The following is a 283,725-nucleotide window of genomic DNA, read 5'->3' on the forward strand; positions in this document are numbered from 1 at the left end:
ATGTCCCCTTCATGCATCCACCCATCACATGCGGACTTGAGAGCCTGTGATGTACTGGGTGCTGAGGACTCCATGAGGAGGATGTCCTGGGCCTTGGGGGGTCCATGGAGAGAGAGAGAGAGACAGGCAGGAAATCGCGACATGCAAAATCACAACCGTGAGCAGTTCTGAACCACAAGAACAAGTGCTTTGGAAGTGCCTGTCCTGGTGGAAGAAGCACGGTACTCAGAAAGACTCACAGTTTTGCATCGCACACACCTCCGCAAGGCTTTGAAAGGAATCCGTGATGTTGAATACCAGCCCTAATGTCCTCTTGCGTTTCACAGTGATGTCAAGAGCTGGAAGAAATTTTTCTGTCCTTGCATTGATTTCATCCAGAAAACCTGACCCAGTGGCAGGAAGGTGACGGCAGGTCAGAGATCCAGAGGTCCTTCCAGATCTTCAGGTGATTTCTGTCCAGGTCAAAGTGGGGGCAGAGACAAACCTGCCTTAAGAGTGGGGTCTCAGGGTTGAGGCCAAAAAAAAAAAAGAAAAGACCTCAAACATTACTGTCAGGTCCGTGTCCATCGGAACCAGCTTTCCCAGCATTGCAGCCACCACCTCCCTTTTCCCTGAGGTTCGGGAGCTACCTGTGCCTGCCCTGGAGAAAAGAGAAAACTCCAGCAAGTCCCTGGGAGGTGATGCTGGTGCAGGCCCGTCCCTGGCAGACCCCACAGTGTTGTGGGCGAATGGCAGATGGCTCTGGGGAGCTGCCAGCCAGAACCCTGTTGCTGCTGCCCTTTGCAGAGCTGGAGACTTGTTCACCTAACACCTCTGAATATTTAGATCTCCTACTGTTTCCTATTCCGGTTCTTAGGGACGGAACATTGAGCAGCAGGTTCATCAAGAAGGAGAAAAGCTCAAACTCTTAAAAACCACCAGACCAGATGCTTAAGGAAGAGGGCTTCCTGGGAGGTGAAAGGCTAAGAGTGGACACCACAATTATCTGAAACTGCCCTTGCATTAAGAATCGAGTATAAAAAAAATACACGTATTTTAGGAGCAAGAGTTGTTGTACTGCCCCCAAGTCAGGTACAAATCTGAATAAATGTAAATTTCCAGCGTAGCAGATATCGCCCCAAATCCACACCCTCTCTCCTCCTGCTCACAGACCCTGATTTGGTTCAGGTAACCCACCCTCCTCTCCCTGATGGGCCTCACAAATTCCATCACAATAACCCCCTCCCTTGCCACTAATTGGCTGGGGCTGGACACGAGGCATAATTCTGGCCAATGAGATATGTGGGCAAGTCAGCGGGGGAGGGCCTCGGGAAGGGCTTCCTCACTTATAATGAGAGACCCCAGGAAGAGCCAGGCGGGAGGGGAGCTGGTGGGAGACAAGTCAGCATGTGGAGGATGGCAGAGCAGAAATACGGACAGAGCCTAATTCCCTGACCTTGCTAAGCCCTGGATATAACCCATCACAAAGCTGCCCGACCTCTGCACTTATGTTTTATAAAAATTTTAATGTTCTGATTATTTGTCATTTTGAGTAGGGTTTTCTCCTACTTGCAGAGGAAGGAATCCTAATCAATATATTGCATAATCTAAGCAATTCAGGCACCACAAATTACCTTGGAATAAAGATTTTAAAAAAAAGCAAACCACTTAACAAAAAAGTCTCTGTCACAAAAGCTTCAACAGCAGAAACAGCTTTCCTGTCCTCTCCCTGTAAAGTGCAAGGGCAGTTTGAGACCATCACAGCATCTGCTCTGAGCATCCGGGCGATGTTCCGGGATGCTGGCAGACAGGGGAGGGCACGGATTGCAGAGAGGAAGCGGTACCTACGGTTCAATGATGCCAAACAGGACAAAACCAGTCCCTGTTTGGGGTGGGTAGTCCTGGGTTTGTTCTTCAGACCTGTGCTCTTTCCCTTCCTGCCCTCAGGCCAGAAATCCCCCCAAAGACTAAGGGAACAGCTCCCCGGCTAAATAAAACGCAGGTGAGAGTGCTGGAGACGTGGCTTTCACAAGTCTAGTCTTCTGAACAGGAGAGGCGATTTGAAACTTCAAACAATTTCAAAATAAAACCCAGCCCAAGGGCTGTAATATAAATTTTGAGTTTTGGAAGAAGCCCAGCACTCTCCGTGCTTCTCTGAGTAGGGGTTGAGGGCGAGGCAGCCCCCAGCCCGAATCCTTATGGAAAAGGAAAACAGCCCACCTAACCACCACAAAGTCTTCCACAGGCCCTCCGTTTGCAGTTACAAAAAAATCTCATCGTTTCTGGACCTTGCCTTCCTGATTTGCCATTCAGCATCCAGGCTCCGTAAGAAATTTGCTTTTCAGAACCAAGGACCGGACAATTAGACCCATTTTTCTAATGTCAAGGTCAAGTTTCCCACACACCGACAGAGCAAATCCTCTCCAAACACGCTCACGATTTCCCCCGAAAATCCCAAAGGCCTTTTTCTCAAGTCATAAGTGTTGCCTGAAGTTGACAGCGAACTGAACCAGCAGAAAAGATAAGACGGTGGGTTACCTGGTCTGTGGGCTGAGGGAGGACCCGGGATGAGACCCTCAGCTGTGGCCCTACAGCCGCAGGGCTGGCTCCACCTGTCCGACCTGCCAGGTTCTCCGCCACACCTCCAGGCCTGGGCTCACTGCCAGTGCCCGGGCCCGCCATAGGTATGCGTTCACCTTTGGAGAAGTGCCGGCACACGGGTCCTCCCCGACTCTGCTCCCACCCTGTGACCTGCCCCCCCAGCCAATCAGGCACTGGAACATCTCTCCTGAGTCATCTGGATTCTAAATCTAAAGCTGGTAGAGAAAAGAACAAAAGGGAAGAGGAAGGAGGGAGGGGAAGAGGGAAAAACCCAGGCACACACCCACCCAGCGTCTCCGTGATGGTCAAAGGTGAAGGCAGGTGGGACCACGAGCCTGGGCAGGGCCTTCACGGTGATGGTCAGGGTCAAATTCCAGGGCTGCTCTTTCCCTCTGGGTGGCTATTTTGGGAAAGCAGCTTTGCGCCAGCAGTCGACAGACTGGCTACTGCGGACGCTGGAATCCGGAAGACTCAGAGCTCTGCCAGCACCGGCACAGGTGAAGGCAGGGAGAACAGCCCCACAGAACAAAAGGCAAGTTCCGGGCGCCCCAGAAACTCCACTCTGAGCGCCCACAGGCCCACCCATGCCTCTTGGCTCCAACCCTTCAGTAAAGATCTCTGGGCACCTGGAGTAGGAGCTGTCTGATTTGTGAGAGGAGGTCCTGACTTGATGTGTTAACCCGGGGCTGATGGGCATGGCCGGTGGGGCTGGTGGCATCTGGTCCAGCAGCGTCACTGGCTATCATTGTCCTGTCAATCCAGGATGAAGTGCACCTGGCGGCCAGATCTAGCTTCTGTTCCCTTCTGTTCCCTTGCACTGTTCTCTGGCCCGTCCAGCGTACGTTGACAGCGAGCATGGAACTCTCGGCACTGGCGGAGTGTGAGGCCACAGGCGGTGCCGGGCGGGAGGGGGGCGGGGGGCGGGGTGTGGGCAGCGGGGATCGCGTGCTTCCGAGGCAGCCAATTAAGTCGAGCCTCTGGGCACGCTGAGATCTTCCGATAACTAGGGTTTTCGAGTGCAAGGCAGGTTCTAAGATCTAAAGCCCCCACTAGGAAACCAGAACCCGTTTCCCTAAGGAGTCGGTGAGGGACAGAGCTTAACTCCTTGACCTTGCTGAGCCCTGGATATAACCCACCACAAAGCTGCCCGACCTCTGCACTTACGTTTTATAAAAATTTATAAAAAATTGAGGCAGGAAAAGGAGCCCAAGAGAGGACCAGTGGCGGAATTCAGACAGAACCCAGCCTCCTTCCTCCGGGTTACAGCCTCGATCACCAAACGTGGGTAGGAGAAGGCGTGGCCTCCGACCTCAGGGTTACGCTGTGCTTTGTGAAGTCCCGTCTCAAAGCCAGCGGCTTTCTCTGGGGCCCCAAGAGGGGCCACAAACAGGCCAGGCCTTGCTCAAGGGTCCTGACGCACAGCAGTGAGGCGTGACTCTTCCTCCTCCTCTTCCTCCCCATCCTCCTCCTCTTCCTCCCCATCCTCCCCCTCTTCCTCCCCCTCCTCCCCCTCTTCCTCCCCCTCCTCCCTCTCCTCCTCGACCCTCCTCTCTCTCAAACAGCCAGTCCTCTGCCTTCTTCCCCCATCAGTCCTGGGTCAGAGGCCTTAAGAAAATCCCCCAAGCACTGGCCAACTTCAGACCGCCCTGACCCTTAGATCATCTGCTAGTCACTGGGCTAAGACCTAAACTAATGGGAGAGAAATGCTTGGCGATTTCAGAAAACTGAACTGCAAGGGTGCTCACGATAAAATCGTCAGCAGGAGCCCTGCTTGCCCTTGAATGCTCTGCCTCCAATTTGGTAGACAGGAATCTTTTACATTTACGTACAAAGTCCCATGATAAGTCACTTGGGATCCCCCAAAGTAGGAAGGCTGCTTGTGGTTAGAGCTGGATGAGTCAACGAAACAAACAAATGAGCTCGATGAGGTCAGCTTCTTGGAAAAGGAACAAAGAAAACTGCACCCAAGCGAGAAGCAGCTTACGATGCCAAGGCAGTGGTCACTGAAAGCCCATTCTGAATCTTTGAGGCCGGTGGCTCTCAATGGGGGCAATTTTGTCCCCCGGGGGAGATCTGGCAATGTCTGGAGACCTTATTGGTGGTCACGAGTGGAGGCGGGGATGGTCCTGGCAACCAGTGGGTACAGGCGTGCTGATAACATCTCGCCGTGCCCAGGATCGACCCACAGCAGAGAGTGACCCGCCCCAAACGGCAACAGTACTGCGACTGGGAAACAGCTCTAATACCACAAGAAAGATTCTCCTCTCTTCTTTAAAAGTCCTGGACAAATGTCCTTTAATCACTGGACATATCCCTCAGCCCAGAGGGCCACCTGCTACTTGCCGAGCCAGGCGATCACAGGTCAGTATCTTTGCAGGGGCCTCTAGCAACAGACCCCAGCTTGGGCAAGCTGCCAGTTGCCCCCAGCCAAGGGTCCCAATCCTCAGAACTGGACCCCCCCCCCCCACCTGCTGCTCAGCTGCGGAGACCTCCCAGTAAAGCCATGGAGAGAGAGCGGTGACAGTCCTCATCATCACAGCAGACGACCTCACCTGTGGCAGGTGCTTTCCGGGCGTCAGCGACCTTTCACTTACTTTGTCTCACCCGAATAAATAAGAGCCTTGCCCATTAAAGCCGTCTTTCTGCGTTCCTGACCTGCCAGGCCAGTGGGACACGCAGGAGCCACACGTCCAAGTGCACAGGGGGATGGGGCAGGGAGAGCATGTGCCCGCCTTCACATCACATGAAGGCAGGGCACTGAGGGCAGCTGGGAGCTGACCAAGACCCCTGAGCTGAGACCAGCCAGACTCCATCCCCTGCCTCCCCTGAGCGTGGGGGGCATCCGAGGAACAGGATTCGCAGAGTCACTCCTGCCGGGTGAGCCACCAGGGACCGGAGCTGGGCCAATGGCACGGCATCTGGGGGTCCCCCTGGCTCTTAACTGCAGACTCTGCAATCGAGGGTCTGGATGTGAGTCCCGCAGAGACGGGGGCTCTGGAAGGATACGGAGCACATCACGCTCCCGGAGTTTTTTCTGCCTTTAGGCTCAGCCAACAGTCAACAGAAACCACCCCGAGAGCTGGGCGGATGGGAAGGACCCACGCCCAGGCTGACGGTGGCCGCCTTTGGGGAGTTGGAAGTAAGGGGAGAGGCAGGCCAGAAGGGGCCCAACCCATTAACTTCATCTACCTCTGAACTGTTTGACTTTTTATGAGCATTGCTACCAATTTTATAATTTTAAAAGAACATTAACAAAGCTGAAGAATGAGGGCAGAATATCTCGCGTCCGCGCCTTCTTTCCTGGGAGCACACTTTACCTGCTCAGGAATCTCTGCACTGCTATCTTGATCGGGCTGGTGACCCCGGGCGCCAGACCCCAGAAAGCTGCCTCACGGAGACTCTGCAAAGGCCAAAGAGAAAGGGATGAGACAGGGCAGCTGTCTCCCGCCAACCTCAGGAAACAAGAAGAGTCCAGGCCAGGCCAGCAGCCCGGGCGGGAGGGAGGCTGCCGGCCCGACACCCTTACATCTCCTGCCAACCCTCCCTGAGCAGCTGGCCGTCACCATGATGGTGGAGGAAAGTCAAGCACGGCTAAAACGTGTCTCCCCCTCACCCCTCCACCACACCTTTAGGCTCAGCGCCTTCTCACCACCCAGTCTGCTCACAATTGGAACAAGGCCCAGCCTCCTTGAACTGCCACGCTGACCTTTGTGTACCTCACTTTGGACCCGCGGAACCCGAGATCTGGTTTTCCACATACAATCAGCTTCTGGCCTGGGACCCAGCATTGTCACCACGGCTCAACCGCTCACTTCTCTCCACCCCTAGAGTTCTGGGCTCCCCTCCGCTGACTCTGTTACTCACAGCCTGGTTGAATAACTCACACACAGGTGTCTCCAAGACCATTCGCCTTCCCAGGTTCCCCTGTTCTGCATGGGGGACCCAGAAACCCAGAGACAGGGCTGGAGCTGGGGGGACAGGGGACAACTCACATGCCCTCACATTCTTATGGGCGTCTAACATCAAAGAAAGATTAGAAATGCAACGTTTGGCCATAACAACATCACATTTTAACAGTATAGTATACATTGCAAAATGTTGTAAAGAAAAATGGATACGTTGATAAAAGAATATTCAAAATAAATGGTCTAAAGCTTGTGTGTGTGTGTGTGTGTGTGTGTGTGTGTGTGTGTGTGTATGTGTCTTTAGCTTAAGGATATACAGGTACAGAGAAGAAAACACAGGCAGAACAGTCTTTGACGGTAAATCAAAGCAATATTTTTTTGGATCTGTCTCCTAAGACAAAGGAAACAAAAGCAGAAATAAACAAATGGGACCTAATTAAACTTGAAAACTTTTGCACAGCAAACCATTGACAAAATGAAAAGACAACCTACTGAATGGGAGAAAATATTTGCAATTGATGTGACCAATAAAGGATTAATATCCAAACTATATAAACAGCTCATACAACTCAATATCAAACCCCCCCCAAAACCAAAAAGCCCGATTAAAAAATGGGCAGAAGACATGACTAGACATTTTTCCAAAGAAGACATACAGATGGCCAACAGGCACATGAAAAGATGCTCAACATCACTAATCATGAGGGGAATGCAAATCAAAATCACAATGAGATATCATCTCACACCTGTCAGAATGGCTATTATCAAAAAGACCACAAATAAATGCTGGCAAGGATGTGGAGAAAAAGGAACTCTTGCACACTACACTGTTGGTGGGAATGTAAACTGGTGCAGCCACTATGGAACACAGTATGGAGGTTCCCCAAAAACATAAAATAAAAATAGAACTACCATAGATGAAGCAATTCCACTCCTTGGTATATACCCACCCCCCCCCAAAAAAACCCCAAAACTCTAATTCGAAAAGATACATGCACCTCAATGCTCACAGCGGCATTGTTTACAATTGCCAGGATATGGAAGCAACCAAAGTGTCCATCAACAGGTGAATGGATAAAGAAGACATGGTGTATATATATACACAATGGAATACTACTCAGCCATAAAAAAGAATGAAATTTTTGCCATTTGCGACAACATGGATGGACCTGGGAGGTATTATGCTAAGTGAAGTAATTCAGACTGAGAAAGACAAGTACCATATGTTATCACTTATATGTGGAATCTAAAAAATAAAACAAACAAATGAACATAACAGAAAAGAAGCAGACTCACAGATTTAGAGAACAAACTAGTGGTTACCAGTGGGGAGAGAGAAGGGGGAAGGGGCAAGATAGGGGGAGGGGAATAAAGGTACAAACTACTATGTAAAAAAAATAAGCTACAAAGGTATATTGTACAGCATAGGGAATATAGCCAATATTTTAAAGTAACTTTAGATGGAGTATAATCTGTAAAAATTCTGAATCACCATATTGTCCACCAGAAACTAATATTATAAATCAACTATACCTCAATAAAAAAATAATTTAAAAAACTAAAAAAAAGAATATGCATGTACAAAGGCAAACAAAACCAGTATTCCCAGTGGGCTAAACGGAAGAGTCACTTGGATGCTACGGAGATGATGCCCATCTGGTTCCCACAAGAAGGGAGCAGCTCCCTGAAGCCCCAGTCCGGGGTCTGGACTCTGGAAGTTAACTGGGGGTCTGGAATGCTAGGGTGGGAGAATGGAAGAGATACAGAAGCCAAGCAGACATGAATTCACTGCACTGAGCAGGAAATTAATGGGGGAACCTACCCTCTGCCCCACATAGGGAGGCTCGAGCATCTAGTCTAGTTTATGAGGCAGGGCAGGAGGACCCAATGTCCCTATGTGATCAGACAGCTCAAGGCTGGCAGGAATTATAAAGGACGGATGTTTGTGGACCCCAAGTGCCGTCCGCTCTGCTCCTGTCCCTACACACTGATGGCTCACTTTCCACCTACGCCCACAAGTATTCAGCGTCCTCAAACCCTGCGTGACAGCTGATTCACTGAGCAAAACCTGTCCTCAGAAGAACCGGACGCCCCAGCCTGCAAGCTGGCTGGCTGAGCGGGAGCCTCGGCCGGTTCAAGGGGTTTTGCATCTGACTGTAGAGTGAATTTGCTTTCTGGCTTAAGCCAAAAGAATGAAGCTCTAATTTGTAAATTTGAGCCACAAACCAGCTCACTGAAGGAGACTGGGCGGGGGTGGCAGCGGAAGGGGAGATTTCCCCGAGATCCCTTCGGCTCCCTCGGATGCCGGCTCTCCTGCCTCTCTCTGCACCTTGCGGGGCCGGCCTCTCTGTCTTGAGCACCCACTTTCCAGTTTCAACAAACAACCCTTACTTGTCCTTCAAGTCTCGGTCAGCCCTCCTCTCCTGGGGGAGGCATGGTACATGCCCTGGCCGTGGGCTCCCATGCCCACCCCAAGCATCACCCATCAACGCCCCGGGCTGCTGTCAGAGTCAGGAAGCCCTGGTTCACATCCTCTGCTCGCTAATGACCAGGCTGAGCTGCAGCTGTATCGTCTGTACAAGAGGATGCACAACACGGGTTGAGACAGTGGATGGGAAAGTATTTCAGAAACTGTAAGTGTAAGGAATTATGTTTACGTGTTAGACTCTCTTGAGCACACCTAATTTCTAAGGTAACAGTGATTTGGATTCTTCGGAAGTTTGTTAGTTGGGTACCCGGAACCGGGAATGCTGCAGCCCAAAGGGATAACAGTGTCAGTGTGCAGGTGTGCTGACCCAGCCGGTGGCAGTGGGGGGGGGGCGGGGTGGGGGGAGTCCACTTAGCTGAGCGCCTGTGCTCAGAGCCGACCTCAGGCATCTGGAAACGCCTCTGTGACACTGAGAGAATACATTTCTGTTGTTTTAAGCCACCCAGTTTGTGGTCATTTGTTACAGCTGCCACAAGACCCTCAAATACCCCTGGGGTCATCAGGGAACTCACTGCAACAGGAAGAGGGAGGGGACAGGGGCTTGTGGGGGAGGAGCCAGAAGAGACCTCTGAGCAGCCTGAAACTCCTGCGCGTCCTCAGAATGTACTGTTACCCCCAATGCTGTGCTCTGTTGATATTCTTTTTTTTTTTATAAATTTATTTATTTATTTATTGGAGGCGTTGGGTTTTCGTTGAGGTGCACGGGCTTCTCATTGCAGTGGCTTCTCTTGTTGCGGAGCGTGGGCTCTAGGTGCGCAGGCTTCAGTAGTTGTGGCACACGGGCTCAGTAGTTGTGGCTCACCGGCTCTAGAGTGCAGGCTCAGTAGTTGTGGCCCATGGGCTTAGTTGCTCTGCGGCATGTGGGATCTTCCCAGACCAGGGCTCGAACCCGAGTCCCCTGCATTGGCAGGCGGATTCTTAACCACTGCGCCACCAGGGAAGTCCGCTATTCTCACTTTCTGTTAATCAGTACTCTCCTTGGATAAACCTAGTCACCCCAACTTTACAGTTAGATGAAATTCAAAATCAAGTAAACGACATGACTAACATTAAAAGCAACGAATCAAAGCTTTGTTTTCAAACGACACCCACTCCCTTATTCTGATATCGGGGTGGGGCACGATTGCCCTTGAGATCCACTTATTAACTTGTACCTTACACACAGCGCTAACCTGCTGTAGGGATGGGGGTTTCTAGCCCCGCAGTAATTTAGAAGCAGCCACTCAGAAGGGAGGAACAGGTTTGCAGCAATCGGATTCACTGACAAAACCAAGGAGAGACAGGTGAGAGGGCTGCAGAGGCAGAGAAGAAATGCGAATGCTATAGAACACACTTACTAACACGTACAAGAGCCCGGTGCCCTGAGGCTGGGGCCTTCGGGCCATCGTTCCACACTACACAGCACAGCCACGCATCTTCAGGGTGATAGTCTGGCTCAGCAGGAGAAGGTAAAACTGTGTTTATTCTGCTTTAAGAAGCATACTGTTCCCTTTGTCCGCCTGTCCCCCCGCCCACGGTCCTAGGCAGAGGGTGTCCCACCCTCTCCTCTTGTGAACTCTGCCCTGGATGCAGTGAGGGGACTGGTGTGGAGCTGGGACCACAGCCCAGAAGGGGCTCACCCAGCGTGCCAGCCGCGGGAACACATAAATGAATGGATAGAAGAACAATAAGAGATGGGTGAATTTAAAGTTTTGATTAAATGTCTGAATTCCTCACTGGGCTTGGCCTCCCTGCTGACTCTGCCTCAAGCTCCTGTGGCTCTGTTTCTCTTTCACAAAATTCCTGGGACCATTTAACCACGGAAACAGCCATGACGATATTAACGAGGGCAGTCCTCAAAATCCAGGGGGATTTGGAAAAATTGTAAGAAATGCTGCCAGTGTCTCTGTTTTAAAAATTGTAAATTGCTGGCAGGACAAGAAACTATGAGGAACAAAAGGTCCACAAATAGAATTAGAAATGGTGGTGGACAGACCCTTCAGGCCCCGTGACTGTGGCCTCCTAGCGCTCAGGCCCTTGTGCCATCCCCTCCCCTTGGGTGTGGATGGGACCCGGGACTTACTTCTGAACAAGAGAAGAGGGCTAAGGTGGCAGGATCGCGGATCTCAAAGTGCCTTCACACCATTCGGGTTCTGGGTGGCCCTGCAGTCTCCCACACATCATGGGGGAAGCAGCAGAATGACCACGACTGCAGACTCTGAGCCATGTTACCTGCATTCAAGCCCAGCCTCAGCCATAACCACACTTGTGCCCAGCGACGTAAACCCCCTAAGCCTCAGTTTCCCCATATGTAAAATGGGTACAATAGTAGCTTCCTCACAGCCTTGTTATAAGGATTAAATAAGGGAATATTTGAAAAGTGCTTAGCACAGCGTGTGGCACACACTAAGCACTCAATAAATGTTTGCTATTTATGCATTACTTATTCACCTTCTGTTGTCCTGACTGGATGGTAAAGTCCGTGTGGGCAGCGATGGTCTGTCCTGCCCACTGTTGCACAGAGCCTTGAACACGGGGTGGATCACAGAATACTTGTGAATGATGCGATCCTCTGTGAGGCAGGCAGGATGGGAATTTTTTATTCCAAGAAGACGGGTTGAGAGATGTTAAATTCTTACCCAATAGCACAGAGGAAATGAGGGGTAAAACAAGGACCATCTCACTACCAAACAATGTACTTTCTATTTCTCCACTGCCTTCAACACGACTTCTAACAAAGTTAATCTGACACGTATTTAAGGATAAGTGCTAGCCTCCAGTACGGTAATTAGGCTTAAATGGAAACAATTCACATAACTGAACATAATTAGCACTATGTGTACACACTCAAGCTTGCATTTCTGGACGCGTTCTAGAGAAGGTGTGATTCTCTGGTGAAGAGGAGGGAATGAGAGGCTGGGAAGCATTTGCTTTTTTTAAAAAAAATTCAGGGCTTCCCTGGTGGCGCAGTGGTTAAGAATTGCCTGCCAATGCAGGGGACACGGGTTCGGGCCCTGGTCCGGGAAGATCCCACATGCCGCGGAGCAACTAAGCCCGTGCACCACAACTACTGAGCCTGCGCTCTGGAGCCCGCGAGCCACAACTGCTGAGCCCGCGTGCCACAACTACTGAAGCCTGCACGCCTAGAGCCCATGCTCCGCAACAAGAGAAGCCACCGCAATGAGAAGCCCGCGCACCGCAATGAGAAGCCCGCGCACCGCAACGAAAAGTAGCCCCCGCTCACCACAACTAGAGAAAGCCCGCACGCAGCAACAAAGACCCAAGGCAGCCAAAAATAAATAAGAAAATAAAATAAATAAATTTATTAAAAAAAAATTCAGTGTAGAATGATGTGGCTTAGGAGTGGCTCGAAGGGAAGGGAAGTTTTGAAATACGTTGGGGTTAAACGGCTTTTGAGGGGATGGGACAGTCCTCAATGGCTGCCGAGGTGGAAAGCTATCGGGGCCCACGGTGCAGGCTTGGTCTCAAATATTACTCTGGGCCCGTCCTCCCTTCCCTCCTGCTAAAAGGCCACCACAGCTGCCCGCTCACCCTCACAGGGTCTCTCTACATCCCAGCCCACATCCCTCCCCTGGCTCTGCCCTATCAGGGAGGTGGGCTTTCAGGGCAGGGAGATGGCTGGGTGGTACCCAGGGTAAGTAAATTCAACACAGGCCCCCAAGCAGCTGTTTCTCAGCACATTATCCAGAACAGTTTCTCTGTAGCTCCAGGTTGGAGGCAAGGGATTTGAATTTGCTTTGGGTTTTGGGTAGATAATTCTGAGAACCACCACCTGCCTTGCGGTGATCCTGGAGGAGGAACTGTATCCATCAGTGGCTGATGACGTGGTCCAGGAATTTAAACTTGCTTCACCCCATCACTGGCGGTGAGTTTCATAATCAGAGGGGGTTATAACGGCAGTAGTCACCCACTTTCAAGTCTAGTTTAATTAATTTTGTTGTGAGATGATGTGACAGCCTCAGAATATGTTTAACGCCAAGTTTAGTAATCAATTCGGCTCAAGTCAACTAACACCCCTCCCCCAGTATGGACACCCCTCCCCCACTGCCGTCAGGCCAGCTCTTTCTCCTCTGGATGGAACCTCCCTTTCCTCCACCCGCTTTCCTCATAGGGAGCCGTGATGCACCCAGCCCGTGGCTGATCTGCCAGGAGGAGGAAGGGCCCGTTCAGAGGAGGCGATAAGAATCAGGCAGGAGCTGCCCAGCCCGATGCTAAGTGAGGTGGGGAGGCTGGGAGCAGTGAGTCAGCACCCTTCTCAGGAAGGGACAAGACACGCATCAGATGACAGTGCAGTAAGAGGTCACTTGGTACCATGGAGGTCAGGGTGGGGCCTCAGGACTAGACTGGTCGACCATGGGCGCCATGCATGGGAGCTGCCCGGGGTCGGTTACCACCTGCCCACAGCCAGGGATACGGGAGCAGAGTGTATTCTTTTTGCAGCCACCCAAGGCATTTTGCTCCACTTCAACATCTGCCACACTAGTCAACAACAACAAAAATGAAAGCATCGATCTTTAGGAAGGGGAAGAAAGGGATATTTGCAATGCAAAAATCCAACACACACAAAAAACTCCAAAAGCCTCACTACATTATATCAGTGTAAAGGAAGGTTCTTCTCATTTAGTGAAAGTATTAAATATCTGTGGCAAGACGGGAATAAAGACACAGACCTACTAGAGGATGGACTTGAGGATATGGGGAGGGGGAAGGGTAAGATGTGACAAAGTGAGAGAGTGGCATGGACATATATACACTACCAAACGTAAAATAGATAGCTAGTGGGAAGCAACCTAAAATAGATAGCTAGCGGGAAGCAACCGCATAGCACAGGGAGATCAGCTCTGTGCTTTGTGACCACCTAGAGGGGTGGGATAGGGAGGGTGGGAGGGAGGGAGATGCAAGAGGGAAGAGATATGGGAACATATGTATATGTATAACTGATTCGCTTTGTTATAAAGCAGAAACTAACACACCATTGTAAAGCAATTATACTCCAATAAAGATGTTAAAAAAAAAAAATCTGTGAAAGCAAAGCTCGTTATCACTGATGATACCTAATAGCCACCAGAGCGCCCTGCTGCATGGCTGATGTACATTATCTAATTTATTTTACACTGTGACTCTACGAAGTAGGTCCTAACATAAGCCCAGTTTTACAGATGAGAAGCTAAAATCCAGGAAGGTTAAGTCATATTTCCAGATTCAAGCAGCCAGTGACAGAGATGGGCCTGGAAGGCAAGTCCTTGACTTGAAGCCATGTGCTTCATGGACGTTGGGGAACTGAGATGCCTTTGAATGGAGAGAAAAGACCCATACCTGTTAATGGACCGCAGCATCCGGCAGCGTCTGCATGGCATCTACAGCCAGACCCAGAATGGGAGGGGACGCCCAAGGTTGGCCACCAAATGCTTTCATTCCTAAGGACTCTTTCACTGAAATTGGGATTTAAAGTAGCCCCTGCCAGCGCCCCCCGCTAACTAACACACACACACCAGCCCTTGTTGTCAGACAGATTAAGACAAAATGATGCCGATTCTTTGGGTGCTGGAGCCAGGACTCTCTTTCTCAAGGTGGGGTACAAACACGAGACACAGGCAATCCCTTCAGCAAAGGCCACCGGGGCAAACTCAGCAGGAACTGCTGGATGGAGAGTTTTGGGGGGAGCCTGCATCCACATCACTCCCTAGGGAGGTGAGTTCCAAGGTCTTCCTCACTTTTCAGCAATCAAAAATGAAGATCAAAATAGATAACCAACAAGGACCTACTGCATAACACAGGGAACTATACTTAATATTCTATAATAAAGTATAAGGGAAAAGAATCTGAAAAAAATACATATATATGTATGTATAACTGAATCACTTTGCTGTACACCTGAAACTAACACAACATTGTAAATCACCTGTACTTCAGTGAAAACAAAACCAAAAAAATATTGCTAAGACCGATATCAAAACAAAACAAAACAAAACAATACAAAATGAAGATCATAATCCCCACGCTCTCCCTAGTAAACAGAGACCAGAAGATGTCAGGTGCTCTGCCTAGGCTGGGTGGCAGAAGTGGGCCTGTTCACCCAATATTTGACAGGGTGTAGGCCTGGGAATGAAGACGGGGCCTGGGGATGGGCTGTCTGTCCTCCAGCCACCCCTGTGGGGGAGGGAGCCTCAGCCGTTCCACTCTACCAACTCCCCCTTTGTAAGAACCCTCCACCCAGTCTAACTCCACTACCTGTATCAGACTCCTAAATATGCCTCATGCATCCTTAATTTTGCTAATGCCACTCCCTTCAATTTACCTTTCCCTTTTCTCCAACTGTCTCAGAATCCTGGCTGCTCTCCCAGGCTCAGATCAAATCCTTTCTACTTCCACAAACTGCCTTAACCTCTCCCCAGCCCTGTGAGTCCCTGAAATCCCAGCCCATTTACTAACCCATTACATTCCCCACTGGGCCTATAGATACTCAGCACTGCACAGCAGTCCTACGACATTTCACATGTCCATCCATCCACCCTACAAATATTTATTAAGCACGTGCCATATGCACTGTTCTGTCACTTCCCTTGTCCATTCTCTCCTCATTTCCCAAGGTGGGTCCTTCCCACCTTCTGTTCTGCCTCAAACCTCCCACACCCCCTCCCTCAGCAATCTCACCCAGTCTCACGGCATCGGTACCATCTTAGTCACTGAGACCCCCTGCCCTGGCCTCTCTCCTACACTCCGATGTCTAACAGGTGACCTACTGTAGCCAGATCAGAACTCCAGATTCCCCATAAACCCTGCAGCCTGCACCTCCCAGTTTTCCCCACCTCGATAAATGATTCAACCATCTGTGCAAGCCACAGACTTCAGAGTCATCTTCGTCTCCTCTTTTTTTTTCCTGCCCATCCCCCCATGTCCAGCCAGCAGCAGACTCCGTCGGCTCTGCCTTCAAAACCTACTGCCTCTATCCCCTCCAGGCTACAGCCCTAGCCCAACCACTGTGGTTTCTAGCCAGACCAAGGAACAGCCTCCAGCAGGTCTCCCGGCTGCCACTCTTGTGTATGTTCTTTACACAGCAGCCAGAGTGATTGTTTTAAAACATAAGATCATGATGTTTGCAGCTCAAAACCCTCCAAAGGCTGCTGAACATCACCCTTTGGATTTCATTCTAAGTCCTCAAGGCATACAAAGCCCCTGCCTGACTTAACCTGTTACCGCTCTCCTCCAGCCTCACTGGCTTCCTTGCAAATTTCTCAAATGCACCTTTGCACGTGCTGACCCTGAAAAGCCCTCCCCTCACCTCAGTGACTTAACACCTCCCCCAGCACTCTTCATCCTCCAATCCCTTCATAGCATTTACCACGACCTAACATTATTTGAAATATTTATTTTGTTCATTTATCACCTCTTTTCTCCATCAGAAGATCAGCTGCTCCACAAAGCAAGGATTTGCCTATCTAGTTCACTGCTGTATTCTCAGTGCTAAGTGATGCAGGCACATAGCAAGGATTCAGTAAGTATTTGCTGAATGAATGAATGAATGGGTGCTGCCTAGTCATTTTCTTGTTGCGTCTGTCTGACCTCCTCTAACCCGAGGCTGAGCAGCCTCTAACCAGAGGCAGCATCTTGTACATCTTTGCATCTTCCTATACCTCCTAGCCCAGCAGCCAGTTACAAGGGCAAGTTCAGGGCTGGGAAGACAATCAGGCTGCACGATCAGTGGGAGGTGCTGCCTGACGTGCTGTGACGCAAAGGACCCGGAGGCCGGTCTAGGCTTAGCATCATTGATTTGTGTGCCAGGGGCCCGGGGTGGGGTGTAAAAGTGTAGTCCTTGGGACCGCCCAGCCTGTTAACCAGGGGATTCTTGAGGCAGGAGAGAAAGCTGGATTGGCAGGCAGAGCAGGACAGTCCTGGCTGGTCCCAGGGTTTGGGAAGCTCAGGAAACAGGCCACTAACCCACAGGGCAGCTGATGCCAATGGGCCCCAGGGTACCAGCTAATGCTGCCCCATCAGCCCTCTGTTCCTGGAAAGACCCTCAAGGGAAATGTCAGGGAGTATAGGAGCCCCTCCCCCACTCCTGCTCAGCCCACCCACCTCAGCCATTGCTACACAGAGGCTCAGGGGAGCGGCCATTTGTCCCAAAGCTCTCTTGGGCCTGGAGGCAGAGGCAGAACTGGGCCCACATAACTTACAGGGCACCCCTTTGCCTTCCCGACAAGATTCCTGGCTACAGAGTTCCACAGGCACTTATCCAGGACGCCCAGCCACTTCCTGCTGCAGGAGACCAGCACGGATGTAACAGGAGGGCACGGGCCCTGGGTCTTTCTGCCCAGCCAAGCTCCCTGTGCCCCACCAGGCACAGAAACAGTGAAGGCACTGGAGCAGGTGCCCTATCGGCGCCACCAGCCTCATTCACTTAAGCTGGGAGAGGGGGCGTCCATGCATTGCCGCCTGCCGTTCCCTGCCGGGAGGGTGGATGACCAGAAGCGCCCTCCCTCGAAGTCTCCGTCCTGACCTGCCGCTCCCAGGCTGGACGCTGTTCCCACCACTGCGGGGTGGGTAGAAGGCCGGGGTGGGCAGGGGAGGGAATGGGGGGAGGGTGGAAGGCGGTGGGCAGGACTGCAAGTCTGAAACCCCTTTCTCCTGTTCCTCTCTTTGAAACGCGAGTTGGCGGACTTGACTTCTTATATAACACTACTTTCGTGACCAAAGCACTCTTCACATCTGAGACTTTTCACAACCACGTTGGGGAGCTAGTTTCAATGCCCCCACTTGCAGGAGGTCAAGGTATTTGCTCCGATAGCACGTGGCTGAGCAGCGGCAGGAAGACCAGAGTTCCCGTTTCCACCCCCAGACCAGGCAGCCCTCCTGCACCCACGACGGAGTAAGGAGGAAAGAAATACCCAGCCATGCAAAACCCGAAAAAGGAATCCTTTCTCTCCAAAGATTATGAAATCAAAGAGCATTTTGTTGTTTCTTGGACATACTTCTTTCGACTCGGAGGCCACACAATTCAACAGGCTTCCCATTATTATTATTGTTAAAGTACTTAGTTTAGCTCCTGCCTCCTTGACCAACTTTCACACTGACCGAGAACTCAAGCGTTTACCTGGGCTCAGCCTTGGACGGGGCGAGCAGGTCGCGCGGGCTTCCAGCCTCCTCCTCCCCGGGGCTTGGCTCCAAGGCTCCCTCAAAATCTCGAAATCCCCCCGGATCTGCGCGGCCACTGAGGGAAGCAGCCCGGCTCTGAACAAGCCCAGGCAAGCCCAGGCAGAGCCCGCTTCTTGGTCCTCCCTCCTGCGCGCACCACCCGGCCCCGGGGCGAGAGACGCGTCTCTCCAGCCCCAGGTCCGTGGAGTCGACTCGCTCCAGACTGGCCGGGCGCCTACAGCTCCTCCAACTGAAAAGGAAAAGGGCCCAGGTAGGGCAAGGAGGGGCGGTTGGGGGCGGCGCCAGCCCGCGGGGAGCAGGGCGGGAGCGCCGCGGGCGCCCGGGTCACGTCGGGGCGGGGGGTGGGGGTGGTGTACGCGTTCACAGAGGCCCGGGGCGCGGCGGCGGGGCGCGCTGCTGGGGGACCGGGCGCGCTCGGCCGTGGAGCGGGTCCCCCCGGGCACCGGGTCCCGGCCCCTCCACCGCCGCCGCCTGGCTGGGCTGGTGCTGCCCTGGTGACAGCGCGGACAGCGCAGCGCCCCTCGCCTCCGCCCGCCGCGGGAGTCCGGGGCGGGATCCCGGGGCGCGCTCCCGGAGCCGACGACCGGACTCCACGGCCATCGCGACCCATCCGGGAGCTCCTCGCCCCTCCGCGGCGGGACCGAAGCCCGGGCGGGCCGAAGGGGGCCTGTAAGAAAGCAAACAGAAACCACGCGGCCGCTCGACGCGATGCCCAGCCCGCGGGCCTCTCCCCGGGAAGGGGGAAACAGAAACCCGCGTCCCGGGAGCGGGCGAGGGAGGTGCCCCGGGTCTGGATTTGCCGTGCCCGCGACATTGCCATCCTGGAGAGCTCGGAAGTCCTACGCAGCCCCGATTCAAGGAGACGGGAAAGGACTTCTAGGGCCAGAAACTGGCACCCCGCTGGGGCCACCGCCCGCCGGCCCGGCGCCCCACCCCCACTCACCTCGCCTCCAAGTTCCGGCGCTGCGGGCCGCTGGGTGTCGGCTCGCGCGTCCCGGGGCGCAGAGGCGGTCGGCGGGCATCGCCCAGGCGCGGCGCTCGAGAGCCGGGTGCGCCGGGCGGGGACCGCGCGGGGCAGGGCTCGGCTGAGCCGAGGGGCCGGGCGCAGCCCCCAGCATCGGCCTTAAAGGTTCCCGCAGGCACCAACGCAGACGCTGGGAGGCGCCGCACAGCCCACGAAGTGCGCGCCTCCCTTTTCTCCCGTTTCCACGCTGCCCTGCGCGTGGCGCGGGACGCCCCCCGGGTAGATGGGGACGCACGTGCAGCAGTGGCCCTGAAGACCCCTCTCTGCTGTGCGGAGGGGGCTCCCCAGCCACTCTCCCTTCCCCAACCACCGTAGATCCCACCCAGTCCGACCAGGTTTGGACCTGGGAGACAAACTGCCCCGCGGCCCGCGTGCCCAGGTATGAAGGAAAGAGGAGTTCCCGGGGCCTTGCCGTGCGAGCGTTTCTGCCCTCAGGGTTGTTGCAGGACTGAAATCGCTTCCTCCGAAGCAAACCCTCCTCGCAGACTCAGCACTTGCGAGCCGTCAGGCACCTGTCTCCTCCGCAGACACAAAGCTGACGGCGAAGGTCTTCTCGGCCCCGTGAGGCTCATGAGGCTCGCACTGGGAGAAAATGGTCCTTGGGGGGGAAGCAGCCGCTGCCCAGATGGGTAATCCCATTTGGGCACACGGGGGGGGGGGGGGGGGGCGGAGCACGAGGAGGCGGGGTGTGAGCAGTCCCCACTGGACAGACGACCATCCCGAGGCTCACAGGGATGTCAGCGTGGAGCCCATGTTCCCAGACTTTTCCGGGGTTTCTAGAATAGTCCTAGAGAAGGAAAGAGCCAGTCAGCAGGTGAGAATGCCCAGGTGCATTGGATAGCTGCAGGCCAGGCCTACCTTTCTCCACACCAGCAGTCAACGGGAGAACAATTCCCCGCCCACCCTCGCCCCAGGGTGGCCATCACCACGGAGTAGATGGGGTGAGGAAGGCTTTGCAGATCCTGAGATTCAGGAGGATTCAATGAGGCCGATGGCTCTAGAGGCAGCACAAGCTGATGGAAGGGGAAAGGGGCTTCTAATCCTGATTCAGTGTGTGACCTCTGGCAATAATAATTAATAATAATAATAATAATAATAATAGAGACTTCCCTGTTGGTCCAGTGGGTAAGACTCCATGCTGCCAATGCAGGGGGCCCGGGTTCGATCCCTGGTCAGGGAACTAGATCCCATGTGCATGCCGCAACTAAGACCTGGCGCAGCCTAAAGAAATAAACAAATAAATATTAAAAAAAAAAAATAGTAAAGCTAACTCACATTGAGTTCTCAGTGTGCAGGCATCATCCTGAACCCGCCCCAGATAATCTCTTTCAATCCTCAAAACAGTCCTATGAGATAGATACTAGTACTGCCCCATTTTCAGGTGAGAAAATCGAGGACCAGAAAGGTAAAACTTGGCCACCATCGCAAGGAGGAGAGTGGGGGGTTGGAACCAGGACCCAAATCCATGCCTTTCTGACCCCCAAGCCTCACTCCTTAAGCACCTGCCATCCGGCCTCAATTTGGCGAATTGCTTAGGCTCTCCAAGCCTCGGGGTCCTCATGTGTATGGACAGCGTGAGGCCCATGGTATGGATTCAATATATATTGGTGGAATGAATGAATGACCCCCCCAACCCCTCAGAGTAATTGTAAGGACTGCAGTAGATGGAGTTCCTGCACGTAGCAGGCACTTCCGTGCATTCATCAGCTCATCTAAGGAACCTCTATGGAGCCACAGGCCCGAGGAAGCAATAGTTCCCTGCTCCAGGTGTATAGACACTTGCGAGCATTTCCGGCTGAGACCTCCGCCCTCACTGGTTCTTTCTTCTCATTTTCTTTTCAAAGCCACCAAAATGCCTTGACCTGGGCCACTAACAGATGAATGGGTACACTTGGGAGACACCAGACTCTGGTAACTAGAGGACTGAAATAACCAGATTTGTATCCACTTCTCCATCCAGAGAGGCCAAACCATATCTAGGCCTCATTTTTTTTTTTCTTGAATCATTTTTGTGGAAGTGAGGACTGGTTTACAAAGGCTTCTCCATATGCCAAAGTCTGTCTCACCACTTCCTACCCCACCAAGCATGAGGATGTTGAGCCCATTTGTATTTCCCCTAGAATCCATCCAGCACCCGGATGTACACACACCCCTGACTAATAAGCAAAGGGGCTACAGAGAAAGGGGGCTACAGAAGTAACAAGGACAAGCTTCAATTTATGCCCCCCGCCCCAGACACAGCTTCGAAACAGTGCACCCGGGAGGCATTCATGTCTTAAATCTAACCACCGAGGCCCAAGGAGTCCTGTTCCCCAGTCGGCCTAATGAGATTGATCTTGTCCAAAAATGTGAATTAAAAAATAGGATAACAATGTCCTGGGATTAGATCATACGGATGGTTGCACAATTTTGTAAATCTAGTCATCCCTCCGTATCCAAGGGGGATTGGTTCCAGGACCCGCCTCAGATCCCAAAATTTGAGAATGCTCAACTTCCTCATATAAAATGAGGTAGTATTTGGATATAACCTAGGCACATCTTCCCGTATTCATTATATCATCTCTAGGTTACTTATAATACCTAGTACAATATAAACACAATGTAAATAATTGTAAATTGAATGTAAATGATATGTAAGTAGTTGCTGGCACCAGCAAATTAAATTTTTGCTTTTTTGGAACATCCTGGAAATTTTTCTTTTAATTTTTTCCAATCCACCATTGGTTGAATGCACAGATACAGAACCCACGGATACAGAGGGCTGACTGTACACTAAAACCCACCAAATTGTACACTTTTAAGTGGTGAAATTTATGGTATGTAAGTTATATCTCAGTAGAAAAAAAAAAAAAAAAGGAGTCACTATTCTTCCTTACTGCCTGGAAATACATGGCATGAACCCAGCAGGTCGTCTGAAAGCCCCGGCACTCTTGATAAACACTAACTCCCCTGACATAGAAGATCTAATCCCAGTGTGGGTAACACAAGGGGGTCAGGCATCCTATGGCTGCAGCCATTCTGCTGGGGCCCTCGTTGTGGCCGTCTCAGGAGCAAGTGGCCACAGGTCCAAGGCAGCCTGTCTTTTATGCCCTCGAATACAGAACTACGGGGACACAGGGCCCTCCTAGACTGGAGACTGCAGAAGAAAGGGGGTTTGGGGGAGGACTTTCTTCATTGCAACCCTTCATCTGTGAATGAAAAATGTTGCCTGCCGTATCAGTAAACAAAGGATGTTGCAGCCGTCAAGCCACCATATTACGGTCGCCCTGATGGTGAGCCCTGAGGGAACTCAGGATGGAAGCAGGATCCCCCCCGCTTCTAGCAGTCAACTACTGCAGCCACCCCGCAACCGTGCACCCTGAAGAGCCTCAGGATGAGAAAGCACAGGACACTGGCCCCAGAGAGCTGAGGTGCATATCAAAGGGATGATTTCAGTGAGCCCAGACTCTTGCATCTTCCCATACATAGAAAAGTGCTAAATTCCTGAACTTAAGATGTCTGGTTTTCTTTAACAGTCATCTTTTGATGTTCTGACTACCTGGTCTTTGTTGGAAAAACTCCTCGATCTCTTGGCTTCCCCCTCGCCTCTTCGGAGCAGCCCCTCAGAGCTGAGAGGCTGTGTCCTGGGCTCAAGTCCTCAGAATGTCTGCCGAATAAACCATAACTCTCGTCTTTTAGGTTGTGCATGTTTTTTTCAGTCAGCACATCAGAGAGTCATTTGGTGGGGTGTTGGTGGACAGGCCAGGGTGGGTGCCTGTGTGTATCATGCGGGGGTGTTCCAGGGAGCCTACCTAGCACTTGCAAAGCCCTTGTGTCAGCAAGCACTCTTTGAAGCCCCACCTCTGAATAAGGAAGCGCAACTTGACTTGTTGGGTTGGTGAAGAAATCGCCACTGGATTAAAAAGAGCAAATAAATGTAGGAAGTCAAAATGCTGTACAAAGGGGAGAATTTCTTTTAAGTGTTTACTCATTGCTATGCTGACTGGGCATCTTAACTAAGCATAGCTTTAAGGTTCTTTTATTTTCCAGCTCCTAAAGTTGCCCTGTGGCTTATGCATCAAATTCACCTTTTTCCTTATTGAGGACAGAGAGAGGTCAACTTATTCTTAGGAGAGATCTATCTTTGGAGCAATTGATTGATCGATAGATATTTGATACATACACACACATACATTATTTAGCTACCATTTGTCAAGTCCTTATTATATACGTTATGCACTGTTATGTGTTTTACAGACTTGATCTCGTTTGATCCCCCAGCAGGTCTATGAAATCCCTGCTATTATGCCCATTTAGCAGGTGATAAACTGAGCCTCAGAGAAGTTTCAGTCCCATGGCCTTATCTAAGGTCATACAGCCGCTAAGCAACAGACCTGGGATTTGGACCTCTGCTGAATCCCAAAGGCAGTTAACCTCCAAACACAAGGGCACAATTTGACAAAGGTGGCAGGCACAAGGGCACCCCAGCCATTCTTGTTGGGATGAGTGAAAACTCCCCTACCTTGAGTCCAGAGAAGTGAGACTTTGCCCAGGTCTGTTTGCTGCCTGCAGCTTTCATAAATACACATACCTGCTACCTCCCATTTCTCCAGTTCAAAGAGGAAAATAGGGCCAGTTTCCTTTCAACGTCTAAAGTGACAAGGGCCCCAAGCTCCCATCCAGAGAACCGTGAGAAGGACAAGGATCCACTCCCCCGAAGAACCCTGGAGCCGCAGCTCACCCCCAAGGCTGCCAATCCTGACGGTTCTTCGCTTTTTTCTGGGTCACATAATCCTGTGAGAATCTGATGCAAGCTATTAACCTTTTCCAAGAAAAAACCCAACAACTCACATCACACAAAATTTTACTTCCAATTTCAGAAGACTCCTTGCCTGCATCCTCCCTATCTCCTCCTCGCATCAAATTTAAAAGGTTAAAAAATGGCGTGATGCTGTCCGATAGAACTGCCTGTGATGGTGGAAAAGTTCTATGTCTTTGCCGTCCTATTGGGTAGCCACTAGCCACACGTGACCGTTGGAATTAAGTAAAATGTAACATTCAGTTCCTCAGTGCATTAGAACATGTGGCTAGTGGCTACCGTATGGAACAATGCAGCTCTAAGTGTTTCCCAAATTAAGCCAGAGCATCAGAGAATTGCCAACCTGGGCCACATCACGCACTGGCTTGTGTTTTAGGGTCTTATGAGAAAGAGACCTAAGACAGGGTTCCCCACCCACTGTGCTCTACTCTAAGACACTGTTCATTACATGAAGCATAATAGGTATTGATAGGGGTCTCCATGACCATCCACTTTTGGGGACTGGGATCCCCAAATGCACCCCAGTAAGGAGACTTTTCTTTGATCACCAAATTGTTCTTTAACTTAGTTGAAGGCAGAAGGCCTTTCAATATCAAGCCAACCGATGTGCTCTGATGATAATGCAGCCGTCTGGATATGAGCACAAGGGTGTTTGACAGGTAGTAGTGTGATCGAGTTTGGGCACAATATTTGGAAAGGTCTGATGGGTCACTTGTGCTGACAGCTCCCAATCGGACCAGAACTAGATCTGGATGGCTCCGTAGACTAATGGCCCGGAGGCTGTCTCTCTGCAGTCACTGGAGACAAGAGGACAGGCCCCTTGGCCCTGCAGCTGCACCTGCTGAGACCTATGGCAGAAGAGAGGGGCCTCGTCTGAGCCAATGAGGCTTTCAGGACCTGAAGGCTGCCGGGTCAGTGCCCACCCACTTTGCTGCCATGGGCCCGGGTCTGGCAGATGCTCTTTCTTGCCCACTGGGTCTAGGAAGGCAGCACTGAAGCTGGCTTTTGTTCTACTCATCCCTCATCAAGGTCACCGATGACCTCCATGTTGCTAAACCCAATGGTCAATTCCAAGCCCCCATTTTGCTTGACTCATCAGCATCGTTTAACAGAGCTGGTCCCTCCCTGATCTTTGAAACTCTTTTTTCCTTTCTATTTGGGTTTTGCGATGCCACCGTCTCTTGGTTCTCACCTACTTTACCCACCACTCCTTCCTTCTCAGTCTCCTCTGCTGGTTCCTCCCCTACTCCCACCCTTTTTGTGTTCGAGGACCCCAGGGCTCGGGTCACCTACCCTCCCTCCCTGGGTGATCTCATCCAGCCTCAAAGCTTATCAACCACATCTATACACTGACAACTCCCAAATTAATATCCGCAGCCACGACCTCCAGACTCCAATAGCCAAATGCTAATCCAAAATCTTGTGGGTGTGTAATAAGAATCTGAAAACATGGTACATTCCAAACTAAAGTTCTGATTCCACCCTGACTCCCCAGACTGCTCCCCTGAAGTCTCCCCCATCTCCACACATGGCAACTCCTTCCTTCCAGAACTCTGCAGTTCATCCTTGACCTCTGTCTCTCTTCTCCTGCCTCCAGTCCCTCAGCAGAGCCTGTTGGCTCCACCTTCAAAATACAGCAGGAATCCAGACCATTCTCTGCTTTTTCTCACGACATTCATTGTTTCCACTCTAAACCACTATCACTTTCTTGCCTGGCTGATTGTCACAGCTTCCTAACTGGTTTCACTTGGCCCTTGCTCCCCAAGTCTGTCCTCAACCCAGCATCCAGGACTGATCTGTTTAGAATGAAATCTGATCGCATCACTCTGCTGCTGAAAACCCTCCAATGGCACCTCACCTTGCTCAGAGTCAAAGCCAAAAAAGTTCAATTGAATCAGCCCCCCACTGACTCTTGACCTCACTTCTTTCTACTGTCTCTCTTGCTGACTCTGTTCCACACTAGCCTCCTTGCTGGTCCTGGAACACACCAAGAAGTCCTCTTCCCCTCCCTGAGGCCAAAGGAACCAGACAGGGACACTGGGGGCCCAAATCCACCATCCTTGGTCACCGCCGTCATCGTTATCAATGGGCAGTGAGGACCAGAGGCTGAAACCATTAAGCCAGTTTCCATCCTGGCCCCCAGGAGGACATCAGAGGAAATAGCACTAGGGAGGTCCCTAGGCCCATGGTTACAATAGTCATTTCTTACAGTCAAAGGGCCATGGAGGGAAAAAGTGATAGCTCCCTTCTAATTCAGAAAATACTAACATAAGCACTTTATTTCTTTTTTTTACTTTTTTTATTTTTAACTTTCTTTTCCCCTTTGGCTGCACCACGCAGCTTGAGGGATCTTAGTTCCCCAACCAGGGATCGAACCTGGGTCCCCTGCAGTGGAAGCACGGAGTCCTAACCACTGGACTGCCAGGGAATTCCCAAAATCACTTTATTTCTGACATAGATAACTACGTTATTCTATCGATTAACTAGAAAGGAAAAAAAAGAAAAAAGAAAAGAAAAAGAAAGGAAAAGTCAACCCACGCCAGTAGGAAATGTGGATTGTTTTATAGAAGAGAGGGTTATCCTTGGGGGTTGAGTTGAACAGAATTCCACACTTGGGCTTTGAGGTTGTTGAGTGGTGAATACTGTAGAAATGCCGCGGACAGGTGGGGCCACTGTGAAATGGGACAGATGTTAAAAAGGCACAGTAATTGGTGGAAGGGGCTGCCCATCTAAAGTAAGTCTACCCTAAAAGGATAGCTGAGATCAACGAGAAAGCCAGAAAGGCTCCCAGATCCTAGAATATATAAACATCTCCAACATGAGGACCACAGGGATGATTCTCACGCATGATGCCTCGGACCACTGTCCTTAGTGGAACCCCTTCTCTGAGCGGCCACACCAACACCCATCCTCAATCCCTTGGATGGATACTGCCAAGTTACGTATTTGCAGCCGTCGCTCCTTTCACTGTAGTTTGCTGCAGGTTAACATCACCCCTGTCTTTCTATAAATAGGAACAATACTTAGCACAGCCCTCAGAAAACCACGTGTTGCCAGCATCTGGAAGAGATAAGCGGCACTCACAGGACATCTTTGCTGGAGCTGTGTCTCTCCCACTTGCCTGGCAGGAACGCCTTGGGAGAACAGTCACTTTTGACCTCCGGGGACCTAGAGAAGCCAAGAAGCAAAGCAGTTGTGAAAAACAATCCAATTCCAGCACCAGGTACGCAAGGAGGCGGCCTGCAGGTGCTGGCAGGTCTGTTCAAGTCTCCCTCACCAACCTTCTCTCCAAAGGGGGATTTTGCCAGGAGGAACCTCTGAAAATTTCTAGGGTGGAAGAGAGAGACGGATCAGACGCAACAGAAACGTGGCGCTCGGGCAGCCAGGCTGAGCAGAGGTGCTAAGTGGAGGCTGCTTGGTGACCCGGGGTCCCTTTGAGCCTCCGGGGTAGCCTGGGAGGCCAGTGGGATGAAGGCAGTAGGGGAACATCAAAGACAAGCTGGGCCCATTTCACATTTTTATCATGAGCCAGCCCTATCTTACTCCTTCTATTTTGAAGAAAAACCTAATTTGTACTTTTCTTTAAAAACCATTTATGTCTGGTCTACTCCCTGTTGTCAAATAAGCACGTTTATTACACAGACAGAAGCCTGGTATCTCTGAGACCTTGAATGGACTATTTACAATATTGGGGTTGCAGGGCAAGGTGACCTTCAGATCACAAAGGGGCAGTGCCTTGCACGTGGCAGGGCCTTTCAGAGGACGTGAGACGTCCAGGCCTTTGCCATGTCTTAGGGGACCTGGGAGTTTACAGACTGAAGAAATGTCAAAACAGGATTAGAAAAATGCATTTTAAACATTTAAAATTTAATGCTTTTAGAAGTAAGACAGAGAAAGGTAAACATCATATGATAGCACTCATATGTGGAATCTAATAAAAAAATGATATAAATGAACTTATTTACAAAACAGAAACAGACTCACAGATTTCAAAAACAAACTTGTGGTTACCTAAGGAGAAACATGGGTGGGAGGGATAAATTGGGAGCTTGGGATTGACAATATACACACTACTATATATAAAATAGATAACCAACAAGGACCCACCGTATAGCACAGGGAACTCTACTCAATATTCTATAATAAGCTAGGTGGGAAAAGAATCTGAAAAAGAATGAATATATGTATATGTATAGCTGAATCACTATGCTGTATACCTGAAACTAACATGACATCGTAAATCAACTGTACTCCAATAAAAAATTTAAAAAATAAAATAAAATTGAATGCTTTTAACACACGACTCAAATATGAGAGAATTGAGCTGTTTGCTAGAAATGATGTAAAAAATCTAAAAACCTTTTTGAACATGAAGCCCAGGCCAGATGCCTCACTCCCAGCACATAGATCCTGAAGCAAGTTGCCCCCAGAAATCAAGTGACAGGTATTGACCTGGTCACTGCAATAGGAATCTGAGCCCCAGCACGGGACAGGTCAACTTCTAGCTGCATTTCTAAATTCAAGAATGGCCAGCTCTCCCTGGGACTTTTGTGAAATTTCCTTGGCCAACAGAGGCGCAAACGACCCATCAAGCCTATTCTGAGAACCGTGAACAAGGAAAGCGACAGCACACCCCTCTGTGTTGTGTTCCACAACCTTTCTAAGAGGCCAGAATGAAGTGTGGGCAGACCTAGGAGATGACACAGATCCTGAATGGCAGGGAAATTTCTAGGTGAACTTTCTGTTTTATGCGTCAAAACAAAATCCAGAAAAACTCTTCTGCCTGAATGCATGGGACCAAGTAAAACTCACATCCCCAATTCCGCAAACGCCCAGCCCCGCAGTGAGCGGCTCGTCTCCTTCCTGCGTCCTCGGGCGCCCTCTGCTGGAGGAAGCCTGAGTTACAGCACTAATAACCAGACTGGCAACCGCCAGGCTCCAGGGGCCCCGATTTCCCGGAATTGCAAAGAGGAACAACTATAAAAGAAGCCCCATGGTTTCTCCCCTGGACACTTTGCCCAGTGAGAGTCGTAAACCAGAGGTGCTGCAAACCTGCTCAAAGGAAGGGTTCAGTTCCCAGAGCAGCACTTCCTGATGTCCAGTAAGTTTTGCCCATGGTCTTTAGGACCTCAGGCCTGTGTCACCTCCAGGTCCCCAATCTCCTTACCTTGTCCTATTTCACTGGAGTCGGGGCACTCGATGCATCCAGCTCTGATGACTTCATCCTTGTCTCACATGCTGGCTGAAACACATCCTAGGGATTCGCAGGCCTGCCCTGAGCTTCCTGTCTCCTTGGGCAAGTCGGTTCATCTCTAGGCCTCCCGGTCCTTGTCTCTGAGCTCGGGGCTGGCATCAGATGATTTCAAAGTATCTTTCATTTGTGGGGCTAAAGTTTGCACGCATAAGAGGAAAGACAGGTTCTGAACCTTAATCAGATCTGCAGAGAATGGGCACAGCAGAGAAACCGCTGACTCTGCATTGGGTGAAAAGCAAAAACGGTCAGTGGGGAAGTGCCATGGGTCAGGATCTGGCCCTGGGGCCCTAGGATCCCAGGAGCGCCTTGGAGCCTTTTCCCGCCGCCCCAGCCTGCCTCCTGGTCCTCCCTGTCTTCGGGATTTGGGGCACTGCTCCTTAATCAGGTGGGCACCACCCGTGTCCTATTTCCTGCTGAAATCCAGGCCCACCATTTGCTCTCATGGCCCTTACCTTTGCCTTATACCTTAGTCCTTGCGGGAGCCCCAGGGACTCGGCTGGCCAGTTGGCTCTGCCTGGAGGGTGCAGGCAGTCCCCCGAGAGCTGCCTGTCCCCACGTCCTTGGCAGGGAGACTGGCAGCCTCAGCACTGCGCCTGTCCCAGGCTGAGCAGGAAGGCTCCTAGTGTCAGATCTGTGCAGGCCCCCAAACTGATGACATCAGCAGGGAGCAGGGTCTGCAGGCCCCACGACCCCTGCCACCCCCCCCTCCTCCTCCCCCTCTGCCATCTCCCTCCCCCTCCCAGTGCAATGCAGGCTCCAAGGGCAGCCTCCAAGGTGGAGACACTCAAGCCAGCAGTGGGAGGAAGCAGCCACCAGCACCCAGGCTCTCCCCGCAGAAGTCCAGGGTCCGGGACAGTGAGAGGCATCGGTCTCCGAACTGTCTCACAGCTGCGAACGGCCCCGGAAGAACAGGCTCGTGTGTGCAGTGTGACATCACTTCCCATCTTGCCAGGAGACAGGGCTTTTGCCAGGAACAGGCCCCAGGAGACGAGTCGGGCAGCATTTTCATGCCACTGGCATAAATGAAGACCTGCACCAGAGGCTGCTATTCTGGGCAGAAGGTGCTGTCTGGGCTCCCTGGGGCTGCCTTCTCTGTCCCCAGCCCCTCCCTCCTGCCACCTCAGCCCCTCGCATCACCCAGGAGGGTCAGCAGCTACCAGACCCCACCCACATCTGCTGGCCCTGCTTCCCTCTGTAGGGGAAGCTGGACTTCTTCCACATCCAACTTTAACCTTCTGCAACTAACTCGACACTGGGAAAAACCCTTTCTGCCACCGCCTTTGTGCCTCAATCTGTCTCTGGAGGCTTTCCCAGACATCCTGAGCAGAGCATTCAAGAATACGTCCCAAGAAGGTCCCTCTGCCCTCACCCAAGAGGATGCCTGAGTTGGGAATCCCTTCTTACCACCCCACCCCCCAATTGGAAAGACAGTCTCACTTTCCAGACCGGTGTCCACGATTCAGAGCAGGAGGTCCAAAGCCGGGGCCCAGACACAGCATCCCCGGGCTCATCCCAAAGGCTTCATTAACCTCCCATCCCTTCCGAGGTGCCACACGTCCTGTTCTTCTATGGAGGTTTTGGCAAATCACGCCTCACTCTTGGTGGATCCTCCATACAGAAGCGCCTGTGAAAATGGCCCATCCAAGGATGCGCGAAGCCGGTCGCTACGAGAGCCTCCGTTTGTCATCCTTCCCAGCCGGGGAGGCTGCCTCCGGCCCCAGCCCTCAACTCCGATGAAGTAGAGTCGTGCAGAAAATGTTGTATAAATAAAGCCCGAGACTCACTCGCTGCACCAATCAGGGACCGAGTCCTGTCTCGGCGCTGGCTGCGCGCAGCCGCCGGGAGGTGGCCGTCGGGACGCGAGCGTGGCAGTGGCGCGCCGCCCGCCAGCCCGGAGCAGTGGTGCAGGGCCTCTGCACCGCCCGCTGCTGCAGCCCCGCGGCAGCCAGCACTGCTGACTTGGCCCGGGCGGCGGGGAGGGCGGGGGAGGGCCTGCAGCAGCTTGGGTTCCAACCGCCCCTGCGCAAGGAGACCCGGGGAACCAGCAGCACGGGCTCCGCGGGCCAAGGCCGGGGCAGGTGACGGGGTGGGAGAGGAGAGCGCGCGGGAAGCACTGAGTCAGCACTGGTGCATTGCGAGCCGCCGCCGGGGAGCCTGGGACCAAGGCGCACACCCGCTCCTGCCCCTCCAGGCACACCTCCCACCTAACTTAGGGACCAGCTCTAGCCTCACCGTTTCCCTGCCACAATCGCAGGGCTAGGATGCGCCTGCTCTAAGTGATCCGGGGGATGGAAAGAGAGAATTCTTTTTAAAGATCAACCCAGGCCCATGTCAGCCGCTGGATCTGACCCGTGGGCCGGGTGGGGGAGAGTTTCTTCCTGCTCCCACCCTCCTGCAGCCCCTGGACTTGGGTCGGGCCTGGCGGAAATGGGGGCAGGGTGGGGTCTTCATCAATTGCACTGGATCTTCTGCCTGAGGCAAACCTTGGGAAATGCTGGTCCCTCGCTGTCCAGCATGGGGCCAGCTCTCGCCATGCCAGCTCCTCAGCAGCTGGCTTCCCCGTTCTACTCCCTGGGAGATGAGGGCGTCCAGGGGCCTGCAGGGGCTAAGAGCCGCCCATCCATCCCTGAGGCTCTTGCGCCACTTTGGCTGCTTCTTCCCTGACTGCCTTGATGGGGTCACTTTGGCCCTGACAGCACCTGCTGAGGGAAGGAGAGCTCTCACGATGAGAAGCTTGTAGAAACCCCTTTTCTCATCTCATATTGGCAGTGCATGTCATTCGTTTCACAAGCTCCAGTGATGTCTGAGGGCTGGGCTCTGGGGTCACCTGCTCCCCTTGGGGCACATTTGTGAAGTTCCTGTCTCACCTGACCTCCCCTTAGGGGACCAGAGACTAGTGGATGTGGGCGGGATGCTGGGGCCAACAGTGGCATTTGCTTTGCAGCCACGGACAAGAGGCCTTTCTCTTGGCTAATTCCAGATATAAAGGAATTAATTCCAGATGTAAAGGAGGCTCGTTTGTCATCCAGGCAGGGGAGGGAGGCACTGAATGGGAGAGGAGTTTGCCTGGGCATGCCAGCTCTAGTCTCTTGCTCCCCGGGGCAGAGAGGCCGCTGACACCTCCATCCCACTGATAAGGGAAAATTCGTCAAGGTTTGTCCAAACAGCACATCCTAGCAGCTTTCTGGGGGGAGGGGCAAGTTCTGCCTGTTGCACCAATGAGGCTCCATCATCAGCACCACACGATGCTGACCACCAAAGACCCTAGTGTGTGGGGCCCCAGTGATTCATCTGGCTACACCAGGCTCAAAGTGTTCCACATCCAAGGATGTCAGTCTGGAAAAATTAAGTTGCTCTATGTCTCAGGAGGTTCTGCAAGCCCATGCCGCAGATCTATGGGCCAAGGTCAAAGATGGTGTTAAATACACAGGGAACACATAAAAAGCAGGTGGAGTGAGTCAGAGAGACAGGGATTTTGAAAGTAGAGAAGTATCAAGGTACTCCTAATTCGGGGGAGGGGTTTGTTTTCACGGGCAGAGGGCTTTTCCAATCTAGGCAATTATGCGGTCTAAGACCCTATAAAATATCTGTCTATGAGCCCGGGTTTTCCCAAACGCCTGCAGAGGGTTCAGTGGGACCACCTCTCATGCCCCAAGGAGGTTCAACTGTTGCAGCCCCTGCCAGAGTGCAGGCAGGGTTTTCTAAAGATGAGCCTCCAAGTCTGGCTCCAGTCTACAGCCAAGACCCAGAACACAATGCAGAACCCACAGAGGTCACGGCACACCGCCAGCCTTGGCCCAGCTGCTGTTTCAGGGACTTGCCTGGATAATTTATATCTGAGAGGTTTGCTGCGCATCCTTAGAGCAGATTTAGTGAGACACCTAAAGTTTTTTTTCTTTTTGTAAAAAGATACCGTTTTGCTTTGGGAAGAACTGCACAGGAGCTCAGCCCGTCCAGTGCCCGGGACCACCTGGGCGCATGCCCCCGTCGGCCCTGCGTGTCATCACCCCCAATGCAGACCTGGATCCAGGCACTGCATGTCCTGGAATGCCACGCCAGTGGTGCCAGCCTTGGCGCACCTCCACCTGGCACCTACTGAGGCAGCAACTGCCTTTGGGGCGGCCCTTTGGCCAGATGGGGAGGAGCCTGGTCCCGGAGACCAGAGTTCAGACGCCTTGGGCTCCTTGTGCATGTCCCCGTAAAGAGCCACTGCCCCAAGTGTGCTTTCCGCTGCTTCTGTGCGAACCCCATCCCCATCTAGATGGGCTTCTTATGGAGCCCCCCACAATTGCCTGGCACCCCGTGCATCATAATTCAACACCCACTACTAACACGTCAGTGAATTCATCCCTTCTTAAATGCTGCAGCCTCTGCCCCTGCGGTCGCAAATCATTGTTTCAAGTTTCCCTCCAAAGCACATCTCAATAAACCCACAAGAAGAAAACCTCCACCCCCAATGAATAAGGCAGTGAAGGCTGCCTCTGTGTTCCCAGGGTTCAAGCCAGGCTGGAAAGATCACAACAGAGATGAGACCAGAATTCTCCAGCCCGATTCCACACGGCTTAAAGAGCCAGCTAACCAGACACAAACGCACGCACGCACGCACGCGCCGAGGCAAGGACTAAGCTTAAACTCATCAGTGAGTCTGTGGGGTCTCCCCGTGCCCAAGCATGTGAACCAACCCGAAGTCAGGTCCTGAACGCACTTTGGATTTCGCCCAGGGCTCAGCGCTCCCCAGTCTGAGTTACCCAACGGGCTGACCCGAGAGTGGGTATCCCTTTCTCTCTCCTCCTCCTCCTCCTCCTCCACCCCCCCTCCACCGCTCCTGAGGTTCTGCAGTCACTTGAAGGAGAAAGATTTCGCAGTACGGCATTCTTAAAGCTGCAGTGTCCAAATTCTCCTTCAAACCCCAAGTGTCACAGACAACAGCGCACTTACCGGGGTCCTTTGCAGAGGGTGGGTGGGCAAGGTGGTGGGGCATGGGGGGCTTGCTTGGAGAAGCCAGGCGGGTGGGAATCAGAGACTCAGACTCTAGCGAGGGTAAAGAGGAGAGGCAGACTGCACTGTGATAGCCTCTGCAGTTAAACCAGGTTGCTGGGACTGCAGCACGACTGCAATGGAGTAGTTTTTTTTTTTTTTAAATCACAAAACCACCCACCAAAATTTCCTCCACAAACTTATATTCATCGTAGCTGAATTAAAACACAAGGTGCAAACATAAAACCAACATGAGAAAGAAACCGAATGAAAAAAAAATAATTCGAACGGCATTTAAAAATTATTTGGAAAATTTTACTCCTGTGAGCAACTGACTCAGCTTTCCTTGCACGGAAAGCCATGCGGGGAGGGACCTGGATGAACTTCATGGAGCCCAGAGTTGCTGTAAAGTGCAGGGAGAGGGCTTCAGCTTCTTAGAAAAGAAAGCTTTTAAAAAACCCAAAGAAAAGGGAATCGTTCTGCCGGCTACCTAAGGAGCGGGTAAAATGAGCTGATTGATGGTCTAGCATCAAGAAACCCACACACCCCTCCCGAAAGTTACCTCTCTCCTCTGCTCAGCGGCTGCCGGCTGCCTTCCTGCCCCGATGCCGGCAAGTTGCAGACTTCTGCTGGGAAGGCAGGACCCAAAATAAGAAGTGTCAGCTGGGTCCTTGCACCGAAATGATGCCAGGAGTCAACGCTGCAGACGCGGGGATGGTCTCTCCCCTTCTCCCTCCCCCATCCTGGTTTAATTTAAACCCCTGACACTGCAAGATGCCCGCTCCTACAGAAGCGCATCTCCAAAAACCCTCCTTACCACCAGGTCCAAGGCTTTGCTCCACCTCCCACATTTGTTCACCTGAAGATGCTTTTCCGGCAAAAGAAAAAAAAACAACGAAAAGAAGACAGGGACTGCAGAATCCTTAATTCCTTCCTTCCTGGGACCACATTTTAGAGAAGGTGTGACTTGTTCAGAAGTTTGAGAACTGCAGCCTGATGCCCAGGAAGCAGCAGAAGCCATGAGTGACAAGTCTGCTCTGCTTCAGGCAGAAGTCTACACCATCACTTTACCAAAAAAAGGACAGAGGTAGACCCAGGGTCAGAAGAATAGGAAAATTCCTCTCTGTCTGCTGGCAAATTTTCAACAGTTTGGGAAAATCTCTAGTTTTGCTTTCCTTCAAGAAAATCCCGTTTTGAAAATTGGCAGGCACATGAAATGTACAAGATGGCCACAACGTGTACATTTTTGTCCTGACATGTCTGTGATTCTTAAAGTTTTTGCTCCTACCTCTGTGAAAGTTAGTATGTTTTAAGATTGAGATAGGGACTTAATTGGGAAAATTCCAGGAGAGAGCTGCACTTTAAATGCAGATATGGTTAAAATAGCACATCCTAATATAATCCACGAAAGATAAAGCAGAGTAGATAAATTGAGATGGAGAGCAGGGTGAGGGGAGAAGAAGGGATTCCCAGATTTTGAATTTAATGCAGACTGAGAGTCTGAGAAAAGTCAATTAAGGAGAAAGGCGGGGAGGGAAACGAAGACTCCTAAATCAATTGTTCAGAAGGACCAACTGCATCAATTTCACGTACATTTCATCACTGAAGGAAAACCTGGTGTGTGACTGGTTTCTAAACAGACCCAGGGGGAAGGCTGTGCTGACGGCATCCTGCCTGGGACACACAGGGCCACCCAGCTGCAGTGTGCCAGCGCCGACATGGGCACCGCATCCGCCGGCCACCCTCACCCACTTTCCTGGCTCTCAGGCTTTGGCAGACAGGTAAGGCTGTGTGGCACGGGCTATGCTGACAGGCAGACCCAAGGACCAGCCACGGTCAGGCTGTTGGCACCCTCCATGCTGCACCCCTTGTTGTGGCAGGGGTGGCCCAGACTCATGGAGGGTCCCAGTGGAAGGGACCCCAGAGAGCACACAGCCCCATCCCCCCATTTCACAGACAGGTAGTCCTGACACCCAAGAAACGGCAGGGCCTCATGCAAGGTCACCTGGCCAGTGAGAGGCAGAACCTGGATTAGAATTTGGACCTCCAGATCCTTGGTCCTGTGAACTTTGCACTGTATTTGCCGTCCCCCTGCCCCTTAGGTGAGCCGACTTCCTCTGCCCCTTCTTCATATGACCTTGAGGGTCACCTCTCTGTCCTGTGAGTCACTTTACCCTCCCTAGATGGTATGCAGACTTAGGCCAAGGAGTTTCAACTCTTTGAAAGTGGGAAAAATACCAAGTCATTTTCTTGCCTTCAGAGGCAAGACCATACTTAAGGCTTAGGAACCAAAGCAAGTGTTTTTCAGTCTCCTCCGATTTTGAGACCTACAGGGTCATCTGCATTGGGGCTACTGAAACAAATTGCCACAAACTTGGTGGCTTAAAACAACAGAAGTTTAATTTCTCACAGTTCTGGAGGCCAAAAGTCTGATATTAAGATGTCAGCAGGGTGGTTCCTTCTGGAGAATTCATTCCATGCCTTTCTCCTGGCTTCTGCTGATTGCTGGAAATTCTGGGCATTCCTTGCCTTGTAGATGCATCGCTCCAATCTCTGCCTCTGTCTTCATGTGCGTGGCCTTCTCCTCTGTGTGACGTCTTCCCTTCTCATTTGTCTCTTCTCTTGTAAGGACACTTGTCATTGGATTTAGGGCCCATCCTAATCCAGCATGATCTTGTCTTGAGTTCCTTAATTATATCTTCAGGGACCCTTTTTCCACATAAGGTCATCACAGGTTCCACATCTTTTTTTTGTGGAGGGGGCATCCTTCAACCCACTGCATTATCCGTTGAAAGTTTTCACATGAGCAGCGACAGCAATGGAATATCACGGTGCTGATCCCATCCCAGTCTCTGGAGGTGCCACAACACAGAGCCCTTTAATGCCATTTGCAGCAACATAGTTGGACCTAGAGATTATCATACTAAGTGAAGTAAGTCAGACAGAGAAAGACAAATATCATGTGATATCACTTATATGTGGAATCTTTAAACAATGATACAAGTGAACTTATTTACAAAACAGAAGCAGACTCACAGACTTTGAAAAGAAACTTATGGTTACCAAAGGGGAAAGGTGCAGGGAGGGGAGGAATAAATTAGGAGTTTGGGATTAACGTATACACACTACTATATATAAAATAGATAACCAACAAGGACCTACTGTATAGCATAGGGAACTCTACTCAATATTCTGTAATAACCTATATGGAAAAGAATCTGAAAAAGAATGGATATATGTATATGTATAACTGAATCACTTTGCTGTACACCCGAAACTAACAAAATATTGTAAATCAACTATACTCCAATATAAAATAAAAATTAAATTAAAAAAAAGAGAATTTTGGAACTCCCTGGAAGTCCAGTGGTTAGGACTCTGCACTTTCACTGCCAAGGGCCCGGGTTCGATCCCTGGTTGGGGAACTAAGATCCCACAAGCCTTGCGGTGAGGCCAAAAAAAAAAAAAAGGAGTTAAGAGCTCTGTGTACGGAATGCTTGGCCTCTAAGTGCTTTACTTGTGTCGACTTAGTTAATTCTGTCAACAACCCTCTGTGGTAAGTACCGTCATCATCACCCCCATTTTACAGTCAAGGAAACTGAGGCACAAAGAGGTTTAGGTCACACAGCTACTGAGTAGCAGGATGGAGGCCATCTGGCTCCAGAACCCGTGCTCTTCACCACACTTCTGCTCAATCGTGCTGGGGTTGCAGATACTTCTCTCTCTCTCAACTTGACACCATTGATTTTCTATCCAACCCACATCTCTGATTTGTTTCTTTTACAAATATTTATTGGGCATGTTTGAATGTGTGCTCTGTGCTGATCTAAATTCTGGGCATTGTCCTTTGCCATCCCTACCAGGGATGCCTCTGCAGCCTTTAGACACACGGGAGGGACTCAGGAAAGTAAACCGTGCAGATAAGCCCACGAGGTTACCCTAAGAACAGGGGGGACATGTCACTGCACATCTTTGTCCCTCGTGATCAACAAGACGCCCGTCAGGTCAGTAATTAACATGAAACAAAAACAAGCATCCATTTTCAAATCAACAAGAAAGAAGAAACTTGGGAACAACGGTGGTCTTTGGGAGATGCCAACATTGTGGTTCTTGCATTGGATCCTCTTTCCCAGGCTGTTTTAGCAAATCTGGTGAGTCTTTCACTTTCTTCAAGAACAAGTTCTAGGGGACTTCCCTGGTGACTAAGTGGTTAAGAATCCGCCTGCCAATGCAGGAGACACGTGTTCGAGCCCTGGTCCGGGAAAATCCCACATGCTGCAGAGCAACTAAGCCCGTGCGCCACAACTACTGAGCCCGCATGCCACAACTACTGAGCACGTATGCCACAACTACTGAGCCCGCATGCTGCAACTACTGAAGTCCATGCGCCTAGAGCCCGTGCTCCGCAACAAGAGAAGCCACGGCAATAAGAAGTCCGCACCACAACGAAGAGTAGCCCCCGCTCTCTGAAACTAGAGAAAGCCGCTCGCAGCAACGAAGACCCAATGCAGCCAAATAAATCAAATAAATAAATTTTAAAAAAGAAAGAACAAGTTCTAATCCATTTTAGATTTCTTCTTAGGCCTTGAGAAATAACTTGAGCACTTTGCACACAAACTGCTGGGTGGAAGGCAGATACAGCCCCCGTTTTTTTCATTGGCTGCCTTATGCGGGGTTAATATGCAACAATCCCACTGTCTCTTATATGTTCAGTAGCAGTAGTAGAAAACTAGGTTCAACCTAGGGAAAGTGTCCTATCTGGAAGTTGTTCTAAAATATTACTCTAGATCAGGGTCTTTCCCTTTTAAGGACAAGGCAGAACCCTTGAAGGCCCAGGAGCAGTGCTGCCTGGAGATAAGCTCGAGATGGCCATCTGACTCAGCAGATTCCCTGCCTCTTACATCATAAAAAGTCCCTTGACCTTTACATAGCAAAGCATCTGGGTTGGGACTGGAGAACATCGCTGAATGCATCACTGTGGCTTTTCTTTCCGGACGAGTAAAGCTTTCTGTGATGACTTCCATGTGCTTGGCCTTTTCTCTATCAACACAAAATCACCATCACCAGGGAGGGGTCCAAGAGGGTGGCTTTCATCGTCTTCAAAAGAAGATAAAGGCTTTGCCCGCCTTGAATCTCCTACATTGTTTGACAGCTGCGCTGAGCAGAGTTCTTTCTGCTCCGAGCAATGTCGTGTGAGGGCACAAGGATTGCAGAGTCAAATGCATTTTACAATTAGTGAGAACTCTTCCACCCCAAACAGTCACACTGTTTCTTCCTCCTACTTCTTCATGGTCAGCTGGGGGACAGCAATCTCCTACCCTCCTGATCTGCCTCGTAGTCTGTTTAAACAAAAAACCCATAAATGCTCAAATATTAGATCTGCCAGCTTACATATGCACTTTGTGGGTTTTTTCAGTTGTTCATTTAAAAAGTGTTGATTGAGGGACTGCCCTGGAGGTCCAGTGGTTAAGACTCCGAGCTTCCACTGCAGGGGACACGGGTTCGATCCCTGGTCGGGGAACTAGGATCCCGCATGCCGCGTGGCACGGCCAAACAAAAAAAAAAAAAAAGTGTTGATTGAGCACCTTCTTTGTGCAGAGCAGTGGAGAGTCACACATTCTGTCCACACTGGGCTAAAGGTGAGCTTGAGCTCCATAGATTGTTAATGTATCTTTGCTGAGACATTGGAGGTTCACAGCTTAAGCTGAGATTCTTCCCCAGGATGTCTGTGTTAACTGCCAAGGGATGATGGGGGCATCTTCAGGCCCTGGCTGCCTGATGAAAAATATTTTCAGTGCAAGGAAGCCTTCTTGGGGTCCTCGGCCATAAGCATCTTTCACTGTGCCCATGGAACTTGCATCTCTTGGCCTGTGCCCAAATGTCCCCTTATCAGAGTCACTCTCTTCTTCAAAACAGCACACCAGGACCACCTCCTTGCCTTCTGAGCAGGTATGTCAGCTCCTGACATTGTACACTTATTTGTTTATTCATTAGCATTTGTGTCCCTACACCGGGGTGCCACCTCCCCCAAAGCAGAGAGAGAGGTTGGCTGTTTCACTCACTGCTGTGTTCGCGGCACTAGGACAGCGCCTAGCAGGCAGTAGAAGCTCCATACGTTTTTGTAAATGAATAACTGAATGAATGAATGAACAAACATATTCCCTTTCTTTTCGATCTGTGCCAGTGGAATTCTTCATTTCCAGGCAAACCTACGATCTCCGCCGCTTGGGGACTTCGAATTTTCCCCCATACGTGAAAGCTGGCTTCCCACAAGCCCACATGACGACTCTGCAGATCACGTCCCAAGGAAGTCACTGCTGTCCTTCCCCGACACGCAGGCCGGGGGGAAGCGCTGGCTGAGCAGGCCGTCCCTCTGCCATAGTGCACCCCTTCGGAGTTGCCCTTCATCTCAGAATAAAATGCACACACCCTACCAAGGCCCAGGAGGCTGTGAGGTCCAGCCTTGACCCCTGCCTCCAGCCTCCCACCTCCTCTTGGCCGACCTCTCCCTCCTGCTCAGCTTCAGCAGTTCCAGCAGCCCCTGGCCTCCTCCTGATCTCCCTGAACAGCCCCCGACGGCTCCTTCTCACCTTCAGGTGTCAGCCCGGCTCCCTTCCTGGAAGAGCCTCTTTTTTTTCTTTTTTTTTTAAATTATTTTTGGTTGCGTTGAGTCTTCATTTCTGTGCGAGGGCTTTCTCTAGTTGCGGCTAGTGGGGGCCACTCTTCATCGCGGCGCACGGGCCTCTCGCTATCGCGGCCTCTCTTGTTGCGGAGCACAGGCTCCAGAGGCGCAGGCTCAGTAATTGTGGCTCACGGACCTAGTTGCTCCGCGGCATGTGGGATCTTCCCAGACCAGGGCTTGAACCCGTGTCCCCTGCATTGGCAGGCAGATTCTCAACCACTGCGCCACCAGGGAAGCCTCTTCAAGAGCCTCTTTTGATGGGCTCCCTGGAGTGGCTCTTGGCTCCCTGCTCCTTCCCAATCAGTCCCTGCAGCCCGGCATCTGTCACTGTCTGTGATTCTCTGGTTCATCTGTTCTCTCAGGAGAAGGACAGTGTTCATCCCTGGACACCCTGGGCAGGAAGAATACCTGGTATCAATGGCAGCACCCCCCCGCAACATCAACGAGAATGTCTGTTGGATCAAGGGCTGCATGACTGCTCCCAGGCGCTCAGCCTACGGCCATGTTCCCACAGCCTTCTCTTTCGACACCTTTATTAATCTGCTGGGGCCACCGTAAAAAGCAGCACAGACTGGGCAGCTTGCACGACAGAAATGTATTCTCTCAGGTCTGGAGGCTGGAAGTCCAAGATCCAAGGTTTCGGCAGGGTTGGCTTCTCCGGAGGCCTCTCTCCTTGGTTTGCAGACGGCTGTCTTCTCGCTGTGTCCTCACATGTTCTTCCCTCTGTGTGTGTCTGCGTCGTAATCTCTTCTTCTTATAAGGATGCCAGTCAGATTGGATCAGGGCCCCGTAAGGACCTCACGTTAACTTAATCACCTCTTTAAAGACCTCATCTCCAAATACAGTCACACTCTGAGGTACCGGGGGTGGGGTTTCAGCATACGAATCTTGTGGGGGGCACCTAATAACACACCTGCTATCCACTCACCCCCGCCATCACTGGCTGCCTTGCGTGAGCTCTCCCACTCTCCTTTGAATTTGGCCTTCGGCCCCCATTCTCCTTCCCACTCCTCCTCTCGGTGACCTCAGTGTCCCCATTGCTCATGTTTTGCTTATAGAAGCTTTCTGCTCAGATCCTTGTTTCTTGGGCTTGGCTATCCGGTTGCTCAGCCCACCACCCGGCAATTACCCCATTTGCTGAGTGCTTACTAAGGGCCGGTGCTGCCCCCGCACTTCCCATATTTAAGCCTCACATAACCCAGGAGGTGGCTCTGACTGCCCCCATATTATTTAGGCAGGAACCAAGCTTGGACAGGTCGAATGAGCTGCCCCAGGTCATAGAGTTGAAAGTGGGGGGACCTGGAGTGGAACCCAGACTTTCAGCTTCAGGGCATGTGCTCCAAACACCATGTTTGCCCACAGATTCCCAGGGCACATCATCGGTGGGGTGAGGAGCTAGGACAGGACAGGCTCTCACTTAGAGAGCAACAGACAGGGCCATCGATAGACTGGCAACCAAAGAAGAGATGGCAACATTAGAAAGAGCGGAATAGGAATAAAAAGCATGGCAATCTGGTCCATTTCCATAAGGGCTAAGAGCCCTCCAAGCCTCCAGAGGTCCCCAGTGCATCACCATACACCTCACCATAGAGAACAGCAGGAGAAGAGCCTGTTCAGTGAGGACTGGCAGAGTCAGCGAATAAAAATACAGGACTCTCAGTTAAATCTGAATTTCAGATGAACAACAAATTATTTTTTAGTCTAAGTATGGCCCATGTAATATTTGGGACATGCTTTTACTCAAAAACTATTTGTTGCTTACCTGAAATTCAAGATGACTGGACATCCTGTATTTTATCTAGCAACCCTATGTTCACTACACGTTTGATTTTAAAAAGGAAGAGAATGTGCAATGTATTCTAGAGAGATTTCCTTCCAAAATGGGTAAAATAAAATGATGGGTGCTTAAGTGATCCTTTGTAACAGATGTAACAGATAAGAACTGTGTAAATGGGGGCTTCCCTGGTGGTCCAGTGGTTAAGAATCTGCCTGCCAATGCAGGGGACACAGGTTCAATCCCTGGTCTGGGAAGATCCTACATGCCTTATGGAGCAAGTAAGCCCGTGTGCCACAACTGTTGAGCCTGCGCTCTAGAGCCCACGAGCCACAACTACTGAGCCCACGCACTGCAACTACTGAAGCCCGTGTGCTGCAACTACTGAAGCCCATGCGCCTAGAGCCTGTGCCCCGCAACAAGAGAAGCCACCGCAATGAGAAGCCCATGCCCCACAACGAAGAGTAGCTCCTGCTCGCTGCAACTAGAGAAAGCCCGCACGCAGCTATGAAGATCCAGCATGGCCAAAAAAAAAAAAAAAAAAAAAAAAAGAACTGTGTAAATGACAGAAGCCATAAGTAGAGACTTAAACAAAATAGAGGTTTATTTCTCTTTCATATAAAAAAATTCTGGAGGTCAAAGGTCCACAGTGTCATCAGGGACCTGGGCTCCTCCTACCTTTTTCTTCTCTCATTCTTAGCATGTGACTTCCAGACTCACTGTCACCTCATGAGCCAAGAGGGTTGCTGGAGCCCCAGCAATCACATCAGCATTCCAGGCAAGAAGCAAGGAGCAGGTGGAGGAAGAATATGAAAAAAGCACATGCCAGCTGTCTATTCCCCTTTTCATAAATTCTATAATACTTGATAACTTATGCTTACAACTCGTTGGCCAGAACTTAATCACGTGGCCCTATTTAGCGGCAAGAGAAGCTTGGAGATGTAGTGTTATAACTGTGTACATTGCCACACTGTAAAAAATCAAGGATTTGTTAGTAGAAGAAGGGGAGAATGGATATTAGGTAGGCACGTAGACAATAAAACACTATGTCTTCTTTCCTTGCGTATTAGGATACCTGGCCTTTCCGCAGGAGGACTTTAAGGGCCCACTTTTGAAAAATATAGGCAATTTTAACACACCTGCTACTTCGTTTTATAGACTTCACTTGTTACGATCCTAAGCCACCAAGGGTTACAGTTTAATATAACAGAAGAGTAATAAAATAAAGCAGCAGATTGATCTTTTTATATCTAAAATCTAATTAAAAAGAATTTTTTAAGGAGAAGAGTAAACTCCTTGAAGAATAAATTTCAGGTCTCTGTGGCTCTCCCCACTCTACCCTTAGATTGTAATTCGATTCAGGCTTTGCCCAGATCCTACTATGCGCCCGACATGGTGTAGAAGCAGGGGGTAAAAGGAGGGCTGTGTGGCGCCCACCCACGGGGTGCTTGCTCTCATGGAGGGATACATGGGTGTGAAATGGCCTGAGATAGTGCCTGGGTTCCTTCCTGATTAGGTCAGGTGAGGAAAGAGACTGGTTAGGTTGGGTGGGGAAATCACTCATGTTCCTGACAAAACTCATCCAGTGGAGGAGAATTCCGGTCCTATGACGCTCCACGCGGGCTGTAAAGACCTTCATTAGCAGCTGCAGCTCTTCTCAGTGACTCGGGTTTGGGGGCAATTTTCTGGGTCTCCTGAAATCACTCAGTGATTTGCATGGGTCTCTTGAATTCTGCTGAGAATATTTCACCTTTTAGATTTCGTACGAAGCAAAACTCTTAAAAGATGAAAAAAAAAAAAAAAAAGAAAGAAAGAAATCCTTGCTTTGCCCTCAATCTTTGGATCATTAAAAGCGTGTGTAATGGGATGTTCTAAAGGGACTCACCGGCTCCGTTTCAGTCATGGGTCCAGTCTTGGGAGGCCACCATTCCCAGCTCCACGGGGACAAACATGCGAAGGAGGGGTCAAGTGACTGCTTTGCGTCCATCAGCTCAATAACTACTCTGAGAGAGAAAGAAGATGCATCACATTTGAGATGAGGGAAGAATGCTTTTCAGTGGTCATTGTCCCGCGAGTATCGCCCCCACGTGGAGGAGCGGGGACTTTCTTCCCCTTACCACCAGCTGGCTGAAGGGATCTTTACGTAAAGAACTCAGGGGGCAACACATGTGCCCCAGGGCCCCGTGCAACTCCCGCCTGAGAAATCGAAAGGTGGAGAAGGGACGCCTGGCTAAAGCACCCCCCTGGCAGTGACATTCTTTCCCTGAGAGCCGGTTCAAGGTGGGAGCTCCGGGGGACCATGTGTGCGTCTGGGAGAGTCTTTGATCTTCCCAATAGATCGCCTGGAGGGGAAAAGAGACCTCAGAGGAAGAGGTCTGATCTCCAGGGACTGGGGATGGAATCACAAATAACAAAAAGCCGGCCAGAGAAGGCATTTTCACAGGAGTCAAAAGAACAGCAGGTGTCAGCTCTTCCCTGTTGAAATTTCCAAAGACCCTTCAAAGTGCCTGGTGTGATAAGCTTTGAATATCTGCTGAGCCCAGCGAGCAGCGATGCCAGCCCAGGACCTCCCAGTCCAGGTAAACCTCACCTGTCGCTTTCTCGTGTCTTCTTCCTGCAGTTCGGGAGCAGGCAGAGGCCACAGCTAGCAATCGGAGGGCCGCCCAGGTAGAAAAACAGTATCCTAGCCCCTCCCCTCCAGGAGCTGGGGGCAGGGAAAAGCTGTAACTCTGGGGTTCTGACTATTATATGGGACTAGACATTTAAAATCCTGGCTGGAGAGAGAGGCTGAGAAAGTCAGATCTCATCCAAGATTTCAGTTTCAGATTTCATCCAGAGGTGGAGTAAGCGTCCCAGCAGGTTTGAACCGCCAGTGGGGCAAGATGAAGTTTTGTCTTTTGCACCCAATGAGTCCCACTTGTTCAAGGTACCAGCTACATGTGAAAGCTTTAAAAATATCTCAGGGTTAATCTCCCAGTTGCAGGAAAGCACAATAAGCAAGGCATTAATTAGGGCTCCACTCCATTTACACTTCCTGCTTCACCTCTAAGTACCTGTTTACGGGGAGCTGGCTCTTCTAATGGCTGCACTCATTCCTGTTCTATTTGTAATTCAGATTTCTTTAAGTACCTGGGAGCCATGCTCTAATATTAGCCAACTTTCTGGAACTTAATACAGATAAACTCATTTGGGGGTCTCATCCACGTGGCACTTAATTCTAGAAGAATTAGGAGAACGTCATTAGCCTGTTACCCAATTGCGTGGGTTCTAAGAATGAGGTATTTCAGAGACCCTGGCATATGTTTGAGTTTCATATGCCTTTTACTTTGTAATGGGGACTCACGTACTCAACATTCTCCTACAATGGACTGGTGTTGATATCAAGGCAAAGTGTCTGATTTTAGCTAACACATAATTACCTTTTACAATAAAATTGCAGCTGGACAGTTGAGGAGGCATTGAGAGGGATGCAGAAGTAGAAATGAGAACTGGGCCCTTGAAGAGGTTTTCGCTGTGTGGACATTGGCTGCTGTCCCAGGTCTGAAAAGTGTCAGTCTTGGGGATAAACCTCTGTGTGTCTAGCACTCCCCATACAAAGGTCAAAGGATGACTGGCTTGTTCTAATCCCAGGGCACAGGGGAGACAGGCGGGCAGGGTATCCTGGGCTAAATGCTACTGCACAAGCCAGACGCCTCTCAGATCCTCATACACGGGATGTTGCCCCAATGTGACTTTCTTTTTTCTTTTCAGTATTTTCTTTTATTGTGATAAAGCATACACAACATAAAGTTTACCACTTTAATCATTTTAAGTGCACCATTCAGTGGCATTAAGTATTCACAGTGCCGGGTAACCATCACCACCATCCATTGCCACAACTTTTTTCATCTTCCCAAACAGAAACTCTGTACCCAATAAACACCAACTCCCATTTCTCCACTCCTCCTGCCCCTGGCAACCACCATTCTACTTTCTGTCTCTATGAATGCGCCAGTTTTAGGCATCACAAATAAATGGAACCGTACAACATTTGTCCTTTTGTGTCTGGCTTCTTTCACTTAGCATAATGTTTTCAAGGTTCATCCATGTTGTAGCATGTACCAGAATTTCGTTCCTTTTCGTGGCTGAATAATATCTCATGGTGTGGATGTACCACATTTTGTTTATCTGTTCATCTGTTCACTGATACTTGGGTTGTTTCCACCTTCTGACTATTGTGAATAATGCTTCTACGAATGTTGGTGAACAAGTATCTGGGTCCCAGCTTTCAGTTCTTTTGGGTATGTAACTAGGAATGGAATTGCTGGATCATATAGTAATTCTGTGTCTAACTTTCTGAGGAACCTCTAACCTGTTTTCCCTATAGCAGCTGCACCATTTTACATTCCCACAAGCAGTGCATGAGCATTCCGATTTCTTCACGTTCTCCCCAACACTCGTTATTTTCCCTTTTTTGTTTGGTTGTTTAAGTACAGCCATCCTAGTGGGTGCGAAGTGCTGTCTCATTGTGGTTTGACTCGCATTTCTCTAATGACTAATGACATTGAGTATCTTTTTATGTGCTTTTTGGTCATTTGCATATCTTCTTTAGAAAAATGTCTATTCAAATCCGTTGCCCATTTTTGAATTGGGTTGTTTGGTTTCTTTTGTTGCTGAATTGTGGCGGTTCTTTATATATTCTAAACACTACAAATTTACGGATATTTTCTCCTATTTTGTGGGTTACCTTTTCACTCTCTAGGGTCCTTTGATGCACAATCAAATGGGACTTTTTGCATACGTTGAAAAAAAAGTTGATCTGACAAAGATCTGCCAGCTGACAGCTATGTAATGTTAATTAACTCATCTATTTAACCCACAAGTATGTATTAAGGAGACCCTCGTTCTGGGGTTTATGTTCACAAGATATAGTAGCCACCAGACAGCTCCCCTTCAAAGCATTTATAGTCTAGTTAACAAGACACTTCCCGTAAAACAGAGAGGCTGAAAAACAACCACAGTGGACGTTGGCAACTGACATACGATCATTTCAAATGTGTGAATTCCAATCGGATGTGACAGGAAGTGCCCCCGCACCAAGAGAGGTTGATCGGGGAAAGCCACACAACTCCGCATCACCTGCCCCAAACCGCACGATCACATTTATCATCAGCAATCAATATTGCCATCCTCACAGTACGGCATCTGTACCATATGCCATACGCTGTATGGCATCTAAACTAGCAAGAACTTGAGAACATTAACTTTAGGTGTTACAGCATTCCCAGCTCAGTTGGTCCCTAACCAGGTCAAGATTATTATATTCTGGGGAAAGAGCTCCTTTGTAGCTTTGAAACATATAAATACATCAGCAGTCCCACCTTTCATGGAGGCTACATCATCAAAATTACAGGAACATTTTTTATTGAGCGCCTATCTTATGTCATGGGTGCTCTGTTTTCTTAATCTTGATTTTAAAATAGTAATAATAATAATAAAAGTTATTTACTGTTATATATCATTGAGTTTAACAGCAGTAGATCTTACAAAACCAAAAAGTTAAAAGGCAATCATTTCTATAATCAAAGGAGTCTGTAGCTCTGAAAGCCCTCATCTTAAATGCTTATGAAGAGGTTTTCTGGCACAGATAAGATGGGTTTATAGAAGCATTAAATCTCTGGACAATATCAGCAGAGACCCTCATCACGAGTCCTGGGCCTTGGACAAGTGAAAGCCAATCAGAAATTATGGTTGCTGAAATGGTAATACAAGTACATGAGGGAAATATTGTATCTGAATTACATGTTGTTTTCCAGCAACATTTTTGTTACTTAAGGCAAGGTACACTCATATTTCAGGGCGCCTAATGGCACTGACTCGATTGCCAACTGTCCCTACTTGAAACCTGGCTCCCCTACGAGAGTTCAAGCTCCTGGAGGGTAGCTGTGTCTCCTGGGCCCTCAAGACTTGCCTGAGAGGGACTTCCCTGGCGGTCCAGTGGGTAAGACTCCACACTTCCACTGCAGGGGGCACAGGTTCGATTCCTGGTCAGGGAACTGAGATCCCTCATGCCGTGCAGTGCAGCCAAAATTAAAAAAAAAAAAAAAAAAAAAAGACTTGCTTGAGAGTGGGGGGACCCAACTGCTTAAGCCAAAAGGCCAAGCAGCATCCTTGATTATTTCTCCTCCCTTATCACCTACGTCTAACGCATCAGCAAATCCCGTCAATTTCCTCTCCGGAAGCCTCTCTCCACAGAATACAGATGTCCTTGTACGTCAACCATGTGTTTCTGATGCTTTGACATCCGGGGCCTTGCTGACCCTGGAGGGACTGCCCCTCCCAGGGCTAGCCAGTTCCTAGAAATAGTCTGTGATTCACTCTGGCGCGTGCCTTTCATATGCAAACAAACCCATCCAGATCCCTAAGCTCCAACCTCCTTCTTTATCAGGCTCTCAGACTCAGGGCCACTATCTACCTGCCCTAATCACCCTGGACCAGATACAGACAACTAGGGGACAGCCCCTACGCCCTAGAGCCTGCTGAAAACTCTTCAAACTGGCCAGTCCTAAGCCTGCTGACCCTGCCTTGCCCATGCTTCCCTTGGAAACCGCTATAAAGGCCCTTGTACACATTTTCCCTCACTCCCTCTGCCTCCTGGCTGACCCTGGTGCATCCCCACGTGGCCCTGCGTGGGCGGCAGGGCGTGCCCACTCTTCTTGGGAACTGAACTGTAACAAACTACCTTCTCAATGGCAGTCATCTCCTGACCTGTTGGCCTTGCGGTACCTGAATAGTAATAACATCTACATTTTAATACATCCTGGAGTTGTGCCCCTAGCCTGTCTGGACCCTACAATAACCCCCACCCACTCAATGTGCTTCTCCTCCGGGCCTGCAGCCCAGAAGCCCAGGGACTTTCCAAAATGAAAACGGATTGTGTCCTTCTCCTCTTTAAAATTCCCTAGGGGCTTCCACTACAAATTAGAATGAAATCCACATTCGTTTCCCTAGCCTGGAAGGCACCACGTGTCCCAGCTTCTACAACCTGTTCTTAGGTCTCCCCTTGCTCAGTGCTCCAGCCACACTGGCCTCCTTTCGGTTCTGCAAAGATGCCAAACTATTTCCTGGCTTGGGGCCTTTGTACGTGCTGTTCTCTCTGCCCGGAACACTCTTCCCCTAGCTTTTGTGTGACTGGCCCTTTTCCCTCTGGTCTCAGTCAAATATCACCCCTGGAGAGACCTTCCTTAACTGTACAGTCAGACATCCTGTTCCATTATTCTGTTTTATTTTCTTCATCACACTTGTCACTCTGTAATTATTCTTTTACTGCTTTATGGTCCATCTCTCTACCACACACCCCGACATGGAGTAGAACATGAGCTCCTTGAGAACAGGAGCCTTGTTCATGGCTGTGTTCCCTGAGCCTAGACAGCCTGGCATGTCGTACTGGGTGAATGAATGAGGGGTACCTTACCTGTGTTTCCAGGACTGGAGAGGGGAGTGGAAGGGGCTGAGGAGTAAGGAGTTGTCCCCTGCTGTGACCCTGCAGCCACTTGGGAGCTGCTGGCTCCCCAGAGGCTCCCCAGCTCCTGGCCTCGTACCAGGCTACTGCAGTGTCAGGGCTGGGAGAGACAGACAGTGCCTGCTTCCTGGAGAAGCCAACGGGAAGCCAGCCTCTGTCTCGTGAGGTTCTGCTGACCATCACATTTCCCCTGCAAGGGTGCCTTCTCCTTCCGCAGACCTGCTCCAGAAGCTTGGCTGTCCCCAGGCTGCGTCTCCACTTGGCCCAAAGGATATGATGCAGCTTTTGCCGGTGCAGAGATGTCTGGGGCGGCTGCCAGCACTTTTATCTTTTCATTTCATCTGCCAGCCAAGAGCCTTCCCCTGCTTTTGCCTCTTGAAGCTTAAGGCAAGAAATGTTGACCTTGAGTACAGGTGCTTCTTAATTTGTTACTCAAGGTCCCCTGTCCTGGTTCACATCCCAGCCAGCTGTTCCCCAATCTTCTCTCTTCCTTTCCCTTGACCCCCCTGTTCCCTGGCAGCCTCAAAACAAAATTTGGGATTTTTTTCCTGAGATCTGGTTCAGGCAGTAGGAGCACTGCTAGTTTGCCCCCTTTACTCAAGGGTACCAAGGCACCTCTTTAGACTGTGGCCAAGTGGCCGCTTGGAGGAAACATTTCCAGAGTCATGCGCAGAGTGAAGGGGACTCCAACCCCTGAACTTGGGGGCCTCAGCTCCCCACCTTGTACCACATTCATCTGACAAACATTTTTTGAGGATCTGCTGCTTGCCAGGCATTGGTCTGCTGGGGTCTGTCTTACTGGACCGGGGAGGGACTTTGGTCATGTCAGTGTTGCATAGAAATCCAAGCATATGTGTTTGGGGCACATTATGTGACAGTTCAACAAAGCATTCTGGGACAACTGGATAGTCACATGCAAAAGAATAAAGTTGGACCTCCTACCTCTCACATCATACACAAAAATTAACCAAAAATGAATCAAAAGCCTAAACGTACGAGCTAAAACAAACTCTTAGAAGAAAATGCAAGCATAAATTTTCATGATATTGGATTAGGCAAAGCCTTCTTAGATATGATTCCAAAAGCACAAGCAACAAAAGAAAAAATAGATAAACTGGACATCAGAATAAAAAATTCTTATGCTACAAAAGACACCATCAAGAAAGTGAAAAGACAACCCACAGAATGGGAGAAAATTTTTGCAAATCTGGTAAGGGGCCTGTATCTAGAATATATAAAGAATTTTAACAACTCAATAATAAAAAGATAACTCACTTGAAAAATGGGCAAATAATCTGACTAGATATTTCTCCAGAGAAGATATACAGTCATCCAATAAGCACCTGAAAAGATGCTCAATGCCATGAACCATCAGGAAAATGCAAATCAAAAAAACACAATCAGATCCACTTCACACCCACAAGGATGGCTAGAATCAAAAAGTCAGATAATAACAAGTGTTGGCGAGGATGTGAGAAATAGGATCATCCATTGTTGGTAGGAATGCAGACTGGTGCAGCCACTGTGGAAAATAATCTGGCAGTTGCTCAAAAAGTTAAACACAGAGTTACCATATGACCTAGCAATTCCACTCCTAGGTATATACCCAAGAGAATGAAAACATTATGTCCACATAAAAACAGGTATATGTTCATGGCGGCATTATTCATCATAGCTCAAAAGTGAAAATAACCCAAATGTCCAAGAACTGATGAATGGATAAACAAAATTTGGTATATCTGTACAATCAAATGCTATTTAGCAATAAAAAGGAATGAAGCACTGATACATGCTACAACATGGATGAACCTTGAAAACATTATGTAGATACACATTATATATATGTGTCTATCTAACATACTATATATACACAAAAGGCCACATATTATAGGATTCCATTTATATGAAATATACAGCATAGGCAAATCCACAGAGACAGAAGGTAGATTAGTGGTTCCCTAGGACTGGGAGTGTTCGGGGAAAATAGGGAGCAAGTGCTAATAGGTACATGGTTTCTTGTTGGGGTGATTAAAATGTTTTTAATTGATTGTGGTGATGGTTGCACAACTCTGTGGCTATATTAAAAAACAATGAATTGTACACTTTAAATAGATGAATTGTGTATTATGTGAATTATATCTCAGTAAAGCTATTACCAAAAAAATCATGTGATAAAGATCCTGGACAATCAAGAGAGTTTGAGAGTCTGGAAATTTATAATTTGTGGTAGGCAGAATAATGACTCCCTAAAGACGTCCAGGCCCTAATGACTGGAATCTGTGAGTATGTCACCTTATATGGCAAAAGGGACTTTGTAGCTGTGATTAAACACATGGACTCTGAGATGGGGAGATGATCCTGGTTTGCACAAGTGTGCCCAGTCTAATCATGAGTCCTTAGAAGCAGAGGTCCTTTCCCAGATGCATCAGAGAGATGAACCTGAAAATAATGATGAGAGATACAAAGCACTTGACCTGCCATTGCTGGCTATGAAGATTGAGGAAGGAGGCCACAAGCCAGGGAATGTACTAGCCTCTAGAAGCTGGGAATGGCCCTCAGCTGATAGCCAGCAAGGGAACAGGGATCTCAGTCCTAAAACCCCAAGGATCTGAATTCTGCCAACACCCAGATGAGCAAGAAAAGGGCTCCCCTTGAGAGGAACACAGCAGCCCTGCCACCCCTTGGTTTTAGTCCGGTGAGACCCACATCAGACTTCTGACCTAAAGGGCTGTAAGATAATATATTTGCTTTGTTTGAGCCACTAAATAGTAGTCAACTGTTATGGCCACAATAGAAAACCAATATGTAGCTACTTTATGTAGACTTTATGAAGCTAATCTTAAAAAAAAAAAAAAGAAAGAAAGAGAGAGAGAGAGTGCTGGGCTTTCTCATGCCTGGGGATGAAAAGATGTACTGGTGGTTGAAAATCCACGACACCTGTTCTTTCCTCCCCACCCTGTACAAAGAGCAGAGTGAAGGAGTAGAACTAACTTAGTGACTGCTGCCCCAAAATAGAAACTGCTGCCCCAAAATAGAAACTGCAACATGATTTTATTTCTAACTCCACTGCCCTCTCTTGTGAGTCATTCATCTCTCCAGGTCTCACTTTCCACATCTGGGAAGCAGGCTGAAGTAACCCTGACTTCTGCCTACCCCACTGTTTAGGAAGACAAAAAAAGCTTCAAACAGAGCTCCAGGGCGCTCCTTGCAGACACAGTTCAGGTCACGGGACACCCTCCATCACCACCACAGGGCATCACTCCTTTCTTCCGGCTTCCTTCAGAGGGTTTTGGGCATACCTGGTCCCATGGGATGTGGAGTACCTTGTGATGTGGCATAACCTGTGATGTGGCATACCTTGTGATGTGGCCTTGTAGCTGCTGTTAGCAAAGAAATGAGAAAAGCTTTAGGTATGCAAAGGTGCTAAAGCTCATCATAAAGCTCCATGGACAAGCTTTGAGATTTTTGGTTTTAGGCGGCAATGCTCTCACACCTGGATGAAACCAAATTGTTTTCATGATAGAAAGAAAGCAAAGTAATGGTCCAGATCAGACTAGAAGGTACAGAATCAGGAGGAGACTGAGATAAGGACTAAGAGTGAGGGAGGAGGGTAGAGAAATGAAAACATATCAACTATGTGTGGGCATGGAAGTACTGGCAGGGAGAACAGCTGTGACACCCTAGGCTCATTTCATGTCACTCCCCAGTCCCCACCCCACTGACACCTAAGTGGACACATGCATGTTCTTAATAAGCTGGTTACTGCTGACTTGGCTTTGGGATGTTTTGAAAGGTGCCCTCGAGGTAACCGACGTTGGCTGTACAGGGATCTGGGAAACGTCCCCACCGCTCATATCAGTCTCTGAGCACTGCCTTCTCCCATCTGTGCCTCCTTTGGCCCCAGTTTACATGCTATGCGAGTGCACAGTGCACCCAGGGTTACGAACACGGGAAGGGCTCTTGGCCAAGTCCTGGCATCGTCCAGCATGGTTTGGCTGGCCGCTGCCCTAGACCCTCCCACCCACTTCCAGCTATGGAGGCAGCCGGGCAGGGACCCGGCTACTTGACTCTCCCCTTGGGTACCACCCAGTATGGCCAAATCCTTGCTGAGGCCCAACAGCTCCGTGCAGGCCCCCAGATGGCCCCTGGCTTTGATGACAGTGGAGCCCAGCCCCCCTTGGCTCCCCAGCCTTCCTGGAACCCTCTTGCTTAATATCCTGTGTGGTAATCACGCCTGTTGGCCCTACTTAGTCCTGCTGGCCACTGCCAAGTTCCTTCTGCTAGTTCCTGACATTCCTACCTCTAATGGAACTTTCATGGAACCAAAAGCTGCTACAAGTTTTCTTTCTCTGGTCAGAATGCCCTCTGTTGGGTGGTCAAGCGCTCTGCAGCACAGGTGACCAGGCATTCTCCTGTCTCTGGGATGGGAGGAAGGTGGGTCTGAAGAAGGGAAAGAGCCAAGATGCTCAGGAGTAGGGATGAGACCATCCAGGAGGTGGTCCTGGGTGGTCTGGCTGGTCAATGTAGCAGCAGCCCTGCCTTATTTAACTCAAGGTCACGCAGGGTCTGTTGAGAAGCAGGAAGTAGCAGCAGCTTCTCTGATGGCTGCGGCCCCACAGGGGGCACTGACCACACTGTAGGGCTGGGAGGAAAGTGGGCATGAAGGTGAGAGTGAGGGTCAGGTACTGCGTGATAATGGTGAAGAGTGGGGCAGGGGGCCGTTATACCACCGAGTGCTCAGAGAGGTAGCTCACCCTGTCATCTCTTTATAACCTCACCATCACCCCGCAGAGAAGGCCTTCTTCCCATCCACGATCTTGCTAATAAAGCCACACAGGTGCAAGCTACCACTTCCTGGGCACTTATCACAGGTTAGTGTCTTCAAAGTCACACGAGTGTAGGCAGAGAGTTGAAGCTGCCTGGTGGAGACACGGCCCATAGCCTGCTCTCCCACCCCTAAATCACTACTTCTGGATTTTAAAAATGGGATACACCAAGCCGCTCGTTCCATAGGTGGAGAAAAGCGAGGTCAAGTGACCTGTTCCAGGTCCCACAGCTTGTGCCAGATCGTGGGCAACCCGGCTCCACGACACAACCACTTCCCTCGGCCCTCGTGTGTCCCAGAAGGCGGCCTCTACGATGCACAAGAGAACCCAGGGCGACAGAGAATGGTCCGCTCACTTCGTTCTTAAGTCCAGCCCATCCACGGGAACCAAGGAATCATGTGGGAGGGCCTCGCGGGAGGGCCCTGCCCCCGACCCCGCCCCCCTACCCCCAGCGACCGGAGCTAGGGGGCGTGGTCTTGCCTGCGCCTCGGCCGCCCGCCCTTGGTTCGGCCCCACTGCGCGCGCCCCTCGCCTGGTCCCACTGCGCGTGCGCGTCCCTGGCCCGGGGGGCCCTTCTGCGCGCGCGCGCGCGCGCCGAGGTCGCAGGGGTCTGAGGTCCAGGTCCCGCGGGGGCACCGTCCTCGCGGACTGTGACGCGTCTCGGGTTGGGCCGGGAAGGGTCGGTCGGGCCGGACCTGGCCTCGCGCCCTCCCCGCTCGCCGCCCCCGGCGTCGCTGGCGAAACCCGAGCGCGCGTTAGGCGCGGGGCCGCGTGACGCGCCCCTGTTAGGGTGGGCCCGGCGGGCGGAAGAGGATGCGCGGGGCCCCGGCCTGGCCTGAGCTCGGCCCGCAGCACCGGGCGCCCTGCGCCGCCCTCGACGTTTCCCGGAGAAGCGGCCGGCTCTGACGGGCGAGATGAAGTAAGCTGCATCCCCCGCTTTCTCTCCGGCTCCTTTGGCCGCAGGAATTATTTACAGCCGGAGGGCGACTGCGTGCTCGCACCCAGCCGAACCCGCAGGCCCGAGAGGCCGACCCCGCGTGGCTGTGAAATCCTTGGGCGTTTAGTTGGGAAGAGTCACCCCAGCCACCACCCACCCGCCCGAATTCCCTTCCCCGCCTTCCTCCTGCGAAATAAATTATTGTTCGCTTCCGCCTCCGTAGGTCCCCTGGCGCGGCAGTTGTGTTTGGTGGCGGGCGGGCAGGAGGCAACCAGGCGCGGTCGAGGCTGGTCCGGAGGGGCCGGCGGCGTCCTCTTTCCCAGGCTTTTCTGCAGTTCAGTTCAGTGAGAGGAGGAACTTGCGGCTTCCCCACTCCCCCACCCCGGAATCTGCTTAATCTTTGGCATTAGCGCTCAGGTTTCGATCAGCGTTTCAAACACATCCATCCAATGAATGGTTTTGCAGAAGTAAACCTATCTGGGTCTCTGAAAATCTGCTCACTCAAACTTGAATGTGTAGCTGGAAGTGAGAACTTCTGGAAAAATCATAAGCCGAAATTGCTTTCCCCCAACCCTCTGTCCCCGCCCCCCACCAGGCCCGTAGCTTGTGAAAGGTAGCCAGTGAGGGAAACCTGGGTAGACCGGGCGTAGTTTTTTTCCCATGTATCTTTTATTTTTGTTTATTTATTTTTATAGATCTTTATTGGAATATAATTGCTTCACAATATTGTGTTAGTTTCTGCTGTACAACAAAGTGAATCAGCCATATGTATACATATATCCCCATATCCCCTCCCTCTTGCGTCTCCCTCCCACCCTCCCTATCCCACCCCTCTAGGTCCTCGCAGAGCACAGAGCTGATCTCCCTGTGTATGCTGCTGCTTCCCACTAGCCATCTATTTTACATTTGGTAGTGTATATGTGTCAATGCCACTCTCACTTCACCCCAGCTTTCCCCCCCCCCAGCCCCGTGTCCTCAAGTCCACTCTCTATGTCTATGTCTTTATTCCTGCCCTGCCACTAGGTTCATCAGTACCATCTTTTTTTTTTTTTAGATACCATATATATGCGTTAGCATACGGTATTTGTTTTTCCCTTTCTGACTTACTTCACTCTGTATGACAGACTCTAGGTCCATCCACCTCACTACAGATAACTCAATTTCGTTCGTTTTTATGGCTGAGTGATATTCCATTGTATATATGTGCCACATCTTCTTTATCCATTCAAATGTCGATGGACATTTAGGTTGCTTCCATGTCCTGGCTATTGTAAATAGAGCTGCCGTGAACTTTGGGGTGCATGTGTCTTTTTGAATTACGGTTTTCTCAGGGTATATGCCCAGTAGTGGGATTGCTGGGTCATATGGTAGTTCTATTTTTAGTTTTTTAAGGAACCTCCATACTGTTCTCCATAGCGGCTGTATCAATTTACATTCCCACCAACAGTGCAAGAGGGATCCCTTTTCTCCACACCCTCTCCAGCATTTATTGTTTCTAGATTTTTTGATAATGGCCATTCTGACCGGTGTGAGGAGATACCTCATTGTAGTTTTGGTTTGCATTTCTCTAATAATTAGTGATGTTGAGCAGCTTTTCATGTGCCTCTTGGCCATCTGTATGTCTTCTTTGGTGAAATGTCTATTTAGGTCTTCCGCCCATTTTTTAATTGGACTGTTTGTTTTTTGATATTGAGCTCCGTGAGCTGTTTGTTTATTTTGGAGATTAATCCTTTGTCTGTTGTTTCATTTGCAAATATTTTCTCCCATTCTGAGGGTTGTCTTTTCGTCTTGTTTATGGTTTCCTTTGCTGTGCAAAAGCTTTTAGGTTTAATTAGGTCCCATTTGTTTATTTTTGTTTTTATTTTCAGTACTCTAGGAGGTGGGCCAAAGAAGATCTTGCTGTGGTTTATGTCAAAGAGTGTTTTTCCTATGTTTTCCTGTAAGAGTTTTTTTTTTTTTTAATATATATATTTATTTATTTATTTTTGGCTGCATTGGGTCTTCATTGCTGCGAGTGGGCTTTCTCTAGTTGTGGCGAGCAGGGTCTACTCTTCGTTGCGGTGCGCGGGGTTCTCATTACAGTAACTTCTCTTGTCATGGAGCACAGGCTCTAGGTGTGACGGCTTCAGTAGTTGTGGCACGCGGGCTCAGTAGTTGTGGCTCATGGGCTCTAGCACGCAGGCTCAGTAGTTGTGGCACAGGGGCTTAGTTGCTCCTCGGCATGTGGGTTCTTCCCGGACCAGGGCTCGAACCCGTGTCTCCTGCATTGACAGGCAGATTCTTAACCACTGTGCCACCAGGGAAGCCTTCCTCTAAGAGTTTTACAGTGTCTGGTCTTACATTTAGGTCTTTAATCCATTTGGAGTTTATTTTTGTGTATGGTGTTAGGAAGTGTTCTAATTTCATTCTTTTACATGTAGCTGTCCGGTTTTCCCAGCACCACTTATTGAAGAGGCTGTCTTTCCTCCATTGTATGTTCTTGCCTCTTTTGTCGTAAATTAGGTGACCATATGTGCGTGGGTCTATCTCTGGGCTTTCTATCTTGTACCATTGATCTATATTTCTGTTTTTGTGCCAGTACCATACTGTCTTGGTTACTGTAGCTTTGTAGTATAGTTTGAAGTCGGGGAGCCTGATTCCTCCTGCTCTGTTTTTCTTTCTCAAGATTGCTTTGGCTATTTGGGGACTTTTGTGTTTCCATATGAATTGTAAAATTTTTTGTTCTAATTCTGTGAAGAATGCCATTGGTAGTTTGATAGGGATTACATTGAATCTGTAGATTGCTTTGGGTAGTATAGTCATTTTCACAATATTGATTCTTCCAATCCAAGAACATGGTATGTCATCTTTGATTTCTTTCATCAGTGCTTTATAGTTTTCTGAGTGCACATCTTTCACTTTCTTAGATAGGTTTATTCCTAAGTATTTTTTTCTTTCTGTTGTGATGGTAAATGGGATTGTTTCCTTAATTTCTCTTTCTGATTTTTCGTTGTTAGTGTATAGGAATGCCAGAGATTTCTGTGCATTAATTTTGTGTCCTGCAACCTTACCAAATTCATTGATTAGTTCTAGTAGTTTTCTGGTGGCATCTTTAGGATTTTCTATGTATAGTATCATGTCATCTGCAAGCAGTGACAGTTTTACTTCTTTTCCAGTTTCTATTCCTTTTATTTCTTTTTCTTCTCTGATTGCCATGGCTAGGGCTTACAAAACTATGTTGAATAAGAGTGGCAAGAGTGGAATCCTTGTCTTGTTCCTGATCGTGTGGAAATGCTTTCAGTTTTTCACCATTGAGTATGATGTTTGCTGTGGATTTGTCATATATGGCCTTTATTATGTGAGGTAGGTTCCCTCTATGCCCATTTTCTGGAGAGTTTTTATCATAAATGGGTGTTGAATTTCGTCAAAAGCTTTTTCTGCATATATTGAGATGATCATTGATTTGTTAATGTGTTGTATCACACTGATTGATTTGTGTATATTGAAGAATCCTTGCATCCCTGGGATAAATCCCACTTGATCATGGTGTATGATCCTTTTAATATGTTGTTGGATTCTGTTTGCTAGTATTTTGTTCAGGATTTTTGCATCTTATGTTCATCAGTAATATTGGTCTATAATTTTCATTGTTTGTGATATCTTCTTCTGGTTTTGGTATCAGGGAGATGGTGGCTTCATAGAATGAATTAGGGAGTGTTCCTCCCTCTGCAATTTTTTGGAAGAGTTTGAGAAGGATCAGTGTTAGCTCTTCTCTAAATGTTTGGTAGAATTCGCCTGTGAAGCCATCTGGTCCTGGACTTTTGTCTGTTGGAAGATTTTTAATTACAGTTTCAATTTCATTACTTGTGATAGGTCTGTTTATATTTTCTAATTCTTCCTGGTTCAGTCTTGGAAAATTGTCCCTTTCCAAGAATTTGTCCATTTCTTCATGGTTGTCCATTTTATTGGCATATAGTTGTTTGTAGTAGTCTCTTATAATCCTTTGTATTTCTGCAGTGTCAGTTGTGATTTCTCCTTTTTCATTTCTAATTTTACTGATTTGCGTCCTCTCCCTTTTTTCTTTCTTTCTTTCTTTTTTTTTTTATTCAAGACCCATTTATTCTCTAGTTCTGCCCACATGGAGACACCCTCCTTGAAAAGGGGTTGAATCCTTCCGTTCACTTTAACACCCTGTGCTGAAAACATGTCTTCTGAGGTTTCAACTATGAGATCCACATTCTTTTTTTTTTTTTTTTTTTAATTTATTTTTATGGCTGTGTTGGGTCTTCGTGTCTGTGCAAGGACTTTCTCTAGTTGTGGCAAGCGGGGGCCACTCTTCATCGCAGTGCGCAGGCCTCTCACTATCGCGGCCTCTCTTGTTGTGGAGCACAGGCTCCAGACGCGCAGGCTCAGTAATTGTGGCTCACGAGCCCAGCTGCTCCGCGGCATGTGGGATCTTCCCAGACCAGGGCTCGAACCCGTGTCCCCTGCATCGGCAGGTGGATTCTCAACCACTGCGCCACCAGGGAAGCCCGAGGTCCACATTCTTAAAGCACTAATTCTTAAATCTCATCTAGATTTCTCCCCTTGGATGGGGGGAGATGACCCAGACACAGCGAAGAACAGCTCAGGACTGTGGGCTCTGCTCGCCCATAAGACCTTGCAGCTCCCCTGACCACCCGGCTGGAGCCAGGATTAGGGCCCTGAGATGAGGGGAACCTGCTGGATTGCCGCCAGCGCCACCGCCCCCAGCTCCTGTCCTCGTCACTAGGCTGGCTGTCACCTTTAGTTTCCCTGGAGTTTGGGGACTCCAGACGGTCTCTGCTCACACTTCTGTATCCCGCCTGCTGCCTCAGCACTGCTGATCCACACCAGGGGGGAAAAGCACACAGAACTGCTTTTCAATACACCAACGTTCCACACACAAGTTATTTTATAAGCCCGCAGGTTGTTTTTTATCAGAGGACATTCCCAAGGCCGTGACTTCCCCCGGCTCCCCACTGCCCTTGCCAGCAGACTGGACGTGCGTGGCCACCGTGCTGAGTCGGGCACACCCCCCTGGCTCCACTCCGGCGCACTCTCCTGGAGAACTGAGGGCAGTGCCCTGGGCTCATCAGCAGGATCTGTCCTGAAGCCAATCCTAGAGTGACAAGAGCCACACGTGCAGGTCTATTCCACTGACCAGACGCACAGGACCGAGCTGGGCCCACGGACCTTGGTCTGGACTGTGTCGGCTGGTCATTCTTGCCTAGGTTCACAGGCCAACAGCCGCTGTCCTTCCTTTCCTGCTTATCACTGCACCAGCGGGTCACTCCTACCTGCTGCCGTCACACACCTGGCAACCTCGTGTTCCGCCGCCAGCCAGGAACTGAGACCCCAGCAGGCCCCTAGTTCCCAGCAGGCAAACTCCCCATTAAACTACTGCTGCCTAGCCGTGTTCTCGAGGCTTCAGAGCCGGGAAAGTGCAGAGAGCATAGCAATCCGCGGCGCCCCCAGCCCCAAACCCACGATGCTCCGCGGAGGCGCCGGAACCTTGCCGCACCCACCCCCGCCAACACAAGGGACCTCTGCGCCCGCCTGTCCCGCGGACCCGGGAGCACATCCGACCACCGCGACCCACGATGGAGACGCGGGGGGCGGGGCTCGGCCAGGCGCTGGGGCGGGCGGGGACCCGGGCTTCGGCCCGAGGCCGTGCGGACCCAGCAGGCTGCCCTCCCTCCCCGCTGCCTGGAGAGCTCCCTTTTTTTTCTTGATGAGGCTGGCTAAGGGTTTATCAATTTTGTTTATCCTCTCAAAGAGCCAGCTTTTAGTTTTATTGATCTTTGCTATTGTTTTCTTCGTTTGTATTCATTTATTTCTGCTCTGATCTTTGTGACATTTTTCCTTCTACTGACTTTGGGTTTTCTTTGTTCTTCTTTCTCTAGTTGCTTTAGATGTAGGGTTGGATTGTTTATTTGAGATTTTTCTTGTTTCTTGAGGTGAGATTGAATTGCTATAAATTTCTCTCTTAGAACTGTTTTTGCTGTGTCCCATAAGTTTTGGGTTGTCATGTTTTTGTTGTCATTTGTTTCTATGTATTTTTTTATTTTTTCTTTGATTTCTTCAGTGATCTCTTGGTTATTTAGTAGTGCACTGTTTAGCCTCTATGTATTTGTATTTTTTTCAGTTTTTTTTCCTGTAATTGATTTCCAATCTCATAGTGTTGTGGTGAGAAAAGATGCTTGATACGATTTCAGTTTTCTTAAATTTCCCAAAGCTTGATTTGTGACCCAAGATGTGATCTATCCTGAAGAATGTTCCATGTGCACTTGAGAAGAAAGTGTATTCTGCCACTTTCGGGTGGAATGTTCTATAAATACCAATTAAATCTATGTGATGTATTGTGTCACTTAAAGCTTGTGTTTCCTTACTTATTTTCTGTTTGGATGATCTGTCCATTTGTGTAAGTGGGGTGTGAAAGTCCCCTACTGTTACTGTGTTACTGTCGATTTCCCCTTTCATGGTTGTTAGCATTTGCCTTAGGTATTGAGGTGCTTCTATGTTGGGTGCATAAACATTTATAATTGTTAATATCTTCTTCTTGGATTGATCCCTTGATCATTATGTAGTGTCCTTCCTTATCTCTTGTAACAGTATTTTAAAGTCTATTTAATCAATACGAGTATTGCTACTCCAGTTTTCTTTTGATTTCCATTTGCATGGAATATCTTTTTCCACCCCCCCTTCACTTTCAATCTGTATGTGTCCCTAGGTCTGAAGTTGGTATCTTGTAGACAGCATATATATGGGTCTTGTTTTTGTATCTTTTCAGCCAGTCTGTATCTTTTGGTTGGGGCATTTAACCCATTTACATTCAAGGTTATTATTGATATGTATGTTCCTATTACCATTTTCTTAATTGTTTTTGGATTGTTTTTGTGGGTCTTTTTCTTCTCTTGTGTTTCCCGCCTAGACAAGTTCCTCTAGCATTTGTTGTAAAGCTGGTTTGGTGGTGCTGAAGTCTCTTAGCTTTTGCTTATCTGAAAAGCTTTTGATTTCTCCATTGAATCTGAATGAGATCCTTGCTGGGTAGAGTAATCTTGATTGTAGGTTTTTCTCTTTCATCACTTTAGGTATATCCTGCCACTCCCTTCTGGCCTGCAGAGTTTCCGCTGAAAAATCAGCTGATAACCTTATGGGATTCCTTTGTATGTTATTTTGTGTTTTTCCCTTGCTGCTTTTTTTTTTTTTTTTAATTTTGGATTATGAAAGGCTTTATTTTTATTTTTTATTTTTTTTCACACACACACACTGTATTTTATTTTTACAAGAGATAAATAGACTGACACCAAGCATTGTACATGGATGACCACAACAAAAGCAACAATGATTGCAATTACCAAACATGAAACACACTCATACTATGTCATAATATTGACATTCAGTCCAGTAATCCTCCACTGTAACAGCTCCTTTACTTTGCAGTGAAAATTGATTTCTGTATTCTTTGCCTCTGAGTCCTTGTGGGATTTTTTTTTTTTTTAAATTCAGACAGAAAGTCACAAAAATTATACTCATCCTCATCAGTTCACTCAGTCCCATGTAATTAATTTTTTTTTTCATCTTGATCTTTTTGTTAGCACTTTTATGAGTTCATCAGTTTTTCATTAGAGTTCTGAAAATGCTTATTCATTCAGTTCAGCAGTACAGTCAGTTACCAGAAACCTGTACTTGTCAGAGTCTTTTCCATGAATTTCTTGAAGATGAAACCCTTTTATAGGAACATATTTGCAAAATCATCAGAGTACACCCAGAACTGTCTGTAAATGACAAAAGACTTAAAAATGACCACGGTTAAAGATTTGATGAAAGTTCATAATAATGCAGTTGACAAGAAAATTAGTTATTTCTGAGATATACATTTTAAAGTAATAACTAGGATTATTACTTATAACATTATACCAGAACATATAAGATTTTTAGAAATTTCATATAATGTCTGAAACATTTATATTAACATATTTCCATACATATTTCCATACAAATACAAATATAAGATTTTTAGAAATTTCATGTAATGTCTGAAACATTTATATTAACATATCCCCTTGCTGCTTTTAATATTTTTTCTTTGAATTTAATTTTTGTTAGTTTGATTAATATGTGTCTTGGTGTGTTTCTCCTAGGGATTATCCTGTATGGGACTCTCTGTGCTTCCTGGACTTGGGTGACTATTTCCTTTCACATGTTAGGGAACTTTTCCATTATAATCGCTTCAAATATTTTCTCAGACCCTTTCTTTTTCTCTTCTTCTTCTGGGACCCCTATAATTCAAATGTTGGTGCGTTTAGTGTTGTCCCAGAGGTCTCTGAGATTGTCTTCAATTCTTTTCATTCTTTTTTTTTTATTCTGCTCCTCAGCAGTTATTTCTACCATTTTGTCTTCCAGCTCACTTATTCGTTCTTCTGCCTCCGTTATTCTGTTGTGGATTCCTTCTAGGGTATTTTTCATTTCAGTTATTGTGTTGTTCATCTCTGTTTGTTTGTTCTTTAGTTCTTCTAGATCTTTGTTAAACATTTCTTGTATTTTCTCAATCCGTGCCTCCATTCTTCTTCTGAGATTCTGGATCATCTTTACTATCACTACTCTGAATTCTTTTTCAGGTAGATTGCCTATTTCCTTTTCATTTATTTGATCTTGTAGGATTTTACCTTGTTCCTTCATCTGTGACATATTTTTTTGCCGTCTCTCTTTTTTTTTTTTTTTTTTTTTTTTGATGAGTTGGATTGTGTTGTGTTCCTGTCTTACTGGTTGTTTGGCCTGAGGCTTCCAACACTGGAGCTTGTAGGCTGTTGGGTAGAGCTGGTCTTGGTGCTGAGATGAGGACCTCCGGTAGACCTCACTCTGATGAATATTCCCTAGGGTCTGAGGTTCTCTGTTAGTCCAGTGGTTCATATTTGGAGCTCCCATCTCAGGAGCTTCGGCCCAACACCCGGCTCGTGGACCAAGGTCTGGCACGCCATGTGGGGTGGCAAAAAAAAACAAAAAAACAAAACAGTAACAAAGTAAAAAAATTAGACTAGGAAATGAACAGATACGTTAGAAAGAATATAAAAATAAAAATATAGATGAAACAACAACTGGAAGGTAAAACAGAACCGCAATAGTGAAAAAGAGGAGGGAAAAAAAAAAAAAAAAAGGTGGAAAAGACCTTGGCTGTGGAGGGCAGGGCCTAAGCAGGGGCGGGGTTTGGGTGGTGAGCGGGGCCTATGCTTAGGACCACAGGGCTGGAAAAGGCCCCCGGAGGTGTGGGAGGTGGGGCTTAGGCTCAGTGGAACAGAAGGGACCCAGGCGTGCCTCCTGCCTCTGGTCTCAGGGGGCGGGGGACCCCATCTGGGAGCCCAGCATGCTTCCCAGGGTCGAGTGGGCGGGGCCAACACCCTCTGCTCCTCTCCCGCTCCTGCTGCCCCGGTCATGGAGGGCCCCTCCCGCCTGCCTTTCCTGTTCTCCCCCCGGCCTCCCTCCTACGCCCCCAGAACAAATGGGGCCCTGAGGGGGCCTCTGAGGGCGGGCGTAGGACCCGGCCCGATAACTGGGCAGGCTTCCCCAGCAGATTGGGCAGAGGAAACGCTGGGCATACTCCCCCCTGATCCGAGCCCCCAAGGGTCCCTCCGGGCATGGGAACCCCTCCCCCCTCTCAGCCACCCCTCAGGGGCGCCCTCCGGCCTCCACTTCTCCTCCCCGCTCAGTCCCCCCACGTCCTACCGGTTCGTTTGGGGGTTCCTCCTGTCTCCCTGGGCGTCGAGGTCCCCCACCAGCATCCAGCAGGCTGGGTGTATTTTAAATTATGTTGTACATTTTCTACAGTGATCAGCTTATGAGGCTAATCTTTTGGCAAGTTTTAGGAGCACCTGAGATAAAAAGGCTCAGCGTTTGGCATGCACAGAGCTCATTTTTAGGCGGTATTTTGTGTACATGTTTCTTTGAGGTACATAACTGCTCAGCAAATAACCACTCCAGGCAAACACTCAAAGTTATTTTTATCCAAAGACTAGAATTTACTAAGTGACTCTTATTGTCAGATGGTTTTAGGCTGTTTAAAAGGGAAACAGTCAAATCTGTGGGCAGACAAAGGGAAACCAGGAGGCACCTTTGGTCATCTGTGGCCTACCCACTTCTCACTTTATTGATGGAACGAGGCAAAATGTCATCGCTTGTTGCCAAATTTCACCATGGACTCTGCCAGGCCCTAACCCACGGACAGAGCAGGATGTCTGGTTTGGCTTTTTGTTGCCCTGAGCTGGGAACTGGGTGGCTCTCTGTCTAGGAGACCTCTTACCACCATTACCTCTCAAAGTATTTTCACCATCATGATACGGGGGGTTTTTCCCAAGACATTAAAATGAGGTGGATGATCCCCATTTTCCAGCTGGAGAAAAGGCCCTGAGTAGTTAAGTGAAAGGCCCAGGGCTGCAGAGTTAGAAGTTTACTCTACTGTATTCTTTGGGTCAGATTATAAAGCCCTCATGGGCTGGGGTGGGGACTTTTTTTAACCATCTCAGCATTATATCCCTTTGATTTTTCATCAGTATGGCTGGAAGATCACAAAGTTGTCGATGTGCTGTTCCTTGGCATTTTTTTCTGTTGTGGGAAGTTAATTGGTTCTGCAGCAGTTCCAAGAGATGAGCAAGAGAAGTCGCTTTACTCATGATGCTCTTGGTTTAATAATGACAGAGGCTAACATTTCTTGGGCGCTTACTGTTTGCCAAGCATCGTGCCAAGTGCTTTATATGGATTGTCTCCTTTTGTGCTTCTCATCGACTTGTTTTCCCACTCTGTGGTCGAGGTTGGGAGAGGTTAAATAACTTGTGTAAGCTCACACAGCTACTAAGTGGCTAAGGAGTCCAGAAATGAGCCCTTCCCCGGCAAAGGGCCTTCCAGGTTTTAAGAAAGCAACTCAGGCTTAAATACAGTGTCTTCATGACGTCAGCACGAAGGTGAGCGAATCACTGTTGGAGTGGACACGGGAGGCCACGGCCATTCACAGCAGGGAAGCAGAGCTGCCAACCAGCTTGGGTCGCTTACGGGAGTGTTTAGAGCGCTGTCATTCCAGTCTTGGAGGGGAGCAAGATCAGTGTCCACACTAAAACAGTGGGGTTTTTTTGGTAATTTATTTATTTTTGGTTGCGTTGGGTCTTCTTTGCTGCGTGTGGACTTTCTCTAGTTGTGGCGAGCAGGGGCTACTCTTCGTTGTGGTGCACGGGCTTCTCATTGCGGCGGCTTCTCTTGTTGCAGAGCACGGGCTCTAGGCGCGCGGGCTTCAGTAGTTGTGGGGTGCGGGCTTCAGTAGTTGTGGCTTGCGGTCTCTAGAGCGCAGGCTCAGTAGTTGTGGCGCACGGGCTTAGTTGCTCCGTGGCACGTGGGACCAGGGCTCGAACCCATGTCGCCTGCATTGGCAGGCGGATTTTCAACCACTGCCCCACCAGGAAAGCCGCTAAAACAGTGTTTTAAATTTGCTATTTGGGGTTGTAGTCACACGTTTTACAGGTAGGTGGGAAGTAAGTGCTGGAACCAGGCTGCCTGTATTCAAATCCTCTCACCTCTGAGCTGCCTGACCTTGAGTAGGTTATTTTATCTCTCTGCACCTTAGTTTTCTCTCTACTTATTCTAAAAATGGGGACAATAATAGTACCTATCTCTTAAGCTGTGGCAAGAATTAAATGGCATGGTGCCTGTGAAGCTCTTAGCCCAGTATTTGGCATTTAGTTAAATACTCTATATTCTCTTTTCTTGTTCATAGTATCATTTCAGGTAGCGAGCTGCTGCTATTGTGTGCTGTGTCACAGTGCTTGGAGTCACCATTAGAGATGTATTCCTTCGTGCCATCATTCACACGCAGGTGCTCATACACAGGTGATGGTGATCTTGGGCAATGGGAATTCTTTTGTTCATTCAGCAAATATTTATAGTGTACCTTCTGTGTGCTAGGCCCTGTTTTGCCAGGCCCTGGAGGTGGGCAGTGAACAAAACACAAAAACCCCTGTCCTCATTGGCACTTACATTTTTGAGTGGAGGGGTGACAGACAATAAACAAAATAAATATACTTACCACATACAAATATGTACTACGGGGAGAAATAAAGCAGGGGATGAGATGAGGGTTGGAGGTTTACGATTTTACTCAGAGTCGGCTGAGAAAGCCTCGCTGAGAAGGTGACATTTCAGCAAAGAATTGCAGTTAGTGAGGGAGTGGACCACGTGGACATCTGCAGGGAAAAGTAGGTCAGGCAGCGGGAACAGCAAGTATAAAGGCCCTGAGGCAGGAGGATGGGTGGCTGGAGCCCAGAGAGGGGCAGAGAATAGGAGAAAAGATCAAAGAGGTAATAGATGGGAGGCCAGAATGTGTAGACCCCGCAGGCCACCGAACAGAAGAATGACATGATCTGACTGATGCTATAAACAGGTCACTCTGCTGGGTTCAGGCAAAGATAGAAACGGGAGGCCAGTGAGGTGGTTCCCTCAGTGGTCCAGACAGAGGTGATGGTGGCTGGGACCAGAGTGGAGAGGTGGAAGGTGAGAATGGTGAGAAGTAGTTGTATGCTAGACAAATGTTGGTCGCAGAAACTATAGGACTTGCTGACAGATCGGATGACCCCAAGGTTTCTGGCCTGACACCTGGAAGGTTTGAGGTGCCATTCGCCAGGGATGGGGAAGATCTGCATCTGGAGCATTTGGGAGATAAGTCAGTTCAGTTTTGAACGTGGTTAAGTCTTGCGGGCATCCAGCTGTTGGTGTCAGAGTAGTAGTTGATTGTATGAGAAGGGAGGTTAGGGGGAGAAAGTCCAGACTGGAAATAACCACTTGGTGTATGGGCATTTGTGTGCTGGTGAATGTTTAACAGCCTCTGAAAGGGTGGCAGTTGGTGGTGGGGAGGCAGATTGATGGCATTTGCCGACAGACACCTGCCGTGTAAATGTTCCCACGCTGGCCAGCCTCAAGCACACCGTTACAGAGTATCTATCTTCACCTTACGGACACAATAGGTTAAATAATGTCAAGAGCATAGATAATAGTAAAATGAAGTAAATCAATTAGGGAGTGTTGAGTTTTGAGTATTTAGTACCTTTTTTTGTTTTGTTTTTGTTTTAAGAGTTTTATTTGTTTATTTTTTTCTTTGGCTGAGCCACACGGCTTGCGGGATCTTAGTTCCCTAACCAGGGATTGAACCCGGGCCCTTGGCACTGAAAGCTTGGAGTCCTAACCACTGGACCACCAGAGAATTCCCCTAATCCCTTTGTTTTTAATATAACTTCTTTGGTTATAAATTTGTGTAATTCGGTTTTTAATAATGGCTGTGTTTAACAACTGACTTGACGAATGCCTGAAGATTTAGCAATGGCATTTTGTGTGCAGGTATGTGGTGGCTCCAGCACACCACGTGGGTCACAGGGACCCAGGATTGATACGTAACGAGGTGATGGGAATAAGGATTCTCTGAGATTATGGAGGAAAAAGCCTCAGAGCTGATCTTACGAATTCTGTCCCCTGTCCAGCCTTGAGGGGGATGCCTGCAGGTCACAGTTCATCATGAAGGGTCCAGCTGGCATCTGCTTGGGGATGTACGGAGGACCCAGAACGCAAAGGGGAGAGTGCAGGAAACATATTGGAGTTGGCGAGTGTAGAGGGGACTGGGCACTTCCCCTTGTACTTTAGCTAAAAGTCACCTTCACTTTGAACTCTTGTTTTACTCCCATGCGTTCTTTTAAACATTCCAAGCTCCTGAGCTGTGATTTGAAGGAAATCCCCCTTCGTCCTGCTGGGCAAACAGAAGGTAGAGGTCAAAGGTGTCCACGTGGCATTGGGAAAGGGATCAGAGCGGCAGCAGCCACTGGCGTTCACGTCCCGGCTCCTTTCTCCTGCCGCTTGTCTGCTGGGACCAGAGGATCAGAGGTGCTTCGTCCTGTGGTTGCCCAGAAACGGCTCTGCCGCTGGAGCGCCCACTCAGGCCGGGGCTGTGCTGGGACTGGTCCTGGGTGCACCCCACATCTGCCTCTTTCACTTTGGGCAGAACAGACGGGAACCCCGCTTCTGGTCCATACCCTCTGGCTGGCCACGTCAGCGCTCGCAGCTTTGGGGATGTTAGCAGAGCCACACTTTACAAGGTGAGTCTCCCAGGATGCCTGGTAGGGACCCCTCACCCTGGAGCTGGGGGCAGCGAGAGGTGCCCTGGACTCTGTACGTGGGCCCGGTCAGTCCCGACTCTGCGTCCCGAGCCTGTCACCCCCAGAGGATGCCGCCGCGGCACCGCACTTGGTAGCGTAGTGTGTTTCTGGCAAGTATCTTGAATAATAATTGTCGTAAATGAAATTGCATCCTCCACACACTGAAGTTATAGCTTCGAAGAGTTTGGCCTTAACTTCTGGGTGACACTCAGTTATCAGCTCCATGCTTCCTATTTCAGTCCTGTATTTCCCGGCCCTGCTGCGTTGGCCTAAGGCTGCAAGCACTAAACTGCCCTTACAGAAAGGCTGTGGCCCTCTCCCTGATAATAGAGATGTTACCTCCTTTCCTTGGAAAACAGTTTAGGGGCAGGAAGGTGCTGTAGAGGTCCTTTAGCTCCATCTCTTCACAGATGGGGAAACTGAGGCCCACCAGGGTACATGCATGTTCAAGGTTACGTGGTGTTTAGATTCTTCTGGGGAAGGATCATCATGTGTTCCAATCCACAGTCTAATACACTGTCCTCCTGTCCTGGAGCGGCTCAAACTTTGCACTAATAGTTTTCTTATTTATTAATTAAAAATAGAAGCGACGCATAGCAGGATCAGCCGTTGGAATGCCACTTCCGTGTTTTTTGGCTAAGTTCAAGTGTGTAATCTTAGGAGTTGTATTTCACAGCCCGTTCCTCTCAGAGTAGGCAAGGAGGCAGGAGGAAGTGCTTCAGAAAATCCTTCAAAAGCAGAGCCTCGCAGCCCAAGAGCAGTTTAGGCCACAGGTGGGTGTAGAGCCGTCTGGTTCCCTGTTACCTCCCCTCTGCTCCAGGGCGGGGACCCTGACCTCGACTTTGACGTCATTGGGCTTCTCTGAGCCTGTTTATTCTCTGTCGGGGCAGCAGGGAGGACACCTGTGCACCCGTCTTCCTCCTCTCAGGGTGTGAGGACCAGCAGATGCTGGGGTGTGTCCTGTGCTGTCTGCAGGGCTGGGCTCTGTAGACCCTGAGAGGAGGAAATGGCAAGGCTTTTACCATCTCCGCTCATCTTCGCAAACCTCCATTAGTTTGGGGGTATTAGCCCACTTGTAAGGTGAGGACTGACTGGGTGACTTAATTGGGTCACACAGCTCAGAGATGGCCTTGAGCCCATCCTCTTACCCAAAGGCCACGTTCCTCCACTCGACTAAGGGAGCTGTTTAACACAGTGACTGGGGCCTCAGGATCTGGGACTCAACAGCTGACTTTACCTACCGTTTCCTCATCCGTAAAATGGGCATCCTTGTAGAACTCCTTCCCAACAGTGTTTTGAGGGAAGGTTGAGATAGTGCATTTACGTCATCTGGCACATGCTGACTGCTTGGTAGACGTCAGGTATTAGGCTCGAGGTCGTTAGCAACCAGGTTTTGCAGGGGGATGGGCAAGTCTCAGCCATTCGAGGCTGCTTTGAAATACCCATGTTTGCACCTGCCCTGGGCCTGCTGGATCAGAGGTTCATTGCCTTGGTGAAGGGAGTAGGGGGCAGGTTGAAAACCCTCCAGCTCATCTGATGCTCCTCTGACAACAGCCCTGGCTCTGGGCTTCACCGCTCAGTGTTCCAGAGTCCTTCTCCTCACAGTGGGCTCTTTGGACCAGCTTTCAGCACCTTAGGCCCCATGCCCGGATCCTCTGCATCAGAATCTGCATTTTAAAAAGCTCCGCAAGAGATTCATAAGCACATATAAGTTTGAGAAACACTGTTAAGGTTAAAAAACATGGTGATAAGAAAACCAAACACACAGAGCCACGCCCCCTGACTTGTTTAGGAAAGGGTGGGTTCCCTGGTTGTTTAGCAACCACAGGGTAAGCAACCATGTTGCAGTAACCGATATTTCTGATCTGTGTTTGCTTAAAGGAGGCCGGGGACGTAAGCAAGAGATAAGGGCGGCTAACCTGAGAACTGGGAGCCCGGACAGGGCTGGGCAGGGAAGACCGCAGCAGACTTCAGAGCCAGAACACGGTTAAATAGAGGCCCAGGGGTCGGCTCAGGCCAAGTGGCCAAGCGTCACGGCTTTCTGCAGTTTTCTGGGGTCGGGTAGACGTGCTGGCCCTCGGGGCTCCCTCACCTGCCCATCCAGGCACGTCCAGACCTCTGGCTACCAGTATCCGGTCAGGAGCTCTGAGACGCGGCTGCCAGCTGGCGGCTCTTCCTTCTCCAGGCTGTTCTCTGGGCTTCAGATTTCTCGCTGCCTCTTTCCTGCACTGACCTTGCAGCTTTTCCTTCCCTCCAGACAGGGGCGGTTGCCAGGTGAGAAAGAAATGCTTGAAGGGCCAAGGACAGGAAAGCAGGAGAAAAAAGTGGAATGGTTCTCCGGGCCATCTGTGGATTTGGGCGTGAGTGCAGATAAAGGGACAGTGGAAGAGGAAGCTGGGGGGCTGCTCATGTGGTCCCTCGGTCCTTCAGTTAAAACTCCAGTGATGGGAATGTCTGGTGTCCTATAGATTTCTGGTGCAGACACTGTTGCTGGAACCTCATCTTGGTTTGGCCCCTAACCAGGGCCATCTTGGAGCTGGATCTCAAGAGAGATGGGGAAGAGGCAAAGGGCAAAGTGAGAGGAGGGGTCAATGTCAGAGTCGGGCAGGTCTGGTCGCTTGATAGAGGGGATGGTAAAGGGGTGTGGGAAGGTCTGCAGGGCCTTTTCAGAAGTCCTGCTATTTCTTTAAACCTCAGTGTCCCTATCTGTATAACTAGACTGTAGCCTCATTGTTGAGGATTCTGTTAATCCTTTATCGGTAGAATACTTGCCATATAATAAGTGCCATATAATAATTATTATTTTTCCTTCTTCAGTCTTCCCACACGCCAGGCTGGGCCCCGGTCCCCCCACCTATGTCTGAGAACCCGTGTTGCTTTCCTCCCACTTCCTCTGCCTTTCCTTCAAAGCACTGGCCTTGGCAGGAAACTGGAGAATGGGAGAGCCGTGGAGTAAGAATTGAGTGTATCAAGCCCTACAGCCTTGGTCAGAGCAGAAGGCCAGAGAAATTAAACCCTCTGGTGCACTTGTGACAGGTCCAAGGCCTCTCGCCTTTCCTGCATGTCAGCTGCTTCAAATTTGAGGCTGAAAACTAGCCAAGAAGTTAGGCTAACTTTGGCGAGGCTGCAGTGTGTAATTGCTGCCCATCAGCTCTGGAGCCAAGGAGCCTGGTGCCTGCCCGGCTCCCCGCTTTCTCACCATGGGACCTTCACCTGCCTGAGCCTCAGCTTGTCTATCTGAAAAATGGGGGGGCTATGATAGTACCCCCTCCACTGGTTCTTTTCAGGGCTCTTGTCTGGATTCAGTGAGAGCCAATGCACAGAAGTGCTTAGCTCCGTGTTGGGCACATGCTAGCATTCAGTGTTTGCTGCTATTAGCAATATTCCATAATGATAGCTACACTTATATAGTGCATTATAGGAGATAGGCATTCTCCTAAACATGTTTTCAGTGTTAACTCATTTTATCCTTGTAACAGCCCTATGGTGTAGGTACCACTAATACCCCCATTTCCGATGAGGAAACTGAGGTACAGAGAGGTTAAATAATTTTTTTGGAAAATGTTTGTGTATTTATTTATTTATTTATTTTGGCTGCACTGGTCTTAGTTGCGGCACACAGGATCTTTCAGTTGTGGCATGCATGCGGGATCTAGTTCCCTGACCGGGGATCAAACCCAGGCCCCTGCATTGGGAGCACGGAGTCTTACCCACTGGACCACCAGGGAAGTCCCAGAGAGGTTAAATAGTTGTTCAGAGTAAGGGCTGAGCTGGGATTCAAACTCAGCCAGGTGGTTCCGGAGTCCGTGTTTTTGATCACCGTGCTGTAGCAGTGACTAGTGATCATTTTGTGCTTGGAGCCCAGTAGACAGGGAAGAGCAGAGGAAGGAGTGAGGGGGCAGTGATGTCTCCTCCCAAAGTTCCAGCCGTCATCCGAGACCAAGGCCTGCTGCTCCGATGGCCCCGGCCACCCGTGCTTGTGGACGGGACTGGCCTCGGTCGTAGAGTGGACGGCTGCAAGCGCACGGCAGCACTGGGACCTCCCCGGGGGCTGGTGCCCCCTTGCCCTGCTCCTGCAGCAGGACGGCCCGCCTCTAGCAGGTGGCGGCGTCCTTGCTTACGGGCAGGCTCCTGACCCACTGAGGCAGAGAAGCCAAGCTGCTGAGGAGGGAGAGGGAAGCTGCGGGACTGTAACATTTTCCTGAGAACCAGGTGGCTGTTTCTTGCCAGGCAGGAAGTGTTTGATAACCTAGAAGTGTGTTTCCCTCCCGCATCGCAGCCGCCTGAGCCGTGTCTGATCCTTCCTTGTTCCTTGTCTGTCTTCCCCATGTGCCCCAGGCACGCAGGCGCTTGGAATATGCTCACGGCGGCCGTGTGCGTGGCCCTGCTGGGCTGCCTGCAGGCCCAGGAGCTCCAGGGACACGTCTCTGTAATCCTGCTGGGAGCCACCGGGGACCTGGCCAGAAAATACCTATGGCAGGGGCTGTTCCAGCTGTACCTGGAGGAGGCGGGGAAGGGCCACAGTTTTCGCTTCCACGGGACTGCTTTGACGAACACCAAGCAGGGCCAGGAGGTCATAGCCAAGGTCCTGGAGTCCCTCTCCTGCCCCAGGGACACAGCTCCCGGTCGCTGTGCTGAGCTCAAGGCTCAGTTCCAGCAGCTGAGCGAGTACCGCCGCCTGAAGACGCCTGAGGACTATCTGGCCCTGAGCAAGGACATTGAGGCCTGGGTCCAGCACGAAGGCCTCCAGGAGGCCGGCAGGATTTTCTACTTCTCGGTGCCACCCTTCGCCTATGCAGACATTGCCCGCAGCATCAACAGCAGCTGCCGTCCAGGCCCAGGTGCCTGGCTGCGCGTTGTCCTTGAGAAACCCTTTGGCCATGACCACCGCTCAGCCCAGCAGCTGGCCACAGAACTTGGGAGCTTTTTCCAAGAGGAGGAGATGTACCGGGTAGACCATTACCTGGGCAAGCAGGTGAGCCTGCAGGGGTGGAGGGAGCTGGTGCAGGTAGACCCCGTCCACAGGGCCACACCGATGGCGGAATTGGGCCTGAAGGCGTCGTGAAATCTGGGCTCCCATGGTCATCTTGACCGTGGGCAGGAGGCAAGAGGCCGGAGGAAAGGCGGTGAGTGGCGAGGGCAGGACTGCTTGGCCCATGTCCACGTGTCCAGCCACCTGTTCTTTAGTGTATCCTGTGCTCTCTGTTTCCCAGCCAGGGTTCGGGCTCTGATGTCTCTGCGTTGCCCTGTATTCTCTGCAGAGGGGGCCCTGAGACTCTGAGGTCTGGACCTGGCTTCCAGCTGGGCATGCTGTGGGAATTAGAATTAACCACCTTCCTCCACACCCATCGGCTCTTTCTCAGTACCTTTTTCTTCCTGAGTTCTGTTTTGAACCAGAAGGCTGGTAACGAGATCTTAAAATGTAATAGGGACCCTAAGTCCATGCTTCTCATCCAGGCCCTGTGGTGGAGCGAGGGGCTGGCCTCCTGGGGGATGCTAGTCAGCTGGCCAGTTCACTCTGAACACACCTTCAGGGCCCCTTCGGGACACCTCTTCCCGGAAACCGCAGCAGAGAATACACAAGCACCTGTGTTCTCTGGTGCTGACCAGGACGTGGGCCCAGGGCCACAGGGGGGGCACCACATAGTCATCTGGGGCAGAGGCATCGCCTTCCGCCCAGCCCTGTTTGGAGCTGCGATATTCCAAAGACAGGTCCTCAGGCCCGTTGCCCATCCTGGTAGGTTTTTTCACTTGTTTATGGGAGAAATTAGAAAAAAAAACCCCAAAACTGGATGGTATTCAGTTTGAAGCTTTTCTTGCTCCATTTTTAGTGTTAAAATATCTCTTTTATTAAAAATTGATGATAATAGAAGATAGAGAATCCTTAAATATTTTCTTTCTTTGCAAAAGAAAAAGCTGGTGACCCTGTGTAGGTTACTGAGAGGTTTTTGGAGTCCTTATTGGGCTGTGAAGCCCTGGCGTCCAGGGACTGTTGCTGCCGAGAGCGTCTCTTCTGAGCAGGGGGTAGAGAGGCTGGGGGCCCTTCCTTGGGTCAGGATTCCCTCTTCGTCCTGCGAGGAACCACAGCACCAGTCTCCTTCCCTGGCAGGTGGTGGCCCAGATCCTGCCTTTCCGAGACCAGAACCGCAAGGCCCTGGACGGCCTCTGGAACCGGCACCACGTGGAGCGGGTGGAGATCATCATGAAGGAGACGGTGGACGCAGAAGGTGTGTGCGTGCTCGCTGCCCTGCGTCTGTTGTGAGGCGTCGGCCCGCAGGACTGGAGGGTCCGCCTGGGCCCCACGCCTTGGCCGGTGCTTCTCAGAGGGAAGCTTCTGCGGGTGTGTGGTCTCCCTCCAGGGCCTGCCGTGTGCCCAGCTCTGGGTCATGCCACACCCCAGGGTGCCTGCAGGCAACCCCCACGTGGTCATTGCTGCCCTTAGGGAGCATGCAGTCCCGTTAAGTAGACTTGGCCCAGGTGCTGAAACACTGGCTGGCAATGAACCCTGGGAGGTCAGCTGGCTTTCCTGGGAGTGTGGTGGAGACCGGCAGCCGGCACGAGGGCTCCCGGGCTGGTATTCAGTACTTGCACCAGTGGCTCCCTCGGCCTTCTCCTCCCCTCCCCTGCTCACCTCTTGTGCGTTCGTTCTCAGCTCGCTGGTCACTTTGTTGGGGAGCCTCTGCCGACCGTCCTGACAGGGTCCGCTCCTGCCGCACACGCAGAGCGCACGTGCCTCCCGTCCCTGCCCCTCTGCGCTCTTGGCCTCGTCTCATCCCCGCCCCGTCTGTCTTTCCCAGCTCCTCGCTGGCACCTGGCACGCACCTGGGAAGTGCTGACCAAACACCGCAGGAATGAGCGGTGTTGACCTGGGAGTAGGGACACCTGAGTGTCGGGCCTGTCTCTGCGTCCGAGTGACCTCAGCACGTCCATTCCTGTCCCTCATCTGTGAGGCCCGCGGGTTGTGTCGACAACAGCAGCTGAGGCCCCTTTGAGCTCCAGCGTTCCGTGATTCCATCACGTCTGTGAGCATTGACTGTGTGTGTTTAAAGCATCGGTTCTTACCCCAAATCATTAAGGCTCATTCTTACTGTTTGCTGATGCCCCCAGTAGCCATATGAGATGGGCACTGTTATCAGCTCCCACCTACAGACGAGGTTTGGTGACGAGCCCAAGGTCACGGCCGCAAGTGGTGGGGCCGGGTCCTGGTCCAGGCAGTCTGGCTCCGGCACCAGGCTCTGCACCACTGCAGCCAGCTCGTCCCCACCACTGTGTTCCGCAGCCTGAGCGGCGGTGCCGGAGGCCACCGTCCCCACCCCACAGTGTGTGCCTGCGTGGAGGGGAGGGCCCCTCGGGCCTGGATGGGGGACCAGGATGTCTGTCTCCTTCTCTTTCCCTTGGTGACTCTCTTCAGCTTTCTCCCCTTTGTCTTTGAACGTGTGTTTAGTGCTATAGAAGCTCTCTGGGGGCTGCAGTGATAGAGAGGTGTGAAACCCAGCCGCAGTCCCCTGATACCTCAGGGGTTCACTGGGGGAGGTGATATATCAGGACAAGCTCCACAGTGAATGATGCAGATGGTGCTTTGGGGCCGGGCGGGTGGGGAGGGGAGGAACGGTGGGCTGGGGTGTCAGGCAGGAGGCAGGCCTCGAAGGGCTTTGCTGTCCTTTAGGGGAGCTGGGTTTCTCCATCTGGAACCCGTATGAGAAAAGAGGTGCTCTGCCCACTAAAGCGAGCCTTCCTGGGTCTTGGGGATCCTTCCCAAGCCTCCCACGTTTCCCCTCCTGTCCTCAGCAAGGGCTCAGGCCGTGGGTTTCCTCCTTGTGCCCGTGTGTGTTGGGTGTCCTGGCGGCAGTGAGGGCTGGGCTGCGCCCTGGCTTCGTCTGCAGAGAGCTGAGCTATAGATCCGGCGCTGAGAGCGTGGGGCGGGATGGGAGGAGGCCTGGCAACCCAGCTGCGGGCCAGGGCCAGGGGCCAGCACCTCTCTGCCTGGGCTTGACACGGGGTCTTCTCTCCTAGCCCATTTCTGGCAACTCCTTCCCGGGCCCACCCTCGGTTGGGGAAGAGTCGTGATGTCTGGAGTTACCAGTTGGCGTCGTTGCCTCTTATTTCTTCCAACCCTGCCACCCCATCCTTCTTGCTATCTGATGTCATTTGCAGGATCCCTGCGGAGCCAGGGGCTAGGCAAACTGCAGGCCTGTTTATCCTTGCGAAGGTACCTTTGGATGTTGGAGAAAGGAAAACAGAAAGGCAGGGAGAGGCCTGGGCAGGTCTGTTTGCCACGGCAGGCCTATGGCAGGGAGAGTCTCGGGTTTGAGCGGCAATGTAACAGCCGAGGTCCAGGAAGGAGGGTGGCGCCGCGCCTCTGCCTTCAGGGCTGCTGTGTGTGACCAAAGCTCAGGCCCTGTCGCCTTCGGGGTGTGGGCTCCGAGCAGTGGATCTCACTGCTGCTAACCCCAGAGCACGTGCTGCTTCACCTGGCCCAGAGGCAGAGAGAGACAGAGCAGGGCAGGCGGCGGGGACCCACCAGCCCTGAGGGGCTTGCAGCCAGAGGGGGATAGTTCAGCCCACTGTCCTTGTCAGAGGTGGCCGCAGGACTGCAGCTGTCCTGGGTGCTGGGTCTCCCTGGTCGGCCCATTTACCTGCTGGTTGGATACACAGGCATTGATAGTGTATGGTGGGATGACTTCCTGCCTCTGTGCTCATCCCCGAAGGGTGGGGCTGTGGACCTGGGTCCTCGGTAACAGTGAGGACAGAGGGTCTCTTCTTCTCTCTGTCTGTGTCTGTCTCTTTCCCTCCCTCCCCCCCCACCTTCTGTCTGCCTGTCTCTCTTTCCCCTGGGGCTCGGGGACCCAGAATGACAGGGTTCTCTGCATCCCGAGGAAGCGGCCTGGTACAGCCCTGTGGCCCCAGCACGGATTCTTGCTCTCCCCTCTGGGTCCTGTTTTGGAGCCCATCCCCAGGGAGGTCCTGCAGGAGCTGGGGACCCTGCAGCCGCCCCACCATGGCCAGTAGGCCCTGTCCCAGCACATCAGGGCCTCGGCTGTGCCTCCTCGTGGGGTTGGGGGTGGGAGGCTGCAGGAGGAAAGACTGCCCTCCCCGCCAGAGGTCACAGTGTCTTGGTGTCGTTTGATGAGCTCAGCAGGCGAGCTGCCGCAGCAGGACTGAGCATGGCCAGCAAGCGTCCAGGCAGGATTCCGAGCCGCGTGGTCTGACCGTTAAGCAGAAGGACAGAGTGTGGCGGCACTCCCCTCCCCCATCCCCCTCCCTGACTCCTGTGCCAGGAGGCCCCGGAGGGCCCAGCTCCTGGTGGCAGCCTAGACTGCGGCCTGAGTGCTGGAAAGGGAGGGGCTGCGGGCGCTGGCACGGGGGCTTCTGAGCTGCAAGGTGGTTTGGATGTCTCCCCGACCCCCAGCCCCACCATCCAGGCCCCCAGCTGCCCACCTCCGCGGCCGTGGGAGAGGTTTTTCCTCCTTTTCTGCCGTAGCCTCTGGCCCAGAGGAGTTTGCTGCAGTCAAGGCTGCTGCATAGGCAGGAGGGGCAGAGAGCAAAGGGGAGGCGGGAGGAGAAGTGGTCCGTCTGCAGCCCCAGCGCCCAGCTCGCTCTCAGCCTCATCTGGGGTACCCCTCTGGGGAGTCCCCGTCCAGTGAGCCCCTGAGAGTCACAGAAACCCTGGGTACCTGCCGGGGTCTCCTGAAGCAGCACTCCGGGCTGTCCGAAGAGTGACCTTGGCTGGGCCACTAGCCTGTGTGTGGAGGTGACCCCTGCCGGCCCTCATCGCGGCCACTGGGAAGGGCTCTGCTGAAAGGGGGGCTGGTCGCTCATGGACTGAGGTGCAGCTGTGCAGGCCAGGCTGCCCTTTCTTCCGGGGGTGCTGGGATGTGGTCCCAGGTCGGTGGCCCCTCGGAACCCAAGCTCCTCACCACTGTGCCTGCAGCCTCAGTCTGTCCGTCGGCAGTCGGCCTTCCTGCCAGGATGTGCTCGGGCCGTCTCTCTGCTGCCCTACATTCCCCTCTGGCTGGAAGGCTCTTTTTTTTTTTGGCAGGAGAAAGGAGGGAGACTTCCTGAGGACAGTGTAGCTGTCACTGCTTTGGGAGGGTCCCTGTTCTGACATTGGCATGATGCACGTTGACCTCTGAGGGTTGGAATGATCATTCCGTACCCCTCACTGAGGGACCAAGGCAGCCGACATCCTCCCAGGTACGCACCCGCTGTCTTGCCTCCCAGCCTGGTGTGTGAGGAGGGGCTGAGAGGTCGCTCAGCTCCCCTTCCAGCCGTCTGTAGGGCTGTCTGCAAGGTGAGCCCAGGGCAGCTGCCGGGCCTCCAGCCCGTGGACCCTCACTCTCCTTGGCCCTCCGCCTTTTTATTTTTAGCGGTCCCAGAAGCTACTGGTAGAGATGGCAGCTGGCTTTTAGTTTTTTTTTGTTTTGCTGGGAAAATCCGGATCTCCCACAGTGTGGAGGCAATGAGGAGGGCGTTTCTGGTCCCAGATCTGAAGGCTTCATCTTCAGCACAATCTCTACATAATGATGGTAACCCCTGTTGCCTCTCTCTTGGGATTGTTTTAAGGATTGAAGCGGATAACGTGCATGGAAATACTCTACAAATGGAGATGCTGTTCTCCTTCCAGGTTGGCAGGGAGGGGAAGCAGCAGTGTTCTCCGTCTCTCTGGGCTCCACGTGGCTTGTAGGTGACTTGTGTTGGGTTATATAAAGACCCGTAATTGATCTGCAATTCTCTTATGTCCATTTTTCACATAATATTATCTCTCTCTCTCACTTACGTATGTATTTAAATTTCCATGTATTGACAATTTGTGTAATACATACCTTTTAGTAGCTCTGTGTTTCTGTTCAATTCTGTTTATATCACAGAATATGAATTATTCTATTATTAGGCATCTCAGTTTCCACTTTTTGCTATTTTAAATAGTACTTTGCACGCTTGAAAAAAATTAAGATATGATTGACATACCATAAAATTTACCCTTTTTTAAAGCGTACGATTCAGTAGTTTTTAATATATTCACACAGTCACGCAACCATTATCTAATTCTAGAACATTTATGAGTGTTCTAAAAAGTATTTCTTCTTTAAGTATACTCCTGAAGTGGAATGACTAGGCCAGAAGGGTGAAAACGACTTCATGGCGGTTATTACATCTTATCGGACTGTTTTCCAGAAAATTCGCAACAGCAGCGTCCATCGCTAGTGGTATTCCTACAGCTTTGCCCACATCGGGCGCCCCTGTCTCCCCTGTCCCTGCCGGCGTGGTAGGTTTGCAGCAGCTCTTCTCAGACGTGTGGGACACAGCTGCTTCTGCCTCACGTGGGGCGCCGCCCCGTGAGATTTCGAAGGGCAGCACGACCAAGGGGCAAAGTGACGGGGCTCCCGTGCTTGTGACCCTGTAACTTGGATGAGCTCTGGGTTTCAGCAGTTTGGGAGCCAAGTTCATAGGGGTCTTTGTTCCTGTCGTCCCACCTGGTCATTCTTTATTCTGTCCTTGTTCACGTATTGATGGCTTTTTACCCCTCAGCTTTCAACCTAGGAGTCATTATGGATCATTTTCAGGAAAAATCAGTCCACAATAACTGGTGGTAACCAGAAGAAATCACATTGTTGGGTGCCGTCAGGAGGGCCAGCCCCTACCTTCCTCTCCCTGCCTGTCCTCTCCCCCATGAGGTGCCAGCCCTGGGCCTGATCACTCCACGTTAACTGGAAGTACAGCTAAGCAGGAAAGGATCAAAGTCCACAAACGTATGGGCTGTGCTAATAAACACAGGCGCACCTCCACCCCGTCCCGAAGCTTGAAATTAAGGCATGAAGGAAGCTCTCTTTTACACAGCGGGTAGCAAACCTATGAATGCGTTCTCCCCAGGAGTGAGAGAGGATAAAAATAGGAAGGGGGCCACTTAGGGATTTGCTGAACGAATGACTAGTAAGCAGATAACAGGGCTTTTTAAGACTCTGCTGTGTTCTCTCCATAAAGAATTCATCTGTTCTCAAAGCTTTAATTATCCTCTTTACACTCTTTAATCTCCTGTATTTCACTGATTCTAAGACACACATTTTTACATATTTGAACCTCTCTAAAGTTGGGTTTACCATTGATGGGGTGATATCGTTGAACTGGCAGCCTGTTTCTTAGTGGTGACAAAATAGTGATGCTTGCACCATCATTGGCATCTTTGATGTGATGAGATTTAGTCTGTCTCCAGCATTCATTGCCTTTCCAAGCCCTAGTATTATGCCTCCAGCTACCCTTGAGATATTTTCACTGGATGTGTATCACCATGTCAGACCCAGCAGATTTAGAACTTAAACCATCATTGCATTTTTCTCATGAAATACCGTCTGCTCTTTCTAACTTCTTTATTTTCAAATGGTGACCATTCTCTGAGTTGCCCAGCTGGTAGCCTTTCTCTCACAGCCCCCGTAATAATAATGCTGGCCAATGTTTATTAGTGTTTCCTGCATGCCAGGCACTGTTCCAAGCCCCATTAATCCTCACAGCAGCCCTACAAGGCAGGTACTGTGACCAGTCCTCTTTTATATGTGATGTAGAGCCACTCGCCCGGGGTCACAGGGCTGAAAGATGGCAGAGTGGGTACTTGAACCCGAGCAGCGTGGTTCCAGAGCCTCCAGATCACAACTCTTGCACTGCCTTTCATGGATCCAGCCAGTGACCATGCAGTCTTCACTCGTGCACTGAATAATGTCTCTGTGTTTCACTGTTTGCTCTGGCCCCTGTTGCTTCCTTTGATTGCAGCAAAAGCTGCCCCGTTGATTTCGTTTCCACCAGTCCCCTCTCTGTTCATCTTGCCAATCAGAGATGGCTTAATCTTCCCACAGCGTCTCCTTCAGGGTTCCACTTCCCTACTCTTAACACCTTTTTAAAAAAAGTTTTATTGATATACAACTCACATATCATACAGTTCACTTATTTAAAGTTTACAATTCAGTGGGTTTCGGTGTATTCACAGAGCTGTGCATCCGTCACCACAATCAGTTTTAGAACATTTTCATCATCCCGCAAAAGAAGCTCTGTACCTCTGAGTTCCCCCTGCCCCCAGCCCCTGGCAACTGTTAACTTACTCTCTGTCTGTATGGATTTGCCTGTTCTGGACATTTCATGTAAATAGAATATGCAATATGTGACTTTCTGTGTCTGGCCTCTCTCACTGAGCGTAATGTTTTCAAGGTTCTCTGTGTCAGTGCTTCATTTCTTTTTCTTGCTGAGTAACATTCTGTTGTGTGGATGGATGGACCACATTTTATCCGTTTATCAGTTGGTGGACATTTGGGTTGTTTCTACTTTTTGGCTATTGTGAAGGGAACTTTATTTTTATTTATTTATTTGTTTATGGCCGCGTTGGGTCTTCGTTGCTGGGCGCGGGCTTTCTCTAGTTGCGGCGAGCGGGGGCTACTCTTCGTTGCGGTGCGCGGGCTTCTCATTGTGGTGGCTTCTCTGGTTGCAGAGCACCGGCTTGCAGAGCAGGCTCAGTAGTTGTGGCGCACGGGCTTAGTTGCTCTGTGGCATGTGGGATCTTCCCGGACCAGGGTTCGAACCCGTGTCCCCTGCAGGCGGATTCGTAACCACTGCGCCACCAGGGAAGCCCTCGGCTATTGTGAATAACGCTGCTCTGAACATTCATGTACAAGTTTTTACGTGGACGTATGTTTTCATTTCTCTTGGGTATGCACCTAGGAGTGGAATTGCTGGATCATACAGTAACTCTATTTAACTGGTGAGGTCAAGAACTTTTAATAGCTCCTCAAACCCCTCTGTCTAGTTTTCAAAGCCCTTTCCATCTGTTCTCGATATCTGCTATTCCGAATCACAACCTGGCCGCTTCTGCCAGACCAGGCTCACCCTCACCGTCTGACCTGCTTGTCGGGGCCTCTGATCTCCAGCTCATGCTTCTCACCCCAACTAGGACACGGTCCAGGGGCAGAGTCAGCCCACACATATATTTCTTTGAGACACACAGTGGTTTAAAAAATCTGAATTATCTGTGCAAGTGAGATTATACTTAATGATCCAGATTTTCATGTTCTCTAAAAATTGTAAGATTTGGTCACCGTGGGCCCACATACCTGTGAGGTACCCCCCGCCTGACTGCAGCTGAGGGACACAGCCCTACCTTGTCCTTCTCACAGCTTTCCTGGCCTGCTAGGTGCTGGGGTCCCTGACCTCTTACCTAGACCCATCCCTCCACGACCCAGGTCGGCTTGCTGCTTTGACCATCGTGCTCCACTTCTGAAAGCCGCTGGAGCTTGTGCTGCTCTGCTCCACACAGGCGGCTGTTTAGATGGGCGTGCCGGGCAGCTACAGGGGAGCTGTGACGGCACTGAGAATTGCAGGCTCTGGGGCCAGCTGCCTGGGTTCAGATCTCATTTTTACCCACTTATACCAGCTGTGTGACCTTGGGCCAGTTACCTGACTTCTCTGAACCTCAGTTTCCTTACATTTTAAAATGGGGGTAGCAGTAGGACCCCTTTATCTGTTGTTACTGTGAGGGGTAAATGGACTGATATACATGTTATTATCAATATTATCGTTACTGTCTTTTTCCTGATGTCTTCTCAGTGATAGTGTGCAAACTTTGGAGACCAGACCGCGGCGAGGCTGGGAGCTCAGCCATGGCTTCTCAGCGGCGGGCACGCCGGGCTTGTTGTCCTGTGCGTCTGGGGTTCTGCCTCCTCGGCCAGAGCTGCAGCCCCACGCTCCACCCCTGAGGACGAGGGCACCTTCCCACGAGCCGGCTGTGGGCCTCACTTCCTGCCTCGCAGTGCTGGTGCCGCCACCAGGCCTGGCCTGTGGGGCTGGACTCAGGGAAGGTGGTCCCTGCTCAGCGTCCAGCTGGCTCGAGAGAGTTGGCGAGCCCGGTCAGGGCAGGTGGGCCGGGCAGGTCTGAACCGGGAGCCACTTCTTTTTGTTTGTTTGAATTAAATATTGACCGGATAAAAAAGAATGCTTACACAATCTAGGGAAGATATGCAAAACTATGATGTGACGAATGCCGGGATACCTGCCAATCTTGTGTCCCTCCCTCAAATTCTATCCCAGTCCCCGTCCTTTGCATTCCAAGTTTCAGGTGGACTTTCCCCTTGCTTCTCTTTCTTGTTTCTATGTGTGTCTGGTTCCCTAAACAACGTGCTGTTTCATTTCGAAGAGCCGTCACACTGTGTGTGTGTGAGTTGAGTCTTTCTGTCCCTTTAACCTGCATTCACCATAATCTCTCCAGATCTGTCTTCTAATAACTGACTTTATTTCCAGCTGTTCCTAATCCATAAAACCCATCTATGGAATTTCTAGTTTCCCCTTATATTTTTCATTGATTGAAATTCTGTTTATTCTGGTCATTTTATGTCATATTTTCAAATTTAATTTTTATCAAAGCAATCAGGTTTCTTTCTCTCAGCATTGTGCCTTTGCGGGTGATTCCTGACGACATGTGTGTGTTCACTTTCTCGGCCATACAGTGTTCTGCGATGTGACTGCAGCAGTGCATCTGGTGCTCGGGACGCAGCAGGGAGCAGACAGATGCAGTCCTACTTTGATGGAGCTTCAAGGGTGCCAGGGAAGAGAGATAAACAGGCACCAAGTTAGTCAGGTGAACTGGCCAAAGACAGGACCCCCAGGAGGGGAGGCCAAGAGGTCGGTAAAAATCTCCTAGAAGCTGAGACCTGAAGGAAGAGTAGGAGTTGCTGGGTGGGAGAGCTGATCCCATGTTATAGGTGATGCTCGTGAACCTTGGATAAATGACTGCTCTTCCTATTGTGATGTCACCTTTTTCTGTATGTAAGGCTGTGACTGGCCCAAATCTTGGCAAGTCAGCTGAATGTGAACATGTCGTCTGAGCTGTTGTGCATTTGAACCCTAAGCCTTTAGACCATTGCGTTGTATGTATTTGAGTCACTGATAATGAGAGTTCATGCCGAGGTCTGGAGGAGGGAGAGTAAAGTGTGTGGTTGACCAGCTCCTGACTCCGCTCGTCCTAGCCCTGGGCCTCTGATTCTTTCCTCTCGCGTAGAGCCAGGACAGTCGTGGTACCCGCCGTGCGGGATCTCGTGGGTGTGACGGGGACAGTCGTGGTACCCGCCGTGTGGGATCTCGTGGATGTGATCGGGGGGCGGTGCCTAGCATCTCCGCACTGTCCCAGGCACAGCAGGTGTCGGTGTTGTCACTGCCGGGCTCTGTGGTCAGTGTTCTGTGTCTCACCCTCTTTTACCCTCTCAGTAACTGTCCACCGGGCAACTTGACGTCTCCACCTGTATGTCTTAAGCTTAAACACACCTAAAACGGAGCTCCTGGTTTCCCCTCCACCAGACCATCCCTCTCCTAGTCTCCTCGTCTCAGTAGATGCCGCCGCCGCCCGTCTTTGCTCAGGCCCGAGTCCTAGGAGTTGTCTTTGGTCCCTCCCTTGCTCGTGCTTACCCGCATCGGTCAGCGGGTCCAGTCAGTTCTGACGCCAGAAAGGACCGTCCGCTCCCTCCAGCTACCTTTTTGATGCCACTTTAGTCCGGGCCCCACTGTCTCCCCTGGGCAACCGCACAGCCTTCTCCTCGGTCTCCTCTTTCTGTAGCCACTCTCCCCACAGCAGGCCGGGCGGCCGTGAATGTACGGAAGAAGATCTTGATGTTTGCTGCTTCAGACCCTCCAGTGGCTTCCCCTGAGCTTAGAAACAAGTCCAGCCTCATCCCCTGGTGCTACGAGCCCTGCCCTCCTGCCTGCTCTCTCCCGCTCACCTCCTTCTGGACGCCTGGCAGCCGAGCTTGTTCCTGCCTCAAGGCTTTTCCTCTCGAAGCTCCCCTTCATCCGGAATGTTCTCCCCAGCTTCTTGCAGGGCTGCCTCTTCAGGTCTCAGAGGGACCCGCCCGTTACCCTCTGTCATGAGCTCTGTCTGTAATGTCTTTATTGGCTTTTCTCCCTCCCATCTTCCCTCCCTCCCTCCCTCCCACTCACTGTAAGCTGTGGGCAAGGACCTGTCCGTTGCCCGGCGCCTCGTGCGCTTGGTAGGGGGTGGCAGTGAGCCCCATTTGATGGCAGGATGCAGAGCAGAGACTCAGAAGTCAGGTAACTCATCAGGGTCGTGCGCTAGCAGGCCACCCAGGCCCTCGCTGTAATGCGCAGGGCCAGACCTGCTGGCCAGGGCCCAGGATCCACGAATGCAGTCTGGCCTCTGCGGGGACCAGAGCCTTACCCACGCAGATGCCTGGAGACGCCCAAGGGGTGTGACACCTTCTGGTAGAATGGTTCTCGTTGAAGGGAGGTGGCTCAGAGACGCCTGCCCTCCTTCCTTCCCCTGTTCTGCTCCGTAGCCCACTCTCCGCACTGGGAAGTGCGGCTGCAGGGACCCGAAGCACAGGCGGGGGTCCTGGCGCTCGTCAGGGAGGTGGGGCGTGTTGCCGGGTCCTTACGACCTTCTCCCTCCCCACCCCCGCTCAGGTCGCACCAGCTTCTACGAGGAGTACGGCGTCATCGGCGATGTCCTGCAGAACCACCTGACCGAGATCCTCATGCTGGTGGCCATGGAGCTGCCCCTCGACATCAGCAGCTCGGAGGCGGTGCTGGGGCACAAGCTCCAGGCCTTCCGGGCCCTGCGGGGCCTGCAGAGGGGCAGTGCTGTCGTGGGCCAGTACCAGGCTTACCGTGGGCAGGTGCGCAGAGAGCTGCAGAAGCCAGACAGCTTCCACAGCCTGACGCCGACCTTTGCAGGTGGGCTCCGGGGCTGGGCACGGGCTGCTGGGCCGCCCCCCACCCGTATCCCCCAGACGGAAGCAGTGCTCCCAAACCGGACGCCCTTCAGGTTGGGTTGGAAGGGACTTGAAGTGGGGTTTTCACACGGGTGCTCAGTGGCGAGTAAGAAATGCCCCTGCCTCTGACCTCCCGCCAGCTCAAAGCAGCGGGTCACCTGCTGGCTCCCTCTGGGCGGAGGACACCTCAGTGATGGTCTCCATTCAGTCCACGTCCACGGATCCTGCCAGGGCTCGCCAGTCTGGGCTCAGACCTGGCTTTGCCCTTGTGGAGCTTACATCAGCCCCCAGAGAGGCTGCAGGCCTGCCTGCTGCAGCCGGGGGGCACCCCCAGCGGGCGGGCACCACGCTGGTCAGGCAGGTGCCCAGCGGGGCCATCCTCTGGACACTTCCACAGGCTCAGAGCTTTCTGGGGGAAGCTGGCTCCCTGCCACTGAGATAACAGCCGCCACAGCTAGAGCAGCAGCTGCTCGTCGGGCACTGACCACGTGCCTGGCACTTTATAAACATCATCTCATTTAACCCTCACGTGGACAGACGCATCAGGCAGGTGTGATTATCACCCCCCTCCAGAGGTGAGGAACCGTGAGGCTCAGTGAAGTTGCCAGAACTTGCCCAAGGTCACGCAGAGATAGTACGTGGGAAAACCAGGCTTGGGACTCGAGTCCGGAGGGCACTCGGCGTCCGGCTCTTAGTGCCGTGGTCCCTGCTGCAGGTCTCCTCACCTGCACGGCCGTTCCCCGCTGGCCGGTGGCTGAGAGCCCTGTCCGCCCTCCCCTTCGCCCTGTATGTGACGGCCTCAGCGCGTCCCGAGTGCTCTGCAAACAGGAAGGAAGTCCGCTTCCCTAGGAACCCACACCCCCTCGGCCGGGATCGCCGCTGCCTTGCCCACCCTCCTTGAGACTCTTCTCAGAGCCTCTGGGTGGAGCCTCTGAGCCCAGTGCCCCTTGGCTTGGGGACGGTGACTCTGAGAGGCGCCTCGGGGAGCTGGGGGTCCGAGGCGGCCCCAGAGGCTGCTTTTCAAGCACCGACTGGGAAGAGAAGGTAACAGAAGAGGTGGAAGGTGGGGGTGAGGCTAGCGAGGCCAGGGGTGCCCAGAGGAGGGCTTGGAGGGGGAAGGCTTGCTGGCAGGAAGGAAAGGAGAGGAAGGCGAGGGGGCCGAGAGGACCTGGTCCTTACGCTGGAGCGTCACCTCCACTGTCCCCCTGTCACCCCAGGCATCCTCGTTCACATAGACAACCTTCGCTGGGAGGGGGTCCCTTTCATCCTGATGTCCGGCAAAGCCTTGGACGAGAGAGTGGGCTACGTTCGGATCTTGTTCAAGGACCAGGCGTACTGTGCCCAGAGCGAGAAGCGCTGGGTCCCGGCCCAGAGCCACTGCCTTCCTCAGCAGATCATCTTCTACATTGGCCACGGTGAGCTGGGCGGCCCAGCCGTGCTGGTCAGCAGGAACCTGTTCAGGCCCTCCCTGCCCTCCGCCAGCTGGAAGGAAGTGGAGGGCCAGCCTGGGCTTCGCCTCTTTGGCCGCCCTCTGTCTGATTACTACGCCTACAGCCCTGTGAGGGAGCAGGACGCCTACTCCATCCTCATCTCTCATATCTTCCACCGCCGGAAGGACTCCTTCATCGCCATGGAGAACTTGCTGGCTTCCTGGGTCTTCTGGACGCCCTTGCTGGACAGCCTGGCCCACGAGGTCCCACGCCTCTACCCAGGAGGAGCAGAGAATGGACACCTGTTGGACTTTGAGTTCAGTGGCAGCCACTTGTCCTTCTCCCAGCCACCATTGGAGCAGCTGGTACCGGGGCCGGATTCTGCTCCGATGCCCAGCGACTTCAAGGTTCTCGGGGCCACGTACCGAGACAGCCCGCTGATATCGGCCTGGCCGGAGGAGCTGATCGCCAGGCTGGCCGGCGACATCGAGGCTGCAGCTGTGCGGGCTGTGAGGCGCTTTGGCGAGTTCCACCTGGCACTCTCGGGCGGCTCGAGCCCCGTGGCCCTGTTGCAGCAGCTGGCCATGGGGCACTACGGCTTCCCCTGGGCCCACACACACCTGTGGCTGGTGGACGAGCGCTGCGTCCCGCTCTGGGACCCCGAGTCCAACTTCCAGGGCCTGCAGGCTCACCTGCTGCAGCACGTGCGTGTCCCCTACTACAACATCCACCCCATGCCCGTGCACCGGTGCCAGCGGCTCTGTGCCGAGGAGGACCAGGGCGCCCAGGCCTATGCCGAGGAGATCTCCACCCTGGTGACCAACAGCAGCTTCGACCTGGTGCTGCTGGGCATGGGCACCGACGGGCACACGGCCTCCCTCTTCCCTCAGTCACCCGTCGGCCTGGACGGCGAGCAGCTGGTGGTGCTGACCACGAGCCCCTCCAGCCCGCGCCGGCGCATGAGCCTCAGCCTGCCCGTCATCAACCGTGCCCGCCAGGTGGCGGTCCTGGTCATGGGCCGGATGAAGCGTGAGATCGCCCTGCTGGTGAGCCGCGTGGGCCGCGAGCCCAGGAAGTGGCCCATCTCGGGCGTCCAGCCTGAGTCCGGCCAGCTGGTGTGGTACATGGACTACGACGCGTTTCTGGGGTGACGGCGCCTTTGCCCTTCGCTCACCCCCGCGCTTTCCTTCACCCATCGTCTCTCCGCCCCCTCCATCCTGCCCCAGCCCGCGTGCCCTGCTCTCTGGAATCTGATGCCTCGTGGTCAGGCTCCTGGAGGCGAAGGACAGAGCCCTTCCCCAGCCCCTGTGACCGTCCCTGCCTAGTGGTGGTGGGTACACACCGGAACAAGGAAGAAATGGAGTCTCTGCTCTTGAGAAGCTTCGAATCCAAGTCAGGAGGGAAACGTCCACCTTAAGAAAAGACCTGCAGCAGTCACACGTGAACACCAGCCAGCGCAAAATAGGACGGTCTGAAAGCTCCCCGCTTGAGCAGGAATGTGGTGGGCCAAGGTTAACGGGGGGTTTCCTGCGGGCCGGGACCCTTCGACCAGCTCTGGTGGAAAAGCAGAACGTGGGTGGTAGAAAGCAGGAGCCCAGGCACCAGCGGCCCTGTGCCCCCCACAGAGCAGGCGGCTGGGAGCCCTCCCCCCTCCTCCATCCCCTTCCTCCCGAGCCTCTGACGCAGCCTGCTGTCCTGTCTCCTCCGGGGCCACCTCCACCTGCTCTGCATCTCGGGTCTCTTTCTTTTCAGCCCCGACCATGGAGATCTTCCCACCCCCTCTCTGTTTCTTTGCTGTCCCTCAGACGCCCCATTTATGGACAGATGATGACAGTAACACGGTGACAAACAAGATGTTAAAATGGAGCCAGAAATCGTGCGACTGTGGTTTGCAGCTCCTTTTCTCAGTAGATGGATTTCTCCTGATGGCAGGAGGCTCTGGTTCCCCAGCTCTGTCAGGGAAGACCCCTGCCCCACGCTTGCGCTCCCGTCCCCAGCCAACTCTGCGTGAAACACACTGGAGATAGATGATCAGGCCATTCCAGGGATCCCACATTTAAGAGGGTCCTTTGTGTCTCAGGGGACTTCCCAGTGTTTCCACTCTTGGTGTCCCCTCTTGTTTTACCTGGGAAGATCCAGTTAAATCTTTCTCTGACGGTGACATCTCATTTGGGGGGAGAGATGTGACATCAGGTGATCGCGACCATCCAGGTGCTCTGATCTGACCAGGCTGAGCCAGGCCTCCCTGGTGGGGCCCTGCAGCTCATGTCAGCACTGGCTGCCCACGACCGTCTCAGGGACTTGACTGATGGTCAGCGCCGAGGGAGGCTGCCGCCTGCCCTTCTCATACTACCTCGTGGCGGCATCGGCCTCCTGTCTGCCGGTCCCTCCTGCCAGCGCTCACCTCACCACTAATGCGTTGCTGAAGATCTGGGGGAAACCAACGAGCCTCTCGTTAAGAGTAGGTGGGTGCTCCGCTCCTGAGAAGCCATGGGTCAGTAATACCTGTTTTTCTGAAACCCCCAAGGCAGGGGCGTCTCCAAAATTCTTTTTTAAAAAATCAAAATTCTCAGGACACTTTTTTTTTTTCTTTGGCTGCGTTGGGTCTTCATTGCTGCTCCGGCTTTCTCTAGTTGGGGCGAGTGGGGACTATCTTCGTTGTGGTGCACTGGCTTCTCGTTGCGGAGCAGGGGCTCAAGGCGTGTGGGCTTCAGTAGTTGTGGCACGCGGGCTCAGTTGTGGTACGTGGGCTCAGTAGTTGTGGCACGCGGCTCTAGCGCACAGGCTCAGTAGTTGTGGCGCACGGGCTTAGTTGCTCCGCGGCACGTGGGATCTTCCTGGACCAGGGCTCGAACTTGTGTCCCCTGCATTGGCAGGCGGATTCTTAACCACTGAGCCACCAGGGAAGCCCTCTCAGGACACATTTAATTTTTATTTCAACTTCCCACATAGCCATGTCCCCAAGATAATGTCAATAAAGGATAAGACAGGTATTTCTGTGTAACTGTTTCCCCATCTTATAGTCACATTTTGTATCGGGCAGATATATCTGATCAGGCAGATACAAAGTGTCAAGGTCACAACAAGGGCTTTCCTGGGTGAGAAGAAGCATCATGAAATCTGTTTCTCTACATTTGATTGTTGACACTTTCTTCAAGGCAGTTTACGCTTCTTCAAGAATTTAAGAGTTCTTGCTGTGATTTGAGATGTGTGTGTGTGTGAGGTGGGCGCTGGCCGGGGGCCCTGCACCTGTTGAAATTTGGCTTCCCCTGGTCTCCAACGGCCCGGTCCAGACAGGACATCTCTCTTTAGGCCAAGAGAGCTCTCCTTGGCCAAACAGAGCACAGTGCCGGGGTCAGGAAGTCTCCTCCCTTTCTGAAGAGTCAGCATTTTAGCTTTGATGCACCTGGTGGGCCGGCCTGCAGGAGCGGACACGTGGTTGTCGGCCGAGTGCCGCCTCTGGCCACATGGGGGCGCCCTCGCGCCATCCCTGCTGTGTGGAGCGCGGAGGCGTTACCCCTCCGCGCAGGTTCCTGCGCTTCCCCGGCCCCTTGGCTCTGAGCAACGCCCCCACCCCCACTGCCCCCGCCCCCCGCCCCCGCCGTTGTTCTGTAGGAAGTTCTTCCTCTGCGAGAAAGAAAGGGACCTCCGTGTACCTGAGTGTCACCGCAAGACCATTTCTGAATAATAGTGAGTCACTGCGGGCCCGAGCCTGGCACGTCCTATTTTCAGAGGAGCGCCTTGCCTCAAAATGTACTTTCATCTGTGGAGAGCGCCTCTAGGGGCAGGGGCGGGTTTCCTTTCCGGAATCAAGTGCTGTCTTAAAGTCACACCAGGAAGATGCACTGGGGGACACCGACGCATTCCTGCTTCCACCTGCTCCCTTTCCCCTTCCCCTCCCTTTTGCCCTGTGACGGTGGTTTTCAAACTTTTTGGATCATGATCCACAGCAGAAAACGCACTTTACGTCATGAGTCGGTGCTCACATTCATGCACGAACCTACGTCTCAAGCAAAAGTTGCGTAAAGGAATTCTCACTGAGGATTCAGGATACCTCCTCTAATTTGTATTTTTTAAGATGCTGCTTGTAATTTGCTAAATTGAGTTGATGCACAGTTTGAAAAGTGCTGCTGTCGTCTGACTTTACCCTGTTGTGTAAGCCGAGGCCCCAGGGTTCGGAAGGGAGCACGCGAGCCCAGCTCACACAGGGGATGCTCATGACCGCGCTGGGACCGCTACCCAGGCTCTGCGGTGGGATGCTTGCTTCCTCCACCACGAGGGAGGGGAGGAGCAGGTGTTGGAGACAAGGTGACCAGAGCCCTGGGGCTTGTGGGAGCGATGACGATGTGCCCCCTACGGAAGGGTGATACGTACCAGGCTCAGTACTAAACGCTTTGCACTGTGTGGCCTTGTTTAATCTTTACGACAATCCTGTGAGGAGGTGGAGGGATCCTGATTTGCCAATGATTTTGAAACTGAAACTGGAGTTGTCTAATGACAACAGGCCAGTTGTTCTAAGCCAGACGTGGACCCCAGGCCTTCAGGGTTCTAGACGTGTGCTCCCAGCCACGCTGTGCTGCCACCACCTCCCCAGGGAGCTCGGTGCAGCCGTGGTCCCCAGAACCCAGGCTCTCGGAGCAGACCCCACGTCAGAGGCCCTGTGGGCCTGTGAAAGGCGGCAGGGCCCCTCCTCCCGGAAGCCGGCTCAAATCCCCGTCTCTAGAGCAGGCATTACTACCATTAGCTGTAGGGAAAGAATTTGGGACTTTCCGGGTTGCTGTAAGCTAGATTCTGATTTTGCTCCGGGAGCAAAGTTCTCTGTTAACCACAAGTTTGAAGAGTCCTGTTGACCTGCCCGGCTTGTCACTTCTCTGCAGGCAGTGCTTTCTTCCCAGTCCTGGGCCTCCCGCGGAGCAGCACAACCCAGGCTCTCTGCCAGCGGCGGCCGCTGTTTGAGAATACTCCCTGGAGGGCCGCTGTTCCAGAGCACAGGGCTTGGTCTCCCTGGTCTGGGAGCTTCCTCCTCCCCACTTGCACAGAGAGCTGGGGACGGTGTGACTGAGAAAGGGAGGGAGACGCTTCTGCAGAACCTCAAGGGGCAGTTTCCTACAAGTTCGTTTTCAGAAACGAGTTTTTTTTTTCCCTCAATAAAAATACATGCAGCCTCGCAGGAGCAACTTCTGCATCAGCTTTACCAGCTCTATTTTTATCCTTAGGAGACGGGCCCTGCGGACCTCAGTCCATCGGTAGAGAAGCTGCCTGGCAGCGTGTCCGTGTCAGAGAACGAGCAAGTCACAGGAAAGGCCAGTGGTGACACGAGGGGGAGTTGGCCGTGGTGGCAGGCCCACGTGATCAGCGCCTGCCTGCCCCGCAAACATAGACTCCGGGGAGCGGGGAGGCCTTGGGAGGCTGCCCGAGTGGCCCGCGTGGCCCACCAGGGGCCGTGCCCGCCCCGCCCCGCCCCGCCCCACCTGCTGAGCTGAAGAGCAGCCCCCTGCCCTCAGCCCTTGCACGGCGCTGCTCTGGGCGCCGCAGACCTCGGGGCTGCAGCTGAGCACGTGGCACTCGAGGTGCTCGCTTTGTTCAGGGAGATTTCCATGAGGAGGAGGGTGGTTCCTCCACCCTCATCCGCATTTGGCAGCTGGTCAGAGCCTGGGACGAAGAGCTCTCAGAGGCCCCGAGCATTTTGGTCGCAGTCATGGATTCGATCCTCTGATAACCCACCCCTCTGCCCCCGTTGACCGGCCAGTGTCGGCCCAGGTGTCAGCCTGCCGTCCGAGGTCCATCTTCCGTTGGTCACTTGAAGTTTGGGGTTGGGCGCCAGTGTGTGCTTTGTGGTCCTTTGCTGTGTAGTGTCCACGTGAGATGAAAATCCCGCTTCCCACCCTTCCTGCTCTAGAGCAGGCTGCCGCCTCCTGTGTAGATAAGCCTTCGCCAGAGGAAGCCAGCCACACACGCCAGCCTGTGTTCCTGGAGGACATGCGTCTTCCAGGACATCCCGCGACCCTCCTCTAGAGGCGCGCGCTCCCGGCCTCGCATCATCGGCAGCTCGAGGTGGGGCCGGAGTGAGAAACTCCCAGGATTCCGAGGCTCATTGCGAAGCAAGGCGCAGGCTTAACTAAAGCTGTCAGCACCAGAGAGGAGTAGCCGGAGATTTGAGGAGGCACTTCTGATAGCACAGCAAGCCAGGGAAAATGATCCCTTTGATGAAACTTCCTCTCCAGCCAACTTTCGGGAGCCCATCTGTTTGCAAAGCAGGTCCCCAGGGCTGTGTCTGTGTGTGTGTGACCCATAGAAGGGGAAGGGCGGAGATCTAGACGAAGTATGCTGCTTTTATTCTTGATTCCCAGGCTGGTCTTTGTTTAAAACTCTTACCTTCCTCTCAGGTGTTTTAAAGGAAGTCTCTGCATCTTTTGTGTCCCTCCAGCGTGGGAAGGGATAAACACGTTTTCATTCACTGAAAGCTGCGTGGAGTCAGTTTGAATGGCTGGTAGCTTTGAAAGTGGAAGTGTAAACAGAACTACATACATTTGTCAGTTTGGGTCTTTAGCTGTACCCCACAGAAGTCTGGAAGGGTCGGTTATAAACGGTATGAGGTACTTGAGTATAAGAGGAAAGGACCCTGGAGTAGCTGGTAATCACGGGCCCAGCTGCATCCACTTCTCTGAGACGTGGCCTGTACAGTCCTCTCCTCCTGGTCCTTCATTTGGGAGAACGGGGTGAGAACAGACACCACGGGCCCTCTGCTGGGTCCAAGAGCCGTGGCTGCCCGTGCCTGAGTGAAGGGCCTCGTTTCCAGCACGTTGGCGCCGTGCTTAGCAGCGGGTGCCAGAATGAGACCTAGATGAGGGCGGGGGGTGGGGGGGTGGTGGGGCGGGCGTGTGGGCACTGAAATCAGGGCATGTTGCAATCTGGGTCGTGTCCGCGCGTTCTGTCCCGAGCTGGGAAAGGCAGCACAGCACGGACTTTTGTCGGGAGAGAAGAGAGACAGGAAGACTCTTTTCTCAGAGGACCCGTCTGTCTGTTCCCTCGTGTGCTGGGAGACCGCGGACGTGAACACCTCCACCCCCGCCCGCCGCCTACGGCAAGAACGTGCCATGCCTTTCTGCAGAGACAGAAACCGCCCCTGGTGTTTATGGAAATACTGCACACTTTTAACCATGCCTCTGACAGTGAGACGTATTCAGAACAGAGTTTTTAAAATGCCATTTTGTATGTCAAATGTACCGTTTATTTTTTTAAACAATGAAATAGTTTTGCCAAAATTCATGCTTTCATTTTCTCTGGGAGATGGAGTGTGACGGCTGTGTGTGTGCTTGGAGCAGGGGGTGGGGAGGGAGACCCAGTTACCCCCGTGCCCATCACAGGTGGGACGTCCGAGCAACCAGCTGGTGTCCACTTGCTTGAGGGCCCCTGGGCTCCTGGGGGAGACAGTGGGGGGGCAAGACGACTGGGTCTCATAGGTTCCCAAGCAGTCTGAGGAAAGCTGTCCCCCCACCCCTGTCAACCTAGCTGGCAGCCCACCGATGGACAGGGCCTCACCCAGAGGGTGCTTACTGTGGTGTCTGAGGGAGAGGTCGGGACGGAGCACGTTTGGAAGCAGCAGCGCCTGATGCCATCATTTGTCTTCTCTTGCGTTCTCTGCCTCCACTCCAGCCTGTGTCGTGATCCCGGGAACGCAGGGTTCTGGGGGAGTCGAATAAAACTGCAGGACCCCTGGGGGTGCACGAGCCAGGGATTTGTTGGTGGTTGTCCACGGTGTGCGGGACCCAAGCAGACCTGGAGGCCTCACAAGGCGGGGACGGGAGCAGCGTGCACTTCCAGAGGGGGTGGGATCCCGAGGGACCGAGAGGCAGAGGTGACAGACACACCCAGAGCCCCCCACCCCCACCCCCGCCCCCCGGGAAGAAGGGAAGGCCCGTGGGCAGTAATGAAGGCTGGAAACTGAAGGCTGCAGTCACATCCTTGATGGAGCCTTGGCCTGGGAACACACGGGGCACGCACGCCCTCGGGGCGGGCACCCAGAGCTGGGGAGCATTCCCGGTTCTCTGCTGATGGCCTCTGGCTGTGCCCTCCTCACTGCCTCTTGAGACAAGACTGGGTCGCAGCTGGTGTCCGTGAAGGCAGAACTGGAGGGTCACTGGTACCCGTTCCTCCTCTGGGGAGCCTCTCTGTACTTGTGTTCTGGGGGGGTCCTGGTGGGTCAGGACATCTGATGCTCACAGCTGTCGTGATTGGCTCAAGGCGAGCCCGTGGCCCAAGTTGGTCAAATCTGAGTGAATCCAAGGACGTGAATGAAGCTACCCCATTTCTCTGGTTGCCTTGGAGCTGCTGGCAGCTGACATCTCAGCCCCACTGGGAGCCTGTGACCTAGTGATGAAGCAGAGCAGACCCAAGGATACCACGTTCTGGACCCTCCCCAGGCCCAGACCGCAGTCACGCCGGGCGTGTGCCGGCCAACTGTTCATTTATAGGTGCCGAAACCAGTTAAAAAGGGGCTGTAGCTTGTGATAGACAACCTCGCGGGTACTGGAGCTGGGAGCTTGGTGAGGTATTTCAGGAAGCCCAGCAGAAACCCTCCACCACCTGAAAGAAGGTGATTCTGGCCAATCAGGAGGATAGATCTCTGTCTGGGGCCTGGATTTCATCAGTCCAGTGTGGACCAGCTCTGGTTGGCCCAGTGCTATAGAGCTTTGGCTGTTTCCTTATTGCTTGATTTGGACCACTTTCCTGATAGACCAAAGTTTTGGAAAAGCAGGGTCAGAGAGAAGGGCCAAAGGACAGAGGATGTGAAAATAACAAAAGGAGACGTTGGTGGGCAAGCCTGGGAACTGCTGGCCTCAGTGGTCTTCTCCAGAGCCTCCCGGCAGCTCTGTGGACCCACAGCCCGAGCCCTAGAGGGTGTCAGCCCACCTGCCGCGGCTCCCAACACAAGGGGACGGCGTGGCTCCAGCTCCCCCCCACTCCACGCCATCCACCCCTCACCTGTCCGACTGAGGACCAAGCCTGCAGACTCCAGTGTCTCTTGCATTTCGGGTACTTAGTGCCCTGCGGTAAATGTGTGAGTGAATGAAGGGCAATCATGAAAGCAGGAGAGGAAGCATCAGCTGCAGCTGGTAGAGCTCTTGGACGGCCCAGGTGTCGTGGTCCAGGCCGCCTGGACACTTGCTGTGCCCCCTTCTCCTGAAGGACATGCTGAGCAGGACCGTCTGCCTGGAAACGCAGAGAGGTGGCCCCAGGAGCCAGGGCTCGGGACCTGGGGTGAGTCACCAAGAGAGGCTCAGGAGGGTCCACCGGCAGGACCCAAGATGGGCGTGCAGGCCCCAGGCCCGGTGTCTGTGGCTAAGGAGAGGAGAATGGGAGCCGGCACCTTGGAGCAGGAGCTTCTCAGAGCCGGAGCGGCCAGCGGAGAGGCGGGACAGGGCGGGCGGAGGACGAGGCAGGGGTGGCAGCCAGAGGGGAGCCCGGCCTTGGGTGGTCATCTCTAGGGGAGACTGGATCTCCTGCCTTCACAGGGGGCTGGGGCAGAGGGGGCAATGCAAGGTGGTCCATCCATGTCGGGGGCCAGCGCTTGTCGGCACTAGAGGGATGGGGTGGGAGGCATGACAAAAGCAAGGCAAGGTCTGAGCCCCACGCGTGGCGATTTTCCCACTTGCTGCAGGTGGAGAGCAGGGCTGGGAGGTCGGGGCCAGCTGCCGGGCACTGGAGGTGAGGGCCTCGAAGCCCCGGCTCTGCTCGTCTGTCCGCCCCCCTGCCTCACCCTCTGCTCTGCCGTCATCTTTCCTGTCCCAACCCCCTGGCTTGTGGGAACCCATCATCACATCTTTTGCTTGAAGAAGCATTCTTGGAAATAAAAACCATAAAACTCGTAAAGCTCATGCTATCAGCGCCCTCTGCCCACACACACCTGTTTCATAAACCTTTATTTTTCAATTACAAAAAAAAAAAAAAAAAGGAAAGATACAGAAACGCGCAAAGACAAGACTACGAACCCATGCAGATTACTTCCACTCAGCATTAACCACTGTAAGATCTTTGCCTGCTGTCTTTTTGTAAGGAAAAACGTCACAAATATTTTGGTAAAATAAGGCTTACTTATTATAAGTGAATTCATAGAGTGCCAAGAGGTACACAAATGAATGTTCAAAAAAAAAAAAAAATCACTGCAGTCCAGTCCCCTCCACTGCAGAAATTAGCAATATTAGCAAAAGGTGAACCTAAACTCATGTCCTCCTGGAGCCTCATCTGCCCTTTATTTTGGGTGGTCCGTCCGTCCATCCCTCTTCGAGTTCCTCTTTCTCCTCCGTGCCCTCTTCACTAGCAGATTTCTCAGTGGCCTCCACAGCGGGGGCCAACGCAGCCCAGGCGAGAGACCCCGTTTCGCTGATGGTCGTCAAGAGGTGACCATCGTCAAGACCTGCCGGCTGACACTGAATCTGGGGGACCAGGGTAGTGTCCGCCGACCCTGAAAGTGAAGCCCTGGTCGGGGGCGGGGGACTCCTGCTTTCACTGCTGTCTTGTCCTCTTCCTTGATTCTCTTTGTGAATTTCATTACGTGGCCCCCAAAGCTGAGGTCTGTCCCCCTTCTCACTTCCAATCAAGAGGGGAGGCAGTTTGGAAAAGGTGAATTTTCTCCCGTCTGGATTTCTATTTACGTATAAAAAAGACACCACTAAAAACATGAAATAGAGGAAAGTTGTCCACAGCGCCTGCCACCCTGCCTAGTAATCGTTGTCGTGTCCGGCCACCTCCCTCGCCCACGAGACCCTCATCTCAGCGGTCTCTGTCGTCACAGTTCTGTGTCCTGCTTTATTTCATGCTTATCTCATCGTGAGCATTCTCCACGCGTCCTCATGGTCTTTGTTTCCACGCAAGCATGAGATCCATCAACTGATAGCATCCTGTTAACAGGTCCTGTCCTCTGTGGTTGAACACTTAGGTTATGTCTGGCTTTTATCTGTTGGAAGACAATGAGACAATGCTGCAACAAAGCGTACTTAGAAGGCAAAAACCCTTTTTATTCTTTTAAAATTACAGAAATGTGAGGTTTAAAAGGACCCGGTACATGTGAACTACTTTGTAATCGATACGACAATAATTATAACCACAAGAATAATCCAATGGCCTAGGAAGGAAAGGAGGGGAGAATCTGAAGACACAGGAGGAGGCTGGAAACCTCTAGGTCAGAAGAGAGACGAGAGAACCATGGGGCTGGCACGGTCACAGGCTGCGTGGGGAGCACGACCCCTGAAAGAGAAGTGAGAAGAGGCTGCAGGCCAGGGCGCCAGGCCCAAAAATCCTCCTTCAAGAGTTCTTGAGCCCCTGGTGCTACACTTTGGGTTTCCAAGCCCCTGGATTCCCAGGCCACGTGATACTTTGTTGCTGAATGGTGGCCATCACTTGCTATTTTAACCCAGACTCCTCTGGTCGCGAACGACAGAAACCCATCTCAAACCAGATCTGAAAGAAGAAGGAAGTGCCCGGCTCCTCTCCTTGGAAAGCCCAGGGTGAGAGCAGCTTCAGCCGGGCCGGACTCAGGGAAGTCAGCCCGTGTCGCCAGGAAGCTGTTAGGCTCTCCTTTCATTAGGGCTGCCAGATTTAGCAAATAAATCTACAGGACGCCCAGTTAAGGTTGAGTTTCAGGTAAAGAACAAATACGATCTTAGTAGCGGCATGTCCGAGGCAACATTCGGGACAGACTTAGACTAAAACATTATCTGTTGTTCATTCGAAATGCAAATTTACCTGGGTGGCCTGTGTTTAATCTGGCGATCCTACTGTGCATGCTGGCTTCAGTCCTGCCTCGTGCACCTGGCCTTTCCTGGGAGGGACGTGGTTGCCGGCAGCTCACAGCATCTCGATGGCCCCGGGATGCCCAAGGGAGAGAGGGCCTCGGGCTCACGGCTCTGCCTGGGACACCCTGGGGAGGACTTGGTTGGGTCCAGCAAGGGTCACTGTGGTGGCGGCACCAGGAGGTGCCTGGAGAGCCCTCTCACTTCCCTCCCCACCCCATCACAGCACCCCGAAAATTCTTGGATATGAACAGTTGAGGTTTTCTCAATGTTTGTCAAGTTCTGGGCAATCAGTGCAGCCCGAAGGCAAGTACTGGGCTCCCCTTTTTCATCAGATTCCTGCCCCAAAGCCCCTCCTCATGGGAATTCGGGTGGCACCCGTCTCTGAATTGATCACTGGGTGGGGATGGGGGGCAGTTGCCCATCCCTGGGGTGTTGCGATCATCAGGTGGGTCGCTCCCTAAGGAGAAGCAGATGCGCCCAGACCCACGTGGACCCACCACGCAGGGTGAACTCACGCTGGAGAGCTTCAAACTTTTCACTCGGTGCCTTCCGGTCCTTAGAAATCGGGGCCGTCTAGTGAATAGAAATAACCATTTTAGCAGTTGTTATTCCGTGTTCTGGAGAACGGAACATCCACCCAAAAGTTTTTCTAATCATAAAGCTGTTTCAGAAGCAAGTCATCCCCCAAGAAACCCAAGCTGAGGATAGTGCTTACAACCAGTTTTCAGGCCATCTGCTCGGACGCCCACCTGTGTTCGGGAGCGAAGTTAGAAGGTGAGGCGGGAGGGGGTGTCCACGGGGGCCCCCGTGCTCTTGAAGTTCAGCACAACCATGGTACTTTCCTTGCCTTCTCCTCAGCAAATGCTAAAATTACTCCCAGTGCCTCAGAAAGTCCAGGACCGCAATGACCTCTCCCATTGCAGCCGTGGTTTGATTCTTTGCAAATATTATGACTTCTTGTGCTTCTGTGGAGGGTTGTCACAAAATCCTCAAAGGTGGGGTAGACGACCAGGGACGGCAGAGGCGCAGTTGCCCGTGTCTTGAATTTGAGCGACGTTCCAAGCGGGTTGAACCCAACAGACGGGCTGCGAGTGGCTGCAGGTGCCGTGCGCTGGTCACCTGAGGCGGGAAGGTCCCTGGGCTGGACCTCAGGTGATCCGGAAGCAGTTTGGGGCCGGGGTCCCGCTGCAGCCTCCCCTGTGAGGGTTGTGTCCATGTGTCCCCGTCCTGGGACAGCCACCCTGGCGACTCCATCACAAACAGGCTCGGTTTTTCCTAGAAAGGGACTCTCGTGGCCTGTTCTCTCCCCCTCGCTCTCCAGGCCTCCCTGCCCCCACACCCCAGCGCCCCAGAATCCACCCAGCAGCTCCGCTCCGGGATGCCTGCTGTACCCGCTCAGCCTGGCCCGGCAGGGAGGCCGCTCCTCTGGGCCTCTTCCCAGACCTGATCTTGAGGACCCCCGGCCTGCCTGCCACGCCCTGGAGAAGCCATTTGTGTGGTGTGAGCGTGGCAGGGAAGGAGCCCAAAGCCCGTCCTCCCGCTGTCCCTGCAGCCTGAGCCCCAGGCTGGAACCGGGGCCTCGCGCACTGCCCAGGAGGCGGCTGAACACATCTGTGCCAGCAGCCCCTGAGCACCAGGCTTTGGGACAGCCTCTTTCATCCGTTTCGACATTTATTGCTTGGTGTTGAGCCCCGGAGAGAGGAGGAGGCCCATCACAGGCCCTGACCCCTGGGGCCCGGTGTGCTGAGTGGGTGTCAAGACCGTGGGGTTCACCTTCCCACACACTTTCCTCCCTCCGGGCGCCCCCCCCACCCCCAACCCGAGGAGGGCAGATGCCCGAGGCTGGACTGGCCAGGCTCCCTCCCCGGCCGCAGAGAGGTCCACGGAGAGAGGGGGATGCACAGGTGTCCTCCGTGTGCCCCACTCTGCATCCTGCCACCCCTCGCCCCCGTCTGGGTCCCAGCAGGTTGGTCTGCATGGGCTACATCTCAGGCTCCCTTGGCCCCCCGGTTCCAGTTGTATCCATCGATGGGACAAGAGTGAGGAGGGTAATTTATTACCCCAGCTGTGAAGGGTCCCCTGGGCTGGCCATGTCCTTGAAGGAAGGTCACAGCGCTTGTGCAGCCAGATGCCCTGTGTGTCTCTCCCTTGGGGTTCCAGTGCTTGTTCCCTCGCACGGGCCCTTCAGACCTGGGGGTGGGAATAGCCCTCCCACCCCATCCCGAGGGCTGTGCTGTGCCCCCTGGTTTCCCTAATGGGCCCAGGCCTCTGTAAAGAGCCCCCTTTGCAGCTCTCCTCAAATTAGCCTAATTTGTGTGAGCCAGCAGGCTGGGGTCCGGACTGATACAGCTTCCCTGGAATTTTCTACCTGGAACTGGTGGAAAAGAGTGCTTTTTCTGTGACTCAGACCTGTTTGTGTGTTTGCCTGGGGAGCAGGCAGCCAGGCCTCCTGTCCCAGAGAAAGAAGCCACTTAGACAAGAGGCACAGAGGGTTCCAACCATCCCCGTCACTCCCAGGTTTGCCCCACCCATGCCTTCCCAGTTTTGTGAATCAGTCCATCCCACCTCTTTTTCCAACTTAAAATAATTTGGATTGGATTTTTGTCATCCACTGGATTGTACAGTGGACACATGTGGAGCATTATTCTAACACTGCACTGGAAGTGTGATAAACAAGGGGGTGATGGAGGACACGGCAGAGCACTGAGCCCCACCTGGGGGCCAGGAGGGCTTCCTGGAGGAGAAGGTGCTGAGTCAAGTCCCGAAGGGTGAGTAGACATCAACCAGAAGAGGAGGGTGGGGGCCTGAAGCAGCCTGTATTGGTTGGGGGGGCCACACACAGTCCTGTGCTGCTGGCGGGGGGACAGTCCAAGTGGCCGTTGTGGGCAGCAGAGGCGACAGAGGCCAGACCTCAGGGCCTTGAAGGCCAGCCAAGGAGTGTGGACGTTAACCCGGGTCGGTCCCAGCTTCTCAAACTTCTCAAAAACTTCACTACACAGAGCTGGGGGGACTTGAAGCCACAGGACAAACAGAGCACCATATCCTAGGACAAAACCTGTGCTCCAAGAGTTGAAGGCAAACGTTTTTATGCTAAAACAAAGCTGGAGCAGAAAGTAAAATTCTATCCCTTTCCAATATAAAACACAAGATATCAGAGATATTCCCACTTGTGTTGGGTTAGGACGGTTTGTAGGGAAAGCTGGAACATAACTTCCTGGGATGGTGGGGCTGTCAAGGGGGCTGCTCACTGGGGAGGGGTCCAGCCAGGTCTGGCTGTGGTGTGAGGGCTCAGCAAGATGGAGATCAGCCAAACTGCCCGTCCCTGGAGCCATCCATCCATCCATCCATCCATCCATCCATCCATCCATCCATTCCACAAATAACTCAGCACTGTGGCAAGTGCTGGGGACACAGCCGTGAACAAGGCGGGCAGGGTCCCCCCTTCCATAGCAACCTGTGATTTGTCTGGTGACATACCCTCCCCACTAGCCCGGCCGACTGCTCGTCTCTGGGGCCCCGCTGTCTGGTACACGGTCGGCACCCAGTTAGTGCTCGTTGATGGAGTCAGCGATGGCTTCAGGACCAGCTCGTCAGGTTGTGCGGCCGTGTGTTTTGGATCCGCAGAGAAGCCACGTTTGCTGCCTCCACGAGGTCCCCGCTCCGGCTCTGTCCACGCAGTGGCTCCCGCTCCAGAAGGGCTCCTGCCAAGAGCCATTTCCTTTGGGGCCTGAGGCCTGTCCAAAGAGCGAGGGTGCTCGACTAGCCTGTGGCACAGTTTCCGCCCCTCGGTAGGATGTTGGGAGCAAAGACGCGGATCCTGCCATCCTGGGCCTCTCCAGGGTCCCTGGGAGAAGACAGCGCTTTGTGGGGTTAAGAGTTAGGCCCTGGAGTCAGTTATATCTGGCTTTAAATCCCGGCCCTGCTGCTTAGTTGCAGAGTGATGGCCCAGTTTCACCACTGTGAACTTTGGTCTCCTCCTCTGCTAACCGGGAAGATGAACCCGGCTTTGTGGGAAGGAGGCACAGAGCCAGGGGTTCATCATGGCCCTCGTCAGGAGAGGCCCACGGCCCGGAGGCACGGGCCCCAGCGAGAGCAGGTCGTGTATTCCCCGCCATGCCCGCTCTTCCGACAGTTGGGGTCTCTTAGGTGCCAGGGCCTCTGTCTTACACAGAGCAGGCTCTCAGGTGCTGAACTCGGCCTGGAGCAGCAAGGCTCTGGGAAAGATGGCAGTTCTGGGGTTCCGGGAGCAGGCCAGGGAGTCAGGAAACAGCTCCACAAGTTGGGGTCACAAATTACGTCTTCAGGAAATGCCGACAACTGGTGTCACAGTCACCCACCCACATTTGTTGAGCACCTACTGTGTGCCAGGCACTGTGCGTGGTGTTGGATAAACGGGGCACAGGGCGAGGCGGACCCTCCCCAGGACTCCCTGTCTGGTGGAGGGAGAGAGACAAGGCCCAGGCGACAGCAGCCTGGCTGGGAACTGTGGGAGCGCATGGCGGGGCGCTTACCCACCCCAGGGGGGTCTCACAGGCACTGGGAGTCAGGAGAGGAAAGGCTGCTGTGGGACGCAGGCTCAGCCCCTTGCCGTCTCTAGGCCTCAGTCTCATGATCCACAAGCCAAGGGTGTTGGAGCTGCCAGAACCCCAGAGAATGGTTCTCTCTCGGGTCCTGGCAGCCCTGACGGGATGTAACTCCCAGGCCTCCCCAGGGTCCTGGAGGACCTACTCCTACTTATGACCTGGAAGCCCTTGGAAAGCACAGGGCCTTCACAGGGTGTGGCTATGGAGGCCGATTTACCAGCAAATCTGTCCGTCCAGCAGCCCAGCCCGGGCGGGGGCCACCCAGCCCCCCCTCAGCACTTGCCTCGCCCATGTGCCCAGGCCTTCACCTCCCCGGGGGCACCCAGAGGCCGGAAGCCCCTAAGGGGAGACTGATCACTGATCTTCTCTCTTGGGCCTTGTCTGTAGTCCCTGTGTCCTTCCCAGCCACCCCGGGGGACAGAGGAGACCTCCACACGTGCACGAGCTACAGAGTCATTGGAGAAGCTTCTTGCAACTGGCCCTGCTGGGCGCAGAGAAACGCAGGTCGACAGTCCCGCAGATGGCCCTGGCTTCAGGCGTCCGCCGCAGAGTGTCTCCCAGATGTGGCTTCCACACAGCTCAGCTCACTCTTGGTACGTGCCAGCCGCCTGGGTGGTCTGGTATCAGAATGAAATCCAGAGGCCAGAAGGAGCCTGGGTTCAAATTGCCACTAATTTCCTGAAAGTTCCTTCTGGAGCTCCAGACAAACCCACTGGCTGAGTGGGGAAAAAAAGAGACCCTTCACTTAAAACCAGATGTCAGCATGTGTCCTGAACCAGCCCAGGAAGCCGGACACCACCCTGCCTTCCTCTCCCCGTCCCAACTCCGCAGGCTGGGTCAGCCACCTCCCCGCCACACAGCAGACGAAGACCCTGTTCAGAGGAAGCAGCTTCTTAGCTGGCACCTAAAAATATTGACTTGGGTTTTTTTCTTTAAATAGAAAGGAAACTCAGCTCACTCCACCCCAGTCCTCCTCCTTCTGGGTAGTGAGTGGGCACCCTGGGGACCTCACCCAGACTCAGCTTCCCCAACACTGAGCGGTCAGGGGGATGGAACAAGGACAGGGTGGGGGACAGGGAGGGGCCCGCCCACTCCTGAGGGCAGATTCCTGGGGCAGGGCGGACCCAATGTCCCAGAGTGCCATCCGTCCTGAGAGGCACTGGGCATCTCTGTGGCACCTACAAGTCAGAGGACAAAGGCAACCAGACAACCCATAAAATGCGAAGGGGGCTCTGATGCCCCGGGCCGCCTGGCTTACTGACCTCACCTCCCCTAGATCCTCCATGGGCCTGGAGGCCGGGCAGGAGCTCTCCCTCTGTGTCAGACACCGGGGCTCTGAGCTCTGCCTGGACCTGACAGCCCTGCTCCCATGTCTGGGTGGCTAGCTTCATGTGGATCCTCAGGCACTTGGGGAAGAGCTCTCCTGGGGCCCCCTCCAGCCGGGACACCTGCCTTGATTCCGAGCCACAGTGGAACACGATGGAGAGATGCTAGTGCCTGGACTGGACCATCTCCGAGAGAGAAGCAAAGGGAGAGAGCCGTGTGTGGTATGCAGCCCCCAGGTGAGAGCACAGACAGGTCTGGATGACACACAGGAAGCTGGCCAGAGGGTTGCCTTGGGGGAGGAGACTGGGGATCCCTTTTGTACTGTTTGAAGCTCCTTTTTTGGGCTTGATTTGTATTTTAATCAAAATAATGCATGCAAATAGCTTTTAAAATATCAGAGTAAAGTAAAACAAGTAAAACAAAAAAACCCCAGCAATTTCCTGTCCCGCCCCTCCCCAGGCGCAGTTGCTACACCCAAGAGGTGGCTACTTGCAATTATTTTTAGCTGTTTCTTCTGAAATTTAGAACTGTATTTCTCAACAGCTTGCTAATACTATTGTTTCATTTCTTTTTTCACTTATAACATCATCCAAATGTCTAAAATCTAAGAAACTACATAGAATAATGGTTAAGATGCTGCCTTTTGAGCCAGATTACCTGGGTTCAAATCCAGGCTCTGCACTTCCTAGTAGAACAACCATGAACAAGTTATTTATCTCATCATGCCTCAGTTTCCTTATCTATAATGTGGGATACTAGTACCTACCCCATGGGGCTCATGTGAGGAGGAAATGGACCAACACATGTACTTTGGACCTGGCACGTAAGAGTCTCTCAATAAGTGTTGGCCATCAACATCATCATCATTTTTACTGTTATTATTATCTTCCATCTATGAGAGATGAGAATCCACATTCTTTTCCTTCCAACTTCATAATTTAGTTATATCACCATTTTGATTAAATAAACATTTATTGTATCTATGGTAATGAGTATCCAAATATCATTTACAGCTGAGCCACATTGTATACTATAATTAAATTTCCTTTCTGGTATGGATTTTGTTATGTTTTTCCTGTAGTTAATTATTGCCTTGTCTTTTAATTTCCTGTCACTAATTCTTCCCTTCAAATCCCTGAGAAAACTGTGACTCTCCTCTCAATACGGTCATCCACCAGCTCCACTTCTGGAGCCTTCCAGCCTCCTGCTCCAAGCCAGCACGGTTGCTCCCTGAGCAGGGGTCCAGCATGGGCAAGGGCCCGGGAGAATGAACACCCAGATCCTGGGTTCTAAATATCCCTCTCCTGCAAAAGGAATCAGGGCTCCTTGGAGAAATGGCTGGTTGCAGGGTAAGCATAAAATGAGCCTGGAACATCTAGCCGCGTAGGAAAGGAAATGTTCAGAGAATGGTGGAGATTTGTCAAAAGGACATTACAGAAGACAGCTTGATGGGGGTCCCACTGGCCAAATAGGCACAATTTGAGCATTAAAATAAATCATGATAGTAATGGATTGTAATCCTTTGAAGTAGGAATCCATGAGTTCATACCAATATAAACAGAGAAATAAAATGAAAGTTTGACCAGAAACGGAATCTTTACATTGTCTCAAAGCACGTACCCACAAAATATGTGTTACTTCCAAAGGGGAAAAGAGTAACTTTACAATAGAAAAGTCTGGCAGACACTACCTTAATTACATGGTCAAAGTTAATGTCACCAGTAATAGGACAAATAAAAACCAAGCGCCACCTGACGGGAGGCCACGAGAGGAAGCCAGCATCATTTCTGTGATCTTCCTGGCAAAGAGGCCCAACTTGAATTTAGCCGTGAGGAAACTGACAAACCCAGATGGAGGGACATCCGCAAAATAACTGGCCTGTCACCTTCCAAAGGGGCCAGGTCATGAGACTCAAGGAGAGATAGAAGGGAGCCAAAGAGATGCAACCACTAAAGGTGACACGTAATTGTGAACTGGGATTTCTGCTCTGAAGGCCATTATTGGGACAGCTGGCAGAACTCGTAGGGTCTGAGGATGAGATGTGCTCACATCCCACAGTGAGGTTCCTGATTCGGATGGATGTCTTGTGGTTAGGCAGGGGAGAAGCCTTGTTTTGGCAGTGATGAGGCATCATGCCAGAACTCTCAAGTGGTTCAAGAAAAAAAATTCTTTACACTGTCCCTGCAACTTTTCTGTAAGTTTCAGGTCATTGAAAAACAACAACCAAGGCGCAGAGGTTGAGAGTCTGCCTGCCAATGCAGGGGACGCGGGTTCGAGCCCTGGTCTGGGAAGATCCCACATGCCGCGGAGCAACTGGGCCCGTGAGCCACAACTACTGAGCCTGCGCGTCTGGAGCCTGTGCTCCGCAACGAGAGAGGCCGCGATAGTGAGAGACCCGCGCACCGCGATGAGGAGTGGCCCCCGCTCGCCACGACTAGAGAAAGCCCTCGCACAGAAACGAAGACCCAACACAGCCATAAATAAATAAATAAATAAATCCTCCTCTGGGTTAAAAAAAAAAAAAAGAAAAACAACAACCAAAATTATTGATAAGGGTAGAGAGTCATTACGGAAGTGATCGTGCCTTCTCTTTGCTACAGCAGCCCACAGATGATGGAGGCCCCACTGGTCTGGGTCCCTTAGTGAGGGCAACATGGAGCAGAGCTTCCCTACAGTGAGATGAACAGGGAGTGTGGACGAGAAATCAATGCTCTGAGCTGTGGGGAGCTGGGTACCATCATAACCTCGCCTCTCCTGACCGACTCAGAGACTCTGCTCAGATGTCTGTCATCCTTGGCTCCCCTTCCTGTTTGAAAGTGAGGCTTAGAAAGCTGATGGAAACTCAGTGTATGTGTGGGGTGGGGGGATGGGACGGTGGAGGTGGTGCTCATCGACCGTGGAATGCCCTTGTTTGTCGAGGACCCTCAAATGTGAGGATCTGCAGGTCTTTGCTCTTGGACAGGTTAGTTTCCCCAAAAAAGCTCCCTCTAGTCTCTTGTCTGTGGGGAGAAACCTTGGTCACCAGTGCCCTGGGAGCTGGTGAAGGGGGCAGGGGTCCCACTGTTACCAAACCAAACCTGGCTTCGCTCGCCTGCCTGCTTGCAGTAAAGCCCGTCTACTGACACCAGGTTGTGGTGAAGGAAAGCGCAATGTTTATTGCAGGTGTCAAGCAAGGAGTCCAGGCAGCTGGCGCTTAAAAGGCCTGAACTCCCCGAAAGCTTTCAGGGAAAGGTTTTTAAAGACAGGGTGAGGGAGGGGGGTTGTGGGGTGTGTGATCAGCTTGTGGACATTGTTCTGATTGGTTGGTGGTGAGGTAATCAGGAGTCAGAATCATCAACCTTCTGGTTCCAACTGGTCTGGGGTCTACATGCCTGTGGGCAGCATGCACTTAATTTCTTCCACCTGGTGGGGGCTTCAGTACCTGCAAAACAGCTCAAAGGACATGGCTCAGAATATTATGTAGAGTCCTTGAGGAGCAACTAAAGGTCCTTGACTTTGTTTAATGGCTAAACTATAATTATTTTGTCTTGCTTGACTGTTTTCCTCCCATCTGATTCCCGCTCAGCAGTGGAAGTGATATTTGCAAAATGTGTATCAGAATTCTTAATGTGCCCACAAGGCTCTAGGCAGTCTGCCTTCTGCCTGTCCCTTCAGCCTGCATGGACCACCCCCCTCCCCCCCCCCCCACCACACCTCTCCTGGCTCCTTCCTTCTACAGCTCCTCCAAGTGCCATGCTCCCTCCTGCCATGAAGTGTTGCCCCAAGGCCTCTCTGACTGGACTTCCCTTCCTTGCTTTCTTCTCATAGTCATCCCCTGCTTCTCCTCCAGCTCCCAGCTCCCATCCTATCCAGCCTGATCCTATTTTCCCATTGCACACTATGCCATGTACCCCTTCCTCTGTACACTTGTCACAGGAGTTAGTTTCACTCTTACTTATCTCAGAACTTGGTACACCATAGGCTCTTGTATCAGTCAGCTGTTGCTGCATAACAAACTGCCCCAAAACACAGTGGCTTCAAGCCACAACCATTTCTTCTCACTCACATGTCTGCAGGGTGGCTGGGGGCCAGCTGGTCCCACCAGGCTTGACTGGGTGACTCTGCTTTGGGCTCTAGGGCTCCCTGATGTGGCTCACAGCCGTGTTCTATGCACTCATCCCAGGGAAGAAGGGGAAGCGGAAACCCCTGGGAAGCTCTTCTCCTGGTTGTCACAGAGGTGCCAAGAAGGAAAGCCCAATGGTGCAAGCTCATTTCAGTGTCTGTTTGAGTTGCACATCTGCTCACTTCCCATTGGCCACACCAAGTCTGAGCTCCAGGTCACAGGGTGGAAGGACTGTCTCCAGTGGCTGGGTGGAGGACAATAAATATTTCTCTCCTGCAGTTTTCAATCAATATTTGCTTGAGCAAGATTGGTCATGGGGAAATAAAGGGATGCAGAATTCCAGGAGGGTCCTGAATGCTTTGCAAGTTTGACATACCCAGTGCTGGCCTTCAGGAGAGTGTTTCTGGGAGATCCTGCAAAGGTCAGCGTTAAGATCCCATGGAAGAGCATAGAGATGCCAGTCCAACTTCATCACGGGGTGGCCACAGAGGGAGACCCTGGGGGTGGACTCGCTCTTCTCTTTCCTCCCTGCTCCGGTGGTCTCTCCCCTCATTACACTGGCCCTGCTGATGTCTCACAGCCCACAGCTGGCCGGCGGTCAGCCCTGGATGCACTTCTCCAGAGAATGTGCTGCCCCGCCGGCCACACCCAGCAGTGCCCTGCTCTCCCCTGCCTCCTTGTGATGACAGACGGCATGTTCCCGTGTCTGGGAGTTACCTCGCAGACCCCGTCCCCAGAGGCAGGCAGGAGGCCTACTGATGCTTCCCTGCTCAGCCTGGAACTTCGGCTGGGCAGACTTCCACTCTCAGAATCCTCGTCTGTGATCATGCTATAGGTTTGGATGCCTTAATTCTTTCTTCTTCCAACCTGATCCCTCCTGGAGAGGAAAATGCAGAGCATCCCCAATGAGGAAATAGGCCACCCAGAACGAGCATCATCAATTCCCAGCCGGAAAGTGCCGGGCTTTGTGCAGAAGGGTGGTAGGCCTGATGCTCTAAGCTCTTGGAGGTATTTTCCAGGAGTGAGGCAGAATGGGAGCTGATTCAGCATGGGAGCTGATTCATCTCATTCTCCAAACTGGTCCCTGTGGGATCAATGCTAACCTTAGAAGCTCCCAGCACAGAATGGGAGCTCACTCCCACTAAATGTTTGCTTAATGAATGTGGCAGCTGACCCCCTGGCTGGAAGATGGGGCATCCTGTGACGAGGATGGAGTAGAGAGGCCAGACCTGTGAGTTTGGACTCATTTTCAAGGTGTCTCCCAAACACGGTAAACTGCTGTGGGGGACAGAAAGGAGGAATGAGTCCCTATCAGAGGTCTCTGATCTGTCATTTGGGACAGAAGGGTTACCTTTCTAGAATCTTTACATAGAGTCTTTTTAAAAAAAAAAAAAATTAATTAATTAATTTTTGGCTGCGCTGGGTCTTCATTGCTGCGCACGGGCTTTCTCTAGTTGCAGCGAGCGGGGTCTACTCTTCGCTGCGGTGTGCGGGCTTCTCATTGCGGTGGCTTCTCTTGTTGCGGAGCACGGGCTCTAGGTGTGCGGGCTTCAGTAGTTGTGGCTCTCAGGCTCTAGAGTGCAGGCTCAGTAGTCGTGGCACACGGGCTTAGTTGCTCCATGGCATGTGGGATCTTTCTGGACCAGGGCTCGAACCCGTGTCCCCTGCATTGGCAGGTGGATTCTTAATCACTGCACCACCAGGGGAGCCCATAAAATGATTCTTTATTATCACTTGTTACTCTCTGAAATGATCTCATTTACTGTTTATTGTCTGTCTCCCTCACTTAACATGGAAATGGCCAGGAGTCTGGTCCATTTTGTTTACTACTTCCTCTCCAGCCTGCAGAAGAGTGCTGTTCGATATTTATTCATTCAGTTCCTCAATATTTAGTAAAAAATAAAATAAAATAAATACTTGGAGGGGTGCTTCACTTGTACTGGAGTTTTACTATAATATTGAAGATGTTCCCATGGGAAAAATAATACACTGAAGGACTATTGAAAACATCCAGGGAAGAGTCAAGACAGGCCTTGAGGTCTCAGCTGGCTCACTTTTAAGTCACTGAAAGTGTTTTTGAATAACTTTACAATAATTATTGTCACAAGTCCAAGGTCATCTCTTTATTAATTTCTTCTCAAGGCCATAGGAAGTCTCCTCAAGCTTGGTTGCCACCCAGTGTCTCATTTAAAGCGTCTGAAACTTTGCTCAGCATCATCCCTTTGTTCTGATGACCGGCAATGTCTGATAGAGCTATGCTGCAATATCACACTCTGCCAGCAGGTGTCCCTGTCTACTAATTATGTGATCAAGAGTGAAACCCACAGACCTTTAAGGCCGAAGAGTCTAAGAATCCGTGTACTAATTCATGAAGATCAGAGTTCTTTAAGATCAGAGTTCGGAAAGACAAGGTCTACTCTACTTCAGTTTCACTTCATGAGCTAAGTATATGTCGTGTTAGGGATGCAAAATGGGCTTAAATTTTTAAAAATATGCCTCAGCGTTCTTTCTGTTTTGGTGGATCTTGCCCACACTTTTGTGTTACGGATCCCATGCTTTTTTAGGAAACCTCTTTTTCTTATTGTCAACAATAATATCTAAAATGTGTCTATTATCCTGACATTCCTCCAAACCCTCTGGATTTCATTTTAGCACGATACCTTGCACATGTTGTACTCAATGAATATTTGTGGAATGACTGCTACTCTTCCTTCCCCCGCCACCAAATCCTGGAAAACTTGTAGAGCCATTCTACAGGTGAGAAAACTGAGTCCCAGAAAGATTAAGTAACTTGCCCAAGCTCACACAGCTGGTGAATGGCAGCACCGGGGTTTGCCCTAGGCTTGTCTAATCCCAAATCCCTTGCCCATTCACTCCAATCAACAAAAGGGGCTCAAAGACAATGGGAGCCCCCAGGAGGCAGGAGCTTGTGAGGGCAGCAGGATTCTGCTCTCAAGGCTCGAAGTGTGTCTGAGACATCATCTCTGGACAGACTTTTCATCATCAGAAAAAGCAGCTGATAGCCAATTTGCTGTCTAATAATTTCTCCCCATCATTTTCCCGAAACAGATTAGAGAGGTGAGCAAACAGTGCTGATGTAAGTGATGAAATGTTGAGTGGAGGTGGAGGTGGAGTTGTGGGGGGAGAAGACACCACCAGGAGCCAGAGCCGCCCCTCTCCCTACTCACCCCTGTGGAACACAGATACTTGGTTTAAGACTTGAGTCAGTCTTCAAACTCCTGGATGGCGTTTATCAGCTGAGGTCACAATATGACAAGTTTATGTATCTTTTTAACAACAGTATCAGTGCTGATAGCATGAGTATACACCCCTTTCACACAATCTGGTCTCCACAATTGCTCAACGCTGTTCCAGGTCACTGCTGGATGACCAGCTTCCCAGCATCGATAGGCTTACCTGCCCATGCCCTGGTGGAGAGGAAGGCTCACTCCCCAGGGATTGCTCTGAGAAATTTAGGTCAGCAGGAGCTAATTAGCCAACTGGATCAGAGCTGAGAGGTCCAGATTAATGCTGAAGGAGGGTGGGGTAGGAGCGCTGCGGACTTCTGATTGGGAACGGTCTGTTTCAGGGCCCTCATATCAGAAGTGGGGCTCTGGTCCCAAATGGACGGACTCTGCCACTTGAATTACACTTGGTCTGCCCTGGAAGGTCAATAATAACATCTAAATATCGTCCAGGCTAAGGGCGAGGCCTGGAGGAGCTGCCCTCAGGAAGGCTGACAGCCTCACGGTCGCAGGCTGTGTGGCCGAAGCACCAGCCTCCCCCCACCCCCTGTCCCGGCCAGGAAAGCTCCTAGCGAGAGGTGCCCACTTCCCACATAACACACTGACTATGGTCATTCTTTAGAGGGAGAGGAATGAAGCACAGAGGCCATAGAGGCAGCTGTACTTTCCAGGGATTAGGCTACTCTGCGGTACACCAGGAACTCGGAAGGACTTCCTGCCACCCTGGATGTTTTTGAAACAGGGGGGAAGGGGGCAGGGCACAACCTTTAAAAGAATGACATAGCCATAGGACACAGTATAAATTGGTTAGAACCAACTAGGTCCAAGATGGTGGACGAGTCCACTTTCACTTGACCTTGAGCCTATACACTCACTGTAACACATACACTCACTGTACATACACTCACTGTAACACATCATACACTCACTGTAACACATCAGCAAGCTAAATGACACACCCACAGACGCCATGACAGTTCCAAGGCTGACCATAAAGGTCAAAAAGTGGGCAGTGGCCCAATTTCTGGAAATCCCCACTCCTTCCCCCAAATAGCTGGAACACTCCTCCCACTCATTAGCCTATGAAATTACCCACCCCTATAAAAACTGACAACCCCATACCCTGGGGCGGCTCTCGCCTTCTGAGATGGCCCACACTCTGTCCGTGAAGTGTGCTTCTCTCTAAATAAATCCACTTCTTACCCATCACTTCGTCTCTCACTGAATTCTTTCTGTGATGAGACATCAAGAACCTGAGCGTCATTCATTAAGTCCTGAGACCAGGTGTGATCTCAGTTAAAAGACCGTGGGTTCAAGTCCCAACCTGAATTACAAGGTTTCATTTTCATGGTTCTCCCAAGTCCCATTTCATCTTCGGACAACTAACAGTTCTCAAATTGCAAGCGGCTAAAGGGAGTCCGGTGCTCTTTTTAAATGCAAAGCACCCCTGGGGTGCTGGCAGTGGCTCCCTGCCTGCCAGGCCTGGGTTCAAGATACTAGACAACTCAGACCCAGAGTGTTAACCGAGGCCAGAACACAGGCCCGCCCTGCCCGTGACTGCTACTTGAGCCTCAGTATTTTTTAAATTCAAAACAAAACAAAACTGACTTTCAGCACCAGTGAGGTGAAAAGACAACAAACTCTGGGATCTCACAGAGTCCAGCTGGGCCCCAAGCGCTGCTACAGCAGGGCCTTTCACCAGTTACTGCTGATGCCGAAAGCTCAGCCTCTGTACACTGGTGCCGAATTGAATCTCCGAGACAGAGTTTTGGGTGAAGTAGAAAAGAATAGCTTTATTGCTTTGCCAGGTAAAGGAGGCCACAGCAGGCTCCTGCCCTCGAAAAATATGTGTCCCGACCCGGGAGGATTTGGTGAGGAGTTTTATAGCAATAGTTCAAAGGGTGGGGTTGCTGATAAGATTAGGGTGTGTGCAGGACCTGCACTCCTTTAATCTGGTCTCAGGTAATCTTTATTTATTTTTAAATTTTTCGGCCGCACCGCAAGGCATGTGGGATCTCAGTTTCCTGACCAGGGATCGAATCCACACCCCCTGCGGTGGAAGAGCGAGTCTTAACCACTGGACCGCCAGGGAAGCCCCTCAGGTAACCTTCTTGATGAGCTTCTCTGGTTCCTTTAGTCTGGCCTCAGGTGGTCTTCTCTGCTATGGAGAATGCTGGCATCTTCCATTTGTTGGGTTTTAATTCCATAAAAAGGGTTTAAAGATATTATTCTGTGTGTCCCTTGAGGTGGAACCAGGACCCTGCCCCAAGGCTGTACGACTATTTCTTGGCTGTTCCTCCCTTGACTCTGCATGCCTTCTCTTCCCGGATTAGCAACTGTTCAAATCTGCCCTTTGGAACTCAGAGAAGGTCATGGAGGCTGCACAGAAAGGCTCCCTACGCCCCCGGAGCCCCTACAGGGTCCTGCTCGGTTTCACTGCTTCATCTTTGCAATCGGTGTAGCAGTCCCGCCCTTACAGTTACGGTAGAGATGAAATAACTGTGGAGCCATGTTCTTCCCAACAGCTTCTCCAATTATGTTAATTCTCCATTCCCTTCCAGGGACACTACACACAACGAGGGGTGGAGGAATGTAGAGAGATTCTGGTCTTTGAAACCTTCTTTCCTTACAATCTTCCCAGTTCTAGGGTGCAACTGACTGCTCTGTGGAGGGCAGGGGAGGAATTTCTTTGGTGACCTAGAGAAGTCTTGGCGGAGTTGGGGGTGGTGAGTACCTTCCTTCCTTCATTCATTCGACAAACGCTCATGCGAAGCCGCCTGCTGTATGCCCAGAGCCATCAAGGAGCTGGGGATGCCAAGGTGCCGGGCCTCCAGGGTCTGGGAGTCCCAACACCCCTGTCCTTGTGGGTACCGAGACGGAAATGCGTCCGGGTACTCCGGCAGGGCGGGGAGTCCCTGGGTTATCTGCCGGCCCAGGAACTCCTCGCCTATGCCCTAGAATTACGGAATTTTAAGCTGCTGGGAATTTGAAATGAGGCAAGCAAGGCCTTGCTCCCGAGGTTATTGAAACAACACTGATCCTCCCAAGAGATTACAAAAATTATTATTAGTAAGCCCCCCGCCCCCACTCCGGGCCCAGCGCCGCCGCGGCCCTCCGGGTGTTGCAACTCCGGCCTCTTGCCCAGCGGAGGCTGCCCGGCGTTTCCCAAAGACGCCTCCGGAGGGACCACAGCTTCGGCGCCGCCCCGCGCGGCAGCTCGGCCGCAGCCCCGCGCGCCCCGAGGGCCTCCGGGTGGGGCGGCGGCTGGGGCGGCCGAGCGAGCGCCGGGCACGTGACACACCGCCCGTCCCGCGCCCCCGCCGCCACCCCCGCTGCCGCGCTCAGCGCCCCGCGAGCCGTAGCCCGAGCCGGAGCCGGAGCCGGAGCCGGAGCCGGGGGGCGGGGCGGGGCGGGGCGGGGCGGCCCCGGGCGGGGCGGCCCCGCCCCCCGGCGCTTTCCTTTTTTTTTCACTTTAAAGGCTACGGGCGCTTTTCCTTATTCGCACAGAAGTCGCGCTCGGCAGCCCGCGCGCTTGCAGGAACCAGGCTCCAGGCGCTGGCGCCGGGGCCGCGGGGAGGAGGCGGCTTCTCTCCCGGCGGCGGCAGCCTCCTCGGCCCCGGAGAGCGGGCGGCGGCGGCGGCCTCCCCGGAACGGTAGGCAGGGCCAGGCACGGGGACTGGGTGGGTGGAATGGGGGCCGGGCCGGGTGCGCGCGGGGATCGCACTGGGGGACCGAGTGGGCACCCGGGCGCGGGGCCGGGCAGTGGGGACCGGGTGGGGTCCCGGCTGGGGACCCGGTAGGGGTGAGCGGGGAGCCCTTCTCTCGCCGCGGGTCCCAGGAGAGGGGGCCGGGGCGCCGCCCAGCGCCGCTGCCGCCGCTGTCGCCGCAGGCGCGGGCAGGTCGCGCGGCCCCGGGTCCCACCTGGGGGGACGAGACGGGGCGGGAGTCCCTGCGGCCCCGGCGACCGTCGCACCCGGGATTGAGCCTCGGCGGCTGCAGGCCCAGGAAGGGGCTCGGGACGCGCGGCGGCCCCCGCCGACTTGTAGGTGCCGGCACTCGCGGGGGCCTCCGTTCCCGGGACCATCCCTGCGGCCGAGGCAGGGGGCAGCGCGACCCCGCTCCGCGAAGTTACTTTCGCTTTTCCCGCCATCCGGGGTCGCAGCGCAGCCCGACCAGCCCCCTCGGGGCTCCCCAGCTCTGCCCGCAGCGCCTACCCCGGGGAGCCCACCGGGCAACACCCCGGGCGGTGCCGCCCTCCCCGCCGCCCCGGAGCCGCCGCGGCTTCTCCCGGCCACCAAGGGAGAGCCGAAGAGTTCGGTCAGGAAATCGATTAAAACGGAAAAACCGGAGCAGCCTGGGGCCGTCGGCGGTTAATTGTCCTGTTCAAGTTCAAGGCAAAGGCTCCTCGGAATGCTCACGGCCCTGGCGGCGCGGTGGCTTGGTCTGCGGGGAGAGACTGCGAGTTGTGTGTGTGAGTGTGTGGTGTGTGCTGAGTGTACGTGTGTGTGTGTGAGAGGGCTGTGTGAGAGTGTGTCTCTGTGAGCCCGTCTCTGTGTGTGTGTGCGCGTGAATACGTGTATGAATGCATATGTGCTAGAGTGTGCCTGTGTGTCTGAGTGCATGTGTGAGTGTGTCCCTGTGTGAGTTGGTGTGCCCCTCTGAGTGCCTCTGTGTGTGTGTCTGTGTGTGGTGAGTGTGTCTCTGAGTGTGTGTGTGCGTGTGTGCCATCCATGGTAATCTGGCAGGGGGGCTGCTGGCTCCTGAGATCTGCTTACCTTGACTTTCCCTGCTTGGTTCTCAAAAGAGCGCTGCGCTGGACCCGGGTACAGGGGCCTCGGGCAGTTCTGCTGGTACCAGCTGAGGAGGGCTCAGGCTCCTCCCTCCCTCTCTCTTTTTCTCTGAAAATGAACTGTACGGTTTGGAGGTGAGTTGGCAGGGGCTGTTTCCTGAGTGAGTAATATTTAATTAAATGCTCCAGCCAGTATCAGAAACTGGTCATGAGTTGAGTTTTGACAGGTGTTGATGGTAAAAATGCCATCTCTGCTGACTAAAGGTTGGTATCCTTGGAAGAATTCTCTCCTGGGCAGAACATTCTGGGGGGAGGCAGACCTGTAACCTTGGTCTGGGTGTGTGGATAGCGAGCAAGGAAGGGGGCGGGGCTGCCCCTACCTTCTCTGCTGCACCCCCTCCTGACACTTCCCCCACTCCCACTGTGGAAAGCGTGCTAGATTAAGTGTCGGCGGTATAGGCAGACTTCTCCCCCACTGAGGGGTCATGGGGCTAGGGAAGCCCTATGTTACTTATAGGGCATCCATCTGGGCCAACCCTTCCTTTCCCTGCAGAGGCGCAGAGAGGGTGGCTGGCTTACCCATACTGTATAGCCAGGGGCTGTGGACCAAAGTCTCCAGAGCCCTAAGCTGTTGCCTTTGGTTACTGTCACCAGTGCTGAGGTCATGGGCCAGGCACTTCTTATCTCCCCAGCTGTAAAGTGATGGGCTGGATTAGATCATTTTAAACACTTCTCTTGTTCCCTTACTGCTTTGTTTTCTAGTAGATGGAGAGAGAGAGAAAGTTCTCTCCAGTAGATGGAGAGAGAGAGAAAGAAAGAGAGATAGATGGGGAGGTGTGGAGTGGCCTAATGCAATAACTTTACAAACTTCCTTTTCTTTCCCGGTCTGGCTACCACCAGGGAAGCAGAGAGAATAAAAGCAGTGGCACGTTGACCACAGTGGCTCTGACAGCCAAGAGCAGGGGCAGGCCTGGCTTCAGGGAGGTCGGGGCTCTAGGAAGAATCAGTGGGTTCTGGGGGTTCCAGGCCTCTTAGGGAGAAGTGGTCCTGCCCGGGGTCCCGGGTGATGTCACTTTGGAGCTGGGCGAGGCTGCGTTCCTTGGGCTGCTCCAGTAAGGCTGAAACCACCCGTCAGTGGGCTCCCTTGGGTTGCCTGGTAAAACTCTGACACCCCCTGGGGAATCATCTTCCTATGGGTCGGGGGAGCGTGGTGGGTGTCCAGCTGGTGGAGGCCCGCGCTGCCCACTGCTCGCTGAGGATGAAGGATGCCGCGCTCCCCCGTGCTGCGCCTGTCCTTTCTCGCACCTTCCTCCTCCTCCTGGGTGAGCAGAGACTTGCCTGCTCATGCGTTTTCACACTTAGCAAAACCTGTGATTCTTACGGTGTTCAAGAGCTTAGTCTGGGAATTTTGCAACAGTTCTTCCCAAGAACTAGGTGGTGGCTGTTTTTCATGACCGATTTATCTTTTAGTTCCTGAAAAGTTTGAGAATGAGCATCTTTATCAGACAGAAGCGCAGAGCAGGTATAGGTGCGCCTCGGTCCACCTAGAGGTGGACCTCATCCTTCCCCCACGAGCCTGACCGATGAAATCCAGGCTTAAAAGGACCTTTATTTTGGACTTTCAGCTGAGTGCTCTCCCATTTCCCTGTTACCTGATAGCATCCCTCCCAATCTAAGAGTGAAAATTCTGCTTTAGTAAGTGCCAGGCACTGTGCTGTAAGTGCTTTGTGGGTACCACCTTGTTTGGTGATGATGATGATGGTGATAACAATAATGATAATAACGACAGAGGGAAACAGTGTTACAGCCCTGCGCCAGTAGCAGACTCTGAGCTGAGTCCTTAACCCTTGTCCTCTTCCTAAGAACCCAGGGCAGTGAGTGGGTTTCCCCATCGTCCACCTTCTACTGAGGCTGGAACAGCCACGTGACTTGGCCAAGGTTAGAGTTTTGCTAAACCTGATTTTGGCACCCAGACCCTTAACCAGTAGTCTCCCACCTCCATCACCTTAGCCTTTTCTTCAGGAAGCATTTGTTAATTTTTTAATGAAAAATTGTTATTATTACGGAAAATTTCAAACATATACCAAAGTTGTGAGAAATATAAGGTTCCCTCGCCAGCTTCAAGCGTCAGCACACATACACACATACGTATGTGCATGCACACATGCCCACGCCCACACATGCACACACATGCACACACGCATCCTGGGTCATTTGGAAGCAAATCTCAGACGTGATGTCAGTCACCTGTAAGTACTTTCTAAAAAGCATTTAGGGGAAGCATTAAGTCTCCAAGAGGTAGACTTTGGAGGGCAAGTCGGGGTAAGGGTACTCTTGCGGACTTGGAGCTCAGGGTCCTTCCTGGCAGTGCCGAGGGGAGGATGGCTCACGACGGGGGATCTGTCTTGTTGCCACCAAAGCTCCCACCCGCCAAAGCCTTTGGGAAGCTTCCTGCTGTTTTGTGTTTTAAAAATTCTCTTCGTTGCCCAACATAACAAATAAATGAGTCTGCTGGTCAGAAGACAGAGCACGCAGGCTCCCTGGGCCTCCCTTGGAGAAGCCACCAAGGCTGTGTGTCGTCCGTGTCCCCCCACTGAGGCTGGGCCCTTGCAAGGCAGGCATGGGCTTCAAGGCAGGCTGGGCGTCAGGGATGCGGAAATCGTCGGTCCACAAGCGCTGCCCCCAGCGTAAACCCAAGCTGAACCGTCTTGAACTCCCCCTGTGGATGATGGTGGGTGGGGGGCATGTGGGAGCATTGGCCGCCCTCGGGGTGCCTCTGGGGAAATGAAAGAGGCGGTGGGCGTTATGCGCCCAAGGCTGAGGGCGTAGCGCCACGCTGAGTAGGAATCTAGGGTCGACCTGGTGACACGGTCTCAACAGCTGCTCCAGCTGTGAACAGCCCTCGCCAGACAGGCTGCTTGTGGCCACACACAGCTGCCGGCTCTGCTCTCGGGGCCTCTGACTGTTAAAAATGTTTCCTTGGGTTACGGTGCGTCTGTTTTCCTGCCGGGCGGGGTGGAGGTGGCATTTTCAGGGTGGAGTTGGAAGGTTTGGTAACTAGTTGGACGTGGGGTGTTAAAGAAGGGGGAAGAATTGTGGATGTCTGTTGGGGGGTCAGAGTGGACGGTGACCCTATAGCGAGGGCTGGGGGCTAAGGACACAGATGTGCCTTGAACCTGTCCCAGGTGGAAATGGTCTACGCCGATGTGTCCAGAGGGCAGCTAGGCCTGGGGCTCGAGAGAGAGGCCTGGGCTGGAGATAGAAACTTTGGAACCTTCTTTTAAAGGAGGTTAATGCCATCAGCAAGAGAGCATTTGGCATGAGATGAGGCACGCAGAGGGCATGGAACCCTCATTCCTGGCATTTCCACCTAGAACCAGGGAAGAGACCCTGGCACTAGAGCCCTCGGCCTAGTGCTCCTGTCTGGGCCTGCATGTCCTGGGAGGGTCCACCTCTGACAAAGAGGGTGTGTGCTGGGGTCTCCACAGTGGGCGTCAGGGTGCCCAAAGGCCATCTGGGGAGCTTTCTCTTGGCTTAGGGGTTTGATGCTTCTCTCTCTCTTTTCTTAATCATGGTAAAATACACATGACATCAAAATTACATCTTAACCATTTTTAAGTGTGTAGTTCAGTGGGATTAAGTACCTTCACTTTGTTCTGCAGCGATCACCACCTCCACCTCCAGAACTCTTTTCATCTTGCAAAACTAAAACTCTGTCCCCATTAAACACTAACACCCCATCTCCCCCCTCTCTCTCCAGCCCCTGGCAATAACCCTTCTACCTTCTGTCTCTGTGGAGTTGACTACTTTAGGTCCATCATATAACTGGAATCGTACAGGATTGTCCTTCTGTGACTGGCTTATTTCACTTAGCATGATGTCTTCAAGGTTCATCCGTGCTGTAGCCCGTGTCAGAATCTCCTGCCTTTTTAAGGCTGAATAACATTCCACTGTATGCATGGACCACATCTTGCTTATCCATTCATCTGCCGTGGACACTTGGTCTCTGGTGTTTCATTGCTCTCCCTGAGAGTTACAGGCTCCAGGGAGGGGCCTCATCGTGGGCCTTTGGGGTCCCTGTGGGGATGAGGAAGGAGGGGGCTCTGATGGTGGGCTTTGGGGCTCTTGAGCCGCCGTGATGTGACTGGCCCAGCCTCACAGCCTGCTGCCCCCTCCAGCTGGTCAGAGGTAAAGTGAGGCCCCTTGTGGGGACTTGCAGGGACCGGCGAGCCAGGGTTGCAGCAGGGAGGGGCCCCAGGGCTCAGGCTTCACTTGGCCGCGAGCCCCCAGAGGTGCTATCAGGGTGGGAGATGCGGCCCCTCCAGCCGCCATCCAGCCTCTCGTTCCCAGGGCAACACACACCTGGCTTCCACTTCCTCACTTCCCTGACACTTCTAGGTCTTCCCAGCAGCCCCTGGAGGTCACCATCCTAACTGCCCTCGCTCGCGAGGACATTTCAGTTCACGTCCACTCGCCATCCCTGCTGCTTTGGTTGCCCCTCTTTCCTGCGTAGAGAGAGAGCTCTTCCCCCCGCCCCGGCCACTGCTGCGCCCCTCCTGCTTCTGCTGCTGCCTCCTGGCCCTTCCTGCCATGCCTCCCCCACAGACCCCTCCCACCCGCGCGCATGCCCCCTCCTCACATCTCCTCACTCAGGTCCCGCTCGCCCCTCCCAGCTTCAGTCACCTGCATCTGTATCCTGTTGACCCCTCCTGGACTCTCGTCACGGGGCCTGACTGCCAAGTTTTCAATTCACAGACCAGAATTTGCCCCATGGCTCTGTGGAAGGTCAGGAACTCCAAAACAGGTCTCTTCTCGTGAGCTGTTGTTGGACCGCTGGTGTTCGTTCTTTCATTCAGACATTTTCTGAGCACCTACAGTGTGCAGCCAGTCTGCTGGGGCTGAGGATACAAAGGATGGAGGGGGGGAAATCTCGCTCTCAGAGACCCGTCTGTCTAGTGGGAGATGTAGGCCTGTCTCCCGTGATGACCTAACACCAGGACGTAGGGAGACACTGACAGGGAGAAGGTGGCTGGGAGGCAGGTGGGTATTTCAGGTGGAAGGATGGCAGGTGTGGAAGGTGAGCATGGACCAGTGTGTGGCTGGAGTGGGGCTGAATGCGGGCAGAGAGGCTGGAGAACACCAGGAGATGGGCCTCTGGGGAGAGGGGCCAGCACATTGGGGGATGCTCCCATGGGGAGGGGGAGGACATTGGGGGATGCTCTTATGGGGAGGGCGAGGACATTGGGGGATGCTCCCATCGAGGGGCTGGGACCCAGGGGAGGCACCTGGAGGGTGTGCTCTGACTTGAACCCCTCAGGGCACTGGCTGAGCGCCTCAGGGCAATGCCTGGTTCCTGTTGGCTGTCTTCACCTTCTTGGCCTTGGGTCCCTGCAGCGGGATGGCTGACTCTCATGGCAGATGCTACTTCCCGCTGCAGTTTGCTCATTAGGTCTTCACTATAAGTAGGCAAACTTTGACCGTGGAGAGGACTCTGGGCACAGCAGAACTGGTGTGTGTGTCGGAAGAGAACCCGTTTTCCTGCAGGATGCCTCCTATCCTGTAGCCCAGATGCGGGAGGGAGTGTGGGAGATGTGAGGGTAGGTGGATGGGCAGGATGGGCTTAGGGGCACTTGAACGCCAAGCTGGACACTTTGGACGGGTTGGAGTCACCAGTGTAGGAAGAAGAGCCACACACAAGAGATCAGGTAGAGAAGGGGCAGCGTAAATGCAGGCATAGGCTGGGCTCGGAGCACGGTCGCAACAGCCACCTAACGGAGGCTGGCTTGTGCAGGCGCACTCCCAGGGGCTGCGTGTGCGTGAAGTTGCTCAGTCTTCAGAATGTCAGTGAGGCCTGTAGGGCAGGTATGTGCTGCCCCATTTTTTTTTTTTTTTTAATTTTTATTTATTATTTATTTATTATGTTTATTTGTGGCTGTGTTGGGTCTTCGCTTCTGTGCGAGGACTTTCTCCAGCTGCGGCGAGCGGGGGCCACCCTTCACCGCGGTGCGCGGGCCTGTCACCATCGCGGCCTCTCCCGCTGCGGAGCAGAGGCTCCAGACGCTCAGGCTCAGCAGCTGTGGCCCACGGGCCCAGCTGCTCCGCGGCATGTGGGACCCTCCCAGACCAGGGCTCGAACCCGCGTCCTCTGCACTGGCAGGCAGACTCTCAACCACTGCGCCACCAGGGAAGCCCTGCCCCATTTTACAGATGAGGAAACTGAGATGAGTTCAGGGCTGCCCAGGAGCTGGGAGCTGAACCCTGCAGCTTGGCTCTTCTGGGTCTACACCCTTCATCACCAAGCTCTGCCACAAAGAAGGAAAGCAGCAGAAACGAGTGAGCTGAGAGACAGGCCAGGGGGTCAGATGTCTCCTGTGGCCTGATACATAGGGTGTAGGGGGCTGATGTGACTCAGAAGTGGCTCCAGGTTTGAGGGGAAATGGTGACACCCCCCCCCCAGCAGAAAAGGGATTGGTGGCTCCAGACTTCAGGAGGTCTCCATATGCTGATGTGCTCTGTGATATTGGCTGACTGTGGGGTTTGTTTTGTTTTGTTTTGTTTTCGTTTTTTTAATTAATTAATTTATTTTCGGCTGCGTTGGGTCTTTGTTGCTGTGCGTGGGCTTTAGTTGCAGCGAGCGGGGGCTACTCTTCGTTGCGGTGCGCGGGCTTCTCATTGCGGTGGCTTCTCTTGTTGCGGAGCACGGGCTCTAGGCACGCAGGCTTCGGTAGTTGTGGCTCACGGGCTTCAGTAGTTGTGGCTCGCGGGCTCTAGAGCGCAGGCTCAGCAGTTGTGGTGCATGGGCTTAGTTGCTGCACGGCATGTGGGATCTTCCCGGACCAGGGCTCAAACCCATGTCCCCTGCATCGGCAGGCGGATTCTTAACCACTGCGCCCACAGAGAAGCCCCTATGGTTTTTTTTTTTTAATTGAGGTGAAGTCCACATAACATAAAATTAGCCGTTTTAAAGCAAGCAATTCAGTGGCGTTTAGTACATTCACCATGCTGTGCACCCACCTCCATCTGGTTCTAGAACGTTTTTCTCACTCCAACCGGAAACCTTGTACCCATTAAGCAGTCACTTCCCGTGCCCCTCCCCCAGTCCCTGGCAAGCACCAGTCTGCGTTCTGTCTCTATGGATTTGCCGATTCCGTACATTTCCTATAAATGGAATCATCCACTCTGGGACCTTTTGTGTCTGGCTTCTGGCTAATTATGTTGGGCACAGCACATTGAAGTGTTCCCTAGAAGGAAGCTGGATTTCCCCTCCTGGCTCACTTGGGGGCTACTCGAAAGTGGAAGTAAGAGCTTGTCTTAAAACATTCACCGGGAAAAAGCAGGAAACTGCAGATACCTGCCTTTCCCCCTGTATCCATAGCCACCAAAGACCCAGCCACTGCCCTCTTGCAGGCAGCGAACTTTTTCATCGTTCCTCATTTTTTCCATTTTTTTTAAGCCAGGTATTTATTTATTTATTTATTTGGCTGCATTGGGTCTTCGTTGCTGCGCGCGGGCTTTCTGTAGTTGTGGCGAGCGGGCTTCTCATTGCGGTGGCTTCTCTTGTTGCAGAGCACGGGCTCTAGGCGCGCGGGCTTCAGTAGTTGCAGCACGCGGGTCAGTAGTTGCGGCACACAGGCTCAGTAGTTGTGGCACATGGGCTTAGTTGCTCTGCGGCACGTGGGATCTTCCTGGACCAGAGATCGAACCCGTGTCCCTTGCATTGGCAGGTGGATTCTTAACCACTGCACCACCAGGGAAGTCCCTCCGCTGATCTTTTAAAAGTGAGCACCTGACAATGTCAACTTCCTTCTTAAAGCCCATCAACAGCATCCGTTGCTCTTAGGGTGAATTCCCAAGCCCGTGACGTGGCCTTCAGGGAGTGACCTGGTCTCAAGCTCACTTTGTGCACCTCCCCCTCCCCACCCCCGCCCCATCTCAGGCAGCGGTGCCACATGTGTCTTTGTGGACCAGCTCAGAGGCTGGGGGTCGTGGCGCGCCTTCTCCCCCAGCCGCCCCAGGTGGAAGCTGTTTCCAGGATTGGTCTCTGACAGCGTTGCAATTTGGTGCCACTTTCAAATCCTGTTGGCCCGTCTGGGAGCAGAGCTTCAGCTTTAGCCAGGCACTTTCTCTTCCCCTTCCCTCCCAGTTTTCTGAGACCTGACTGTCTCTGTCTCATCTGCGGTGTGACCAAGAGCTTCCTGCCCTGCTTTGGGGCAGTGATGCCCTGACCGGTGTCCACGAACAGTGGGGCCATTTGCTCTATGTCCACCCTTGACTAGGTCCTTGGCCGTGGTGCCATGACTGTGGGTGAGGAGACACTTTGTAGACAGGCACAGAGGCCGGGCCGGGGGCGGGGGGAGGGAAACTTGCGCTGTCACTGCCCGAGAGCGCACTGGCCCCGTAGTTAGTTGCAGGAGCCCTCTGACAACGTTTTCCTGCCTTTTCCTCCCATTCTTGCGCCAACACCTAGTTGAGGGTATCTTGACTCCCGTCTGCTCTGTGTATGACTCTACCAGAAATGGTCTCAGTTTATATCGAATGCCTCCCATGTGCCAGGCACTGTACTTTCTGACATAGACGGATTTCTCATCCTTCAAACAACCCGTGAGCAGGTATGACCTCCCCATTTACAGATGAGAAAAGTGAGCGTCAGAGACATTTTCTGTGCCGCTGGAGGTGACACGGCTCCGCGGATGATAGAAGGTTGGCCTGATCCACAGCTGTGTTCTTTCTACTGTGACTGCTGAACACACCGCGTCGTTTATTGGGCGCTTAAGCTTTGCCAGACATCACGCTGGAGGTGTGGGACGCAGCCCCGGGCTCTCAAGAGTCTGGGGTCGAGCAGGTAGGGATGACAGGTGTGCAGGAAACACTGGCTTGTTGCCAGGTGTGCTGGGTCGGCGCAGAGGGCCTCCTGTGGCTGTCCACAAGGGTTTGCTCTAGGCTGGGGGGTTTTCACAGAGTGACCCCGAGGAGGACGTACTGGCTGGCACGAGGAGGATCACGGGAACGCTGCTGTGCGGGAGGGAGCCCTGAACGCCGGGTCCACGGGTTGTCAGTGGGTACGGGGTGACCTTGCAGCCCCGCCCCCATTTGCCCCAAACATTGCTCCTGTGAAGCGTGCATGAACAAGACACTTTGTCTCCATTTGCTGTGGGGTCAGCGCTCCGACCAGTGCCTCTTAGGCGCGTCAGTTCAGTGCCCTGGTCCTTTTGCCCGGATGCGCTGGGCGCCCACCGGGCAGATCATCAACCGTCTGCTTGGCGATTTGGCTGCAGGTGTGACTGAGGTTGGGGCTTCTGGCTGGGGTGCTGCTCCTCTGTGGCCTGGCACCTTCCCTCGGGAGTGGGGGCTGATGGGGAGACCCCGTGAGCTCCCACACCCATGTGGGAAGGCCACATGGGAAACGGGCCCCGATGGTGGATCTGTCTGTTGGGTTGATGGCAGGGAGCCTCCTGCAACCCCGAGATTAAACCGAGGATTCAGAGGAAGGCAGATTTTCAGAGGGGAGGGGCCCTGCCACGTGCTGGGGGGCACCTCTGTGGATTTCTGGAGGAGGGAGGGCTTTTGCTTGTCTGAGGGTCTCAGTTTGGAGCTTTTAAGAAGCTGTAATGAGACCGGTCACCCTGCCTTTGTGAAGCTTGGCAGGATCATCCTTAGGGGCGACACCAATGTGAAATCTGTTCTAATTACGTATAAATTATATATAAGTGTCAGGGTCCCCTTAAAAAATCGTCCTCATCTTTGGAGAAGTGTGAGGTTCAAAAGATAGGGCTTTCCCCACCCCCCCCCCCCCGCCCCCTGCCCGTTCCTTGCAGTTCCAGCGTATTGGGCCAATTTTGAGCCGTTTTGTATATTTTATATCTTTGTCTCTTTGCCCCGCACCCCCTGCCTTGTGCCCTCCAAGGCCCCAGAAAGCCCATCTTCCTCACCATTGTGTCACTCTCAGGGGTGTCTAGACAGCTCGGGATAAAGGGTTTTTAAATTCCTTCCTCATTCACCAGTCTTCCCTGAATGCCCCCTCTGTCTCGGCTGCCACGGTGCCTGCCCTGGAAGGGGTCCAGACAGCGCCGACCCAGAAGCCGTGTCTGAGCCGAGTCCCGAGCCATGACTGGGGTGTCTCCCCCTCCTCACCCCCAGGGTGTCTCACTCTGCTGAGGTTTTGCTTTGCAGTCTGTGTTTACATGTATTTTTTAATGGAAAAAAATTTTTTTAATAAATTTATGTATTTTTGGCTGCGTTGGGTCTTCATTGCTGTGCGTGGGCTTTTTCTCTAGTTGCAGCGAGCGGGGGCTACTCTTGGTTGTGGCGCGCGGGCTTCTCATTGCGGTGGCTTCTCTTGCTGCGGAGCACGGGCTCTAGGCGCGCGGGCTTCAGTAGTTGTGGCACGCAGGCTCAGTAGTTGTGGCGCACGGGCTTAGTTGCTCCGCGGCATGTGGGGTCTTCCCGGACCAGGGCTCGAACCCGTGTCCCCTGCCTTGGCAGGCGGATTCTTAACCACTGCGCCGCCAGGGAAGTCCTAATGGAAAAATGTGAACACAGGCAAGGGCAGAGGCCAGTGTCTGGGGCCCCGCTTCCGCATCACACTGGCAGTGGGCACCACCCAATCATTCGGCTCAGCTGCGCGCAGGAAGACATCCTCCTTTCTGGACAGATTGGGCTGAGGGATGATAACGAAGCCCCAGGAGGGTCAGATGGGGCTCTTGTGCTTTGGGGGGTTAAAACTGTGCTCTTGTTTCCTCGGCGGCTCTGACAAGGGGCACTGGGCGTCCCGGGACCCCCTGCTCGGGAGGCTGTGCAGGGCTCCGTCCCATGCCTGTGTGGACACCGCCTCCCCAGCCCCTGATTTCCCACAGAGCCTCAGGAACACCACACAGAGCAGGAAGGCCGTTTGAACAGAGCACTTCAACTTTTCTCGTTTCTTTTTTTCTTGAGAGGGGTAGAGTTTTGTACAAGGCTTAATTTGGGGGGAAAATCATTGGAGCTGCTGAAAATAATTTTGGGAGCCACTCTCCTAGAGGCAGATTAGGGGTGGTCTTCTCCCACCCACTCCTGCCTCTGCCCTCTCTGCAACATGCGTCAGTAAACCTGTAGGAATAAATAAAGGTCGGGACCAGGGTGAGCTGCAGCACCCAAGATGGTTCTGCCCGAGTTACCGCGTGTTGGGCACAAGATGTGGTTTTATCCACCATGTTATGGGTTTGAGGATGGGATCTCTGTTTTCTTCCCAGGAAGGTAGGTTTGGAGCCTCCATGGGGACTTTTCTCCTTGGATTGAACCACACTTCAATCCTAGCCAGATAAAGTAGCTGTGTTCAGACAAAGTCGAAAAGTGGGGCCGGCTTTCCCTTCTTCAGTCACGGGGAACCTCTTGAGGACCAAATGTTGTGTTGGTGTAACTGCTTCCCCTGAATTTTTTATAAGACAAAGCAGGTAGTACCCAACCTTTCTGGATATTGTAGCAGTGGGAGGCTGTCTCTTCGAGGCTCAGAGTGTAAACCGTAGGAGCTAATGCAGGATTCATTTCTCTGCAGGTGGGAACTGAGGTAGGGGGATTGCAGTTTTCCTGAGTCCGTAAGTGCTGGTAGCAATGTATGCAGGTACGATCATGGAGGTTTCTTGGGCAAGCAGCTCATGAGCTGAGTTTTTTGTTTTGTTTTTTTTAAATTTATTTATTTTATTTATTTAGTTTTGGCCGCGTTGGGTCTTCGTTGCTGCGCGTGGGCTTTCTTTTGTTGCGGTGCGTGGGCTTCTCACTGCGGTGGCTTCTCTTGTTGTGGCTCACGGGCTCTAGGCGCATGGGCTTTAGTAGTTGTGGTGCACGGGCTTAGTTGCTCCGTAGCATGTGGGATCTCCCCGGACCAGGGCTCAAACCCGTGTCCCCTGCATTGGCAGGCAGATTCTTAACCACTGCGCCACCAGGGAAGCCCATGAGCTGAGTTTTGAGGACTGGACGACCTCACGTCTTGTCATCTCACAGAAGCAGTGCGGTTTTGGAAAGAACCTATTGAAGGCTGCTCAGGTGGAGTTTTGGGCTGTGTGGAGGATGCCAAGGTGAGGTGACCAGGGACAGTGAGTGCCAGTTGCTCAAACTGGGCTCGAGGCTGTGCGTATCCCCAGCAGACGTGCGCACATGGACCACTCTTTCCTCCTGTGTTTAGACCAGTTTGCTTAATGTTTACTGAGCATCTGCTATGTTCCAGGCATCGTTCTCGGCACTTTCCGTGCATTAACTTATACTGCTCCCAAGAACCCCGTTGAGTGGGGGTTATTATGCCCATTTTACGGATGGGAAAACTGAAGCACACACAAGAAATCAAATCATTTGCCTGGGATCACACAGAGCCAAGAAGTCAAGCTGGACGCAGACCCAGTCTGTGCTCTGCTCTGAATCACTGCCCCACATGGCCTCAGGGCATAAGGAGGCTCATGATCTGGCGGGGATGGGGAGTGGGTCAGGAGGCAGCAGTCACCGGGAGACCGCACAGTGGAAGTTCTGTGATACGGGTGTGCCTGGGGTGCTCCGGGGGGATGGTGGGGGAGAAACCTTTCTGGAGGAGAGAAGCCTTAGCCAAGCAAAGGAGAGGGCCCATGAAGGGTGCCCCAGGTGGAGGAGGCACGAGAGCCAAGACAAGGAGGGGAGAACGGGTTCACGTGATGCTGCAGTGCGGGGTCGAGGCAGGTCCAGCCTCGCCCTGCTGTGTCGCCATGGCTGGCCCTTTGCAGTGGAGGCTGAATTTGCCAAGTGTCATTGGTGAGGCAGGGAAACCGGAGATCCTGAGTCTTGACTTCTACCTTCAGGAGGGACCCAGACAACTTGAAAATGTCCTCAAACGTCCACTAGACAGTTTCAGCATCTCTGCTGAGCTGTGAGTAGGCTCAGCCGTGTCTGCTGAATCCTCTCTCTCGTGCCCCCTTAAATAAACAAAATAGCCACCCAGCTTGGAAAGCTGGGGGCTCCCCGTCCTGTGAGCAGCTGTGCTGGAACCCTCCTAAAGGGTCCTTGTCAGCGTCTTGACCCACTGCCCACCTTCTGCACATCCAGAGGGGCAAGATCTGAAGAGTGAGCCCTCTTTGGCTTCAGAAGCCAAAGGAGAGGGAGGGAAGTTCGGGGAGTGAAGGACAGGACCCTGGACACATGCTTCTGCTCTTTTTCTAGTAAATCCCGTAAAGAATTTCAGCAAACTACTGCCCCCTGCCTGGGTTTCCCCTGGCCACAGTGGGGCATAAGTCTTCTTACATTGTCATGTTTTTCTCTGAGAAAAATCAGCCTTAAGCATCAGACTTTAATTACCTTCCCAAGGGACACTTCCTGTGGATATTTCCAGTGACAAGTGGCTGAGGTTGTGCTCCTAAATAAAATTAGGGTTTTAAACTGGGTCACAAACTCACATGGCCCCAGGGACCAGGAAGGAGGTGCAAATGAAGCAGCCAGTGGAAGGCTATAGGGCGGAATGAGGACTGTGGCACAGAGCATGCGTGTGTCCTGTAGAGGCGGGGGCCTCTCCCACCCAGAGATGTGGAGTCCAGGGCACTGTAGCGTCCACTTCTTTCTCCCCTAAGAGAAGCCAGGAATCCAGAAGTTTTTATTTTTTAAAGTAGGCAAATAACTTAAATAACTTAGTGGGTTTTTTGTTTGTTTGTTCTTAAAGAAACAACACAGAATAGAATGTTTGTGCCCTTTCTGTACAGATGAGAGAGGCAGGGCCAAGGAACCCAGTGGAGTCACACAGCTTGGGGCTTATTTATTTACTTATTTTTGGCTGCGTTGGGTCTTCGTTGCTGAGCATGGGCTTTCTCTAGTTGCAGAGCGCGGGGGCTACTCTTCGTTGCAGTGCGTGGGCTTCTCATTGCGGTGGCTTTTCTTGCTGCAGAGCACAGGCTCTAGGCACATGGGCTTCAGTAGTTGCATCATGTGGACTCAGTAGTTGTGGCTCGTGGGCTCTAGAGTGCAGGCTCAGTAGTTGTGGCTCACAGGCTCTAGAGCGCAGGCTCAGTAGTTGTGGCTCACGGGCTTAGTTGCTCCGTGGCATGTGGGATCTTCCCGGACCAGGACTCGAACCCGTGTCCCCTGCGTTGGCAGGCGGATTCTTAACCACTGTGCCACCAGGGAAGTCCCCAGCTTGGGGCTTAGGGTGCTGGGACTAGACCTGTACCTGCTGGCACCTGGCCTGTCCCAGTTCCCACTTGGCTGTGCCACAGCCTGGGTAAAGCAGCAGGGCTGGGAACCAGCTCAGCAAATTCCACTGCACCAAGAGGCACAGAGCTCCAAGGGACAGAACCCTAAGACAGTCACGTCGGTGCCCTCCTTAGCTCCCCAATGAAAGGCACCTTCTCAAGAGTCAGCATTTATGGCTGCCTCTCTAGCGCCAGGCACAAAGAACTTCCCCTAGATTGTCTCTGGTGATCTGACAATGCACCTGGCACGTTCTGGAATCCTCATTTTGCAGACGAGGAAACTGAGACCCGGAGGTTCAACTCACTGCGGGGGGTGGGATTTGGAAGTGAGCCTGACCCTGAGCCTGGGCTTATCACCATTGCCCGTGTACAGTAGTGAGAAGTGCATTTCACCCGCCACCCGGTGCAAGTGGACTCACCCTCGGATGGCGAGGCATTCTCATGCTGACCCACCCCCAGGGCATCACCTGGACTTTGGAGAACCTGGCATGGAGGTCAGCGCTGCCCTGCTCCCCTTCTGGACAGGAACCTGGAGAGCACAGGCAGTTCCACCCACAGAGGGACCGCTCCTCTGCTCACAAGGTTGCTGACTAATTCTCTTTGCAAACGGTTCAGTTTCACATGCTTGAGTTTCCAGTAACTACGTGGGTGGATTTGTTTCATTTAAGGGGAAAACAAAACAAAACAAAACATGGAGGGGGTTTTCTTTCCCAAGAAGAGGACTCGCCAATTATGGGTTTACTGCGTGTGGCTCCGGGCATCCTGGTGCCGATCCGCGGCCAGCGGGGCCTCTTGCCAGGCGGGCTCCGAGGTGGAAATCGCTTAGTCATTTACCAGTGGGGACCAGGTGCGGGAGGTCAGGGAGGTGCAGCGGCCACCGGGTCCTGCAGGCTCTTCCCCGTTCAGCCCTGTCCCGCAGGGTTGGGGAGGGGGACCTGGGGAAGGTGCCAGGTGAGACAGCCGTCCTCGCCTGCCCTGGGGCTGGCTGCATCTCCCAAGGGACTGGGCCTGGGAAAGAGACACTGCCCAGATGGCCAGGCCACCTGCTTCAGGTGAGTTGGAGATGGTGGTGTGCCCAGTCACGGTAGATTCTGCTGGGGAAAGGGTGAGAGGCAGCCCCCAGGGGCAAGGGGGTTGTGTGTGTGTGTGTGTGTGTGTGTGTGTGTGTGTGTGTGTGTGTGTGTGTCTGCGTCTGCCCACACAGGCTCCACCGTGTGATGTCTGCATGCCGGTTTGGCGTGGGCACTGGCCAAGCAGAGCAGACTTGGCATTGAGGTTGGGTCCTGGGGCTCCTGCCATGCCAGATGGTGAGGGGGCACGGGCTGTGGCAAAGGGGCTGATCAATGGAGGGGGCATCCAGGGCCTCAGAGAAGTCGCTGCTTCCCAACAGGTCTGGGAGCGTTTGGGGATCTCAGAGCCCCCACGTGTCCCTGTGCCTCAGAGCACAAACGCAGGTGCTCTGCTGGCTGGTGTCTCTGGCCCACGGTTTCTTCTCTGGAGGATGCCGCCCCAGAAGCCGCGTCTAGTCTGGATGCAGGGGCTGGAGCAGTTATGAACCTGGCTTCGGAGTCAGACAGAGGTGGCCGGAGTCCTCCTGTGGTACTTCCTGCCTCTCTGACCTGGGCCTCAGTTTCCCATCTGTGAAAGGGGGGTGTCAGAGGACCCCGTGGATGGAATGGGTTGACGTGCTTGAACTGCCAGGTGCTGTCCTTTCTATAACTGGGCTCCAAGGCCTGAGGTGGGGTGGGGGCCTTACCACCCATGCGCTTTCCTGCTCCGAGGAGGGAACATGCCTTGGAATTTACAATCCTTAATCCTGGCCTTTGAGAGCTTGCTTCGCGTGCTTTCTGGAAGGGAAAAAGGGCAAATATACTGATAACTCTCAAACAATATCATGTTAGGCAGTGGGTAATAAAGGCAATGAGAGGTGAGTGGAGTTCTGGAGGATTTTGATGAGGTCAGAAGGTGAATCCAGGAAGGCTTCCTGGAGGAGGTGACACCGAAGCTGGCCGTTCAGATGTGTGAGAACTGGAGAGAGAGGAGGAAGGGAAGAAGGGAAGTGATCTTTCACTGGTGGCAGGGGATGTGCATATGCTTAGGAGCTTAGATGGTCCCCAGTGTGCAGTAAGCGCTTAATAAATACCATCATCAAAATCAACAGGACTCCAGGGTTTTCACTTTAGGTGTCTGGTATTTCAGTTTAGGTATTTTTATAGATGTGGGAACTGAGGCTCAACGAAGCTGAGTAATTTGTCCAGGATCCAGGGTGGAAGGCAGAATACAAACTCATTGCCTTCGCAAGTCAAGAGGTGAAGGGGTGAAGTGTGTGTGTGTGTGTGTGTGTGTGCGCGCGTGCACGTGTGCAGGTGTGGGGTAGAGATTTTCAGGCCACTGTGTGGGAAAAGACGGTTTAGAAGCCGCACGCAGCTGATTTCCTGTGGCAAAAGGGGACCGATGTTTTTTTGAGCCCTCACAGATCCGTGGGCTTCTTGGGTGGATGCTTTTTATTCTCCATTGACCTTCCGGCCTCTGTCCGTGTGCCGGGCTCCGTCCTGCCCTGGTCGCACAGACAGGAAGCGGGGGACACAGGCGAAGGCCTGAGGGGAGTCCCAACCGTTGTTGGGTTTTTGCGCCCAGGCTCTTCTGGGACTTCCCGGTGCCCCGGGCCTGCCCTGGAGCGTCCGGGGCGGGTGGGAGGGTCTGACCAAGCGTCCCCCGGGAGCCAGCGGGGAGCCAGGGGATGCCGTGGACGGTCGCACCCCTGACAGCCAGGTGGGGACCACAGGAAGCCTCTGCTCTCCCTCTTCCTTTCCGGGAAGATGCTGCGTGTGTGTATGGTGGGCAGGGGGGAGCCAGCGCTTCCTGTGGCCTGGTGAGGGCGGGGCCAGGGGGTCTGGGTTGATGCGGTGAGGGGCGAAGATGGACGTGGGAACCCAGAGGCCCTTGATGCCGCTGGGTCCTTGGCCGGGAAGGTGGCCGCGCGTGCCTCCCCCAGTCTGGCCCCCCTGGGTCTGCGCTGCCCGTGCGGTCCATCCCCTCTGGCCCCTGCCTCCTCTCTGTGCTCCCTCTCCAGGTGTGTAGGCCCTGCCTGAGGCAAGGCATCTCCAGGCAGCGGTGGGACAGGAGGTAGGACGCGAGGCCCTCCAGCCATGTTCCTCTTTGTCCCCAAGGCCACCCTCGCCTCTGCTGTCAGGCTTCCAGCAGCCTGGGAAGACCACGAGTTTTGATTCTGGCTTTCATCCTGGATCCTGGGTAGGTGACTTAGCCTCTTTGAGCCTCAGTTTACACGTGTGTAAGAATGGGCGTGAGGATCACCGCAAGGACAAAAGGAAGGACTTAATTACCTGCGGCTGGTGCCTCGGAGGCCGTTGTTTCCTTCATTCACAGAATTGATCTTTGGTCGTCTGGCAATTCGGGCGGCTCGCCCAGGTCAGTGTCTCTGCCGGGCTCTGGACACAGCAGGGACCCCTGAGGATTTTCCGTCCGTGGTGGGGACAGTCATGTGAGCTGTAATCATAACACAGCATGACTGGTGCAGGACCAGCTCCAAGGAGGGACCAACCGTTGTTGGGTTTTTTCGCCCACGCTCTTCTGGGACCTCCCGGTGCCCCGGGCCTGCCCTGGAGCGTCTGGGCGGGTGGGAGGGTCCAACCCCGCCCCCAGCGGGTGGGCTGCAGCGCGCGTCCTGGAGGGTAGGTAGGGACTGGGAGGTGGGAGCCGAGCGGACAGTGCAGAGAAGACACCAAGCAGCAGCGGCACGTGGGCTGCAGGCAGAGGGTGGACCCGGCAGGCTGGCGAGAGACACTGACGGGGCCACCACGGCCAGGTGCCGTTCACCTTGCCCGTGGGACACGCCGCACCTCCCTCAGGGCAGGGCTTCACCCCCAGTGGCTACTCCTCATCTGGGGCCTTGGACTGCAGGAGAGGAGGCCGTCTGGGAGGACGAGGACAGTGCACCCCCCTTCCCCCTCAGGACCCCGGGCTGACGCTGTCCCCCTCTGAAGTTGGGGAGGAGGTGGGGGCCGCTCGGGGTTAGGAGCTTGGTGAAGTCCTGGCCTGCGAGGCTGATTGTGAGTGGGGAGAAGGCCTCAGGTGTCCACCCGGCTCAGAGAGAGGGGCTCGCAGGGGCTGGGAAGGGGCAAAGCACAGCTGGACTTCAGCGGCAGCGGGTGATGGATTTTCTGGGGCTTTGAAGTGCAGGCTCACCCCAGGCCCAGGCGTGTCTGGTGTGGTTAGGGTCAGGGGTGATGTTGGTAGGGCCACTTCTCGAAGGGCGGGGCTTCAAAGCACTGTCCAGCCTGGTGGGCGGAGACAGGACAGCCCAGTTGGAGCGAGCTCCTGAGTCCACACCCGCTGGTGTGGGCCACCCGAGCTGCTGCCTCCCCCGCCTTTCCTGTCCCCGAGCATCCACCCCCAGACCTCCTGGGAGGACCCTGGCTGGGCCTGGCCCCGGGCAGGCCACCTGCCTGCTTGGTCCTGGAGTCGGAGGTAGGACTCTCAGAAGGGTGGAGAGGAGTCCATACTTCAAGCCCGTTGGGTCAGGTGACTTCTTTTGGACAGCCAGACTTACCTGCTCAGGACAGGGCCAGAGGTCTCTGCCAAGGCCTCCAGATGTCCAGGTGGGTGTCTGATTCTCACTGTTTCTGGGCACCCCCCCACCCATCTTTGGTTTCTGTTTGCCTCCCTCTTAAATTTACATGGCAGAAACCTCCTTCTATAAATATTTACTGAGCACCCACTATGTCCTGGCCATTGTTCTAGGCCGGGAGGTTATAGCAGCAATAAGGTAGATTGGAGGGTGATCATTAACCATTATTGTTTCTCTGCCAGGACTGCCCTCTGTATGTTGGGTGCATCTCTATCTTCAGGGTCGACCCGTAACACCTCCTCCCTCCCCCCCTCCCTCCCCCAGCCAGGTGGATTCACCCCACGTCACCCTGGGAACTGGTGATACAGAGCTGGGCCTTGGGGTTTGTAAGGAATCCAGGAGGGGCCGTGGGAGTCTTGGGGGATGTGGTGGGAGCCCCTGAAACACCCTCCAGGGCGAGATCTCGGTTATCATGGTCAGGTCCTGGTGCCTGCCTAGCGCACTGGCTGGGACCTGGTGGGGCCTCAGTGGGAACTTGTTGGAGGAATGAATGAATGAATGAGCTAGCCAGCCTCTTCACTGACCATGGGAATGTTAGCATCTTTGATCTAATCAGCTCATATTAGCTCAGATTCTGTGGACTGTCTGTCTCCACGAGGGCGGGGGGCTCCATCTACCTAGTTAGGCAGCCCGGCACCTAAGACAGTGCCTGGAACACGATGGGGCTGAATCAGCTGATTCGTTTTCAGCCATCACTTTATCCCGGCCGCAGGGTCTGACTGCACCCCTGTGTGGCTGCCCCCCACTCCCACTGATCACGTCCTTCCTTTTGACGGTGCCCTGGATGGTGGGCTCCGTGTCTCTTGTTTCCTTGTGGGGACTTTTCGTTTATGTCACTGATGTTTTTGAAGCCACACCTCCCACCGTGGCTGGTTTTCGTGGAACGGAATTACAGGAAGCTCTGCTCATGAAAGGCTGGCTTGATCGGGAGGGCTCAGGCTCCAGTGGAAGACCGTCCTCACCTTTAAAAATAGTCATCTTGCTTCTCCTCTGCTCCGTTCACGTCTCAATTCCTGACCCCCTCCCCAGGCCGAGGCAGTGGGACAGGTAGCAGTGTAATTGCAGGTACTGGAAATAGTCCTATTTTCTTTTGAACCTTCTTCTACACACACACACACACACACACACACACACACAGGGCTGAAAAAAGCTCTTAAACCTCCTCAGTTTAGTCTGCAGAGGGATCACAGGCGGTGGGCCTTAAACATTTGCATTCCTTGGGCTTAGCCGATTCTTCAGAGTGTCGAGTTTCTGGGTTAGTGGTACATGGAGGGCGAAGCCAGAAGTCTTGACAAAGAAAGCACGTGTGTGTGGTGGAATTCCAAATATCCTGGATGGCACAGAATGGCCTCCAAGTACCTGGGCCCTTTCTCGGGGGGCAGCAGGCCCTGCACTTGATCTAAACTCCCCCTGACCTGTCAGGCATCACCTTGGTACCCGAGAGGGAGGTGTTTCAGCAGTTCGGTTCTCAGACCTTTAGTGAACACTGACTATTCAGCCAAAAATGGGTAAGAGAGCTGTTCCAGAAGCTCACGAACCAGTGCGGGAGACAGACGTGGGCCGCTCGTTGATGCTGTATTTCATCACATCTATGACCCATCGAGAGGAAGGTTCACCATTCTGTAGTGAGCTTCTGATTGTCGCTGTAACGAGCCATGGACTTCCACACCAGCCTGATTTCAGCGATGTTACGACGTGAATCATGCTGAGTCGTGAGAGACGGGATGGGGGCATTGGCCTGGCCAGGGGCATTGCCAAGTTCACGGGAGAGGTTTGTTCAGCTGCAGCGGGTACCTTGGGGGACGGTCCCTGGGCAGAGTGGGGCTGGGGATGCGGCAGCAGCAAGATCAGTGCCAGTGGGCACTGCTGACCAAGTGCTCGCTGTGTGGCCCTGTTCTGGGCCCTCACTCTTCATTTGTTCATTGCAGCCTCTCCCCCTCTGGGGGAGCAGCCACGATGAGTCTGTCTCACAGGTGGGCAAAGGCCATCCCCGGTAACTCACACCTAGGAACGGCATCAGGCAGGGGGTTTCAGTGCCTGCTCTTCCTGAGCTCCCATCCTGTGAGAGTCCTGAGTGGCTCTTTACTAACGACCCAGACCCTTGGGGCTTAGTCCCTGGTGCCTGGGCTCCTTCTTCTTTGTCTTGGCCCCATCTCTGTAGCTTGTCGTTAGCGAGCGCTCGGCGTGTACCAGGCGCTGGGATGCGTGTGGTCCCGGCATCGTCCAAACCCTCAGACCCTCCCTGTGAGACAGGTGGTTACGTCCTTGCTTTGCAGCTGGGGAAACTGAGGCCCAGAACATCTCAGGTCATAGCTGGGGACGGGTCAGAGCTGGGATTTGAACTCCGGGCTGTCAACTCCAAAGCCCACGCCCGTCTCTCACTTTCACAAGTTGTCGACAGATTCTCGTTTGTTATTCATCCCCAGTTTGTATCGTGATGTGACCTCTTGGCAAAGTGGGATTTCAAAGTCCTGACTTGATGGTTGATTGAGAAGGGGTTTCTGTGAATAAGACCCAGGGTGACGCGTGTTTCTCAAAGCCTTGTGAAAGGTGGCATAATTGCTGGGGGGAGATGTGCTTATGAGGTTCTGCGCCGAATTCTGGAGAGGCCAGGACCACCTCTGGTTCCACGGAGTATAAAAAGTGGCAGAATAATCCAGAGGGTCAGGAGAGCTAATGCAGGCGGGGGTGTACATCCGGTCCGACCGCTCCGATGGTCAGCAGGAGGCCGAGCTGCCGCGGTGGGGGGGGGGGGCGCCCGTGATGGAGGGGCGTGCCGCGTTGGACCATCAGACACCTCCAGCCCTCCCCGCCAGCCCCCTGTCCTTTGTTGTCTGGCTGCGTCAGACGTCTGGGTTTGCAGGGAGGTTCCTGAATGGGCCTTGGAAATAGGTCACTCCCTTCCCGTGCTGCCGACACTGACCCCCATGTGACCTTCCCCACGGTGACAGTGTCTGGCCGTCATTCTTTGATGCTGTCTGTGGAGGGGCAGCGCATGTGCGGGGGCACGCTGGCTGCCCCTCCCCTCGCTGGCCTTCGAGGACTCTGTCGCCCCTGCAGCAGCGCCTGCCGGATGCGCCTGCCGGTGGCCGTATCAGAGAGAGGAAATCCGCACTCCCGACCCTCGGTCTGAGCATACGACCTTTTCCGCTCCCTGAAGTGTCCTAGCTGGGCTGGCAGCTTTGACTGTCTAGATGGAACAGACTGATTCCTGCTGGGCTGAAGCCGAGGGCATGCTCCTTCCGCAGAATCGCTGGGGTTTTTCTGTTTCTCCCCCTGGCTGGCCTGGGGGGCCATCCCTCAGGGCCTGCTGGCAGAGATCATGGTGGGTCTTGGAAGAGGCTTGCTGTGTGGCCCGGGCGCAAGGCTGACCCGGAAGGTCCATGCTTCGACATCGCCTGGTGCCCAGAGTCAGTGCTGGACGGCATTGCCCCTCCCCCGGGCCTGGAACCCTGTCTGCCACAGAGGGCTTAACTTGGGCTTAGTTTTCAGGCTTCATGGAACCCAGATGCGCACAGAGCAGAGAAGGGAGAACGCCAGGCCCATCTCCCTCCAAGGAGGTGGTTTCTTTCTCACACCTGGCCGCCCCTGGGTCTTTGGGCACCAGGAGCCCAAGCTGGGCAGATTCTGGGGAAGTGGCCTTTGCAGATCCTTAAAGCACCCTGGGCCTGAGCAAGACAATTGATGATGTCTACACCATCGACATCCCGCTGCCGGGCTCCCATGGTGATGAGCAATACCTTTCTGCTGCAGTGCTCGCAGACGGCAGGGGCCGAGCGCCAGACCTCGGAACCGTGGGACTGTGGACCTCTTGCCTCCCTCCTCTCGGATCCTTCCTCCCTGTGGCCAGTGGGAAATTCGGGGGGAGACTTTTCCTGCAAGAAGGAGAACCAGGATACAGACCCCAGAGAGGGGTTCGCATGCAGGCTTGATGTGTACCAGCTCCCCTCGGCCGCCTGAATTCTTCCCCGGGGCATCCTGGTTGCTACATTCGGTCACAATTCCTAGGGTTTTTTCCATTTCTTTTTTCCTAGGTTTTTTAGGCCATATCTTTTTTGTGTACCGAAGTAGGGGGCTGAACCCCTGCTGGGTAATCACACGTTCATGCTTTTCTTAACTAGCTGGTGTGTCGGATGCAGTTGAAAGGGGCTCCAGGTGGACGGCGCTTTGCAGGTACAGCACCAGCACGTAGTGGGGCTCTCAGCAATTCCTAGCATCAGTGAATTGGCCTAATTAGCTTTGTCACATCTGCCACCCTCCTCTGTAGCAGGTTCCACTGCGATTCCGTTGCTCAGTGCGTAGTAGGTCCTCGGTGAGGTTTTGGTGGGGAACATCCCTTGTGCTGTCTTCGGTGGTGTGTGTTGGTGCCCAGCCTCGGAAGGGTCAGCTTGGAAGGGCTTGAGTCCTGGACGCCGTGTACCCAGCAAGGAGGCCAGCCCCGGTGGGGATGGGCAAAGTCAAGACAAAGGCCCGGTTGTGCCCTCGGAGAAAACCCAAACCTGAGTTTCCCTGAGGCCGAAACTGCCAGTGCCCGGGCCCGCCTTGTTCCCATAAAGGGAACTTTGTGTGTGGTTCCCGGCGGTGGAGAGGCAGCCAGCATCGCGCCCGGCGCCCAGACGCTCCCTGGGAAACGGGCGTGACCGCCTCGGAGCCACAACTCTCTGGGACGATAACTCCTGTGACCCCTGACCTCTTAGAGCCGACATGGGGCCAGACAACGTCCAGACAGTCGTGTTTGGGACAAGTCTGTTCTCCGTGTCTCGGGGCCGGCATTGTCGGGGCCAGACCAGACACATTCTTTTCTTGGAAAACCGAGTGGGTGAGGGCGGCAGGGATGGGGCTGTGATGGGAGGCATCTCGTGAGCCGGTCTGTGCCAGCGGGCAGTGGGGGGCCGCGGGAGCCCCGTCTGGGAGCCAGCGCCCCGCCCCGCCGGCTGCTGCCCCCTGAATGGAGGGCTTATGTGGACACTGGGAGCTGGGGCGCCGGGGCTCGGGATGTATAGCTGGCGGAGCTGCTTCTGCCCCGGGTTTCCAGCAGAGAGGACCCCGTGCGGGAGGAGGGAAGGGACCGAGGCTGCCCCTGTCTCTGGGTACCAGCCGGCCGGGCACACTGAAGATGGTTTGGGCTGTGAAGGAATGAGCTCTTGCCGTGTTTGGGGACTGAGTTCTCAAGGAATAAGGGGTCTGCAGGTCAGTTGGGGGAAGGTTCCAGAGCAGGTCGGGGGCAGATATATGGGTGCCTGACCACCCCATTTAGGAAAGTGGTGTAGGAGGGGACCCTAGACCCTGCTTCTGCGGAGCATGGTGGTGAGGGCAAGTGGCTTCTCAGAACGGAAAGAGCCACTCTCATTCAACAGGTATTCCCTGAGTACCTACTATGTGCCAGGCGCTGCTCCAGGCCCTGGGACACAGCAGTGAACAAGACACCTGTCCTCATGAGGCAGGTGTTCTTATAGGGGGACAGGTCCTAAGCAGACAACCAAGTGGATGTCATTGGAAAGTGTGGAGGCAGGAGTTCTGGGGGCAAAGAACGGTGGCCATTTAAAGTAGCGTGGCTGGAAAAGGTCTCTGTGATGAGGCATCCTGAGCAGAGGCCTGATGGAAGTGAGGGAATAGCCATCTGGGTACCCAGGCTCAGTGTACCAGGCAGAGGGCTTGGGAAGTGCAAAGGCCCTGAGGTAGGAGCTTGGCATGTGGCAGGAACAGCCAGAAGGCCAGTGAGGCAGGACACAGCGTGGGAGGGTCAGGGGGGAGGAACAAGGAGGTGCAGGAGGCGGGGCTGTGAGGCACCTCCTCCCCCCTGCCCCCCCCTAGCAAAACCACAGGGCAGTCAGGGCAGAGGAAGCTGGTGCTGGGGCCAGGGAGGGAACAGCGAGGTGGTGAGGGTGGCCGGGTTCTGGATAGACGGATGGTCCGGGGTTTGCTCCTGGACGGGCTTGGATTTCTGCCCCTTCATCGCACACAATGCGGCCGTGGATAAGGTACACCACCGAGAGGCAGGGTTGCTCCCTCCTTCTGCAGACATTATCCTGCTGTGTGCCCGGTGAGAGCAGCCTGGTCCCTGCCTGCAAGGAGGGCGGGACAGGTGAGAAAATCAGTAGTCACAGCATCTCACCACCTGGACCGAGCTGACTGAGGGCCAGGGCTTGGCTGTCCAGCACATATTTGAGGAACGCGTGAACAGACGGAAAGAGCACCTGGGTACAACAGCGTAAGACACAGCATAGGGGCATCGAAATGACACTGGGGAGAGGTTGGGAAGGCTTTCCAGAGGGAATCTGAGTCCAATCTCAAAGTACACACGGGAAAAAGCCTGATAAGAAAGCCTGGACGTTGCAGGTGGAAGAAACAGCATGAGCAAAAAAGTGGAGTCTTTAAAAAGCTTAGCTTTTTGGGTCGGTTAGAACTTTCCAGTTGCAAGAGATAAAAAAACTCAATCCACACAGCCTAAGCAAAAGGCAAGTGGTTTGCTGAACTGTAAGCGGCTAAAAAGTCAAGGGATTTCAGGCACAGCTGGATCCAGAAGCTCAAACCCTGGCATCAGTAATTACCTCTCTCTGTTTAAGCATCTGTTTTCTTTCTTCCTGGCCTCATTCTCAGAAGGTCATTTGAGCAAAAAAAGTTTCAGGACTGGCTCTGACTGGCCTGCATACTCGCTGTCACAGGGTGGGTGATGTCCCCATGCAGCAGACCGAGGCTGTGTACCCACCCCTGGAGGCCGGGGGCAGGAGTGGGGTCAGGGAGTCCAAGACAGAATCGAGCTGCATCACCAGAACAAGAGAAGCCCGGTGCTGGGCAGACGGCTCAGCTGCCCACCCCAACTTGTTAGGGACAGCGTGCATATTTTCTTCTGGTGGGTGTTCGGGAAGGGCAGGGGCAGGGAAGGGGGCCGGGATGAGGCCAGGAAGGCAGTCAGAACCGGGTCATAAAACGCCTTCATATGTGAGAGTTTGACCATCATCCTTGAGGTGGCCCCGTGCCTGGTACATAGCGGGCACTTGGTAAACTTGCCTAGGTGACCTGTGTGTCTCGTGGATGCCCTCCAGATGGTTTTAATCAGGGAAGCAGTGCAATCAGATGAGCGTTTGGGAAGACCCCTAGCGAAGCCTGGGCCGGGCTGGGCTGGAGGCCGGCTGGGAAGGGGCCTGGGGCCAGGACCTCAGGTGGGCCCAGCGCAGAGCCTGGCCCCGGGCCCCGGGCGTGGGGTGGGGGGAGCCCCTTCCCCCTCCCGCTTCGTCCTGTGACAGCCTGGCACGCTCACCCCCGCGGCCCTCTCCATATGAGGCTGTCTGGACACATTTGGGTGGCGGAGTTGGATCCTATCATTAACTTTGCCCCCAGCATCCTCTCAGCCCTCGTCTTATCCGGAGAGCTGTTTCGTTCACTTCCCTCTTTTAGCTGCCGACTAATGTTTGTGGCGGACGAGCAGGGTGTGTTTCTAAAAGCAGCTGGCTGCCCAGTGAGGCCGCCTTTTCACTTGGGTGGCCCTGCTTCCTGGGCTGGCACAAAACTCCCTGCGGTTGAATTTTTTTTCTCCATAAAAACTCGAGGGAAGAGGTATCCGGATCCCCTCGTCTGCCCTGGCTCCTCCCAGGAGCAGAGAAGATGCTACAAGGAGTCTGAGGTCCGTGAGGTCATAGTAACCCGCCCGCCACCCCCCGCACCTCCTGTGTCCCGTCTGTCGCCAGGAGCGCGGCTGGGCTGGCGGCTGGCATTGGAGCGGTCCAGCAGAATATTCTCTGTGGGGCTGAATTTGCTCTGCCTGCCTTTGGTTGCTTGGGGGGCGGGGGGGCCTTTGGTGCTCATGAGATTTCTTGGGTAAGGAAGCATCACCCCTCGGAGCCGCCCGACGTGCCGGCAGAAAGTCAGTGGGTGGGGTCTGAATGGTGGCCCCAATGGCCCCCTGAGCAGTGGCTAAGAAGGTGAGATGGGACCTCCCTCCTCTAGGGTCACTGCCTGCCTCTGGCCCAGTGTTTTCCTGGTGGACGGGCTGGCCTGGAATGATGGGAGTGAGGGGTGGGGGCCCCAGCCCAGGAACTGGGGGGGCGAGTCTGAGGACCCCCAAAGCTGCCGTGCCCACTGGCTCTCTTGCAGCTGCGGTGCCCACCTTCCAGAAAGGAGCCGCTGGGCAAGGTCACCCTTGCTCCCCTGCCCCCGGCTCCCCAGCCCCGCCGGCAGCCGTCTTCCCTCCCACTCGCCTGGCGGTGGTAACCCCCCGCCGACGGTTTGGAAGGGGCTTTCCTCATTACTGCAGTTTAGTCTGCGTTGGTTTAATTTGAAAGACTTATTGCCTCTGAGTCAAAACATAAAAATCCCCCTGGATGCGCCGTGGTGTTCACTGCCTTGGGAGCTGCTGGCGCCTTCTCTGGGGGGGGTCCTTAATCCTTCCCTTCCTGCTGCAGCCAGGTGGGCGAGGCTCCTGGGTGCTGAGATCCCAGGCCTCCCCCACGCGGGTCTTCTGGGGCAGACGCTCAGGGCTGGGTGTCAGGATGAGTCCTTATCCTTATCTGCTGCCGCTGGTTGGGGAAGAGCGTAGCCCCCTTGTCCGACTGCTGAGCACCTGGGGGCGCCGAGTGACACCGTGAGCCAGCCGCCTCCAGAGTGGCCGCTTCTAAGATGGTCTGCCAGGGTGTGGGTAGAAATTTGTAGCTTTATTTTTACTTTTATTTCCTCCTGTTTAATTTCTGTCTTTTTGGGTGTGTGTTTCATAATGCATGTCATCTATCAATACAGAAGCATGTGAGTATAATGCATGCACAATATATGTCTTTCAGAGGATACGTGCTTAAAAGTTGGCAAATGGGGTGCATAACCAAGAAAAGGCTGATATATTGTGCTGTAAATGAGCTCTGGTTTGTGAAGGGAGGGGCATCACTGGGGTCCAGGGGAGGCTGTGGCGGAGGACATGCGGGTGCAGGGGACGGATGGCGTGGGCGTGGGGTGGGCAGACGACAGGATCCTGGCTCTTCTTTCCCGTGCTTTGATCACTGCGTGTCATCCAGGTACACGTGGACACGAGGGCCTGGGGATGGTAGAACAGGCTCTTGGAGGAGTTTGGGGGAGAAGTTTGGCCCCTGTAGACACCATGGTAGACACCATTTCTTAAGGTCTAGATCAAGGGTTCGCAAACTCTAAGGGCCAGATAGTAAATATTTAGGCCTGTTGCAACTACTTGACTCTGCTGGTATAGCGGGCGAGAAGGAATGCCAGAGGCAACCTGTAAACCAAAGGGAGTGGCTGTGTGCCAATAAAACTTTATTTACGAAAACAGGCCGTGGGCCAGATTGGCCCATGGCATCATCGTTTGCCAAACCCTGGGCTAGATTAAGAGGACAGGCCCAGCGAGGCTCAGAACCAGCCAAGATGACCCACCAAAAAAGCAAGCCCCTGACCTTGGTCCACTACCCTCGGGGGTCTTGGGGGCAGGGGCGGCCCCACAGAGAGTTGGCAGAGCAGGAAGCAGCCCCTTGTATCACCCTGTAGAACATGCAGCTCGGCAGCACGCTTCCACGCCTCCTTTAGAGCCAGAGAAACATGGCTATGGGAGGAGGCAGGGCCCTGCTCGTTGTAGAATCGAGAAGCAGCAGAGCGAAGAGAGATTCAGAGGCCTTCCAAACTGCTGTCCCTCAGGATGTGGCAGGGAAATGTGTGGGAAGAACGTCCCCTTCTCTAACAGGGTGGGAACCACTAGAGTTGAAATCTGCCAAGCTCCTCGCCTGCAAGACTTCTCAGAGCCTTTAAGACGCGGGTGGGCCCTGGGAATCTCTAGGAGGGGGTATAATATTTCCCCAAACTCAGAAACAGTCTTTCAGGTGCTTAAGGATCTGTCCAGACCACTTTGGGGAAGAGCTGATCTCCTTCGACTCTTTGTTTTATAGACGTGGAAACCTCATGCCCGAATGCGAGAGGCCGAATGTCTTGCTCAGGATGACAGGGGAGGCTGGTGACAGTGTTGGGATGTGTACTGAGTTCCTACTCAGCCGCCTCCCTCCAGGTGTGGCCTTGCCCTGACACAGAGTCACAGATACGGGTGTCCGGGGTTGTGCTTCTGGCCACACGAAGGCGGTTTTGTCCCAGGGATGCACTGCATCCTTTCATCCGAAGCCCACTCTGTCTCTGGCTTTCTCAACCTTGCACTGTTGACCTTACGGGCAGGATAATTTTTTTGCAGCATCCCAGGCCTCCACCCACTGGATGTCACCCCGGTTGTGACCACCAAAAATGTCCCCAGACCTGGCCAAATATCCCCTGGGGGTAAAATCACCCCTGTTAAGAACCACTGTTCTATCTTAAGCCAGCACGTGTGGAGCCTGCATTTCCTGGAGTTGTCGGTAAATGGTAGAAAGATTTGCCCAAGCACTGATGGAGTGCAGGAGAGTTCTCGGGGCGGTGGAGGAGGCGTCCCAGGCAGGTTGCTGGAAGAGTTCCGAGGGTGTGAAGAGGGACAGGGGGAACCAGACGTGGTTCAGTTCTGCATTAGGGTCGGGTGGCCCCAGCTGAGGGGTTCCCAGGGCGAGGGGGGCGTGCAGGTGGAGAGGAAGGTGAGATCCCAAGTGGATGGAGGGTGTGTGCCCCGCGGTCAGAGGACTTCATGCCAGACCAGGAGGGGAACGACCCTGTGGGTGGGGAGTGTTCTGGAAAGGCGATGGGGGTGGTGGAGGGGACAGGTGAGAGGGTGCAGAAGGCAGTGGGGTGGAGATTGTCTTGGGAGGTGAGCCTGACAGCCAACCAGAAGTCAGGGCGGAGTCCAGGAGACCTCCGAGATCTCGGCCTTGGAGGATGGTGGGCTTGAGTGCGGACGTGTGCAGTGGGAGGGGTGTGGGGAACATTCTGCAGCTGGTGTCATCTACAGACATTTTCTTCTCGAAACGTTGATGCTCTGGAGGTTTTAGGGTGTTTTCTGGGCCTGCTGCCTTAGAGTCCAGGGAGGAGAATTGCCCTGGATGATGGACAGCTGGTTCAGAGTAGCCCAGGAGCAGGCGGCCACACATCTGTGCAGAGAAAAAGAGAAACCTGATGGGCTGCATGGGTCTCGGGCCACCGTTTGGGGGTACACGGGGTGCCCTTTCTCACCAAAGTTTTTAATCGGTCGCTAGGTGTCTGCATTAGGGCGCCAGGCACATGGGGAGGGTTTGTTTCAAAGTCTAACACGAGCTCACGGAAAGGTGAGGGACTGCGCCCTGTGGTTGCTTAGTTAGGTGTTTAAGGTGATGGAGAACGTGCAGAGGGCTCCGGAGGGTCTGCCTGGTTCTGTAGTGATGGTCTTCCAAGCGGGTGGGTGGCGTGGAGTAGCACGGACATGTGTGTGAGCCAAACTGGGGGGCAGGAGCAGCTGTAGGAGCACGTGAACCGTTTGAGAAAGCCGCTCTGTGACAAAGCGGGCTGAGGTCAGTGTGGGAACAGTCTTTGGTGCTTGTCTCAGAAGTTTGTCTTCGTGATCTTGGGCTGAGAAACCAGAATACTCTAGACAAGGCTGCTTCAACAGCAGACATTTCTTACAGTTCTGGAGGCTGGGAAGTCCAAGATCAGGGAGCTGGTAGAGCTGGTGTCTGATGAGAGCCCTCTTCCTGGTTTGCCGACAGCTGTCTTATTGTGTAGTCACGTGGCAGCGAAAAAGAGATCATCTCTCTCGTGTTTCTTCTATAACGGCACTAATTATATTCGTGAGGGCTCCACCCTCATGATCTAATTACCTCTCAAAGACCCACCTCCTAAAACCATCACTTTGGGGGTTAGCATTTCAATATATGAGTTTTGGGGGGACACATTGAGTCCATCTTTTTTTTTTTTTTTCTTTAAATTGAAGTATAGTTCATTTACATTGTTGTGTTAGTTTCAGGTGTACAGCAAAGTGATTCAGATATATATATTTTATATATATATATAATATATATATTCTTTCTTAGATTCTTTTCCATTATAGGTTATTACAAGATGTTGAATATAGTTCCGTATGCTATACAGTAGGTCCTTGTTGCTTATCTATTTTATATATAGTAGTGTGTATATGTTAATCCCAAACTCCTAATTTATCCCTCCTCCCCACCTTTCCCCTTTAGTAACCATGTTTGTTTTCTATGTCTGTGAATCTGTTTCTGTTTTGTAAATAAGTTCATTTGTATCATTTTTTAAGGTTCCACATATAAGTGATATCATATGATATTTGTCTGACTTACTTCACTTAGTATGATAATCTCTAGATCCATCCATGTTGCTGCAAATGGCATTATTTCATTCTTTTTTATGGCTGAGTAATATTCCAGTGTGTGTGTGTGTGTGTGTGTGTGTGTGTGTGTGTGTATCTCACATCTTCTTTATCCATTCATCTGTCAATGGACATTTAGGTTGCTTCCATGTCCTGGCTATTGTGAATAGTGCTGCTGTGAACATTGGGGTGCATGTATCTTTTCGAGTTAGAACGTAACAACATCTTAACCATTTTTAAGTGTACACTAGTGTTAAGTACATTCATGATGTTGTGCAATTATCACCACCATCCAGCTCCCTAACTCTTTTCCTCTTGCAAAATTGGAACTCTGTCCCCATTAAACAGCAACTCCATTTCCCCCTCCCCCAGCCTTTGGCATCCACCATTCTACTTCCTGTTTCTATGAATTTGAGGTACTCTTGGTACCTCATATAAGTGGAATCACACAGTATTTGTCTTCTTGTGACTGGCTTATTTCACTTAGCATAATGTTCTCAAGGTTCATCCATGTTGCAGCCTATGACAGGATTTCCTTCCTTTTTAAGGTCAATTAATATTTAAGGTCAAATGGATTTACACATTTTGCATATCCGGTCATCGGTTGGTGGACATTTGTGTTGCTTCCACCTTTTGCCTATTGTGAATAATGCTGCTGTGAACACAGGTGTACAAATATCTGTTCGAGACCCTGCTTTCAATTCTTTTGGGTCTTTACCCAGAAATGAAATATGGCCGTTCTATTTTTAGATTTTTGAGGAACTGCCAAACTGTTTTCCACAGTGGCTGCACCGTTTTACATTCCCACCAACAGTGCACAAGGGTTCCAGTTTCTCCACATCCTCGCCAACATCTGTTCTTTTCTAGGTCTTTTTTTTTTTTTTTTTAATTTGTTTATGTATTTATTTATGGCTGTGTTGGGTCTTCGTTTCTGTGCGAGGGCTTTCTCTAGTTGTGGCAAGCGGGGGCCGCTCTTCATCGCGGTGCGCAGACCTCTCACTATTGTGGCCTCTCTTGTTGCGGAGCACAGGCTCCAGACGCGCAGGCTCAGTAATTGTGGCTCACAGGCCCAGTTGCTCCGCGGCATGTGGGATCTTCCCAGACCAGGGCTCGAACCCTTGTCCCCTGCATTGGCAGGCAGATTCTCAACCACTGCGCCACCAGGGAAGCCCTTCTAGGTCTTTTTAACCTCAACCTTTTATTGAGGGCTAAGACATCCCGAGTAGCTCCATACCTTCCTGCCTGCCCAGGCATATATGTGTAGGTATCTCTGGGGACACCGCTATTTGATTAAAATGAGCTTGCCTTTCATATTCTACCCTGCTCTTCTCACTGAATGCGTGTGGAAATGCCCCCAGGCTCCAGTGTGTTTCTACCTTGTTTTTTCACTGCTGTGTGATGAATGGTTCATGGTACAGATGCACCAGAGTTGTCCACCTGATGAGTCAGATATGATGGAAACACTTCATTTGGACTGGCAGAAAATGGCAGTGCCTCTGTAATAAACACATGTACAGATATCCTCAGTACAAGTGCTTTTATTCTTTTTTTTTTTTAATTTATTTATTTATTTTTGGCTGCATTGGGTCTTCATTGCTGCGCATGGGCTTTCTCTAATTGCGGTGAGCGGGGGCTACTCTTTGTTGCGGTGCGCGGGCTTCTCATTGCGGTGGCTTCTCTTGTTGCAGGGCACAGGCTCTAGGTGCGTGGGCTTCAGTAGTGGCAGCACGTGGGCTCAGTAGTTGTGGCTCGCGAGTGCAGGCTCAGTAGTTGTGGCGCACGGGCTCGGTAGTTGTGGTACATGGGCTCAGTAGTTGCGGTGTGCAGGCTTAGTTACTCCATGGCATGTGGGATCTTCCCAGACCAGGGCTCGAACCCGCGTCCCCTTCATTGGCAGGTGGATTCTTAACCACTGCGCCACGAGGGAAGTCCCCGGGTGCTTTTATTCTTGTGACCCAAGCCCCAGGAGTGGAATTGCTGGGTCAATCCCCAGTTAATTTCCCCAAAGCTGCAAGATTTCAGATTCCACCAGCCACGTGGGTGCACACTTCCTCCCCTGCCCGCCAGCAGTAGGCGCCATCTGTCTACTGACTGTGTAGTAATCTGGGGGGCACAAGGCGATAGATAGCTCGTTAGTACTTAATTTTTTTGTTTCCCTGTTTACTAGACAGATTGGGCGTCTTTTGGTACAAGTTTATCTGCCATTTGCATTTACTTTTTTCCTCTGAGTTGCCTCTTCAAGTCCTCTGACCATTTGACTAATGTGCAATAAAAGGACCAGAAGCAAATGTGACAAACTGTTGACAGCGGTTCATTTTAGGTGCTGAAAATATGTGTCTCTTTTGTACATGTTTGAATTACAAATTTTCAAAATGAAAAAAAGACCAATACCTAAATGAGAGTGTTTTAGGAAGATCGGTTGGGGTCAGAGAGGTGCTGTGGGCAGGGAGACCAATTTGGAGACTCTTGCAATAACTTTGCGGGTGATGATGACTTGAACTGTGAGAGTGGGGACAGATTTGGGCAATTATAGGGGAATTTATACCAACTGGTGATGACATAGGGAGCCAACAAGAGAAGAAACCCAGGAAGATGAGGGGTTTGAATCTGGGTGACCGACCAGGAGAACGAGGACAGAACTTGGCAGAGATGCAGAGGCTGGGAGGGGGCTGTGTTTGAGTCTGGAGAAGAGCTGAGTGGGAGTGAGGGGCAGGGTTGCCATAAGAGTGATGCCGTTCAATGATGTAGCTGCCATAAGGGTGATGTGTCAAGTTCAAGGAGAGATGCTCCCTGGAGCCACGAGAGCAAAGGAGCCCGTGGAAAGAGGGCCCCTCAAGAACATCTGTGTTTAAGGGGAGGAGGAAAAACTGGCGAAGGAGCTGGATGGGAGCCTTGCAGAACAGGGAGTACACCATCACGGAAACCAGTGTTTCAAGGTCAAGGTCATAGTCAGGGTTTTCAAATGTATTTGCGAGGCAGAGAAGATGCTTTTTATAGGCCGTTCAATTTATCGATTAGCAGGTCATAACTTGGAAGAGCACGTTCCCTAAAGTGGCTGGGGCCTGAAGTCAGCCTACTGGGTTCTGCAGCTTGAGTGCAGGGAGGGTGACCGAGGCCACAGGAAGTGAGGCTGGCTGCAGGAGAGTGCCCTGTCACTGGGCTCTGTGGCATTCTGGCTTGGTTTCAATGCTCTTCACCCGTGACTGTGGATTGAGCTGCCCTTGGGGGCCATGCTAGGCACCTGCCACTACAGGTGTCCAAGACGGGCTTGACAGGCTCAGGGTCCGCAGGGGAATCCACCAGAAGCCGCCTTCCTCTTGAGAACCTCAAGAACCTTGATCTACGCTGTTCAGTGTCTGTTCCCAGAGCAGCCCCGAGGGAACAGGGGAGACATGAGTCATTTCCTGGACAGCAACCTGTCCCAGCTTCTTAGCCATTTTGGGCTTGGCCTTTCATAAATTTATCTTCCTTTTGAAGTCCACCTCCATTTCCTGCCAGTTCTGTCTCCTGGTCGGGTCTGTGAAGCACCTGCAGTGAGAAACAGCATGTGAGCACGCCTGCGAGTATTCACGTCCTTCTTTTTCTTATTCCAAATGAAAAGAAGAGAGATTGGCCAGGAGGTCTAAGGAACGCATTAGCCAGGTAAATGGTGACATTCTATCTCTGCCAGTTTTCCTCTCCAGCATGACTCCTGGGAAAACAGCTCCTTGTCTGGACCACCTTGGCCATTGGCTTAAAGATGCAGATGGGGTGGGACCAGGGATGGCTGCCAAATGCCTTAGCTTTGTTCAGCGTTTGTTCCCGTAGCGTCAGGATAGAGGGACCCCCCTTTCATCACTTTCTGTGCCTCAGGGTTTTTTTCCTTATTTTCATATAAAATGAAGCATTTTTTATTGTGGTAGAATATACATAAAATTTACCACTTTAACCATTTTTGAGAGTAGAGTCCAGTGGCATTAAGTATATTGTTGTGCAACCGTCACCACCATCCATTTCCAGAACTTCTTCATCTTCCCAAAGTGAAACTCTGTCCCCATTAAATACTAACTCCCCATTCCCTTTCCCCATGGCACCCAGCCTTCCACTTTCTGTCTATGAATTTGACTACTCTCCGTGCCTCGTAGGAGTGGAATCACACAGTATTTGTCTTTTTGTGATTGGCTTATTTCACTTAGCCTCAGGGTGCATCCATGTTGCAGCGTGTGTCGCAATTACCTTCCTTTTTAAGGCTGAATGACAGTCCAGTGTGTGTGTCCACACTGCTTATCCATTCATCTGTCGGTGGACACTTGGGCTCCTTCCTCCTTTTGGCTATTGTGAATAACGCTGCTGTGAACACAGGTATACAAATATCTGTTCGGGACCCTGCTCCCAAATCTTTCGGTTCTATACCCAGAAGTGGAATTGCTGGATCATATGGGAATGGTAATTCTATGTTTAACTTTTTGAGGATTTGCCTTACTACCTGCCACAGCAGCTGCACCATTTTATAAAATGAAGCATTTTTATTGGGTGATCTTTAAGATATCTTTGTGCTTTAAAAGCAGGTTGTGGTTGTACGGTTCTGTGGTCAGTGGTTGGAAGATGACCTTTGGAGTTAAGATTTGCTCCCCAGAATGTCATGTGGCGGTAATAATTACAGCCACCACGTAACCCATTAATACATATGAAAGGCAAGGTGCCCAAAAATGCCTCACATGTCGTGAGGGCCGTGTAAGCATCCAGTATTGTCTGAGGACCTACTGTGTGCTGGGAACTTTTTGGCCTCTTTGAGTATATTCATTATCTTTGCAGAATAGGTATTTATTATCTTTCTCATTCGTTTTTTGTTTTTTTTTTTTGGCCATGCCTCGCGGCATGCGGGATCTTAGTTCCCCAGCCAGGGATCGAACCCCTGCCCCTGGCAGTGGAAGCCTGGAGTCTTAACTACTGGACCGCCAGGAAAGTCCCTCTCTCTCATTCTCGCAGGTGAAAAATCAGTGATGCTTTCTCATGATGTTGGTTTGAAGTGGTATTTCTTGGGCTGTTAACACACTTCAAATTTTCTGTTTACCTAAAAGAAATGTTCTAATTCTTTCTTGCTGGTTCTTAGCCTGCCTCCCCCAAAGCACAGCACTTTTTGTTAAGCCGTGCAAGGGTAGCTGCTCTGTGGAAGGAGGGGACGTCATCTCTCCGTTTCGGGTGCTTTCTGCTTCCATCCGGCAACCCGGCGGCGGAGCGGGGCGGGGTGTGGGATGAACTTTAGGAGCAGGCTTTCTGATCTGTCGCCTCCCCACCTGGCCCCAGTGCCTGAGTCCTGAAACCCCGTCATGACGTTCAAGGCCCTTGCCGTCCACACCGTGTTTCTCTCTCTCCCTCTCTCCAGTTACTGCTCAAATCTTCCAAATGGCATTCTCATCACTTGATTACCCTTCGGGTCCCAAAGACAGCTGCCCACCTCTGATGGGGGGCAGGGTTCTCTCACCAGGGGGTGGAGGGGTCTGCGTGCTTCTTCCCTCAGCTCATCTCTGTTACTGAAACCCCAGCCTTGGTCAGGACCCCTCAAAGGGGACTTCCCTGAGGGTCCCACCCTTCCTCCACCCTTCCTCCACCCTTCCTCCACCGCCACCTGTCTCAGCAGCCCCCCAGGTGGTGCATCCTGCTTCTACTGTAGCTCTTTGAAGACATCATCTCTCCTGTGAGGCTGTGGGCATCAGGCAGCTTGCTGGCCTCAGTCTCCGCACACGCCCCGCCCCCCCCCCCCCCAGGCTCTGCCTCGCAGGACAGGCCGTCGAATTTGCCCAACGGATCATTAGTGGTTAGAGAAGAGCAAGGCTATGTCGAGACTCTTTTTACTTTTTCCTAATGGTTTAAATTTTTCTTCACTGTGTGAGAAGAAAGACTACAAGGAGAAAGTCGGTCTGTGGGGGCTTCCCGAGCGGTCCAGTGGTTAAGACTTCGCATGTCCACTGCAGGGGGCACGGGTTCGATCCCTGGTCCGGGAACTAAAATCCCGCATGCCGCGAGGCATGGCCAAAAAAAAAAAGAGAGAGAAAGCCAGTTTATGGATATTCAAACATAAAATAACACTAAGGGGCTTCTTCCCTAGCTGGGCTCCTGGTGGGTAAAGCAGCAACGGTTGCCTTAGCCCACGTCCCCAAAGGGAGGCAGAGGTGTGGAGGGGGGCACACCAAGGATGGTCTGGCGTCTCAGTCCAGTGATTCTGGGCTCCTGTCTTCCCCCTCCAAGATCAAAGTCAACACCTGAAGGTCTGGAAGAAACTTCTCCATCAACTCAAGTGAGAGGTGGAGGGGGCCTTTCTGGTAGCTCCTGTCCAGTTGTCCTAGAAATGCCCCACTTCAGTTCCCAGCGCACCAGAGCCAGGTCTGAGACTCTAACCCCGGTATGACTCCCGCTGCTTGGCGCCCCCTAAAGAATAGCTCTATGCGTCTGGGGCGGGGGCGGCCGGGGCTGGCCCCCAGGTGCCTCTGAGACGGGCAGGGACTCGGCTGGGTGGGCCGGGGGACCTGATACTCAGGTGAGCCAGGCCTTCACCGCCCAAGGTACTGGTTTGATTTTTTTATGAAGGGAGCCCCTCAAGGTGACTGACCCAACCAGGGGAGCTGCCACTGCCGCTGTGGCCACTGTTGGTTCCCCTCCCCGTTCCAGAGCACAGCCCAGGCAGGTCCTCACACCCACAGGGGCCCAGGTTCTCACCCCGGAGCCGCTGGCCTGCCTGGCCAGGGAGGTCGTTGACTTGTTTTAACTTCAAGACCTTCCTGGTTTGGGGACAGGACACCCTCTCTGGGGGGACGGGGGAGCAGGGTGAGGCTGGAGGGTGGGCAGAGGTGCACCCCAACCTCCTGCCCTGCCCCAGCTCCCCCCCATCCCTGCCCACACCCCTGGCACCACGGGAGGCAGCTCCCACTCAGAGCCTCAGCCCCGCCCTCCTGATGGGGACGCTGGGCCAGCCGCGGCTCGGAGCCCAAGTTTGTTGAGGCTGCAGGGTCTCCACCCTCCTGCTTCCCATTCCCTTGCTTCCTTTCCACTTCTTTCTCTGTGTCTCTCTGTCTCTGTCTCTGCTTCTCTCTGCCTTTCTGTCTCTGTGTGTGGGTCTCTCTGTCTCTGTCTCTCTGTCTTTCTGTGTCATTGTCTTTCTCTGTATCTCTTTCTCTCTGTCTCTCTGTGTGTGTGTGTCTCTCTATATCTATGTCCCTCTGTATCTCTACCTCTGTCTCTGTCTCTCTCTGCTTCTGTGTCTCTGTCTCTCTGTGTCTCTGTCTCTCTGTGTCTCTGTCTTTCTCTGTCTCTGTCTTTCTCTGTCTCTGTCTCTCTTTCTGTCTCAGTCTCTCTCTCTGTCTCTGTCTCTCTGTCTTTCTGTGTCTTTATCTTTCTCTGTATCTCTGTATCTCTTTCTCTCTGTCTCTTTGTGTGTGTCTCTGTCTCTCTATATCCATGTCCCTCTGTATCTCTACCTCTGTCTCTCTCCGCTTCTCTGTCTCTGTCTCTCTATCTCTGTGTCTCTGTCTCTGTGTCTCTGTCTTTCTCTGTCTGTGTCTCTCTTTCTGTCTCAGTCTCTCTCTCTCTTTCTCTGTCTCTGTCTGTCTGTCTCTCTCTGTCTCTGTCTGTCTGTCTCTGTCTGTCCCCTGGGAGGCCAGTGAAGCCAGGGTGGACCCTTCTCACCGAGACCAGTGTGACTTCAGCAGGATGGGAAAACTGAGCAGTGTGCCCTGTGGGGTGGGGTGAGGGAATTCAAGAGGGTGAGACGGGTCCTGTTTGTCCGGGGTTTGGAACTGCTGCCACATTCCCCATCCAAGGTCAGCAGTCTGCCCCCCAGAAGGTGCCCCACCTTCCCAGTGAGGGAGCGGGGAAGAGAGGGAGGCTTGAAACTGGTGCCTGGAGGACCTTGAGGCTCAGGGGGTGGGGGGAAGGAAACCTCTTCCTGCCTGTGCCCCCACCTGGGGGAGACCTGGGGATGGGGCTGGGGTGTCACTCAGCTCTCCCCCTCCCCCGTTTCCACTGGAGCCTCCCCACGGTGTCTGCTCCTGGGTCTGGACACAGCCAAGGCCCTGGGCGCAGGGGGCGTCCTCTGTTCCCAGCAGGAGGTGTGAGACTGGCTGGGGGGGTCTCAGGTCTGCTGACCGGCGTCAGCTGGGGATCAGAGCCCAGGCTGTACCTGAAGCCCCCTCCCTGGGGACAGCCGGTGGCCACGGCCCGGGGGCAGTCCTGGCAGATGGCCCACCAGCCCCGGCTGGAGCCTGGTAGGCAGGCGCTTGATTCTTCGCTGGTGAGTTTCTGTTCATTTCATGACAAGTTGCTTGGGAACAAGACAGCTGGTCGTTGCTGGGAGGGGATGTGGGAAGGGGGAAGTGGTGAGTGCTGTCGTGAATCTGCCCCTGCATGCCGGCTGGGGTCCACACCTGCCAGGCTGGGCCCACCTGTTGTTCTGGAACGTGCCTTGGGCACTGAAAGGGCGCACTGCCTGCCCGTGACTGTTTGCCTCGCTGCCTCTGTGACTCCAGCCTTGCTTTGCTGGGCGTCCCTGAGTGGGGTGGAGGGAGAGTCCCTGGGTCTCGGGGAGGATGCAGCAGCAGCAGGAAGGGAACGGGTTACAAACCAGCCTCCCATTGGGCCTGCAGCCTCCCTTCTGGAGGGCTTTTAAAAACTGGCCGGTTACCTTGTAATTGTTCCCAGCAGTGAGGAGCGAGTCCAGTGTTTGTTTTGCCTTCTGTGTTCTCCTGGCCAGCGGTAACCAAGGGCCGCTTCCCCTTGGTGACGGCGGAGCTCGCTCAGGCCAGGGCTGATCCAGCCCGGGCGAGGGAGGCCTGGGGACCCGCAGGGCCCGGCCACTGGCAGGGAGACACCCTGCTCCCGGGGCACCAGTGAGCCGCCTGCACTCTGCTTCCTTCTCCCTGGCCTGAGGACCAAGGGCTTCCCTCCTGCGGTTCCCCACCGACGCTGCCTGGGCACTGGCCCGAAACATTCCAGAACTCCGATCCTCCGGTAGGTGTCTGGGAGACCGTGAGGCCACTTGCTGGCAGGCCATGTGGGGCTGGGTCGAGGGCAGGGCTGTGGACCTCAGCCGGGATGCTGCTTGGGCCCAGGGGTGACCTTCATTCTAGATTCTGGCAGAACCCAGGATCCTGAGCTAGTTTTGGGGGAGACTTTGCAGGGAAATGGAGACCTGCTGTGAAACAGCCCAGGTCGTGGAGGCCGGCCAGGGAGGGCTCTGTGGCCGAGAGGGACCGATCCTGGATGGCCGGGATTCTGGTCGGGTGGGGTTGTTTGAAGTGAAAGGAACGGCGTTGTAACAGGTGTGGCTGCAAGGAAGCGTGAGGCTCCTGGACGCTGCTGGACTGGCTTGGCTGGTCGGGAATCGAGGATATTTGGAGGAGCGGAGAGAGCTGAGGAGGGCTCAGAAGGAGCTTGGGGAGGGGGGAGGGGGCCCCGGAAGTGGTGTTGCCCCCACCTTGGTCTTCCCAGACCCCGAGTGACCGGGGGCTTCCAGAACGTCTGGGCCAGGGAACCACAGCCTGTTTTGTGCGCCCGACGGGGCCCTGACAGGCTCTGCCCGTGACTTCTGTTAAACTCGTTGGCTTCTAGATTTGGTTTGTTGGGAGTCAGAGACGTTTCAGGACTGGCTTCCTGAAGAGGGATGGACGGACCTCCATTTATCTTTCTTGCTGATGTGTTTCCTCCTGGCCTCTGCCTTGGGGAGGGCCCAAGCACGTCCCCCATCCACCTGGGCACACAGAGCACCTGTGTTAGGGCCGTCCGGAGGCAGTCTGCATCTCCAACAGGCTCCCAGGTGATGCCCCTGTTGCGGGCCCACGGGCTCCCCAGGGCGTGACCGGATGCAGGGCACGTGGGGTGACTGGCTCCCTCGCTCCCAAAAGGATCACTTCCCAAGGAGGGACTCGTACTGCTCCGCACGCAGGATCTCAGGCGCGTCTGCTTTTCCGTTTGGGGGCCTGGAGGGAGGGTGCTGTCAATCAAGAGCGAGGCTATCTGGGCGGGGGGGAGTGGGGGGAGGGGGGGGCGGGGGAGGGGCTGGGACACGGCGCAGGGGGAGGGGCCTAAGCGCCTCTGTCCGACTTTCACACGGATTCCTTCCACCAGCCCAGCTGTCGATACTGTTTAACCTCAGTGATTCATTGAAGTGTGTTTCAAGGGAAGGCGTTGTGTTACAGAAACGCGGGTCCCAGCGGCTTGTTTTGTTGGCAGGTCTTGCCGCCTCAGCAGAAAAGAGGCGCTTTTGATATGGGAACGGAAACTTGGGACAGCCTTAGAAGCACTCAGTGTGCTGGGCGGGAGGGGACCGTGGTCTTCCTGCAGTTCTGGGACCGCACTGCCAGGCTGCCCACCTGGGGGTGGGGAGGGCTCCCCACACCTGGGTCTGGGGTCTGTGCCCCCCACGGCTGTGACGAGGCTGGCCTTCCTTGACACTGAGGGGTGGGGGACACGCCCTCTGCTCCCCATGTCGCCTGTGAAGGTGATGCGCTGCTGTCGTGATTTTATGGAAAGTCCAGCTTGCAGAGGAAATACCTTTCTGAGCGCGGTCTGTATGGCGTCGCAGAGCAGCCCTGCCGAGGCGCGTGCACGACTCCTACTGGGTACCGGGGCCCTGGTCCAGCTCGAATGGCCCATCCTGGGCTTGCTTGGTTCCAAAGTGGGGCTGACAGGTTTGCCAGACAGGCAAGTGCCTCCGTCTGGCTTCTTCCTCCCTCTGCCCTGATTGTCACCCCGGACTAGCCCATTAAATGGATATTGGACCAATTTCCCTTTTTCCACTTCCCCTTTCTTCCTTTTGTGTTCTCAAATGTGATAAGTGGACCAGGCTCACCCCAGATCCAAGTTGCTTTCCCAATAAACTTCTCCAGATGTGTCTGTCCCGGCTGCCTGGCCCCAGAGAGCACAGAGGCATGGCACCCCACCGCCACGGCTGCCACCCCCATCACCCCCTTCCCGGAGCAGGCACAGCGGGGAATGAGGGGGAGGCATCGGGAGAGCTCTGCAGAGGCAGACAAAACCACTGCCAGCCTCGGGCTTCCCGTGGAGACCTCTGTGTCACCATTAGTGAGCCTGAGACGGCGAGAGGCAGACACAGAGCTAGGTCACGGACACCCCGAGGTGGCCGTTCTCTGGGAGATTGCTGAGTTTGCAGTGGGGAATGGGTGTCAGGATTTGCATGGCTACTTTCTACCGTTGGGGAGCTACTGGAGACGCCTTCTCAAGAAGCCCTCCCTCCCTCCCTCCCTTCCTTCTCCTCAGACCACTAAACTACAAATACATGGCCAGTGCTGGCTCTTTTATTAAGTACTAAGCTTTTCATGGGCTCCTCACTTAATCCTTAAAGCAAACCAGTAGGGTTGAACAGTCATCGTCCCCATTTCAATGGATGAGGAACCTGAGGCTCAGAGAGGTTGGAGTACTTGCCCAAGGTCGCCCAGCTTGTGGAGCTGAAGGTTAAGCCCAGGCAGCCCAACCCCAGACTGCAGTCTTCTCCATCTTCTCCTTGATCCACCGTGTTTCAGTTCCAAGAAGTCTTGGATCGGGGCCTCAGGGCTACTCAGATGAGGATCCCAAAGGGATGGACTGGGCCCTTGGGGTCATGATGGCACATCTACATTTTGCAGGTTCAAGAACTGGACTTCTTCCCCCAGTGTATCCAATATTGATACAGTTTAGAGATATCTACCAAACTCACAAGAGACTGATGTATAAACCTGAGGTGGGACACTCCGTGTACTGAAGATTTGCGTTTGCCTCTGAAAGGGGCAAATGGGAGGCACTGAACCGGAGCTCAGGGAAACAGGCAAGAGGCCCTCAGGATTTACGCCTCAAGTTTTGTAGCCCGATATCCCTGTTGCCACAGGAGTAGATGGAACAAGAGCTGGAGTTCTTGGTCCATGGATCAGGCCGCCATCTTCCCAGGCTCTGTGTCTGTGTCCTCACTCACCGCCACCTTTTAAGCTTAAGCAGTCCTTTGCTTAGGCAAGGTATGATCTCACCTATGGGATTATAGCTAGTTCGGGTTACATGCTGGATCCTACCACTTCCCAGGATTCCACCCCCTGGTCCAAGCTGCATCCTTGCATTGACTCCCTAGCTGATCTCCAGCTGTCAACAGCCTCTTCTCAACACAGCAGCTAAGAGGGATTCTGTTAGAAGGGAAGCACCGCGCCCTCTGCCTGCACAAAGCCCTCTGCCGGTTTCTTGTCACACTGAAGACAAAATCCAAAGTCCTTCTTTGTGGCCCTCAAGGCCTGGTGTGCCTGCCCTCTGCACACCTTGCACTGTCTCCTCAGTCTCTTCCTCTCTCTGCTCTGGCCATACCGCATCTCTGTTTTTCCCCTGCCATGCCACGCATGCTCAGACCTCAGGGCCTGTGCACGTCCTGTTCCCTCTGCCCAGAACACACTTCCCTTTGAATAGTCACATGCTTTTCTCCTCCCCTTCCCCCAGGTCTCTGTCCATGTATCACTGTATCAGAGAAACCTCCCCTCACCACCTTCTCCCATCCCTTGCTCTGTCCTCACTACTCTGCTTCATTTTTCTTTAACACTTATTACCTGGCCCTATGTTAGATATTCATTCAGTCAACGCTTGTTTCTTGAGCACCTGCTTTGTTCCAGGCAACATTCTAGGCATGGGGGCTCCCACCGTGAACACACAGATAAGAATCTCTGCCCTGAAGCTTGCATTGATTGTTCAAGTGATTGTTACGATGGCTGTATGTCTCCCCCACTAGACTGTAAGCTCCATGGGGGGCAATGATTTCTACCTATAGAGTATGTATGTGCATAAGGTATATAGTAGGTGCCTAATAAATATTTTTGGAATGAATTCCAGCCCTAAATCACCTTATTTGGACTTGGCTGTTTTCCAAACACTCATCAGCTGAACATTTACAGACCACCTCTCAGATTGGATCACTTCTGCAGGTGTCTATCTTGTAGGTTTTGTCAGTTTTTGCTGGTTTCCACCTGGGGAAGATGCTTTCTGGGAGCGTAGGTAGAACATTCTCCTACTTTCCCAGACACCGACCATCTGTGGCCCACAGTTTTGTATCATCCACTTTATTGAGGTCCTCGGGGACTAAGGAACAAAGAAAGGACCTCGGGAAGCCCGTGCTCCCCGACTGGGGTTTAGCAGGTGCTTGTGGGACGGGTAAGTAAACAACTCAGGTATTTATGAGCACCTACTGTATACACATAGGCCTTGAGCATGGCCCTTTGAGGCCCACTTTCTGTGTTTTCCACGAGCAAGTCTGGCCAGAAGGGGTCTGTGGGAGATGGTAGTACCTGGCATGAGAAGCTGGGGTCTCTCCAGGTCTTGAGCAACGATCCTCACGAGAACACAGAAACTCCACCCGTTAGAACAGGTTTGCATATGGCAGCAGGTCCGGTCACACTGTGCGTTAGCCTGGGGCCCGGCTGGCCTGAGCCAGAGCCCTGTGGTGTGGCGTCTTAGCTGGCAGACAGGCACCGACGGAGGGAGTGAGCAGGGGCTGAGTGGCTGGGATGGTTTCCTGATAACACACAGAGTGCGCCGCCTTTGCCAGTTTGGCCTCGGGGTGTTGACCTGCTCTGTGAAAAAGCTGGGACCTGGGAACCCTAGCGCTGCCTTGTACCCAGAGTCAGGTGTGTGTGGACGAGGGGTCCCCAGCGGCAGCTGTGCATGTGTTGGTCAGTCTCTGCCTGCACCACGTTTCGGGTGCAGACATGAGGATGCAGGCCCGCATTCCGGATTCCTCCAGAGAAACTCGATCTACAGGTGCTGTCTCAAGGCAGCGGGGTTGCCAAACCACAGCTCTGAGCTTTTTCTTTCGGAGGAAAGACAAGGGGGGTGGGGGGGGGGGCAGAGAACTCCGCTCTAGAAGGCTCCACGCTCCCCACATATGAATATCGTTAGCTGTGTACCCGTGCGTAACCCTGGCTGACGGGCCTGGCTCTGCCCGCCAGGTCTCTGCAAGCTCTGAGCTCCTCTCTGCTCTGCACCCCCTTCCACACTTGCCTCCTGCCGTGTGGATTTTGGAGAAGTGCGTGGTTTTCATCCATTTATGTTTTTTTTTATTTGTTGCGAAATTCACATAACAGTGACCGTTTTGAAGAGGACGGTTCTGTGGCATATAGGACATTCACGATGTCATGCGGCCACCACCTCCATCCAGTTCTAAAATGTTTTCATCCCCTGCAAGAGAGACCCTGACCCATTAGCCGTCACTCCCCATTCCCCCTTCCCTGGCAACCACCAATCTGCTTTCTGTCTCTATGGGTTTACATATTCTGGCTATTTCATAGAAGCGGGAGCGTCACTATGTGCCCTTTAATATCTGCCTTCTTTCACCAGCATAAAGGGCTGGAGGTTCATCCATGTTATGGCAGGTGTCAGTCCTTTATTCTTGTTTATGGCTGAATGATATTCCATTGAATATATATTCCACAATTGGTTTATCCAGTCGTGCATTGATCGACATTTGGATTCGTCCATTTATGGTTTTGTAACAACAATAAGACAACAGTAAGGAGATGTGAAAGAAAGGGAAGCCCATAAGCTCATCACTCTAAACAGAGAAACATCATGTTTCCACCTTCCTTTTCATCTCTTTTCCTGCATGTGCCTGTATAATTTTTTCTAGATTTTACTCTTAGGGCAGATACAGCTGTGTCCTTCCTTTTACTTAAGATAGCAAACCTTTTTCCGTGCCTCTCAAAGAGTGATCCTTTCAGCTAGCATCTTGGATGGCTGTGTCCATCTCCATAGATGTAGCTGGGGAGCCCCCTTCCTACCTCCTCGCATCACCCCCACGTGACCAGCTGGTGCCGTGGGAATCCAGCACCCGGACCCTTCCACTTGCCTGGAGGTTCAGGGTGAATTTATCCGCCACCTGTGGGCTTGCTGAGCCCCCTCCTCCCCGCCTTGTTGAGTTATCAGCCCCGGTGTTCAGGACTTTCCAGGTTGACAGGATTGGAGGAGGAAGACCAGCAACCTAAAAGAGGAAGTTCCTGCAGGCTACTGTGGCTTTAAAGGATATTTAAGTCCTTTTTTCACCAACCGGCCTGTGAGGCCCAGGGATTTAACTCTCCCTTGGCACCCTGTTGAGTTCCGTGAAATCCCACCCAGGATATGGTGATTAGGTTGCACTAGGAGACACACTGCCCCATTCCTTTTAGAATCCTGTCCAAGTTCATTGGCTGTGGTCCATTCAAGGTCCAGTTGACAAACCTTCAGCCCAACTAGTTGCGCAGAAACTCCTGAGCGCCTTCAGACCCCACGGTCAGTTCCAAGATCGGGAAGCCTTTTGGTAGGTTACTTTCACATTTGATTTTCTTCTTCGAAAAATGGACAGTGGGGTGGGGGGTTCTGAGGGCCCAAGATTTTGAGGGTGATGAGAGGAGAGGTGGCTGTGAAAATGAAAAGAAACACAGGACTTCCCTAGTGGTCCAGTGGTTGGGACCATGCTTCCGTTGCCGGGGACATGCGTTCAGTCCTTGGTCGGGGAACTAAGATCCCGCAAGCCACACGGCGTGGCCAAAAAAAAGAAAAGAAACGGCTCTAAGGCCAGCCTGTTAGGGAGAAATTCTTAACCTCCCACACACGACCATCTTTACGGTCAAACAACCCAGATGTCCTTCTATAAGGGAAAGTTACCAAAATTGTGATAATGGAATATTATGCAGCTACTAACGCATAAAATTGATGTAGGAGCTAATATATTATGGCTTGGAAAAAGTGTGTGTGGTGTGATCCTTTGCTATAAGTGGACGGTCCCTGTATCTGCACTTGATTGGGAGGGGGACACTTTTAATTTATACTGTATACATTTCTTTGAGATTTCTTATGAGCATGTACAACATTTGAAATATTTCAAATCAAGATAGAACAAGAAATTTTTTTAAATTGTGGTCATCAATCCAAGCCTGTCAGTTCTCACTTAATGTGGATTTGAGATTCCAAAATGTTGAGCTATAATTCCTTTAAACCAGCAGTGTCCTAATGCCCTGGAGGGCTCATTAGTATGCAGACGGCTGGACCCCACCCTCAGCGTCCCTGATTCAGGAGGTGAGGGCTGGGGCCCAAGCCTTTGCGTCTCTAACGGGTGATGCTGGTCTGCTGATCCGGGGACCCCACTTTGAGAACCACTCCTGTGAACCTGTTTGCAAGAGAGCATCCCTACGGCCTCTCCCCACTGTAGACGTTTTACGGGACTTCTGCCCCTGCTCTTGACCTAAAGGGTTTACGTTATTTAACGGGGTTTGAGAGGTTGTACAACCACAGGTGGCTGCGCTGGAGTGGTGGTCTTACACGAGGGGGCTGGGCTCCTTGGGCCACCCTGTGAGGCCTTAACTCGCACCTGTCTTGGTGTTCCCTGGCTGAGTGCTCTCTTGCACTTGGCATTCAAGATTCCATCCTTTTTTTTTTTTAATTAATTAATTTATTTATTTATTTATTTTTGGCTGTGTTGGGTCTTCGTTTCTGTGCGAGGGCTTTCCCCAGTTGCAGCGAGCGGGGGCCACTCTTCATCGCGGTGCGCGGGCCTCTCACTGTCGCGGCCTCTCCCGTTGCGGAGCACAGGCTCCAGACGCGCAGGCTCAGTAGTTGTGGCTCACGGGCCCAGTTGCTCTGCGGCATGTGGGATCTTCCCAGACCGGGGCACGAACCCGTGTCCCCTGCATTGGCAGGCGGATTCTTAACCACTGCGCCACCAGGGAAGCCCCATCCTTTTTTTAATCTCCTCATGTTAAAAGGAGGCAGGAGGGGGCAGGGAGCAGCATGTATTAAGCACCTACTGTGTACGCCCGATGCTGTGTTGAGTGCTTTAGCTACTCTGAATGCTGCCCTTGCCCCTCCTTTTACACCCCCGCGTGGTTTGAGAGCATCACCTGGGTCTGCCGGGTGGGATAAGGGGACCCGGGCCCCTCTACCTCTCTGTGAGCTGATTCCTCTCGTGGCCTTACGTCTCTCCCTGGCCTCCCTCCTGCTCATTCTTCCTGAAGGGATGTGGGGTGAGCCACATGACCACTCTCAGAGGTGACCTTTCCCAGTTGGCACATCCCGCTGAAAGAGGCCAGAGTGTCACCTGCTCCCACTCAGGCCTCCGGGCCCTAAAGCCTGGGCGTGGCCAGACTTTGTTCCAGGGACCCCTGATGGAGGCCAGCGGCCGGTGGAGTGAGCGGGTGAGCGAGCATCCTGCGGGAGGCCAGGGCCTCCAGAGAGGACCCTTGTTTCCCTGTGGAGCCTTCTCCAGGCGCCCACCTCGGGGAAGGTGAGCCCCACTTTTCTCGGGACTGGAGTGAGCTCACTGGGGCCACCAGGCCACCCGGGGATTGTAGGCTTCTGCCACCAGCCAGGTGGGGTGAGGAAGCACCTGCGTCCCCGAGCCTTTCCCCTTGGGCACCCATGGGCTCTCCCTCGGAGGTGGCCATGGCACTGTCCTCCGTGCTGCCTTCCTGCCCCCTTTCCACGGGGTCCCCCAGCTCCTGCGTGGACCAGGCAGGCCCAGTGTGATGGACCACCCAGCCTGAGCAAGGTTGGGGGTCACCATCTGGACTTCGTTCCCACTGCCGCCCGAAGGCACATCTGCTGCTGTCTCAGAAAACTTTCAGGAAGGTCGCTGTGTGTCATTGTCACTCAGCTCCCTCCAAAGAGCAGAGCTTCTCATCTGAACAAAGCACAGGCCGTTGCCGTTATAACCTTGACTCGGCTGCAGCCGTGACTTTTTTTTTTTTTAATTTTTAGTCTCTGAATGAATGTTGATGCTATTTCCCAGGGACAAGGCTCAACTGATTCGAGCCCTTTCTGAAAGTGCCATGAGTAATCTGGGTCCTTCCGTAGGTGTTTACGGCAGGTGCATTTTTTGGTCTTTTGAAGTCAGAGGCTAGAGCTCCGGCCCGTGTGGGATTTTCTCTCCAGAATCACTCGTCAGAACTTTCCAGAAAGGTCCAGTACTTTTGGTTGATTCTAGGGGCAGACACTGACTTTTACTTCCCTGCTTGAGCAAGAAGACAGCTTTCCTGGGTCTTCCCGGGCCTCCCTCCTCAAGGGATGGGGTAGGGCTAGGGTAACCACATGGCTCTTGTCCTCTGGTTGGTGGCACCGTGGCCGGGGCTCCGTGGCCAGGCTGCACGGAGCACGCCCACCCTGGGCGCTCCCACCACCGAAATGTGTTCTGGAGCCCCGGCTGATGAAGCACAGAACCCTAATATGCAGGCTGCAGAAGTTGCACCCTGATCTAATAACCGATCGCTCAGGCCTGCTTCTCTTGCAAAACCCTGGGCTGCAACCAGCGACGTGTGAGGTGGGGAGGCAGAGGGAGGGAGCTTATTTGATCTGCAGGTGAAAGGAGGCTTTATAAATAGGTCACCTTGTTCCACATCCTGAATTTTATTCTTTCCCCATCTTGGGTCGAAACAATGGTTTTACTGTTCTGGGGTCAGTCAGACGCACTGAGGGGGAACTGAGCCGAAAGGGGGTGAGTGTACGTCTGCCGCTCCTCAGTGGCCGCCTCTGTGTGTCCCCTGCCCCCCACCCCTGTTCCATCCATTTGTCACCGGTCACCTTGGACGTGTCTCCAACAGAGGGTATTGCTCGTTCAACAAACCTTTTTTTTTTTTTTTTTTTTTAACAACAAAACAAAAGGATAATTTTTAGTAGTTCCAGGGCCAATTGATCCGAACGTGCTTTTTTGGAAGGCGGAACTGCGGAGCTGTGGCTTTAATTGAGGGGACAGCGTCAAGTTACGGGCAGGTGCTGAGTGAGCTGTCCCAGCTGAGCCAAGGTTGACATTCTTGCCCCCTCCAGCCTCTGCTCCCCCCGCCCCACCCCTGCCGAGGTCCTCCGTCCTCACCTCCCCTCCTGGCCTTGCAGGGGCACAGAACCACATACAGCTGCCAGGGCTGGGTTTCCCGTCTGAGCACGGAGCAGTTCTTCTCTTGCTTGGGGCCCACGGAGACAGATAGCTACCCCATTTTTGCTGGGAAAATTAAAATTCGTGTTGTGGAAACAGTGTAATTGGAAGTCTTAGGAGAACTCGTTATAGAAATACTGTCCCCTTTGGGGATGGCCCCAGAGCTGTAGCTGGGAATTCTTGTCCCTTTATTTTAAATGCCCTACTGTCTCCATGTGTATCTTCCTGGGTAAATTAAACATTTATCCTGTGCTTGCTTTATAAGAAGTGACACACGTGGAGAGCCTGTAGGAACAATTGCTCTGGGGACAACTTGTGCTTGTGACTGTAGTGCGTTCAATCAGTATTTTGCAGCCTTTTATTCTTTTTTCTTTGCTTAAACATTATTTTCATTGCAAAAGGGAATACATGCATTAAAAATTTTTTTTTCATTTCAAAAAGTCCTTAAAGTGAACGCATCTTTCCTCCCGCCCCACCCTCCAGGACTAACCGTTGTGGAAGGTTTGGTGTTTATCCTTCTAAACCTTTCTCTATGCCTACAGACAAACGCGCACAGATAGCATCTTTTAAAAATTCTGTTCTTACACAGACATGGGATCGTGCTCTGCATGGTGTTCTCTGATTTGCTTTTTAAAATCTAACAGCGTGGTGTTACATTTTGTGTAACAAAATGTGTTACATTTTTTGTGTTACATTTAAATCAGCACATCTGAGGGGCTACCTCCCTGTCTCCAAGGCTGCTGGAGTTCGTGGTGCAGTGAGCGTTTTTGCCCACATGCCCCTGGGCAGGGCTGTAGGGTTTTGTAGACGAGACCCCTGGAAAGCTGGTCGGTGGGTGTTTGCGGCGTATTTTACACCTGGGTGGGGACTGCCACGTGGCACCTGCGCGCCGAGAAGCATGTCCCAGTTGGGGTCTGTCTGGGATACATGCCCACACCTGTACACAAATGGCCTTTTCCCAACATCCTTTCCAGTTCCCCTTAACCTTTGTTAACCCTGTGCATCCCATAAGGCTCACTGGTCCCCCGTCACCCATAGAACTCTGCCAGCATCACTTTTCTCTGTGACTTGCATAGTGAAAGCCGTGGGTGTATCCAACAGGCGTTCTCCACCACGTGTGCCCAGGAGACACGGATATGAGCATACCCTTCCCTCCCCCTTCAGAGAGAATCACTGCCTTAGGTCATTAAAGGCTGGGTGCCCTTCACCCAGCCAACTGTTCAGACCCGCAAACAGTGCGCTTCGGGGGTGTTTCTTACTCCTCCCCACCCTCTGGGGTTCACTCTCCAATCCTGGGCTTCCTTCCCTGCACGTCTACTAATTCTGGATCTGGTTATCCCTCCCTCCAAGGGCACAGAGAGACCACCCGGAGGAGCCCAAGAAACTAGAGGGAAGGTGGTTTGTGAGGCTTTGGTCTTCCTTCCTGTGGAGAGCTGTGGTCCCCAGCAAACCCTCTCTGAAGCAGGGCTTTGGAGTAGGAGCACGGGTCCCCGGACCCTGAGCAGAAGCACTTAACTGGCTGCCGGTGGCAGCAGCGGAAGGAGGTTCATCTGCTTAGAATTCCGTTATGGACGGGTGGCTCTGGTGGATTCTTGGGGACACTGCATAGAAGGCTTTTGCCCGTTAGAGGGTCCAAGTGGCATCCCTTTTCACAGTGAACCATGAACTGACCTCTGACCCAGTGAGGATGATGTGTGTGGCGTTGGGGGAGAAGGGGGTTCTCAGTAGGCGGAAAGTGTCCAACCAAGTCAAGCCATAGGGCTTCGCAGACGTCCCTCCCCCTCTGTCCCAGAGCTTTTGATCTCATTCACTCTATTGAAAGTAAATGCAAAATCCGAGAAGCCTTGCCAAGCTTCTAGGGGGGGTGTGTGTGTGTGTGTTTGTGTGTGTGTGTGTGTGTGTGTTACTCATTTGTACACACGTATTCTTGGTTCTGGTTGAGATACTCATGCTGCTGTATTTGACGAGGGTAACGACCCGCCCACCAAGCACGAGAGCCCCCTGTCCCGCCGGAGCCCGGGGCATGCGGGGTCTCTTCTCACCCCTTTCTGGGTATGGCATCGGTCTTTGGGAAGCACCAGGCGCTGGAACCTTGTTTGCAGCAACCTGTCCCTGCAGCCTCAGGGACTGAGGACAGTGAGAACAGTGTCTTATTGGGGCGATCAGAGGTTGGGGGGCAGGACCTTGTTGTCTGAGGGTTGGCTTGAGGCAGCCGCGAGGAGGAACGGGCGGATGTGATCTTAGGAACACGTAGCTAATGTGCAATGCTTTCTGGGAAAGAGCACTGCCATCAAGGCACTGAAGGGGAGTGGGGACCGCTGGCCATGGCGCTGCCTGGACCTCCTCGCCTCCATCCTGCTCCTTAGCCCTGATGCCACCACAGCTGCTGGAGCTCTGAGTGTGTGTGTGTGTGTGTGTATGTGTGTCTGCGTGTGACTGGCGGGGAGTGGTGGCAGCAACAAGGCCACCTCTGTCCCCCACTTCTCTCTTCCAGCCCCGCAGGGCAATACACGGCCACCCCCTCCGCCCCCTCTGTGGCTTTGCTTCTCCCCGGTGGGGATGAGGGCTGGGTCCTCCCACCTCCTGGGGACTCACCAAGGACCTGCTGAGCCAGCCCAGGCCCTGACACTCCTGTAGCAACTCTAGGCCCTGCAAAGCCTGGACATCTGCATTTGTGTCTCAGACGCAGGAAAGGGGGCTGGTCGCGGAGCTGGGGCCTGTACTGCTTCTCCCACTTCCTACCTGAAGTTTGGTGCCCACCGGGGACTCCCGCCTTGGCCCGGCATTAACAGGATCTGCACAGGCCAAAACAGCATCTCCATCACTCGGCACCTTTGGGTGATGTAACCCACTTCTCCTCCCCCCTGCCCCCCGACCCCCGACCTTCATGTCCAGGTATTTTAGCGAGAGTGTCAGCAGTTTTGCTTGGGTTTAGAACAGAGATCAGTAAGCTATGGCCCCTGGGCCAAATCCGGTCCCACTGTCTGTTTTTATAAATAAAGTTTTATTGGAACATAGCTATGCCCATTCACTTACATATTGTCTAGAAAGCCTAGAATATTTACCATCTGGCCCTTATTTGCTGGCCCCGGCTTAGAAGGGACCTTAAACTTGATCTGCTCTAGCTCAGCATTCCAAGCACTTGGGCCTGGCCCAAAGACAGCGTCCATCTGTAGGACCAGGTATGGTGACCAGGAAGATGGCTAGCAGTGATCTTCGTTCAGTGTACGGAGCATGGTCTAAAAATAAAAACAAAAAAGTGAAAATGCCAGTTTTCCAGGTCCTCTCGGGAACATTGTCTCAGCTGAGTCTTAGGTAAGCCTGGGACACCCATCTTACAGAGGAGCAAACTGAGGCTCAGAAAAGCTCAGGACGAATCCTAGGCAGAGAAGGCCGAGGATCGGAAGCTGGGGGGCGCAGGGCTGTTGGAGGAATGATGCAGAGTCAGGTGGTGAGGTTGGGGCGGAGCCTGGAGGGGAGCGCCCTGCCAGGCTACGGTCCCCAGAAAGAGGGCTAGTGGATCTCTGTGGCCACATTTGGAAGGAGACGGAAAGCGGAGGGCAGCTGGATGGCTTTAGTGGCCTTGCGTGGCAAGGAGGTGGCTGTGTGTGGACAGCAGGAGGTGTTGGCCTGGACACAGGGTGGGGTTGGGCAGGTGACAGGTGAGTCAAGAGTGGCCCTAGGGTTGCCACAGTGATTGACCACCTAGGAGGTGACTCAGATGGCAGGATGGCCCAGGAACAGCAGAAGGGGTGGCTCACGTCCCTGGCTAGGCCCCAGGGTGCCCTCGTGCGGGAGTGGTCCCGAGATGCTGCAGGCATCTTTGCCTGCCCTCTCCGCCCCCTCTCCCCAGCCTCTTCCTCCCAGGGGCCCCCCTCTGCTCAAGGTCACATGGTCCAGGGGCCAGAAGGGCTCCCCGCCTTGGATGGTTCCCAACATGGGGGACCAGGAGGGTAGGAGCTTAACACAAGGGCCATGTAAGTAAACCTGCTTGGCAACCAGGAGGTAGAATCTCAGAAAGGGAAGAAGCTGGTGGAGCTCACCTGGACAGACAGCCAACAAGTCACTGTGAGGTTACGTTGTCTTTTCTGACCCCGTGTTCTGAGGCCGGACTGACCTTGCTGCCACGAGATTCCTTTTCACCTCCGTCTTGTGCTTTCCTACTGCAGTGATCCCTGTGTAGGGCCCTTAGTCTGGCTCAGGGGTTGGCCGATACCTGCTGGTCTGTTCTTGTAAATAAAGTTTTGTTGGAACTCAGCCAGGCTCACTTATTTATGCATTGTCTGTGGCTGATCTCGTGCTACAGGCAGAGTTGAGTAGTTGCACAGAGACTGTTGGGCCCACAAAGCCTAAAACATCTACTAGCTAGCCCTTGACAGAGAGAGTTTACTGCCTGGTCCAGCTGAAGTAGGAGTTATATGTGTGCACAGGCCCAGATTTACTGGCCCATGAGCCCCTCTCTCCCTCTCTTCCCTGCTCGTCCGCCACCCCTTCGACCCTCCACCCCCCCAACCTCTGACTTGTCCCCAACCTCCTTGTTGTGGTCTTTCTCCGTTCCCACCCATTTCTCTCCAAGTATTTTAAATTTATTTATTTATTTATTTTTGGCTGTGTTGGGTCTTCGTTTCTGTGCGAGGGCTCTCTCTAGTTGCGGCGAGTGGGGGCCACTCTTCATCGAGGTTCGCGGGCCTCTCACTATCGCGGCCTCTCTTGTTGCGGAGCACAGGCTCCAGACACGCAGGCTCAGTAGTTGTGGCTCACGGGCCTAGTTGCTCCGCGGCATGTGGGATCTTCCTGGACCAGGGCTTGAACCTGTGTCCCCTGCATTGGCAGGCAGATTCTCAACCACTGCGCCACCAGGGAAGCCCTCCAAGTATTTTAAATTAACGTGTTGGCAGGACTTTTCCCCACCACCTTCCCTTCGCTCACAGCCCACCTGCCCCGGGTCTCCTCTCCCCCGACCCCCAGCCTCCCCGTCACTTTTCCCACCTGTTCCCATGGGTCGTGGGTGGAGTGGGATCTTCAGTGCCATGAGATTCTGGGAGAGAGGTCCTTCCTGCCGTGAGGCCAGAGCCAGCCGACAGGACGGCGACAGACTGCTTCACTCCAGGGAGCGGTAAAATGAACTCTCTTCAGATATTAATTCCCTCCTTGTCCTCCCAGAGAGCTGACCTGTGTCCCCACGGGGTCCTGCACAGAGAGGTTGCTGGGCACCAGCCAGAGTGGGTATCCAGACAGAGATGGGTGTGGGTGCTTCTGACTTTGAGATCTGCCTTGGACCAGCTTTCCCCCAGCTCAGAAAGATGCTGTTGGGGAGGTGTGGAAGAGGGGGGTCAGGGAAGGCCAAGCAGCCAGTCTCTGCAGTTACCAGGACCGCGTTGCCACACCAAAACCCAGGCTCTCCGCATCCTGGTAATCAGGCCCCAGAGCCATGGATGCCCGCTCAGCAGGGCCCTGGGGGGAGTCCTGGAGGTTTCGATGGCTCTTGAGAGTTGATGGGACTGAAAGCTTGAAATTGGGAGTGTCCTGGGAGTTCTAGGTCATGAGGTCATCATATCCACAGAACTTTCCAGAACCAGGGTGGTCTCCCGGCCGCCGAGGGACCCCTCAGCTCTGTACAGCTTTGCAAACATTTGACACGAGGGGTCCCAGCCCCTCTCTGAAGCAGTGCCCATGAGGGAGCCTCTTGTTCCACACCACAGAGGGGAGGGCAAGAAGGGTGACCCGCCCACTGAGGTAAGGCGGCCCGGGCCAAGGGCTCCCACTCGGGTGTCTGCCGAGAGCCAGTCTCCAGGGGCCCTGGCCACCCTGAGGACGGTGTCTCACGGGGTCTCTTCCCAGCTGAGAGGAAGGCGTCTCCAGGGCAGCCAGAGACCAGACCTGCGTCCGGCCCTGTGCAGGTCCCGCCCCTCCTCCTGGCCCAGCTGGTGCCTGGGCGCCTGACAGGGAGGCCAGTGGTCCCCGGTTCCCAGATCTCCTGCAGCCGGTGCCTGCCCTCGTCCCCCGGCAGGCGCTCTGTCTGCTGCCGCAGTGGGACAGCGACACGCCCGCTGCAGCCCCTACACTGGGCTCCTTTGTTTTCTCCTTGTCCCAGGCACCATCGTGCTCCTTGGAACAAGTGACCCTGTGATGCTTCTCCAGCAGCCAGGCACCGATGGCCTCTCGCCCAGCTCCTCTGTGTCCCCGTTTGGTTGTGTTTATGTAGCCAGGAGCCTGCCTGCTCCCTTGTCTGGTCAGTCCTGGGAGCCCATCCCCCCCAAACCAGGCAGCCAAGAGTCCCTTCTGCGGGCCGGGGGCGGGGGTGGGGTTCTGATGGCGGGAACCACCTTCTCTCTTGAGTGAGGCTCGGGAAACCCAAGTAGCTCGTGATTTTCCCTTCTCCAAGGCGGACACCGGGGACAGGCGTGGCAGGGATGGCCAGAGTCCTGTCCATCGCACATTTCAGCCCCTCCTCCTGGGGCTGCTGGCACAGAGGACGACGGACGGATGCACTGAGATCTCTCCTCCAACCCAAGGCTCCGATTTCCCTTAAAGGAGCCAAGGGATGGTGTAGCCAGGGCGGGAGTGAGGCATCTTGGAGTGGGACTTCCTCCCCAGATGGGCTGTGGGGACCTGAGGAGCCAACCATTAGCTGCAAGTTGAAGAGTGTGGGCGGGAAGGGGTGGCCGTCTACGAGTTGGTCCAGAGCTACCGGGGGTGAGAGCCTCTGTGCCCACCCGACTCGGGGCCAGCTGGGGGGTTGCTGCGGCCTCAGGGACCGCTGATCAGGGGCTTTATGCGCACTGGGGTTCCCTTCCCTAGTGGGAACCGGTGGTACGTCTTCGGAGGCGGCTGTGCCGGAAGAGAGAGGGACTGAGAGGTGGCATCTCAAACAGCTTCTGCTGCCACTCGGGGATTCACCTTCCTTCCAAACAGCAGGCGCAGGGGGTAAACTTCCCCTTCGACCAGGAGAGATGCCCACTGCGCTGGGCTGATGTCGGCATCGGGCCAGCTTGGCCTTCTGCCCTGAGAAACCGTGATGAGGTATTTGGTGAGCCTCGGGCTGGGCACCCGACACAGTTACGAGCAGTGCCCGTCCCAAGTCCGCCTGTCCACGCAGACCGTCAGGTGGACGGCCTCCCTCCTTTATGCCAACCTAGCCGCGGGGACAGAAGGGAATTTCACTCTGTGCCGAGGCTCTGGCCTGCCCGGAATCCGGTGTGATAGGAGCCCGGAAGGCAGACTGCTGGGGCGTGCCGGCGTGATACGAACCGAGTTAACTTCTCCCCTTCTCTCCGCACCTCCTGCTCACTTGGCCTCCTGTTTCTCCTTCCATCCACTAGGCAGTACCAGATGCTCCACGCCGGGCAGAGGCCGCCTAGCGAACTCCCTTAGGAGTGCCGTCCAGGCCTGATTGGAAAACTGGAGAGGAGGCCCCGTGATTGATGAGTTTGCCTTGGGCGTTGGTGACCAGGTGAAACGGGAGGCCGACATGGGTCAGAAGGTCACTGGAGGTATCAAGACGGTGGACATGAGGGACCCCACGTACCGGCCCTTGAAGCAGGAGCTCCAGGGTCTGGACTACTGCAAGCCCACCCGCCTGGACCTGCTGCTGGACATGCCCCCTGTGTCCTACGACGTCCAGCTGCTCCACTCCTGGAACAACAATGACCGCTCGCTCAACGTCTTTGTGAAGGAGGACGACAAGCTGATCTTTCACCGGCATCCGGTGGCCCAGAGCACGGACGCCATCAGGGGCAAAGTCGGGTACACGCGGGGGCTGCACGTGTGGCAGATCACGTGGGCCATGAGGCAGCGCGGCACCCACGCCGTGGTGGGGGTGGCGACGGCAGATGCCCCCCTGCACTCCGTGGGGTACACGACACTCGTGGGGAATAACCACGAGTCCTGGGGCTGGGACTTGGGGCGCAACCGGCTCTACCATGACGGCAAAAACCAGCCGAGCAAAACGTACCCAGCCTTTCTGGAGCCGGACGAGACGTTCATTGTCCCTGACTCCTTCCTGGTGGCCCTGGATATGGACGACGGGACCCTGAGCTTCATTGTGGATGGACAGTACATGGGAGTAGCTTTTCGGGGACTCAAGGGCAAAAAACTTTATCCCGTAGTGAGTGCCGTCTGGGGCCACTGTGAGATCCGCATGCGCTACTTGAATGGACTTGACCGTAAGTGTCCTCTGCTCTGTCCGAGGTGGCAGTGTCCCTGGACTCCCTGTGTCCCCTTTGGTCCTCGCTGGGCCCAGCTAGAAGTTTACAGTTTTTGCAATGTAAATGTCTTTAAGTAGACATCCCAGCATTCAGATCCTCAGAGGTGACTCTTGCCTACCTCTGGTTAAGTGAGGATTTCTAGCCAGAGTCTGCAGATTACATGGCAGCATCTTGTGGACGAATGGATGGATGGATGGGTGGATACGTGGGTGGGTGGATGGATGGATGGACGGATAGGTGGGTGGATAGGTGGATAGATGGATGGATGAGTGGATGGATGACTAAAGGAGTGAATGGATGGGTGGATGGATGGATAGAAGGATGGATGGATGGATGGATGGATGGATGGATGGATGGATGGATGGATGGATGGATGGATAGGTGGGTGGATGGGTGGATGGATGGATGGATGGATAGGTGGGTGGATGGATGGATGGATGGATGGATGGATAGGTGGGTGGATGGATGGATGGATGGATGGATGGATGGATGGATAGGTGGGTGGATGGATGGATAGGTGGGTGGATGGATAGAAGGGTGGATGGATGGATGGGTGGATGGATGGATGGGTGGATGGATGACTAAAGGAGTGAGTGGATGGGTGGGTGGATGGATAGAAGGATGGATGGATGGATGGGTGGATGGGTGGGTGGATGGATGGTCTTTGATAAACATGATTTGTTTCTGGTTGACCTGCCTCCAGGTTTGATCTGCAGTTGACCACATTCTAGCACAGTAACCAGCATATTATTGAGCTGGGTTTTGCAGCTTTGGGGGTACTAGGGCCTCTCACATAAATGAAAGCCAATGGGCTCTCATTCATTAGACAGGTTTAGGGTCTTTCCTGGTGCTGGAGGCTTCTGAGTGGGCTCCTTTGGGACACAGTCCCCTGCGGGGGGTTTGTTCAGTTATGATGTCAGGAGGCCTTTGGAGAGGAGAACATGGATTAGAAACAGGCTGAATCAACGGCAATTTCCACCTGTCCCTTTGGAAAAGAGAGTGGCCTTTCTCAGACCACGTGTGAAAATAGGCTACCCGTGGCAGCACTGCCCTGGTTTGGGAAGCGGAGGGCTCTGTGGCTTTGTCCCAGCCAGGCGGGGCGTTTCCTCACCTGTGCAGCCAGCACCCTAGGTCCTGGGACTCCTGACAGGGGCGGCTAGGTGTGCATCCAGCACGTAACCTCTCTGAGGAAGTAACCTCAGACCTGGTCTAGGGAACCGGCAGGGCGAGTGCTGTGGGTCTTGTCTCTCCAGGTGACAAGGTAGAAGGTCCACAGCCACATCTGCCCTGTGTGGGGATGGGCAGGGATTGGAAGCCCCAGGATCTAGGGTCTCAGGGGACCCTGCCTGCAGCTCTGTCTCCCTCTTCCCAACAGAGAGTGACCACGGCCCCAGGGAGTTTAATGCCCATTGTGTGCCGACAGATGCGTGAATTGTTGGGTCCGCTGCCTTGTTGCCAGGCCTCTGAGACTGTTGGCCTCTACAAGAACAGGGCAACCCTGTCCCCTCCGGAAACAAGTCCATCAGTGCCGGGCATTCACACGGCTTCACTGTTTACATGCCCAGCTCCGAGGCAGAACACAGAGCCCGGAGCGGCTGGGAGGGGGCTGGGGCCTGTTCCCCCCGTGGCAAGTCAGGGCACGAGCAAGCAGAACTGTTCCCCTGCCGAGTCAGGACAAGGCTCAGCCGCAGTTCTGTGGAAACAGTCCTGGAGGCCCAGACGGGTGTGATCAGTAGATGCCCTGTCAGCTCTGCATAAGATGGGAGGTCAGATGCTTTCGCAATTTTTCTTGTTTGGGAAACTTAAAAGGGGATTGAGGGGGAGAGGAGTAGCATGGGCATGCACTACGAGAGGCTACCCCTGAGCTGGACCCGGGGCGGGGGGGACCTGGAAGTGCCCAGAGGCTTGGGCCCCCTCGACAGTCTTGGTTACTGATGAAGACGCCTCTCTCTCCCCACCATCATGCCAGGCAGTGCCGGGGCCCCCTTGGCTTCTCGCCTCCCCGCTCCTGGTCAGACATGAAAGAGCCCCAGTCTGCGCTGCTGGCTGACTTTGGAGGATCCGGATGGGGAACCCCGGGAGGGTGGGGCAGGATCCACAGCCACTCAGGATGTTAGAGCTCACGTCCTAGAAGGGTCACTCTGGCTCCTGTGTAGAAAGGGACAGTGGAGGCAAGAGTGGCCGCCGGGAGGTCAGGGAGGAGCCATGACGGTTGTCCAGGGGGACAGGTGATGGGGGTGAGGGCCAGGGTGGGTGCCGTGGACGTGCCACTTCCCCGTGGATGCAGGGAAGTGACACATCCTGGTGGCTCTGCGGGTCTGGAGACAGGGTCCAGGACACTGGTCAGTGGGGATGGAGCTGAAACCTGCAACCCCTGGATGAGGTCACCAAGGAAAGGAAGGAGGAGAGGGCCGTGGCCGAGCCCTGGGGCGCGTCACCGGGCGGACGATGGGGAAGGAGAGGTGGAATAGCCGTGGGGCTGGAGGGGAGAGTAGTGTCCTGAGCACCCAGTGAGGAAAGGATACTTCAGGAAGGACACAGTGATGCCAGGGCAAGTACACTCACGGCTGAGACTTGTCCATCAGCTTTGGCAATGAGGTTATCACTGGTGACCTTGACGAGGGTCATCAGGATGGGGTGGGTTCAAAAGCCTGAGGGAGGGGCGGGTGTAGAGAGGAGAGGAGGGTGGTGTGGTCATTTCCTGGGGCCCCAGGAACAGATGACCGCCAGCTGGGCAGCTTAAAGCAACAGAAATGTGTTCTGTGCCAGTTCAGGTGTCCGAAACCAAGGCGTGGGCAGGGTCGGTTCCTTCTGAGGGCTTGGAGGAGAGTCCGTCCCACGCCAGCACGCCTTGGCTTGTAGGCGCATCGCTCAGTCTCTGCCTCTGTCATCCCGCGACCTCCTCTGTATCTGTCCTCTTCTTATAAGGACAGGGCCCATCCTGCTCCAGTATGACCTCTGCTTAACCAATTACATCTGCAAGGACGCTGTTTCAAATAAGATCACATTCTGAGGTTCCAGATGGTCCTGAGTTTGGTGTGGTGGGGGGAGGGGCGGTGCTACTCCACCCACAGCACCTCCCCCTCCCTGTGCTACCACCTGCAGGGGAGACCAGACAGTGACAGACAGAGCCCAGCGCTCAGATAGTGGAGTGTCTGCGGCATGAAGTCAAGGACACCCAAGTCCTCTGCCCAGGAGGGTTTGCTTGGCTTTCCACTGCAGCTGAGGAAGGAGGAATGTCAGGGTCCACCCAGGGGGAGCAGCCCATGACAGGCAGAAGGTCTGGCCAGATACATCTTCTTGGTGTCAGGCCTGGGCCGGGCTTTGCTCTCACAGTCTTGGAGGTGATTCTGACCTGTTAGTGCTCCCTGGGTTGTCTGGAAAAGTCTGCTCCCTCCTTCCCCGCCCAGCCCCACCCCACCCCGGCCGCCAGGTCCTGACCTCAGCAGGGAGCAGCTGTTTGCAGAGCGGGTCAGCCGGAGTCACCAGAGGCCTGTGCCTGGCCCCCTCCCCTCCACCCCGGGTGCTGCGCTGGGCATTTTGTCCTCCCAGCCCGCCTTCCCCGGGACACCAGGTGTACCCTCCCCCGCAGAGTCTCTGCCCCAGCGCTGGGGCCATGGGCTGAGCTGGCCGAGGCCAGAGCAAAGGCAGCGTGTCCCTGTGTGACCTCCACCACTGTCCAACCACCTCTGATCACAGGCTACTTGTTCTGACTCTTTCTAGGGGCTCAAGACTTCCAGGGCGAAGGCTGCAACCAGAGGGGTTGCTGTGTCATCTTGCTCTTTTCTGGGGTGAAGGGGCAGGTCATTGTAGGCGGCGGACAGGGCCCAGCTTGACCCCTAGGCCTGCCCACCACGCTCCCTGGAGGTGCAGGAGGGAAAGGCCTATTTGCAAGCAACAGACTGGCCGTCACCCAAGGGAGAGTCCCTGACCCGTGGGTCCTCCCTCCCTGCTCCCTCCTGCTTTTAATGGCGCCTCCCACTAAGGAAGCATTGCCCTGCACTTCAGCATTTTCAAATTCTCCCCTTTTTTGGCTCCCGGATACCTTTGGTGTGGTTTGTCATGATCGTGGGTTCAGGGAAGGCCCACCTCTTTTCCTGCTTTTTGCCTTGGTGACCTCCTCCTGGTGTCCTCCCAGCCTCCTGGGATGCCCACACCTGACGCTGGCTCCTTCCTTCCCCCATTCCAGCTGGGCTCTGGGCGAGCTCCTCGTCGGGGGGACTGATCACCCTGCCCTGCAGGGGCTTCATTCTGGGCGGTGGGGGAGGTCACATGAGGACAGCACGTTCTCAGAACTGGGGGGCAGAGAACCAAGCGTGCCCACGTTACCTGACCGGGTGTCAGGCATCCTTCCCCAGTTGGCAAAGACAAGGGGTTGGTGTTTTCTTTTGCTTCTTTTTTGTAAAAACGCCTTGAGGTAAAGGGAAAATACACACGGGTCCCGGGATGGTCATCCTCCACCCACGACTTTCTAGAAAACACTTCTGGAGCGTTTTCACGGCAAGCTGCTTGCAGGAGGGAGCGTAGGGCCAGTCCCGGCAGCTGTGAAGGCGGCGGGCGGGAACGTCGCTGAACCGGGCACTTCCGGACTTGAGACGTTCATCCTTGACCTCACAGACCCGAAGTTCATTCACAGCCTGTGAACTGGACCCAGCGCCGGGCTCTGGGGCTCCGGCTGGGTTGCAGTCTCTCCGAGAACTGGGAGGTGGCCCCGGCCGTGTGTGTTCAAACAGGCCACCAGGTGGCCGCTTCTCCTGGAGATATGGACGTGGGCGCGTGGCCTCGTCCAGTTGCTCGACCTTCTACTCCCAGGAATAGCGCCGGCCTCGCTTTCTGGTCCCTGAGCACCACCCCTTCTCATTCATATAAACCATGCGCAGGAGCGGGCACCTGGGCTTCCCAGAGGTGGGCGTGGCGGCCAGAGGCCCCTCGCGCCTCTGCGGAAGAGCGTTGGGCACCGGCCACGTGGATGGAGCCAGATGCACAACCTGCAGCCCCCCAGGCGAAAGGACTGAGGTCGTCGGGGAGGCCTTCTGGGTCCTGTGAGCGACCAACCAAAATCTGTGGGACAGACGTTTTCCCTGGCACCGTGCCCATGTCCGTTTCTGTAGCCTCACGCGCGCGGTCTCTGCGATCAGACCATGACCCTGGCCATCGCTGTTTTGCCTCCTGCAAGATCAGTGGGGGTGGGGTGGCAATGACCTGCTGTTTAGAAACGTTTCTTCCTGAGGGTGTTGGTGAGTTGACCCGAAACCCATTTAGCCAAGGGGTGGTGATGGGACCTCCCTCTCGGCCCTCCCTCCCCAAGCCCGGCAGGGCTCTCGGCCCACAGGCAGTGGCTCTTGAAGCTTTCTCAAGTGCCTTCGGCCGCCAGGGGAAGCCCCTCTGCCTCCCCGTGGGGCCTGAGCCACATCCTCATGGGAGGAGGTGCCGGAGGAGAATGGAGGAGAGCTTCTGAGTGGAGGAGAGGAGCTGAATTCCCCCCCTTGATTGCTCAGAGGACCACTCCTCAACCACAGGTCCGGCCGAGAGCTGCTGTGAGGCGTTGCTGGCCTCCAGGAGCTCAGCCCATAGGACTCTGGGGAGCCTTTGGTCCACATCCTTCATCTTCCAGCTGGGGAAACTGAGGCCTGGGTGGAGGGAGCCATCTGCTGGAGGTCAGGCTGCTGTGCAGGGTGAAAGTGAGGGGCGAGATCTGGGGCCACCGAGGCAGGTCGAGGTCCAGTGAAGGAGACCCAAGTCTCTGCGGGCTGGCAGGTGGGAGGATCCCAGCCCAACCCACCAGGTCTGTGGAATCCTTGACCCACAAAGATGGAAGGTCATTTAGTTCATCCTCTTGCCTCCAGGGAAGGCCCCGTTTCAAAGCTTTCCATGAAAAACATTTACTACTTCCATCCCATCTCCTGTGACTGCCCATGGGAGATGAAGAGCCATTGTTTGTCTTCTTTTAAAGCCTGGAATTTAGTAAATGCACTATCAAGCCTAAGATGTAATGTGTTGTTTTTTTTAATGACAGCTTTATTGCGATATAATTCACATGCCGTGCATTTCACCCATTAAAGCGCATGATGCAGTGGTCTCCCACATGCTCACAGCTGTGTAGCCGTCGCTGCGGGCCATCTTAGAATGCTTTCATCACCCCAAAGGGAACCCCTACTCAGTCGCTCCTCATTTCCCCCAATGCCCCCAGCCTTAGGATTTGGTCTTCAATCACCGAATTTTAATTATTTTATTTTATTTTATTTTATTATTTTATTTATTTATTTATGGCTGAGCCATGTGGCTTGTGGGATCTTAGTTCCCCGACCAGGGGTTGAACCCAAGCCCTCGGCGGTGAAAGCGCCAAGTCCTAACCACTGGACTGCCAGGGAATTCCCAATAACTGAATTTTTAAATGTTATTTTTAATATTCTGAGACACACTGGTGAATATTACAGAACTTTTGTCCACTTTTTATTGGTGGAATGGGATCTCAAGGGAAATGGTGGGGAGTTTCTCAGTTTTTTGGTCTGACCTTTATTTTGTTCACAAAGGAGTTGGGGGAGACCGTGGATGAGGCCACAGATGCCCTCATTTCGCCTCTCTGCCTGTCCAGGGCACCGTGGGGGGACCCCAGGCTGTTTCGGTGGGCTCACCTGTACGAGAACTAGGAGGAGTCAGCTCCAGGAGGTCCTGGTGAGCAGGGCCCACCATGCTCCCAGCAGCCTCCAGGGCCCTGGAGGGCATGACTTTCCGGTTCCTTCTGGAGCTGAGAATTTATCTGAGATGCGAGCTGCACGGAGCCTCTCTTGCAGGAAGCTAGGCCCCAGGCCCTCCGGGACACAAGGACAGAGGTGCCCTTACAGGCTGCAGCTAGAAGCCCTTCTCGAATCCAGATTCCTGAGGCAGCTCTGCCGTGAGCTGGGGCCAGACTGCCGGGATTTGGATCCCAGCCTGTAGCCCTGGCAATTCGGTCTCCTCTGCGCCTGAGCGCCCTCAGCTGTAAGAGGGACTGGAGAACAGTCCCCGTGAGCAGTTGGGTTAACACGACACAATTCCCCTCCTAAAGGTCCGCGTGGGGTCTGGTGCTGGGGGTACGTGCGGGGGAGAGTCCATCCTGTGTGCCCCGGATGGACGTGCACTGAGGGGGCCTCTAGTTTGATGGGTTAGAGCAGGGACGGCCTGGCTTGGAATGCTTGCTCCGTGTCCTACCAGCGGTGTGGCCCTGGGCAAGTTATTTGGATTCTGTCCCTCAGTTTCCTCATCGGTAAAATGGGGCTGATGGTCATGGTATATCTCCCTGTGATTATCAAATGATTCATAATAAACCACTGTGAGGATTAAATGAGGGCTTACAAAGGGGCCTGGTCCAGTGAGTTCTCCGTGCTAGCAACTAATAATTCATATAAAATGTAAAATGAGTTAATCTGGAGTCATCTAATCTGGGCGTTAAAACTAGTATTAGTGATGCTATTGCTGTTGTCAGTGTTGTTTGTTCTAGAAGCACCTAGAGCTGTGCTAACCCAGTGTCCTCTGTCTCTCCTCGGTCTCCGCAGCGGAACCCCTGCCGCTCATGGATCTCTGCCGCCGCTCGGTGCGCCTGGCCCTGGGGAAGGAGCGCCTGGGTGAGATCCACGCGCTGCCGCTGCCCGCCTCCCTCAAGGCCTACCTCCACTACCAGTGATGCTACAGCCGGGACCACCAGCACGACCGCCCCCACCCACCCCGGTGCCAACTCACTGAGCCACCGCCGCGCCCCACGCCCCGGACCGGCGTCTGCGGCATGGAAGTCCTGTTCTTCCTCCCCAGCCTCCCCGGCTGCCCCGCCGGACACAGACTGCTCTGGACACGGGCCCCTCTGTGCCCCTTCCGGACACTGGCAGAAGTTCCCCGCATGCCGCATCACCGCCCCTTCTGGGAAGAGGACCCAGAGGATAAACTCCTACACTGAGCTCCGATCTGCTCTCGGGGTGGCCTGGGTACTCCCGCACCTGCCGGGCCCCACGGCGCCGAGAGTAGATCCCGGGGGTGCTAAGAGGTGCTTAGATGAGGGCCGGTGCCCGCCCAGCGGGGCAGCCGCGCCGGACGAAGCTCAGGACGTCAGAAGCTCACCGTGGCCACCGAGGCAGAAACCAAACCTGGACCTTCCCCAGGCACGTGAGCACCCAGCATCAGTCCTGGCTGTCGGTGCCCCTGTACCCTGTATTTATTCTTTTAACAATAACAAAAGCCATTTATTTATTCCATTTAGAAAGGACACCTTGTTCGGGTCACCTCTCTCTGGAGTGTTCTGTTGCTTTTCTTCCGCCTGCCCCTCCCTGGGGTGTGTGTGCCTCACCTGGCCTTTTCGCTGGGTCGTGTCTGTCATGTGTCCCCACGTGGGCACAGGGGTGTCTTTGTTTGGGTCCCTTGACCTACAGTTTCCAGGGGGCTCTGCTCCGAGTGCCCGCGTGGGCCCCTGAGGGGGCATCAGCCTCACGTGCAATATGAGTGCCTTGGGGGACCCGTCTGCACGGGCAGTGGCGGCTCCCCCTATCTCTCCAGGCAGCCACCCATCGCTAGGGCTCATCCGTCTTTGCACGTGGTTTCATTTCTTTAGTCTTCTGTGGGGTTTTTCGGCGTGGGTTGGGTTTTGTTTTTGCTTTCCTACCTGAGATTTGCCACGTGCATCCTCGGAAGCTCTAGCGTCCCTGAAGACCACCCGAACCGAGACGGGGGGATGAGTGAGTCTTCATCCCCTGAGAGGCCGGGGGCAGGGCGGGGTGGGGGAGACCAGAGCGGAGACCTAGAAGCCAGTGCAGGTCTCCGCTTGGTGCCCCTGTCCGGGTTCATCACGGTGCCCCAGAGCCGTGAGGTGGGGCAGGGGGGTCGGGACGGGCAGCCAGCAGGAGAGGGACGCACCCTCCCGTGCACAACTCCCCCATGTAGCAGACCCCAACACCTGTCACCACAGTCACCGTTTCTTATGTCTTGAAGTCGGCTCTCTTAGAATCTGCCTTCTGTTCGTTTCTGTACAGGTACAGTAGATGACTTTATTTGTTTAAAATGTTTAATATATATGCATATATATTTGTCTGTAAGAATTATGTTTTAAACAGCTGCTGTAGGGTACCTTTAAAAAAAAAAAAAAAGTCTTCCAGTGGAGTATATTTTTTAAAGCACAAAATTGGTGCCAAGACTGGGTGAGGAATGTAAATTACCCCCTTATTATTTGGAGGTTTTATGTCCCCCAGCGGGTGGGGGGAACCTAACCTGTAAGACTTTTAAAGATTTTCCTCACTCCTGTTTCGGGGTGGGTCATGTTCTGATGAATGTTACACATGAGAGGGTCTCACTTATACAGATCCCAGCCTTATCGCCTTGACCCAGCCGTCTCCCACAGACGCTGGACAAATCACCGGGCTCCTTGTCATCTCTCTGCACCTCCCACCCCCCAGCTCCCTGAACCTCGACCCCACCCTTCTTTCCTCTCAGCCCAGAGCCTTGTGGCCTGTACAGTTTTGAAACTCCCGTTGATATTTTATGATGGTTGATAATAGTCAGTAACCTAATAAAGGAAAGTTTATTAAAATACACAGCCACTTTGGAGTCCCTCTTTGTGCTTTGGGGGAAGGGAAAAGGGCAGGTCCATGGTTTTCAACAGATAATTGGGTGGTTCCCCCCGACCCCTTAGCAGAGGGTGGGATGCCAGCTGGAGCCCCAGATGGAGGAGGAGGAGAATCCCAGAGGGGTGATCCTAGACCATCCCCATCCTTTTTCAGAAGTTTGTGAGCCTGCAGCTCAGAGTAAGGGAACTGGTGACCTAGTAGAAAGGATTCTGCCCATCAGCAAGCACCTCTGGCTTGTCGTTGAGTTGACTGGGCTTTTTGGAGCCCAGATGTGGGCTCGGAGCCCAAGTGCTGGGCACTCAGTGGAAGGAGCTGGTCCTTCATTCGTCTTTGTGCCCCAGAGCCAAGTGCACAAGGATGCTGAGTGAACCCGTTCTGCCAGCTGCTGTGGGCAGAGTCCCCCCAACTCTACACCCCAGCAGAGAAGACAGGAAATTCTGGCTTAGAGGGTTGGCGAGTGATACAGTGAAGAGTCAAGAGGTTTACTAGATATTATCCGTGACTGGTTTCCAAAGAATTAACGAGTGCATTCAGCTCCCTGTGGGCGCTTTAAATTCTAAAGGCATGTCAGGATCTGGTGGTGCTGGGAAAAGTACCCTGGTCTGAGGGCCCAAGACCCCTGGCACCAAGGTCCCGTGTCCCTTTCTCTGAGAGCCTCCTGGCCAGCTTTCCTCAGGCCACCTGCATCAGCACCAGCTGGGAGGTGTTTGTTAAGATGCTCGTCTCAGTGCCCTGCCTGAGATGGACTGAATCAACATTTCTGGGACCAGGCCCAGGAATGTGCAGTTTTCTCCAGCTCCCCAAGTGACCTTGTCTAAGAGAGTTTGGAGACCACTGTTGGCGACTGTGTCAGCTCTGTCTCTGGAAAAGTTGCAGGGTAAAGGGAAATCCTTTGGGCGTATGGCTGGGTTGAGGCCTGCGAGGGGCACGTGGCCTCCTGAGTCAGACCTGGGTCCCAGTGTTGCTTTGACCCTCACGAGCTGTGTGATCTGGGATGAGCGTCTGCAAAATGGCAGTCACCGTAGTGCCCACCTCGGAGGAGGGTAGCAAGAGCGGAATAAAGCTTTAGAACAGGGCCGGGCCTATTAGCAAGCATGCGAACAAATGCCTTCCTAGCTCCTGCACTTCTGGAAAATGGCAGCTCCCGGATTGGAATGGGTCTCTGAGAATGAACCAAACATTCCTCAACCAACTTCCTGACAAATACTCTTTCTTCCCAGGTAAAGTCTCCAAAGATCAAGATGCGTATTGAGAAAAGGGACCCCTAGATGCCTTCCCCAGATGCAGTTGGAGGAAAACGGGGGGCTGAAATTATTTTTAGGTTGGAGTTCATGTCTGGATTGGAACTCTAGCTTGCTTACAAGGGGATGACAGGGGGAGGAGAAGGGTGAGGTGGGGGGGGGCGGGGCGTGGGGCGGTAGTAGAAGCACAGGGAAAATAAGGACCTTTGTGCTGCCAGGAAACTTCTAGGGGAGCAGGGTTTTGTGTTGAAGGGAGTGGTCTTAATAAAACCATCGTGCAGACTGGCCCATGTGGTTGTAATTAATACCCTGCCTTCGAGCAGGTAGCAGGCTCTCGGCTTTGCCATAGATGGGAAGAGCCCCCTCCTTCTACACACTTCCATCTCCTGCACACGGCTTCCCACCCGCCCTCCCTCCTGCTCCTCCTCAGCGGCGAGATGAGGAATGTGGATTTACTGAACCATAAAGTATGCAGGGGGAGCTGGGGAGGGGGCCGAAGACAGAGCAATTAGTTCATGCTCCAGTCCAGACACCCAAACATGGTTGGAGGCCAGCTGCAAGGAATATTTGAAATAAATGAGCTGCCTGGGGCCAGGAGTTTGCTGTGTTTTCTGTGCGGGGCCATGGCAACCAGGGAGGAAATCATGAGCTAGGGATTGGGCTCTAGAATCAACAAATGATGTCCTGGCTTAGCAAGCTTGGAGGAAGCCGCTCAGGACACTCGGAGGGTTTCTTGGGGTTCAGCTGCCGCCGGGCAGGGCTGCCCGAGCCTCCTCCAGGGGTACTCAGCAGAATCCTGTCCCAGCTTCGGCCCTCCGAGCCCTCCATGGGGCTCTGACTTTTTCTTTTTTCTTTCTTCCTTTCTTTCTTTCTTTCTTTCTTTCTTTCTTTCTTTCTTTCTTTCTTTCTTTCTTTCTTTCTTTCTCTTTCTTTCTCTTTCTTTCTTTCTTTCTTTCTTTCTTCCTTCCTTCCTACCTTTCTTTTTCTTTCTTTCTTTCTCTTTCTTTCTTTCTCTGTCTTTCTTTCCTTTCTTTCTTCCTCTCTTTCTTTCTCTTCTTTCTTTCTTTCTTCCTTCCTTTCTTTCTTTTCTTTCTTTCTTTCTTCCTTCTCTCTCTTTCTTTCTTTTCTTTCTTTCTTTCTTCCTTCTCTCTCTTTCTTTCTTTTCTTTCTTTCTTCCTTCTCTTTCTTTCTTTCTTTCTCTTTCTTTCTTTCTTTCTTTCTTTCTTCCTTCCTTTCTTTCTTTCTCTTTCTTCCTTCCTTCCTTTCTTTTTTTCTTTCTTTCTTTCTTTCTTCCTCTTTCTCTTCTTTCTTTCTTCCTTCCTTTCTTTTTTTCTTTCTTTCTTTCTTTCTTTCTTTCTTTCTTTCTTTCTTTCTTTCTTTCTTTTCTTTCTTTCTTTCTTTCTTCCTTCTCTCTCTTTTCTTTCTTTCTTTCTTTCTTTCTTCCTTCTCTCTCTTTCTTTCTTTCTTTCTAAAAGAGAAAGCTAACACTTCTCTGGGACTTTTCTTCCTGGTCCAGAGAACAGCTGCTGGTCTGATAATGCTATTCCTGGGCAGAGGTGATGTTCCTGCCAGAAAAGCCCAGGCCAAGGGCAGCTGGCTAGATGGAAGGTGGCACTGACCTTGCCCCGGGTCTGTCTTCCCACCCAGCCCAGCGGCAGCTTGTTTGGGTCTACTTTGTAAGCAGAAAAGGCAAAGGCCTCACGAATCCCTTCCCTGGCTCTTCTGAGGGTGGACCTTCCAGCCGCCCCTAAGAATGTGTTTTAGAGAAGCACAGGAGTAAGAAGACCTAGTCTGGGGACCTTAACGAAGTTCAAGTACCTCCTGCATCTGAATCACCAGGTGACCTTGGGGAGAAAGCAAAATCTCAGAAACTTTGATGCAGTAGGTGGAGCCTGGGAATCTGCATCTTGAAACACCCTGTAGCTGATTTTGAGACATTGTCCCCTGGGGCCCCAGAGTTTCCCGCAGAGCTGGACCCATACAGAACCCCCTGCTGGTCCTCATTTCCTTCAGAGACCTGCAAGGGGCTGTGACCCAGAGAAGCTTGGCAAGCACTGGTGTGGAAGGTTCCATGGGAATCAGCTCCACCCATTGTTTCACCCCCAGAGAGCTCACCCAGGCGCAGAGGCCCTTGTCTTGGAGGAGTGAACGGAGTGGGTCCAAGGGGAAGCACCGGAGTGGGGGCGGGGAAACCTCAGGCCCGGGCTCTTCCCCTGAGCCTCGGTTTCTCCATGGAAATCAGCCCCTGGACAGCTGAACCAGGATCTGAGAGGCACCATTGCCCTCGTGCCTTCCATCAGGGCCGCGGACACTCCGGAGATGCTCTCGGCTCCTTCCCACAAGCTCAGCGCCCACCCAGACCGGCGACCCCGCAACCCGCCCCTGTCTCTTCATGGCATAGGGAGCAGACGTTCCATTCCCCCTCCCATCTGCATCCCTAGGCCCCATCTTTTGAAAAATTTTCAACCAGAGCCCGTTTATGAAGTACCTTCCCAATGATTTCAGTTAAGCAAAGCCACCGTTGGGCTGCTGATGACCACGGGTAGAGGGAACTTCAGCCAAAAAGCAAAGAACCTCACCTTCCTGCTGGTTCGCGTGTTGACAGGGGAAAGGCCTGGACTCCGGAGCCAGGACAGCCCGGGATTCATGCCCGGTTACCCTCCTTACTGCCCGGAAGGGAACAGGAACCCCAGGAGCCTTGTCCCCATCCGTGAAGTGAGAACAATACTTTCCTCCCAGGGGGTCCACTGAGACACGGTGTGCTTAGGGCAGGGCACATCAGGGCACCTGGTACAAGGCACCCCTGCCTCTCCACTTTCCAGCTGGCTCTTTTTAGAAATTGAGGTGAAATACACATAACATCAAATTCACCATTTTAAAGTGCGTCTGTAAAAAACTTAGAGCACTGCCCGGCCCATAGTCAGTGGTCAGTAAAAGCAGCCGATGTGATTATTCGCACACGGCCTGGGGCGCCCAGAGACTCTTGTCTGTGCTACAAAATCTCCTGAAGCCGCTGTCAGAAACGAGACTTTCCCAGGAAGGCATCTTGCAGGGAAATTGCTTGGGCCTGGGAGCTTCTGTCCTTCTGGATGGAAATGAGGTCACTTTTCTAAAAATCAGCCTCATAATCAGGGCGGCAGACTACCCAGCAGTTAAGAGCTGTGAGGTCTTGCTCTCTCTCTCTGACCCCCAATCTCCACATTGTATTAGTTTTTGGAGGCTGCCACAGTGAGTTACCAGACACTAGGTGGTTTAAAACAACACACGTTTATTCTTTTACAGTTCTGGAAGCCAGAAGTCTAAAATCAAGGTGTGGACAGAGCCGTGTTCCCGCTGAAGGCTCTCGGGGAGAATCCTTCCTGCCTCTCCCAGCTTCTGGTGGCTTCAGGCTTTCCCTGGCTTGGGGCTGCATCCCTCCAATGTCTGTCCCCATTGTCACACGCCCTTCTCCCGTCTGTGTCTCCCTATCTATCTGATAAGGACAACTGTCACTGGAGTTAGAGCCCATCTGGATCATCCAGGATGAAATCATCTTCAGATCCTTAACTCGATGGCATCTAAGACTCTTTTTCCAAATACAGTCACATTCACAGGTTCCAGGGTTGGGACACAGACCTATCTTTCCAAGGGCCACCATTCAACCGTCTACACACATCTCTAGAACAGAGTTCATAATAATACCCACTCATAGGACGACCATGAGGATTTATGAAATGATGAAGGTGGAAAACAGCCCAGTGCCAGACCTGTGATGGGCGCTTCCAAAAAGGCAAGAATTCCCAGAGTTATTAGCTACGGTACCATGGCCCTTCTGTCCCAGCCTCTGATGGCCGGTCCCACAAGAGCAGATCTGCTCTGGAATTGATGGATGTCTTCTATGAGGTGGGTGCCCAGGCTGTGTGTGGAAACCACAGGGGATGTGGAGAGAACTTGAAGCTTGACCACAGACAGAGGATGTGGCCCCTCTCTCTGAGTCTCCCTCTGACCAGCTATAGTGAGCGGGTTGCAAGGTCTGGAAAGGTGTGGACATTGCTCAGGGGTCATCGGAAACCGAGCCAGGGATGGGAGGCCCAAGTGCCAAGTTCCCCGTGGGGCCTTACTGCCCACTTTCCTCCATCTTTCTCTGGAAAGTTGGGGGGGGGGCAGCTCGCATCCCTGCAGCCTCTCCAGCCAGGCCCCGCTTGTGCTGATCGTACAAGGAAATGGAATGCGAACCCCGGGCTATTTAAAGAGCAAGAGAGACGGGGGCGAGGCTGGGACCGGGCCAAGCAGGGTGTCTCAGGTCGGCCCAGGGCTCCTCTTTGCACATGGTTTGATTTACTGGAGGACTGCGAGCAACTCCAACTTCAGACAGAGAACTATTTGAAGCAGCTGCCAGATGTTGTGTCTGAGTTGGGTTTTTACAACTTGCTTACTGGTTAGCAGTCGGCCTCCCGCTGGAGCTCAGCTTGCCCCAGCGGGCTCGGGGGCCCTGGCACTGGCCCACGGGCCTTTGTTCAGCGGCTCTGCCACTTCCCCCCGCACAGCCCAGGCCCGCTCTTCCTTGAGTGGAGAGGGAGTGGGAGTCCGATTTCCAAAGCATTCAGCCCACCTGGGGTGGCAGCGTGGCCCTGACTTCAGGGCATCTTGCAGGCACGCGAAGCTTGTGGAATGTTCCCCTGGTATAGGCAGGGTCTAAAACCAACCTCGACACCCCAAGGACAGCTTGGCAGTGAGCGCCCCTTGGAGCAGGCCCTAGTTCCAGGGCTGTCCCCTGGGAGGCGTGGATACAGACCTCACCCTTTCTTCCCTGCTTTTGCATCCTGGTCCCACTTTGGGCACCTGATGCCAGCCTCTTCAAATGGAGCACAGAAGGCCACAGGGGACCGGGGCTGAGACCACAGTTCATTTTAGGGGGGTGGTTCTGGAAGGTTCCCAAACCTCTGGAAATCCCAGTGAACCAGGGAAGTTCCAGGGAGGCACCAGTAAGACCAACCTTTGGATGGAGGCCACCGTGTCAGGCCAGAGGCCAACCCCATCAAGCAGGCCAAGATGTCCCAGCATGAGACTGTTGGGGTCCACAGGACTCAGGGCTAGGGGGTGTTTCTCATCCCCTCTCCCCACCAAGGAGGCCTGTGGTGAGAGTCACATGATCCAAGTGTTCACTTCCTGAGGCCACTTGGAATGATTTCTCAGAAGTTTGCTCTGGAGCAGAGCAGGCGACCAAGGAAAAGGGAGGGGATGAGAGGTGGGGCGCGGAGGAGCCGGGAGGGAGGGGGGCAGGGAGGGAGGTTGTGCAATTAATCTTGGTGCATGTGAAAGCACACTTGTGTCCGTCCAGGAATCCCGAAGGCCGCCAAAGTGGACAGAGTGTTCAGTCCCCTACTGAACGCGCCAGAAATGTTTTGTCCACTGGGCAAGAAAACATCCTCTGCTAGCGCGCCCGTGTCTGGCTCGCCCTCGAATGAGACGCCTCTGAGGGCTGTGCTGGGAGGGGCGGGGCGGGGGGGTGGGTGATGGGATGCGGGGAAGGGGAAGCAGCTCGCCGGCCTGCCACCCTGGGGTACAAGGGGAGACTCCCCAGCCTGCCCGCCAGCCCTAAGGCACCCACCTCTGCACCACCCATTTGCAGCCCTGCTTCCTTTGAACTTCTGAATCTTCCAGAGAACCAGAGGGAGGTGGCGACCAGCGTGCCCTCTCCCAAGAGCCCGTGTTCCCAGTCCAGAAATGGTGACAGGATTTAGGAAGTCCCCAGGCCTGCCCACCACAGGGTGAAGCCCACAACAGTCTACAGACGCACAGAGAGACCCAGGCAAGGGGGCGGAAGGGCTGGGGTTTGGGATTTAGATTCAGAATATCAGTTGCCAATCCCATGTCTCTTGGACACTCCTATGGAGCCTCAATTTCCTCTCCTGTAAAGTGGGAATAATGATACCTTCTAGCCAAGCTCATGGTGTCGCAAAAATCAAACGAGGCCTGGGTGTGAGGCAAAGCCTGGAGAAGTTGCAAAGCCCAAGCATGCCTGAGGTCTGATTGTTGTAATATCTGTTTACAAGAAAGTGGGAAAAATAAGCATCTTAGATAAGACTGCCCCTCCCAGAAAGCACCTGTCCTTCTGGTCCTATGGCTTCTCCTCGTGCACCCTGCAGCCATCCCTGGAAGCTGGAGATCCCCTCTGAGTATACCCCACCCGTAGCTTCCTGGAAGGGTGAGCTGGGGATGAACTGAAGCAGCAGCCTGCCCAGACTCACCTCTGGAGGACAGGCCCCTGAAGTCATCCTGGCCACCTAGGAGGGAGAAAAGCAACCTCTTCCTGCAGGAGGCCCTGTGGGAATGAGGAGAAGAGGTGCCACAGCCTTTGTTATCCCATTAGGCAAGCCCATCTTGACCCCTTGTCTGTGCCAGACACGTGGGGACACCAGGGATTCAGACAGAAAAACTTGGGAGATGGGGCTCTGCATCCAAGTGAGGCAGAGTGAGGAGCAATGGACTCCACCAGGTGATCAGGCCAGGGGTGACCTAGCAGGGTTTTGAAGGATGAATAGGAGTTTTCTGGGGGGAAGGGGAGTGAGTTCATTTGTGTAGGTTCCTCTGTAAAATAGGGATGGTGATAGGACCTGCCTCATTGAGTGGCTCTTTGTAAGGTACAGGATTCAGTTTCTGGCACATAGTGAGTGCCATTTAAGGGCTGGGTAGAAACAGTAATACTACTACTCCTAATAATAATAATGCTGTCTAAGCTCACAGCCTCTCTGCCTCCCACGGGCAGCCCCTTGAAGGAACCTTAAACCCAGAAATTCAGGAATCCAGGGTCTTTTATTCTGCTTGCATACAGAAGTTCTTCCAGCTTTGGGCAGCTCCTGGTCTAGGCTCTGGCTCTGAATTCCCCTGGGTGCTCCAGTCTCAAAACCCACCGGAGTCTATACTCCTGAGAAGAGCCCAGGCCTATCTGTGTGGCTCCTTGGGCCCCGTTCTTGGTGTCTGGTTTGTCTGGGAGCATCACGGTGGCTGCGTGGAGCCCACTCAGCTCAGTACAGAGTGTCCCGGGAAGGGGGTCCTGTGCTCCCAGACCTCTTCTCAGCACGGTGACCGTTCCCTTGGGCACCGGGGCTGTCAGTGGGTCAGCCCCCAGCGATGTTGCTGCTGTACCTTGGGGTGTGGTCGGGGGAACAGGGCCCAGCATCCCCAGGTAAATCGAGGCTTCCTTCCCCCTAGAGTCGTTCCTGAGCAGGAGTCCAGGAGGAGCTGGGGTCTGCCTCTCCTGAGGGATGTGGGTTCAAAAAAGGACTTAGAGTGGAGACCTGGGCTCCAGCCCCAGCTCTGCTACTGGTTGGTGATTCTAGGGAAATGACCCACTTCTCTGAGCCTCTGCAGCCACCCTCCAAAGCAGGTGTGATCACAACGTCTACGTCTAAGCAAAAACGCAACCCTGAGAACTCGCCCTGTGCCAGCAGACTCTCTTTGCACACATTAACACGTGCGATCCCGTCAGCAGCCCTCTGTGGCAGGAGCTGCCGTGACCTCAGATGCTCAGAGAGGCTCATTCACTTGCCCAAGGTCACACAGCTGAAGTGGTGAGGCCAGAATTCAAAACCAGGCCTCCCCAACACCAGACCCTGGACTCGTCACCCCAGGCTCTACCGCCTCTCTCAAGAAGTCGAGAGCTTTTTGCCACCCCTGCAGCCATGCTCCCATTCATTCAGCAGGTGTCCCCCGAGCCCTTACTCTGTACAGGACGCTGTGTCGGGCCCTGAGTGTGGTCCCTGGGCACGGAGCGGACTTGACCTGCCACAGGAATTGGAGGGTGGGCATTGTCTCTGTCTGGCTTCCTCCTTGAACTTGGCACATAGTAGATGTTCAGCAAATACACATGGAGTAAACAAGAGGCTGGGATGCAGGCCTCAGCTCTTGAAGGCCTGGAGGGCCAGCAGGAGAAACCCCTGGGCTTTCTGAAAGTGAAGGAGAGGCAGCCAAGTCTTCTCTGACCACAAAGGCCCCAGGCCTGGGGGATGAGGCAGGGGGCCATGTTAGGATGAGGACTTGACACTGAGAAGCCAGGGCAGCCTTTAAGACAATGACAAAGAGGGAACTTGTACCTTCAGCTGGCACTGGGTGGGGGCCAGGGTAGGAGGGCCAGTCTGCTTGAAGGGTTTATCTGTCATGGGCTGTCACGCCCTGGCCTTCTGTTCGTGGGAGAAGCTGGGACCCAGGTGTCCAAGCAGCATCCTGCGCTCCCAAGCCCTGGGTGCTCCGTCCCCGGCAAGCCTGCGGGGGAGCCACTAGAGTCCCCATTCCTCAGAAGCAGAAACCGAGGCTCTGAGGGGTGCCAGGATTTTGGGGCAGAGCTGGTCCTGCCGTGCTTAACCCCACGGGAGCTCTCTCCTGCCCCAGTTGGCCCCTCCAGCTCTGCCCCGCTGTGTCCACACAGCAGCCTTGACAGCAGCTGCCTTGCCCCTTGGGGAAGCCTGGGTCAAGTCCACTCTTGCTGCCTTCTCTTCCTTCCCTTTTCCCAGAACTGACATTTCTGTGTTTGGAGCTTAGAAATTGATCCCGGAGCTGCTCACAGAGAGGGAGACTTCCCAGCAATCCTCCCCCTGTCACTTGGTTCGTGCCATCAGCAAACACCCAGCTTGCAACTCTGTGTAGGCCCCAAAGGTAGAAATTGGATCAAGTGACAACACAGAGCAATAGTAGTGCTAACCCTGGGATGCCCTCACGGCGTGCCAGCGCTCTTATCCACGCGGTCCTCTCCCCGAGGTGGAGGGTCCAAGTCATGCCCATTTTACAGATGGGGACACTGAGGCACAGGGCAGCTGGCTGCACCATCCACACAGGACTAGGAGGTTCAGGCCCCAGCCTGTCGGGCTCACACGCACATGTGCTCAGCTCCCAGGCTACCCCCCAGGATCTCAGAGGGCGAGGGAGACAGTGAGCCTTCACAGCCCACAGAGGTGGCAGTGAGGACCCTTGCCTGGGGTGGGAGCTGCCAGGGCTTCGAGGTGGGCACGTCTGGGATGGGTGCCCCAGGTGGGACCTGGGGAAACACCATCCAGAACAGAGTGAGCAGCCCGTGGACAGGCTCCGAGGAGGGGAAGGGGGGCCCTGGGGAGGGTGGGACGCCAGCATCGGGCTGAAGGGTGCAGAGAGGCAAGCAGGGGGTGAGGACTGAGGAGAGATGAGGCTGGTGGTGAGGAAGGCTGGGCTGATGTGCCCGCCTCTCCCTCATGGGTACCAGGTAGCCCTTTAACTAAGGGAGCAGTAAGGTCAGATCACTCCAACATTTCTCTCCAGGACACGAACCTGTGTTTTCACGTCTGTTTCCCCTCATGTCCCTCTGGAAGCATCTTGAAGACAAGACCTGAACTGCTGCCTGGCCTGTGGGAAACGCTCAGTACACATTTGTGAATTGATTGAATGACGAACGAATGAATGAATGAACATAGGAGGTATGCCCCGGACACGTGTCTCCTTGATCAGTCACCCAGAGCCTGGCTCTCTCTTGAAGCCCAGGTAACTGGGATGACGGGCAAAGGCCTCTGCGCTGAGGGTGGGAGCCCCAGGAGACAGCAGCTGGGAGCTTGGCAGCCCCGGGGAGGCAAAGGTTTCTGCAGATAGAGTCCTGGCTTCTCCAGAGACCTGTCCTGGCCAGGTGGCAGTCCTTTGTCTCCTCCTGCCCCTGAGGGGGAGACTCTGCAGCTTCCCCCCGCCCCACCCCCCATGGATCTCTGCCGAGGGGCACCAGCAGAGCTGCTGGCCTCGCCAGGGCCACATCACTCCTTGTTTTCTCTCAAAGCATCCCCATGTCCAAAACAAATGAGGACCATTGACCTAGCTGGGTTACCTTGGTCTTCCTGGCCCACTGCTGTTCCCAGCTTATTTTTATGAGCTGTTTAATCTGCACACTGTCTTCTGTTCTCAATAAACGGGGTTGTGCATTCCAGGATGGCCTCGAATGATAACACCAGCTGTCTAGACGGAGGCCAGCCCACTGACACTGTCATAAATAAAAATAGCTTTGTCTTCCAGCCTCTTGCCAGAGCCTGGGGAGGGGTGAGCAGACTCCCCGCGGGCTGGCTGGGATACAGCTCCCCGTCACCCTGCCTGCCTCTGCCCCTGCCTCCAAACCCCAGCCCCGCACCTGGGGGGCCGAGGAGTCCACACTGCCTGTGGGGGGGAGGAAGGAGGCCAGGCACCCCTGGAGGGGCCCACTGAGACCCCGGTACTCCCTTCTCCACGTGGCCTGTGGCAGCTGCTGGAACAATGGACACCCAGGTGGCCATTGGAGGCTTTAACTTCAGGCTCCAAGGTCAGTGCTCCACCCACTGGTCCCTGGGCCCAGGTCTGGGCTGGGAGAGGCTACAGACCCAAGCCCAGAACCACCTGGGGTTAAACCAAAAGAAAGGGTGCTCCCTCCACCCAAACCACACCCGAAGCCGAGCAGGGTCCAGAGCTCTGCTCAGTCCAGGAAGTCAAGGCACAAGGTCAGGATTTTCAGCCGCTTGCCCGCTCCTTTTGTCATCATTTGCCCCAACTGTCACTTGCCCCCTCCTTCATTCATTCATTCGCTTATTTGATCTCTGCTTGTCCCTCAGACTCTGACTCAGGTCTGCCCTTGGGGAGCTCTAGGAGCAGCAGGCAGGTGGAGAAAACTCGGGGCATCCCCCAAGCTCAGCGGGGGATGGCACAGCTGTATGTGTGTGTGTGTGTGCCAGGAGTGTGCAGGCACCTCTCTGAGGGTGTCCAGGCCAGTGTGGGGCTCCCCACAAGCACAGGCCTGGATTCTCACACTTGCCCACATGGTCTCATATAGGTCAGTTTATATCTACACTGACAACTGTCCTCACAGGCCAGGTACCCTTGTGCAGTACACAACCTGAACATCTGTACAAGGCAGCCCTGTGCCACTTCCTCTCTCTTGCCCCAGGCCCAGCCAGATTGAGTCTCTGTAACAGAAAATCTAGCTCCTCCATGGTCAGAGTGGCCTCTGGTGTGGGCTAGGGGAGTCCCGAGGGTCATTGGGTGAGCAGAAGAAAGATTTACACAGAACCAAAAGGCAGATGCTTTGACACGGACCCTGGCCTCAGGGAGTTGTGAGCTGTTCACCGTGTGCCCAGCCAGGCCCATAGAGGCTGGGCTGCTGGTCCTCTGCTGTCCCTGCCACCCCAGCGTCTTCAATGAGTGCTTATTGGGAGGCTCCATCCACACCGGGCAGGGGTTCTGGGATCCAAGTCAGAGGAAAATGGGGGCCGCAGGTAGAACGGGAGGGGTCAGTGCCATGAGACTCGTGCACCTGGGCCGTTCCCCAGCTCCCCAGAGAAATAGCCGGGCAGGTGCAGGGGTGTCTTCCGCGGGGGCTCTCTGGCCTATCGGAACTAAATGGCATCTTTAGGCCAGAATGTTCAGTGGGCAATTCCCCAAACCATGCCAAGCAGCTCCGCCATGAGGAGGGACCATCCCACTCGCCCCTCTGGCTGCAGACAGGTCTCTGCCAGGACCGCCTCAGACAAAGGGGCAGTCCTGGCAGAGGCCTTTTTCTCTTCGGGAAAGAGACTGCACACTCCTGAGAGTTTTTTCTCTCCTCCCCTTCTCTCTCCCTTCACACCAACAGACAGCGTGCACAAAACAAGGGGATTTCTGGCCCGAGCATTCGGTAGTAACACCATGTTATAAGGGGAGAGTGAGTGAGACGCTTCCTGTTGCCCCAGATTACACCCGTCCCCAGTCATACAGACAGACTCCGACCACCAGGGCCAGAGTGCCCTCACCTTACTGGGGGGCCAGTCCCCCCAGGCATCTTCCTTCCCTGGCTGCAAGGAAGGAGGTCCGGGGAAATTCTGGGGAGGGAAACAAAGAAGGGGAGACCGGCCACTCGTCCCCGCATTGGATGATTCTCACGCCTCCAACCTGTTGATGCCAGGTAAGCAGAAGGGGGAGAGCAAACGAGGAGACCGAAGAATGAGCACGCAGAGGCCTCTGCTTTGTAAAACTGAAAGTGATTGAAAATCTGTGAGTCAAGGGCCAGGAAGGAGCGGTTTGACAGTGCACAGCTGGGAGGCAAGTGAAGGGAGCAAAGTCCAGGCCAACCACGCCAGGCTGTTTGATGAGCCAGCCGCGAAGCCTGCGGCTCAGGGACCCGGCCCCTGCAAGGCACTGGAACATTCTGCCTCACTTACAAGCTGCCGCACTTCCAGGAGCTTGGCTGCCTGTCCTTGTTTTACAGAGGAGGAAACTGAGGCCCAGGGGGGAAAGGCTGGCCCAAAGCGAGACTCGCAGCCAGGAGGAGGTGGGGGGTGGGCCTGGGTTCAGACAGAGGCGGCTCTGATTCCAGGCTGCCCGGCCCCTGCGCCTCCCCGTGTCCCCCGCCGCCTGGCACCGGGTCGGAATAAGACATGTTGCTTCAACGTCCGACCCGGAGAAAACAGAGCCATCCCGCCCCGCTCCCACACGTCAGCCTCCCGACAAGCACTCATCGAAGACGCCGGGGTGGCAGGGACGGCAGAGGACCAGCAGCCCAGCCTCTATGGGCCTGGCTGGGCACACGGTGAAGAGAAGGACACGGAGGGGACCGGAAACACAGACCTCAGCTGCAGAGCACCAGCCCGTCACAGGCCTGGAGGTGGAGCTCAGAGGTCGGGATCTCAGGCTCGGACAGCGACAGGGTGCTTGTGAATGTCCGCTGAGGCCCCTGGCAACCTTGTCTCATCCAAAGTGTCCTACTTAGTTGTCCCGACAAAGGCAGCGGGCCTCCTTTTTACAGCAAAGGAAACGGAGGCCCAGAGGGCAGAGGGGCCAACCCCAGGTCACGCAGCGAGGATGTGGCAGACAGGGGTCCGGCCTGCTCTCTCACTGCATCAGAGCCTTTGTGCGGTGCGGCTGGGGAGCTCTAGGGGCCCACGGTGTCTGGCGCTGCAAGGGCAGCCCGTGAAGAAGTAACCCTGTCCCTCGGGAGGGTTTATGGTGTTGAAGTCCTGTCCACCTGCACCCAGCACCCGGGAGCTTGCACCTACCCCCGCCCCTGACAGACTGCCCACCTCCTGCTTCCCGGATCTCTGGCCGGGCAGGACCCCGGCACGAAGGAGGAAGAAGCCGCAGGCCCACGTCTGCCCGCCCCGCCCCCACTGCTGCAGGTAGCTGATAAAACCTCCACCCACCTACCTCACCAAGCTGGAGGACGCTGCACCTGACCTTTCCAGAAGTCTCCATGGTACCCTGACTTCCCCTCGGCGAGGGGAGGTGCCTGCCCCGCATGGGATCCAATCCACCACTGTCTTTCCTGGGACTCCTGCAGGCTCTGGTGGGAAAGCAACTCTCTGCTGAGAGGCTGAACCTGGGAGGATGAGAGCCACCTTGGCCCTCCCCGGGCAGAGCTGCTGGAGGATGGAGCCAGCACAGGGGGACGCAGAGCTGAGAGAGGGGAGGGAAACACACCTATTTCAGGCCATCATTTGCACACCTGAATCCAGAGGCGCCTCAGGCCAGGCCACCCCCAGGGCTTCTACGGCACATGAGCCAGTAAATTCTCTTCTTGCCGAAGCCTGTGAGAGCTGGGCTTCTATCACCTGCAGCAACAAGAGTCTGGAGCAGTCCAGGTGGTCAGACCCCACTCTCCCTGCATCTCCACACCCTGAAAGACCCCTCTTGGAGGCAGAACTGGCTTTTTCTGGGACCCTGAGAGAAGGAGGGCACTGCCCGTGACTGTGAAGCCCAGAGAAGTCCTACAGCCCCGCACCTCAGCCACACGGCTTTGGGCAACTAATCTAGCCTCGTGGAGCCTGTTTCTTCTTTCAAGTGGGGATGATCCTAATTGTGGGGACGGGAGGAGACGGAGTAGGGGCTCAGTGCCCGTCATCGGCATCCCAGCGAGAAGCAGATGGCTCCTTTGGATCCTTCAGGGAGCGCTTATCACAAGCTGGGGAACCTCAAGAGAAAAAAGGAGAACGTGGGAACCAGGGTTGGCACCAGGAGAGCCGTTACCACCTGAGGTCCAAGAGGACAATGATGAGAGAGAGGTGTGCAGGGCAGGGCACCTTAACGGGCAGTGACCTTCGGGCAGGGGTCACAACCAGTCAAAGAGGGCTTATCCTCCAAAACTCATGTCCCCCCGAACCTCAGAATGTGACCTGATTTGGAAGTAGGATCTTGGTGGCTGTAATCTGTTAAGGATCCCGAGATGAGATCACCCTGGATCTCGGGTGATCCTAAATCTCTACCTGGCGTCCTAATGAGAAGAGGAGAGGACACACAGAGGCGAGGCCGTGTGGAGATGGAGGCAGAGATTGGATGATGTGCCACAGCCAAGGAAGAGCTGGAGCCACCAGAAGCTGGAAGACGCCAGGATGGACTGTCCCCTAGAGCCCTGAGAGACCGTGGCCCGGAGGACACCTTGGTTTCAAATATAATGACCTCCTGAACTGCGAGAGAATAAACGTCTGACATTTTCAGCCACCCAGTCTGTGGTGCCCGTGGTGACCACTCCAGGAAACTAACACAGGCCTTGAAGAGAGGGGCCCGGGAGAATGAACACCTTGTCTCAGCCTCTGCCTCCCTCTAGCCTGCGGTGGGGCTCCCCAACCAGAAGGTGGAGGGCACAGACCCGCTGTGGTTCATACAGGCAGCCTCTGAGGCAGGAATGCTGAGGCCAGGATCTGGAGGGGCAAGTGGAAGATACTAGATAACAGTTAGTATTACAGGACATCCCACCCCAATCCCAAAGGGAGAGCTGTGGTTCTTCTATCCCCAAGGAGGTGGAAACCGAAGCCCCGGGGGACCTCGGCGGACCCTGGTCTGCCCGAGGGCATGGGGAGTCCTGCCACCCATGTCTGTGCTGATGACAATAATGTTGGTATCTGTGCACATCACTCTCTGCCTATTATCACCTGGGCATCCACGAGATTTGCCAGCGAGACACCATGTGCTTTCTTTCCCGTGCCCCAAGCCCAAGCCCTCAGTTCCAGATCATCATGGATTAAAACATCAGCAAAGAGGGTCTCCCTCGACAGAAGGGGGTCCAGGAGGACTGAGGTGGGGGCCACCTGGGGAGGGGTAGTTCCCTGTTTCCTTCCAGGCAATGCAGTGATGGGTGGGGACATCCAAGCAGGGAGCACTCAGGTTATCGCAGAAGCTCCTGAGTCAAATGGTCCAAGGAATAGGGCAATACTTCCCGATTACCCACAACAAGCACTGAAGTGGCCGCCGTCGGGATGAGGCAGGATGAGTTTGGGGAGGACTTCCTGCGCTGCGGCTGTGACTCCATCCCTTTCTCTCCCACCTGAGAAAACGGACCTCAATACAAATGGCAGGGGGTGACATCGTTATTGCAAGTGACAGAATCCCACCTCAAACTGGGTTAAGCCAGTCGGGGGCTCTAGTGGTTCACGTGTCAGCAAGTTCAGGATCGGGTTGCTCGGGGCTTGACCAGGAGCTCAGGAGGCACCTGGACCCCCTCTCAGTTCTGGGTTCCTGATTTCTTGTGTGGGCTCCATCTCGAGGAGGCCCCTCCCCCTGCAGTGGCCGATGGCCACCAGCCCTCCCAGCTCCCGTTCATCCTCAGTGATTCTCCTCCACGGTTTCTGCAAAAGTCCCAGGACACAGCCTTTTTGATTCAGGTCACCTGCCCTGGGGCCGGGGAGATGTGATGTTGTGATGTTTTCATTTTCTGGTCACCTGCTCCACTCAGGGGCTGGGGGCTGGGGTCAGTTCCACACAACACAGGGAGGGAGTAACAGCAGGGACGGGAGGTTCCCAGAAGAAGGTCCAGGAGCTGCCACCAGGGAATGGGGAAGGACGGCCAGACAGGGCAGGGCAGACATCGATGGCCCCTGTGTTAGTTTTCCATGCTGTTATAACAAACTGCCACAAAATGACCTAAAGCAACACAAAGGTATTATCTTACAGTCTGGAGGCCAGAAGTCCTAAAATCAAGGTGTCAGCAGGGTTGACTTCTGGGGTTCTAGGGAAAAACCTGTTTATTTGCCTTTTCCAATTTCTAGAGGCACCTGCATTCCTTGGTTCATGGCCTCTTCCTCCATCTCCTCTCTCCCTCTCTCCTTCTCTTTCTCTGTCTCTCTCTCTCTCTGCTCAGGCCGCCATATAAAATAACACTGACTGAATAACTTAAACAATAGAAATTTATGTCTCAGTTCTGAAAGCTTTGAAGTCCAAGAACAAGGTGCTGGCCAATTTAATTCCTAGTGAGAACTTTCTTCCTGGCTTGTAGACAGTCACCTTCTCACTTTGTCCTCACGTGGGCTTTCCTTAGTGTATGCACACGACGAGGCGGGGGCAGGGGAGGGAAGAGAGAAGAAGAAGAAGGAGGAGGAGGAGGAGGGGAAGAAAAAGAAGAAGAAGGAGGCGGAGGAGGAGAAGAAGAAGAAGAGGAGGAGGAAGAAGAAGAAGGAGGAGGAGGAGGAGGAGGAGGAGGAGGAGGAGGAGGAGGAAGAGGAAGAGGAAGAGGAAGAGGAAGAAGGAGGAGGAGGAGGAGGAGGAGGAGGAGGAGGAGGAGGAGGAGGAGGAGGAGGAGGAGGAGGAGGAGGAGGAGGAGGAGGAGGAGGAGGAGGAGGAGGAGGAGGAGGAGGAGGAGAAGGAGAAGGAGAAGGAGAAGGAGAAGGAGAAGGAGAAGGAGAAGGAGAAGGAGAAGAAGAAGAAGAAGAAGAAGAAGAAGAAGAAGAAGAAGAAGAAGAAGAAGAAGAAGAGGCTTCTCTGGTGGCACAGTGGTTAACAATCCGCCTGCCAACGCAGGTGACACGGGTTGGAGCCCTGGTCAGGGAAGATCCCACATGCCGCGGAGCAACTAAGCCTGTGCGCCACAACTACTGAGCCTGCGCTCTAGAGCCCATGAGCCACAACTACTGAGCTCTCGTGCCACAGCTACTGAAGCCTGCGCACCTAAAGCCAGTGCTCTGCAACAAGAGGAGCCACTGCAATGAGAAGCCCGCGCAATGCAATGAAGAGTAGCCCCCGCTCTCGCTGCAACTAGAGAAAGCCCGCATGCAGCAGCGAAGACCCAACGCAGCCAAAAATAAATTAATCAAATAAATAAAATTTTAGAAAAAGCTTATAGAAAAAAGACTTAAAAAAAAAAGAAGGAGAAGGAGAAGGGGAGAGGGGGAGGGAGAGGGGGAGGGGAAGCATGGGGGAGGGGGAGGGAGGGGAAAGAGTGCAACCTGTCCCATGTCTCATAAAGACACTAATCCTACCTGATCAGGGCCCCACAATTATGACCTCGTTTAATCTCAGTTAGTTCCTTAGGTGCCCCATCTCCAAATATAGCCACACTGGAGTTGTTGGGGGTTGTTAGGCCTTCAACACGTGGATTTTAGGGAGACACAAGCATTCAGTCCATAACTGTCTCTCTCTCTTTCTGATCCTCCTGCCTCTCCCTTGTAAGGACCCTTGTGATCACATGGGGCCCACCTGGATAATCCAGGTTAATCTCCCATCTCTAGACCCTTAACTTAATCACATCTGTAAATCTCTTTTGCCAGGAAGATCTCATATTCACAGTTCTGGGGATTCGGAAGCAGACATCTCTGGGCAGCTCTTACTCTACCACATCCCCTGCGAGGATTAGCCTCATATCCATCTTAATGTTCAAGCCCTAACTCTTACTAGTGACAAATTATTCAGTCTTGCCTCAGAACCATCCTGCCTGTTAGATCCTGCCCCGACTTTTGACCTATGCAAACGGGGCCCAGCACTCAGTCCAGTGGCAGACAGAGAACCTTCTCAAAAAACACACCAGGGGTGGAGGAACAGAGGCCCAATGCTGCTGAAAGCCAAGAGGACACGGTGCCTGGTGCATCACTATCCCCCGCTCCCCAGGAAGTCACAGGAAGGTAAAGCCAGGGGAAGGACCCGCTGGAAGGAGGGAGGGAACCCAGTGGCTCCCTACACTTTCTCAGACCCACCTACGTGGACTCAGGTCAGAATTCCAGACTCAATAAAGAGATTTTTAAAAAGAAGAAAAAGTGAGTGATTTACAAGAGGAGAAGGGGGTGGATTCCGAAATGGTCACCCTTCCCTGAGCTGGCACGTCCAGGACAGACTTGCACACTCAGCAGGATCCTGGCGGCCTCTGCTCAACCATTGGGCTCCAGCAGTGGTGTTTGTGGACAAGGGGCTGGGCCCTGCTGAAAGGTCCTGGTCTCAGCTAACCCCAGGAAGGGGAAGGAAGGGAAAGGGCTCCCAAGAGAGCATCCCGGCCGTGACTGCTGCCCTGCTGCCTTCTGCCACCCTCGGGGCCACTCTGTAAAAACCCAGCACCACCCACCCCGGGTCCTGTCAAGCTGGGCTCCAGGGGACTGAGGTCTCCACAGCTTAAGTCCCCAGGCTCGGGCTGGGCCCTGAGGTTTCTTTCCTGGGAAGGAATAGGTCCTGCGGGGCTGGGGGCTGGAGCTCTCCCAGACCCAGCAGGCTTATCCCTTGGGATGGACTCCAGAGCCCAGAATCCCCTGTTCAGCCCTCAGTGACCAGCAGCTGGAGAGACTTAAAAGGACTCTTCAGTGAAATCAGTGAGGTCGAGCAGCGCCCTTGTTTAGGGTGGACAAGCCCGGGCACCGCGGCGGCTGCTCAGCTGGCACAGGGCCTCTGGCCAAGGCCAGCCGGCCACACCCTTGGACAAGCCAGGTTTTTCCTGAGTGGAAGCAGGGTTCGTATCCCATGTGCTCTGCAGGACCCAAGAGCCAGGCAGGCCATCCGGGTCCCATAGGAAAGGTGGGGAATTCTGGCTGGCAGCCGGGGAGGGGATGGGAGAGGATGCTGAGATGCTTCCAGGCTGCTTCTCCACCCTCTTGAGTCACACGGGACCATTTGAGACCAGGAGGCAGGTGGCTGGGGGCAGGGGGGAGGGGGCCGGCAGCCAGCGGGTGAAGCTGGAAAAAAGCTGGGAGGAGGGTCCAGCTGTAGCTTCAGCCTATTCACCCCTCCCTCCTTTCCAGGGACGTGGCCCACCAAAGACCTCATTCTCTGGATACACTGGCGGGCCCCACCCACAAGGACAGGGGACAAGCCTCCCCATCCCCAGCGGATCCCAGGGCGTCCCACGGCCTGGACTCACATCCCGCCGCTCTCTGCCACCCCCGTGGGCTGGTCCTCCTTCATTCTACCCCCAGCATCCAACACCAGGCCAGGCAGGCAGTTGGGGGGCAATACGTGCCAGTGTCCTCTCCTCCTTAATATCATGACACAGAGTCTTTCCAGTGTCCACTTTGCCCCAGTAGGGTCACTCACAAATTAGAAAGGAAACAATCAGCCAGAGCTGGCTTGCGTGCCCTTGGAGGAGGTGACTGCGGAGCAGCCTGGGCTCCCCCCACCCCGGCCCTGCCCCAGGGAGACGCTGGTGGAGCCCCTGCCTGGGCCTGTAACCGGAGCCGCCCTCAAGCCCCACTCCCTGGGAGGAGCCCGCTGTCACTCCGATCTGCAGGCTGCCTCTGGGCACCGTCCTTGTTTGCAATTTGGCGCTTCGAGCAAGCAGAGCCCTGTTTTGCCAGCTGCCGGACTGGCAGCTCAGCCCATCCTGCAGCTGGGGGCCCAAGCCGGGAGCCCGGACGAGCCCTTTGAAGTCCCTGTCTCGGCTGACAGCCCTTCCCTCTGGCCTCCCACTAGGGGATCCCACTGCCTCTGGTGTGGACAAACACCCCCAGAGCTCGGAAAAGAGCAGCCATCTTTCCAGAAAACACGCAGCCAGGCTGGGCCTGCTGGAAACCGCCGCATGCAGTTCTCGGGGCTGCGACCATGGGGGCCATGGCTCTCTGAAAACTGACGTGGGCTTTGGGGTGCAAAGGGGAACCACAAGACCTCAGGGTGTCGAGGCCAGCCCGTCCCAGCCACCTCTCGCACAGGCAGGGCTGAGGAGAACCTGGGGGGTGGGGGGGACATTTAGTGCCAGCTGCTGCCTTGTACCCAGAACTAGAGGTCGGGCAGCTGGGATTAGTCAGAGATTCCGAGCTGGGTCCTTGGCCAGCCCAACCATGGGGATCTTCTCCAAGTGAAAACCTCGGCCCAGGCTTGGAAAGAAGTTGGCTTATGAGCTGGAATCAGACCGGCCCACCTGGCTGGAGACACCGATGGCCCAGACCACGTGAGCCTCCGGGGGTCTGTAGGGAGAAGGAGTTTGGCTTTGAGATCTCTGGCCCCTGGAGGAGAGGGGTGGGCTCCTTCCTGCCAGGACCCAAGAGGGGTTTGGGGACCAGCAGCTAAGCCTCCAATTCAACCAGCCAACAAATGTCCCTGAATTCTGCTCTGTGCCAAGCCCTGTGGTTGGTTTTGAGATGTGGAAATACACAAAACCAGTCCCTAGCTTAGAGGAATTCCCTGGAGACAGGTAAAATAACGGCATCGCAGTATGTCTGCACAGGTGCACAGAAGCCCAGAGAAGCCTCCAGCAAACAACCTGAGAAGTGCCCCCGAGCTGGGCCCTGCACGACGGGCAGACTGGGTCAGCAGGAAGGGGTGAGGATGCTGGAGAGAGGGCTCTGCAGGGGTGAGGGGGCCCGGGGCTCATTTGTTCAGCCATCCCTCCCTTCCCAGAACCCACAGTTCAGGCCCTAGGAGGCGTGAGCCAGTGCGCAGGCCCCCGCCCTGGAGCCTCTGCCGTCCAGGAGGCCGCAGCTGCACCTGCCCGGCCGGCGGCCAGGGGAAGTGACTCGCCTCCCAGGCTCCTGCCGGCCGTATCCCGGGGGAGACCACAGGAAGGAGATTGCAAGTTTTACGGCCACTGAAGTCAGCTCGGGCCTGGGCCGGGTGCGGGCCAAGCCGGCCGGTTCTAATTAGGGGATTGGGCTCCTTGCAGCGGTCCTCGGGGCTGGGGGCCGCGCCAGGTTTGCAGAACGGCCAGCACTGTTTTGTACCGGTGTCTCCCAGCAACGGGGGGCACTCTGATGCAGGCTGGGGGCGGGGGGTGGGCGGCACCCCGGGAGCTGGTGAGAGCCGAGGCCAGCCTGCTGCACAGGCCTGTGAGCGGCCAGGCCTGGACACCCTGGGCTGGAGCTGGTACTCCCACTCTTGCAGCCCCCTTGAGGGCTGACCTTGGGGAGCAGAGGTCCCTGTTGGGCTGAGGGAAAACTGCTCTCCCTTGCCCAGGGCACCAGTGCCAGGACTCAAAGGGGTGTGGGCAGGGCCTGGTTCTGGGATTTACTTTATTGCCTTGGGTTGCCCTGAGCAAGCATTCTAGTACCACGCCTGGCACACACATTACAGTAGGTGTTCCAAAAAATGAAGGACAAATAGCTGGAACCTAGTATCCAGACAATGCCTAGCACACAGTAGGTGTCCAAGAAAGGTACACTGAAGAGCTAAATCCAGTGCTTAGAACTTTGCCTGGCACATAGTAGGAGCTCAATATAAATGTGTTGAACAAAGAAAAGAATGAGGTTTGTCTTCAGCAGGATGCAGTCGGCTAGAAGCAGGTACCCTGCTGTGCCCCCCGCCCAGGTTCCCACACCCAGAGTGCCCGAGCCTGGGCAGGATGGGCCCCAGCGAGGTTCCTGCCCCACTGCTGGGGGTGGGGGAAGGGGAGACGCCGGCAGGCAGCTGGTCAGACAGTGTGAGTCTGGACTTCGAGTGCTATTCCCGGCAGTTCCTCTGATTCACAGCTGTCCCAGGAACAGTCATGGCTGTGTCAATAAATATTGGTGACTCTGAATGACCTCTCCATCTTGCAGGGCCGTTAGGGCCTTCCTGCCCCTCCAAAGATCAAGTCCAGGCCATTGTTATTCCAGCCAGCATGTCACTCTTCTTGCTAGTGAGAGGGCCTTGGAGAATGAATGACCCGGCGAGCTGATAATCCAGGAAGCGTGTGCCGCGTCCCAGCTTTGCATTTTCACGTAACCAGAACTGCCCAGACCTTCTGGGAATTCATGAACCTGTGTGCAGAGGGATGGGTGACACTGTGAGGCCCAGCCTCAGAAAGACCCAGAAAGAAGCTCAACTTTGACCCCGCCCTTCCCCCCACACCCTTGCCTGGGTGTCCCTTGCTTCCCTCTGTGCTCCGAAAGGACAATATCATGTCTCAGGTGGACGCCACGCACCGGGCAGAGACAAGCTGCCCTTGCTGTTTTCAAGGTTCACACTTTCCATGGTTTAGACTGAGAGTTTGAATTCTCAGTATTTCCTCAACTGCTCTCCCTTTACAGGGTACAGATTTTATCATGAAAGGAAAGGATAGTTGTGAGCACACAGAAGTAACTGTCGTCTCCAGATTCAACTTCAAAAAATACTGATTGCCTGCTTTCTGTATGCCAGGAACTCCGGGGAACACAGTCAGACCCGAGACAGGCTCGGCCCTGCCCTCAGAGAGCGTGCAAAGCAGAGGGTTAAAGAAGCCGCTCCGCAGAGCCGCTCCATGTGTAATTCTTGGAGTGGCTTGGTCAGGTGGGGGCGGGCTGGGCCAGCCTCAGGGATCAGGCTGGGTGCCTGGGTCCTTCCCGGCTCCCTGGAGGCAAAGACCTTTCCCCCACTATATAGTCACTCAGCACGTAATTACTGAGCACCTACCGTGTTCCAGGCATCATTCTAGATGCTGGCGATAGAACAGTAGGCAAAACAAGAGGCCAATCTACAGTAATAATCATTTGTTATTGTGGTAAATAATTAACATAATATAGATAATAAGGGGTCAGTGTATGGTCATGGCTACTATTTACTGAGAACTCAGTATACGCCAGGCACTGTGCTCAGCGCCCTCCTTCCCCTGTAACCTTCACGACCACCTATTGTGTAGTATTAGTGTTCTGATTTGACAGATGGGGCAACATGGGCTCAGAGAAGCTAGCTGCCAGCCCGCCCTTTGGCAGGTGGGAGTTAAGAAGTTTGAGACCAGATCCTGGTTCAGGTCCAGAGGTCCAGTCTGACACATCACTTCTCTGCGTCCTCCAGCTCCTGGGCTCCTCCTGGAGCCTGGATCCCCACCCAGAGGGATGGCTGGAGAAGACAACCCAGGGGCCTGTTCAGGTAGGTGCGGGTGGCACAGAGTCGCCAAACATCGCGAGGGATGTACTTAGACTAAAAAGTTATTTGTCGTGTATCTGAAATTCTAATTTAACTGGAAGTCTTCTTTTCACTTGCTAAATCTGGCACTCTTAGGGGCGGGACTGCAGAGCAACGTGGCAGTTCTAAGCAGGAGGGGGCAAGGGAAGGGGGTTTGGATGAAATATCCTGGGAAGATTCACCTTTGGGCCTGCTATTTATTTATCACTGAAGTCTAGTTGATGTACAATGTTGTGTTAGTTTCAGGTGTACAGCAAAGTGATTCAGTTATACATACATGTGTATATATCTATATTCTTTTTTCAATTCTTTTCCATTATAGTTTATTACAAGGTATTGAATATAGTTCCCTGTGCTATACAGTTAAGCCTTGTCGTTTATCTATTTTATATACGGTAGTGTGCATCTGTGAATCCCATATTCCCAATTTATCCCTCCTCCCACCTTCAGGCCTTCACCAGCCCCCCCGGTGCCAGTCCTGCCAGGCAGGAGGCGCGTGATCTTAGTCGAGGACCCACTGCACCAATCATCCTCCCGGGTGGACGGGTCCTGCCACCGGGGAGGTGCTTTTAGCTTGTGCTTGCTCAGCCGGGGGTCCTTGCAGGCTTTGAACCTCCTGCCTGGCTTACCCTCCCAGAATGAGGCTCATGCAGATTCTCAGACACCTGAGAACCTTTCCTTCCTGCCGCCTAGAAGTTCAGGTGTCAGCTTCCTGTCTCCTGATGGTTTCGTTCAACCAACATTCGCTTATGAGCTTTATTAGTAAAAGAGTGACATGTAAGCCTGGCTTAGAGCTTACTGTTTACAGTGGTCACTGTGACCCTTCTTCCCCATCTAGCCCTGCATGTGCTGCCACTCGCCCATCCTCCACCAATTCCAGCCACGCTCTAGAGCTGCCGGGGCCTGTCCCTTCTGCCTGGAACACTGTCTCCCCAGGAGAAAGAAAGATAAATGAGCTGGGTGACTAGCACCCAGCCCAGAGCCGGCACAGACAGGATGTTTTTTGAATGGTGTTTGAATAAATGAATGACTCAGTGCAAAGGGTCTGGTGCCCAATATTTTGCCTGCTAGGCTGGACTCACCCTGAGTGTGCCCCTCGAGGTCACCCCCCATCCCCAAAGGTCTCCTAGGCCCACATCCTGCCCTTCCCACCAGCTCAGCCCAGGTTCACCTGGGGTCTCTGGGCCATCTCCCAGGATGGGTGGGCACTGGACCCGTCCAAACCAGGAGGCCCTCACCTTGGGTTCTCAGATGCCTCACCGGCGCCCAGGACACAGCCTGTGTGTGTGAGCCAGGAAGCCACAAGGATGCCCAGCCAAGGGGTCTTGATGGGCAGGGAGAGTGGACCCTGCAGGCCGTGGCTACAAGAACGAGTCCCCACCTCTGCTCAGACGCAGGTCCCCTTCCCACGGGGCTCCGGCTGCAGGGCCATCGGCTGAACTGACACTGCAGATGAAACACTGTCTCTGCGTTAGGAATTTTGACATCCACGCTCAAGTTCCGCGCTGTGCTGATAAATGCTTAACAACCGGCTCTCTGGGGGCGGGGGGAGATGTGCCCATAAATATATGTACATAAGTTTAGTATAAATTCTACTACAAATAAGTGCTTGATTACCATCCACCTCAGCAAAAGAAATCATTCACGTCATTGAACAGAGAGTGCTGTTCTGACCTGAAGGTTGATTAATATTTCCACTTATGTTAATTCATGAGGAAGAGTGAAACACTGAAGATATACATTGGAACTTCACTTTTTTGCTGAATTGCATCACAGTGTTTGAACACAGGAAGAATACGTCCTTAATTTTTTGTGCTCTTCACGATGCAGCGACCCGAGACACAACTCACTTTCAAGTTTAACCTGCATTATTACCATTTTTTCCATCACTTTCTTAAACCTAGAAAATCAACAAAACAAGAAACCAAGCCCTGACTAATAGTGTTTACCCACTTCCCTGGTGTAAAGCTGCCACCAAGGCTGACTCCAAGCCACCAAGGAGGTGTCACTGACCGTGGAGTTGAGAATAGACACATAGCAGCCGCCGTGGTACAATGTTTCCACCACGCAGATGCGACAGATGTAAATAACCTTCAGAGCATAGACAATAGTAAAATGTAGTAAAATAATGAGGAAGTGATGAGTTTTGAGTATTTGCTTTGCTTTTAACATAATTTATTGAATTGTAAGTTTGTAAAACTGAATTGTTCATGATGGCCATATTTAACCGCTGGCTCACGAAATTCCTGGAAACTGACGATTCCACCCTCATGAGCCGGTTCAAGCTGGCTCCAACCATCCAGTGAACGCACATCTCATCCCCCTACAACTCCGTAGGGTAGGATTTAGTCTCCCTGTTTCACAAATCAGGAAGCTGGGGCTCAGAGGCCACAGGACAAGGGCTTGTGCCCAGGACGGTCTGACGCCATGGTGACATTAGACATGCACCCGTCGCTCAGTGGGGCTGACGTGAGCAGGGACTGAACAACAGGTGTATCTGGGGAGTTGTTATTGTGTCAGGAATCCATGAGCACACTTCTCTCAGTCTGGTGTGGCCTGCAGACGTCACAGCCCCAGCACGTAGAATCCACTAGAACAAAGTTAACAACAGGAGACTTCAAAAGAAGATAACACGGTGGCAGATTTTTCCTTTCCATAACACAGTACAGGAGAGCTTCGCCCATCTAGTTCTAAAAAGAGGGGTCAAATCTCATAACCCAAATGCTGAAGCTCTTCAGCCAAAAATATTGAATAGTTCAAAAGCATGGAGTCAGGCCTCAGGGTTCTTCAAGCTCAGGACTACTGACATTTGGGGCTGGTCATTTCTTTGTTGTATTGAAGGGAGCTGTCCTGTGCATCAGAAGATGTTGAGAGGTATCCCTGGCCTCTACCCACCAGATGCCCTAGCACCCCTCCGCACCCACAGTTATGACAACGACCAAAAGTGTCTCCAGACATTGCCAGGAGAGGAGGGAAGAACCACCCCCATGTTGAGAACCGTTGGGCTTGGGAAAGGAGGGGCAGGGAGAACCCAGCTCAGAGTGGACACTTTGAGGGCACAGACTGATGAAGGGGCTACATGTGCCCTGGACCCCAGAGTTGGCCTTGGATGCTGGCTGAGCAACAGGAAGGCTTGGCAAGAGTGGGAGGACCCAGGGAGTGGGGGGAGCCAGCAAAACACACTCTGACATATCTGCCAGCCTTGAGTCTTGAAGTCTGGGCTTTTTCCAGAATGGCAGCCTTAAGGATTTGTGTGAGAGCGAGGCCTGGAACAGTGGACTTCTTTCAGACTCACCCACTGTGTCTCTGATTAATTTAAGGGCTATGGAGTCCACCAGGTGCCTGACACTGCCAGGTGCTGGGGATACACAGCTGAGAGGGGAAGAGACCCTGCCCTCTGTCCCCTGCTGGAACAAAAGTTCCACAGGACAAGAATGTTGGGTTTTGCAGAACCCATAGTAGGTGTTCAATATATACCTGCTGAATGGAGGAATGAGAGATGGGAGTTTTCAGCCTGGCTGGGGGATGGATACATAAACAGATAGTTATACGGAGCCAAGGAAAACTTTGCGGACCCCTGAGGGGAATCAGGAAGCATCGGAAGAAGCCAGTCAGCTAAGAGTGCCAGGCAGAAGGCACAGCATGTGGGAAGACATGAAGGTGAGAGAGAGAGAGAGAGAGAGCATTGCTGGCTGAGTGTATTAGTTTCTTACTGCTGCTGTAACAAATTACCACAAACTTAGGTACTTAAAACAACATAAGTTTATTCTCTTGTAGTCCTGGAGGTCAGAAGTCTAAAATCAGTCCTGCTGAGTGTTATAGACTAAATTGTGTTCCTCCTCCCAAATTCGTATATTGAAGCCCTAACCCCCAATGTGACTGTATTTGGAGAGAGGGTCTTTAAGGAGATAATTAAGGTTAAATGAGGTCATAAGGGTGGGGCCCTAATCCGATAGGACTGATGTCCTTTTTTTTGGCCATGCTGCACGGCTTGCAGCATCTTAGTTCCCCGAGCAGGGATTGAACCCTGGCCCTTGGCAGTGAAAGCACAGAGTCCTATCCACTGGACCACCAGGGAATTCCCAGGACTGGTGTCCTTATAGGAAAAGGAAGAGATACCAGAGAGCTCTCTCATTTTTTCTCCATATGCACAGAGAAAAGGTCAGGTGAGGGCACAGCAAGAAGTCAGTCATCTCCAAGCCGGCAAGAGAGCCCTCACCAAAAATCAAATTTTCCGGCTCCTTGATCTTGGACTTCCAGCCACCAGAACTGTGAGAAAACAGATTTCTGCTGTTTAAACCACCTAGACTATGATATTTTGTTATGGCTTACCCAGTGACCATACCTGGGGCTAAAAGCAAAGTGTCAGGGTTATGTTCCTTGTGGAGGCTCTAGGGGAGAATCCGTTGCCTGGCCTTTCCCAGCTTCTAGAGGCCACCTGCATTCCTTGGCTCATGGTCTCTTCCTCAATTCGCTCCAGCCTCTGTTCCTGTTGTCACCTCTCCTTCTCTGACAGTCCTGCTTCCCTCTGATAAGGATCCTTGAAATTACAGGGGCCCACCGGAATAATCCAGGATACTCTCCCCATCTCGAGGTCCTTAACTATAGTCACATCTGCAAAATTCCTTTTGCCATGTGAGGGCACATAGTCATGGGTTCTGGGGACTGAGATGTGGACGTCTTTGGAGGACCCTTATTCTGCCTACCACACTGAGGTCAGCCAAAGAGAAGCTTGTGCAGTGTGTGTGTTAGGGGCTGGGGGTGCCATGAGGACACAGAAAGGATCTGGGTCAAGACTTTGTGTACCAGGTCTAGTTGTTAAAAAAGTCAACTTGAATCGGTTCCTCCTGAGGACCCAAGCCATATCCAGCAGAGTGGAGAAGCAACAATAAGCCCTGTGGTCTTCTCCCTTACTTAATAGTACCAGAAATCCAATTCATTCTAGCTTAAAGGGGGAAAAAACCTATAAGCTTTGATCTGAAAACTTCACGATGGGCCAGTTCAGCTTCAGGTACATCAAGATCTATGAGGTCAAATGATGTCATCAGGTCTCCATCCTTCTCAAAGATAAAGTCTCTCTAGGAGCAGATTCGGGGGGTGGGGTCACCTGAAACCTAAAACTTGCCATTTTTCCAATTCACCTGCCCTCACCAGTAGGAAGGAGAGCTCCTGCCCAGCAGAAAATTCCTGGGAGGGCTCTGATTGGCCAGCTTGGGGCATGTGCTTATGCCTAAGCCAATCACTGCAGTCAGAGGTGTGAATGGGTACCCTGACTGGCAGGCTCTGAGTCATGGGCCCACCCCTGAGGAGAGGAGGGCCGGGTCTTGGAAATGCTGGGAACAGCGTGATAGTGGGCTGTTGCTACCAGGGGGTGGGAGGGGTGCTGGTCCTGCAGAAACAGCAGTGCCCCCTGGTTGGGGTGGCCTTGTTGAGGCTCCTCCCAGCTTTAGCTGTGCAGTCATCCTTCCAGTGGACCCCCGCAGTCTCTGAGGACCTTTCTGTCCCTGAAACCAGAAGAGTCTGATCACAGCACATAGGGTGGTTCAGGCCTCCTTCCTCTGCCTTCTGGGTCACCACCTTGTCCTGGGTGAGCGGCCACCTTGTGGGTTCTGCCACTGATTCTGGGGCACCTTGGTGTCTGAGGCCCCCTCGTACCACCCACAAGGATGTTAGAAATACAATCTCAACCTAAAATAAATGTCTAATAGATTAAAGGGAATGTCACTAAGAAGTTTTACTTAAATTCCAGCACACCAGGCCTAGACAGGAGGCCAGGTCTACAAGAGCATCACTCCATCCCCTGAAGGGCCTAAGACGTAAGAGACAGCATCGCTCCAAGTCTGGGCTAGAGGTGAGCAGTGGGATGGCAGAGGTTTCCTTTGAAAACAAACCATATATTCTGCACCCAGTAGGTGATTAGCAGATGTTTTCTGATGGATGTAGGCTGTTAGAGAATGGAACCAAAATAATTCCCATCACTGAAAAATAAAAATATGGCCATATGCTGTGCCACATCCCCTTGGGCCTTGGGGAAGAGCATCTATTCTACAAAAGTACTCTGAAGTTCCTCTGTGTGCCAGGCTCTGGAGGGCAGTGCAGAAGGCAGTTCTTGGGTGCTGTGTCCCTCCCTCCCATGCCTGCTCTGGTCCCTGGTCCCTGGTCCCGAGCCCAGGCTCCCCACCCTGTCCTCACCCTGACCCAGCAAGCAGGGCTTGGCTAGCCTGACCTGTTTTGCCTCCTAAGTGGAAACAGTCTGCTGAAAAAGAAAGTCAGCTCAGGGCAGAACCCGGTAACTCTTGATTCATGTTCACCTCTGACCAAGACAGAAACCCAGCTGTGGTTATCAGAGAGCAACTGAGAGGCTGGGAGTGGGGGTGGGGGGCAGAAGGAGGAGGAGGGGTACAGGGAGGGATGTTGGGGGGAATAGAGAGGTTCTGAATCACGGGATCTTATTCATGGGGCAGACGTGGCCACAGGATGGGATGGGGTGAGGGTAGGGAGTCGGAGTCCTATGCCGAGGGCAGGCTGCACGGAGCAGGGCTTCTGCATTCCCTGCCTCCCTCCTGCCCCCCTCCGCAGAGTGCACGGCATTTCTTAGGAAGAGTGGAGGCAGCAACTCTCCCTGAGATCAAGGGCGTGGAGATGGTCCCAGGCCTGGGAGGAGTGAGCTGGCCTGGTCTATGGGGGTGAATGAGTCAACAGTCACCTGAATCTTGCTAGCAGATTACCAGGGGACCAGGGAGGTGGCCTTGGCAGAGCCCTGGAGCAAACGTCCCCACCTGAGCAGGGCGAGGCCGGGCAAGGCCCAGCAGGCCCGGGCCCCACTGAACCCCCAGGGCCAAACCTGCCTGATGGGCCAAACCCGCCTGATTGGCCAACCCGTGGAACTGAGATGGAAACCCCCAGCCTGTGGCCAACAACTGCCAAAACCATTTGAAAGGGAAAGTCTCCCACTGGTTAGAAACTTCAGACTTTGCAAAAGTCAGGATTAATTAGCAAATCGGTTGCTTAGAGATCCTTAGTAAGGCAGTGGAGGAGGCAGGACCAGGACCTAGAGGCCAGAATGGAGAAGGTGGGCCTGGGGGCAGCCCGTCAGCAAGCTGATTCCCGGGGGGGCAGCCCTCAGGTTGGCGGTGGTGGCCTCACCCTGGCCCGAGACTCCACGCAGGGAACAGCTCTCGTCCCAGGAGCCTGAGCCAATGTCCTAACTCTTTCCATAGCCACAGGAAACTTCCAGGGAACTGGGACCTCCAAGCCCAGAGAGAACGCCTCCAAAATTCCTTGGGATTTTTCTTTTCTAGTCAACCGAGTGTCTATTTATAGATGTGGAAATATGCATGGAGAAAGGACTGGAAGGAAATACGTAAAATGTTAACATGCTTGTTTTCTTCTTTTTGGTGCTGTTTTATAAATTTAAAAAAAGACTCTCAAGATAAGAAAAAAGATTTTTTTAAATAAAATTAATCTTGATATAAGTATTCATGCTTGTTATAGAAAAGTGGAAAGGAGAAATTAGAAATCACCCACGGCACTGTCAACCATTAACATCTCACTGTGTTTTCTTTCACTATTTCTCCTATGCAGACACGTCTGATGTAAGGTTGTTGTTTGTTTCACATAGCCGTGATCACCTTACATTATTACAAACCTTTTTCATGTGACCACAAAATCATCAAAGCATCTTTTAAAATGTCTATCTAATATTTATGCAGTAGATAATATCATTACTCCTGTAGCCATTCTCCCATGTTAGCATATATAGGTAGTTTCCAGTTCTTCGTGGTTATAAATAACACTGCTGTGAACATCTTCATCTGGAAAAGTCTTTCATTTTTGGAGATTATTGTCTTCAGATTCTCACATTTCCAGATGTGGGATTACAGTGTGAAAGGTGGCCACACATGAAGCAACAGGGTGAACTTGAACCAAGTTAGTCTCCCTCCCAACTCCCCAGCCATTAATCCTAACAAAGGGTGTTGAAAGAAAAATAGAAATGAGGCTCCTCTGGGGACAGGGCAGGGGTGGGATCTCTCCTGCCTCCCCCATGCCCCCTCCCCAACCCCATCCGCCCAACACGTGTGGTTTTTATCGTTAGCATTGGTGTCGGCTGTGAGCCCAGCCCTGCCACATTTGACAGGATGCTGCGGGGGGTGAAGAGGACTGAAAGACTCCCCGCAGAGTTGGGGAGCTAAGGTCTTAAGAATGAGCAGCTTGGACCACGAGGGAGAAACCCCTTGTGCCACGAGTGGGAAGGCTTCTCACACATGATGCGCCAGCCACATCTTCCAAGGTGGGTAGGGTTCCTGCTGACAGAGCCGAGGAAAGCGCGCTCCCAGGGCTGGGGCCCCGGGGCCCCGGGTTGGCAGTTAGGGCTCATGCAGAGGAACCCAGGAGGTAAGAAAGCAGTGAGAGGCCAGGCTGACAGAGGGGGCAAGTCAGTTCCAGGTGGGCACGTATGGAACTTGTCCCCCAGTACATCCCCGGGGACGTGAGGCAAAGCCCCGCCCCCCTTCTTCAGTGTCTTGGAGCATTTCCGAAGTTTCTTCACCTTGCAAGCATCCCAGCCCCTGGTCTCCCCCTCCCCACCCCGGGCCTATCTCCCACCCGACCCTCGCAGCCACTGCCTCCCTCAGGTCCCTCCCTGGTTCCCGCTGTTCTGTGGAGACCACAGCATCCTGTCCTGGCCCAGGAGGTCTGCTGCATATGCCGAGGGTGAGAGACTTCCTGTCCCAGCCAGACTCCGCGGGGGGTCCTGTCTCCCTGCTGGCTCAGACCCAGAACAGAGGGCAGGCTCCCGCTCACCCACACACACTCACTCCCACCTTCATACACCCTCTCCACCCGCCCCGTGGCTCAGAACACCTTGCCCTGCTGCCCCATGAGAGGAGAAGGGTCCTGGTCAACGGGACCCACTGGCTGGTGGCCACTGCCCCCAGCAGCTGCAGCCCCCGCCTCGGCTCCTGCCCCCTCCACGGACACAGGGGGACACGCCCAGAGGAAGGACCCAGGTCCCGACCCCGGTCCCACCACTTGGTAAGAGACTAGGCTCGGAGCCTGTCTCCCTGCCTGCAGGAGGCTTGGGCAACTAAAGGACATAATGTGTGCTAAGGGCTGGGCATGGTGAGAGCTATGTGAGTCACACGGATTGTAAGTGGCAGAGTTAAATATCACCACCATTAGAAGACCTCACACGTTAGGTACCAGGCCGGCGCCGGGGCCCCGGGGCTGAGCGCCCTGCCGCTGCTCTCTGTGTCCCACGCTGAAGCCCCAACCCAGCGGCCTGGGCCCTGCCCAGCTTCCTGCCAGCCAGACACACCCAGACAGCACTCATTCCCAAACTGGGGCAGCTCTGCCCTCGATCTGAGGACCCCTCGGCCCCTCCCGCCCAAGGGCCTTGATCAATAAGCATTTTATAACTATTTTTTAAATTTATTTATTTATTTATTTTTGGCTGTGTTGGGTCTTCGTTGCTGCGCGCGGGCTTTCTCTAGTTGTGGCAAGCAGGGGCCACTCTTCATTGCGGTGTGTGGGCTTCTCATTGTGGTGGCTTCTCTTGTTGCAGAGCACGGGCTCTAGGTGCACGGGCTTCAGTAGTTGCGGCGGGCGGGCTCAGTAGTTGTGGCTCGTGGGCTCTAGAGCGCAGGCTCGGTAGTTGTGGCGCACGGGCTTAGTTGCTCCGCAGCATGTGGGATCCTCCCGGACCAGGGCTCGAACCCGTGTCCCCTGCACTGGCAGGCGGACTCCCAACCACTGTGCCACCAGGGAAGCCCTATAACTATTTTATAACTCCCCTCGGCTCTTCTTCTTTGCTCTGATCACCGTGGTGTTTTTTTTCCCTCCAGCCCTGGGGTGCCCGCTGCCCCCTCCCCCTTTTATGGCCTCAGAGCCCGTTTCTGCTCCATCTTTCCCTGTCCTCTCCGTCCACATCCCACCCCGAACCGCCTCGCCACTTCACACCCATCCCCTCCTCCCTCTCCCCTCCTCCCCCTTCCTCCACACCTGCAGCCTCTTCCCATGACCTCCTCCCCCTCCCCTTTAACGGCTGACCATCCTCACCACCTAATCAGACCCAGCTCGCTCCCCGGAACCCGGCCAAAATTTCAGCCCAAGAGAGTCCTCTCCTTGGAACAGTCTCTCCACAGACGAGGGCTGCGGTGGGGAACGAGGCGATTCCAATGGGAGCGTCAGGAGACCAGAACCGGGCGTGACCAGTGTGAACCGGGCACAAGGGCCACACCTGTGTCCATCCTGCCGGGAGCCCCAGATGGCTGGGGAACTCTCGTTGGCTCTGCCCTCCCTCTCTCTGGGGCCAAGCGGTCATCCGAGAGGCGCATGTTGGGGCAGACCAGGCTGAGGCCTCCTGCCTGTCCTGGAATAGCGCTCCTGCCGCGCTTGGAGAGATGCCCACAGCCAGGGACAGCGCAAGCACCCAGCCACTCCTGCAGAGCCGTGAGCCCGTCCCAGGCTGATCTGGCCCATGGCAGCTGGGAGGCCCGGCTCTGCCCCCAGCAATCTCCCCAGGACCTTCCTGTGGGTTGCAGGTGGGGATCCGTACCTCGGCTGGGAAAATTCTACCCTGGCCATGGGGCCCAGGGCACACTCACATTGGTGGCAGGCATCTGAAATTCATCTGCCCAGGATGGTTCACCTCGTGTGGGGCTGCTTATCATGAATTCGGTGCCACCAGTTGAGAAACACAAATGCAGTTCACTCTGCTTTGCACTCTGTGCAGCATGGAAGCCAGGTTTGGGACCAGACAGACGTGAGTCTGAGGCCCAGCAATGCCTCTTCTTAGCTGTGTGACCCCAGCAAGTTCCTTAACCTCTCCAAGCATCAGCTTCCTCATCTGTAAAATGGCGATTGTCAGAGAACGTACCTCTAGGATTTGGAAAGTGAAATCAGCTCGTGCTTCTAAAGCCAGGCACAGGGTGTGCACTCAAATGTCTCCTCGGAAAGAAGTAGCAGTAGCTGCTGTCATCGATATTATTTCTCAGCTCGGAGTATAGGAAATGAGGCGTTGTCCCAGACGCCCAGGTGGGGACAGCAGCCTCAGAGCCCCAAGCCAGGACCGAATGGTGGGATTTGAGCATGGGGCCTGACCCAGGCTTTCCCCGTCTTTGCAACCTGGAGCCCACCCTCTCCCACAGCCCAGAGATAGAAAGGGAGAATGAGTCCATACCGGGTTTGTTTCCACTCGCCCTCAGAGGAACAGCAGGCCAAGCTCTGCGGGGCTGCCCATTTGCTTTTGTCAGCATTGCTGCTCTATAAGGCCGTTGTCACTGGATGAAGGGTCGCGGTAACCCTGCTGGTTTCCAGGGCTTGCGGGGGAGATAACACCCGACTTCCGCTCTGCTTCTCCCGCTTCCACGAGGGCTGTTTCCTTCCATCCTTCCTTCATCCTTTTCTTCTCCAAGAGGTCCCGGGTGGTAAACGGGTGGGTGGGTAGACATCACAGTACAGGTGGAAGCAGGAACCGGTTGTTGTGAGAGAGAGAACCATCCTTCTAGTTTCACCTTCTTTCCTATCTGAGCCTTCGCCCGGCAGAATTAGGTATGAGAAAACTACTCCCACCCAGCACATACATGCACCCCAATTTTAAAAAAATTTTTAACATCTTAATTGAGATATAATTTACTTACAATAAGCTGTACCCACTTAAAGTGTACAATTCAATGAGTTTTAGCAGATGAATACACCTGTGAAACTACCACCACAATCAAGATAAAAACCAAATCTATTTAATTGGCTATGGGTGGCCCATTTGTATTATTCACGGCGTTTTTATTGGCAGATGGCAGGAACTCAACTCACACTACCTAGGCAAAGAAAGGGGAATGCTGATTTGTGTAACTGGAACATTCAGGGATATATCAGCTTCGGGTATGACTGGATTCAGGAGTTCAAGTGACATCATGAGTGTCCCTTTGCTCACTCGCTTTCTAAGAAATTCTCTCCCTGTGGCTGACGAGATGACTGCTGAAAGCCCCAGAATAACATGCTATCTCTTTATCAGTGCCAAGGGAAAGAAATGGTCTTCTCTGATAGCCTTAAGAACTCTGATACAGCACCTCTGGGTCACGTGCCCATCCCCAGATCGGGCAGAATCAGCACCACTGATATGCTGTGAAGGTTCAGTGATGACATGTTTGTAGCTTGAAACTGGCCATGGTGGGAGCACAGGCAGACCTCAGAGATACTGCGGGTTCGGCTCCAGACCACTGCAATAAAGCAAATATCACACTAAAGCGGGTCACATGACTTTTTGGTTTCCCAGTGCATATAAAAATTATGTTTACACATAATTTTTATATAATTATGTAGTCTATTATAGACTACATAATTATGTAGTCTATTACGTGTGCAATAGCATTATGTCTTTAAAAACAATGTACAAAGCTTAATTTCAAAATATTTTATTCCCAAAAAATGTTAACCATCTTCTGACAACGCCAGGTTGCCACAAAACTTCAATTTGTAAAAAACACAGTATCTGTGGAGCGCAATAAAGCAAAGCACAATAAAACAAGGTGTGCCTGTATTTACACCATGGAAATTGGCAAACGCTAGAAATCAGGGCTTCCCCACTCCACCCCCCAGAGCCGGCTGTTGAACACAAACACACCACGGAGTCGGCCTACCTAAACCAATGAAACAGGTTCTCCTGAAGAAAGACACGTTCTGTTACCGAAAGAGGGGAAGTAGAGGGGGGTCAGACAGAAAGAACAGAATAACTCCACTTTGTTCACGCAGAGCTGCCTAGAGCAGATTTCAGAAAGGAATCTTCCAGGGTTTCCTCCCACCCAAAACCCTCATGAGAACACTGACCGGGCCAAGGCTGGACCCGCCACAGAAACAGTCCAGCCAACGTGCAGGAGAAGTGTCCAGGCTCTGTTCCCCAGCCTCCACCTCCCCCCACCACTGCCAGTCACGGAAAATTCAGGAACTTTCTGAGCCCACCACTTTCTGCAAAGCCATACCAGCAACCAGACCCATGATTTTCAGCTTGTTCAGCTATTTTAAAACAACTCTTTCAAAGCAGCCCAGAAATGGGGGCTGTGGCTTGATTTGAGGTTAAACAAATAAGTGCCATTTATCCACCGACACTCTAGGAATGAGAGATTTCTTAAGGCAAATCCCCCAGCTATGTGCTCCAGAAAAACTGCTGCCCCAAATTGCTGGGTTCTAGTCTACTGTTCTCCATTTCTGAAGATATTTGGGTTGCTTTCGGCTGCGCTCTGCACAGAGCATTTGGACTGAGGGGTGGGGTTGGCAGCCGGGCACGCCGCCTCTAGGCTGTGTCAGCCTCCCACCCGGTGCCCACAGGACCCTGGAGCTCCGGGGTATTTCTTGGCCCGCTGGCAGATGGCTCCCCTCCAGCCAAGGGAGCCAGGCCAGACTGCTGGCTATTTGAAGCAGACTGCTTTTCTTCCCATGTTTTGAGGGTAGGCAAGAATGAGAAAAAGGAAGAAGAGGAAAAAAAAAAAACAAACCAACAACCACATTCTCAAACAAATAAAACTCAGCTCCACCAGACAGGAAAGCTGAGCTTCTCAGCACATAGGGTTGTAGGAGCAACTCAACAGAGAAATTTTCCTTTTCTCTCTGAGAGATAGCAGTCTTTGGGCCCCTGCTGGACATCTGGGCCAAGAGTTTTCAGCTCTCCCTACTCTACGCGTGAAGTACCCGGCAGCAGAAACAATGGTGCTCCCCAAGTATGCGATTTGCTCCCCTGCCTTCCCCAGCTGTGCCGTGTGACTAGTTTTGGCCGATGAAATTGAGCAGAAGGGATGCATATCATTGCAGGCTGAGACGGTAGAAAGCCCAGGCCGTGATCGCTAGTCTCTCTTTCCTGGCCACTCTGAACATGGAAGCCAAGTGTTCCAGATAGCACGGCTATAAGGTGATGGAGCTTCCGCCCGCCTAGGTCCCTGAGTGAGTCTGTGAAGCAGAACTGCCTGCTGATCTGCTGGGATGTACAGCGTGAGCAAAACCCTTGTTGTGTTCAGCCACTGAGACCCGGGCTTGGTTGGTTGCAGCATTACCTGGCACGCCCGGACTGATTCAAGCTCTGGTGTACTTGGCCATGTTGTCACTGGGAGAGCCCAGCATGCAAGAGGTGGAAAACCATACTTCCTCCCTTTCTGGCCAACAGCCTTCACCCAAAGGATTGCTTATATTCAGGGGCCCACGGTTCCCTGTCTCACCGAAGATTTAAGGAACTTCCCTGAGGCTCGGGCCTGGGTCTGTGCCTTCCTTTGAATTTCTTTACAGCACTTGGTTGAACACAAGCATAGACATGGTCATCTCTCACATTCTCTCATTGAACAGGAAAGGAAGCGCTGTCACTGGTGATCCCCCAGGAGGAGGGTGGGATTGCCTTAATTCCTATGTTAAAGACGAGAATGTTGAAGCTCAGAGGGAGTTAATGTCCTCCTGAGGTCGCACAGCTAATTAAGGAACTTGAACCTGACTGTGCCTGTCATCACAACACCAGTATTTCTCAAAATGTAGCTCACAGACTCCGAGGTGGGGCCTGGGAATATGCATTCTCAGAGCCCAGTGTGCTAACCATTACACCACGGAACTGCACAGGAATCTGCATTTTCAAAGCTCCTCGGGCAATAATGACGCTCGCTAAGTCTGAGAACCTTTACACCACCTGCTTCTGTCAGACAAAGCCACCACCAGAGTGGTGGGGTTTGAGGGGCACAGCAAAGGACCACCTCTCCAACTAAAACAACATAATGTCTCCCCTGACAGACAGCTCGTTGAAATTCTCCCCAAAGAGCTCTTTCTTTGGGTTCAAATACAAGTTGTCCTAGAAACACTTGAGGCTTTCTTGTGAATTAACTCAGATTATCCCTAGCTAGGAACAACCGTCTGTAAGACGTCACTCTGCAAGGGAAGTTTCTGCAGGGAAACAAGACCTTGCTCTGAAAGCATGCATCCAGCTGGAGGCTGCAGACGGGGATGTCTTGGACTGCAGGAAGAGGCTGAGCCTCATGGGGTTGGGGGTGGGAGGAGAACTCCAAGGAGAAGAAAAAAATGCAACTGCAGGAGGTGGTTAAACCCTCACACACGAGAAAGAATCAGAAAGAACTGGAGTAAAGTCTCAGCCTTACTATTTACTACCTGGGTGAACTTGCAAAAGTTACTTCACCTGAGCTTCAGTTTTCTCATCTGTGAAATGGAACTACTCACAGAACCTACCCGTAGTTAGGCTGCTGTAAGAATCAAATGCATTTGCACATTCATAACAGTTATCGTTTATCCATCCCTTACCATCTGCCAGCAGCCGTTCTAAGTGATTCACACATATTAACTCACTTAAACATCACAACTACCCCATGATGTGGTTATTGCTTTACCCATTTTATAAATGAGGCAACAGAGGCACAGAGAGGTGAAGTAACTTGCCCAAGGCTGCAGAGCTCATAAGTGTCAGAGTCAACATCTGAACCTAGTTGGTCAGACTTCAGAAGCAATGACCCTGGGGACTTCCCTGGTGGTTCAGTGGTTAAGACTCTGCGCTTTCAATGCAGGGGGCGAGGGTTCAATCCCTGGTCGGGGAACTAAGATCCCAAATGCTGTGCGGTGCAGCCAAAAAAAAACCAAAGAGGCAATGACCCTAATGGCTACATTCAGGGTGTAAGTGGGAGCCTTATCTCAAAGGGAAGGATGCCGCTGCAGGAGGGCTGGAGTGGAGTCTGTTGAAGGCTGGAGTCCCTGTTGCCCACGTCCAAATGCAGTCTGAATGGCAGCCATAATTATCGGCACAAATACCAGCACTCTTTCTCTGCCTCCAAACCAGGCCGTGTCCTGGGAACAATGTTTTGGTTGTTGTTTTAACTCGTTTGCCTTTTTTAGTGCATCCCCTTAAATAAACTGCAGTGTGGCAAGTAGAAAAGGGAACCAGCATCTCTTGAGCAGTTACTACAGGCAAGATTCCATATCAGGCAAATCCATGTGTCTCATTGGGCCTCACAATTTCATGAAACAGATATTATTGTCTCCATTTTACAGATGAGGAAAGTGGGCCTAGAGAGGTTAAATGACTTGCAGCAAATCAGTAGCACGGTGCTGCTTCAAACCCTTGTCTGTTGAATCCAGAGCCACTTATGAGAAGTGATGGCAAGCCAGGGCTTTTAGATCCAACCCCCGAAGATGAAGTTCCCTGTTCCTCATCCATTCCTCCATGTGCTGAGTGTTTTTGAATGGCTGCTCTATGCCAGGCACCGGCTTAGTGACCGTGGCAACCCGGCTTCGGCTTCATTCTATTCAGCAGGGATGCAGGTCTATCTTAATAGTATATTTGGAGAGATTTCTATTGTCCCCGGGATCTGTGAGGGCCAACCATCAGCCCAGGGGCTGCTTTGCGGGGCTAGGGGGGACTCAGCCTCCTCCTGGGAGAATCCAGGCTCTGGGTGTTTCAGGAAATGTCTGACCTGCCAGGTTTCCGTGTGACTGATCAGTTAGAGCTGAGGAAGGGGGGTTGGCGGCCGGGAGGGGAGGTTTCCCGTCAGCCCAGCTTTTGTCTCTCACATGAGCCCGAGACAGACAAACCACAACCACAGACTCGACCAGCTGTGGAAGCATCGAACAGGAAACCCAGACCATCTGGTGCTCCACTTCCTCTGAAGGCTGTGCAAGTCTGGGGGGGTGTGTGTGTGTGTGTGCGTCTGTGTGTGTGTCCCCGCCCGTGTGCACGTCTGTTTTCTCTCCCTCTGTTGTTTAGTGGGACGGGGATGCAGACAGCGTTGGAAACCACAGGCCTTGTGGTGACAAGGACGCCTGACACCCGCTCCCCAACCCTTACGGTGTCTCGTCCCTCCTCAGACAGTGACCCAGGATCCGACCCACCCTAACAGGCCACCCTCCAACACCTAGCTTCACATCACCACGCACTTCAAGAAAAGGGTCTTTTTTCCTTTTGGATTTGGGTGGTTTTAGTGGAACTTGTTTGGGGATGAGGTGGGAGGGCTCTGCTTAAATCTAACTTGGCCTCAGCACACAGACTCACAAAAAGCAGCATCTGGATGAAGGCTGTTTTTAAAACAATTCGAGGAGAATCTGTGGATGACCTCTGAGGCTGTGTGCCGGTCAGGGGGCTGTTCTCCCACTAGTTGTGTTGTCCTCTGTGTAAGGCCTGAGAAGGACAGGCACTGAGAAGGGAAGAAATGTAAGGAAGTGGAAAGCATACCCCCCCACCCCCCAACCACGGCACGAAGTTGAACTCTCACGTCTGTCATCTTTAGGAGGTAGGATTATGCTCATTTTTACAAATCATGAAATTGAGGTGCAGATGGAGTTCATAACTCACCCAAGATCATTCAGCAAGTAAGGAGCAGGCCCAAACATCAAGATCAAACCTGACTCCTGGCTGCACTGTATCTCCTAGATCTCACTTCATTCTTTCAATGAACAGTAATCATGCCCCGCACACAACTGGTGCTCAATGAATGTTTCTTGAATGAATCAATGAAATGAGCTGTCACGGATGGCAGGGGCTGGCCTCATCACTGTGTCCCCAGGGCTCAGCACCAGTGGGTGCTTCCTAAGTTCCAGAACAGTGACACTTCATTTACCTGGAGGTCATTTACTTAGCCAGGTCGACTGCTTGGATCCTGGCTAAAAGTCTGAAAGAAGGTAGAAGGAACCACAAGCTGTCCACAGAAGTCGCAAATCCTTAAAAGTTCAAATAGTTGTCTCGGAGACCTTCTCAGGCCCTCAGTCAGAGTCTGGTTACCCTTACTTTACAACTCGTGCTAAAAAGTTTGCTTGCTGACCTTACAAGCGTTGGCTGAAAAGCTTCCTGCTAGAGGAAGCTTGCTGGCAACACAATCTGGGAATTCAGCTAGCATTTTCAGACTAGTAGGTGGCATTATGGATGGAACAACGCACCAGGAGAGGTAACAGGAGAGACAAACTGCCCGATTCTCGGATATCTGCTAGCTTTGAGAAAGCCAGTTGGAACTATAGCATCTCTGACGATTCCTCTGGCCAAAATTAAAGGAACAGCAGCGAGAGCACGCAGACCTCAACTGTGCTCGCTCACGACTTGGTGTTTAAGAGCTACACATGCGCCAGCCTGAGATGACACACGTGCAGTGTCCGAGGCCGTGCTCGTTTTCATACCTGCTGGTCGGCAGAGCCCACTTCTGAGCTGGGGCTGACGTCATGCAAGCGCCGCGGGGGGGCATGACGTCATCCGAGTGCGCCTCCCACGGTGCCGAAGCCCCCGGGCTCCTACTAAGGTGTTGCTGTGGAGACGGGGCGTCGAGCCCCACCCCCGAGACGGGATTGGACGAGAGCTGGTCATCTGACGTTGGTGAGGTTTCGGAAGCGCGCGGGAGGCGCTGTGGGGCGCTCTCTGCGCGGGTTCTCCTGGCAAGTCGGATACCTTCCCGAAGTTCAGCCTGGCAATTTCCGGGAACGCCGCGCCCCCCCCCCACCCCAAGTTAGAGTCAGAGCCCAAAATTCAGTTTGAGGGGCTTCTTGACTTACGGTAGTAAATTTCGGATGTACCTCTTGTCCAAGTGAAGTACAAATTCAAACTGCCCTAGATCCTGTTCTGCGTGGGGCAGGAGGCCCCGTTAAGGCTTAAGTTTATCACTTAAACAGCGTAGGGATGGGAAGGAGTCTGGACCAGAAGACTTAGTCCTAGGGGTAACCTAAACTTTTTTTTAAATAAATTTATTTATTTATTTACTTATTTTGGGCTGCGTTGGGTCTTCGTTGCTGCACGTGGGCTTTCTCTAGTTGCAACGAGCGTGGGCTACTCACTGCAGTGGCTTCTCGTTGTGGAGCACGGGCTCTAGGTGCGCGGGCTTCAGTAGTTGTGGCTTGCAGGCTCAGTAGTTGTGGTGCGTGGGCTCAGTAGTTGTGTCTCGCGGGCTCTAGAGCGCAGGCTCAGTAGTTGTGGCGCACAGGCTTAGTTGCTCTGCGGCATGTGGGATCTTCCCGGACCAGGGCTCGAATCCGTGTCCCCTGCATTGGCAGGCGGATTCTGAACCACTGCACCACCAGGGAAGTCCCAACCTAAACTGTTTGAGTCTCAATTTCTTCTCCGTGAGATCTTTCCCATAAGCATATAAATATATTATTTCTTCCTTCCTAAGAAATCCTTCCCTTGACTCCATTTCTCCCTCCAGCTCACACCTCATCTCTCTCTCCTTTCTCTGAATATCAGAGCTCCTTGAAAGAGCGCCTATAGTCACAGTCTCCAGCTCTCCCCAGTCTTTGTCGAACCCTCTTCCTGCATACTCAGTTTCTTCCCCATCTTCTTCTCACCTGCTCTGTCAGCAACGTTTGAAACAGTTTATCACCTCTCCTCTGAGAAACACTTTCTTCACTTGCCTTGCAGGACTGCACACTCTTGGTTTTCTTCCTTGTACTTCTCAGTCTCAATTTCTGGCTCCTCCTCATTCCCCTGACCTTTCAATGTAACAGTACCCCCAGGACTGGCTCCTTGGATTTCTCTGTCTTTTCACTTAATGTATCTTGGTGACCTCATGTAGTTTCATGACTTTAAAGACCATCTATATGCTGATGAGAGCCTCTCCCCTGAATCTCAATACCTGCGTTTACAACTACCTATTCGGCATCAAAACTTGGATGCCTAGTCAGCTGCTCAAACTCATCATGTCCGAACGGAATTCCTGAGCTTCTCCGCCAAAAGATACTTCACCCATGCTCTTCCTTATCTCAGAGAATGGAACCTCTGTCCTTCTAGCTTCTCAGGCTCCAAACCTTGTATTCTTCATCCCGCATCCAATCTGTCAGCAAATCCTATTGGCTTTTTCTTTAAAATATACCCAGAGTCCTACCTCCACTGACACCACCTTAGACCCAGCCCCTCATCTCTCACGGATTATTGTAAATGGGTTGTTGTAATTGCCTCCAAATGGTTCTCCCAGATTCTACCTTTACCCCTCTCTTCCTCAGTCAATGTTCACATAATGACAGCCTGAGTAATTCTGTTAAAAGTCATATCATGTGGCTCCTTTTGAGCAAAACCTTCCAAAGACTCCCCTCTCACTCAAGTAGAAGGTAAAGTTCAATCATGGCCAGAAATGTCCTCCACCACCCAGCTCCTGGAAGCTTGCTGAGCCACCTCTCCTAACTTCAACTCCCTCACTGCCTTTACTGCAGCCACGTAGGTCATTTTGCCAGGCTTCCTTATGCCTCCAGGACACTGGACTTGCTTTTACCTCTGCATGGAGCTTGTCCTCAAATAGCCCCAAGGCTCCCTCTCTCAATGTAGACTCAGATATTCTTTGCTCAGAAAGGCCTTCTCTAACCTCTGATTTTAAGTTACACATCTGACTCCGTAATCCCACATTCCCATTGGGCTTCATGGCATTTATCACCTCCTAATACACCATTGAAACTTACTTCTTTATCTTATGTGACATCCCTCTCCACATGAAGGCAATGATTTTGTTTTGTCATGGCTGCATCCCAAGTTCCTAGACAGAGGCCAGCAAGTGATAGGTGCTCAGGAAGCATCTGCTGGGTGAATGGATTCAGAGGGTTCAGTACTGGTTTCAAGCCAGAGCTTTAGGGGCTTGTGTTCCAGTCCTCCTTTGCCACTTAGCTGCTTTGAGGCCTTTAGGAAGTTTAACTGAATCTCAATATCCTCATTTTTAAAAATTAATTAATTTATTTGTTTGTTTGTTTGTTTATTTTTGGCTGCATTGGGTCTTCGGTGCTGCGTGCGGGCTTTTCTCTAGTTGCGGAGAGCGGGGGTTACTCTTTGTTGAGGTGTGTGGGCTTCTCATTGCAGTGGCTTCTCTTGTTGCAGAGCACAGGCTCTAGGCTCACTGGCTTCAGTAGTTGTGGCACGTGGGCTCAGTAGTTGTGGCTCGCTGGCTGTAGAGCGCAGGCTCAGTAGTTGTGGCACAAGGGCTTAGTTGCTCCGTGGCATGTGGGATCTTCCCAGACCAGAGCTTGAACCCGTGTCCCCTGCATTGGCAGGCGGATTCTTAACCACTGTGCCACCAGGGAAGTACTCAATTTCCTCATTTTTAATGTCAGTGAAATAATACTTCTTTCATTCAACAATATGGAACCCCCCACCACCACCATGTGACCAGCAAGCACTGTGCTAGTTGCTGGAGACTCTACAGAGAACCTAAATGCACATTTCCTCACTGCTCTGGAGTCTAGAGCCTGAGGAGGGGATACAGACAATATCCCTGTAGTCCTCCAAATAAGTGACTATTTGCAAACTGTGATAAGTGTGACAGAGGAAAAGCAATATAGGGCTGAAGGGGGAGGGGTGGGGAGGATCTCTCTGGGGGAGTGACTTCTTAACTGTATTAGTCAGCTTGGGCTGCCACAACAAATACCACAGGCCAGGTGGCTTAAAAACAACAGACATTTATTTTCTCACAGTTCTGGAGGCTGGAAGTCCAAGATCAAGGTGCTGGCAGGGTTGGTTCCTCCTGAGGCCTCTCTCCTTGGCTTGCAGGAGGCTGCCTTCTCCCTGCGTCCTCACATGGTCCTTCCTCTGTGCACCTGCAACGCTGGTGTCTCTTCAGATGGTTCTAATCTCTTCTTATAAAGACTCCAGCCAGATCGGCTTTGGGCCCACACTAATGGCCTCATTTTAATATACTTACCTCATTAGAGGCTCTGTCTCCAAATGCAGTAACATTCGGAGGTCCTGGAGTTAGAACTTCAACATGTGATGGGGCGGGGGCCACCGTTCAGCTCATGGCATTAATTAAGATCCAAAGGATGCTGGGCTTCCCTGGTGGCACAGTGGTTAAGAATCCTCCTGCCAACGCAGAGGACACCGCTTCAAGCCCTGGTCCAGGAAGATCCCACATGCCGCAGAAAAACTAAGCCCGTGTGCCACAACTACTGAGCCTGCGCTCTAGAACCCGAGAGCCACAACTGCTGAAGCCTGTCACCTAGAGCCCATGCTCCGCAACAAGAGAAGCCACCACAATGAGAAGCCCGTGCACTGCAAAGAAGAGCAGCCCCCGCTCACCGCAACTAGAGAAAGCCCGCATGCAGCAACGAAGACCCAACGCAGCCAAAAATAAAATGAATAAATTAAAAAAAAAAAAAAAGGATGCATAGGAAGGAGAGATGGGACAAGGGGAACCCCAGGGAGACGGAAGAATATGCACAGAAATCCCATGGCTGGAAGGAGTGTGACAGCTTGGAAGAAATGACAGGCCCATGTGGCTTGAGCTCGGGGTGAGGGGTCTTGGTAGGAGATACACTGGGGTTTGAGGGGAGCAGCCCACACAGGGCCCTGGAGGCCACCTAGGCGTATGGTTGGTGATGTGATAGGTGTTGTCTTATGAAAAGATTCCTCTGACCACGGTGGGTGGAGGGAGGCTGTCCCCAGCTCCAGGGTTGTGGTGTGCTGAGGACTACCTGATAGATGACACGGTGAGTGTCTCACTCCAGGGCTCAATAAAGGGTTAACTGTGAGTGTTTTTAATAATGCCCCCCCGACACAGTTGATGGGGAGACTGATAAACTGAAGTGATAAACACACAAGCACAGTAAGGAGAAGCATCCAAAAGGACGGGATCTCCACATTTGGGGGCTCTGGATATAATACAGCTTAGACAGATGTGATTTATGATTAAAACTGAGAGTTTTAGATGAAACTAACACAGAAGAGAAAAGGTGTAGATAGAGCAGTTGAATGCTTACCCCCTATGTCTGTCTCCTGGAAGCCAAAATACAGTGGAAATGATTTGGTGAGAAGGGGCACTCGTCTTTTTTTTTTTCAGGCCCAGCTAAAATCTTCCCTTAGGTTTTACCTTGGGGGAATGGATACACAGCAGGTAGTCCTAAAAGACCTGGAGGGAAGAAGGGGTGGTCATCTCCCATAGGCTCTCAGTAATGATGGGGGAGTGGGCGGTGTTCTCATTTCATTCCTAGAATTCGTATCCGGAAGTGAAACCCAGTGTCACTTCCCTCCCACCTTCAACTTGAGTGGTGAGTCTGCCCTCTGATGACTTAAGGCGGTGAAGACTCATTGCCTCTTTGCGTTGGAGGGAACCAAGATGAGCATTTCATCCCAGTGGCGAAAGAGCAGTAAGTATCCACTTTGATACTCTGGACAGGGGACCATCTGCCAGTGATTGGGAATCTACAGGGCAGCCCATCCTAATTCGGGGCAGAATGAACTGTCAGAATCTGCTTTGTAATGTTAGGCCACATCTATGTCTTGTAAGTCTTGGCCTGGCCTTGAGGAGCTACACAGACCATGATCCCTCCTCTTTATAGTGTCAAGTATTTGATAATAACTGTATGGCCCCCTTCTGAGGCCTCCAAGACTTCTGTCCCCAAACTGAACACCCTCCCTCCCCCCAAAAGTGTTCTTTTCTTAACAGCACTTTTATGAATATCCTCGTACATAAATCTTAACATAACTGTCTTTGGATACATTTCTATAAGCTTAACTACTGGGACAAATGGTACGTTTTATAGTTTTTGCTCTGTGTTTCCAGATTACCCTCCAGAAAGGGTGATTTTGTTTGTACGCCCACAATCAGTTTACCAAAGAGCCTGTTTCCGCACACCCTCGCCACCAAACTGGGGAATTTTCATCCTTTTAATCATTGCCAATCTGATAGGGGAGAGTGATTATCTCATGGTTGCTTTAATTTGCATTTCTTTGACTACGGGTGAAGTTGGACATGTTTTCCAATCACATCCTATACTTTTGCAATCAAGTTTTGGAGCTAGACGCAGGAGCTTACATGTATTCCAGTTAAATTTTATCTTGCTGGATTCCACCAATCATTCCTTCCTGCTGAGATAATTTGGATCCTGATTCTGTGATTCCAACATATTGGCCTTCCCACACAGCCTTGTGTTATTTGCACGGTTGATAAGCAGTTATCTTTGGCTTCATCCAAGTTGTTGATAGAATGTTAAAGAGTTTAGGGCCAAGGATAGAACGGCTTGGCAGGTCACTGGAGAAATCCTTGGGAGGACACGGCCCCATGTGCTGTTACGATTCTACCTGACCACGCCCAGGAGCCATGGCCTGTGGGTGGAGCCTTCACCTGGGGCAGGGGCCAGGCACAGACTCCAGCCCGGACACTAATCGGCTGTGTGGTCTTGAGCAAGTGGTGTCACCTTAAAGGGAGATGTGACACATGATTATCTATTTTCTCTTCAGGCTCTGGTGGCCTTTTTGTCACTATTTTGTCCATAAAGATTTCACGAGAACCTTTCAAACTATTGTCAAAAGTCATCACTCTGGGACTTCCCTGGAGGTCCAGTGGTTAAGACTCCATGCTTTCACTGCAGGGGGCACAGGTTCGATCCCTGGTCAGGGAACTAAGGTCCTGCATGCTGCACGGTGCAGCCAAAAAAAAAAAAAAGGATATATAGATATAGATAGATATATAGATATAGATATAGCTATAAAGTCATCACTCTATGGCAAAACACTCACCAGATTTACTAATCTAATGAAAGATATTCCTTCGATTATCAATATTGACCCTTACGCTCGCCCTTTCTAAATGCTGGTCAACAATTCATGTGATTGTCTGCTTTAGAATTTTGCCCAGGATCAACACTTAGCTCACTGGCCTTCCATTTATCCAATTCGTAATTTTTTTAAATTTGGGACATTTGCCTCCATCCTGCATGATTCCTGAAAGTAGTCTGAGCGTCGGAAGTGTTCCGTGCTCCCTGCGGAGACAGGTCGGTTCTGCCACCCTGGTTCAGTTTCCTTTCATATCATGAAGGAGCAAGTCACTGGGATTGTCTCCTCTGCTCCCAGCATGGACAGAGGGTCCAGGGAATCCGAGGAGGGTTAATAGATAACTTGGACAGTATTGACAAGGAAGCAGGTAGAATGGCCCAGTTTGAGGGGAAAGAGGGTCTTGGTGAGGCTGAGGTTTGCCAACTGTTCTCGTCATTGGCTGAAGAAACAGCTCCAGTGGGCCTGGGAGAGGGGCCTCTGGTTATCCAGCTCCGGGCGTAATGAAGGAAACAAGCATCAACAGAATCGTCTTGATGACACATGATGGCACTTTTCTTTGAATGGCTTCCATATCAAAAATCAGACAAGACTATTCTAAGGAAGGAACAGTAAACACCCCCATGTCACAGATAAAGAAACTAAAAGAGAAATTAGGTCACTGATTTAAGTGACATAATGAGTCAGTCCTAACTCTGGCCATCTGACTTCCTCTAGCCAAGTCTGCGAGGTAGTTGTTGATTTTCACCTTGTAAATTTACCACTAACGGACGTAAAAATGGTCATTCCTTGCCGTGTGTTCTTGCTCAGACTAATAATAACCACAAGAATGATAATAAAGACTGATGCTTAGCTCTCCTGTATGTGTGCCAAGCACTGTCCTAAGTGCTGCACATGAGTTAACCCTTTAATCCTGACAGCACCCCTGAAGGGTCAGTGCCGTTTTCACTTGGTTTTTTCACAGATTATGAGATGGAGGCATAGCTGCGACCTGCCTGAGGTCACACATCCCTGAAGGGGCACAGCTGGGGTTGGGACTCAGGCAGCCCGGCTCCCCAAGTCAGGAGAGATAAGTAAATGAGGACGAAAATGGAATAGCTAGTGGAAGTTATTTCTCCCCCAAATTATGAATGTCTTGTCAACAGTGGTCTCAACTGCTGTGGAGGAACAAACCGACTCTTTCACCCCCTGAACGAGCTGCGTGAAAAGGAAGGAGGAGCCATGTGGAAACAGGAACTCGGGATGTGAATAACCTGTCGGGTGGGCGCACAGGCTCTGCGGAATCCTGAGGGGACGGCATAAACCGACGGTGAGTGTGACCGTGATGTGGGACACACAAACACCAGGACCCAGGATTACAACCAAGCCAGATCCGTGAGACGGGGCCTCGCTCCACGCGCCCCCCGCCTTCCAGTAACAAGATTGCGAGCGCAGTGACCACTGGCACAGGGGAAGGAAGGGCTGCAGACCCGGCCAGGCCTGGGCTCTGATCGGCAGAGTCCCAGTATTGTCTTCCAGTTGCTAGACGACGCTGCTTTCCAGTACATGATTAGGGATATAAAAACTAAAATGTAAGGAAAGCATTTTCATACAAATAATTTCAACCGCAACGAGGCAAACTGGCTTCTGATGAAGTTGGCAAGGGCAGGTAATGAACTCACTCCAGTTGACATATTGAGAGTTGCTCTCTCCAGATCCAATTGGCAGCATCATAATTATGGAAACGTCCGTGTTGTTTCCACTTATCCAGGGTTAGGCCTGCTGGTATCTGATTCAGTGTTTACTTCATGAATGAGGTCAGTTCCCAGCACAGCTGGGGTTTCAGCAAAGGAACCAGAGCCGCTGGTCAGCAGACAGCGTTCCCAATCACCTCTGACCGTGGATGTCAGGGCCGCCTTCTCACAGCTCACCCACGCTAGCCACTCTCTCTGGCATTTTCTGGGGCTTGGCTCTCCTCCCTGCTCTGCTGACACTTCCCTGTAGGAGCAGACGGAACCCGAGCTGCAGCCTGAATGTGATGAGATCACGTCCAAGTTTCCCACAGCCCAGCGGTTCACTCTTCAACCTGCCCCCCGGTATTGCGACATCTCGCCCCTTCTGAGTTTCAGAACTGCCAGGAAACCGGGTCGGTTTTTAAAATTATTTATTCCAGGATGGTTTCACTTGTGTGGCGTGAGAGTGACTCAGAATACCTTGGAAGCCACCTCCAGAGGTAACTATGTCCCACAGGCCAGAGCATTCTCTGGGCCAACTCCCCACACTGGTGAAAACAAGAACAAAAGCTCACAAGGGCTCAAAACACTCGTTTACGGAGTGACATCCCCAAAGTTCACGGAGGTGACAGGGGAACCTGCTGAGGGCAGAGAGGAGAGGAGACGCTCCACGGCAGGGCTCAGCTCCAGATGACTGCAGAAGCAGCAGGGGTCTTCAATGTCATCGATCCGCTCCCCTGCGTCCTGAGCTGCAGCCTTGGGATGGCAGCAGCGACACAGCGTGAGGTCCAAGTCTGAAGCGGCTGTTTCTCAGCTCTGGCGGGGATGTCTTTATCTCAGTGAGAGAAGGTCGTAGGAAGCTTAGGGACAGCAATTTGGTTTGGATTCCACAATGATCATGGGAATCACATGCTGAGACAGTTTCACTCAAAATCTGTGGGCTGTGGGGGGAATCTGGAGTAGGAGGTGGTTTAGGAGCAGGAGGCAAAGGCAGATTCAACAAGGAAGTTTCCTCTTTCTCAACATCGACAAGGCAGAGTATGTGCCACGACCCACGTTCTCACCGCCTAACAGACCAGTGGCTGCTGACACAGATGCGAGAGAGCAGCATGGAGGAGCCACAATCCCAGATGTGAAGAGGTGAGCTCTCTCTCCCACTGACCTCCGCAGAGGGCGTTTTAGGATAAAGACTTCACTCTCTCTCTCCTCCCAAGAGTTGGTCCAGCGGCCACAGGAGACTTCAGAGCGTCTCTGCCCACCGGAGAGTCTAAAGAGCTTGTTCGACTCGAGTCAGATTCACATCACTTCCCTGATGTGCTCCCTCAGGAGCCCAACCTGTCTCAGCCCCAAGATGCTCCGTCCACCCATTCCTGTGACCCGGACCCCCGTTACTTGCTGTCGATTCTGTTGGCCGTTGTATCCACTGTTGTCATGTCAACTTCTAATCTAAATGATCTTTTCCCTTCAATATGCTTCTGGAAGTTTTGGAAGATGAGGCCCTAAACAAAGTTCTTTCCTTCACCCTCTCTGGCCTCATCACCTTGGCTCTCTGTCCACTTGGCTGCAGCTGCTGACACTTGAACATACCAGACACACACGCACCTCAGGGCCTTGGCACGTGCTGCGTCCTCCGCCTGGAATACTCTCTCTGGGTTGTCCACGTGGCTCCCTCAATCCCTTCCTTTAGGTCTTCATCCACATGCCTGCTGGCCAGTGAGACCTTCCCAACCACTCTCCTCCCCAGACCCTCCCATGTGTGTCCTCCTTCCATACATGTTTGTTCCCGGAGCTTTTAACCCCATCTCAAACAGCACCCACTACCTGTCTGGTCTCCACCTACCTCCCCCATTGGAACGCCAGCTCCACGCCGGCAGGGGTTTTTGACTCTTTTGTCCACTGTCACAGACTCATACCCGTAACAGTGCCTGGCGTATCCACCCTGAAATATTTACCGAGTGTTCCCTGCACACCAGGCACCAGTCTAGACACTGGAAGTTTTTGCAAAAGTTTGTCCAGTGATTGAGGCATTGACTCTACTTTAAGGAGCTCAGTAGGTCCAATAAGCTGAAAGAAGCTGTGTGTCTCCTGATTCCTCGCAGAGATTTGAGGAGTTGGATAAATACTTTGCCTCTCTCCCTCTCCTTCGCTGCCCCCTTGATTCTGTATATTCTGCTTTCCCAACAGTCACAGGAAAGGGGGCTCATTCCAGAGGAAAGGCAGAACCTTCTATGATTTAGGAACACAGGTGTTCGCTCTGCCGGGGCCAAGCGAGCCTGCTTTTTACGAGCTTCTGAGGAGGAAATGCATCTGACGTGTTGTCACCTCCCGGTTGTTAACAGCCCTGGGACTGGTCGAGCTGTGGGTCGAGGCAGCCACATGCAGGCGGCCGGGCCGTTACACAAGCTTTCCAGAGAGATTGGGGTGGGGGGGTGAGGTTGGGGAGGGGGATGGTGAGCTGATGCCTCAGCCACAGCAGAGGGACGGAGGCTGCAGCCTGCAGCCAGCAGCCTGGCTGGAAAGTCTGCGTAAAGGACACCTAGAGGAAGAGCGGCCTCCGTCCCTCTCCGCCCCGCTGTAACCCTGCCTTTCTCACCCACTCCCCACCCCAGAGATTTGCAGCCCAGGAGGCTCACTGCATCTTGATCATGTAAAAGCTCACTGGTTTCTCCCAACAAATCAGAACTTCTTTTCTTTCCTCCCTTTTGAAAAGCCTTTTGTGAGAGTGGGAGTGACCCAAAAGTAACCTCTCTGTTCCTGTCTGAAGGGAAAATATTTCCAGATCAGATTGAGCAGTCTGCGGTGCCAAGCCCGGGCATATATGAATACTCGATTATGCCTCCTAAGCCCCCAGCCGGTCACAGTTTCAGAAACGAACCATAAGCAGAGCAAAGAAATTGCGAATCAAGAGGTTTATTATTTTCCCCTATGAAGTATTTTGAAACCGAAGTTTCCACATTTTTAAGGGTTTGATGTCATAACATTCCCATGTATGACTGCATTTTGAAAAATGGAGTCATTGTGTGTGTGTCGGAATGTGAGAGGTTTAGCATATAACTTAGAACCAGGAATCTGAGATGCACAGACAGGACAGGCTGCTGGGCATTTGCTGTCATGAGTTCATGTGATGGTAAGACTGTTCTGGAACCGTCTGGAAGTTAAGTGTCAGTCTTCTGAAAAGAACTGGGACCTCTGAGTGCCAGCTGTTGTTATGACAAGTGCAGTGTAAGCAGGTTTCTATTTAAAACGTTCACAGCTGGTACTTGACTATTTCTTGTTTTCCAAAGGGTACCCTTTCTCCCTCGGATTTTTTTCCATGCTAGTCTGGTTTAACCCAACCTACTGGGTTTAACCCAACCCAAAGGCATGAAGAGAAGGACATTTATAAAAGGAGCTGGGAAGTTGTGGTCTTGTGCTGCCGGAACCAGGCTCAGATGAAGACAAGACAGCCCTGGAGACAGTGCTGGAGGGTGAGGGGTGGAGAGTGGCCCGAGATGGCGAGGAAGGAGTGTTTCCCTGGCTTTGTGTGAAAGAGGAGGCGAAGGCAGACACCCAGGTCTTATCCCTTCACAGCCTGTCTAGTAATGCCCTTGGGTGCCCCCTGGGATCCAGGACGCCTAATCTAAATAAACTCCAGACCTGTCGACAACAGTTGCCTGTGGGGGGCAGGGGACACTCCAGAGAGGAAGAAGGAGAATTTAGAAGTGGGGTGAGCGGGGCTGGGAACGGGGAAATGGAGGAATCTGCAGCACGAGCAGTCGAAGGCAGAGACCAAGGATGAGCTGGGTGTCAGGACGGGAGCCCAGAGCCTTTATTATCATTTAGGTCCCCAATCTTCCTCGCCTTAATTACGGAATGAAAAGTGGTGAGGCTTGGATACTCAGGGACCAGGGGTTTAAGGCTGTGGATTTTGTTCCTATATTTCCCCAGCTGTGTAAGACTTCTCCCTTCTGATCTTCAGAGGGTCCTCCTCTCCGTCCTCCCGCCTCCATCCTCCCGCCTCCATCCTCCCTCCTCCCTCTTCCTTCCTCCCTCCTCCTGCATCAGCCCTCCTCCCTCCTCCCCCTCTCTCCTCCCTCCTCCCTCCTCCTGCATCAGCCCTCCTCCCTCTCTTCTCCCTCCTCCCACCTCCATCCTCCCTCTTCCCTCCTCCCTCCTCCTGCATCAGCCCTCCCCCCTCTCTTCTCCCTCCTCCCACCTCCATCCTCCCTCTTCCCTCCTCCCTCCTCCTGCATCAGCCCTCCTCCCTCTCTTCTCCCTCCTCCTCCTCCTCTTCCTCCTCCTCCTCCTCTTCTCCCTCCTCCCTCCTTTTCTCCATCCTCCTTCCTCCCTCCTCCCGCCTCCTCTCCCTCCTCTTCCTCCTGGGCACAGCCAGTCTCAAAGGGGCAGGAGCAGCTCAGAGTGACACCAGTGGGGACAGAGGTGTGCTGGAGCTGGGCCTGCAGCAGTCAGCCCTGGAACAAGGCAGCACTTGTGCATATAGAAGCTTTTCAAGGCGGTTTCACAGATACAGGGACGTTGGAGCGAGAGGAACAGAGAAATTCCAGAGATTTTTCACGTGCAAGCGGATATTTCCTTTGAGAGTTTGTAGACTAAATACTACTCCTTGTGTCTGAGGGACGGTGTATACTGCTGACCTGGCAATGTTCTCTGCGCAGAGCAGGCACCAGGAGCCCCACGGCGGCCTGGAGGGAGATGGAGGCAGAGGAAGGTGAGGCCGCCTGAATAAATGTCTTTATGGAAGAACATCACGGGTGTTCTCCCCCCGCCGGACAAGACATTCTTTTCAAATATGGAGGAAGAACTTGTTGGCGGATCTTGGGAATGAAATGGGCTGGACTTCTCTGGATAAATATACCCAGGCCTCTCTATTAACCATTTTCACGTATGTACATATATTTTAATCGACTTTATTTTTTAGAGCAGTTTTAGATCTACAGCCAAATTGAGTGGAAAGCACAGAGAGTGCCCATGTACCCCCTGTCCCCACATGCACAGCCCCTCACTATCAATGTCCCCACCAGAGCGGCACATTCGTCACGCTCAACAAACCTACACTGACATCACTGTCACCCAAAGTCCATACCTCACGTTAGGGTTCACTCCGTGTTTTGTACATTCTACAGATTTTGACAAATGCATAATGACATGGTAGTGTCACACGGCCTAAAAATCCTCTGTGCGCCCCGTATTCATCCCTCCCCTGCCTCCAACCCCTGGCAAACACGGATCTTTTCACTGTCCCCATAGTTTTACCTTTTCCAGAATGTTCTACAGTTGGAATCATGCAGCCTTTTCAGATTGGCCTCTGTCACTCAGTAATGCATTTAAGGTTCCTCCATGTCTTTCATGGCTTGATGGCTCCTTTCTTTTTCGTGCTAAATAATATGCCATTTTCTGGATGTAGCCATTTTCATATATATTTAAGCAGCCAGATTTTTTAATGGGGTGACATAAGTTACTAATAACTACTATTAGAATAAAATCTGTGATAAGATAAAGGCAACACTTGGCTTAAATGGAACAACCTCTATATCAACCCTATTAATATGAGGGCTATTATCATCCTTCTGGTTGTAATAAGTAAACTGAGGCACAGAGAGGACCTGACAGTTAAGTTAGTGTGGGGAGATCCATAAAAAGAACAGAAGAGTCTAGAACCCCGGCTGTTTGCTCTAGCTTAGATCAGAGCATAATAATACGTTAGTAGTGTGTTTTTTTTAATATAAATGTATTTATTTATTTTTGGCTGCGTTGGGTCTTCGTTGCTGCGCGTGGGCTTTTCTCTAGTTGCGGCGAGCGGGGGCTACTCTTCGTTGCAGTGCGCGGGCTTCTCATTGCGGTGGCTTCTCTTGTTGCGGAGCATGGACTCCAGGCGCGCGGGCTTCAGTAGTTGTGGCTCCCGGGTTCTAGAGCGCAGGCTCAGTAGTTGTGGCGCACGGGCTTAGCTGCTCCGCGGCATGTGGGATCTTCCCGGACCAGGGCTCGAACCCGTGTCCCCTGCATTGGCAGGCGGATTCTTAACCACTGCACCACCAGGGAAGCCCGTTAGTAGTGTTTTAAGTTGATAAATGCGGGGAGGGGGACGGACCCTTACCCTCAGCTCTTCAGGTTGCTGGGCAAAGGGAATTCCTTAGATTAACACTCCTTGCCTCTCCCCCTCCCCGTACCACTTCCTCCTTTCACCCCAGGGGAGGAGGAGCCACTTTCCCAGTTGGGCAGATGGGGAAGAACTGGGCATGCTCAGAGTATCCCCCAGCTCCTCTCTGGGATAGCCTGGCTGTGGAGCACGCATGGGTCAGCTGGTCAGCTCTCAGCCAGCCTGCGTAAACCAGCAGGTCCAATTCAGGAAGGCGACATCAGCAAGCCCACTGGCCCACACACCCAAGCCATGTCCTACAAACAGGTTCATAAAAAAAAATGACACTAGCATTCCAGTCTCACTTTCTCTGACTCCTGCCTCTGACTGGTTGTCCTGATTTAAGTGGGGAGGACACCCACTTCCAAACCTATAATGTCATCATGAGTGGCTCTGACAGGCTCTCAGCACCTTATCAGCCAGATTCTTACTGGTGCCAAAGTGTCTCCACCATCACTGAATCTGGTAACTTTGACGCTATTTTAGGCCCAAGGGACAAGTTTTAGTGAACTGAAGTAGTAAATTACATTAAAAGCACTGAACTAGCCTGGAAGCACAGCCAGCCTACTTTCAGGTAATCATTTGATCCCTTAGAGAAATCCAACTGAAAAACTAATTTTAGACCAGAAATTTAACTATTTACAGCCTATACAACAAGTCTATCTGGAAAAGTCTACATAGAACCAATTGCAAACTAAAATTTCCATGAAAGAAAACAGATATTAAGGCTACATCCAAATTTTTATCAGGAGTTGCAGAAAACTTCCCACTTCTGTCCTAATGGGTTTTTTTTTCCTAAATGATGTTTATTTATTTGTTTATTTATTTATTTATTTATTTATTTATTTATTTATTTATTTAGACTGCGTTGTGTCTTCATTGCTGCACGTGGACTTTCTCCAGTTGCGGCAAGCGGGGGCTACTCCTCGTTGCGGTGCATGGGTTGCTCATTGCGGTGGCTTCTCCTGTTGCGGAGCACAGGCTCTAGGCGTGCAGGCTTCAGTAGTTGTGGCATGCGGGCTCAGCAGCTGTGGCTCGCGGGCTCTAGAGCACAGACCCAGTAGTTGGGGCACACGGGCCTAATTGCTCCACAGCATGTGGGATCTTCCCAAACCAGGGCTCAAACCCATGTCTCCTGCATTGGCAGGTGGACTCCCAACCACTGCGCCACCAGGGAAGTCCCCCTCCTAATGGTTTGATACACATTTTCATGCCTTGAGTCCATCCCAGTACATCCAGGTCATTTGGTAACATCTGAATTTTCTTGAGCCAAGGTTGAAATACCACCATGGCTTATTAACATCGACAGCGACAGTAAAAAGTGTAATGTTTCTGTATCTGCCTACGTAGGGACTACACAAGAACCACGATGAACCCCTTGAGAACAAAACCTAATTTACATATATGTCGTGTGTCTTGTCCACACAGCATCATTCATGAGAGCCCATTAATATTTGACAATTAGGAGAAGGAGGATGGCGATGATGATGGAAAAGGTTTTCCCGAGCTCAGTTACCATCTTGGCTGAGGTGGGCTGCTCAATGAGACAGACACTGACTCACTGTGACTAACAAGTTACCGTTCCCAGCCCCCTCCTCCCTTGTCTACCTCAACTCAGGCTGCAAGAGCCAAATGCACCTGGCCCAGTTCTACCAAAGGACATAGGCATGGATGTCTTCTGGAGGCCCTCTGCAAGAGGTTTTGCTTTTCTTCTATGAGATGGATAGAACTGGTGATGCCCCTTCCCCTTCTCCCTGCCTTGACAGTGGGCATGATTCCTGGAGCTGCAGCAGCCAAGCATGACCATGAGGTGACCAACCAACTCTCTAAAGCTGCTAGTAGCCTGGTGCACAAAAGCTACTCTAGCTGCCAACCTTCTCTCCCCTGGGTGTAACTATGGCCATCACAGGACATCAGAAATGCCTGGAACATCATTAATCCAAAGAAGACAAGCTGCACTATTAAAATTAACTGCTGGCCTACTACCCTCAGCTAATACGAATGGAACAAGATGTTAAAAAATGATTCTGTTTCAACTCTGGCGAAGGTCCTGAGGCAGTACCAGTAGGTCCCAACTACTCTCATGTTCCAAGGAGGCACTAGACCACCTCTGCATGGCCTGCAAAGAGCTGTGACCACCCACGGGTTGGAGGTGGCAAGGCCCAGAGGGAGAGATTGGAAATTAGATGATTTCTTTAAAGAGAGTTGTTGGATGCTGTGGCCCCAACTGTGGACGAGAGGAGGGGGCCTAGTATGGAGGACTTTGAGGAGGCCATTCACAGGGCTGACATACGTACCCAGTAGCTTGGGGGACCAGACAAATGGTGTCTGTCACGTACCCGAGAAATCTTAACAGCAAGAAGCCCTAAAGTTGGGACTTCCTTGGAGGTCCAATGGTTAAGAATCCGCCTTCTAGCGCAGGGGACTCGGGTTCGATCCCTGGACGGGGAACTAAGATCCCACATGCCTCGGGGCAACTAAGCCCGTGCGCCGCAACTACTGAGCCCGTGTGCTCAGGAGCCCAAGTGCCGCAACTAGAGAGAAGCCCACGTGCCACAACAAAGATCCCGCGTGCCGCAACTAAGACCCGACACAGCCAAAGAAAGAAAGAAAGAAAGAGGCCCTGAAGTCATTACAAGGAGAGGTGGCTGCACCGTTAGGGACAGAGTCCCACCCCTGGTTTTCCCACGGAGCAGAGCTGGCCCCAGAGGGCCGCCGGCAGAAAGGGGTGGAGCCACGAGGCTAAAACACCAGCTGAGCGAGTCTCCATCCCCCTCGAGGGAACCACATGTGAGCCAATCCCCCAGCTCATGTGGAGTCTCCAAGAAACCCCAAAGCCCCTCACAGCTTTGAGTGGCCAAAGGATGCAATGGCTGATTACACGGGGGCCCCAATCACTTCACCCTGGAGGGGCCCAGTGAGTGGGAGGGAGGAGAGTAGACAGAAAATGTGGAGAAACCAAGTGTGAGGGTTCATTTTATGTGTCAATTTGACTAGGCCACGGGGGGGCCTAAATACTGGGCCAAACATTATTTCTGGGTGTGTCTGTGAAGGTGTTTGTGGACGAGATTAGCATGTGAGTCCGTAGACTGACTGAAGCCGATCGCCCTCCCCGCAACCCGTGAGTGGGCCTCATCCTATCCATTGAAGGCCTGAGTAAGAAAGAAGGTTCCCTCTCTGCCCGACTGTCTTCAAGCTGGGCATCATCTGCTCCTGCCTTTGGACTCACTCCCACACTGGGACTCATGGCTTCAGCTCTCCCCAGTCTCCAGCTTGCTGTCTGCAGATCTTGGACGGCTCCACCTGCATGATCCGTGACGGTCAGTTCTTTAGGGTAAATATATATCTCTGTCTCTTATCCGTTCTCTGGAGACCCCAGCCTAAAACACAGGGGGAGCTTTGAGAAGGGCACCTCTGCCATCTCTCACCGCAGGCTGCTGGCGGGGCGCGGAGTTCTGGAGCTGAGTGGGAAGAAATTTAACCTCTACACATCCATGTTGCACAGAGACCCCGTAGACTTGAAATGACCAGAAGACTTTCTGCCATCCATCGGCTGCTGGAAGGTCACAGAGCTGCAGAGATTGCCCTGGGGAGGGGGGTGGCGGTGGCTAGAGAGAAACCAGCCCCCCAGGTAGCGTGGGACGGGCCCTGGAAACTAAAGAAGAGAGTTTCACTCTGCTGCACCCACAAACCCCATCAGCGCCGCACCTCGTTTTCACAAACATGGTGTGTGATGCCTGCAGATGATTTGTGTTTTTAGGCAGAACCCAAACATTTCCCAGGTCCCTTCTCCCAGACACTAAACTCCTTTCTCCCTCCTTGGCAATCTGTGCAGGTTTTAGAGCACAATAACGTGTGGAATTGAGACCTTTGGTTTATTAAAAGTAAAAAGTAGCTTCAAGGAGCATAGAATTACACAGTTCCATTTTAAATGTGCTTGAAAAGCAACTCCTTTCAAAGCCGTATCATTTCCCATCCTGCAAGAATCCCGCTGGCATTGGAAGGGTGGCCTCAAATCGAGTTCCAAGCTGTGTCTCAGCCGGTGAGAGACACGGCAGACAGTGTGTTGAAAACCACCAGACCAGGAGTAGCCGATGTTTATCTGTCTCTGTTGAATTCCCAGGGATACTACGGGGCTTTCCAAGCCCATGTGGGAAGCGTCGTCAGCCTGTGCCCAGAGGTGCAAAAAGCATGAGATTGGGCAATGTCTGCATCTTCGCCCCCGCTGCCCTCATCTCGCTTGGTGCTGGCTCTCTCCGAGTCCTCTGGGCCCCTGGGCCAAGGCAGGCTGGATCCAGCTGGATATTTATAGCGCTGCTACATGAGGGCAGCTAGTGGGAGCAGGTGGTTTCTGATATGGGGAAAGGAAGCTATTTATACCGGGAGTTGGATGAAAATCAGCCAGAGGGCAGGCTGCAGCCATAGTTGGTGTTCCTTGTCCTCCCAACGCTGGGGAAAGTTCTCGGGATCCTCAGGTGAAAATATCTCTCAGCCTCGCTGCCTAGACAGTTCGGTTCAGCAGATGCTGGTGGAGTACCAGCTGCCGGGCGGGCACTGAGATGAGTAAGGAGGCCCCTCTCCTCGTTATAGTCCGGCAGGGGAGACCTTGTGAAAGTAAATCGTGATGATGTGGTCCATCTTTGCCCGCTGAGAGCGCCACGGGAACACAGACACCAATGTGATGGAGGCCGCTGGGCCTTGGGGAATGGAGATGGGGTGGGGAGAGGGGAAGGAGGGGTCAGGGAGGACCACAAGGCCACGGCTGCGCACCTGGCTCGGTGGGATGGACAGGAAAGGTCCAGGGAGGGAGGAGTAGAATTCAGAGTGTGGAGGTTTTGCAGCCTGACCTGGTGCATTCTGGGAATATCCAGAAATCAGCCGTGACCTGAGGGGAGAGGGGCTTCTTGAGGGATGTCGGAGGAGAAGGCTGAACAGGTGAGCAGGGCTGGGCTGAAAAGGGTCATTGCCCATGCCCAGGAATGCGCACTAATGCCAACTTAGCCTTCGGGCAGGAGGAGCTGGCAAAGCTTTCTAAGCAAGGAAGCGATCGTTATTCCAGGGAGCAGTGGAAACTGCGGATCTGTGAGCAAGTTCCTCCCGTGTCCCTGGTGGCACCACGCCTGGCACAGCCGGTACAGCACAAATGCTTGTTGAAAGAGCAGACGTGCCAATCTACACCCCTGTCCGGAGGTAATGTGTGCAGACCATCCACGAGATGAGTCCAGGCAGACGTGCTGGGCGCTGGATGGCGGCTGCAGGCATCGTCCCCTCCAACCCCTTAGGCAGGTCCAAGCCTCCCCAAGATTTCTTCCCATCACACTTCTCTGCCCCGCAGTCCAGCTCTGTCCTGCCCCCGCTCTGATTCTGCCCGTTGCTTTATCTCCACCTTGGCATCCACCCTGGCACGGGTGTGGCCTCAGGCCTCCTATTTGAAACCCAAGTAATAATCATAACAACAACAAAAGACACTTCTGTGTGCTCTGGCTGAAGGTCTGGGGAGTTGAGGCAAGTTTACAAACACTAACAACTTAAAACGGAGTATTACCCTTCTGCCTGTTCTTAAACATCCGTAAGCCATTTCTGCCTTCACCCCACTTCTTGCTTCTTCCTCTCCCTCCAGGCTTCTCCCCTTCTCTCTCTTCCCAGATGCCTGTTCTTTGATTATGCGGGATAGTTTAAGGTGTTTGGGGTTTGGTTTGGTTTCTTGGTCTCCTTTCCTGCGAACTCTGACTAGTTCACCTTTCACCCTTTAGTGGTGTACTTTTGTAAACAAAGACCTTTTGTTCCCTAAGAAGAATGCTGGTCCCATAAGGTAAGAAAGTCATTTTTCCCATATCACAGCATGATGGAGCAGCTGTGTGATTTAGTTTATACCTGGCACCATAGGGGACGAGAAAAATAAGAACTGTCCTTGGGGCAAATGTTGGAAAAGGACAGATTCTTTGCTTGACCAAATTTTTTCAGACTCCTGAAACTCCTAGGCCCATCTGTGCCCTTCCTTGTAAAATCCAGTTTTAGCAAGAACCCTGCTAAGTCAGTTCAGCAAGAGCCCCCCAACCCTTGATATCTGATCAGTTTCTTATCCCCCACTAGCCCCCGGGGCTGTCTGCCCACCCTGGCCTGTTTTCGGGCAAGAATCCTCTGAGGTCGGTTTAGCCAGAACTCCCCTTACCCCTGATGTTTCCTCTTAGGAATTTTCCACCCACCGACCCCACCCCTGCTCCTTGGCTATAAATCCTCACCTGCCTGCGCTGTGTTCAGAGCTGAGACCAATCTCTCTCCCACTGCAGGGGTCCCTGCACCAGTCGCCATGGCCCCCCTTTGAATAAAGTCTGCTTTCCCGTCTTCAACAACTGTCATTGAATAATTTTTTCTTTAGCAGGAAAAAAGACTTAACCTAGAGCACTTCGACTTGGTATTTAATCACATGCCCCATGGGTGGCCACACCGTATAAAGTGTAGAAAGCAGAGGTGAAACATGCCCGTGGTGCTGGGAGCAGACAGGACAGGAAAAGCTCTCTTCCCCATGACCTTGTATGGGAAGAATAAACACTCCAGCGCAGCTAATTGGGTTTCAGAGTTGGAGCTGATGGAGGGAAGAGGAGGGGCTCGCTGGGTCAGCTCTGGGGATGAGGAAGAGTGGGGAAGGGCGATGACGAAATGGGGAAGGTGGAAAGAGAAGCCGTTTGGAGGAAGGAGAAAATATAAGTTTTACATGTATGAAGTAGGAGGAGACAGAAGCCGAGAGGCAGCCAACCGAGCTGTGAACAAGAAGTGCCCGGCAGCACCAAGGCCAGGGCTGGAGAATGCTCTGGACCAGCAGGTGTGGGCCGTGCTCAGCAGAGAACGTCTCCAAGGGCAGCACCTGGTCCTCAGCCCCCAGGGGGTGTCAAATTCTCGGTATGCCTTGTCTTTCTAGAGGGATTGGGAACTTGCTGAAAGTTCTGGTATGTTCCCGACCCTTCGATGTTTGACTCAAACTCTTGGTTTCTTCTTGGAATGCTTCAAAGGTTTTCAATGCAAATCCAGACTTTTCCCCCCTCACTTATATATTTCTGTCCCATATCCATTTGGCTTGGTCAGGGCTTAGCAGAGGAAGCGAGGAAACACACGAGCTGGGTGCCAACGGTCCAGCCACTCTGAGCAGCCCCCACCCACCATGATTCAAGGCAATGAGGCCACTTTGGAGGAGCCTTAGAGATATGCACTAGGACAAGCACGCGGAGACGTGAGAATGGCTACAATGCAAGTAAGTGTCTTCGTGGTAAAGCAATGCCAATCCCACCAGAGGCAGACACAGGACCCAAGGTAGAAGAAGAAGGTAAGAGAGAGGCCCCATGTCTGCAGGGGCCTGAGGACAGGTCACAGATGAGCAGGGAAATGCAAAAACACCAGGGCAAAGGTGGCAAGTGTTTCATAAAGCAAACTATATTTCATTTAAAGGCCATCTGGGGACTTCCCTGGCGGTCCAGTGGTTAAGACGCCATGCTTCCACTGCAGGGGGCACGGGTTCGATCCCTGGTCCGGGAACTAAGATCCCACATGCCATGTGGGGCAGCCAAGAAAAAAAGGCCATCCGTTGGTCATTCGTTCTAAGAGTAAACAATTCCTTGGGAAGAGCTTTCTTTTTCAAAAATGATCAGCTCAACATCACTAATCATTAAAAAAATGCAAATCAAAACCACAATGAGGTATCACCTCACATCGGGCACAATGACCATCATCAAAAAACCTAGAAACAATAAATGCTGGAGAGGATGTGGAGAAAAGGGAAGCCTCCTGCCCTGTTGGTGGGAATGTAAATTGATACAGCCACTATGGAGAACAGTATGGAGGTTCCTTAATAAACTAAAAATAGAACTACCATATGACCCAGCAATCCCACTACTGGGCATATACTCAGAGAAAACCATAATTCAAAATGATACATGCACCCCAATGTCCATCGCAGCACTATTTACAATAGCCAGGACACGGAAGCAACCTAAATGTCCATCGACAGATGAATGGATAAAGAAGATGTGGCGCATATATACAATGGAATATTACTCAGCCATAAAAAGGAACGAAACTGAGTTATTTGTAATGAGGTGGATGGACCTAGAGCCTGTCATACAGAGTGAAGTAAGTCAGAAAGAGAAAACAAATACCGCATGCTAACGCATATATATGGAATCTAAAAAAACGGTACTGATGAACCTAGTGGCAGGGCAGGAATAAAGACGCAGACACAGAGAGCGGACTTGAGTACACAGGGGGTGGGGAGGGGAAGCTGGGGCGAAGTGAGAGAGTGGCACGGACATATATACACAACCAAATGTAAAATGGATGGCTAGTGGGAAGCAGCTGCATAGCACAAGGGGATCAGCTTGATGCTTTGGGACCACCTAGAGGGGTGGGATAGGGAGGCGGGGAGGGAAGCTCAAGAGGGAGGGGATATGGGGACATGTGTATGCATATGGCTGATTCGCTTTGTTGTACAGCAGAAACTAACACACCATTGTAAAGCAATTATACTCCAATAAAGATGAAAAAATATTTTTTTAAATGATCAGAATAGGGACGTCCCTGGCGGTCCAGCAGTTAGGACTCTTGTGCTCTCACAGCTGAGGGCATGGGTTCAATCCCTGGTCGGGGAACTTACATCCCCGCACGCGGCGCAATGCAGCCAAATTAAAAAAAAAAAAAAAAAAAAAGTATGTGTCTGTTGCCCTTAAAGTTCTTACTTGGCAAAGCAAGAAGTCGGAAACATTAAGTCCTTCCAATTAAAAAGGAAAACAATGGCTCTGGGAGGCCGTGAACTTGAGGGCACCTCTCCATCGCCCAGCTTGGCACCGGCAAGCGAGGCCCTCTGCAGGGAGAGCTCCAGAAGGAAGGCCTGCGGGGAGAAACAAGTTTTTCTGACTTCTTTCTGAGAACCAGACGGAGCTTCCTTTTCTCTCCACGCCTCCAGCCCCACAACAATCACCACATGAAAGCTCTGTTGTAAAAATGTCCCAGGGCAAAAACTTGCTCAATCTAGGCTCAGGGACATGGCGTGTGTGCACAGAGGCCGGTCCCATCCGGGCCGGTGGTGGCCAGAACACAGATCCCAGGGGACCAAGGGCCAAGCTGACCTGTAGAGGCCCTGTTTGAAACCAGAGCAACTTTTCCCATCCAGGGCCCCCAGCCATCCCAGGGGTGGCCTGTGGGCTCTGCAATTAAAGTATTAGATTGTGACGCCTCCTGGGCCGTCCTCCCCAGTGTTCCGGGCTCCCTGGAGCAGGTGGGCGGGGACCAGGTGGGAAAGCCACCTGTATTATCAGCGACATGGAGCCCAGTGAGGCCAGAAACACCCATGGGTGGAAGAGGCACAGTGAGACTGGCCACCTGGGGAAATAGAAACAACACAGACCCCCAGGCCAAGAACGTTGACTGCTCTAGGGCCTGGCTTCTGCGGCCCGAATGCAAACTGCACCGACGGGCAGAATGGGGGTGGGGGGAAAGGGACCACGCCGGCTTGCATCCTTGTGACTTTTACATACACAGGCGCTCACGCAGGTGCACACACACAACGTTTTGTGGTACGACCCCCTCCCTTCGGTCACCTGGTGGGAGAGTTGAGATCCCTCTCCAAGGGCTCCTGGGCTGGGCTCCCGCAAATAGTATTCTGAACAGCTTCCACTCATGGGGCCCATCACAGGGAGCACTGTGACAAGGGACAGTCTGTCCTCGGACACCCTCCCCTGGCACCCCTGGCAGAGGACTGTGGCCCACCCCCTGTGTGGCTGAGAGCTTCCGTCCTGGTCTCCTTAGAGCAACCAACAGCACCAAGAAGGAAAATGTCTTGGTGCGGTTTCTCGGTGTAGCAGCTGCATCCAAGGATTAACAGGTCTGTAAACAGGCTCTTTTTAGAGAAAGGCTCCATTTTTTCAGATGTACTTTTTTCAGGTCTCTTTACCACGGAAGATCCCAAATGGGGTTGATGCTGTCCTTGGAAAAGGGGGAAATTGTTTTTGAGTCATTACATGGAAAGGAAACTCCGTTTGCAGTCTGTTGTTCAGTACAAAATTTGGTTATTTGATCTAAGAGCCCTTGTCGGGTCCGCTGAGTTTTCTCTCATAAAACCATCAGGCTCCCCAAGAGGCAACCTTGATGCCGGTGAGTAGTTTGCAAAATGGTGATTGTGAGAATCTGGAAGGCACGCGCACCCACTTTCCTGAGCCTCTGAAATCTGGAAGCGAGACCAGGGGAGCAGTAAAGGGGTGTGGCGCCCTCTGGCGAGAGCGGCTCAAAACATCCCTCCCAAGCGCCCAGAGTGGGCCTCCGTCTCCAGACGCCCAACATCTTCCCACCTTTGTGCAAAACCCAAGATGACTAGTTTTGCATGTGGCCTTCGGAGTCTGCATCCTCGGGCAGTGTGGAGCTGACGCGGTTCAATCTTGGAAGACCTAATTGAGATTTTGGCCAAGTGGGGAGGGAAGTGTTTATCCCAGGGGAGATACAGAGACCATGGAGGGGCTGAGATCACAGAAAGCCAGATGGCTGAGGGGTCCAGGCCTCGTGGTCCCAAACGCTGACCACAAGACTCAGGCAAGGAAGCCATAACCGGCCAGCTGTCACTACTGGAGCCCCAGGGTTTTCCTCTGAGATAAGAAAGGACCAGGCAGACACCAGGAAGCCTCGAAATTGAACCAAGCATCTCTGTCCATCTGGGATCAGAGCACTTGTCAGATATGATTACAGAAATTCCCAGGGAAGATTCAAAACAAAAGCCACATGCTTGTTAAAGGGACTGTTCTCGGAACAACCCAACACCAAGACTCGTCTTCTGGGTCAAGTGGAAAAGTTTGCAAAAGGCCAAAGAAGATGGATTCTGGGCTTTCCGGGCCCCAGTTAAAGCCTAGAGGAAGTTATAGGGAGTGAGCTCTGGACGCAGCCCCGACGCTGCAAGAGTCTCTCCAGGCTCAGATTTACACGCCTGACGTTTCCAGGTCCCAGACCGAGATTCCATTCAGGGGCGGATGATTTGATTCCCGTAAATAACATATGTGGCTGCGCAGCGTGGATCAGGGGATCTGGGCGTGAACCGCGAGTCACCGGGGATCCAACAGGAATGTCTCTCTCCGCCATATGTGTTATTTGGAAGCTGAGCTCCTTCCAAACATTCTGATATTCCTTGGAGGGATTGGCCACAGACTCAGAGCCAGGCAAGAGGGGCTTCAGTGGACCCTGACACGTGGAGGAGGCCGGAGCCCACCTCCTGCAGAGGGTTTGAAGGTCCTTGAGGCTGGGCTCTAGGAAGGCCCAGAAAGGACCCTGAGAAAGAAACTCAGAAGATTCCTTCACAACGTTATGGGCCCCACTAGAGACAGTCTGAAGTTTGCATGTATTCTCTGGCCTTAACATGCCAGATTTTAGATAGTTTTTTTTTCTGGAAGTACAAGAACACCAATGAGCAAACTTGAAAACATCCTGTACTTTCAGTGGAGAAGGAAAGCAAAAGCTTTCTCAGATTCAGAGCCTTGGTGTTGGTGCTGGGGGGTAGTCTGCCCTCCAAGGAGGGACTTGGGCTTGGGAGGAAGAGGCCTCCACACTCCCTTCCTCCCTCTGATGTGTCCATTCTTTTTTTTTTTTTTTTTTTTTTTGGGCCATGTGGCATATGGGATATCTTAGCTCCCCAACCAGGGATGGAACCCGTGCCCCCTGTATTGGGAGCACAGAGTCTTAACCAGTGGACCACCAGGGAAGTCCCAATCCATTCTTCATCTTTGTGATGTCTACAGCTCTCACCCCTATTCACGTTTTTCTTATTCTTACTTTTGTGACATATACATTTTTTATTGAGATATAATTCACACACAATACAATTCACCCTTTTAAAGTTATACAATGCAGTGGTTTTTAGTATATTCACAGAGTTGTGTAACCATCACTACAATCCATTTCAAAACATTTTTATCACCCTAAAAGGAAACCCTGCACTCTTTAGCCATCATCCCCTAAACTTCCCATCCCCTCTAGCCCTAGACAGCCACTAATCTACTCTCTGTCTCCATGAATTTGCCTCTTTTGGACATTTCATATAAACGGGATCGTACAATATTCTGCTTTTTGTATCTGGCTTCTGTAGTTAATATTTCAAGGTTCATCCATGTTGTAGCATACATCATTACTTCATTTCTTTTTAGGTATGAATAATTTTCCATTGCATGGAAATACCACATTGCATTTATCCATTCACCAATTGATGGCCGTTTGGGTTGTTTCTAATTTTTGGCTATTATGAGTAATGCTGCTATGAACATTTGTGAACACAATTTTGTTTACACATAGGTTTTCATTTCTTTTGGGTAGATACCAAAGAGTGGAATTGCTGGATTATATGGAAACCCTATGTTTAATCTTTCCAGGAACTTCCAGGCCGTTTCCACCCCTAGTCACTTTACATCTAACAGTTGGTCAGTCATGTCCGGCAAAACAATAACAGAATCACCGGACCTTTCCAGAAAGATTCTAAACAAGTACGAGGGTTAAATTTCAATTTTAGCTCAGAGAGTTGGCTAACCGGCTGCTTTGGTTAGATGAAATTAATGGTAATACTTTTTAAAAATCCCATTTTGTTTTAACTTTTGCTGAGAAATATGCTAATTCAATTTGGCACGTCATAATTTCATCCCTTAGAAAGAAGGGAGCAGGGAAGATCATCTGACTTTCCTTGTCAGCTAGGATGCACCATCTTCAAGGATTGCTCATCCATTCACTAATATTTTTTTAAATGGAGTATAGTTCATTTACAATTTTGTGTTAGTTTCAGGTGTACAGCAGAGTGATTCAGTTACACATATATATTTGTATTCTTTTTCAGATTCTTTTCTGCTATAGGTTATTACAAGATATTGAATATAGTTCCCTGTGCTGTACAGTAGGTCCTTGTTGCTTATCTATTTTGTATATAGTAGTGTGTAGCTGTTAATCCCAAACTCCTCATTTATCCCTCCCTCCACTCCTCACTAGCACTAATGAAGGGCCAGTTGCAGGTCAGGCCTGGGGGCTGGGTGCTCCAGATCCACAGACGAGCAAAATAGACAGTGTCTTTCCCTTCCTGGGCTAAGTTGTAGTATGGCAGAGAGAGTCAGACAAAGCAGACAAAATTATTTCTTTGCAGGTAACAGAGGAATGAGAGAAAATTACAAAGGTGTTGGGTGGCCAGGGGTAGGGGTGGGCTGCTTCAGACAGGATGGTCAGGGAATTCCCTCTGAGGAGGTAGATTAGTTTTGCTGTCATAACAAGTTACCACAAATTCAACAGTTTAAAACAATACCCATTTATTCGCTCTCAGTTCTGTAGGTCAGAAGTCTGGTTGGGCTCACCTGGGTTCTAGGCTTAGGGTCTCACACGGCCAAAATCAAGGTGTTGCCTGGGCTGGGGTCTTCCCTGGAAGCTCTCAGAAAGAATCCACTTCCAAGCGCATTCCAGTTGTTCACAGAATCCAGTTTCTTGCAGCCATAGGACTCTGTCTTATTCTGTTGGAGCTGCTGTAACAGAATACCATAGACTGGGCGGCTTACACAACAAACATCTACTTCTCACAGTTCTGGAAACTGGGAAGTCCAAGATCAAGGCGCCAGCAGATTCAGGGTCTTGTGAGAGGCCACTTCCTGGTTCGTAGACAGCTCTCTTCTGGCCGTGTCCTCACATGGTGGAACAGGGCCAGGGAGCTCTTGGGGGTCTCTTTTATAAGGGCACTAATCCCATCCATGAGGGATCCACCCTCCCGACCTAATCACCTCCCTAAGGCCCCACCCCCAAACACCACCACACTGGGGCCTAGGTTTCAACATCTGAATTTGGGGGAACACAAACATTTGGTCTATAGCAAGGACTGAGATGGGAATTCCCTGGCGGTCCAATGGTTAGGACTCTGCACTTCCACTGCAGGCACCACGGGTTCGATCCCTGGTCCGGTAACTAAGATCCTGCGAGCCCCACGGCTCGGCCAAAACAAAACAAAAGCAAGGACTGAGGTACTATCTTCCGGCTGGTGTCAGCAGAGGGTTGGTTACTCTCAGTAACTCTGGGGCACCCACATTCCTTCTCACGTGACCCCTCTATCTTCAAAGCAACAGTAGTATCCAGTCTTCCTTGTACCTTGCGGCCCTCAACTTCTTCTGCCACCAGCTGGAGAAAGCACTCTGCTTTTAAGGGCTCGTGTCTTCCCATCTTAAGGTCAGCTGTGTCATAGAACATCACACAACAGCAGGAGTGATGTGATGTCTCCTCATATTCACAGCTTCCAGGGTTTAGGACATAGAATGGGGAAGGGCATTTTTAAAATTCTGCCAAGAACAGAGGTTTGTTTGTTTGACCTAGAGATTATTATATATTTTAAATTAATTTTTATTGGAGCATAGTTGATTTACAATGTTGTGTTAGTTTCTTCTGTACAGCAAAGTGAATCAGTTATACAACATATATCCACTCTCTTTTAGATTCTATTCCCATATAGGTCATTACAGAGTATTGAGTAGGGTTCCCTGTGCTATACAGTAGGTCCTTATTAGTTATCTATTTTATATATAGTAGTGTGCATATGTCAATCCCAATCTCCCAACTTATCCCCACCCCAGTCCCCCCTGGTAACCATAAGTTTGTTTTTTTACGTCTGTGGGTCTATTTGTGTTTTGTAAACAAGTTCATTTGTACCATTTTTTTTAGATTCCACATATAAGCAATATCATATGATATTTGTCTTTGTCTGTCTGACTTACTTCCCTCAGCGTGACAATCTCTAGGTCCATCCATGTCGCTGCAGATGGCATTATTTCATTCTTTTTTATGACTAACATTCCATTGTATGGATGTACCACATCTTCTTTATCCATTCCTCCATCGATGGACACTTAGGTTGCTGCCGTGTCCTGGCTATTGTAAATAGTGCTGCAATGAACATGGGGGTGCAAGTATCTTTTCAAATTATGGTTTTCTCCAGATACATGCCCAGGAGTGGGACTGCAAAAGCAGAGGTTGACGCTGAGACCCGGAGCAGGAGGAAGAGGTGAACATGTGGGCATCGTCTCTGGGGGAGGAAGGTGCTTGGTCTGCGTGAGGGACGGAAAGGCCAGCGTGCGCTGCAGGAAAGCGTGTGATGTGGAGCATGGCTTGATAGGGGGTGAGCTGCAGGGCGAGACCCTCTCAACCATCAGGGTGGTGGTAGACAGCCGTGGACAGGACAGAGCTGGAAGTAAACCAAGCCCAGGACACTTGGAGGAGACTGCCTTTGAAAATTAAACCCCTGAAATCACTTTTTTAAAAAAAAATAGCCTGATTAAGATATGTTATAACTGACACGCGATACACGGCACATAGTTAAAGTGTACAATTTGAAAACCTGTGACATACGTATACGTCCATGGAAACACCTCCACAATCAAGCTAATGAACATATCCATCACACCGAAAAGTTTCCTCAGGCCCCTTATTAGTTCTTCCTCCTACCGCTCCTGCTTCCCCATCCCCAGGCAGCCACTGATCTGTCGCTATAGATTGGCTTGCATTTTCTAGAGTTTTACATAAAAACAATCATACGGTATTTTATGGAATGAATTGTACCCCCCTTCCAAAATTCATATGGTGAACTCCTGACCCCCACGACCTCAGGGGGACTTCCCTGGCGGTCCAGTGGTTAAGATTCCATGCTTCCACTGCAGGGGGTGCAGATTCATCCCCGGGTGGGGAACTAGGACCCCGCATGCCGCACGGTGCGGCCGTTAAAAATATATATTAAAACATAAAAATTGAACAAATGTAAAATATAAAACTGGGAAATAGTGTCTTTAAGAGGTAATTAAGTTAAAGTGAGGTCATTAGAGGGCCCTAATCCAATGTGACTGGTGTCCTTATAAGAAGAGGAGATCAGAATACAAACACACACACAGGGATGACCATGTGAGGACACCAGAAGGAGAGCCATCTATAAGCCAAGGAGAGAAGCCTGGGAAGAAACCAGACCTGCCAGTGCTATGATCTCAGACTTCTAGCCTCCAGAAATGTGAGAAAATAAATTTCTGTTGTTTAAGCCACACAATCTGTGGTACTTTGTTACGGCAGCCCTAGCAAATTAATATAAGTATGTGTGGGTTTTTTTCTTTTTTCATGTGGCATAATTATTTTGAAATTCATCTATGTTTTTGCATGTATCACTAGTTCATTTTTTTATTGTTGAGCAATATTTCATTGTACGGATATACAATTAATTTATCCACTCACCTGTTGATGGAGGCTTAGGTTGTTTCCAGTTTTTGATTATTATAAATAATGCTGCTATGAACATTTGTTTTTGTATGGACATATATTTCCTTTTCCTTTGGATAAACTCTTAGGAGTAGAATGGCTGGGTCATAAGGCTGGTGTATGTTTAACTCTTTTTAAAACTGCCAAACTATCTTCCAAAGTGGTTGTACTATTTTTCATTCCCACCAGAAATATATGAGAGTTCCAGTGGCTCCTCATCTCCATCACTTGGCATCGTCAGTCTTTTTAATTTTAGCCATTCTAATAGGTGTGTAGCCGTATCTCATAGTGGTTTTAATTTGCAGTTCCCTAATGAGTAATGATTTTAGCATTTTCTCATATGCTTGTTGACCATCCAATAAGAAAAATACAAGCTTATTAAACAAAATAAGCATTATTTATTTGTTCAAATATTTCACCCATGTTTTAATGGGTTGTTTTCTTAACTTTTGAAAGTTCTTTATATATTTTATCAGACATATGATTTGTAAATATTTTCTACCAGTCTGTGGCTTGTCTTCAGTCTCTAACAGTGTCTTTCAAAAAAATAGAACTTTTAAATTTGGATAAGCTCAATTTTTTAATTTGTTATTTTATGGATTGTGCTTTTGGTGCCATATCTAAGAAATCTTTGCCTAACCCGAGATTACAGGGTTTTCTCCTGTGTTTTCTTCTAGAAGTTTATAGTTTTAAGTTTTACATTTAAGTCTGTTTGGGGTTAATATTTTTAAATGATGCAAGGTATGGATCAAGGTTCTTTTTCTTTTTTTTTTCTTTTTTTTTTGGCATATGGATATCCAGTTGTTCCAGAACATTTGTTAAAATGACTATCCTTTTTCCATTGAATTGCCTTTGAACCTTTGTTGAAAATCTGTTGTCCATGTTTGTTTGGGTCTATTTCTGGGCTCTCTATTCTGCTTCACGGATCTATTTGTCTTTATGCTAATACCACACTGTCTTGATTACTGTAGCTTTACAAGGCTTAAAATCAGGTGGTGTGAGACCTCCTCCTTCGCCCTTCATTTTCAAAGTTGTTTTGGCTATTCTACGTCCACTGCAGTTCCATTTGAATTCTAGAATCAGTTTGCCACTTTCTACCCCAAAAAAGCCTGCTGGAACTTTGATGAGATTGCATAAAATCTACAGACCAATCTGAGAATTAAAAACTTGACAGTACATTTTAAATTAAGCTATCATTTACATACCATAAAGTTCACCATTTTAAAGTGTACTGTTCGGTGGTTTTTAGTATGCTCACGACATAGTGTAACCATCACCACTATCAAATTCCGGCACATTTTCATCACCCCAAAAGGAAACCCTGTACCCATTAGCAGTTAATTCCCATCGCTCCTTCCCCCAGGCAACCACTAATCAACTTTCTGTCTCTATGAATTTGCTTCTTCTGGATATTTCATATCAATGGAATCATACAACACGTGACCTTTTGTGTCAGGCTGCTTTCACTGAGCAGATTGTTTTCCAGGTTCATCTAGGTTATAACAGACATCTTAACAATATTGATCCACAGCACCTAAATCAACGGAGAGGTAGACCAACTTGGGACAGTTTGCAGAAACCTCTTTAAAAAAAAAAATCATTAGTTTATTATAAGAAACATGGAAATTATTTACACGATGAAAAGATTTCAGAACTTCAGTGGAATGGGCACCTTCACATGATGCCATTTCAATAGTGAATTATTTCAGTCTACATATTTTCCAAGAATGTCACCACCTCTAAATAAGAAGTAATCCTTGTCATCTAGAACTACTTTGGTGCCTCCACATTCTAGTAGAACTTTATCTCCAACTTTAACGCTAACTGGTTGAATCTCTCCACCCTTTCCTTTAGAGCCCAATCCAACAGCTACTACTGTTGCTTGCAATACTTTCCCTTGAGATTTTTCTGGAAGCATAATGCCTCCTTTGGAGAAAACGCTTTTTAGAATGAACCCCCTGGAATCAGCTTTTGTAACATATATTTCTGCTTATATATCTTACTCAAAGTAAACCATGTGATTCGTTTCCGGTTAACTGAGAGGACGGCTGGCTGGTTAAATAAAATCATTGAACTTTAGAACTGACGGGAAACTTAGAAATTGTGTAGTGAAGTGGTTGCAAGCTGGTTGCCCAGAGGCCAACTTGGCAACCGGAGGTGTTTGTGTGGCCTCTACAGGATGTCCTTAATTTGTGAGCCAACATTTCAGAATTTGGGAATTTTCACAAAAAATTCTTTAAAAAATCAGACGTCTGGCAGCCCAGGGCCCGCATTTTGCCTGGAGGTGACGGGCTGGCTGAGGGGAGGAGCCTCTTCTCCAGGTCTCCTTGGTCGTCACCATCCCACAGGCCACCTGTGTCCCCAGACCTGTCCCCTTTCCCTGTCAGGTTATCTACCCTGCCTGTAAAGAGATGAATTTGTTCCTCCCCCAATAGTCAGTCTCTCCTTTTTATAGACCAACCCCGGGGAGGTTACCCAGTTTTGCAAATAGTGAGTTAGGGGCGAGCCATGAACGTGACACTGAAGCCCGTGGCTTTTCCTGCTGTGAGCGTCCCCTCCTCCAAGGTGACCGTCTCATCCCAGTTTTAGAGCCTAAAGTCCTGTAGCCCGGAGCCCTCTCAGTCCCAGATAAACCGGAATGGTTGGTCACCCTCCCTCTCACTTCCCATCCTTCTCTCCCATGAAAAAACATAACGCGAAGGAATTCCCTGGCGGTGCAGTGGTTAGGACTCAGTGCTTTCACTGCCCGGGTTCGATCCCTGGTCGGGGAACTAAGATCCCCAAAGCCGTGCCGTACGGCCAAAAAAATAATAATAATGACACGACATAACACAACAAAGTGGAGGTTTTTTGACCTAGGATTTCGTCTTTCCTCCGGCCAGCTTGCTGGACCAGACATGGTGCTGTCAGCACCGCCATCCCTGGCTGCTTCCTAGTCCAAGCGGTGTGCAGTGGTGCCACCCTGACAACAGTGACTGGGGGTGGGGGGGACATTCTGGGCTTCCAGGGGCCGCGTGGCTGACACCAGGCCTGGTGATGGAGGACACCAGGCCTGGTGATGGAGTCCACCTGGCACGGAGGGGCCTGGGTCCCAGCTGCCAGCACCACGCTCACCCTGGCTGCCAGATGGCAGAGCGCACCCCTGTTTATGATTAGGTGGCTGACTGCACTGGGAACCCAGCAAGCCGATGATGAAAGCTGTGAAGAGAACATTGTTATTTGACTTTTCATACTTTCCCAAGTAACTATGCCACTCACTGCTGCTTGAATTACTAAGGCCTTGGACGTGAGGGCCGAGATCTGTTCCCAAGCAGACTGCTCTTTTTTTTTTCCCTCTGTCACCTAGGCGCTCGGCATTGTTGTCGAAATGTTTTCCTGGGCTCACCCGTCCTCCTAACTCAGTACATTCCCTCGGAGAGAACTTGGCTCCCGGGAAGCCCAGATGGCCCAGCAGCCTCACTGCCCAGGTCCTCTGCGCCAGCTCCGCATCCAGCAGGCAGCTTGCCGCGGGCAGGTGACCCCACTGTCCTGTGATCAACTGCAAAAGGCGGCGGTGGAGAGGCAGACACAGCCCCTTTCCAAGGAGACACTTCTTTGCACAGGCAACTTCAAGTAGAAAGGAAAGGACCCTGCCGGACACGTGACCTCCAGGCCCCACTCCGGGGCCCTTAACTCCTTCCTTGGGCCACCTGGGGACAGCCAGAGAAGGTTCCTGGACCCAAGGGGCTCTCGGGTCTCTGCTGTCTTTATTACTGCTTAGAAAAGCTAGTAAACAGATGGTTTGGTTTAGAGAAAATATGCAGCCAGGGTTATTAAAAAGGAAAAAAAAAGCAGAAAAATGAGGAGAGGAAAGGGAAAGGCAGGAAGACTTGTACACAGCAGGACCGGTGACAGCTCGAAAATCCCAATGCCACTGGTTCTGCATGTGTCTCTGGCTGGGCTTACGGGGTCCTCGCTGAGCCCATCTGTCCCAAAAGAAGCCCCAATGAAACCAATCGCAGGTGGAAAGCACACTGCTCCCTCCTCACCATCCCACACGTACCCATGACACTCTGGTCAGGTGGGGCTGGGGGCTCTTAGAGCCAGAGAGGTCACGTGGGCTGCCCTCTGGAGGGGCGGGTCACACCGTGGATGGTCACAGGGAAGCTGTCCCTCCCGCAACGGTGAGGGAGGATGAGCGGCCACGGAGACGTCCCTGAGCGAACGGAGCTGAGACCACGGATTTCCTGCGGGAATACCGAGGACGGAGGGGGCGGGGGGCCTGGTTACGTCCCTGCTGGTGACCTCAGCCAGGATAAAGCTGCCAGCCCACTTGGATCCTGAGAGCCTTCCCTCAAGGAAAAGCCCAGGACGTGCAGGCTCAGGATTGAACCACAGGACGGAGACTCTTTTTTTTTTTTTTTTTTTTAATCATCTGCAAAATGGGGCTAACAATACACCTGACCCTTGAACAACTCAGGTTTGAACTGCTGGGTCTTATATGTGGATGCTTTTTGTTTTGTTTTGTTTTTTTTGTTTAATTTTTATTTATTTATTTATTTATTTATGTGTTGGGTCTTCGTTTCTGTGCGAGGGCTTTCTCTAGTTGCGGCAAGTGAGGGCCACTCTTCATCGTGGTGCGCAGGCCTCTCACTATCGCGGCCTCTCTTGTTGTGGAGCACAGGCTCCAGACGCGCAGGCTCAGTAATTGTGTCTCACGGGCCCAGTTGCTCCGCGGCATGTGGGATCTTCCCAGACCAGGGCTCGAACCCGTGTCCCCTGCATTGACAGGCAGATTCTCAACCACTGTGCCACCAGGGAAGCTCAGGACAGAGACTCTTAAGCAAGGAGGGGGCAGAGATGCCCCGTACCCCCTCCAGGAACCCCCTTCCCACGCCCTCAGCATCTCCCAGAGGATGGCACCAGGCTGCCAGGATACAGTGGGTTGGGGGAGGGGGGAGCCCAGGGAAGAGGGAGGATCGGGGTGCGGCACCGTCTTCATGACAGCAGTATAATATTCCAACCCAGCTCCAGAGGAAACTTGTCCCACATCTAAGGCAGAGAAGCCACGAGATGCCAAAAGAAGCAAGGTGCAATTCCTAAGGATCTGTAAGAAACTGAAAAGAGCAAGGCTTCTGTGCTTAGGGTCTCATACAAGGTGGGCAGAGGTTTCTCTCTCTTTTACTTCCGCTAAAGCAACATACACGGGAATAGGAAGAGGACGGGCCTGCAAGGAGCTGGGAAGGGGGCCCCAGGCAGACGCAAACAGCAGAGACCACTCAAGGTCAGCCCAGGGCGGGGCAGAGGGCGGTCTAAGGCAAGGCTGCTCCAAGTGTGGCCCACAGACCTGCGTTGGTCAGCGGACAGCATGCCCACAACCCACGGAATAAGTATAGAAATCGGGAGTCAGCACTCAGAAATTTCTATAAGCCTTTTGCCCCTCGTTAGGTTTGTCCTATTATATTTTGTGAAATGCAATTTTGTGACCATTAAGTCTAATAATAAGAAAAGAAGTGGGAGCTTGTATTTTGGATGGCTTTTATTTCTTCCATTTTTTTTTCTCACCTATGTCATGGTTATTGTATTTCACAAAGGCAGCAGTCTGTGATGGCTTGGAAATGTTGAAAACTGGTCCTTCTCTGCAGATACTCACTGGCCCAAGGGATGTGAAGCACCAAGAAAAAAATCCCCCTCCTCAGGACTTCCCTGGCGGTCCAGTGGTTAGGCCTCCACACTTCCACTGCAGGGGGCCCAGGTTCATTCCCTGGTCGTGGAACTAAAATCCCACAAGCCGACCCCCCCGAATAAGAAAGAGAGAGAGAGAGAGAAAAAGAAGCCCCTCCTCAACCCTGGGACAGAGAGTGAAATCCTTGCGGCAGCAGGGGCTACACAGGGGTACTGAGCCCAGGACTGCCAACCCCACCGAGACACACAGGTTAGGGTAATCCCTGCCCTGCCCCGACCAGGCATGAAAACAAGGGCGATCAGAGCCAGCCCTGCAGTGGCGAGGTTCACCGGACAGTAAGGAAGATGTGGGTGCCCCCAGCGTCCGGCCACGAGACACGAGGACTTCTGGGAATGGGGGCCCTGGAGACCCACAGGCTTTGTTATGACCCTGCGGCCCCCTCCTTTCTCCCATCATGCACGTCAGGTGGAGACTCGAGATCCACAGCACAAGGGAAAAGGATGCTGTGGCTTTTTTCTAATATCAGACCACGCCCACCCCATTCTCTACATGCTCTCCATCCCTGTCGCGACACCCACATGGCCTGTGGGACAGGGAAGGTGTCTTCTCCTCCTCTGTGTTCTCTCCTCCCCGGAATGGTGGTGAGAAGGGCCATGGGAACCTCCTAGAACCTAAAAATGCTGTTGGCTTCAACCCAAGATGGAACATAGTGTACGCTTCCCTGTATGTGAAGTACAAAAACAGGCAAACTATGAGCAGCTAGGATCATGGTCACCCTGGGGGTATAATGACGAGGGGACAGGGGACCTTTGGGAGGGCTGCTCTTGTTGGGGTGCTGGTGAAAGGGAGAGTTGTGGGGAAAAAAATTGTACCGTTATAACTTGTCCACTTTCCTCATGCACATTATGCTTCAATAAAAAGTTGGAAAAACCTCTCGTTTCCAACCATAATGACGAAAACAAAATAAAATACCGGGGCAGAGTCTTGCTCTATTCTCTTCCTGTTGTGTGAAAAGCACCGAGTCGTAGGCCCCCCAAAAAGAACAGTTACCCTGTAAGAGAAGCTGGGATCTGTTTTTTGGGTCACTGTTTTCCCAGGTGGTCGGGGGGGTGGGGGGACGGTTGACTCATTTTCCTTGCTCCCCTCCTGCCCTTGTCCCCTCCATGTGGGACTGGCCGGGGGCCAAGGGCTGGGAGATTTGGGCTGTTGCCTTGGTAATGCTTAAATATTGGCTTCAGGTTATGATGGTAAAATAAATAAGCAGAAGCCTTGGGGAGCTCTAAGTGGCCCTGCCCGGTGTTCCAGATGCCTGTCAAAGCCCTTGCGACGACTTGGACTTGACTCACCAGCAGAGAAGCATGGAGCTTTCTCCTGGGGAAAGGAGCACAGGTTAGGGGCTGCGTGTGCCCCGGATACTCAGGGACCCTTCACCATACTAGATGCCCGGTCTCGATAGACTGTCCTAAAATCCTTGCTCACAGTTGTGTGGTGATACAGAGGCCAAGAATCCCAATCCAGAGCCTCAGGAAAACTTTCTCTCTGAAGGTGGGGTGGGCACAGAGGAAATTCATGGAGCTAAAATCACTGCTGAAGGTAAGATATACTCACTTTCAGAAGGTGAGGGCCAAGAAAATAAGAGTTGTTTCTAGAGCCCAGAAGCCACAATGCCCTGACTCGGGGCGGGGTGGCGGTGGGGGGCGGGGAGTACACTTCCAGGACCCAGGAGCAGGGGAGCCAAGATTTGCAGCAGTGGCCGAGAAGATGACGACCCTGGTCCAGGAAGTAGAACAGAACTTTGCCCAAGATAAATTCTCCATTCCAATCCCAGCTCTGTTGCCAAGAAGCTCTTTGACTTGGAGGTGTATAACAGGTCCTTAGCAGCTCTGGGCCTCAGTTTCCCCATCTGTAAGCCATTATTTTTATAGACGGAGGCGGGAGAGAGTGGGACTCCAGCCCCGGGAACAGTCCCTGCGAAGCTCATCCCAACACACTCTCCCCGGGCAGCTGCGGCAGATGTGCAGTGCGTATTCCAGGATTTACGATGCGGCTGCCCTCGGGGAAGTGGAAACTGTTCACCTCGCCCATTCCGAAGCATCCAAATAATAAACCTCCACTGAAGTCTTGGCTCAGGCGGTCTGCTTGTCCTGCTGTGTGTGCAGGGGAGGGAAGAGCACACAAACTTGGGCAGGGGTGGGGTAGGGATAGCTCCCTCTGGGCAACGCTGAAGCATGGGGGCGGTGCTGGGAGGGGCCCTGAGTGTTTGACACCAGCATTAGGTCACCACTGTCTTGCCCCTGGGGTGTGATATGTCAGCAGGCAGCCATTGGCCCGCATGCCATGATTCACAGCGGCGTGCATTCCTCACCCTGGGCCAGGGCCGCCCTTCCCAGCCCTCTCCTTGCTCCTGTTCCCTCCCGGCTCCCTGCCAGGGCTCCAGCCTCTGGAAGCCAGGAGGGAGTGGAGTGAGGCAGTGCACCGGCAGGGCCGGTGCCCCGGACGCACTGGGGATGCTCCTTTTGACAGGCTGGTCCTCTCCAGAGCCACGGGCTGCCCCTTGAAAATGTATTGAGCTCTCCTGCTGTTCCGTCTACACAGTGATAACAGTGGATGTTTCTTGAGCCCCTTCTGTATGCTGTGTGTCAAATGCTCTAGGTGATGACTGTCCTTCAAGGGAGTGTTTTTGTTTCCTAGGGTGCCCATTACAAATGACCATAAATGGGGTGGCTTAAAACAACAGAAGTTCTTTCTCTCACAGTTCAGGAGGCCGGAGGCTGGCAATCAAAGTGTTAGCAGGCCATGCTCCCTCTGAAGGCTGTTGGGGAGAATCCTCTCTGGCTTCCTCCAGCTCTGGGGGCTCCAGGCCTTCCTTGGTTATGGCCACATCACTCCCTTCTCTGCCTTGTCTTCACGTGGTCTTTTCCACTCTGTGTATACCTCTGTGTGTCCTTCTCTCCTTTTCTTTCTTTCTTTTTTTAAATTTATTTATTTATTTATTTTATTTTTTGGCTGTGTTGGGTCTTCGTTGCTGGGCACGGACTTTCTCTAGTTGCGGCAAGCAGGGGCTACTCTTCGCTGTGGTGCATGGCCTTCTCACGGCGGTGGCTTCTCTTGTTGCGGAGCATGGGCTATAGGGTGCACGGGCTTCAGTAGTTGCGGCACGCAGGCTCAGTAGTTGTGGCACACGGGCTTAGTTGCTCCACGGCACGTGGGATCTTCCCGGACCAGGGGTCGAACCCGTGTCCCCTGCATTGGCAGGTGGATTCTTAACAACTGCACCACCAGGGAAGTCCCCTCCTCTCCTTTTCTTACAAGGACACCAGTCATCAGACTTAGGGTCCACCCTGAATCCAGACTGATGTCATCTGAGGATCCTTAACTAATGACATAGGCAAGGACCCTGGTTCTAAATAAGGTCATATTCGGAGGGCCTGGGTGGACATGAATTTCAAGAGCCCCCTTTTTAGTTTTTTTATTTTTTTACTTTTTGCCTACACTGTGCGGCTTGTGGAATATTAGTTCCCCCACGAGGGCTCGAACCCGGGCCCTCAGCAGTGAGAACACAGAGTCCTAACCACTGGACCACCAGGGAATTCCTGAGGGACCCCTTTTTAGAGATGAGGAAACCGGGGACCAGTGAAACAAGGTGGTTGGTCTGGAGTCCCCCAGCTGGAAAGTGACGGAGCAGAGTCAGGATTCAAACTCAGGCCCCATGGCCCCAGGACCCACTGTAATATTTCTGCCGGAGCCCAGCATCTGCAAGAATTCCTACCCTGCACGTCCAGGCAGGAGGTAAAACAAGTAGGAAATCCTCAGCTTTCGGGAGCAAAGCATAGTCCCATCCTCCAGTCACTCTCTAACTTCAGCTGGTGAACAAATCCCTGAACGGAGTTTGTAAAATCCCTCTCAGAGGTTCTGACCCAGTCAGCTGGACCTGCATTGTAGACAGGACCCTAAACCCCAGATGTCCGGATACAGGTGATGCAGGCGGGTCCAAAACCATGTCCTGAGAATCCCCGAAGCATCACTGAGATCAGACCCTGGAGTTAAGATCAGCCCATCACAGCTCAAGGCAGGAGCAGGGAGCACAGCTCAGCCAGAGGGACCGCTCCCCGTGTCTGTGCCAGATGAGCCCAGAGGGCCAGGCCTGCCAGGGACCAGAGGGCCTCATCCCGCCACAGCCAGCTGGTGTCGAGCAACCCAAGGAGGAGTGTTTGGATTCAAACTCCCATTCCTGAAGGAGCTAATGCAAGCTCATTCTGGGAGAGCCCCAAGGCAGCTCTGGGCTCTGCCCAAACCCCAGCATGGAGGATTTGGAAAGGCCCAGAGAATGAGCCAAAACCCTCTTCCCCCTTTACAATTCCAGGGCCAATAGCTTTTCCCCAAGACCAGCCCTTTCATAGTGGCGTCATCTGTGCATCCTCAGTGCCAAGCGATGATGGAAATCCGGCATTCCAAGTCTTCCCAGCCAATTGGAGCTGCAGCCTCGTACCCTACGGAGTACAGCTCCCGTCCACCACCCAAAGCCGGGAGGAAAACAGGTACAGCTGGTGAACAAGACGTCCTTGGCATCTCACTAGAGCCCTCTCTACCAGGTCTCATGAAAAGACATGAGCTCAGCTTTTGGACCAACCACCCAGGTCTCCAGGGCCGCTGCAGTGGGCAGTGGCTCTGCCAGTGGCCACACCCAGAATCACCTCTGGCTTAAAATTCACTGCAAGTCCCAAACCCTCTGAGGTTTAAGAAGGGAAAGAACAGGGAAAAAAGGAAGGAAAGGCGTCACACCATCCAGGCGGCCCTGTGAAATAAGGAAGCATCCCAGGATGCCTGGAGAGTAGACATCCACTGTGTTTGGGGTTCGTTTGTTTGTTTCTATAAACATTTTTTTAATTGAGGTAAAATTGGTATATAACATTATGTTACAGATGTACGACATAGTAATTCGATATTTGTGTACACTACAAAATAATAGACCACAATAAGTCTAGTTACCATTATTACCATACAATTACGCCCCTTCGCCCATCTCACCCACCCCTCACCCCTTCCCCTCTGGTAACCTTTTATTTTGTATTAAGACATGGACCATCTATGTTCCTTTTTTCCTTTAACTTCCTTTATTTTTTATGGCCGTGCAGTGAAAGCACCGAGTCACAACCACTGGACCACCAGGGAATTCCCGACATGGACCATCTAAAAGCAATGATGTTGGTGTGTCCAAACCAGGTTTCTTCCTCTTCCCCACTGCAATTTATCTTTTCATAATTTTCTTATTCCTCTTAGCACATTCAGGGTATAACATATTATCTTCTAGGTCTGGGGATGGGAAAGCGCAGGCAGGTAACATAAAGAGAGAGATCACCCTCCGGCGAGTGTCATGCACCCAGGCCTGACCTGCATGGAACTGCAGGCGAACCCAACCTTCTGTGTCTGCCAAGAGCGGTCTGCCAGGGACCACACACCACTGGACAACTGAGGCTTGCGGCAGAAAGGACTCAACAGAGGTGGGAAGGGGCTGTGAATTCACAGCCTTAGGTTGAATGTTCTTGCAGCAATTCTTGACCATGCTGCCAGCATGGCTTCCTGAGCTGAAGTTATCACTCCAACCACAATAGGCCTTTCCTGCTCTCACTCGTCCTACTTTCCCGAACACTTGTTCTGTTGGTCACCATCTTGCGTTTCCTTGAACGTGACTGCAATCTGGACTCCTGTGATGATTGAGGAATATACTGATCTTTTTCAGGAGTCTCAGATAAACCCCTATTTTCTGGCCATCGGTACAGTTCCATAAGGCGTCCCAACTCACTTTATTAACTGGAGTCATCATGGTCGGCAAGGGTTAAGCTGGTTTACTACAACTAGATTTGGGGCAAGCCTTGAACTCTTCGTTTGTTTGAGGAGGATGAGCTTGATCATTTGTATTCAGTGGCTCCACATTGACTTCTTTTTTTATATTTTTATTTATTTATTTATTTATTTATTTTGGCTGTGCTGGGTCTTAGTTGTGGCACACGGGATCTTTGTTGTGGCATGCGGGATCATTTAGTTGCGGCACGCAGACTTCTCCTTAGTTGCGGCATGCACGCGGGATCTAGTTCCCTGACCAGGGATCGAACCCGGGCCCCCTGTATTGGGAGCAGGGAGTCTTACCCACTCGACCACCAGGGAAGTCCCTCCACGTTGACTTCTGAAGTTGAAGAAACACCTGGTTCCCTTTGACGGTCTTCAACAATTCCCTCATTAACTGGAATCAATGTAAGAGTCACATTTTCTTCATCTAATGCCTCTTCAAAGAAATTCTTCTTGTAATTTGGGTATGCCATTTTTCTGGGGTTTTTAAAAAAAATTTTATTGAGGTGGGATTCACATAACATAAAATTAACCACTTTAAAGTGAACAACTCAGTGGCATTTAGTACATTCACAGTGTTGTGCAAACACCACCTCTATTTGGTTCCAAAACATTTTTAACACACCAAAAGGAAACCCCCTGCCCTTTAAACCACCATCAGTCCTGTTCCCCCTCCTCCCAGCCCCTGGCAACCACCAATCTGTTTTCTGTCTCTGGATTTACCTATTCTGGACATTTCATATAAATGGAGTCATACAATATGAAACTAGACATCTGTTGTTTGTAGCTGCCCAGCACCCCATTTCCCCCTCTTCTGATCGTAGCACCCACATTTTACTTTGGGGAAGCCACCCCACCCCTCCCCTAAGTCCACTTGGCTGCCCATCCACGGCATACAGGGGCGGGCACATGACTCAAACCTGGCAAATCAGTCAGCGTGATTGGTTCAGGGATGGGCTTGTGACTCGATCCCCCCCAATGAGAGCAGCCACAGGACTTCTGGAGCAAGCGGCTTCCCTGCTTGGCTCACTGATCAGCAGAATGGGAGACTGCGGTTGCTGACAGCCACCTTTGTCATCATGGAAGGAGGGCCCACCTGGGAAAGAAACCCACCTGAAGGAAAGCAGAGACGAAGCACTTAATCCACGCAAAGCGCTCGTGTGTCCGAAGCAAAGAAAGCCAAACTGAGGGCGGGAGTTTGCAACAAAGCAAGGATTTTGTTGCAGGGCGCCAAGCAAGGGAATGGGAGACAAGTCTCAGATCCACTCCAACTTGGTCTCTGAGTTAGGGATTTCTAAAGGGGAAGAACAAAGGAGCTGGGGTTAATCATCTTAATCATCTGTGGTCTATGTGTCTTTGAACCCGTGGTCTGTGAACCCGGGGCATCTGTGTCAACATAATCTGTACAGGTCATCTTGACCTGGAAGATATCCCAGAACATCACATAAACTGTGATGCTTATTGGAAAGCGGTGACTCAAGGCACGTGACCGTCACTACTCCTTATTAACTAGGCAAACGTGTGATCAAACAGGTGTGGCCTAGGACAGAGAGGAATAAGAAGACCAAGAATAGAAACCCGGGTATTGGGCTTCCCTGGTGGCACAGCGGTTGAGAATCTGCCTGCCAATGCAGGGGACACGGGTTCGAGCCCTGGTCTGGGAAGATCCCACATGCCACGGAGCAACTGGGCCCGTGAGCCACGACTACTGAGCCTGCGCGTCTGGAGCCTGTGCCCCGCAACAAGAGGGGCCGCGACAGTGAGAGGCCCGCGCACCGCGATGAAGAGTGGCCCCCTGCTCGCCGCAACTAGAGAAAGCCCTTGCACAGAAACGAAGACCCAACACAGCCAAAAATTAATTAATTAATTAATTAATTAATTTAAAAAAAAAAGAAACCTGGGTATTATTTTAATTATAAATTAGTCATTATAATGACTAATAAATTTTAATTATAAATTATAATTATAAATTTTAAAATTTAAAATTATAAATTTTAATTATAAATTAGTCGGTTTCAGCGGGAGGCTGGTTCTTGTCCACATTGTCTGAGCACCTGGATCCAACTCTGCCTGAAGGTAGCGCTATCCTCAAAACATTTCACTTTTGAAAGTCGATCGCATCCTTTTGTGCTCAGGCTGATTGGAACTGGGTTTCTGTAATATGCAACTGAAGAGACCCAAACAATACACGTGGCATTTCACTCACCTGCCCTTGCATACTCCCATCCTTTACGAAATCAAATACAACTCCTTAGCAAGGAACACACAGTCTTCCTGATGCAGCCCTGTCTCCTTCCTCCTTCATCCCTTATAACCCCCCCTCCTCGTTTAATATGCCAGCCACACAGTTCATACACACACACACACACACACACACACACACACAAAATGCTTTTCGTGCCTTAGGGTCTCTGCTCTTTCTGTCTCCTCTGCCCAGAATGCTCTCATCACCCCCACCCGACTCCCAAACACTTACTCATCCCTTATCACTTGGTTCAGGCATTACCTCCTCCAAAAAGCCTTCCCTGACTCAGTGCCCCACCTCTCCTCCAGCAGAAAGCCTTGTCCCCCGGGCTCCACACAACCCTGCGTGTGATTCAGTCACAGATCTTGACCACACATTGTTGTTCATTATCTGCCTATGTCTGGTCTCCACCCCGCCCCCCCGCCAAAACAGGGATCCTCCAGGGCCAAGTGTGTGCCTGGCTCTGCCGACATTACAGTGCTTGGGTCACAGTGAGGCTGAACTGCTTTATTTTTTTTTTCCTTTATTTTTTTTTGGCTGCGTCCGGTCTTAGTTGCGGCGTGTGGGATCTCCGCTGAGGCGTGCGGGATCTTTCGATGCAGTGCGGGCTCTTCGTTGCCCCAAGGCACGTGGGATCTTAGTTCCCCGACCAGGATCGAACCCGCATCTCCTGCATTGGAAGGCGGATTCTTTACCACTGGACCACCAGGGAAGTCCCTGAACTGCTTTAAAAGAAAGCTTATTTCCCAAGTTTTTCCCAAAGATACAGAGTTTACATTTATGCAGCAGCCTTCAACCAGGCAAGCGTCAGCTCCGTTCTGTCCTGTATTAAGGATGCAATGTCTAAATAGAGACACAGACATAGAAAACAAATGTATGGATACCAAGGGGGAAGGGAGGGCACGGTGGGAGGAGTTGGGAGATTGTGATTGACACTATACACTATTAATACTATGTATAAAATAGAGAACTGATGGGAACATATCGTATAACACAGGGAACTCTACTTAATGCACTGTGGTGTCCTAAATGGGAGGGAACCCAAAAGAGAGGGGATATGCGTATATGTGTGGCTGATTCATTTTGCTGTGCAGTAGACGCTAACACAACATTGTAAAGCAACTATACTGCAATAAAAATTAATTAATAAAAAATAAAAATTCAGATTTTGAAAATCAAAAAAAAAAAAGGATGCAATGTCTAATATTTCAGTGATTGGTCTTTGTTTTGGCTGAGATTGGACTCTGGAGCCACACCACCCCCGCCCATGGCTGGGGGAAGGCGAGGATGGGGAGAGATGGGACCCGCTCACAGGGAGGCCTCTGACTCCTACTCTTGACGCCGGGGAGCACGGAGGTCTCTCCCCCAGCCTGGGATGACCCTGATCAGGCCCTTCGATGCCACCCAAAGCCTGTCTAAGGCTTTTCGTAGCGGCCACAATCATGTCTTTAAATGTGAGAGCCCGGAGGCTGTCAGAGGGGGTCATCTGTCGTCCCCCCTTCCTCACCGATGACTGATCTGCGGACCGGCCAAGGCAATCATGTCAGGCCTCTGCCTGCCTCTGGCTAGCTGGCTCCATGCACTTAAATGCAATGTCTGAGCCTCCGTGAGCAGAGAGGGGCGTCGGGAGGTGACAGTGGCGGGGTGGGGCTAGGAGCCTGCCAGGCACGCTTTTCCTTGTTTCTGGGTGTCCCAGAAGGGACCGCCCCTCTGGATGCCGCTTAAGGTGTGAACAGATGGGGTGGGGCTGAGCTGGGTACCGGAGACATGGGGAACTGGCTATCCTGAGTCAAAGGATGAAGACGCACAGATGCCTTTACCTCCATAATAGGCAACTTCAGCTGGTTCCCAGTGGTTTCCTTCCCCCTCCAGTGCCTCCAGCTACTTGTCAGGGAGTAAAAGTTGCCTCTCTGGACACTTCGCGCCTCCTGCAACTGCCGGTCTAACTTCCCTGGACCAACTGCACACCTGGGCCCTAGAATTCTAATGACCCGGCCCATCCTAGGACTAACTCAGGGAGAATGGGTCCCACTGTCCTGGCAGGTGTTGGGGAACCCACTGTTGGCTTCTCTCCTGGGGTCAGCAGGTCAGGACCGGGCGGATTGGAAGCCTCATCCTCTGAGAAGCCAAGCCACTCACCAGCCACCTGCCTGCACTTGAAGCACCTGCATGGCCCTCGTACTCCCCTCCAGGGTCACTCAGTGACCCTACAAGCTCCCAACCAGACCCAGGTGCCCCGGCGGACGAGTACGGGACCCAGCTGCCAGAGTCAAAGGTTGCTTCTTAAGGATTCATTTTTCCAGGAACAGTCTATTAATGTGGGAGAAGAGGGATGTTTCATTCACTTATTCATTTATTAAACCTTCATCCAGAGCCACTGTGAACCAGATGCTGTGCTAGATAGTGTGTGCGGCGCAGAGATTTAAGGCAGTGCCCACCCTGGACCCAATAACAATAATATGAGTTAAAAATAGCTAAGTGGGGCTTCCCTGGTGGCGCAGTGGTTAAGAATCCGCCTGCCAATGCAGGGGACATGGGTTCGAGCCCTGGTCCGGGAAGATCCCACATGCCGCGGAGCAACTAAGCCCGTGCGCCACATCTACTGAGCCTGTGCTCTAGAGCCCGTGAGCCACAACTACTGAGCCCGCGTGCCACAACTACTGAAACCCATGCGCCTAGGGCCTGTGCTCTGCAACAAGAGAAGCCACCGCAATGAGAAGCCCATGCACTGCAACGAAGAGTAGCCCCCGCTCGCCGCAACTAGAGAAAAGCCCTCGCGCAGCAATGAAGACCCAACGCAGCCAAAAATAAATAAATAAATAAAATTTAAAAAAAAAAAAAAATAGCTAAGTGCTCGGGAATTCCCTGGCAGTCCAGTGGTTAGGACTCTACAATTTCACTGCCAAGGGCCCGGGTTCAGTCTCTGGTAGGGGAACTAAGATCCCGTGAAACGTGAAGCATGCCACAAAAAAAAAATATTTGCTAAGTGCCAGAAGAGCACAGTGACCGAGCGCTCTGGGACCTGGGAGACAACGAGAGAGAGAGCCGGAGTCCCTCTGAGGCTCTCGCCCTCCCTGATTTACTTTATGTGACAAGAACTTACAGAGCCTTCGGTGCCAAGCGTTGTTCTAAGAACAAACACTAAGCCGTTTCATTCTCATAAGAGCTTTGTGGGGTCAGTATTATTATAACCATATTTTATGGAAGCTGGGGGGCACAGGGCACAGAGAGGTTGAGCTGCCCAAAGTCACACAGCTGCTAAGTGGCACAGTGCTGTTTGCACCCCAGCAGTCTGGCTCTGGTCTTGCTCTTAGCCAGCCCACCAGGATCTAAATGACTCTGAGGTCAGAGGTCAGCCGAGCCGAGGGCTCCACGCAGGGCTGCAGGGCTCTCAGGCTGGATAGCTCTGTCTCTGTCCACCAGCCACCAGGGGTGGACTCCGGGAGCCACATGGGTCCATGCCGTGCAGCAGCAGGAGGTGGCCTCCCGCCCCTCAGAACAAGGTTCTATACCCGCATTCAACTTGAATGGACTGTTTTTTGTTTTTTTTTTTTTAACATCTTTATTGAAGTATAATTGCCTTACAATGGTGTGTTAGCTTCTGCTTTATAACAAAGTGAATCAGTTATACATATACAATATGTTCCCATTTCTCTTCCCTCTTGCATCTCCCTCCCTCCCACCCTCCCCATCCCACCCCTCTAGGTGGTCACAAAGCACCGAGCTGATCTCCCTGTGCTATGCGGCTGCTTCCCACTAGTTATCTATTTTACATTTGGTAGTGTATATATGTCCATGACACTCTCTTACCCTGTCACATCTCACCCCACCCCCTCCCCATATCCTCAAGTCCATTCTCTAGGGAACACTCTTGCACTGTTGGTGGGAATGTAAATTGATACAGCCACTATGGAGAACAGTATGGAGGTTCCTTAAAAAACTACAAATAGAACTACCATACGACCCAGCAATCCCAATACTGGGCATATACCCTGAGAAAACCATAGGTCAAAAAGAGTCATGTACCAAAATGTTCATTGCAGCTCTATTTACAATAGCCAGGACATGGACTGTTTGTTTTTGAAGGAAAAGCGACACAATGAAACCCGACACAGGGTAAAGGGCCTCTCCTTCTACCAGTGAGAGGGGATGGGCTCCGAGAGGGAGCCCCAGGACCCGTGCGGTCCCTTCCGCCTGGACCGCTGACCACCACGTGAACGCCAGCCAGAGAGAATATTCCGAGGCCCCCGGCGGCCTCATCGCCTCTCCCAGGGGTTTGGGAGGGGACCCGGCTAGGAGCTTGCAGCCTCCCTCGTGAGCGCTGACTCTCTCCTGGGAAAATGGACAGGTGAAATTCTAGAAGCAGGAGTGGATCATGTTCCAAATGGTCTCTGCTCTCAGAAAGGGGCACCTTCTGGATTGGGACAGCCTCACCCGGATGGAAACTCCACCAGGGCCCGACTTCTGTCTTCTTCACCACGTCTGTCATCCCAAAGCCCCACAATCGTCCTGTAAAGGACAAGACAACCAGCTGTTTAAGCCCACAGGTCCCACCGCCCGGCTGAGACCATCACTCTGCCACGGCTGTTTTCCCTTGTTCAGTACATAAGGATGGGCTTGGCTTGTCCCAGTAGAACTTTATTTATGGACATTTATGACATTTGAACTTCATATTATCTTCACGTGTCATGAAATAGCATTCTTCTTTTGCTTTTTTTCCCTCCTAAGCGTTTAAAAAGGTGAAAACCACCGTTCGTCTTCAGGTTGTACGAAAACAGGTTGTAGCTGGATTTGGCCAACGACCCCTGACATGGTGGCCGCACAACCCTTGGGATCAAACCCAAGCCCGACGGTCCTCACACTCCGCCAGCCAGGGCCCCCCGGACCCCCCGGGCCCCATGTAACATCTGCGGTTCTCAGTTCACACCTCTCTTGTGGGTTCTTCTGGACCATTCTTCCTCCCTTTCCTGCGCTTGATTGTTTTTAAGGCCCAGTTCAAGCATCCCACTTCTGGGAAGCCTCTCTCAATACACAGTCGGGTTTAGATGCCCTTCTCTTTATCGCTTGAGCCCCAAAACTGGGTCCCGGTGTGGTTGATACCAAGTCTGAGGACAGCGGTTTGCTCCTTGGCCTCAGGCATCAGCCTGGAAGCTCCTAAGTGCAGAGCCTGGGCTTTCCATCCCCATCCCAGGGCCTCCACGGGGCTTGGAACGTAGTAGGTGCTCAATAAAGGCTTGTAGGAATAATTCAGCCTTCCTCTTCCCCCTCCCCTTCTCCTTCCCCCCTCCCCCTCCCCCTCCTCTGCCCCCATCCCCCTCCCCCTCCTCTCCTAGTCCCTAAGGTTGTTGGTCCCCAGGGCCCAGGCCTGGGCTCTTCTTTTCTCCATCCACACTCACACCTTCTGTGAGCTCACCCCACGTCGGGGCTTTAAGGCCATCAGCTTCCCACTCATATCTCCAGGTGGATATGGGGCAGGCATCTCGAGGCTTCCATGCCCCACACCTGCTCCTCTCACAGGCTTCCCCATCTCAGGTGCCATGCCCCCAAACCCTGGGGTCGCCCCTGAGCCCTCTCTTCCGGCCCCTCTCTCACAGCCCCTGTCTAATCCATCAGAAAATCCCATTGGCCAGACTCTCAAAATACATTCACCACCTTCACTGCTCCTGCTGGCCCCAGCCACTGGCCTCTCACCTGGATGGAGGCCGAAGCCTCTTAATTGGTCTCCTCTCTCCCTGGTCTCTGCTTGACCCCCCTTCACACAGCAGCCAGAGGGACCCTGTGACAGCATAAGCTGTCGAGCAAGTCACGTCTCTGCTCAGAGCCCTCCCGTGGCGCCCATCTCCATGGACGAGTACCTGATCTTAAGAGGGGTCTGTCTGCCAGGCACCACTGAAGCGCTTCACTCATTGCCCCTCAGGAGAGCCCTGAGGTAGGGCCTGAGAAACAAAGGCCCAGGGAGGTTAAGTAGCTTGCCCAAGGCCACACAGCTAGCCATGATAGAACTCAAATTCCTGACATTGGCCTTCGTGATCACACCCCACTCTCTGAGGTCAGCTCCTCCCCCCCAAAGGGAGCACCTTTGTCCCAGGTACCCTAGTCCCCTCCTTCTTTCTTTCTTTTAAATATTATTTTTGAATAAGTACTACATGTGTATAGCCTCGAATTTAAAGTGTATACAAGGGGGGAATTCCCTGGCGGTCCAGTGGTTAGGACTCGGCCCTTTCACTGCTGGGGCCCGGGTTCAATCCCTGGTCGGGGAACTAAGATCCCGCAAGCCATGTGGGGTGGCCAAAAACTAATAAATATATTTTTAAAAAATTTTAGGGCTTCCCTGGTGGCGCAGTGGTTGAGAATCTGCCTGCCAATGCAGGGGACAAGGGTTCGAGCCCTGGTCTGGGAAGATCCCACATGCCGCGGAGCAACTCAGCCCGTGCGCCACAACTACTGAGCCTGTGCGTCTGGAGCCTGTGCTCCGCAACAAGAGAGGCCACGATAGTGAGAGGCCCGCGCACCGCGATGAAGAGTGGCCCCGCTCGCCGCAACTAGAGAAAGCCCTCGCACAGAAACGAAGACCCAACACAACCAAAAATAAATAAATAAATTTAAAAAAAATTGTTAATGTACACAAGGGGAATAGAGTAAATCTCTCTCCAACCCCTGTCCACCCACAGCCCCCCACTTCTCCTCCCAGAGGCAGCCTTCTGGAGTTCAGTGAAGCGCTGCCCCGTAGGTGTCACGGGCATGGAGTCGTGCGCCGTGGTCTCTGCGTTATACGTGCAAAAGGTCTGGGAGTGCTGGCTGCCTCTGACCAAGTCACGTGCTCTTTGAGGGCCTCAATTTCCTCACCAGCAAATCGGGGGACCAGAGAAGATGATGCGAATACTTCTGCCGCTCTGAAGGTCAGCTTCAAGTAGTAACAATGATAAAGGAGGTAATAGGCATGAAAGTGCCTCGTCAGCCGGAAACGTTGAGACATCGTGACCCCGTGGGCAGAGGAGCCATGGAAATCAAAGAAACTGGCCTGGGAGCAAACAGCCCAGTGCGTGCTCGGCTCAGACCGGAGGCCAGAAGGGCATTGGTAGTTGACCCCGGTATTCCAGCAGCATCCCCTTCATCTGGTCCTTCATCCATCCTTCGCTCCCTGGGTGGATAAAGATGCTCTCCAGCCGGCTCATGCATCTGCTCCTCTTTGCTAAGCTCTCCTCTGAGCCTGTGTTCACAGGCCAGAGCCCCGGCCACCGCCCTGAAGACCTGGGCTGCAAACCTACACGGCATTTCCAAACTTGTGAAAGAGACAAGGGGCCTGGAGATGAAACATCTGAGTTGGGGAGGAGGTGGCCACTTCCAACAGAGCAGCTTCTAAGACTTTGATCTTGTCAAATATTAGCTGTATCGAGCCATGGAGCATGTCTACGGCCCTTGGGATGCTATTATTCTCCTAAACAGGCTCTTTGCCCAGAAATCATCTTGATCCACAGCCTATCACTTTCTTTTCATAATATCACACCCTTACTCCTACTTACATCCTCCCAGACTTTCCCAACCTCTCCTTCCATCTGGGACCCTTCACATCTGCCAGATGAGGCCGTGTCTCCCCAAAATCTGTGCTACGGCTGTCGTTTCATCTTTGCTCATAATCAGGCCCTCCAGCCTCTTCCTCACTTTTATTGCCTTTTCTCCTCAAAATTCCCTCCAGAGTCGCCGGTGAACTCTCCATGTGAAGACCCAAAAGAAAATTCTCCCAATGAGAAACATCCTCTTATCTCCAAGGGTGCTATTTTTGTGCAAGGACTTCTCATCAGCCTGATTGCAGACACGATTTTGGCTGGATCGAGCATATTTTGTGATACGCGTGGTATCACATGCTGTTATCTGAGCGTGGGTTTTCTCTCCACTCCCAGCCTGTTTTCCTGCTCTCCCTGGATCCTCTTTCTTTATCAAGCTGTAAGAGGAAACTGCTTTGTGTTACGATCTGTTTCTTTATCAAGCTGTAAGAGGAAACTGCTTTGTGTTACGATCTGTTTCTGCCTAAAGCACATTCAACCTGAGGAACAAAGCCGTGGGGCTCAGCAGGTAATCCTGGAGCCCTGGGCGCACGCCAGCTACCTCCGCTGGTCGCTCCAGCATCCCAGGGCCCCTGCAAATGTCCGTGGGGCACCTTCCACGTGGCAGGTAACGCCGGAGGGCTTGGCCACGTTATCTTATTTCCTCTGAAACAACCATCCTAGGAGGTTTCCATTATAGGGAGTGGACACTACGGTTGGACGGGTTAAGTAACAAACTTGGCCATACAGTCGGGAAGCAGCAGGACGGGGATTTGAACCCAAGGCCTTACCTTTCCTGTGGAACCCGTAATGCCTCAATGGTTGTGGCCGATCGGCCGGGACACCATGGGGCTGGTGCTTCTGGTAAAGAGAGACTTGTTCTCCAGACACTGCTCTACCTCCAACAGTAAACAGCCAATGCGCTTCTGGTCTCTGATCCAAGCTGAGCAAAAGATACTCCAATGACTGCACTCGTGCATCTACTTCCCCAAGAACTGCATCACACCGTCGGTCCTTACTGAGATGGGAATGCAGGAAAACTCCAGATGTGGGGCACAGAACTTTCCTGTACTTGAGCAATTGGTGTTTTGTCCTTCTAGGTAGGACTTAACATTTACCGCTTTAATATTGAATACATGAAACACGAATGTTCATAGCAGCACTATTCACAAAAGGTGGAAACCACCCACGTGTCCATAGACAGACGACTGGTTGAACGCAGGGTGGCACAGCCATGCAATGGAATGTCACTCGGCCATAAAAAGGAATGAAACTCTGGCACACGCCACAAACCGGGTGAACCTTGTAAACATGCTCAGTGAAAGAAATCAGACCCAAAGGGCCACATAGTCTATGATTCCATTTTATTTATGTCCAGAGGGAATTCCCTGGTGATCCAGTGGTTAGGACTCTGGGCTCCCATGGCAGGGGGCACAGGTCCAATCCCTGGTCGGGGAACTAAGATCCCGCAAGCCACGCGGCATGGTCAAAAAACTTTTTTTTTAAGTTCTTTTTTTCATTAAAAAAAAAAAAAGAAAAGAAATGTCCAGAATAGGTAAATCCATAAAGACAGAAAGCAGACAAGTGATTTCCAGGGGCTGGAGGGAAGAAGGAACCGGAAGTGGGTGCTTAATGGGTGGGGGGCGCCTTTTGGGGTGATGATAAAGGTCAGGAACTAAATAATGGTCATGGTTGCACAACATGGTGAATGTATGTAATGCCACTGAAGTATACACTTTAAGATGATTAAAATGGTAAATTTCATGTGATGTGTATTTTACCACAATAAACGAAAAGTAAATGGGGCTCCAGGCTGGCGTTGCAGAGCCCTCTTGGCTGACACAACAGCTCAATCATCCTTCACTGGGTAAAGTGGCTGGAAGGGAACATGATATGATCTTGTACTGCCCATTTGCCCATTCTGCCCTCCAAGATATGATGGAGGCCTTGGCGTTTTCCTTACAGCAACGAAGTGGAGTTAGCCTCGGGGGGTCTTGTCACTTGTAGACAGTATGATGTCCGAGATTTGCTTCAAAATAATACAGGATGGGGATGCGGATGAGTGAGTGGAGGTGTAGGCAAAACAAGACTGGCCATGAGTTGACCATTGCAGATGCTGGCTGACAGGTACGTAGAGATGCGTTGTAATATTCTGTCCACTTTTGTGTATGCTCACCATTTTTCATAATAAAAAAATGAAAATGGCACTTTTTAAGCTTTTGCAGAAATTTTTGAAAATATAGGAAAGTTTGAGGACTGCAGCAGTCATCTAGAACACCACCGCCTGGAGACCATCCCTGGTGGTGTCCTTGTTCCATCCCCTCCGGGTCTTTTCCACATGCACGTGCAAACCATGCTCTAAGTACTATGCTTTATCACTTTGGAAGCTTATCGTCAGGGGTACCTGGCTTTGGCTACCAAGTCACTGGCGTGCTGCGCTCAAAGTGATACCTGTAAGTGCTATGAAAAGCAGAGCAAGGAAAGGATTTTGGAAGTGCTCGGGGTGGAAGGATGGGGTGGGCTGCCTTTTTAAATAGAGTGGTCAGGGTGGGCCTCCTGGAGAAGGTGGCTTTTCTCAGGACTTGAGGCGAGACAGCTGGCCATGGGTTCATTTGGGGGTGTTCCCAACAGAGAGGTCAGCCGGAGCAAACACCCCAAGGCCAGCAAGTGCCTGGCCAATTGGAGGCACCACGAGAAGGGAGGGAGCAGGGACTAGGCCACGAGGTCAAAGAGATGAGGGGGTGTATTTGCTTTCTGATGCTGCTGTAGCAAATCATCACAAACTTAGTGGCTTAAAACATCAGTAATTTATTTTCCTGT

At 52.6% G+C, this 283,725-nt stretch overlaps 2 protein-coding genes, 2 long non-coding RNA genes and 1 pseudogene across 10 annotated transcripts; 3 read left to right on the top strand and 2 right to left on the bottom strand.

Annotated features, from left to right (window-relative positions):
• The first annotated feature begins 18,177 nt into the window (after positions 1-18,177).
• On the top strand, positions 18,178-22,815 carry LOC137761823 (uncharacterized). The gene is made up of 3 exons (XR_011073453.1): positions 18,178-18,376; positions 22,390-22,560; positions 22,666-22,815. It is a non-coding gene; the product is annotated as an uncharacterized lncRNA (long non-coding RNA).
• A 3,694-nt stretch (positions 22,816-26,509) lies between these two features.
• On the bottom strand, positions 26,510-29,868 carry LOC137761822 (uncharacterized). The gene is made up of 3 exons (XR_011073452.1): positions 29,116-29,868; positions 27,033-27,116; positions 26,510-26,620 (listed from the first exon to the last, which is right to left on the bottom strand). It is a non-coding gene; the product is annotated as an uncharacterized lncRNA (long non-coding RNA).
• A 25,627-nt stretch (positions 29,869-55,495) lies between these two features.
• On the top strand, positions 55,496-94,562 carry H6PD (hexose-6-phosphate dehydrogenase/glucose 1-dehydrogenase). Of its 5 annotated transcripts, none has more exons than XM_068538826.1 (6): positions 55,496-55,881; positions 69,926-70,019; positions 74,418-75,054; positions 76,189-76,306; positions 87,525-87,794; positions 89,050-92,220. In XM_068538826.1, the coding sequence occupies exons 2-6, from the start codon at positions 69,994-69,996 to the stop codon at positions 90,411-90,413; spliced, it is 2,415 nt and encodes an 804-aa protein (XP_068394927.1). In that variant the 5' UTR covers positions 55,496-55,881; positions 69,926-69,993; the 3' UTR covers positions 90,414-92,220. The 5 variants fall into 5 exon arrangements, 3 of the variants coding, with proteins under 3 accessions (XP_068394927.1, XP_068394928.1, XP_068394926.1); XR_011073455.1 differs by lacking the exon at positions 55,496-55,881 and adding an exon at positions 94,479-94,562 and having other exon boundaries at positions 69,574-70,019; positions 89,050-91,727; XR_011073454.1 differs by lacking the exon at positions 55,496-55,881 and adding an exon at positions 94,479-94,519 and having other exon boundaries at positions 69,574-70,019; positions 89,050-91,756.
• Positions 94,563-117,876: 23,314 nt separating this feature from the next.
• Positions 117,877-186,777, top strand: SPSB1 (splA/ryanodine receptor domain and SOCS box containing 1). 3 transcript variants are annotated; one of them, XM_068538831.1, is made up of 4 exons: positions 117,885-117,966; positions 175,113-175,250; positions 176,341-177,183; positions 184,761-184,977. In XM_068538831.1, the coding sequence occupies exons 3-4, from the start codon at positions 176,490-176,492 to the stop codon at positions 184,886-184,888; spliced, it is 822 nt and encodes a 273-aa protein (XP_068394932.1). In that variant the 5' UTR covers positions 117,885-117,966; positions 175,113-175,250; positions 176,341-176,489; the 3' UTR covers positions 184,889-184,977. The 3 variants fall into 3 exon arrangements, with proteins under 3 accessions (XP_068394931.1, XP_068394932.1, XP_068394929.1); XM_068538830.1 differs by lacking the exon at positions 175,113-175,250 and having other exon boundaries at positions 117,877-117,966; XM_068538828.1 differs by lacking the exons at positions 117,885-117,966; positions 175,113-175,250 and having other exon boundaries at positions 177,077-177,183; positions 184,761-186,777.
• Positions 186,778-270,517: 83,740 nt separating this feature from the next.
• LOC137760492 (developmental pluripotency-associated protein 2-like) lies at positions 270,518-280,337 on the bottom strand (annotated as a pseudogene).
• Between the last annotated feature and the right edge of the window lie 3,388 nt (positions 280,338-283,725).

Source organism: Eschrichtius robustus, chromosome 3, assembly GCF_028021215.1.
Source record: "Eschrichtius robustus isolate mEscRob2 chromosome 3, mEscRob2.pri, whole genome shotgun sequence".
Classification (NCBI taxonomy): domain Eukaryota; kingdom Metazoa; phylum Chordata; class Mammalia; order Artiodactyla; family Eschrichtiidae; genus Eschrichtius; species Eschrichtius robustus.

Excerpts from the sequence above, each read along its gene's own strand:
- H6PD (XM_068538825.1), top strand. The coding sequence starts at position 69,610 with ATGCGTTCTTTTAAACATTCCAAGCTCCTGAGCTGTGATTTGAAGGAA. Across the intron at positions 76,307-87,524 it reads GGAGACGGTGGACGCAGAAG|GTCGCACCAGCTTCTACGAG; the intron begins GTGTGTGCGTGC and ends ACCCCCGCTCAG. Across the intron at positions 87,795-89,049 it reads CCTGACGCCGACCTTTGCAG|GCATCCTCGTTCACATAGAC; the intron begins GTGGGCTCCGGG and ends CTGTCACCCCAG.